Raw genomic sequence first — 288,358 nt, forward strand, 5'->3', positions numbered from 1 at the left:
ACATGGTGGCCCTAAACAAACAGCTCAGAGAAATTGAAAAACATGTGGCTGAGGCTTGAAACAGAGAATTAGACAGACCAGTACATGATATACAACCTGGGGATTATGTATATTTTAAGTCTTTTGCAGAAAAGACCCTAGAACCACAGTGGGAAGGACCATTCCAGGTGCTCCTGACCACCTTTACTGCAATCAAGATCAAAGAACAAACTGCCTGGATTCATCATACCCAAGTGAAGAAGGCTCCTGAAGGATTCTGGAAAGTCATGCCGAGTGACAATGAACTGAAATTAAAACTTACTTGGGAAAGTAAATAGAGTGTAAGTAAAATGTTAGCATAGCTTAACACCTTTTAAAATAAATAATCAAATAAGCATAAGTTGGAAAATTGAAATTTTTGTGATTATTGTTATAGCTATAGCTACTGAAGGAAATGCAACATTGCATGCATATAAAGTGACTAGTGTACATAAATGTCAAGGGAAAGCTTATGAGTTTCACTCTCGTAGGTCCCTGAGTCAGATGTTAAGAATTACAAATGCAACTGTTTGGGAAGGAAAGAACATTTAGAAATGTGAATATGCATTCGTTCAAGATGGTTTCCATGGGGCTCACCAAGAACCCATAGAATTTACCCGAATTAGCCCTGAATGCTCTGACATGCTGTTGGGGTTTTAGTTTAGTCCTAGTTTTTTTCCTGTTAAAGGAATTTTTTCCCATATGCATGTTGCTAGGGGACAAATGGCTGTACTTAAGAAAGACAAAAGAGCTGCCCACTGGAGGTGGGGTGGGGCTGGCTACTCTTTTGTTTCACCTGGGTGTGGGGTCAGTTCCTTCTCGGCGTTTGGAGAGAGAAGCTGCAGAGAAAGGAGCTGCTGGTTCTTTTTTTCGGCTACTTTTCTTTCTGCTGGAAACAGCACCGGGATACCAAGGCCGCCCTCCCTGCCCCGCTGGAGGCCAGGCTGTGGCTGCCCTGCCCCGCTGCTGCTTCGAGCTTTCACTGTGTTGTAGCCATGCTCGCACTGCCTGCCTGGACCTCTGGGGGGGTTCTCCGTTTGGATACATCTTGTCTGTCCTCCAGGATTTGTGCGTGTCCCTGCCGCTCCAGCCTGCCGTTCCAGCCTGCTGTTCCCGAAGGTCCAGCCGGACACCGGGGCCAGCTGTCCGGGGTTTGTGAAGCCTTTATTCCATCCTTCCCCGGGATCCCAGGGCACCAGTGCCGCGTGCTCCCCAAACTCGCTCCGGAGCACCCCCTGCAGCCGCGGGGAAACCATCGCACCTGCCCTGCTCACCGGGAGCCGCCAGCGCCCCTGCTGGCTGCGAGCAGAACTGCACCCAAGGGGAAAGGGCCTGACAGCCGAGAAGGCTGGGACTGGGTTTGTGATTGTTTGCTGTTACTGCCATAGTTATTGTTGTTTGTTTAACTGGTTATATATATATAATAGTAAAGAACTGTTATTCCTATTTCCCACATCTTTGCCTAAAAGCCCTTGATTTCAAAATCATAATAACTCGGAGGGAAAGGGGTTACATCTGCCATTCCAAGGCAGGCTTCTGCCTTCCTTAGCAGACACCTGTCTTTCAAACCAAGACACATGCTTAGCCAACTGTCCAGAGTTTAAGCTTAAAATAGAGAGATGTGCAGTCAAAGATTTTAAATTTGATTATAACATAACCCAAATTTGTACTGCTTCTCAAAAGACTGAAGATAAAACAACTACACCAGCACCACCAACATTAAGAGAAACCACAACTACTTCAGTTCAAACTGTTTTAGGACCCATAGTTCCCATAATTACCAAGATTGGGCCTTATGCTGTTAAAAAGACAGGGATTCAAAAGTTGTTAGTTAATCCAGAATGGTCGTTGGAGAGAGTAGAGGTAGCAATGCAAGTAAATGCCTCTGCCATTCGACCAGAGTGTACCCCATTTCTTAAAACCTCTTTTACAGATCGGACCACCTGGCTGCAAAAATATATGCCCCACATGTATAAAAGAAAGAGAGATCTTACCAGATTACTAGAGACAGGACTGGGAGTTTTAAACACAATAGATTCAAAAATATTAATGAACAAATTGACAAAAATTGAGAGCAATATAGTTAAATTACAACAACCTTTGCAATCCTCCTTATTAGCACTAGGCACTAGCCAATGGAAATTGTCCAAAATATTGCCAGAGTGGGAAGACATAGAAGAGCATGATCATGAATTAATTATTAACACCCTAGGCACAGCTAGTGAAAACATTTCCTTAGCCCTTAGATGTACACAGGCACAGTTGCAGATGCAATCAGTGACTGCTTCAGTCATTTGAGAAGGAGGAGAAGGCACATTCTCTGCCAAAATTTGTAAAATTGTTTGAGATAACGCCTCAGATTTAGAGAAAGAACTGCAATCCTAGTAAGTTTTAGTTAATTTTACCTATAACCCTGTGACAAGCATAGTAACAGCTTTTGTTTTAACTATACACAATGTATCAGTAAGCTTGATACATCCAATTGTTGCTTTAGGATTAAATCATGAGAGGACCATATTATATCCTTCTGAACACAAGATGTAGGCACAAAAAGTTAAAAGAAAGTGGAAAACTATTAACTTAGAATCCTGCTCTATAAAAGAAGAATTAGGGTTTATATGTGAAAGAAGTGTAAATGATGACAAAGATATTTGTTTAGATACAGCGCATAGCATTTGTCACTTTGAAATGCATTCCATTAACCAAACAACCCTACTTGTATATACAGGACAAGGTTGTGTCTGCCTTAGAACACCATGTCCTACTACAATGGTAGATGAAATCACTGTGAATGAAACTCAATTTAACCTGTGCATTTGTAATTTTATCAAAATTGAAAGATGTGACTTTTCCTATCAAGCACCTATTATATTGCACCAACAGATAAAAGCAAATTTGATTACTGTGCAAGAAATATTGCCTGTGCCTATAGGAATGAACTTAACCTTAGTCACACAATTACTGAAACACAATGAATTAAAGGAAATTCTTAAAAAAGTTAAAAATGCAAGAAAGAAAACTCTAATTACAATACACCATGACACAGAGACCATACAGAGAGTATTTAAAAGGTTAGAAAAAGACTCATCTCATCATTGGTGGGATGTGCTTTTTAGATGGTCACTAACAGCCACTGGTTTACTTAATGCCCTGGTTCACCCAAGTAGTGTTTTACTTATTTTAGTTAGTATAAGTTTGATTTTGTCTATTGTAATATTTGTTTAGAACTAGAGAATGCTACAACAAATAGCAACCTTGACTTCAGCATCAAAGGCATACAGTACAGTTTTAAAAGACACCTACCATACAACTTAGATGAAGAAGAATCTATATATTAGTAAAAGAATTTACTAATCCTAAAGAAGTGGGGAAATGAGTCAAAGTTTTAAAAGGTTAAAATTTTAGCTAAGAGTTAGAAGAAATTTGTATTGATTAAGATACAAAGTAGAAAAACAAAAGATAAGTTAATGATTATTAGATGCCTAAGCTAGAGCTAAGTGATGTATTATTTGCCATTATATTTTTGTTTTAAGTTTTGTTTATAGAAAGAAACAGAATAAATGAACTGTCATCAAAACAAATTGAAACTAATAGAACCAAGAACAGCACCTGGGTTTCGTAATAATTAATCAAAAGTAAGAGATCTTGGGCTGCGCCAAGAAGTCATGAAGGCCTGCCAACAGTAAGAAAGTAAAAAGGTCACTGTGAGGAAGATATTCCTGACTTCATCTTTCAGGACCACTGACCCAATTCGAGACCACCGACCCAATTCAAGAGAGAAACTGCGCATGCGTGAAAGACTAATGATCTCATTTTAATACAAAGCGGAGGATGGGAGGTGCTGAGGTCATACATATGTAGAAGATGTAAAACTTTGAGTAATAAATAGAGAACGAAGAACCTTGTACTTTGCTGGCATGTCTTTGGGAGGCTAATCCCATGCCGCCTGCCGGTGCCTGAATAAACATACCACTTTCTAACTTTAATTAGTTAGAGGGTCTTTTGTCCATGGATATCGAGATTTAACAAATCATTACTTGGACAGTCCTACCCCAGGGTTTCAAGAATAGCCCAACAATATTTGGAAACCAGCTAGCAAAGGAATTGGAGGATTGGAGGAGACAAGAGTCAGGAGGGGTTATTCTTCAATATGTTGATGACATCTTGACTGCAGCTAAAACGCGAGATGACTGTATCAAACTCACTGTAAGCTTGTTAAACTTTTTGGGACGGAGTGGATACAGAGTTTTGTAGGTACAAAAATGCTGTTAGTGAGGATCTTCTTGTTATTTTTCTAAGTCCGTGAGAGACTTTTCTCTCTCACAGAAGAGGTAGCAGGGAATGTAAACAACCAAGCCACCTGCAACCTTGGAAAGTCTTGTTTATGGTATAGTAGAAAATATTTTGATAATGGATGTTTTAGGATTTTGGCCAATCACCCCCAAGGGGTGGCTGGTCCTTTGTCCAATTAGACTATGAAGAAAAAAGTCTATAAAAGAGTTTGTAAAATAATTAAATAAATCAATCTTGCTGCACAATTCCTGCCTGCTGGATCTTCTCCTCCTCCTCCTCCCTATGGCTGCGGGACATGGTGATATACCGTAGGAACGAAGCCGGCGGTAATAGAGTTTCTAAAGACAAGGCACAGATTGCCAAGGAATCAGTAGTTTACTTGGGACTTGAGATCTTTTGTGGACACTGACAACTCAGCAAGGAACAGAAAGAAGCCATCTGCCAACTTCCAGAGCTGCACACCATGAGAGAGGTGCAAGCCTTCCTGGGAATGGTAGGTTGGTGTCATTTGTGGATAGCAAATTATGGATTGTTGGTGAAACCCCTGTATCGAGCATTAAAAGCAGCCAAAAAGGGAATCATTACATGGACTGAGAACACAAGAGCTGCATTTAAACAGCTGAAACATTCCCTAATGTCAGCTCCAGCATTAGGCTTACCAGACTTAACAAAACCTTTTGAACTTTTTACACGAGAGACTGAATGTGGCACTGGGCGTATTAGCACAGCGCCTCGAAAGCCAATGCAGGGCTGTGGCCTACTTTTCCAAACAGCTAGACAATGTTAGCCAAGGGTGGCCTGGGTGCTTGAAGGCCGTGGCGGCTACGGTCATCTTGATACAAGAGGCCTGGAAACTCACCCTTAGACAACACATTGTAGTGTATGTGCCATATGCAGTAGCAGCAGTACTGGAACAGAAAGGCGGACATTGGCTGTCCGGCAACCAAATGCTTAGATATTAGTCACTGCTGTTGGAACAGGATGATGTTACCCTGAAAACAACTTCTGTTGTTAACCCTGCCATGTTTCTGTCCTCTGCCTTAATTGACGATGTGCCCGAGCATGACTGTTTGCAGACAGTCGAGGAGGTCTATTCCACCAGACCAGACCTGAAGGACGTACCCCTGGAAAATCCAGATTGGGAGCTGTTTACAGATGGGAGCAGCTTCATGAGAAATGTTAAATGAATGACAGGTTATGCAGTAACAACCCAGGACAAGGTGATTGAGGCGGAGGCCCTGCCAGCAGATGTGTCATCGCAGAAAGCTGAACTGATTGCGCTGACAAGGGCCCTGGACCTGACGAAGGAAAGAAGGTAAATATATGGACTGACTCTAAATATGCATTTAGTGTTGTCCATGCCCACGGAGCCATCTGGAAGGAGAGAGGACTGTTGAACACTCAAGGTAACCAGGTCAAACACGCTGAACAAATCCTTGCCCTCTTAGTATCAGAAAACCCACAGAAGTAGCCATCATGCATTGTAGGGGTCACCAGAAAGGGAATACCACTCCAGAATTGGGAAATCGCTTTGCTGATGAAACAGCAAAAGGAGTTGCAGAAAAAGGTATTCTTGCAGTAATTCCACAAAAAGATTTTTCAGGGCTCACCCCAAAATATGATCAGGCAGATCACAAGTTAATTAAGTTTCTTAAGGCTAAGATCACAGAAAATGGATGGGCTGTTACACCAGTGAAACAGGTTGTAGTCCCACCTCTGATCCTTTGAGAGCTAGATCAAAGAGAACATGAAAGCACATATTTTGGGGTTGAAAACCTTCTGAAACATCTAAAAAAGGTACTAATAGGAAAGGGAATGGCAGATATTGTGCAATCAGTAGGGAGCAAGTGCGAAATCTGCTGCAAAAACAATCCTGATACGAGAAAAAGAATTGTGTTAGGAGTAACAGAGACAGGGGATCTTCCTGAAGATTACTGGCAAATAGACTTTACTGAGTTACCACGCAAAGAAGGATACAGGTACATACTGGTATTGGTTGACACCTTCAGTGGATGGCCTGAAGCTTACCCCTGTCGCACTAACACAGCCAAGGAGGTGGTGAAAGTTTTGCTTAATCATATAATACAAAGATTTGGAGTTCCTCTGGGTATGTCCTCAGACAGGGGACCACATTTTGTTGCAACAGTGATTCAAGAAGTTAGCTGGATTTTGGGAATTGCTTGGGATCTGCATACACCTTACAGACCCCAAGCAAGTGGTAAAGTTGAACGCATGAATGGAACCCTTAAAAAACAAATTAGCAAAATTTGTCAAGAGACATCCATGACACAAGTTCAGGCCTTGCCTATAGCTTTACTGAGGATCCGCATACAACCGAGGCGGAGAGATAACATCAGTCCCTATGAAATACTGTATGGCAGGCCATATCAAATTCCACATGTTCTGGGTGAAATTCATATCAGGGGAAAACTTGATTTGCATAAATATCTAATGGCTTTAGGTTCTACTTTGCAGAAGCTCCAGAATTACATCGTGTTATCCAGACCCATATGTCGGGGTCTCCTCCCCCTGCCATGTAGCCCTGGGAGAGGGGCCCTGAGGGGACAGAGACGGGGTTTCTCGAGCCCCTGGTCAGCCTCGTTCCCGATTGGTTGTTCTGTGTTTCACTGCGCAGGCAAGGACCCTGGGGTCCCGGGATTGTAAGAGTTCCTCGGCAGAGCTCCGGCCATGCAGCTGGAGAAATAAACATCTCTGAAACATCTACCAAGAATCTGTCCATATATATTTCTTTTCCATGGCCTCCTGGTTTGATATATGCGTGTTACAGTAATCAGCACTGTAACACCCATAGGACTGGACACACCTGCCCATCCATTCCAGCCTGGAGACTGGGTCTATGTTAAGTGGTGGGACAGTGATCCTCTACACGCCAAGTGGAGAGGACCATTCCAGATTTTGCTGACCACCCTCACCGCAATCAAAGTCGCTGGCAAAGGACCCTGGATTCACTACTCCAGAGTTAAGAAGGCTTCTGCTCCTGAAACAACTGAGAAAACAGAGACTGATACAAACAAAGATGATGTAGTTTAAATGATTTTTTCCTGTGCTTATTATCTACACAGTTGGTAACCCTGACTCGGGTTTGGAACCAAAATTTGCATATGATTCTAGTCCAAAGTGTATCCAAAGACATTCATTTGGATACAGAGCTAACAATTGACATGTAAACCAAAGTGGAGAAGTCAGCAAATTTGTTTACAATTTGAGAACTAACTCAGATCTTACATTAGAAAACATTCAAAGATAACACACTGAACTCTGATTATATCTTCCACACCCTGATTTCATGGTTACCAAACTAGCCCTGGATTAAAGAATTGTTTATAGTAGTTGTAATTATAATTCTTGTATATATACTATTGTTAGATGTATACTGCTGTTAGGCACATATTATTAGTAGATATTTAGAATATTTAGAATAGAGTCTCGACAAGGTAGAGGCCTTGTCAAGCCTTTAAAGGGGGGGAATGATGCCTTAGGTTTTAACTTTTATATTTTTCAAATCCTGTACTGCCAAGTGTGTAACTCTGAAGTTTCTTGTAGCCTGTTAACTACTGTTCTCTCATGCTAGTTAGACATAACAAGCCTCTCCAAGCTTGCTCTCCAAGGACACCCAGATTGTCCTAGGCCCAAAATGTGTAAACTAACCTATTAAGAAGGGGGGTAAACTTGGGGAAATTACATCATTAACTGAAGTTTTAATTGGAGAATTAACCCTGATATGCAAATGAACCAAACCTATAAAAGTGTGAAGAACTTGTGACTCAGGGTCCATCTTGGGTATAGCCTTTTAACTTCCCAGGGTGTACCTTGAAGGCCCTTCAAATAAATACCTACCTTTATTCCCTTATTCTTGTCATCTCTGTTTTTAGGTGGCCATCTCAGGCATCAAGCCCAGCACAAAGATGGTGTGCAAGCATGAAAACAGGGGAAGAGAAATCTTATGGCTTCATTCAATGTCAATGCTGACTTATATGGATGTTTGGCTATTGCATGAAATGTGGGACTATTGCAGGAAATGATCAGGTCTTTCTCTTTTTTCAGTCAGCCAAATTCCACCTAAATCTTAAGGCAATGGAGAATCAGATCAGACAGGATGCCAATGCCCACTGACCAGTTGATCAGGGACTCCACCAAATCCTCTCCAGAGTTGGGGTGGTAAGTGAATCCAAGGTGCAACACTTCAGATATATTTGAGCAAGGGTGAAAGGGGGCTGAATTCTTGGACTGGTGAGTATCATATTTCATTTCTTCTGCAGAGGGAAAAAAAAATTCAAAAGCTATAGTTTTATAGGCTTCAGTCCTCACATAAGCCACATGACAACACTCAACAGTGGGCCTTAATCTATCAGTGGGATCAGAGTGGTGTAACAATTGGAGGTCTGGACTTAAGGGTAAAGGAAATGGGTAACTTAAATATTATTAAGTATGGGATTGAGCCAATCTACAATTCCTCCCTGTAGCCCTATCAGTTGTATTTTGAAAAATTGGAATAAGCTTGGGGAGATCCAATGACTAAAGATAAAATTATGAGATACTGTAATCAGTGGTGGCCACCTTATAAATTGGAGGATGGGGAAAATGTGTTGATGCAGTTTAATATTATCTTACAGTTGGTGTTGTTTTGTCACTGACCTGGTAAATGGGATGAGGGTTTTTATGTTGATGCTTTTATGAAATTGTAGAGATTCAAATAGTCAGAAAAAGTACAATTTGGGAGGAGATATGTTAATGCTATGTATCAAGGAGAAGGAGAAAAGGGATTGTATGTTGCAGGGGGGATAGGGAAGAAGAGGATGTGCAATTTTTGGTACCGACAGCTCCTCTGAATGGCCCCTAGAGTGTGCCACCTCCTTACTACGGGAACAAAAGAGGGCAGAAAGGGGAAGTGAGGATTTTAGCCCTATAACTGGTATATAAAGAGGGGACAGTGTCCAATTATACAGGCCCCTTAAGGCAGGCTGTAGGAATAGAAAGGCAACCTATGTACATGTTCATTTTACTACTTAGGATTTATTGAATTGGAAAGGATCCTGAAGGAATGTATCAGCTTTTGGAAACTGTTGTGCTGACTCATAACCCTAACTGGGGGGATATGCAGGTGTCCTGGTTTCAGCTGGGATGGAGTTAATTTCTTCTCAGTAGCTGTTACAGTGTTGTGTTTTGGATTCAGAATGAGAATGGTGTTGATAACACACCAATGTTTTAGTTTTATGCTAAGTTGTGTTTATTCTAGGTCAAGGACTTTTTTCTTGTCTCAGGCTTTGCCAGTGAGGAGGTTTGCAAAAGAATAATGCTAGGTGGTAAATCCACAAAGCCAGCACACCCTCAATATGCCAGGTACCCGCTTTTATACACTAGAAACAGTGAAAGATTAACATTTTCCCTATACCCACAATCTAAAGCTATAGCCATTGGCTTTGTCTCCATTTAAAGATACAGTACCAAAGTATTTTACTGCCTATGCTCTATGGGGAAGGGGCTTATGTGAGCAAGGGGCTTCTACAGCCAATGGACAGGTATTTTACTATGTCAATGATTAAAGGTTATCACAAAGTCCAAGTAAAATTCTTCTTAGGCTTTATTAGCAGCTTGTTACTGTGTTATCTCCTTGTTTGGTTGGATTTATGGTGTCATCCTATTCTTGCTTTTTGGGTTGTAGCTCCTGGTTTCTACTAACTAGCTACAGAGATAAAGTATATTATGTATATAACACTGTTAGAAAACATGACATGAACAGGGAAAAATTCCTCATGGACAAAAGATTAAAAAGTGATACGCTGGTACAAAAATCTGCTACACATACATTAATATGAAAAGCAGAATTGTAGTAAATTTCTACCTCTTATGTTGCATTAAAAGAGTTGTGGTCAGGCTCCCCTTCAGTTTGCTGACATTATTTCTAGCACTGTGTTCCTTCTAGGATGACACTGAATAGAAGTGGATTAGAAATAAGAAGTAGTAATTACTTATTAAAGTCCTCTTTGCCCTTTCCTCACAGGTAAACACATTTAAGTTTGCTTGACATCAGATAACTCAAACCCACTGTACTGTAAATCACTCTACCTACAAAGAAAAGCTTAAAGTTACTAAAATTTTATTCTAAACAGAAATGTTTGAGATTATTATAGCAAGTGAAGGGGAAAGTCAAATTGTAAGTGCTTGGCAGTGATAATCTGTGACCAAGAAATGATCTGCCATGGAGGGCAAGAAGGCCCTACTGCAGAAGGGGTTGAACTGTCTGGAAGCGGGAATGCCAGAGACAGAAGGACTCCCTGTAAGGGAGTGAAGTTTCCCCTGGTGATGAGATAAACAGCCACAGCATTGTCTTGTAGCCATCCTGGAATGCAAGTGCTCAGGGGCCACCTTTGGGCAGCAGAGCTGGGCAGAGGGGTGGTTCCAAGGCAGGGCTGAGACACCTCATACAACCGCTCATGGGATTGGTGCTGGTGCAGGGTATATAAGGAATCAGCTTGTAATGCATCCCACACAAAAGATATTAAGAAATGGGGTTATATTTCTTTATAAATGTTATATTTAATGTTCTATCTGAAAGTGCTCCATACTCAACTTCTGTGAAGATTTTCCTTCTGATATGACCTAAAAAATTATATTTTTTGAAGTACAAATGGTCCTAGACTGGAAACCCTTTATCCTTTAATATTCCTAACTGGTACTTTAAGATGATATTATTACAACTAACTGTTGCTTCCTTAGGATGTTACCTTCATTCAACAAGAAACAAGTTACTGGGTTATAAACACATGTATCACTGTGGCCAAATTGGTATCTGGAAGGATTAGGCAAATTCTCAAGCTGGTTGGGCCAACCTAGTTTATTTGGAATCTTACCACATCTTTGGTCTAGCCACTGCCTTATTTTACAATTTGAGAGTGAATACATTTAATGATAAGTCTTTAATAATATTCATAAATCTTGGGCTGCCCAGTCCTCTGAGTTGGAGGACCACAACTGCAGGAACAGTGACTTTCCATTTGTGCACACTGAAAATGTAAGGTACCAGCTGTATCAGTTGAATGTTCATAAGTCCATGGGGCCAGATAGGATTCATCCTAGAGTACTGAAAGAGCTAGTGGATGTTACAGCAGGACCCCTCTTGATCAGCAGGACCCTGACCAAAGGTCTTTGGAGTCTGGGGAGGTCCCTGCTGACTAGAAGCTAGCCAGCATTATTCCAGTTTACAAAAAGGGCTTGAGGGAAGACTCAGGAAACTACAGACCTGTTAGGCTAACCCCAGTACCTGGAAAAATTATGGAGATCATCATACTGGGTGCTATTGAAAGACATGTAAAAGACAATGCAGTCATCAGGCACGGTCAACATGGGTTCACAAAAGGAAAGTTCTGTCTATCTAATCTGATATCCTTCTACAATAAGGTCACCTGCCTAGTAGAATGAAGGGAAGGTGGTAGATGTAGTTTTTTGGATTATTGGAAGGATTTGGATACTGACCCTCACAGCATCTTTATGGACAAGTTGTCCAACTGTGGTATGAGTAGGTACACACAGCACTGAGTGAAGAACTGGCTGAAGGGCAGGGCTCAAATGGCTGTAGTGAATGGGGCTACATATGGCTGGTGACTGGTCACCAGCAGCATTCCTCAAAGCTCAGTTCTAAGCCCAGTTCTGTTCAATATATTTATCAATTATCTGGATGCAGGAGATGAATGCACCATTAGCAAGTGTGCTGGTGACTCTTGCCAGAGACCAGAGGCCTTGTAGAGGGATCTAGATAGACTGGAGCATTGGGCAATCATCAGTGGCATGAAATTTAATAAGAACAAATGTCGGGTTCTGCACCTGGGACAGAGAAACACCAGGCACAAGTATAGACTGGAAGACTAATGGCTGGAGAGCAGCCCTGCAGAAAGGGATCTGGGGGTGCTGGTTGACAGCAGGCCCAATTGGAGTCAGCAGTGAGCCCTGGCAGCCAAGAGGGAAAACCATGTTCTGGGGTGCATTAAATGCATGTAGTGGTTTGGTCCAAAATACTCATTACTGTTTATCTTCTGTGAGATAAGAATTAGGAGAAATGCAAAGCAGGCACCAAACTTGAAAGAATATAAAGTTTATTAACAGACCTAAAAGAGGGAAAAAAAGAATTATACCATACCTTCAGAACTCTCCTCCTCCCCCCACCTTCCTCTCTTCTCCCACTGACAATGTAAAAAGACAACCCTTGAGATGTTCAGTCTGTTTACCACTTCCATAATAACCTTGTTCAGTCCATTTAGAAAGAGAAGTTTCTTCTTGCTCGTGCTATGAAAACAGTACCACAACGAGACAGCCGCCCACTTCCAAATATTGTTCAGTCCATTTAGGAAGAGGAGTCTCTCTGCCTGCGTGTGAGTCCCTTCCCCCGACTTGCAGCTTTTCCCGCAACTGCTTTTGAGGGTCCACTCTTGAAGTTTTTGGGGTACAATTTTAAGGTTGAGCTGTTCAGAAAAAAAAACAGAGGTCCTACTCCTTCCCTGGGAGCAAAGGGTCTTCCTCATCTTCATCGTTAGGACTATCTCTGGGAGCATCTCTAGGAACTGAGGTTTTCTCCTTTCCCATTTGGAGCAAAAGTCCTCATCTGGTCCATCTCTCCCTGTCCAAACTTCTCATGAAATTACAGCTGCGTCAGCATCTGCCTATCTCAGCACAGGTGCTTTTGCTTACGAGTTGAACACTCCACCCCCCATATCTTCATGAAATTACAACGGGATACTCTGATATATCATAGCTTCACAACAGAATTTCAGCTTTAAGCATCTCCTCTTTCTCTTCCCTCAGGTTTTCAGCTCTTCACAGCAATAAAAGGGTTAATCTCACCTCGGCCTTGCAGCTTTGCAGCTGGAATGTTGAATGTTGCTTATCGAAGTGGAGAGGGGGGGAGAGCCAAGCTGCTCCGGCTGCCCATGGCAAAGCAGTGGGGGGGTGTCCTGGGTTGCAGTGTATTCTATTACCATCCTCAGGAGCTGTTGAAATCAGGTGGGGCAGTGTTTCCTTGCCTCCTCCCCCCAGACTATCTTGCTGTTAATGGCCCATCATTGTCCTGCCGCATGACTCATAGATAACTCCCTCTGGACTATCTTCTGTTAATGAGCCTAATCAACACTTGGCCTCATGACTCATTACCCCATTGTGAGATGCTCCACCCAGAGGGAGGAACCAAGCATCCCATCGTGGATATAATCTGGGACTCTGACCACCAGAGACGTGCTTCCCACTGGATTTCCAGAGGACAGGAGCTACACAGCCACCATTAGACTTTCTGAGGAAGAGCAGACTCCTTTACTACAGGATCACTGCTTCAGAGGACTGCAGCCACCATTCTGCCAGACTGCTACCACCACCCTGCCTAACAGGGTGTCAGGTTGTACCTTGACTCTGTCAGTTTGAACCACTGTTTTCTTTTACTTTTTTTTTTTTTTTTTTTCCCCTTTTCTTTAATTTCCATTAAATTGTTATTCTGACTTGGTGCCTCCCACTGGTTTGTTTTCAAACTAGTACAGGGGGGTTCCACGGATGGAACAGGTCCATCGACTCCAGGATGGCCGTGGCCTAGCCTGGCCTGGCCCGAGCAGGGCCTGGCTGGGCCTGCTAGCCCCCGCACGGGGCCCGCAGCCACCTGTCCCAGCACCGGAAACGAGAGAGAGCTTGGCGGGGAGTTTGTCTATTCTTAAGTGTGGATCACAGAGGTGGTCACAATTTTAAGTGGCTTAAAGAATTGTCCATATTCAAACTGGCCAGCTGATAGGTTCTGTCAGGTCATGGGGGGAAGCTGTAAGCACCCCTTGGCAAGGACATCACTTCCGAGACTCAGCTTGCTAACCTATGACAATGCAGTATAACCAGCTGGTCAAAAGAGGTGATTATCACCTCTGTATTTAGCAGTGCTTTGGCCTCCCCTTGAGTACTGTGTGCAGTTCTGGGCTGTAAAATTTAAAAAGGATGTGAAGGTACTTGAATGCATCTAGAGGAGGGCAACAAAGCTGCTGAAAGGGCTGAAAGGAATGTCCTGTGAGGAGCTGCTGAGGGCTCTGGGTTTGTCTAGTTTGGAGAAAAGGAGGCTGAGGGGTGACCTCATGGCTCTCTGCAGCTTCCTGAGGAGGGGAAGCAGAGAGAGAGGTGCTGAGCTCTTCTGTCTGGTATCCAGTGACAGGATGTGGGGGAATGGTTCAAACTGCACCTGGTTCAGACTTGACATTAAAAAGCATTTCTTTGCCAAGAGGGTCGTCAAACACCAGAACAGGCTTCCCAGAATTGGTGGTCAATGCCTCATGTCTGTCAGTGTTTAAGAGGCATTTGGACAATGCCCTTATGAACATGCTTTAACTTTGTCAGTCCTGAAGTGATCAGGCAGTTGGACTAGATGACTGTTGTAGGTTCTTTCCAACTGAACTATTCTACTCTATAGCTAATAACTGAAGAATAGTAAACCTTGCTGGATGTCCAGCCAAATGGAAGCAAGTCTAAAGAAATCAAACCTCTCACCAGACAAAAGCTTTTTCTGTTACAGTTCTAAATCATGCACAGACTCCAACAGCCACTGTGGTGGGTTGGCCTTCACTGGCAGCCAGGTGCCCACCAAGCCACTCTCTCACTTCCCTTCCTCTGCTGGATGGGGAGAAAATAAGATGGTGAAACTTTTGAGTTGAGATAAAGGCAGTTTAATGAAGAAAAGCAAAGGCTGCATGCAGAAGTAAAGGAAACAAAAGGATTTATTCTCTACTTCCCATGAGCAGGTGATGTCCAGCCACTTCCTGGGAAGTAGGGTTTTAGTATGCATAGCAGTTCCTTCAGAAGACAAACACCTTAATAAAGAATGCCCCCCTCCCTTCCTTTTCACTTTTAATGCTGGCCATTACATCATCTGGTATGGAAGATCCCTTTGGTCACTTTGGGTCAGCTGGCCTGGCTCTGTCCCCTCCCAATCCCTTCCCCAGCCTGTCAGCCTTTGAGGGCAGGGCAGGGTTGGAGAGACAGCCTTGATGGTGTGCGAGCACTGCTTAGCGGTAGCCAAAACATCCCTGTGTTATGGATACCATTCTAGCTACAAATAGAAAGCACAGCACCATGAGGAAAGTTAACTCCATCCCAGCCAGATCCAATACAGCCTCTCAGAAAATAAGAACCTAAAGATGCCTTGCAGAGTCATGGCTTGCTCAAGTTTTCTTTTAAGAAAAAAAAGGGAGGAGAAGGTAAAAGACCAAGGAATTAATATATTTATTACCTGTATGAAATAAAGCCTTTAAAGGCTCATGCTTTACAAAACTTTCCCCTCTTCTACTTCCCTCCATTTTCCCATGGTCTAACATCTATTATTTAGATGACAAAAAGGCTTCCAAAGAAGATACAGTCAAATAAAAACCAAAAAAAACCCAAACCAACTCCTCTTCTAACTACTGATTTTACATTCTTTGCAAAAAAAAAAAAAAAAAAAAAAAAAAAATCAAGGAAAGGAAAGAACAAAACTCAAGCAAACCATTTCTGATACTCTATACACAGAGTAAAGTATAGATTATCCTTTGAAAGTGACTAAAGAGCTTCCACCAAAATGTTTTCATTTATACTTTGTTAGGCTTGTTTTTTTTTTTTTTTTTAATACAATCTAAAAGCAGAAAATAAAAAACTTCAAAATTAAGGCAAATGTAAGTATACATGTACATCATCTTTGGAACACAACTACTATTTGACTACACTGTGAAAAGGTTAGACTAGTAAACATGAAGAGCTAATGAATAAGGATGGCTGTGGGTTCAAAATTATTAGTAATGCTTAACTTGCCAAAAAATAGATTCCGTGTATGATACAATAATTCTTTTCTGCTAGTAAGTGATGTTAGAAACAGTTGGAGGGGTTCGGTTTGTTTTTTTAAATAACTACATAGCTTTTAATTCCATTGAGATATATACTTTTTCCTCACATGAATATTTAGGAAATAATCTTTAATTTCTCTACACTTTAGGTTCTTGGCATTACTGGAAGTGACTGCATCTAAACAGTGATTGTTTAAATGTATTCAACCACTTTAAGACAAGGCTGGTCATGTCCTATAGCTACCTTTTAAAAATCAGGTAAATAATCATCCTTGAAAAAAGTATAAGAATGCCCTGATTTGTTCTTTATTATCTGTTTCCTGACAGTCTTTTAACCCAGATCACCAGTTGAGAAGATAGAAGATTTTGCAGAATAAGAGTGATACATTAATATTTTAAATCAAGCCAAAAAAGTTCAAAAGTTTATTTCAATATTATCACCATAAGAAACAAACTCATAAATTCCTACCTGCTAAGACATCTCCTCTCGTTTTTCCGCTAATGCTTGAGAGAAAAAAGGCATACCACTTAACTTTAAATTTTAATTTTCAATAGTCTTTCAGGGAAAATTTTGCCTGAAATACAAGTTTGTGCATGTTATTTATTCAAACAATTCTTCAATTTTTCTAGATGCCTTGCATCTGCATCCTATAGAATTAATACAGTGGCTTTAGACTGAAAAAGGATTCAACTCTATAGTCATCAGAGACCTATCAGTCATCTTTGACATTTCTCTAAACCATGCTTTAGCTTTGGATGTGAAATGGTATCTTTTTCAACATATTCATTTCAGGCAGTGAATATCCAATCAAACTTGTTAGAACATCATCAGCAAAATCTACCTTGAGATAAACTGAACCACCAGAAATTTTTGTCTTTATACCCCTGAACCCATTGCTGCTTGTGAACTTTCTATTAAGAGTTAAAATAAAACATCTACATTTCAGAATTGGAAATTATCCTCCCATCTCATTAGCGCTATTAAGAACACAAGTGAGAAGCCTCATTTACAATATAAACTGGTTGGGGTCTGTATTTGTATCATAGAGGTGATTTTTACACTTTAATCATGTTAAAGCTTTGGAACTGACAACAGAAGGCTAGCCTGATCTATCAATGTTATCTAGAGACCCAGTCCAGGATTTGGCTGCAATAGCACCAAATTTTGGTGGTCATTGTTTCAAGAAAATCAGTGGTTAATAAGCTCTAGCTTCTTGATAGTTTTGGAAGCATCTATGCACACTTAAATTGTATAACTGCATTTAGAACCTATTTATCCCCTAAAGGGGGATGACCAAGGAACTCAACCTCCCTACAGAATTACACCAAAGAAAAATTACTGTAAGAAGAGTAAAAAACCAACATTTTTGTCTTCTGACATTATAACCCGCAGCTAAGAAAAAAATATCCTGCTTTTAAGTTTGCTCTAAAACTCTACCACTTGGAAAAAATGGTACAGTTACAGGAAATAACCCATTTGTTTACTCATCAACGGGTCTAATCTCTAGCATGTCACGCCATTTTCGATAAGTTTCTCATGTCGTCCATGCAGTCCTAAGACAGCCTGCCACCCGCTTGGCGCTGCTACCCTGTGCCAAGACCCCCGGGGACAGTAAGGCCAGCTATCATCCCACATCCCTGCGGACACCGACGAGCTGCAGTGGACAGCGATGGATGCTAAGACGAGATGGCCCGTCCCACCAGAGTCACATTAAGGACGACACATACCTCCCTACTCCTCAAACAGGCTGACCAGAGCCCAAGCCCCTTCCCCCACACCCTACCCTTAGCCGAGCCACACCATACACTTATCTGAGCCAGGAGCGGTGCCGAACGAGCGGGCGGGCAGAACCAGCAGGGCAGCCCACTTCCCATCACCTGAGTTGTAAGTGGGAAGGAAGACGAAAATACACCTGCTCTCTGTACACAACCCCCAAAAACGCCGCGCAACTCAACAGCCAATAGGAGGCGTGGCGCCACGCGCGGCTTTAAGCATCGCAAGAACACTGCCCCGCCTCCTCTAGTGCTAGGGAACAAGCACAAGACGGAGTTTTCGCAGGCGCCATTTTCTCAAAAAACCTCTGAGGTCGCTCTTCTTTACTGCCTTCCATTATCTCCACTGTTCTTGCCGCTCTTCTCGTGGCTCCTGTCAGGCAGGTAAAACAAACAAACAACCTAGGCACACTGCGGCAGTGCAGGGTGGATAGTACTCCTCGTGATACTCAGGCCTGTCTCGCCGTGGTCTACACGGAGGGCGGGGCGAACTAGAGGCCATCCCTGCCCTGATAGGCAGTTGCCTTACCCAACGGGGTTGCAGCGGGTCCCCCATGGGGGGAGGAGAGGAGGTGGTTGGGCCAGTCATCTGGCAGTGCTAGTGGATGTGTGTAGGTAGTAGGAGCTGCTTACCTTTCTCTCCCGTACGTGGTGGGTGCAGGTAAGCGCGGTTTGGAGGGGGTGTTGCTTGCATTGGGGGTGGGATAGGGGGGATGGGTTAAGCTGGGTTGAAGGAAATTAAGCTGTTGATCGCACCCTTCCCGACCCTGTTGTGTGACACAAAAACACGGGAGGCCTGTTGCCGCCGGGCTCCAGGATTTTCTTGGACTCTCGCAGGGAGAGCGCGGGACGGCGGAATTGGTTAGGTCTGGGGATTGCTGCGTGGAGAAGGAGGGGGCCGGGAGTGACTCCTCCTTAGCTAATGTAGAGTGGTTTTGCGCAACCTGCGGACCCAAGGGGTTCCATCTGCCCTAGGGGAAGGGCGAAAAGGATAATTTGTGTCTCTGCTGGCAGCCGTCGCGTTTCGGTGGCCTTAGTGCGAGCACGGCGGCCCAACTGGTGCCGCTCCCGGAGGAGCGATGTGGTGGAGGCAGGTCGGACTAGCGGGTGCGTGCTAAGGCCGGGGGGGCGGTCGCTACCGCTTTCTGGCGCCTACCTTGGGTAACTGTGGATGGGGTGAGTTTTTGGGAATTATGGTGGGCAGAGAGGAAGACGAGTGAGGGCACTCTCTGCTGCGGCCTATGCGGAAGCAGCCGTGCCAAAACGATTTGGGAGCGTTCTGTAGCAGAGCCTGCTTTTAGGGGCCATGCCGGAGTTCTCGTGGCAGGGCTGTTGCACTCTGTTGGCCCTGCTTGAGCTCGGGTGAGGGCCTCTTGTGAGTGCCTCCTTTGTGTCTCCCTGGTCAGAGTGGGGGAAACCTTGTGACCGCGTGGTGGTGGTTTGTCGGCTCACGGCTCCGCCTAGCAGTGTGTAGGCGCTATTACAGCGGCCGCCATTTCTGCTCGTCCCCGCCACCACGGAGGTGGGTCTCAGACTTTGGGGGTTATGTAACGGCGCCTTTCCCCCTCCTAGGGAGTGAGCTGGGATTTTGAGCGCTTGGCGGCTGGCTGGTTTTAGAAACTGTGTGAGGGGTAAAGGTGAACATCAGCCCGAGCAGACTGGCGCGTGGGCTGCGGGAGGGGAGAAGGGGAGGCGTCCAGGCGGGAAGGGCCCTTAGTCCCGGAGGGAGCGGGGTAGAGACACGCCGACATCTCCCAGCCCTCTACTCATGTCCGTGACTGCTTTATTCTTTAGATGTTTTTTAAAATGTTGTGTTAGTCAATTTAATCCTGCAAATTCGATTTGCACAAAAGAGCACAGTAACTAGTCGAGAGTATCTTGTCCTGAACAGTATATTGCACTTCCCTCTGCAGCTCTAGAATTTTTGGGAGGGTCATAAATTGAATAGGGTCTGGAAGGGTTAGCCATTTGAACCTGGTGAAATTTCTCTTCATCCCCCCATCCCTGCGTTCTAGCAGCGTCTGTTTTGAGACTTGGCTATTCTTTAGGCGGTGCTTTTTCTATTAGCTCAAATTAGGGGCCTGGAAATACTAGCATGTGCTGGGAAGGTGGTGTCTCAGCAGTGACTGTAAAAGAGTGCATGCCTACCGGCAGTGCTTGCTGTTAGCCTGCAAAAAAAGGGTAACTTACAAATTAACGGATGATTAAAAGGATGCTCTAAAAAGTTAAACATACCTCACTTTTTCTTCGTGGATATGTGTATCAACTGTTTGTTCAGGCTATGAAAGTTGAGCAATAAAATCCAAAGGAGGGAAAATAGCGTTCTTTGTTTGGCTGTTATCTGTACAAATTAATTTTGTAATAAGGTGCAAAATTTTTCTGCCTGGACTTTAATTTGTTTTACAAGTATTCTCACGTGGACTCGGCAAAAATAGATCTTGTAAGAGGTACCTGTTTCACAAGATCAAAAAAGTTTGTCTGTTTTTGAGATTCCTCATACATGTATGCAGAGGTTATACATTACAGTGTGCTATTTTTAACAAATTTTTTCAAGTGTGGCTTGTGTGTAATGTTTTGTTCATCTGTTATATTGAATGGAAGGCATGCTAGTAAGTTGATAGAAAACTTATTCTAATTACCAACATTAATTTTATAACTTTTTGTCTAAATTGTTTAGTCTAAATTTAGAACTAAACAATTAGCAGATTGAAACATAGCATCTCCTAAAAAGGAAATTCAAGATATGTTCTACAACATCCTAAAAGAAGGAACCAGATAATTATTCACTTTAAATATCTGAAAATCATTTTCAATAAATGTGATTGCTTAAAACTAGCAAATGCTTGAAAATGAGCAAGGTTGGAATAATTCAGAGTGTAATTGTGTATCTGTAAGCTTTTGTACTTGATTATTATTTCTTCTCTTGATGATGTGTTTGGCCTTGTTTTTTCATTTATAAAGAAAAGCTTTGCAGCAAAATCTCAGGTCAAAGCCCCGTTTTCAGTTGTAGCAAGAATTAGACCTGTAAGTGAACAGAGTCTGATCTATGCTGTTTTCATAGGTTTCTGAAGCAGTAGGGTTTTGATATCCTGCCCAGAACACTTGAGTTTTGCTCTGCAAGTATATATCAAACTGGTAAGTTCTAAAAGCAGGCATTTCTTCTTGCTTTTCCCATTAGTATGATGTACAATTAGCCTTTTTCCCCCACAAAATAATGTATTAGCTCTTTTTTATTCTGCAACAGGTTTTACCTTCACTCCTAAGAATAAAAGGTAATGGAGACTGAACAACAGGAGGAGACCTTTACCAACACAGAGACAAATGGTAAATTTTTTAAAGGGCTATTTTATTTTTGGGGAAAGGAAACTTTTTGATTCTTGGTGTTTCTAACTATTTTGGAATGCTTTAACTGTATCAAATGCTTCATTTAATCTTTTAATTTTTAAATGTCCCATGTGGTTTTATGTGATTTTTGTATCATGAATATTTAAGTTTTCTTTGGGAGTATTTTAGTCATGGTATAAGTAGCTAAAAGTTATAAGTAAAGATTTGAAATTATTTGATAGCTAAATACTCAGTACTTGTATGAACAATGTGATCACGCAAAGATACTGTTAGGCATATCTATTACTGTATTTTATTTATTGCAGTTGTTTGTTTGAAGGAATGTATATATATGTGAAATATTTCTAAATATTAGCTAAATGAAAAACCTTTTGGACATAATTAGTGAAGAAGAGTTAGAGCATTAGTATTGATCCAGGCCAGTTTTTTAAAGTGATTTGAAATACTGCTTTCCTACTGTTTCACCAGTATTTCAGTATTGGACAAACTACTTTTAGTCTTTTGTGCTTTAAGGTTTTCCCAGTTGTAAAAGAAATACTAAGTAGATGATGCAGCACTGTTGTAAACAGTGCTATTTTTTCACTAAGTTTGCAAAATTCTCATTTCAACTGTAGTTTATAAATTTGAATGAGTCTTCACTTATTAATTGATATGTAGACTGATGAAGTAAAAACCTGTTTCTGTGATATAGATGCTCAGGGTAGATGTCAGAAGTTAGCATTGGGCTAATGGGAGGGAATGCTTCACTAGGAATACAGTGCATAACTTGATATACAGTTTTATCGTGACTTAGAAAGTTAAATATATATTTGTGTTTTCCCCCCTATGGACCTGTCTACAGGCAAACGTCCTGCAGAAGATATGGAAGAAGAACAGGCCTTCAAAAGGTCTCGGAATACGGATGAGATGGTTGAATTGCGCATCTTGCTTCAAAGCAAAGTATGCTTTTTTAGTATTGCTATGTTCCTGGTTATACCATTGCTTAAGACAGTGGTGACAGTGTACGTTGTGGTGTATGTTTAGAAAAAACTTGTGCTTTATTTAAAATTTATTAGGAATATTTGTAAGTGTGCATGAATGATAGTGAAGTATATTGCAATCTTCAATAATTTTTTTCAAGGATGAGTCTAATGATCTATGGGACTTCTTTGATTTTAAAAAAACGTGCTCATTGAAAAAATAAAGACAGAAATTATAAGCCACTTCTCATGTTTGAATAGACCATAATTGTTTCCAGGGTAATGACTGTGTATTCATCTTTAGAAAGCAAGCAGTTTAGAGAATGATCAGCTTATGATTGTAAATTAAATATGAGACGCAAGATGAGGACTTCCTCAAGATTTTAGTAATTTCTCCAGATTTAGTAAATCTATATGTATCAACAGTAGGAAATAAGGGAGTAATGTTTCGTGGATTGCAATTGCTTCATTGGCTAGTATAAATTGTCGCAGTAAAACTGCTATTTATGAATCTCCTTTAGTATTTCCAGTTGTTGCAGATGTTTGTGCTGTCTGAAGTAACTCAGTCTTGTGTTGGGGTAGGGGAATGTTACCTTAACTCTACATGGCATTTCTAATGAATAGTCAAGTTATGTGGAGTGCTGCAAAATATTTGTGGTGCTGTTAGCATCATGTATGAACTGCATAGTAAAAGCAATAATTTTGCATGTAGTTCTTGAAATAGCCTGGTAAAAAATTAGTTTTACAATTTCCCCTCTTGAATATCTTGAGTTTATTCCTGTTGATTTTAGCAACTGGAGATTAGTAATTGTTTATATTGGTTTTGCATTCTTCAGACTGTACCTACCTGAGTGGTCAGTTGAGTTACATAGGCTTCAGTCAAAAGTAGCATTTGCTCAAATATTTGGAGTGGGAAAGTGAAATTTGCAAACATTAAAAAAGTGATCAAATAAACTAGCAAAGTTGTTGACCTACATACCATGCATGGAATCCCATAAGTTATTTTTTCAGTCATATTCTAGCTATGAGATGTTTGGGGCCCTGAGCAACCTGATCTAGCGAGTGACATCCCTGCCCATGGTGGGGGGGTTGGAACTAGATCATCTTTAAGGTCCCTTCCAACCCAAACCATTCTATGTTAAACATGACAGATCCCAGGATAGACCTCTGTGGTACCCTACTTCTTACCAGCCTCTAGGTGCAATAAGATCCATTAACTATTACCAGTCATCCAACCACTTTTTTATTCATCTGCTTGTCCACATATGATTCTATGAGAATACAGGCGGAATTGCCTAGAAACTTAAATTTGGAATTGAAAAAAATATTGCTGAGTATTTTTATCTCTGCATTGACCTTTTTTTGACCTTTTTTTCCCCCATGTTAAAACCACATCAGTTTGTTTTGATTTAATTTGAACCTTTCAAAAGGAAACAAGCCTCACCCCACCCTTAAATGCATCCCACAAGGTAATGCAGAAACAGATACATTGTTAGTCTTCGGTTCAAAAAAATACTCTGTGCTGTATTAGCCTAATGTAACTTCTGAAAACTATTTTCCAGAATGCTGGAGCAGTGATTGGAAAAGGTGGCAAAAATATTAAGGCACTTCGTACAGATGTGAGTATACATGAATTTGAATTAATTTAACACCAATTCTTCCAGAGCACTGCATTGAAAACTTGATTGCATACATTTCTAGAAATTGAGAAATTCAAACCTAGACAACAATAATCCAATAAGCCACTTATAATGATTGTTGGAGAAGATAACTTTGGTTTTTCAATTTGTGTTTTAATTGAAGCCCAGCTCAAGTTATGTGGGAGGAGAGGTTTATATTAAACCTCTTTGCTTTCAAACAGGGTTCCTCTAAATTGCACACTTAAAATGAGTTTACATCTATAATTAGAAATGTTGGCAAAACTTAAAACCTGTAACTATACCATTTCCTATATGTGTGAATCCATTATAGTGCTATTGAAAACTATCACTGGTGGCTGGCTTAACCCAGCGATAAAAGGATTCTTGAACTTCCTTTCATAAAAACCCCAAAACATAATGGTCCATCTGTTTTTATTTTAACAGCGTGGACATAAAGCACAAAAACATTGAAGTTAAGGTTGCATGATTTAGATACAGGTATAGAACAGTAAAGAAACATTTTATTTTAGTTGGAAGCATTTTTAAGTGGTCATTACTTATTTACCTATTCATATTTTATGTGGGTTGACTCTTGTGATTAGACACACATTCAGTGTAAATGTTATGTATTTATAAAACTTGGCAATGCTTCTTAAATTCCATTTGTTTACACTCCTGTACTTAGCATCAGCTACAATTTTGGCAATTTTTTTCAGGCAAGACTGTGTTCAACACAATATTTGCTAATATATCATTGCAAAATCAGTTCCATCTAAGTTCACAAACTATAGCAACTAGAATTGAGGATTAAACTGAAATGGTCAGGAATCATGCAAACAAACTTTGGCAGCTAGTGGTTTTGTTTGTTTTAAGTAAATAAACACATCACCTTACTCCAGATAATTTAACTGGTCTGGAATACTAACTTTCCCAACTTGCCCAAGGTTTCAGTAATATGAATCTCAACAATTTTTGTGTCTACATTCATGAGCCAGCCTGCTACTGAAACATCATTGTTAAAAGTAAAATGAAGTTTAGTCAGATAACATAACTTGTGAAGATCCATACTGTTAAGCCACAGTTGATGTAGCAATTCATTATTGTGTTAGTCTTCAAAACAACTTAAACTTGCTTCATTAACTGAGAGTAATAAGTATAGTTTGTATTAAATTAAAATTTATTGCTTTTCCCCCTTTTCCCTCTCCTTGTTTTTTGGCCATATATCTCCGTTACCCATGTACTGGATCGACTTGCCCCTGCGTTGCCCACCATGACGTTGGCCCATCCGCCCCTGAACGCCCATGTGAAAACCCTGGTTGGCTATGCCCAAAAATGTGCTTGTTGCCAAACGGGTACCATACTTGACAACTTCTGATTGAATGCCCATGCCCAATGCCAACATCCACGAACGCCAATGACCAATGCAGTACAATGCCAGTGTTTCAGTCCCAGACAGCAGTGGCCCCGAGCGGTATGTCCCAACAGTTTATGCCTCACTGCCTGATTAGAAAGAGAGAAATGTCTTTTATTACCTGCCTTTGATATAAATAGTATCCCCTTATAGACCGTGTATTGTTTTTTTTTAAAGTTTTCTGTCTTATTTTCCCCATTAAGTCTTTTTGTCACTGAACTTTTACGTGAGTTGGCCACGCAAACAATCCACTAATTTTATTTCATTGGAAAGAGCACAGCTTCAAGTGTTGTATATTTACTGTATTATAAATCAAATTGATTCAGGAGTCTCTTGCTCTGGTCTTTGTGGCCCACCTTTCTCCCCCCAGCATTGTCCATTCATAATTATTTCTGCTGAAATACTAACTCTAGTTCACTTCTCATTTGTGTTACGTCTTTGTTTGTTTGTGGGGTTGTGTTTTTGATTTGTTTTGGGGTTTTTCCCCTTGTATTTATATTCCATTTCTTGCAGAGCCCATTAGCAATCTAATTTCTATCTGGTGTCTCAAGCTTACTCCAGATATAATGTTGACTACTTACATATCCCCACCTTTTCTACAAAAAGGTGTGCTAGTTTTACCAATGTAATGGTAAGGGTATACTAAATTAGTGGTGGTGGGGAAAGTGAATATTCACTCATACTTTAAGTTTTGGATCAATTTCTTGCCTGGTTAATCTGTCTGAGCCCTTCCAAAAGCTCTTGTGAGTTCTCTTGCTCTCTCTGCAAGACCTACCTAGCCTTAAATTCTTGTATTCATCATGCATATATATTGGATATAAACAAAGATGCATGTGTTGTAAATCCAGTGAACAAGTTTACTTTAAATGGGGAATATTAATTGTAAGGTCTTCTGTGTAGTCAATCTTGTTAGAATTTTGTGTATGATTATGAATACTAAACTTATTTCTGCTACTTTCTACCTTCTCTGTTTTCTGACACTATGGCCTCTAACAGTATCTTGAGTATAAGTGCAGATACAGAGACAATTGGAGAAATCTTGAAGAAGATTATCCCTACTTTGGAAGAGGTATGTCTCTTAGGTTTGTTTCTTTTTCAGAGATAAAAATTTAGATTTTAAAACAAGATAATTCTAGATGATTGCATCCTATTTTTAATATATTAAATTAGAAAGTTAAACCCAGCCTTTTTTTGAAAGAAGACCTATAGCTCTCAATGTATGTGTTGGCATTTTTTTTTATAGGGGACAGAGAAAATTTCTTCTTAAAAAATTAATATTTGGAACAGCTTCCTCCCCTTCAAACCACCTGTTTTCTTACTAGTTCCCAATTTGAAGTAGCTCTATTATAATTTCCATTCTGCCTTTGCTTTGTAATCAAGTGTGTTGCACTGTTGGATATATTAAAATTCTATATAACAGCAATAATAATAAAAGAAATAAAGAAAGCTAATTTGACATCACCTTGTGTTGAGGCAAATTACTTTAAAATATGTGATTTTTTTTTTTTTTTTTTTTTGGGGGGGGTAGCAAATACCATATTACAGTTCAGCAGTAAATTAAGTCATGCCATGCTGTTTGGAGAAAAATCTTAACAAAGAAAATCAAAATTAGTATTTGGATTTTTCAATTATTTTTTTCCCCCTGACTAATATTTTATTCTTGTATGCATCTTACAGTACCAGCACTACAAAGGTAGCGACTTTGACTGTGAATTAAGACTTCTAATTCACCAAAGTCTAGCAGGAGGAATTATTGGTGTCAAGGGTGCTAAAATCAAAGAACTCAGAGAGGTACTGTTTCCTATTCTTTTCAGATTCTGCTTTTATTCTATAAACAAATTAGGTATTTGTGTTCATAAGCAGTGAGTATAAGCTTCATCTGTGATCTATGATTAAGAACATATTTCATACATGAAGTAGCTGTTGGTGATAGAGCCCAGAACTACTTATAAAGCTTTTAAGTGTATTAGCAGTAATCTTTATAAATAAAGGATACTTTTTAAAATTAAAATGCCGTTCATCACGCCTTCTGGAATGAACTGCTGAATAGGCTATATCGGTGGTGTTGAACATGGAAAACTATTTAGTGTGGATGCATCTCCATAAACTCTTTAATGATAATTTAATAGATGTTTGAATATTGTTATAAAAAAGTATGGTGGGGTTTTCTTAGGGTTTTGTTTGTTTAGTTTTTGCTTTTTTTAAGTTTCACTACCTTGAAGACTACAGTTTCTTTTGTGAAGGAATGAGGTTTTGTTTTAAAAAGCTAGTGGTCTCTATCAATCTAGAGTGTTCTTTTCTGTCCTTTCCTCACATTGTGTCAAAGGCAATTCCAGGTCAGTTTAGGCATAAGCTACTATTTGTGTGGAATGAGGGGAAGGCAAGATGAATAGACATAATCCTAGCAGCATTGCTTTCTTGCATCCAAAGCATGTTTTTATGACATGAAGGCTTATATAACCTGTAAGCTCATAATGAATATGTGGTCCTTTTGCTTGTATTTGATTAAATAACCGTGTAGATGAGCCATAATTGAAAGATTTCAAAAATCTAAATTTTTCACTAGCATTTCATACAAAGTGATGCCACTGCAGGTCTTAAAAATATAATATTTTAAGATTAAATTTGTTGTAAAAACTCAGAAGCCAAGCATTCACTTAAAGTGACTAGAAGTTTAATGATTTGGTTTGATCGTTTCTTTTAAAATGTTTTAGTGTGTGTCTTACCCATTTTGTTTTCAGTAAGTTTATAAAATTGTTTAAAATACTTCTATTTGAAGATTTTGGAGGTTGCTTTTCTTCTATTCAACAGAACACTCAAACCACCATTAAGCTCTTTCAAGAATGTTGTCCTCATTCCACTGATAGAGTGGTGCTTATTGGTGGAAAACCTGATAGAGTTGTGGAATGTATCAAGATTATCTTGGATCTTATCTCTGAGGTAATGTCTCTTAAAGTTATTCTTTCACTGGTATTCGTGAAAGTCAGGAGGATTTGGCTGAAAAATTATATCTTTCCATTTCTATTTTTAATTCAGCGCCTCTTCTCCAGTAACAAAATAAGTGTTGGACTGTTAGCACCTTTTGAAAGTATTCCTACTTGCTAGAATTGGAGTGTACCTTATTGGAGAGAGAAGACATTTTTGGTACCAAGGGACTTAGTCATGCTTTACATATCAGTAAAATAAGAAAATTTAAATTGGGGAGCAAGTGAGACAAATGTATGTGCCACCCATCAATAACAGCAATTTCTCTATCATAGTTAAGCTGTCAGGAAGCATATCACTACCCCTGCCTTGCTTATGAGTATTGTGAAATAAAGAACATATTCAGCATGTATAAATTCATATTTATATATTTAATATATTAATTTAATGAAATATAGTTGTATCAGTGCTAACTGGTGGGAGGGGTGGTGGTTTTGTTTTTGTGTGTGTCTTAGTCTCCAATTAAAGGACGGGCCCAGCCTTATGATCCCAATTTCTATGATGAAACATATGACTATGGTGGCTTCACAATGATGTTTGATGATAGAAGGGGACGTCCAGTAGGCTTTCCCATGCGTGGAAGAGGAGGCTTTGATCGAATGCCTCCTGGTCGTGGCGGACGACCTATGCCTCCATCAAGAAGAGATTATGATGATATGAGCCCTCGCAGAGGACCTCCACCACCGCCACCAGGCCGTGGTGGCAGAGGTGGCAGCAGAGCTCGTAATCTTCCTCTTCCTCCTCCACCACCTCCTCGTGGCGGGTAAGCTGTTGCATAAATGCATTGTACAAGTTGAGTAACATTTACTGAATTGTGCTCATGTTTCCAGGACTTGTTTCACACTCAATGTTGGTAGTGATTATGCAGGATTGAGTGTGTATTGCACCAGAAAATTTTGAAAAGTATTTGAATTTAATTATTTCTGCAGTATTATCAGGACTAGTAGTTCTGTAACTTTGTCATTCAGAACTAGGCTAAAGCATTTAGAAATTCATAATTGTATGCAAATCGTTAAAACTTGAATTAGAATATATAAACTAGTTCATAACATGAGTCATGTGCTGCTGCTTTTTCTCATTTTAGAGATCTTATGTCTTATGACCGAAGAGGTAGACCTGGAGACCGTTATGATGGAATGGTAGGAGTTAAAATTTGTTTTGTTTAGTAAATACAGTTAGCACTTTGAGGAAACTTCTTGAATACATACATTTAAGCGTGGAACACGCGTGCTTCTGATAAACTTTGATATCTCCAAAATGTTTTGGCCATACAAATGGTCTCCCCAAGAATACAACTGTTTGAGTTGTAAAGAGTATTTGGGATGTGATCTGCTGTGTGGTTTTGGTTTGTGGGATCTTTTTTTTTTGTTTGGTTGGTTGTTTTTCCCTGCCTACCATCAACAATGGAATAGAAAGTTGGTAGAGCACAGTCCCTGCAGGTTTTATTACACAGACCATCTTGTAGACTCTCTTTTTAATCAGGATGACAAATAGAATTTGGGAGGCTTTTCAGATTAAGAAAGCATGTCAGAACAATGTTTTCCAACAGATGTTAACAAAATTTAAGAGAACATGGATAATATCTCTAAAGGGCTCTAGTTGGTCTGGCAGATAATTGCTTTTTTAATTCAGTTCTTTATGCCGATTTGTCTGAAAAAAAATCTACTATAATTTCAAATGTTTTGGAGCCAGGACCACTGTTAAGATGAACTTTAAATGAAATTAGATACATTTCAACCATGTTGGGAGGTGGGGAGAATTAAAAAATGCGTAAAGATATTCTTCCATGTTGTACTCTGAAATATGACTTCATGGTAGTTGTTTATTGTATCCTTTATTGTATCCTCTTTCCTGGGAAGAGAAATCCTAGGTATCTGGGAGGTAAACCTCTGGTTAACAATCTCTTCTTTTTTTTTTTTTTTTTTTTTTTTTTTTTTTTCCCCCCCCTCCTCTGGCTCTGTTTGGCACATTCTTTAAGGTGACAGGTTAGATGAGATTATTTTATTTTAAATGAATGGAAGAGAAAGTAGAGGAGCTATGAAATGGGCTACCTAAATGAGATTTACACATTGGTGCCTCCTGGGAGGAAGAGGCAATTACTTCCAGTAACACATACTGGAAGTACATATTGAAAGAATGTCAAAATTGAGGCACCAGAAGCCTAGCAGAAATATCGAAACTAAAGACTTGCATTTAAAATTATTAAAACCACAGACCACTCCCACCCGCCCAAAAAAGAAGTAAACAAACCCACAATAAAAAAACCCCACAACATAAAAAACAGCAAGTTGTCTATGCTACTCAGAATCTTAAGAAACTAGGAGTCATGAACTAGACCTCTAAGATCACTTATTTGTATTTTCATGTTTTCAAAGCTCAGGTTTTGTGTTTTCTTATTTGCAGCTGGTAAAACCAATGTCAGGGCATATAAACAGAGCAATCTGCCCTTCCTTGGGTATGTGGTTGAGCACAGTCTTCAGCTTGGGCAATAGTGTGTTCTAGTTCTGTTCCATTCCATTTAGAATAGAAAAATCTATTTGAACTCTAGTCTGACTTTGATCAGGTTGACCTTGGCTTTCTTGACATGAGTTTCTACAAATAAATAGGAGTCATCTCTGCTCATTTTCCATGTTCTGAAAAGCAATTCTATTTCCTCTTCACAGTGGAGCTGCTCATGGCTTTGGCTGCTTTATGCATGAGTTTCATAGCCTACAATGAGGTCTGCTTTCTGACACAGATTGTATTTAATTTCTAGTTTTGGCTAGCCATAATCCCAGTATCCTTAATTGTATAAGCACATGAGAAGTCTTTCCATGGATTGTGAGGCTAAAGCTCAGTGTCATGCCAGAAATATAAGGTCTTGAGCTGCTATGCATTTCACATAGAAACCATTCTGTAACAAAATATTTAGAGTAAACCAACATCATTGTGGTTTGTGAAGTAATGCATGGGAAAGGCAACTTTCAGAGAGCAGGACTGCCATTTTACATAAATACATTAAAAGGCAAGAATAGTCTCTTCAGACCAACATCTTGGAGATGTTGAATCTACAGAAATCCTCATTTTCTGCCAGATCTTTTCTCTAAAAGTGGGAAAGTTCAGACTTGTAAGATGGTGAATCAAGACTGGATGGTGAAACTTGAATTTTCTGAGATGTAACAAGACTGATAGTCTTGTAAATTTGAAGATGGGAGGAAAAAATAATTGTGTGTATATATATAATTTATTCTGAAGCATTTTACTAAAAAACATACATGCATTGTTTCTCTTATTTACAGTGGTATATATTTTAGGCTATAAGTACTCCAAATCAAATGCCTATGGACCATGACAGCTATTTTGATAGCCAAGAAAACACAAATGAATTTCCACTATTACTTTTTAAACACCCCCATCCCCATGGGTGCTTTAGATATACAAATGCACAAAAACATACCAGGGAAAAAATAAGGTGGAGAAGTACATATAAAGCTATTTAATCACCCTCTTCCCCCCCCTTTTTTTTTTTTTTTTTTGCTATAATGGTCGATTCCTAATGCTATCAAATATTTTTAAATTGAAGTTAATCAAGAGCTAAATCAGTGTCTGTTGTAGTGTATGTTCAAACATCTCATCTGGTTTTCCCCATTCAAATGATTCCTACTGCTAAATCATTATATATATGTGTATATATATATACATGTGTCTGTATTAGCACTTCAATAGAGGTACATACTCTAAAAAAAATATTAAACATACTTCATGTTTAAAGAGGTTTGATATTAAGGAGCATGTTAAAAAAAAGTGAAGAAAAAGATGTTTGACACATCTACATAAATACTAAAATTAACAAAATTTCAAATTTTGCTCTTCTGGGCCAAGGAATTTGCCATCAGTTAGTATTACATGTGTATTTTTCAATTGCATGCAAAAGGCAATAAATTCTTATTCATACTAATCACTTTGTCTTATCCAGTCAATGTTGTATTTGGTTTTCATTTCATTTGCATTGGTTGCTAGTAGTAACTAGCACAAATTAATTTGTAGAGAAGAAAATTGTATGCACCTAGTATTTTAGGAACCGTTTTTAAAGGAGCACTTATATTTTCATAGAATCACAGAATATCCTGAGTTGGAAGGGACTCACAACGATCATCAAGTCCAACTCCTGGCTCTGCACAGGACACCCCAACAATCCCACCCTGTGCCTGAGAGCATTGTCCAAACGCTCCTTGAGCTCTGGCAGCCTTGGGGCCGTGACCAGTGCCCTGGCTTCTAGTGCCCAACCACCCTCTGGGTGAAGAACTTTTCCTGGTATCCTCCCCTGACACAGCTTTGTGCTGTTTTCTCCGGTCCTGTCACTGGTCACCAGAGAAGAGATCAGTGCTGCCCCTCCACTTCCCCTTTTGAGGAAGATGTGGACTGCAATGAGGTATCACCTCAGTCTTCCCTTCTCCCATGACCTCAGCTGCTCCCCCTATGGCTTCCCCTCAAGGCCCTTCACCATCTTCATCGTCTGCCTTTGGACGCTCTCTAATAGCTTAATATCTTTCTTCTAGTCTGGCACCCAAAACTGCACACAGGACTTGAGATGAAGCCACCCCAGTGCAGAGCAGAGCGGGACAATCACCTCCCTTGACCTGGTGATGCTGGGCCTGATGCCCCCCAGGATATGGTTGGCCCTCCTGGCTGCCAGGGCACTGCTGCTTCATGTTAAACTTGCCATCAAGCAGGACCTCCAGGTCCCTTTATGTGGTACTGCTTTCCAGCATCTCTTTCCCCAGTCTGTACATCCAGGGTTGTCCCATCCCAGGTGCAGAATCCAGCACTTTCCCTTGTGGGGTTGTTGATGGCCTCTGATTTGTCGAGGTCTTTCTGCAGGGCCTCCCTGCTTTTAGAGTCAATAGATCCTCCCACTTTAGTGTTGTTGGCAAAGTTACTTAGTATACCTTCGAATCTTGTGTCCAAGTCATTTACGAAGATGTTGAAGGAGCACGGGGCCTAAAATGGAGCCCTGTGGACCCCTACTAGTGACAAGTCACCGGTCTGATGTCACCCCATTCACTATAACCCTTTGTGCCTGACCCGTGAGCCAGTTGCTCACCCATTGCATGGCATGGTTATTCAGACGTGTGCTGGACATTTTGTCCAGAAGGATCCTGGGAGAGACAGTATTGAAAGCTTTACTGAAATCCAAAATGATCACATCAACTGGCTTCCCTTGATCAAGTAGGTGGGTTACCTTGTCATAAAAAGAAATCAAGTTTGTCACGCAGGTCCTTCACCTCATGAAGCTGTACTGGCTGTAACCAATGACTGCAATGCAGTCATTATCTATCAGGTGTTTTTCAATAACTCCCAGAATGATCTCCATAACTTTACCAGGCACTGAATTGAGACTGACAGGCCTGTAGTTTCCATGGTCATCCTTCTTGCCCTTCTTGAAAATTGGGACAACCTTTTCCGGCTTCCAGTTAGCTGGGACCTCCAGATTCCCAAGATCGTTCACAAATCATTGAGGGAAGTCTCACAATGACATTAGCCGGCTCTTTGGGTACTCTTGGATGAATCCCATCAGCCACCGTAGATTTATAGGGATCTACCTGGAGCAGCAGATCCTGCTCAACTTCAGGGTCAACTGGGAGTTGATCATTCTTGCAGTCATGGTCCTCCAGCTCAGGGCATTGGGACCTCCTTGGTCTGTCTTCTGAGTTGAAGACAGAGGCAAAGACTGCATTAAAAATGTTTGCCTTGTCTCTGTTTGTGAGGTAACCATCCTTATCCTGTAACAGGCCAATGTTATTTATGGTCTCCTTTTTGCTATTGATATATTTTTAAAAGCTTTATTGTCCCCCACAGTTCTGGCAGCTTCAATTTCAGTTGAGCTTTGGCTGCCCAAATTTTTTCCCTACAGGGGCAAGCAGCATCTCTGTATTCTTCCCATGTCACATGACCTTGCTTCCACTGGGCATACACCTTCCTCTTTTGCCTTAGCTCCAGAAAATTATCCCTGCTCAGCCAAGCTGGCCTTCTGCCTCACCTGCTTGACTTCTGACATTTGGGAATTGCCTGTGCCCTTAGGAAGTGGTACTTAAAAAGTGGCCAGCACTAATGGACCCCAACACTTTCCAAAGCGTTTTACCAGGGGACCTTACTTGTTCACTGAGAAGCTTGAAGTCTGCTGTCCTCATGTCCAGGGTCGAAGTTTTGCTGGCACTTTTTTTCTTTTCACCAGAGATTTTAAATTTGATTGCTTCATGGTCACTGTGGCCAAGATGGCCACCAATTATCACTTCACTCTTGAGCTCCTCTCTGTTAATGAGCAACAAATCAAGGAAGGCACCTTTCCTAGTTGGTTCCCCTAGTACCTGTACCATGATGTCATCCAGGTGTTTTAGGAATCTTCTGGCCCTGGTTGTACCAGCTGTGTGGTGTTCCAGTTAACATCCAGCAAGATGAAGTCCCCCAAAAGGCCAAGGGCAGTTGATTTGGAGGTGTCCCTTAGTTCCTTAAAGAATAATTAATCAGTGGTGTTGTCCTTTTTTTAGTGTGCCATTCATGTCATGTTGTGTTTTAACTCAGTAAAGGCCTTTGCCTTAATAGTAATTTGAAGTGGATACTACAAATCGTATTTTTATAATTTTGTTGATTTTTTTCCCCAACATTTGTTATAGAAGACTGAAGGAAAGAGATGCTATATATCACACTTTTAAAAAGTAATTTGATTTCCAATATAATTAGGCAGTAGTAGATTATTAGTTTAGCTGTTGGCTATGTGAGGTATATGGAAAATAATTAACAAAATATGAGAAGCTATGTCCTTCCTGCTTGACCCATTGGTGACATAGATATATCAATGACAGTTACTTGTTTTATTAAATGCCTTTCCTGTTATGTTTTTATGCATGAGAGAAGTAGAAGGTTTTGGTATCTGAGAGTAACATCTTTTACTATATAGTACAGTTCTAGTACTTAGAGGTAAAAAAAACAAGCAACCAACTGTTCAAGCTTTGCTCTGCCCTTAACTGTCTGACATCCTTTGTGTAAGAGGAAAATCTGTTTACACCACAGAAACAAGGAAAAAAGGAAGTGTGACCAGTAACAGTTCCCTAGCAATAAAAGGGAGTAAATCTTGTAACTGGTCTATGTTATTTACTTTTGAGCCTTTATAGTAGTTTAAGTAGTGCAGAAAAATGTTTCTCTATATTGCTGTGTGTGTGTTTGCCAAGTTACCTATAAACCTCCATAACACGGACTTCATTTGGATTCATTTCCTCTTTTCCTTCTATTACATTGTCCCTGGAAGATGATGCAGTGTCATGTAGATGCCTGTGATGACATGCAGCCACCAGAGTTGGTGAGTGTGCTCATGCTTTTATTTGACTACCTTAATAGTTTATTTTTGAGGAAAATAATTTGAATTGATAACTGGAATTTTTTGAGATTGAATGTGGTTAGCAGCAGCTTGCACCTTTGAAAAATCCCTAAAGCTGCCATTGTAACTCAGGTTATTAGCAGTTTATGTCCTGAACAGTGAATCCTATACAGGTAGTTAATGTTCCACAATGGAAGCATGCAGCAGCACAACCAAGAGAAGCTTTTCTGTTGTATTGTCTCTTTTGTACCCTATTTTACTGTTTCTTCTAAGTTGTAACTTTCACTGTAACTCTTGCTTTGTCAGCACCCTGTAGGTGCATCTATTTAGGAATATGTTCTATTTTAACTTCATCATGTTGTGCTTTCCCCTGTTTCAAATGAGGAATGCTAAAAGTAATTCTTTACTTATAGTTCTGGATAAACTTGTGCATTACCTATCCATATATTTGAAAGTATTCCATTTGATTTGCGTTTATCAAACTTCTTACTCTTAGAGGGTTTAGGGAGGAAAGTTCAAAGGGCATCAGCAAGTGTTTATGCTGTGTAGAAGATGGCAAAGTGCCACCAAATATTAAATGTTAGTTCCTAGTTTACATAAACATTGCAGTTAGAATTACTCATCTGCTGTCAAATTAATTTGCTGTCTTGTAGTCTGGGGAGGAGAAGTAGCAGAAAGGATCAAGAAAATGATTGTTTATTACAAGTTAGCCTGAGAAATAGATTCCCTGTGCAAAATATCAGCAGAAATAGGTAGAAGAGTATGTGTGGAATATGCAGCTCTGATCAGTCTCTGAATTAAGTTCTAAGCAGTGTCCTTCATTGTTTTGTATTTTGCACTCCACTACAAGCTCTTTTTATATTGTATTATGGTCTGTATTGCTAAGCAATGTGATTGCACAACACAGGTTGCTTAGAAACAGATGAACAACTTTTTCTGAATAGCTTCCATTTTGATGTGGCTCTGAAAACCTGACAGGTGTTTGGTTTTTGATTTGGAAAAAGTTATTGCATTACAACTTCTGCAAACAAGTAGTTCACACAGATTCCTGTATTTCAGTGTTATCAGTTGAATTCTAGAGAAGTGTGCACATCTATTTCTGCTTCTACAGGAAGATTAAAATGAGTGTGTGTGCATATAAAAGGCATTAGGTCAAATTAAGCACTTGATATCAAGTACCAGTCCTAAAAATAAAAGCAGTCAGGAGTGCTGCATTACAGTGATTTGGATTTGTTATATGACAGTTTTAGCAGAACAGTAGTAATTAGTGTCGCAATTGTCCCTTCTAAGATGCAAAGGATTGTAGCATAGTCTGAATGGAGAGACAAGTTATAAAGTTATTAGAGTTGAATTGGTTTTTCCTCAAGATGGAGTAGGAGGGTTGACAGTTACCAGGTAAATGTCTTGTCCCAAACTGAAACTTTAATTTCTCCTGAGCTGTATAGGTAGTAGTAATAAGGCTGAACTCTTATCTTTGGATTTGAATGCTAGTTTAGTTCAAAGGTCAGGAGTAGATCAGCATCAAGAGCTGTTTACCAACTGAATTGATAAGGTTGCTTGGTAAATTGGTATGGCCAGATCTTAATGACATTCTTAGAGATTTTAACAGAGCTAGCTAAAAGAGTCTTGTGGAATATTCCCCCTGACCCCTTGTTCCTGGTCTGCCCTCTTCCCCACTTTGTCTTTAATGACACTTAGATTAAGGTTGTGGGTTAGGATTTTTGCATAAAATAGGCTCAAAGTTAACAGTATGATGCTTGAGATGAAAACATGTTAATGAATCACAGCTGGTTTTACTATTTAAGGTTTTTCTCTCTCTTTTTCTTATAGTTTGAGGGTGGCTCTGGATATGGTAAGTTTTTATAGAGAACTTTGACATGCACTTCATTTAGTCAGTAAGAGGCTTGATGCATATGTTTAAATCAGACTATTCTTACACAGGGGGCCGTGGTTCATATGGAGATCTTGGTGGACCCATCATCACAACACAAGTAACGATTCCCAAAGATGTAAGTGAAACTGACTTGCTTTCCAATTGTGTTTGAATAAATAAATAAAAAGTCACAGCCTTTTCTTAGGCTATGTAAGTAAATCAGAAGTATTTGGGGTGCTTGTCAAGTACTTTTAATATAAAGCAAGTGTTTCTAAATCATCAAAAGTTTATTCTTAAGGATGTTTGTTTTGTCTTGACTTTAGAGATTGCATTGAACTATCTTTTAATTGTTAATATTCAGTAATAGAGATGGTCTACATAATTTCTTTTTACAAACACTTGGTTCTTCCAACTTTATCCCACCTGTGTTTATATAATATACATTACAGTGACTGCTTTGAGGCTGTAAAAGAGTAAGCTTCCATTGTAACTCTTAAAACTAAATGGATGGAAGCTACTTGAACAGTACTGTGCAGAGAAAGTTATATCAAGAAATGAATGCTTTATTTTCTCCCCTAGTTGGCAGGTTCTATTATTGGAAAGGGAGGCCAGAGAATCAAACAAATACGTCATGAGTCTGGAGCTTCAATCAAAATCGATGAACCACTAGAAGGCTCAGAAGATCGAATAATAACTATTACAGGAACACAGGACCAGATACAAAATGCTCAGTATTTACTGCAGAACAGGCAAGTTGAAGCTTAATGCTGTCCTTACTGTCATTTTTAAACTGACTTTCCTACTACTACATTCTAAAGCTTGTCTCTGTAATATAGTTTTTAGAAGACAGGATTTAAGTAACTATTGAACCTAACTTCTCTAGTGATAGGTCTGCCTTGATTCTTTTTTCTCTGTTCTAATGAAAATGAAAATTCCTTCAAAACTAATCTTGATGGAAGACACCTTAGCCAAGCAGTCCTCTCATTTCTCTGGTGAAAATTGCTGCAAAAAAATTACTTGTAATTAATTATATAGAACCTGTAGAAAATATAGAAGATTTCAGTGGACGTTGGTCTAGTTCTGTGTGGAAGACTAGTGATTTTGTTGTTTTTAGATAACCGACAACAAATCACAGTCTGCCATATGGCACAGGCCATGCCTCTACAGGACAAGTTGAAATCAATTGGTGCTGTTATGCAGCATTTCACACCTTGCTGGCATTACTTTCTCTTCTTCTGAATATTAACAGTTTTGGACGTAGTTTACTTAGTTTTGCTTTAATAACATGTTGGCTATCATAGCATTTTTTAATGTTTACTTGAATGTTTGGCTTTAGATTACTAATATTTAAATGTGCTTTAAATAATTATATGCCTATAATTATTAGTCATTAACCTTTTAAAATTATTTACTTTAAATAGTATTGGGGATTTGTAGTTTAATCTTTAAGAATGCCATTGTAAATATTGATGCAAGATGTATGGTCAATCATTCTAATACATGCTTTTTTCTTTTTCTTTTATAGTGTGAAGCAGTATGCAGATGTTGAAGGATTCTAATGCAAGATTATTTTTTCTTTTTTATAGTGTGAAGCAGTATTCTGGAAAGTTTTTCTAAGACTAGTGAAGAACTGAAGGAGTCCTGCACCTTTTTTTTTTTTTTTTTTTTAAATATCTGCTTCTGTTTAAATAGCCAACATTCCTCTGCTTCATAGGTGTTCTGCATTTGAGGTGTAGTGGAATCTGCTTTTCGCCAGATGTAATGTTTTAGTTCATTACAAATATTTGGGGTAGGAAAAGGTTGCACAAGACTAACACTGAAATTTTGAAACAGCAGCAAAGAGTGGATTTTATTTTTGTTCAGTGGTGGTAAATTGTAATGGTTTTTTTTTCCCCTGTAACTATTGTGAACACCCTGCTTTATGTACACTGTAATTTTTTTAATTTTTTTTTTTTTTTAAGGGGGGGAAAGGACTGGTTGTTCACATGTCTCTGGCATCCTTTGAGGGCAGTGTGCAGAATGTAATGTTCTTTTTTAAGATGTATTTTACAATTTTTAAATAAATTTAGTAAACCTATTATTGGTGGACATTTTTTTTATATATGTAAGGTAATACCTAAAATGGATACACCCTTTTTCCCCCCCCACAAGAAAATGCGTAAATGAAAGTTGCTGTTAAGCTTGCTCTTCTGCTTCTTTGATATAGATGGAGTTACATGTTTTTGGCAAATTAAAGAAACAGTGTGAAAACTGGCTTGGCTTTGCTATTTGGGGAAAAAAAAGTAAAAAAATATTAATGCAAACGTTGTGTAAAATTTGACCTTTTTTTCATGTTTTTGGCCCTCTGCAGTATATATATATATAGGTGACAAAAATATTTTAAAACTGTGGTGCCACTGAGTTGTGGATTAAATACACCTGGTTCTACACAGCTTGCTTAATGCAGATATCATTAAAAATAGCAGTTGGTGAAATGAATGAATTGTACTTTTCAGAGCTCTCATTTTTGTCAGAAACTTTTATGAATTGACAAATTGGCAATATCTAAGATGATTTTCATTGTATACAGACTAAATTTCTTTGGTTTCCCTGTTTCTTGAATCCCATAGGAAGTATTTGTGAGAAATTAAAAAATAATAAAGTACCTCCTGGATATTTCATGTAATACCTTGGCATTTGTATTTATAGTTTACAAGTTTTATTTTCGCTTCCTAAATAAAAGCAAAAAAAAAGAAATTCAAAAGAGCTTTGTAGATCTCAATGTGATTGATCCAGATTAAGTGGATTATTTCACTTTGCGGGGCTTGTGTCTTGAACATTTTATTTTTCTCATATTTTTGAACCATATGGGGTAATTCCTGTCATAATAAGGAGCTACACTTACAATGTAATAGGAGAGGGCAAGGAGCTAAGAGATGACCTACTTAGCAGAGCTATAATCAATCCCTAGAAAACACCCAAAACCTGCTTTTGACTAGGGTAAAGGAGTATGCCATTTTTCCCAGTAAATAAACATACATGTAGAATTGGCATTTCCTTGGGAATGGCTGAACATAAATTAAACGGAGAAATCAGCAACCTAGAAAAAAGGGTCAAACAAAAACGCAAATTAAGAAAAAACATGGGTGCAGGATTTTTTTTCTATGCACTTCTACACTGTGTATATGGTTTGTGTTTTTAAAATATTTTAGCAGGGGAAAAGCTGCACAAGTCAATATACTGGAGAATGTGTTTTGTTTTTTCTTTTTAATGATCTGCGTCTTTTAAGAAGCTAACCTATTCTTACAAACCAGTCAAGCTTTAGTAGGGTTTTCTTTAAGGTTTCCTTAAAACCGAGCAATTATGATTTGAGATGAGCCTAAGCGATTCCTACTGTAAAAGGAACTGTGGGTTTGGGGTTTGTCCTATGCCTCTGTCCCCACCCCTCTTTTTACCTACTGATTTAGGGCCAAAAAGCTGCTTGTTTCTTGAGGAGGACTGCTAGGGTTTTCTGCTAGGAAAGAGATGTAGGGGAATACTGATAGCACGATAGTCCTTACACTTGTACTTCAAAAATAGTTTAGTAATATTGATAGGAGAAACTGAAACATTCTTTATGGAGGTCTTTTTTAAAGGCTGACTGCTGGATTTGAAATGTAGCCCTTAAGGCATGGGTTCTATAGCAGCATTCATTGTTAAGTGCATGTTTCTGTACATTATGTCTGAAATTAACTTAAAATATCTATGTGCGGATAATCACGATATGAAAAGCCAGTGTCCATAAAAGAGACAGAGGAGTTCAGCAACTTTATTCGAATAGAGGGAGTCCACTGGGGCACACGCCTGCGGGGTTATCTTTCTCAAGGGTTCAGAGGGCGCAGCCTCCTTTTATCCTAAACTCCCGGCCGCATGTTGCCCTCTTCCTTTCCCCATTGGCTGAGGTACTAGGAAGGTACAGCCTTCCCGAACTGCCTGCCACATATTCCCCCTTGAACCTGTCATTTTCCCCCAAAGTTCAGAAACTCAGGCTTATGCCGACCCATTTGTCTATTTCAGGAGTGAAACTGTCTGAGTTCTGTAACAAATATGCCACTTGAAGTTGGTAGAGACATTAAGACCCGTTTCAAAGACGTTAACGCCCATACCCTCACCTATCGAATTGTTTGTAAAGACATTAGCACACATCTTTCCTATCAATCCCTCCTCTTCTTATTTCCCAATTTGTCTTTATACACTTTAGTTATCATTAACAACTTTTTTTTAACTGCCTGGCATGATATAAAAATTAACATTTAAAACACCCCCTCCCAACTTTGCCACATCTGGTCCCTGCACCAGGTGTGGCAAATAAATACAGAGAAACAACTTAGTATAAAGTAGACAATGACAGTTCATATTAGCCCACTAATCACTATAGGTCCTTCTAGATGATCCATGGCTACTGATAGCTGAGGTCTCCCATCCTTGTCCTCCTGCTAAGAAGTCCAAATCTCTCGGGTTTGAGAGACCTTGACTCGAGTATGATGGGTCCACCTGTGTTCAGCTGTCCTGACTGCTGTTCCTGCTGTCCTGGTTGGATGTTATGAACAGCAAAGTCCAAAGGCAGTGTCTGTGCTAACTGGGCTTCCTGTCAAAGAGCTTTCACGAGACAGTATTCTGGCCACATACTGGTTTAAACATACCTCTTCACCTCCCTGCCACATTGAAAATTAACGGGGTAAGAATCCCAAACATTAATGCAAAGGGGAATGATTTAGTATCTCCTCAGGTTTGGCTCTTATTCTTGCCAAAGCTAATAGCTAAAGCCGTACCCATGGCATCTTAGTTTCTGTCACCAGCTTCAAAATGAAAGGAATGAGAGATTTGTCTTTACAAACAAGCTGTGAGTCTGCTGACAGGTAAAAGCTAGATACTGAGAGGTCAAAGAAACAATGGGAAGAATTCCACTGATTGATGAAAGGAGTGGGAGTGATTTGTCTTTACAAACAAACTGTGGGTTTGCTGATAGGTAAAGATAGATACTGAGAGACGAAAGAAACAATGGCAAGAACCATAAATTCCATAGGAAAAGAAAAAGGAGGGGGGTATACATTAGAAGGGGGTCTGTATTAAGAGATTCGGGAAGTCTGTACCTCTCAAGTACCTCAGCCAATGGGGAAAGAGAGAGGGAAATGCGGCCGGGAAATTAGGATAAAAAGGAGGCTGCATCCTCTAACAATTTGAGAGACCCCAGGGGAATGCCCCATGGCCTCTCCCTTTATTCGAATAAAGTAACAGGACTCCTCTGGCTCCTTTTCGGACACAAACCTCTGGTGTTTGTGGATTAATTTTCCTGACAAAAAGGTGTATCTTTATTTCTCCATTCATCCTTTCTACTTGACCTGAATTCTCAGAGTGCTGGGGGTATGGAGGTCCCACTGAATTCTCAAAGCAATCATAATCCTTTGAAGGATCCCCCTGTAAAATTAGTTTCCTCATTCGAGTCCACTGCCTCCACAATCCCATATTCAGAATTATTTGTTCCAAAAATACTTTAATAACTGATCCAATAGTTACTGAAGTGACCAGAAACGCCTCTGGCCACCCTGCCAGCTGGCATATCACAGGATATTTAAGCCCTCTCACCCAGGGCATCTCAGCAAAATACACCCGACATCCTTGGAAAGGACGTATAGCCCAAGGTCACCTTCCTGCCTTGCAATCTCCTTTGTAGTCTGGCTATTAGCTTTAGCAAGGCACCCCTCAATAGCTTGTTTTGCTAAAAAAACAAAAAGACCCAAGGCAGTACATCTTGAGGAAGGTCTCTGCCAGTCCTCGAGAGCCCCAATGACTCCCCCCATGGAGTTGTTATAATATTTACAGGGTCAAAGCTCCTGGCATCCACTGTAAACTGTCGTTTGTAAATCAATTTTCTCCTCTTTCTTCTGCCCCACGACGTTTAATTATCTCCAACTCCTCTGGTGGAAAAGACAGCACCACCACCACTTCCTCCCCTCACCCCTGGCAACGGCTGAGCTACAGGGAATAAAGGGAGGATCCCAGAGACCTCCGGCAAAAGCGCTGCTTTCTGAATATCTCCATTGGCCAGTCAATTACCTATTGTCTCTTCTGAGTACCCTGCCTGATGTCCCCTAACATGTTTTATTTCTACTTCTTTTGGTAAAATCACCACCTCCAACAGGCGAGTAATTGAGTTCTCATGAGCTAACGTTTTTCCCCTGCAGGTTAATAAACCTCTTTCCTCCCAGTTTTCCAAACACGTGTACCACCCCACATGCATACTTTGAATGTGTAAATATATCCACCACGTTTACTTGATACAATTTGCAGCCTTTTATTAAGGTGTCATACATGAAATCCCTATTTGTGCTTGCTCTTTGCATATTAAGTGCTTTAATTAATTAATTTCGAGTTAAATATTTTTAAATTGAATCTTAAAATTAACCCATCAGCCCAGGTACAAAAATCAAGTTCCATTATCAGTGTTTTCAATTGTTCAAAGTGGTTTATTAAGAAAGTTGCACCCTTCCCAGTTAAAAATTCCCCAGTTAAAAATCCCCAACTTAATGCTCCCTTTTCAAACTTCAAACCACCTGTACACCATAAGAGTTACCTTTCCTGTGTTTACTGTATACTTTTACAAGTGTTTTAAGATGTGTTGGATGTATTTTAATACCTTTTTAGGTGTTTTCACTTACATTCTGGTTCCAAGGCCAAAAACCCCAGTTCTAACAGCCAGCAGCTATTTTTAGCCACAGAGCCATTACTCTGCAGGCAAGCTCCATGGCAACCTGAATACCTGAATTTTAATGAAGGCATTTCAGCTCCCTTATCTCAACTAATACCACCCCTCTGACAACGATGAGCCATTGGTGGACAGAGATGATCTATCAAAGGGAAAGCACCAATCACTTTAAACCGAAGGGGTGGGCTGTGGGCGGACTGGGGGGGGGGGCGGAGCAAAGACACTATAAAAACAATGAGGCAGAGAGGCGGGGCCTCTTCCTCTCTCTCTCTCTGCAGGCTAGCTGTGGTAGACATCGGTGCTGGGCATTCAAAGCCTCACTCCTTTTAAGGGGCCTTTAGTAATTTTTTTAAAGTCAGCCCAGCACTGCAAGTTCTTTTTCTCTACCTGAGGTCTAGTGCTGTCTCAGCCAAAAGATCGCGAATCCCTGCGCTCCTGGGGCATACCATCTACTGAGCCATAGGATCCCAAATTTTTATATTTTTCTAATTTCTGTAATTTTTCAATTTTTCTGTTTTCAATAAATTAATTTTTTGTTAAGAGTTGTCTCATTTCTCACAAAGGCATACAATTCTGTGGTCTGTGCTGACCATGGGCATGGTAACTTCTCCTCTTCTTGCAATTCCCTTCCTTTTACTATAGCATATCCTTTAAATTGTTTTCCTCCTATTACTCTTGAAGATCCATCAATGTGATAAATGAGTGAATGAAAAATGTTGTCTTTCGCATATAGGATGTTAACGTTTATAAGTGATAAAGTACTATGTATGTTATGAATTGTTATAAACATATATTATAGTATTGGCTTCTCGCAAAGTATAAAGATAGATATTATATAATGTTAGAAATACTTTTTGCTGTGTGGATGTAGTTTTCTCTCTTTTTAGCAAAAATGTTAGCAAGTGTGAGCAAGTAAGATAACCTCCAAGCGAACAGAGGATGAGGCCCAAGGAGCTGCTAACCAACACTTTGTCCAGAGAACAAAAGGGCCCAAAGGCTACTCCGCCCGGAGAACAGGCGGCCAGGAGGGTCCGAGAGCCCTTATCACCGCTCTGCCCGGGGGGCAAAGAGGCCCAAAGCTGCAATCAGCCCTGACTGTCTGGAGAATTAAGAGATCCACCCTACCATCGACTCTTACCTAGCGGGCCCAACCCCAAGAATCAAAAGAAATAAAACCGCAAGGCAGAAGACTACGCATGCTCTAAAAAGGCGGAACCAAGGAGTGGCCATGCAGAACAGCTCCGGGAAAAGTTTTAATATTAATAGAAAACAGACAGTAAAAATGGTATAAAAAGGACTCACCTCGAGCATCAGGTGTGCTCTTGGCACAGCGCCAAGGCACCCAGCCATTATCCCTTTGCTTTATTTTATGTGTCTCTTATTGTCTTTATATTAAACCCTTTAAATTCTAACAGGAGAGTGAACCTCGTTTTTCACAATTGGGGACTCGTCCCGGATCTACACCTCACCTCTGAAAAGCGTGGGAGGATTCAAGAAGCAAAGGGTAAGGCGCCTCCCGCCCAAGTTGGCAGGATCCTTGCTTAGCATCCTCTGGCGCGGTTTGGTGGCAGCAGTGCAACACCCGGAGGACAAGAAAGACACAAAAATAAAGCAAATAAAAGAGAGCGCTCTCGACAAAAATCCCACAGACACTGGAAAAGAAACAGGACTGGTAAGTATTGACCAAAGAAAAAGGGGTGGTTACGGGAGATGAGTGTGTGTGAATGAGATGCGGACTGGTTGCCCCCAGATCTGCGAAGCGAGTGTGGCAGTCTCTGAGTGCTGCGGTTCCGTCTTGTTCGCGAGAACAGCGGCCAGCGAGGAGACGAAGCGAGAGATAAGAGGAGTGAAAGAATCTCCTGGGGTGACTGGGACGGGGTCCCAGGGAAGGGGTTGCAAAGTGGGAGCTACCCCCCCCCATATGCTGGGTTGAGGAAAAGTCCAAGAGCACCCAGGGTCTAAAAGTACCCCAAGAGGAGTTGGGGTTGGATGCTAGCAGTGCTGGGTTGAGGGAAATCCAAGAACACCCAGAATCCTAAGGATTATATCATACCCATGGGTGGATACTAACAAGTGATTTGAAAGAGGTACCTTATTATTCTGTTGTGAGTAGGAATGAGTGAGTGAACAAATATTAAAAAAGAGTGAATGTGTGAATGAAAAACTGTGTAATTAGAAGTTAACTTTGTTTTTGGGGAAGGTGGGCTATAATAAAATTTTTTTGTTTTTTGTACTGTGAAAGGGTGGGTAGTATTTTACAGCAGTGAAGATTGGTGTTTTAAAGGAATGAATTAGTATTTCAAAGGGGGGGGATAAATTGGTATTTTGAGTAAGTTGGAATAGAGAACTCCTGGAAAAATGGGACAACAACCTAGTAAATTAAGTTCAAATTATAAAAGGGTGCCAGAGGATATACCCCAAGACAGTCCCCTTGGGGTCAAACTCGCAAACTGGGAAACTGATCCTTCTACAAAAGGAAAAGATAAAGTAAAAATGATTCAATTCTGCATGAAAGAGTGGGTAAAAAAGGAAAACAGATCTGATCATGTGTACTGGCCAAAATATGGGTCTGATGAGGCATGGATTTGCCAGGCTCTAAATGTATTTGTAAATTCAAAAGAGCCATCTCACCCTGAGGAGAGAGAATATGCTTCTTGCTGGACAGGAATTACAAAACCTCTGGGAACCAAAGTCTTTAAAATATCAGAAACCCCAGAGGAGAAACAAACAGAAGAGAAAAAAGGCTGGGACCCTTTAGAAGTATTGCCTCCGCCGCCAGTACCAGAAGCTGCCCCCCCCCCCCCCCCCCCCCCGGATCCGGGGTTTCCTCCGCCAGCCCCCCCTCCGCCCGCACCGGGGGCCTTTCCCCCGGCAGCCCTCCCGCCCCAATGGAGCTGGGGGGGAGCCCTGCCCCCGCCCATGCCGGGGATCCCACCCTTCCCATATATCTCGGCAATCCCAGCAGCCTCAATTGAATCAAGGGAAACGTCACACGTCCCGGCTTCAGCCCCCACCTCTCCTGCCTTGAGAAACCCGGCTTTAGTGCCGGTCCCCGCCTCCTGTGCTCCGGAATATTTGGCTTCAGTGCCAGACCCCACCCCCACCCTCTGCACCTCAGAATATTCGGCTTCAGCGCCGGACTCTGAATCTGCCCCTCCTCCCCAGGGGAGTTCGGTGCTTTCTTCCCAAATAAACCCTCTTCTTAACGAAGGAGCACCATACCAGAATACAAGAGGTGCCATTAAGGCTCAGAGGCAGCCCAACAATCCCTCCATTGCTAAACAAACAGAGGGAAGCCGAGAGATTCATTTATTTCCATTAAGAGAAGTACCTATGGGAGGAGGGGGAACCGGCTTTGTGAATGCTCCTCTAACCTCTACAGAGGTTAGGAATTTCAAAAAAGAAATTAAAGGATTATTAGAAGACCCCATAGGTACAGCTGAACAGTTGGACCAGTTCCTAGGTCCCAACATTTTCACTTGGGAAGAAATGCAATCAATAATGAAAATAATATTCTCCCAAGAAGAAAGAGAAATGATTAGAATTGCTGGAATAAAAATTTGGGAAAGAGAAAACCAACAAGGTCCACCTGGGGATCAGAAAATGCCCATTACACCTCCTAACTGGAACCAAAATTATGAAGCTGGGAAGGGACATATGAATGATTATCGTAATTTGATAATCAAGGGAATAAAAGAGGGGGCACCCCGAGGACAAAATGTCAGAAAGGCCTTTGAGGGGCAGCAAGGGAAGGAAGAAACCCCGACTGAGTGGCTGGAGAGGCTCCGAAAGAATATGAAACAATACTCTGGGATAGACCCAGAGTCCCTAGCAGGGCAAGCCTTGCTAAGAGTTAACTTTGTCACACATGCCTGGCCAGATATTAGGAAAAAATTGGAAAAAATAGAAATCTAGTACGAGAAACCATTACAAGAACTAGTAAGGGAAGCTCAAAAGATATATGTCCAGAGGGCTGAAGAAAAAGCCAAAGTGGAAGCAAAGATGATAGCCACTATGCGAGAGAGTACCTTCCAAAAAAATCTAAATCAAAAGCCCTCAGGTAATACTCCTAAACGTTCAAGATTCAGAAATGGTGCTGTCTTGGGGTGACCTTATGATGTGTATCCCATATCGCTGCCTATGCCCAGAAATTAATTTCTGTGTCTTTCTATGCCTCTAAACTGAGCCTGAGAGGGGGAAGGAAAAAACTGAGCAAAACTTTTTCAAAGCAGTTTGCAGCTTGTTCAAGGTCACACAGAGATAGCAGGTTTTTTCCCCCCCCCAGCTGCGGCAGGGGAGGGAGGAAGCACCCGGCTTGCTGCTTTCGAGTCAGCTTTTGGCCAGTTGTTTCAGTTTCTTGTTCTCCAGAGAGAGACTGAGAGTTGGACTTTGCTTTTCCTTCCCTGGAATTCCGGATTTTCTCCCTTTTCTACTGGACTGCTTTCAACCTCAGAGCACATCGGGAGGACTTTCCATCGGGCACAGAGGGCCTGGCCCTGGCCCAAGCCCCAGCTCCGAGGAGACCAAAGGGAGGACTCTAACGCTTTCCCAGGTTTTTCCTCCACAGCGAAACATTCTATTATTTAGCCTTATTTTCCTTTTCTTGTGTGTTTGGTAAATAAATAGTTTTATCTCCTTCACTTTCCTTCGAGGAAAATTTATTTTTTCCCGAACCTGGGGGGGAAGGGGTGGTTGTGCCTTCTCTCAGAGGATATATTTCTAAATTTGGCCAAACCGGAACAGGTGGAAAGGAGAAAAATAAAACCTCAGCTGTTGGGGAAGATGAAACAGGAAAGCCTTATAAATATGATTGCCTGACAAAAGATTTTGGGAATATGAAAACTACAGGCGACATCGAAATGAAAGCCACTTTTGAAATACCAAATCTTAGTTACTGAACAACTGGAAAACAATGGTATGGCCAACTGAAGGTAATCCCCTCTTGATTGAACAATACCCTCTGCTTGCAAGCGGTCCAAGGGTCAGAGCAGACCCTACTAGCTCAGCAGAAGGGGTCCAAAGAGTAGTTTTTAGAAGTTAAGATGTAACACTCTATGGTAATATAAGAACTCTTATAGGCTGTATGTAAATGCTATAGGATTTGTATCTTGTATTAGATTAGTTAGTGACAATTAGAATATTCAGTACAGAAGATGATTTATTGTATTGTAACCAGGACTTCAGTATTTCCACTCTTACACACTCTCACTCTCTCTCTTATTCCTACACACTCTTACTCTTACTCTCTCTCTCTTACTCTCTCTTACACACTAATACTACTTCTTCTTCACTCTCATTCCTCTCGCTCTCTCTCTCTCTTTACTTACCCGCTTACTCTCTTGCTCTCCTGGGCCTGCTCAGAGCTGAGTCCGGCAGCTCTAAGCAGTGCCCCTATACCCACGCCCTTTGCAATAAACCGCATGTTCCAAGATCTGCCTATAGAGATCTCTCATCACCGTCCCCGTCGCTGTCCGAACCCCCAAAGCTCCTACAGTCTGACGCCCAACGTGGTTGCCGAACCCACACCCAGAACCTACACTCAGCACAGTCAAGTTTCCAAGAACAACCCAGGGATGCCTGTTTCTATTGCAAGGAAGAAGGGCATTATGAAAGAGAATGCCCCCACCTGAGGAGGGATCTGAAAATAATTCAAGAGACACACACAGAAGAAAAATAGGGAAGTCATGGGCTCTATTTTTGGGGGATAAATACCATCTGGAGCCTTTGATAACTTTAAAAGTAGGCCCCCAAGAGGAAGTATTAGAATTTATAGTTGACACTGGGGCAGAAAGGACTTTTGTGATGAATATTCCAAAAGGGTGTGATGTAAGTAATGATATGGTAAAAGTAACGGGAGCAAAGGGGGAAGGATTTAAGGTCCCTGTCATTAAAGATGTGGTTATTGAAGGGGAAACAAAAATAGGGATAGGGGATATTTTGTTAGTTCCTGGGGCTGGCAGCAATTTATTGGGAAGGGATTTACAAATCCAACTGGGGATTGGAGTCATACCAGAAGAAGGGAAAATGATGGCCAAAGTGTTAAAACTTAGCCAAGAAGATGAGGGAAAAATTAACAGAGAGGTTTGGGCTGGGGAAGGGAATAGGGGTGGACTAGATATTGACCCCATAAGGGTCACAATTGAAAAAGAAGAATGTCCCATTCGTGTACGTCAGTACCCTATATCTTTAGAAGGGAGAAAAGGCTTAAAACCAGTAATAGAAGAATTAATAAAGGATGGGACACTGGAACCTTGTAAATCCCCTCATAATACCCCTATTCTCCCAGTAAAGAAATCTGATGAAAATTATAGATTAGTGCAAGATTTAAGAGAAGTAAACAAAAGAACACGGGCCTGCTACCCTATGGTTCCTAATCCTTACACTCTTTTAAGCAAAATTCCACCTCAACATCAGTGGTTTAGTGTGGTGGATCTTAAAGATGCCTTTTGGGCCTGCCCACTGGCAGAGGAAAGCCGAAATATTTTTGCCTTTGAATGGGAAGATCCAAACACGGAAAAAGAACCAATTAAGGTGGACTAAACTGCCACAGGGGTATTGTGAGGCCCCAAATTTATTTGGGCAAGCCTTGGGAGAAATATTACAAACCTTCCCCACTCCCCCAGGAATACAAATTATCCAATATGTAGATGATCTTCTAATATCAGGAGAAGATGAAATTAAAGTTAGAGAAGCTACTATAAAGCTTCTAAATTTTCTTGGGGAAAAGGGACTAAGGGCATCAAAAAGGAAATTACAGTTTATGGAATCAGAAGTAAAATATCTCGGCCACCTGATAAGCAAAGGTAGCCAAAAACTAAGCCCTGAAAGAATTACAGGGATTTTATCCCTCCCTCCTCCCTCTTCAAAAAAGGAGGTTAGGAGACTGCTGGGGCTACTGGGATATTGCAGACTATGGATTGAAGGATATACACAAGCAGTAAAATTTTTATATGAAAAATTAACAGGAGGAGACAATATACAATGGACCAAAGATGATGATAATAAATTAGAAAAACTGAAGTTGAAACTAGCCTCGGTCCCAGCCCTAAGCTTACCCTCACTAGAAAAACCCTTTCATTTATATGTGAATGCAGAAAATGGAGTAGCTCATGGTGTATTAGTCCAGGAATGGGGAGGGGTGAGAAGACCAATAGCTTATTTATCTAAATTATTGGACCCAGTAAGCCGTGGCTGGCCAGTATGCATTCAAGCCATAGCAGCTACTGCTATTTTGGTGGAGGAGAGCCGTAAGCTCACCTTTGGAAGTAAACTGATTGTATACACACCCCATGCGGTCCGAAATGTGCTAAATCAAAAAGCTGAAAAATGGTTAACAGACTCCAGGATATTAAAATATGAAGCAATTCTGATTGACAGTAATGATCTAACTGTAGAAACGAGCAAAAGCCTCAATCCGGCCCAATTCCTGTATGGAGAACCAAAAGATGACCTGGCACATGATTGCTTGGAAATTATTCAATACCAAACAAAAGTTCGGGAAGATCTAGAAGAACAAGCCCTCTTAGAAGGGGAAAGAATATATGTGGATGGTTCATCCAGATGCTTGCAAGGAAAAAGAATGTCAGGATATGCCTTAGTCGATGGGATAAATATGCAGACCATCGAAAAAGGAAAGCTACCTTCAAATTGGTCGGCACAATCTTGTGAATTATACGCTCTAAAGAGAGCACTGGAGCATTTAGCACACAAAAAGGGGACCATCTATACTGATTCAAAGTATGCCTTTGGGGTAATACATACCTTTGGAAAGATCTGGGAAGAAAGGGGTTTACTGAATTCAAAGGGGAAGGAACTGATACATGAAGGCCTGATTTCAGAAGTGTTGGAGGCATTAAAATTGCCTGAAGAAATAGCTGTAGTGCATATCAAAGGACACCAAAAAGGGATGACCCCAGAAATAAGAGGGAATAATCCAGCAGACCAAGAAGCCAAAGATGCAGCAGAAAATGGGACTGAAAGAATTATGTTAATCCTGACCCCAGAAAGGGGAGAATTGGAAATCCCCAAATTTAGTAAAGAAGAAAAGGAATTATCTAAGATAGGGGGAGAACAAGATCAATCTGGAAAATGGAAACTCCCTGATGGGAGACAGTTACTTAATAAGCCACTCACTAAGAGAATATTAGAAGATATGCATCAAAAAACTCATTGGGGTACTCAAGCTTTGTGTGATCGTTTTCTGAGAAATTATGGGTGTATTGGAATCTTTGGGGTAGCAAAACAAATAACTGGGAACTGTATAACTTGCCAAAGAGTGAATAGGAAAATAATGAGAAAAACAACATTAGGAGGCCGTGAGTTAGCTCTGCGACCATTCCAAAGTATCCAAGTAGATTTCACTGAACTTCCTCAAGTACAAAGATGGAAGTTCCTATTAGTAATAGTAGACCATCTAACTCATTGGGTAGAAGCAGTTCCTGCCACTAGAGCTACAGCTAACGTAGTATGCAAAACCCTTCTGGAACAAATTATTCCCAGATATGGAATGGTTAATAAAATAGACTCAGATAGAGGAACACATTTTTCATCCAAAGTCTTACAACAAATAACTCAAGCCTTGGGAATAAAATGGGAATTACATACCCCCTGGCACCCACAAAGTTCAGGCCGAGTAGAAAGAATGAACCAGACTTTGAAAAAACTTTAACAAAATTAATGATTGAAACTCAAATGTCATGGGTAAAATGCTTACCTTTGGCTCTGTTGAGAGTCCGAACACAGCCCAGGTCAGATCTGGGAGTATCTCCTTATGAGATGATGTTCGGATTACCCTTCCTTACCACTCAACATGAAACAGCCACTTATGAAGTAGGAGAAGTAAGTGTCAAAAAATATGTCACCACAATTGCCAGAACACTTGAAAATTTGCGGCTGAAAGGAATGATCCCTCAAACCACAACTTTGGAGTTCAAGATTCATAATATCCATCCAGGGGAATGGGTACTAGTAAAAACATGTAAAGAACAATCTTTGACTCCACAATGGGAGGGTCCTTTTCAGGTACTGCTGACGACTGAGGCCGCAATCCGGACCAAGGAACGAGGGTGGATCCATGCCAGCAGAATCAAAGGACCTGTAAAAGAACCTGAAGAGTGGACTGTAATATCCAAACCAGGTGATACCAAATTGATTCTTAAGCAGAGGCCAGGTGGCAATGAACTAGAAGAATCTAAATAATCCAAGGGATATGCAAAGAATCACACCTAACTGAGAAGTAAAAGCCAAATTTATATCAGTGGCCCCTGGACAAATTCTGGGACATCTTGGAGAAGAATATTCTCACTTCAAACAGGAAGGATTGGGACTGTATCAAACAGGGAACTCTCATGTTCTGATTCTAGCCTGTGATTTGTATTAAGAAGGGGGAGAATCACAACTTCCATCAATGCCACATCATATACCCTGTTTGAATCATTCTGATACGGGGCATGCCAGCCAGGTCAAATATAAGTAATTAATCTGGAGGGAAATTGGCATTTCACACCATCGACACCCTAGTTGTAAAGGGTGTCAAGCGCAAAATCGACCCCCCTATCCAGACGAAATCATAAGCAACAAAAGCAATAACTTTGCTCTGCAGATGGGAATTACCAGTGCCTGTTGAATGGGAAATACCTAAGATAAGATAAGATACTACAGTTAAAAAAGGTGCCAAAAGAAATTTGCCTAAAAGCTACAAAGGAAGTGACAAGGAAATAGAGGGCAAGACCGGGTTGGCCACTGTACTCGCCACCAAGAAGATCCAATACACCTGCTATGGGTTGCAACCTCATAGGCAAGGGAGGTGGGAGTATAAGCCATGCCGGACCTCTGTTATTCCTCCTTTTGTCACTTATCCTGGTCCCTTTCGGGACACCGGCAAGACCATGTTACAAATGCTATCGAAAGCTCTACATGGAAAGACACCGGGGCTTCTTTCTTATTACTCATACCCATATCAACAGTCACTGTTATGACTCGTCCAAATTATGATAATGAAATTGGACTCTTTCAGTGTAATGACACAAGGAAAAATCCTTATTTTGGAATCCCAGAAATATCCAAATTTTGGGAGAATATAAATCAACAAGAAGGTGATTATTGGAAAGCACCAGATGGCTTATTTTGGATATGTGGGAAAAGGGCATACCCAAGACTCCCTTCACATTGGAAAGGGAGTTGTACACTAGGAATCATTCAACCAGGGTTTTTCCTTTTACCAGAACCAGAGGGAGATCAATTAGGAATACCTGTCTATGAAGACTTCAAAAGAAAGAAAAGAGATTTAATTGGAGGATTCCAAAAATGGAAAGATGAGGAATGGCCCCCTGAACGAATATTAGAAACATATGGGCCAGCTACCTGGGCACAAGATGGAAGTTGGGGATATCGAACCCCAATTTACATGCTGAATCGTATCATCAGACTCCAAGCTCTTGTAGAAATCATAACCAATGAAACAGCTGGGGCTATGGAATTAATAGTCAGCCAGCAACGCCAAACCAGAGCTGCAATATATCAAAATAGGCTGGCTTTAGACTATTTACTGGCTGAAGAAGGGGGTGTGTGCAGGAAGTTCAATACATCGGATTGTTGTTTAAAAATTGATGACAATGGGGATGCCGTTCTAGATATCGCCAACAATATCAGAAAAATAGCCCATGTACCGGTCCAAAAATGGGAATCAATGATGACTGCTAACTGGTGGGATGGCGTATTGGGGAAAGAATGGTGGAAGAAGCTAGGTTTCTTCCTCTTATGTGCTACAGCTGGTCTAATATTTCTCCCTTGCTTGATCTCCTGCTTTATTCGGCTAATCACCAGCGTAGTTCAAGGCATGCAAGTTGTGGCAATGCCGACTGACCCAAAGTTGGCTATGTCTGGAACAGCACAAAAAATTATGGTATTAAAAAAACAAAGTGATATAAAAGACCCTCTCGAAGAAGCCAAATTGATCTGTGAAAAGAACGAACGGACATTAGAAGCCAAGAAAAAAGAATTATTGCTCAAGCCAAATTATTTATAAAATAGAAAAAGGGGGGATTGTTATAAACATATATTATAGTATTGGCTTCTCGCAAAGTATAAAGATAGATATTATATAATGTTAGAAATACTTTTTTGCTGTGTGGATGTAGTTTTCTCTCTTTTTAGCAAAAATGTTAGCAAGTGTGAGCAAGTAAGATAACCTCCAAGCGAGCAGAGGATGAGGCCCGAGGAGCTGCTAACCAACACTTTGTCCAGAGAACAAAAGGGCCCAAAGGCTACTCCACCTGGAGAACGGGCAGCCAGGAGAGTCCGAGAGCCGTTATCACCGCTCTGCCCGGGGGGCAAAGAGGCCCAAAGCTGCAATCAGCCCTGACTGTCTGGAGAATTAAGAGATCCACCCTACCATCGACTCTTACCTAGCGGGCCCAACCCCAAGAATCAAAAGAAATAAAACCACAAGGCAGAAGACTACGCATGCTCTAAAAAGGTGGAACCAAGGAGTGGCCATGCAGAACAGCTCCGGGAAAAGTTTTAATATTAATAGAAAACAGACAGTAAAAATGGTATAAAAAGGACTCACCTCGAGCATCAGGCGTGTTCTTGGCAGAGCGCCAAGGCATCCGGCCATTATCCCTTTGCTTTATTTTATGTGTCTCTTATTGTCTTTATATTAAACCCTTTAAATTCTAACAGGAGAGTGAACCTCGTTTTTCACATGAATGTATTGTGATGTTGGCTTTTTGTATGTTATATAATTGTTATGAATGTATCGTGATGTTGGCTTTTTGCATGTTACTTAATGTTAGAAAAACTTTACCTAGATGATATAGAATGTCTATTGTTTATGTAGTCAATTTAGAAAAGATAGGCAGAGAAAGTCTTCACATTCCTGGAGTATCTTATCAGAGAAGAAGAAAAACCAGAAACCAGAGAGAGAAAAATTTATGGAGGGAGCAGAGATGGAATGGAGCCAAGAAGGAAGATAAGGCTGATGGGATGATACACAGAAACTCCAAAGAATTTATGAATCATGCATGATTGTGATGAATATGCAATAAGAGGTGTACTTTTAAAGACGATCTTTTGGATGTAGAGGGGTGCCTTTGGATCTCTGCCAAAGCACCTGGCCGTAATACCATTTTTGCTATCGTCTCCTAATTGTCCCTTTTATTAAACTTCTTTTAAAATTTATAAAGAGTGAACCTCGTTTTTCACAATTGGTGGCTCATATGAGGAAAAAGACCTCACCTCTGAGATCCCCCCGGGAACCCAGAGCGGGGGGGGCGCCCCCGCCTGCTTTTGGCGGCCTTGCTTTGTGTTTCCCAGCGTGGGTCAGGGGGATTTGCAGGTCAAATACCCAGAAGACAAGAGAGGAGACAATAAAGCAAAAAGAAAGGAAAGAAAAGGCTCCCTAAGATACCGCGGTAGTAAAGCACGTAAAAATCTTGTGCACGAAGACTCAGACAAAGGTGAGTATTTTTTTCTTTCCTCTTTTTCTTGCGGGGGGGGGGGGGGGGGGGGGGGGGGGAGAGGGGATACGGGGGATGAAAGTCTGTGTGAGACACGGGCTGGTTACCCCCAGACCTGCAAAGCGAGTGAGGAGCTTCTGAGGCTGCAGTTCTGCTCTCCCGCGAGGGAAGCAGTCAGTAAAGAGGCAAAGCTAAAGATAAAAGGAGTGAAAGAACCCCTGGTTTAACTGGGCCTGGGTTTCAGGGGAGGGATTGGATCCCTTGAAGAAAGGGGGCCAAGAGTTTCCTAGTACAAACCACGAAGAAACGAGACAAAAAGTAAGAAAGCCCCTAAAAATTTGCCAGGTTGAGGATTGAATCCAAGAAATTTAGGTTTTGAGACTGCCGGATTGAGGATTTGTTCTGGTTTGGCCAAATTTAGAAATATATCCTCTGAGGGAAGGCACAACCACCCCTCCCCCACCAGGTTTGGGAAAAAATAAATTTTCCTCGAAAGAAAGTGAAGGAGATAAAACTATTTATTTAACAAACACACGGGAAAAGGAAAATAATGCTAAACAATAAAATCTCTCGCTGTGGAGAAAAAACCTGGGAAAGCGTTAGAGTCCTCCGTTTGGTCTCCTCAGAGCTGGGGCTTGGCCCAGGGCCAGGCCCTCTGCGCTCGGTGGAAAGTCCTCCTGATGTGTTCTATTATGGAAGCAGTCCAGCAGAAAAGGGAGAAAATCCGAAATTCCAAGGAAGGAAAAAAAATTCAACTCTCAGTCTCTCTCCAGAGAAAAAGAAGCTGAACCACTGGCCAAAAGCTGACTGGAAAGCAGCCAGCCGGGTGCCTCCTCCCTCCCCTGCCGCAGCTGGAAAAAAACCGCTATCTCTGTGTGACCTTGAACAAGCTGCAAACTGCTTTGAAAAAGTTTTGCTCAGTTTTTTCCTTCCCCCTCTCAGGCTCAGTTTAGAGGCATAGAAAGGCACAAAGTTAATTTCTGGGCATAGGCAGCGACATGGGATACACGTCATAAAGTCACCCTAAGACAGGATTAAAAATCCAAGAAATCCGGGCTTAATTCTGCTAAATTGAGGATTACTCCAAGAGATTTAGGTTTTAAGACTGCTGAATTGAGGATTGAATCCAAGAGATTCGGGCTTACTTCTGCCAAATTGAGGATTACTCCAAGAAATTTGGGGTTTGAGACTGTCGAATTAAGTGTTGGACCCAAGAAATTTAGGCTTAATTCTGCTAAATTGAGGATTAATCCAAGAAACCTGGAACATTGGCCCCATGGGTGAATATTAGCCAACAATTTCAAATTCAAAGGTACCTTAATCTTGTGTGGTTGTGACTGATAGTGCTTGAGAAAGAGATATTGGAACAATAAAAAGGAGTGAGAATGAATGAAAATGTATTTGATAGAAATGTTAAACTGAAATATAACTTTATTTTCTGGAGGGAGGCATACTGTATTAAGAGGAGGGAATTTTTGTATTCTAGGAGAAGAAAGGGGAAAGAGGGGGTGGGGTCTGAATTGTTGCTTTTTAATTAAAAAAAAAAAAAAAAAAAAAAAAAGGAAACAAAGGCCTGCAAAGGGTAGATAAGATTCTAAGAAAATGGAACATAAAACCAGTAAGCAAGAATCAGGAAATAAAAAAAGGAATGGAGGCATGCCAGCAGAGATACCCCAGGAAAGCCCTCTGGGAGTTATGTTAGCTAACTGGAATACTAACCCAAGTACAAGAAGAAAGAGCAAAGTCAAAATGATACAGTTTTGTATGTTTGATTGGGCCGAGAAGGAAATAAGATCTGACCATGTTTTCTGGCCCAGGTATGGCTCTTTTGAAGTTTGGATCTGTCAGGCTTTACAAATATTTGTAAATTCAAAAGAACCCTTTAACACAGAAGAAAGCAAGTATGCTTCATGCTGGGTGGGAAACATAGAGCCTAAGGGGATAAGAATTTTTAAGTTATCAGAGACCCAAGAAAAGGAGAAAAGGGAAAACAAGAAAGAGAAGGGCTGGGACCCCCTGGAAGCATTGCCCCCTTCATTCCCGCTTGCCCCACCCCAAGCCCAGGCTCCTGTTGTGCCACTCGCAGCTGCACCGCCGGTCTTGGGGCCCGATGTCCCACCCGTCCTGGCTCTTATGGCTCCACCCGTGGCGCCACCACTTGTCCCAGCGGCGGCGGCTCCGCCGGTAGCCCCGGTGTTCCCGCCGCCCCCTTCAGCCCCTCCGGGTCCTGTGGGAGCCCAGCCCACTGCTTTTGGAGTCTCTCCCGCCCCTACCCCGGCTCCAGCCCCGATTCCGATGTCCATGGCCGTTCCATCAGCCCCTGCCCCCGCTGCGTTGTCTGCCACAGCTCCGCCGGTAGCCCCGGCATTCCCGCCTCCCCCTCCAGCTCCCGCGGGTCCAGTGGTAGCCCAGCCCGCCGCTTTCGGTGTCCCGCCCGTCCCTAGCCTGGGTATCTGTTCTGCGGCAGCCCAGCCCGCCGCTTTTGGGCCCCCCGCCCCTGCCTCTGCCCCGGTCCCGGTGACAGCCCCAGTTCCGGCCCCGGCCCCGGTTCCGATGTCTGCGGCCATTCCACCAGCCCCTGCCCCGCTGCGTCCTCTGCCACTGCTCCATTGAACCCGGCTTTGGCCCCGTGGGCCACGCTGGGTCCACCGGCAGCACAGAGTCCTGCCGCCATGACTGCTGTGGACTGTGTGCAGAGAGTCCACGCTAAACTCTGGTATCCGCCGGAAGAATTTGTCCCCTTGGTGGTTCCGGTGGCAGTCCCCGCCTATGCCCTCCCCACTCCTGGAGGAATCAGCTTCAGAGAGGACTCCCACCTCCTACCCCCACTCCCTCGCCTGCACTGTTCCCCTGGCAACGACCGCTTCTGCTGTTCCTCTTAAAGAGGAAGCAAAATACCAAAGTATGGGGAGCTCAGTTACAGAACAGCCCTCTCCCGACACCCCCCAAGACAGGAAAGAAGTATCATAAGAGAAAAAGGACACAAGAATTGGGATGGGGAGGTCCGTTTTCCTTTAAGGGAAGTTCCAATGGGAGCTGGGGGAACAGGATTTGTAAACGTCCCCCTCACTTCTTCAGAGGTTAGAAATTTTAAAAAGGAGATCAAAGGATTATTAGACGATCCTATGGGTACAGCTGAACAATTAGATCAATTTTTAGGCCCAAACATTTTCACTTGGGAAGAGATGCAAGCAATAATGAAAATATTATTTTCTCAAGAGGAACGAGAAATGATTAGAGTTGCGGGTATGAGAATTTGGGAAAGAGAAAACCAGCAAGGACTACCAGGAGACCAGAAGATGCCATTGACACCTCCTGCTTGGAATCACGATGAAGGAGCTGGGTGAAGGAATATGAATGATTACCGTAATTTAATAATCAAAGGAATAAAAGAGGCAGCACCTTGAGGGCAGAATTTAAAAAGGGCTTTTGAAGGGCAACAGGGAAAGGAAGAGTCTCCAACTGAATGGTTAGAGAGACTTAGGAGAAATATGAAACAATTTTCTGGGATAGATCCCGAGACAGTAGCTGGACAGGCTTTACTAAGAGTCAATTTTGGCACTCTGAAGAAGGGGCAGTCAATAACTAACTCATGTAAGCACAAGTTAACTATTGGGAGACAGCAAATGTTAGTTCAGACAGAAGATGTTAATTACAAAGCCTGAGAAGCCGAATTCACCCTAATCTTGTCAAGATAGAGGGGACAAGGATCATCTCAGAGACTGCTGAATCATTCCTCAAAGGACTGCGCATGCCCAGGGAGAAAGGTGAAAAGTTCACTGAGAGGATGACTACTGGTCTTCATCAGAAAAGACCCCCGAGGAAGAGGAGAGGTCTTCCTCAGCGCGACCACCAGGACACACAACGCATGCATGACCCATATGCTAATGACTTCCGAGAAATAATTTGTATAACCATGCCTGTCCCAAGGAATGTGATGAATATTCATAATTTAACCCTTAATACTGTGTTGTAGAGAGTACCAGGTGTGTGTGCTTGGAGGAGCGATCCCCACACACCTGGCGCGCCGAATAAAGCAAATACCCACTTCTCTGACTCTGTCTCTGAAGTGTCTCCTGGCCCGGTTGTGGCATGATTCATCTGGCACCCCGAGATGGGACCCTCTCTGCCCGGCTGCCGGATCCAGGGGTAAGCAGACCTCCCAGTCGCGACCCTGAATTTTCAGGGGGAGCTCAGCTGTCCTTTGGCTCACGGCGGGGGCAGACAAGGACCATCTGCACCAAATTAAGGTATTTGCTATTCCTTTTAAACACAAAATACCTGCAGGTCCAGGGTTCGAGTCCCTGAGGGTGGGTTGAAAGTCCCGAGGAAGACTGGGTCTCCCAAAGTTAGTCCTGGGCAAGAGGAAAAGTACTTTTAAGGGGTTGGACCCCGACTTTTAAAGGGGTTGGACCCCCCGGGGTTGGACCCCACTGTGAAAGGTACCTTTAAGGGGTTGGACCCCGCTGTCATGCGCTATTGTACTGCTATTTTTGTTTTGCCTGTTGCTATTCTGCTGCTGTGTGAGTGAGAGTGGATGAGACGTGCTGTCAAAGTACGAAGCGAGTGAGGGGCTCTATCTGCGGTTCCGTACCCCGGCGACGGGCTCGGCCAGAGAAAAGCGAAGCGTGTGGCAAAGAGTGAATGAGGATAAATCATATAAACCGTTGGTTTGGAATTCAACCTTACTGTCTGAAGTGGGGTGGATTTTAGAGGAGAAAAAAATTTTAGCTATTGAATTGAAAACATCCAGACCCCCAACACCTTTCTAATGTAGCTCCATCTGATTTCCCTTTTGAAATCCCGTGTTTAGTGTATGAAAACAGTTGTGAAGCTTGTATTTGCGTACATGTATTAGAAAGTGGTATTGTACTTCTACTAGATGGAGTGGGTGGTGTCCAAGCTGCCAGAAGAGAGAGCTTGGTATCAGACTAGAAAGAGCAATGAAAGTGCAGATAATGTTAGAGTAAGGGGAGAGTGGCAGAGAATAGTGAGAAATTTAAGAAGAACTGGTTAGAAAAGTACAGCAAGTGTATGTAAGAAGAGATGAGGAAAAGGCGAAAGCAATGGCAAAGGTGATGGCAGAAGTTGTAAGAATTGTGGACATTGTGATTAATAGGTTCGGGTGTTTAGTTCCCTTTTCTGCTTGGTGTTTTGTGCGGAGGTGTAAGGCTCCTGTTATGTGGTGCTTGTGCAGAGCTGAAAGGCTCCTGTTTGGAGGGGACCCGTGCCCCTGTGCCTTTTGTGTTTTGTTGTGAAAAGCCAAAATTGGCAGGTTTCAGTTCTGAGGCGAGCTCCTATCTTGTGGGGAGCCTCGCCACCAGTCTGTGGATTATTGTGGAGAACTAGAATTGGCAGATTCTAATCCTGCAGCCTTGTGGGGATGGTGTTGTCCCTGTGCAGGCCCAGGTATTTGTCATGCAGCCTCATCTGCGGGGGCTGTAGAGAAACCTATGGGGAAAGTGTTTTTCTGTCCTTCCTTGGTTAATTTGTTAGTCACCTCTCTACTCCTGGGGTGGACTTAGTAAAAAAACAAAAAAACAAACAAAAAAAAAAAAAACCAAAAAAACCCCAAAAAAACAAACAAAAAAAAACCCCCTAAGTTTGAAAGAGAATTCATTTCATTTTTAATCCCACCAAAATAAAGCCACAGTTTGTAGTTTGTGTCAAGATTAAATGACAAGAGTGCTATAATCTGTCTCCTAGAAAATAGAGCATAGCCCTAATGTAAAGATATGTTTGCATGAGAACATTTTGTATGAAAATGTTTTGTGTGTTAGTTTTGTATCATAAAAACTAATCATAATGTATAGAATTATACAGCAAAGTAAGAATATTATTATAACAAAAACTGTATAAAGAAGCTACAACCAAAGAAGCCTCCTAAAGATACCTGACTAGGACTTTAAAAGTGTAAGTTAAACCACTAAGATTAGATAAAGGAAAGAGAAATACCCATAGATAGTAAAATAACAAATTAAGTGATCCCATTAGTAGGAGATGTTGAAATTCCAGAGAGATCAAAACGGCCTCCCCCAGTGATTATTGAACTATTGGAAGGGGCACAACCAGTGTCAATTAAACAATATACACTAAGGCATGAAACATGAGTAAGAATAGAACCAATAATTACTAAATTTATTAATCAGAGGTTGTTGAGAGAGTGTAGATCTTCCTGCAATACCCCAATTCTACCAGTACAAAAGCCAAATGGAAGTTATTGATTAGTTCAGGACCTGAGGACACTTTACTCACAAAATTACAAAGTGACTGAATGTGATTTTCAGTTTTAGATTTAAAAGATGCTCTCTTTTGTCTGCCATTAGCTGAAAGCAGTCAGAAAATTTTTGCCTTTGAATGGGAAAACCCCAGAACAGGGAGAAAAAGCCAACTTACATAGACTGTATTGCCACAAGGATTCAAGACCCATGATATTTGGAAATCAATTAGCCAAGGAACTGGAAGCCTGGACACCGCCACTTGGAGAAGGTACATTTCTGCAGTACGCCGATGATCTGCTGATAACAACAAGGACCCGTGAAGACTGCAAGAACTGGACTGTAAGTCTTTTAAATTTTCTGGGACTAAGTAGATATAGAGTCTCCCCTGAAAAGGCTCAGCTAGTCCTCCAGAAAGTTACATATCTAAGGTATGAACTGGCAAGAGGGGAGAGAGCCTTGGGAGACAACAGGAAAGAGGCAATTTGTCAAATGCCCAGGCCAACCACAACCAAAGAACTGAAAACCTTTCTGGGAATGACAGGATGGTGTAGATTATGGATCTACAACTATGGACTCATTGTGAAACCTTTATACCAACTCCTAAAAGAGACTGGGGGAACTCACCTATGCTGGACACCAGAGACTAATAATGCATTTATAACTCTGAAACGTGAGTTGATGCGAGCTCCAGCATTGGGCATACCGGATGTCACTAAACCTTTTCTGTTGTTCTCACATGAGAGACAAGGACTGGCGCTGGGACTTTTGGCACAGAAGCTGGGACCGTACAAAAGGCCAGTGGCTTATTTCTCCAAGCAACTGGACACGGTTAGCCAAGGATGGCCCACCTGCCTGTGTGCAGTGGCAGCTGTGATCCTGAATATAGAAGAAGCTCGCAAGTTCACACTGGGCCAGCAGATGACTGTTTTTGTCTCTCACACAGTGTCAGCAGTGCTCACACAGAAAGGAAATCACTGGTTAACCCCATCTCGCTTTCTCAAACACCAGGCTGTCCTAGCAGAATCAGAGGATGTGAGTATCCAAGTAACTAACATTTTAAACCCAGCAGCTTACCTCCAGGGCAAGGCCGCTGAGGAGCCTGTACAGCATGACTGCATTGAAACCATGGAGGCAGTTTTTACTCCAATCGCCCGGACCTAAATGACTCTCCACTAGAAAATGTAGAAAACTGGTTCACCGATGGGAGCAGTTATATCAAGGATGGTAAGCGGCTCGCTGGGTATGCAGTTACAACCACAGATGCTGTCATTGAGGCAAAACCGTTACCCATGGGGACATCAGCTCAAAAGGCTGAAATAATAGCCCTAACTCGAGCCTTGGCGTTGGCCGAAGGAAAACCTATCAACATTTGGACTGATTCAAGGTATGCTTTTGGGGTGGTACACACTCACGGGGCTATCTGGAAAGAAAGAGGTTTATTAACCGCACAGAAGAAAGAAATCAAGCATGCTACTGAAATCATGCAGTTACTGGAAGCAATGGTAAAACCTTCACAAGTGGCTATAATACATTGTAAAGGACACTCCCAGGGCAACACTATCCCTGAACTGGGAAATGCTATGGCAGACAAAACAGCAAAGGCAGTGGCTGGCGGGGATCAAATTCAAGCCCTTGCTCTAATCCCTTCTAACATCCTTATGGGTGAAAAACCCCCACCATACGACACTGATGATTTAAATTGGATACAAGAAGGGAAGGGACAAATAGGATCTGATGGGTGGGCTAAAATAAAAGATCTCATTGTAATACCCAGAAAACTGCTAAAATTATTCATCCAAAGCGAACATTGCATCAAATCACCTTAGATGACACTTCTTGGGAGTTTAAAGAGGTATGAGACAAACTTACATCATGGTTACCCAACTTATCCTGGCTTAAACAATTGTTTGTAATAGCTATTTGTGTTATCGCATTCTTACTTACTGTTTGTATTAGTAGTTACTGTTGTATGATATTATGTACTTGGAATCGCGATGCTTATGCTCAATGACACAAGCATAAACTTAGAAATAAAATAGAGAAGGGTTCTTAATTAAAGACATGCAAGATTTGTAAAGAATTACAAATAACCAAAGAAAAGGGGGGATTGAAGAAGGGGCAGTCAATAACTAACTCATGTAAGCACAAGTTAACTATTGGGAGACAGCAAATGTTAGTTCAGACAGAAGATGTTAATTACAAAGCCTGAGAAGCCGAATTCATCCTAATCTTGTCAAGACAGAGGGGACAAGGATCATCTCAGAGACTGCTGAATCATTCCTCAAAGGACTGCGCATGCCCAGGGAGAAAGGTGAAAAGTTCACTGAGAGGATGACTACTGGTCTTCATCAGAAAAGACCCCCGAGGAAGAGGAGAGGTCTTCCTCAGCGCGACCACCAGGACGCACAGCGCATGCATGACCCATATGCTAATGACTTCCAAGAAATAATTTGTATAACCACACCTGTCCCAAGGAATGTGATGAATATTCATAATTTAACCCTTAATACTGTGTTGTAGAGAGCACCAGGTGTGTGTGTTTGGAGGAGCAATCCCCACACACCTGGCGCGCCGAATAAAGCAAATACCCACTTCTCTGACTCTGTCTCTGAAGTGTCTCCTGGCCCGGTTGCGGCGTGATTCAACTCATGCTTGGCCAGATATTAGGAAGAAACTAGAAAAATTGGAAGACTGGCACGAAAGATCATTAAATGATTTATTAAAAGAGGCTCAAAAAGTTTATATCAGGAGAGATGAAGAAAAAGCCAAAGTAGAAGCAAAAATTATGGTAGCCACTATGAGAGAAAGTAACTTTCAAAGGAATCTGAACTCCACAAGGGGAAGGTCCTTTTCAGGTGCTACTGATGACTGAGGCAGTGATCCAGACCAAGGAGCGAGGGTGGATCCACGCCAGCAGAATCAAAGGACCCGTGGAAGAACCTAAGGAGTGAACTATAACATCTAAGCCTGATGATACCAAGTTAACTCTTAAGTGGGAACTGGGTGGTAATGCACTGGGAAGACCCAAATGATCCAAGAGATACACCAAGAATCACACCTGATTGGGAAATAAAGCCAAGTTTATATCAGTGGTTTCAAGTGTTGCCTGGACAAGTCCTGAGACACCTCCAATACCTCCCCTGGGGAGGAATACTTCCACTCCAAACAGGAGGATCAGGACTATTTCGGTCTGAGAGTTCTCATATTCTGGCCTTAACCTGTGACTTATTTAAAAAGGAGGAAGAATTGTCACTTCCAACAGTGCCATACCATATACCCTGTCTGATTCATCCCAATACTGGATATGCTAGCTGGGTTAAATGTAAATGTCTAGACTATAAAAAATATTGTAGTTCACTAAAATGACACTCATTGCATGAAGTGTCAAACGCCAAATCTATTCCCCATCCAGGTAGAGCAAAGAACAGCTGAAATAGTAACCTTGCTTTGTGGATGGGAATTACTAGTGCCTGGTGAATGGGCGATACCTGAGGAACTGTGGAAAGTTACAATTAAGAAGTGCCAAAAGCAATTTGCCTGGAATTTAGCGAAAAGGAAGTGACAAGGAAATAGAGGGCAAGACCGAATTGACCACTGTACCTGCCACCAAGAAGATCATATACCCCTGCTGTGGGTAGCAACCCCATAGGCATGGGAGGGGGAGGTATAAGCCATATTGGACCTCTGTTATTTCTTTATCTGTCACTCCTTTTTTGTCTCTTCTCTCTGGGGATACTGACAAAGCCATGCCATAAGTGTTACCGAAAGCTGTATATGGAAAAACACCGAGGTTCCTTTTTCATTGCACATACCCATGTCAACAGTCACTGTTATAACCCATCCATATTAGGAAACTGTATACAAAATGGGAAAAAGTACTGGATTGTAGAAAACTTAGGAACAAGTGGTAGCAGGTTGGGAAGTAAATGTCCAAAAGGGGAAAGATGGATTTGTTTCACATATATTGTTGGGAGTAAAGTCTCAGGCTTAGTAAAAAAACAACTGGTAAACAAAAAGGCAAAGCTAGCACAGCAATCTAACTCTATATCAACCCCAATTCAAGACATGTATGTGAAACTCAAACAACAATTAGAAAATGAAAAGGATATCTCAAAATTTGGAAAAAAAACCCTGTTTGTGGAATTAGGGAAAAGGATAGGTAAAGAGCTTAATGTAACCAACTGTTGGGTCTGTGGAGGGCCTCTGATGACAGAGGAATGGCCATGGAAAGGCAGTAGCTTAAGCCCAATAGAACTCCTTAAGTGGAATCAGACAAGGATAAGGGGAGAAAACAGACCAGAAGGGTGGGTACTAAGTTCAACAGTGATAGGAGAGGAGTGTCTCTGGCGTACTGGGAACAATTTCCTTAACGAAGTAGGAAATACTCCCCATAAGAGATATAAGGTCAGTAATGGAACTTTTACATGGTGGGTCCCTGAGAAACCAGCTCTGTATTGGACAGAGAAAAACAAAGGAAGAGAATTATAAGTACAGTAAAAAGGTCAAACTCTTTCAATGCAATGATACAAACAAAAATCCTTATTTTGGGATCCCAGACATTTCAGAATTTTGAGAAAATATAAATCAACAAAAATTTGATTACTGGAAGGCACCAGATGGCCTATTTTGGATATGTGGAAAAAGGGCATATGCAAAGCTCCCCTCTCGGTGGAAAGGGAGTTGTACCCTGGGAATCATACACCCAGGATTCTTTCTTTTACCAGAGTCAGATGGAGATCAACTAGGAATACCAATGTATAAGGATCTAAAAAGAAATAAAAGAGAATTGATTGGAGGATCTCAAAAATTGAGAGACAAGGAATGGCCCACTGAGTGCATAATTGAAACATATGGGCCAGCCACCTGGGCACAAGACGGGAGTTGGGGATATGGAACCCCAATTTACATGCTGAATCGGATTATAAGACTCCAAGCAGTTGTAGAAATAATAATGAACCAAACTGGTCAGGCATTGGAATTACTAGCTAGCCAACAGAGCCAAACACAAGCTGCAGTGTATCAGAATAGGCTGGCTTTAGACTATCTATTGGCTGAAGAAGGAGGTGTTTGTGGAAAATTTAATACATCAGACTGTTGTTTGAAGATAGATGACCATGGGGATGCCATCCTAGATATAGCCAAAAATATCAGAAAAATAGCCCATGTACCAGTCCAAAAGTGGGAATCCGCACTAAAACTTAGCGGGTGGGATAATGTATTGGGAATAGAATGGTGGAAGAAGCTAGGTTTCTTCCTTTTATGTGCCGCAGCAGGCTTGATGTTTCTCCCTTGCTTGGTCCCCTGTTTTATTCGATTAATATCTACCATGGTCCAAGGCATGCAAATAGTACCAATGCCTGTGGAACCAAAATTGGCTACATCTGGAACGGCACAAAAGATCATGGTGTTGAAGAAGCAAAATGATATCAAAGACCCCTTTGAAGAAGCAAGATTGATTTGTGAAAAAAATGAGCAAATAATAAAGGCTAGAAAACAAGGGATACTGCTCAAGCCAAATGATCTATAAAAAAAGGAAAAGGGAGGTATCGTTATGAATGTATTATGATGTTGGCTTTTCGTATGTTATATAATTGTTATGAATGTATCGTGATGTTGGCTTTTTGCATGTTACATAATGTTAGGAAAACTTTACCTAGATGATATAGAATGTCTATTGTTTATGTAGTCAATTTAGAAAAGATAGGCAGAGAAAGTGTTCACATTCCTGGAGTATCTTATCAGAGAAGAAGAAAAACCAGAGACAGAAAAATTTATGGAGGAAGCAGAGATGGAATGGAGCCAAGGAGGAAGATAAGGCTGATGGGATGTGTAAGAGACGGTCCGAAAATCCCTCATCTGCCTCACGATCATCGCCGAAGACAGAGACTGAACACAGCAGTCCTGGCCTGGCTGAGGTGGGATTGTCTGCCGAGTGTTGCCTACGGGTGTGCCCACTGGGAACTGGTACGCATTCCTGAGGAAAATTAGTGCAGGTCACAATGGACTGCGCCGTTCTTGCTGCCCAGGCGGGAAGGACTGCGCTGAAGCGGAAAGGAATGACCTGTCCTGTACACCTCTCCGGTACACCTGTCTTGTACGTCTGTCCTGTACCTGCTTCCCAAAGCAACGGACCCCATAACAACGGCTGTAGATTTCCCAACCTCTTGGCCAGTTGCCCCTCGCTTCTGAAAAGGACTATAAAGGGACCTTCTAAAATAACCGAGTCGGAGATCTCCCCACGGAAAGAAGACGAATCTATTGGCGGAAGACCACGAGGACTTCGTCTCATCCGTTGGTAGCTATTGCCCCTCTTTTCCCCCCTCTCTCTCTCTCTCTTACTCTCTTCTATCGCATTACTGTGTTGTGGGCACTTAATAAAGGTGCACTGCTTTGATTAAAACTGAAATCTCTTGTGTCCTTTTACACTCTGAGATCGATAAACGAACCATCACGACCCCCGCTTGCATTAGCGGATCGTGACAGGATGATACATAGAAACTCCAAAGAATTTATGAATCATGCATGATTGTGATGAATATGCAATAAGAGGTGTACTTTTAAAGACGATCTCTTGGATGTAGAGGTGTGCCTTTGGATCTCTGCCAAAGCACCCGGCTGTAATACACTTTTTGCTATTGTCTCCTAATTGTCCCTTTTATTAAACTTCTTTTAAAATTTACAAAGAGTGAACCTCGTTTTTCACATGTAGAAATAGTGTTATGGTAAAATATAGTTAAGTCGAAACGAGATTAAGGTATATTGTAACTTTGAAATTGTTGTAATATGTTAAGAAATGTATTAATAAACACATGGTAATAAACATCTTTTGAGTTGAGAAACTACAGAACCAGAAACCAAGACATCTTGGAGAAACAAAGAAGATAAACCGCATGCATCCCAGGAAGACTGTCATCTCATCAAACACCTCCCAAGGAAACTGTCAGCTACAAATTAGGCTGGAGACTGGGGAGGCACCTAAGAGAGGGTGCCTGTCTTCAATTCTGAAGCTATCCAGAGGACCGAGGCGGCCAGAGGACCGAGGCGGACGGAGAGAGGGGCAAGTTGAGTGAAGTGTAAATTACTTTCTGGGCTTAATGAATATGTAACAGTTTAAGAGAGTACTTAAGTCCACAGTAAAATGAATGGAGGGTGCCTCTGGCAATATTGCCAAGCACGCCAGCACTGTGATATGCCTTTCTTCTACTAATAAATGTTTAATAATATATTGCAAAAAAAATTTAGCTCTTCAATCCATTTTTTTCAATCAGTAAACACCCTTCCCCCATTTGGCCGAGGGGTATCCTGTAAATCTTCCCTAGCCCAGGTTCCTTTGTCACAGCCCTGTTTAACATCCACATGATATGCGGAAAAGACTCCACTACTGTAATAAGTAGTAAAGTAGGTATGTTTATTCCAGCGCTGGGACGCACGGGGGATAATGCCTCCAAAGTCGCGCATACCAACAGCTGCATTCAGCTTGGTATATATCGGGTTACAAGTTCCATATTCATTAAGTTTCCTAATATGCCTATACATATTCATTACCTAGCCCCGCCTAGCCTCCCCTCATACTATAATGAGCCCAAAAGTCATTTACATCTGCATTACACTTGCGCAGTGTCATCTGGTGGTCGTGGGCAGGGGTCTCTGGGATGAAGTAAGAGTCCTCCTCAGATGAAGTAAAGAGTCTTCCTCATTCTGAACTTTTCACCTTGCTTCCCTGTGCATGCTCTTTATGTTCCTGGCCCAAGTCCAAACTTCAAGGCTGGTTTAAGTTAGTTTTAGGTTTGAAAACAGGATCTTTGGTCAAGATTCCTTCCCTTTATCAATAGTCTTCTATCTTCTCATCCTGCTTTGGTAGGCACAATAAGTGTTGAGCAAGCTGCATGCATTGTTTTTAACAAACAGCTTCTTAGCAAATCATTTAACCTCTGCTTCCCCCTCCTCCCCCTGATTTACACAGACAATTCCAATTCCTTTTCTGAGTCTGGCTAAAGTTTTGCCGTCTTTCTCATGTCCATACCACAACATTGGGGCTGTGTTTAAAAAGTCTCATAATAAAAAGTCCCTCAATCGAGGTCCTGCAATATGATAAGTCTGATCAATAGTTAACTCATGTAAGCACAGTTAACTATTGGGAGACAGCAAATGTTGATCACAAGACCTAAGAAGCAGGATTCACCTTAATCTTGTCAAGATAAGAGGAACAAGAATTTACTTGAGACCAACACAGAAACCGCTGAATCATTCTACAAAGGACTGCGCATGCTCCAGAAAGAAAGGTGAGAAGTGCATTGTGATGAAGACTACCGATCTTCATCAGAAAGACCCCCGAGGAAGAAGAGGAGCCTTCCACAGTGAGACCACCAGGACACACCACGCATGTGTGACACATATGCTAATGGTATTAATGACTTCTGAGAACTAATTTGTATAACCACTCCTATCCCAAGGAATGTGATGACTATTCATGAATTTTACCCATAATATTGTGTTGTAGGAAGTGCCGGTGTGTGTGTGTGTGTTTGGAGGAGTGATCCCCCATGCACCCAGCACTGAATAAAGCAAATACCCACTTCTTGGACTCTGTCTCTGAAGTGTCTCTTGGCCCAATTAAGGGCGATTCAAATACTCTATTAATCCTAAAAATTGTCACAGTGTGATAGATACATATTAAAATATTGGCTTTCTACAAATGTTAAAATAGATGCTATATGTATAATGCTAAAGTAGCTTTGTTATAAAGATGTAGTTTTGTAACAATAACTAATGCCTTTATTTCTGTCATTAACTAAACTTAGACATAATAGTAAAATAGCTAATATAGTTATGCTTGTGGTAATTGAACTGTCTGCTTGGTTGGATAACATCCAATGAACGTATGAGGGAGACCCCTGCTACTGATATGCCAACTATCGGCAACTACCATCTGCAGAAGCCCACTCTGGGGATGTTAATAAAAACTGAATAGAACCACAGCCAAGAAATGTGCATGCTCTAAAAAGGCAGATCCAAGGAGGAGCCATGCTGAACAGTTCCTGGAACATGTAAACTAGTTTTGGGGAAAGTTTGAATATCCATAATTGCTTATGAATATGCATTAGGCTGATGCAATAGGAAAGGTATGTAAAGAGTGTCTCCACAATAGCTGATGTGCTCTTGGCTGAGTACCAAAGAACCCAGCACTGTGATTTTTGCTTTATTGTCTTTGTTCCTTATTGTCCTTTATTAAAATCCTAACAGGAGAATGAACCTCATTTTTCACAACAGCTTCCCTTCAGTCCTGGGCAATGGCACTGCCAAGATCCCTTGGACCCCCTCTGGGCCAACACACCCCAAGCCTTCAATCAAAATATGCCCCAAACATTCAACCTTTCTGTCTATCACCTGTGCCCTTCCTTCAGACACTCCAAGCCCTCCTCCAGCCAGAAAATTAAGCACTTTCACAGTGGCTTCCCCTACCACCTCCTCCCATTCTTCTGACAGGAGCAAGGCCTTCACATACTGCAATAACTTAATTCCTAGGGATGGAGTAAATTCATTTAATATCTTGCCCAAATAAGACCAGTGCTTCTATCCCTGTGGAAGGACCATACATGTCTTTACTATTTTCCCTTCTCCCTCTTGTTCCCACTCAAAAGCAAAATACTGTTTACTATGCTCTGTAAGTGGGCATCCCCAGAAAGCATCGTTTAAATCAAGTACTGAATAGTAGCAGTGTGAGGAGAGAACCCAGCTCAAGATGGTACAAGGATCTGCGACTGTGGAGTGCCCAAGCTCAACAGTCCCACCCACTATTCTCAGGTCCTGCACCATAACTGGCAGGATAGGAGTGTTATAGGGAGACATACACAGTTCCAAAAGACCTGCCTTTAACAGAGACCCAGCATCAGGCTGCAACCCCTTCCTTCCCTCCCTTGAAAGAGGGTATTGCTTTTTAGACACCAGTTGTCCAAGTCACCTCAGAGTAATGTCGAGAGGCTCCATATCCAGTTTTCCACATTCCCCTGGGACAACCCATGAGGGGTTTTGCAGCTGTGAGCTGGCAGAAGGGGGTTTACCCCTCGTGTGCCAACACAAAGAAGCCTGGAGGTCAATGCTGAAACCCCTCTGGAAGGCGGCACTCAGTGCACAACACACAATGAAAAGGGGTAGAGCTCCTCACCCAAAAGGGGCTGTATCTTCCTGTTGCTTTTAAGCAGGCACGCAGGCGAAGGCAAAGAAGAAAGAGAGGGGATTCTCCGTATGTGTTCCCCGCAGGTTTATTCTGGTGAAAAGGCAGGGATGAAGAGGGCAATTGGTAGGACGGTCCGGGGATTTTATACTGGGTACAGAATAGGCGGGGAGAGGGATCTCAGCCAATGGGATAGGGGCAAGTAGGCGGGGTTGACAGCAAGGGAACCAATGGGAACAATGCATAGGCGGGACTTAGGGAAGGATCCAATGGGGTGTCGAGGAACAAAGAACTTTCTAGAACTGCTACATATTAAAGAAGGGAAATGAATATACATAACTTCATACATAAAACAGGGAGGGGAAAACATTAACCATTTGGGAGAAAACATGCAAAAGGCAGAACAAAGGAATCATGGATTCTCACTATGACTGTAAAGTTACATGCTAAACTTGGGTTGCTGACCACCACAACTGGTTGTCTGAGTTCTCCTCAGGAGACAGAGTGGCTGGAGCCACTTGCACTACTACATCCCCACACTTCTGGGTTTACTTTAGTATAAGCTTTATCAGATAATTTACACAGTGTCATAACAGCGCTAGCCTCCCCATCACTCCTCACAACACTAACCCACATTCCCAACTCAGTAATCAAATCCCCTTCTAGCAAACCACAATCACAACTAGGAGCATAGTCATGCATTTCAAACCCATCTTCCACATTCACTAATAGTGTTTGAATAAAATGCACCTGCTCATCTTTCCCACTTATCAAAAGAATATTTGGACCATTGTTCCCCCTTTGGCATAAAATTCAAATTAGACAGAGAGGCTCCTGTGTCTACTAAAAAATACACTTCTCGGTCCAGACCCACTCTGCATGCTATCAAGGGCTCCAGTGTAGTGAGCCCCGCTTTTACAAAGGGCACATTGATTCCTTCCCAATCACTGTCCTCGTGGCTGCCCCCTTCCCTTTGGTCCTGGGGCTCCCTGCACTTTTTTTCCCATTGGGGGTGGTAAAAACTGCCATTATTCTTGCCTTTACCTTTACCTTTTCCTCATCCCTTCTTGCTGTGAAAAACGAGGTTCACTCTTTGTAAATTTTAAAAGAAGTTTAATAAAAGGGACAATTAGGAGACGATAGCAAAAAGGGTATTACAGCCAGGTGCTTTGGCAGAGATCCAAAGGCACACCTCTACATCCAAGAGATCGTCTTTAAAAGTACACCTCTTATTGCATATTCATCACAATCATGCATGATTCATAAATTCTTTGGAGTTTCTATGTATCATCCTATCAGCCTTATCTTCCTCCTTGGCTCCATTCCATCTCTGCTCCCTCCATTAATTTTTCTCTCTCTGGTTTCTGGTTTTCTTCTTCTCTGATAAGATACTCCAGCAATGTGAAGACTTTCTCTGCCTATCTTTTCTAAATTGACTACATAAACAATAGACATTCTATATCATGTATTACATTGCAGAACCTAGGTAAAGTGTTGGGGTGGCTCAGCCTGCTCTCGGGCTGAAACCATCAAATGTCAGTCACCAGAAGAGATCACTGAGATCTAGGTTACCTCCCCCTGGGTGGCTCCCAATCCTAAATTACCTCCCTCTGTTCCAGAAAGTTCTCCCTTTTGTAGTTATTAATTGGTTCCCTCTTATGACTCCTGCCTCCCTGTTTTCCCCATTTGTTCTGAAAAATTGTATCCTCCCCTCTGCTTGTACCCCATTGGTTGTTTTCCCTTTCCCTGCCTTGCTGCACCCCCCCCATAAAGGGGCGAGCTCGCTTCTTCTCGAGGCTTTTTTCTGGTTCCTGGACCCTCCTGCAAATAAACCTGTTGGAACCCATACCAGAAGCCCCTCCCGCCTTCTTTGCCTCTGGGCTAACGCGAGCCTAATCCATCGGCTGCCCGACGTGCTTCCTCTGAGGAGGAGCCAGCGCACGCACCCATCTCACGCTGATTCCACTGAGCCGTCCAGCGAGGACGTTGTGGAGGCTAAAGCTGCGTCCCCTCTACCCGAGGGCACGCCAAGGCTTGTGGTTACAAGCCCCCGGTTGCGTTAGGTTGGCGCCCCGAACAGGGACTCACACACGTGCGTTCCTGCATCGTCCTCGCTGCCAGGGGGCTGCGAGTGTCAGCGATTCGGAGCTGCCGACGCCTCTTGCGGCAGCGCGCTCTGTTTTAAAAGCCGTGCTCCGAGAGGTTGCCAACTCCTGCCAGGAGAGCAGCCTGTCCCGGAGGACCCCACCATGCCTTTTTGTTTCCAGGACCGGATGCTTGTGTCTTCTTCTCGTGTGTGTAAGTATTCTTGTGATTCCCGGCCCCTGGGAAATTATTTTTAATTTCTCCTTTTTGCCGGTGGTGGGTGAAGTTGAGGCTGAGGTTTAAGATGGGAGCTAAGCTTTCCCAGCCTCAGCGGGAGGTTTATCTCCAAGTTGGGGAGTCCCTGAAGAATTGTGGGTTAAAGTTATCAAAGGGGTTTTTGAAAAGGTTTGTTAAGTGGCTCTTCTTTTATTTTCCCCAGATGTCCCCTGATAATTTGAAGTCGGCCACGTTTTGGCAATTTGTGGGGGACAAAATATTGGAATTAAACCAAAGGGGAGATTCCTCCGGAGAGAGGTTTCTCTACATGGTCTGGGCTTTGAGAGATATACACAAAGCTAATTGGAAAATAAAAGAAAAGCCCCGAGTTCTCCCCAGTTCTTCCCAAGTCCCTCCTTCCCCCCCTTGTGTTCCTCATCCCACTTACCCCGTCGCTGAGAAGACCGGGAGGTGTAAACTGCCCAGAGGCACAGGGCTGCCACCGTCTCCCTGACTCTCCTCGATCCTCTCAGCTGCCCCGCCGAAGTAGCCCTGGCCAGGCTGTTTCGGCTTCTACCCAAACCCTCTCTCCTATGCCGTCTTCCCCAGTTGTTCGCCCAAAAAGCGGTTCCCAGTTTTATTGCCCTGAAAATGATGGCAAAGGCTTTTCTTCATCCACCGTTTTGTCCCCTTTCCCTGCTGTTCCTGCACTCCCCCAAAATGGAGGAGACCGCATGGCACAGCTCGCCTTTTTTCCTTCTTCTTCCCAAAATCCTCTTGCCCCTCCTCTTCCTCGCCCTGTCCTGGCCCCGCCCCCTCCTAACGTGACGTCTGTGAGCTCCTCCTTCGCGTCAGGTCCCGCCTCCTGCGTCGGGAGTCCCCGCCCTTCCCATGGCCACTCCTCTTTGTCCTCAGCCCCCGCCTACCGGGAGGAGCCTTCTGGTTCCCACGCCTCATCTTCCGGTTCCCACGCTGTGGAAACCGGAACCGACGCCATCTTGAACCCGGAACCGGGAGCCTCCTCCGGTCCCTTCGCCGCTCCGGTTACTTATAACCGAGCTGGCGGCAACCCCACCTGGAAACCCTTTGACCCTGCTGGGCTCAAAGAACTTTGTAAAGCCCAGAAGGAGTTTGGGAGGGAGAGTCCATATTTCCGGAATCTCCTGAGGGCCACCCTCACTAATACAGTGTTGGTCCCAGCAGACCTCCAAAGCATTTTTTCCTGCTTGCTTTCTCCAGCCGAATTCGAGTTGTGGGATGACGGGTGGAGAAAGCAACTAAGAGAGGTCCTCCCAATCCTGTTGCAAGACCCTAATAATGCAGGGGTTTCCATGGACCACCTTACCGGTGAGGGGTTGCTTGCCAAGCCACAAGACCAGGCCCGAAACACCCCAGAGCCGGTCTTAAATGCTGTTAAACATGTGGCGGAGCAAGCATTTTTAATGATGCTCCCTAAATCGGCGCCTCTACTAAATTTTACTGAAATTCGGTGTCGCGGGTTCGGTTTGTAACCGGGCGGAAACACCAATTTAGTGTAGTGGTTTGGTCCAAAATACTCATTACTGTTTATCTGCTGTGAGATAAGAATTAGGAGAAATGCAAAACAGGCACCAAACTTGAAAGAATATAAAGAAGTTTATTAACAGACCTAAAAGAAGGAAAAAAAATTATACCACCTTCAGAACTCTCCTCCTTCCCCCACCTTCCTCCCTTCTCCCACTGACAATGTGAAAAGACAACCCTTAAGATGTTCAGTCTGTTTACCACTTCCATAATAACCTTGTTCAGTCCATTTAGAAAGAGAAGTCTCTTCTTGCTCATGCTATGAAAACATTATCACAACGAGACAGCCACCCACTTCCAAATATTGTTCAGTCCATTTAGGAAGAGGAGTCTCTCTGCCTGCGTGTGAGTCCTTTCCCCCGACTTGCAGCTTTTCCCGCAACTGCTTTCGAGGGTCCACTCTTGAAGTTTTTTGGGGTACAATTTTAAGGTTGAGCCGTTCAGAAACAAAAACAGAGGCCCTTCTCCTTCCCTGGGAGCAAAGGGTCTTCATCATCTTCATCTTTAGGACTATCTCTGGGAGCATCTCTAGGGACTGAGGTTTTCTCCTTTCCCATCTGGAGCAAAAGTCCTCATCTGGTTCATCTCTCCCTGTCCAAACTTCTCATGAAATTACAGCTGCGTCAGCATCTGCCTATCTCAGCGCAGGTGCTTTTGCTTACGAGTTGAACACTCCACCCCCCATATCTTCATGAAATTACAACAGGATACTCTGATATATCATAGCTTCACAACAGAATTTCAGCTTTAAGCATCTCCTCTCTCTCTTCCCTCAGGTTTTCAGCTCTTCACAGCAATAAAAGGGTTAATCTCACCTCGGCCTTGCAGCTTTGCAGCTGGAATGTTGAATTTTTCTTATCGCAGTGGAGAGGGGGGAGAGCCGAGCCGCTCCGGCTGCCCACGGCAAGGCAGTGGGGGGGGTTCCATGGCTGGAACAGGTCCATGGCTCCAGGATGGCCGTGGCCCGGCCCAGCCTGGCCCAAGCAGGGCCTGGCCGTGGCCCGGCCCGGCCTGGCCCAAGCAGGGCCTGGCCGGGCCCGCTGGCCCCCACACGGGGCCTGCAGCCACCTGTCCCAGCACCGGAAACGAGAGAGAGCTTGGAGGGGGAGTTTGCCTATTCTTAAGTGTGGATCACAGAGGTGATCACAACTTTAAGTGGCTTAGAGAATTGTCCATATCCAAACTGGCCAGCTGATAGGTTCTATCAGTTCCCAGAGGAAACTGTAAGTACCCCTTAGCAAGGACGTCCCTTCCGGGACTATGCTTGCTAACCTATGACACTCGGCAACTCCCAAATGAACCATTTATTGACTTTATTGACAAATTAAAATTAGTGGTGGAGAAGCAAGTGGAAGATACAAGAATTAGAGAAAGCATAATCACTCAAATAGCAAAAGCTAATGCAAATGAACCTTGTAAGAGAGTGATTATGACCCTTCCACTTGATCCTCCACCAACGTTAAAGCAGATGATTCGACACTGCACAACCTTAGTTCCAATTGGCCAACCAAATTTAAAAACGAGGGGGAATGTGGTGGGAGCTGTGGGTGCCGCTGAGGCAACGGCACCTCAGGACAAGAGGATGACAAACAGAACCTGGACCTGTCACAGATGTGGCAAGCCAGGACATGTGGCCCGGAACTGCAGAGCTCCAGCCCCAATTAATCAAAGTTCCCGAGCTGTTTCCCCAGGGCAAGTACCATCGCCCACTCCCATGGAGGTACAGCTGGGAAACTGAGGACCAGCACGGATCTGCGGCCCCGCGTGATGACATAAATAAAGAAGCCGCAACCAGAAAGACTGTGACTACCACTACTGCAACCACGATGGACTCTATCACACCTCAACGGGTCCTCGTGAGCTGCAAAGGACTGAAAGACTGCTGCTTGTTTGTTATAGGAGACACCACGCGTACACCACCAGAGATCTCAATAACACCAGAGATTGTCCGAGTAGGATCACAAGGACTCTTTACAATTAACATCCAATGTATTCATCCACCTTTCTTTCTTGCAGCTGGCCAGGTTCTCGCCCAGGCCATCCTCATGCCCAGAAGTTCACCAGAGAACTACAACCCATCTGTCTTCTGGGCTGAGGTGGTAAGGGAGGACAAGCCGATGCTAAGCTGCAAAATTTCATGCCAGGGCTCGGACATCAGCCGAGCAGGGATGATGGACACGGGGGCAGATGTGACAGTCATTGCCTCCAACAACTGGCCGTCCCATTGGGGGTTGCAGCCGGCAGAAGGTATTGTTACAGGTGTGGGAGGATCTGTGGCCGCCCAGAGAAGCAGGACGCATGTCCAGATTGAGGGTCCAGAGGGGCGGATTGCAACAGTCCGTCCATTTGTTATTGACTCTGGATTTACATTGTGGGGCAGGGATCTCATGTCCCAGTGGGGAGCCCGGGTTGAGATCCCATCTCAACCCCGGGATTTTTAGTAGGGCCACTGCGGAGCGCCCCACCCAGAAATTGAATTGGCTCACCAATAAAAGGGTCTGGGTAGATCAGTGGCCTTTAAAAACACACCAATTGAGAGCGCTCACTGCACTCGTGGAGGAGCAGCTGGGGAAGGGGAACATTGAGCCTTCCAACAGCGCTTGGAACTCCCCGGTCTTTGTGATCCAGAAGCTGGGGACAGACAAGTGGAGACTCCTTAATGACCTGTGGAAAATTAACGAGGTCATTGAGGACATGGGATCCCTGCAGCCCGGAATGCCATCACCCTTAATGCTCCCTAGGAAGTGGAAGCTAGCAGTCATAGACATCAAGGACTGCTTCTTCCATATCCCCCTGCATCTGGACAATGCACCCCGGTTTGCCTTCTCGGTGCCTTCCCTCAACCGAGAGGCTCCCATGCAGCGCCACCACTGGCGAATTCTGCCGCAAGGCGTGAAAAACTCGCCCACCATCTGCCAGTGGTATGTCGCTCGCATTCTGTCCCCTGTCCGGAAAAAGGCAGCTAGAGCTGTGATCCTACACTACATGGACGATGTTTTGGTGTGTGCGCCCACGCAGCAGTACCTGGACTGGACTCTGGGGGAGGTAATCAGGGCTTTAGAGGCTGATGGATTCGAAATCCATCCCGAAAAAGTCCAGAAGACCTCACCTTTTAAATATCTAGGACTCAAAATTGAGGAGCAGACAGTGGTGCCCAAACCGTTAAAGATCAATGATAACCCCAAGACTCTGCAGGAACTCCATCAACTCTGCGGGTCCATCAACTGGGTGAGGCAGCTCCTGGGACTGACGACTGAGGACCTTGCCCCTCTGTTCAACCTGCTTCGTGGGAACGAGGATCTCAAATCCCCGAGGCAGTTGACAGAAGAGGCAAGAAACTCCCTCATCAAAGTCCAGGAGGCGCTGTCATCTCACCAAGCCCATCGTTATGCCCCAGGTCTGCCCTTTCAGTTCATAGTGTTGGGGAAAATGCCATACCTCCATGGGCTGGTTTTCCAATGGGACAAGGTGCAGAGGGATCCCCTTCTGATTATTGAGTGGGTTTTCTTCTCGCACCAGCTGTCCAAAAGTATTACCACGCCACAGGAGCTCATGGCTCAGTTGGTGATAAAGGCTAGGTCTCGCCTCCGTACCCTTGCGGGGTGTGATTTCACATGTATTTACTTGCCACTAACAACCAATGCACTGGACCATCTCCTTCAAAACAACAATCATCTCCAATTTGCCTTTGATAGTTATTCGGGACAAATATCAGCTCACAACCCGAAACACAAATTGTTCAATTTGGCCTTTAAATTAATTCCAAAAGAAATTCAGAGTCGTGAACCCCTCAATGCCCTGACGATCTTTATGGATGGTTCTGGGGCATCTCACAAGTCTGTCATCTCTTGGAGGAATCCTCGCACTCAGAAGTGGGAGTCTGATGTGCAGGTGGTCGAAGGATCACCGCAGGTTGCAGAGCTTGCCGCAGTGGTCAGAGCATTTGAGCGGTTCAACGAACCATTTAATTCGGTAACAGATTCTGCATATGTAGCAGGAGTGGTGTCCAGAGCAGAAAGAGCATCACTCAGAGAGGTGGCAAATCCAAAAATCTATAACTTGCTTTCGAAGCTAATCCAAATTGTCTCCCACCGAAAGCAAGCCTTTTACGTAATGCATGTGAGGTCACACACTGACCTGCCAGGATTTATTGCCGAAGGGAACAGGAGAGCAGATGCCCTAGCTATGCCCATGAAGTTAGCGAATCTGCCTAACAGATTCCAGCAAGCCCAGCTGAGCCATGCAATGTTCCATCAAAATGCTCCAGCCCTCATCCGGATGTTCCACCTCACCAAAGACCAGGCAAAGACGATCGTGGCGACATGCCCTAGCTGCCAGAAATACCAGTTACCATCATTAGGCCAAGGGGTTAATCCTCGAGGCCTTGGCAGTTGTGAGGTATGGCAGATGGATGTTACCCATTTCCCCCAATTCGGTGGCCACAAATATGTACATGTATCAGTAGACACCTTTTCTGGTGCGACCTTCGCCTCAGCCCATCGTGGGGAAAGGGCAAAAGATGTCACCAACCACCTGGTTCAAGCCTTTGCTCTGCTGGGGACACCGAAAAAAATAAAAACAGACGATGGCCCAGCATATACATCTGCAGAATTTAAAAGATTCTTTGATGAATGGGGTGTGGAACATGTCACCGGCATCCCCCATTCTCCTACAGGCCAGTCAATCGTTGAGCGCAAACACCAAACATTAAAAAGACTGCTTGAACAGCAGAAAGGAGGCAATGAGACTAATGCCCCCGTTTTAAGACTCACCAAAGCGCTCTTCACTTTAAATTTTTTAAACGGCTCCCATGAAGAACAGAACCCCCCTATTTTAAGGCACTTTACAAATTCAACCAAGGCTAAGCTAACTGAAAGACCCGATGTCTTGGTAGAAGACCCAGACACGCTGCAAATACGTGGCCCATACCCCTTAATCACATGGGGAAGGGGGTATGGATGCGTATCAACCCCAGAAGGACCTAAATGGATCCCTGGAAAGTGGATCAAACCCTTTTTAACAAAGACATCAAAACCAAAGCAGCCTGAAAACGCAGTAGCAACTGCCTGGAAAAGGAGGAGAAACAAGACCTCCTGAATAAACAAGAAATTCTCCTCCCAGGCTGCAAAGACAAACATTCCCTTTCCCACCTTCTCTATTGTGTTTCCCTCCCCTAAGTGGCCCTTTATTTTGAAAGAGGGGGAGTCCAAGGGAGCCATTGTTATTTAAGTTAATTGTATTTGTATTAATTTTATTTATGTTACACTGTCCCTAAAGTTATCTCCCATGACTGCGTGATGACATCCTACATGCTGCTGTCCCACCTGCTGCTGCAGCTCCTCCTGTACACCGGGAGCTCCAGTGGCCAGATTCCTTCCATTATCAAGGACATTCTATGGGGTTTCTTTATGGAGTTGTTAATTTTATTAGCCCTTCCCATTTTTAAGTGTTTGGTTTTGAAACCCCTTAAGCCTTTCCCCTCATTTCAATGAAATAAAGAAGGGGGAGATGGTGGGGTGGCTCAGCCTGCTCTCAGGCTGAAACCATCAAATGTCAGTCAAACCAGGGCCATCCACTGGGTGGATTTCCCCACCCAGGACAGTGGAGAGGAAGGCGGACCAGAAGAGATCTAGGTTACCTCCCCCTGGGTGGCTCCCAATCCTAAATTACCTCCCCCTGTTCCAGAAAGTTCTCCCTTTTTTAGTTATTAATTGGTTCCCTGTTATGACTCCTGCCTCCCTGTTTTCCCCATTTGTTCTGAAAAATTGTATCCTCCCCTCTGCTTGTATCCCATTGGTTGTTTTCTCTTTCCCTGCCTTGCTGCACCCCCCCATAAAGGGGTGAGCCCGCTTCTTCTCGGCGCTTTTTTCTGGTTCCTGGACCCTCCTGCAAATAAACCTGTTGGAACCCATACCAGAAGCCCCTCCCGCCTTCTTTGCTTTCCGGGCTAACGCGGATCTAATCCATTGGCCGCCCGACGTGCTTCCTCTGAGGAGGAGCCAGCGCACGCATCCATCTCATGCCTATTCCACTGAGCCATCCAGCGAGGACGTTGTGGAGGCTAACGCTGCGTCCCCTCTGCCCGAGGGCACGCCGAGGCTTGTGATTACAAGCCCCGGGTTGTGTTAGAGACTATACAAGATAGAGTTTTGTTAGTCTCTAAAAGGGGGGAAATGATGCCATGAAGATTTTTGCCTTTTCTTTTATACCCCTGTTATACCTTTTTACAACTTCTGTATTCCTAGTGCTTTTTGCCTACATTCTTGGACTTTTTTGTCAAGCTAAGAGACTAAACATTTTAGAAGCTTCGTAGCTAGGGATCAGTGTGCCCCAGACCCCAAGGTCCTCTCCAGAACACATTCTGTAAACCAAGATAGAACCATCCAGGGGAAGGTTCCTTGGGGATGGGGGGCTCACTTGAGCCTCTCATTGAGGAATCTTTGATAGATATGCTAATTAGTAAGACCTATAATGTTATACCCGATGTTGGGGAGGACATACTCGGCGGGGTGCATCTCGATGCATATGACCTGGACGTGTGCACCTAAGGATCCTTAAAATAAATACCAAGGTAAAATCCCTTTTCCCCTTCTAACCGTGTATGACTCTTGATTTTAACACCAGGAAAAGGGATCACAAGAAGAAGCTAGCAAACACCAAGGTGATACACAAGACCCACTGCATGCGATCCAAGCTGACATGCTAACTGGGAGCGGGGCTTTTGGAGCGACAGTGATGCAGCTGACTGCCCACAATCATTCATCAGTTGTCACAGACTCTTGCCCAGAAAGCCTTGTTGTCAGTACCTGAAAAGAAGAAGTCTCCTCCATATGCAGCAGTCCGACAGAGGCTGTCGGAGCCATATGGTCAGTTCATTGACCATCTGTCAGCAGCCTTGAAGGACGCAACTGAGCTCTCTGAAGAGCTCCAAGAGCAAATGTTCCAGACTCTTGCCTTTGAAAATGCTAATAGGCAAACTAAGACAATTCTTGCCACACTGCCCCAGGGAGCAGAAGTGCTCACGCGTGCTAGCCATGCGGAGCAGTCATCTCAATCAGCTTCTTTTATCACAACGCTGCAGAATGTCCTGCAAAAACAGGGACAAGTCATCGCCGCAGCACTGACCGGAGGGGAGCAAAGAAAAAAGGGGGCGAAGGCCGCTGGCCCACCTCCTGGTCCCCAGACGGGCAGAGTAGCCTGTTTCTAATGTGGTGAACAGGGGCACCTGAGGCGCACTTGCCGGAAAATGGTGTGGTGCCACAACTGCAATTCTGGCACCCATGCCACCATAGCATGCCGCCGTGTGGGAAATGGCCAGCGTAGTGTGGTGGGGCCACGCGCCAGGACACAAGTGAGCACCCCAAAGAGCCACGAGTCGAGTGCAACCCCGGTGGTTTCCTTCACCAGAACCAGCCAGCCACCCAAGAGAGCCTCGGAGTGGGCGTGGCAACCTCAATAGAAGTCATGCTGACGAACCACCAGGTCACCCTGATCTCGACCATAACCAAGGGCCCCCTGTCATCAGACAGCCCTCATCTGGGAGGCCTACTCGTGGGGCAGTCATCAACCAGCCGGCAGGGAGCAGTGGTGCTCCCTGGAGTCATCGACGCCAGCTACACTGGCGAAATTAAGATCATGGCCAACGCGCTGCAACCACCTGTGACTATCCCGCAGGGCAGTTGCATTGCCCAAATCGTCCCCATTCCCCTAATGACCAACGGGGCAAACAGCAACAGCAGTGTCTACTGAGACCACGCTTTTGGGTCATCTGGGTTCGACGTGTTTTGGACATTGAACCTGGCCCAGAGACCTCAGCGGCAAGTGATCCTGCAAAAGGGGGCAGGAGCCATCGAAATACAGCCCCTTTTCGACACAGGGGCCGACGTTACCATAATGAACCAGGCGGTATGGCCACCTGGTTGGGGACTGGAAAAACCAGCAGCCACGCTGGTAGGGGTGGGGGGAACAGAAATCCCCCAAGTAAGTGCAACCCCAATTACCCTAGAGTTTGAGGACAATCAAACCATTGTGTGTCACCCCTATGTTATGAAGCTGCCTCAGACCCTGCAAGGCCTGATCGGACGTGACATCCTCGCGCAGCTAGGCCTTGTGCTCACCACAGACCAGCATTTATGCTGACGGCCACTGCCAATCAGCCACCCATGCGGGCTCTCACCTGGTTAACAGATGACTCTGTCTGGGTCGAGCAGTGGCCAGTAACAGACGAAAGGCTGAAGATAGTAGAACAACTTGTTGCAGAACAGCTAGCGGCAGGACACATCAAGCCGTCGGTTAGCCCATGGAACACCCCCATCTTTGTGATCCCAAAGAAGTCAGGAAAATGGCGCCTCCTTCATGACCTTTGACAAGTGAATGCGCGCATGCAAACTATGGGGGCGCTGCAACCTGGGCTACCGGCTTCTACAATGATCCCAACAGGATGGCAAATCACTGTAATTGACTTAAAAGACTGCTTTTTCACAATCCCACTGCATCCAAAGGACACAGAATGTTTTGCCTTTACAGTGACCACAAAGAATCGCAGTGAGCCTACTAAGCGCTATGAGTGGATTGTCCTGCCCCAGGGGATGAAAAATTCCCCCACGCTGTGTCAGCTATATGTTGACTGGGCACTACGTCCGATTCAACGACGCTATGCAGAAGCACTCATCTACCATTACATGGATGACATCCTGATAGCTACTGCTAAAGAGTTACCAGATAAAGAGATACAATAGGTCAGAGAGCAACTGCATGAGACTGGATTAGAGATCGCCCCCAAAAAGATCCAGTGGACTGCACCATGGAAGTACCTGGGCTGGCTCATATCAGAATTGCAAATTAGGCCCTAAAAGATTGAGCTAAACACAGAAATCTCCACGCTCCATGATGCGCAACGGCTGCTAAGAGATCTGCAAAGGGTCCGCGGAGTCGTGGGAATCATGAACGCTGACCTTGCCCCCTTCCTGCCATGGCTGCATGGGACTGTCTTGGGGTGACCTTATGATGTGTATCCCATATCGCTGCCTATGCCCAGAAATTAATTTTTGTGCCTTTCTATGCCTCTAAACTGAGCCTGACAGGGGGAAGGAAAAAAAACTGAGCAAAACTTTCTCAAAGTTTATTTTTTTTTCAAACCTGCTGGGGGAGGGGTGGTTGTGCCTTCTCTCAGAGGATATATTTCTAAATTTGGCCAAACCGGAACAGGGAAGAACGCTGCCGAACCTCGAGAATGCTCCCCGGACCAAGCAGCAGCTCTCGCCAAGGTCACAGATAAGCTGCGGTACGCATGGGTGTCGCGCAGAGAAGGAGTCCCACTCGCCATCCTCATCACCCTGATTGGCGCAGCAGGTTCACATGCCATCATCCACCAGTGGCAAAAGAAAAAGGCGGAGGACATCTGGATCCTCGAATGGATCTTCCCGCCGACTCAGCCATGCTTCAGACTGCAGTCCAGGGTAGAGATGGTGGCGCTTTTAATTCGAAAGAGTTGCGACCGAGTGGTGGAGTTGGACGGCAGGGAGGCAGAGGACATCAGTACACTGGTCCAGACAGGGGACTTGGAGTGGATGCTACGCCATGCTGAGGCACTGCCAGAAGCTCTGCTTGGATTCACCGGCGTGGTCCATAACAAGCACCCACAGGGAAGGCTGGCGCAGTTGCTGGGGCGCTATGAGTGGCTGGACCGCCCGCTGAATGTAGAACAGCCGGTACTAGGGCGCACAGTGTTCACGGATGCGGGAAGGAAGACCAAGTGGGCCGCCTGTGATTGGAAAGAGAACGACCACTGGAAGACTCATGTCATAGCGGGAGAACCGGCCGACAGCTTGCAAACACTCGACCTGCGTGCCGTGATATGGGCCTTACAACAGTGGTCGAAGGAACCAGTGAATGTAGTCAGCGATTCCCTATATGTCGTTGGAGTAGCCCAACGGATCCATGATGCAGAAATCTGGCGTACTAACAACGAACATTTGGGCAGACTGCTTATCACACTGTGGCATACCCGGCAACAACGGACACACCCCTACTGTATCTTCCCATTCGGATCCACCAGTGGAACATCAGGCTGGGAGAGGGCAATGCCCGTGTAGACGAGGCGGTGACCTGTGCCCCATAGTGCATCTCCCACCTGCGAGCATTTTTGAGCAAGCCAGATGTAGCCATGATTTGTTCCACCAAAACGCAAAATCCCTGCAGAGACAGTTTAGGATCCCGCTGATAGAAGCGAAAGGCATAGTGCGGGCTTGTTCCCGCTGTAGCCATCGTGGCCCTGGGTTGGGTGTGGGAGTTAACCCCAAGGGTTTGAAAGCCCTCGAACTCTGGCAAATGGACGTCACTCAAGTCCCTGAGTTCGGCCAACAGCGCTATGTCCATGTAACAATTGACACTTTTTCACACTTCCTGTGGGCTACTGCTCAGACAGGACAGAAGGCATTGCATGTGGAGCTGCATCTGCAACCCGAAAAGATCAAAACAGACAATGGGCCAGCATGCACCAGCGGTCGCCTAGCCAGATTTATGCAGCAGTGGGGGGTAGAACATATCACGGGGATCCCACACTCGCCCACTGGTCAGGCAGTGGTAGAGAGATCCCATCGTACACTAGAAGAATATCTGGGCCGACAGAAAGGGGAAGAGATGGAACCAAGTAAAAGGCTAAGCAAAATGCTGTTTACATTGAACTTCCTCTCTCTGGCTGGGGATAGGGAGGAGCCTCCAGTGGCAATCCATCATCAGACGGTTTGTAGGGGAATCGAGCAGGGCCTTCCAGGAATAAGTGTTTTGTACCGTAACCCTCGAATGGGGTTGTGGGAAGGTCCCAGCCCAGTGCTATTTAATGGCCAAGGATATATGTGTTTCCTCCCCAGAGGGACCACTGTGGGTGCCCAGAAAGTGGTGCCATTCTACGCATGCAGGACCCCGAAGCGAGAAGGCACAGTCAGCATCGGCTCCTGAGGAAAGTAACGCCACTACTACAACAGCTGGAACTCTGGGACCCCTGTCCCGAGAAGCCTTGGGAGAGGCTGCAGATGTGGCTGAGTGAGGGGGCTGAGAACTTGCCAGGTCCACCACTCTCTGTAGTGGGGGAAATAGCGAGACCCTGGGGCGAATGTAGTGGCTGCCCTGCGTGGTTGCTTTTGACTTGCGGTGGTTGTTGGCGGACCCTCTGGACACACAAGCTAACGTTAGAAAGCGGGTGGTATACGTGCCCGCCTTGTGCAGACTGTGATCGAAGGCGGAACCAAGAAGGGGAGTTGTGTAAATTCTTGGGTATAGCACCAGACACAGAGGTAGAGTGGGGAATTGTTTTTGACTGTCTTGACACAAGGGTATTGGCGGACATCTTCGATCGGCTGTCCGCCCATTTAGACCAAGTGAAGGCAGTACGGAGTGTGGCAGTGTTAGGGTGGGAGTGTAGCACACAGGTTCGTGTCCCGCGGCAGCATGTGGTGGCCCCCAAGCGCTGGGAAGCGACAAAGCAGTGCTGGGCCCACAAACTTTCAGAGAGGTTTGCTTCTTGTAAGCATCCTAACCTGGTCCCACGCAATGTTGACAGCAATCCAAAAGAGACAAAATATGTGGGTCACCCTAGCTAATTTAACAGGGCAAGACTCTATGTGTGTCTTGGGGTGACCTTATGATGTGTATCCCATATCGCTGCCCTATGCCCAGAAATTAATTTTTTGTGCCTTTCTATGCCTCTAAACTGAGCCTGGGAGGGGGAAGGAAAAACTGAGCAAAACTTCTTCAAAGCAGTTTGCAGCTTGTTCAAGGTCACACAGAGATAGCAAATTTTTTTTCCCTGCTGCGGCAGGGGAGGGAGGAAGCACCTGGCTTGCTGCTCCCAGGACAGTTTTTGGCCAGTTGTTCAGTTTCTTTTTCTCCGGAGAGAGACTGAGTTGAATTTTTCCTTTCCCTGGAATTTCGGATTTTCTCCCTTTTCCACTGGACTGCTTCCATATCAGAACACATCGGGAGAACTTTCCACCGAGCACACAGGGCCTGGCCCTGGCCCAAGCCCCAGCTCCAAGGAGACCAAAGGGAGGACTCTAACACTTTCCCAGGTTTTTTCTCCACAGGGAGAGATTTTATTATTTAGCATTATTTTCCTTTCCCTGTGTGTTTGTTAAATAAATAGTTTTTATCTCTTTCACTTTCCTTTGAGGAAAATTTATTTTCCCCGAACCTGGTGGGGGAGGGGTGGTGACCTGCCTTCTCTCAGAGGATATATTTCTAAATTTGGCCAAACTGGCACAATGTGTCTGAGCCTGTCCACGCCAGGGGACCCATTTCGCACCTGCTTAATTGGGGTCCCATATTTTAACCCGCAAGACTTCCGAGGGATGCTAGACAATAGCTCCCTGATAGGGAACACCACAGGCAATGGCAATTGTTCAGGGCTGATCGGACTCAAGGCTGTGCAGCAGCATGCCTGCTGGCAAGCTGCATTCTTGAAAAGCATCAATGTCACCATGGGGACACCAGAAGAGTTAGATCTACTGGGTTCCACAAACCAAACTGGGGATGGTTACATGACATTCGAGCCTCCCACTACCAGTCAATTAAATGTTAATAGGCACCTTTGGGCCACTGTTGACCCTCTTGCAGACTGGTTTCTGAGAAACTACGAGTCCGAAGCAATTTACCACCGAATCAACCTCACGGGTCAAGCCCCGAAACGCCTCCCTAGTGGTACGTTCTTAATATGTGGGGACTGCGCATGGAATGGGGTTCCTGCCAGCCCACATCGGGGACGGTGCTACTTAAGGCAACTCACCCTGTTCCACCCAAACCTGCATCAACTCTTAAATATCACCCACCGCACTGAAACCAGGGTGCGGCGTTCAGTCCGTGAGCTCAAATGTGAAAAGACTGAAGAGCCCGTCTTTTGGAGTCATAGTACAATTTGGCTAGCATTTATGTTTTTACCTGGTACTTCAGCAGCTAGAGTGCACGCAAGATTACACAAACTTGCTTGCTGGGCGAGGGATGAACTAAACATAACTTCGCAGATGCTTGACGAGCTAAGCGCAGATGTTACTAGTGTTAGACATGCAGTATTACAAAATAGGGCAGCCATTGATTTTCTACTATTAGCCCACGGCCACGGCTGTGAAGATTTCCAAGGTATGTGCTGTATGAATCTTTCTGACCACTCTGTCTCAATTCACAAGCACCTCTCTGACCTCCAGAGGGGCCTACACATCCTTCAGGAGACAGATGACCCTATTGGAGATTGGCTTAAGGGTCTGGGTATCACCGGATGGCTGCGTCCCTTGGTAGTAGAAGGCTGCCGATTGCTATTTGTAGTTATATTAGGCTTAATAGTATTTGGGTGCATTTTTTCTTGCATTAAAGAGGGGCTGCGAAGGATCATCGACCCAGCCTGTGTTGCCCAAAAGGAAAATGGGGGATGTGTAGAGGGATTCCTTGTGGAACAAGGGCATATGATACCCCTGGAAAAATTGGACAACCCAGGCTTGCTGAGGAAAAACCCCTGAACTGGCCCCTGGCTGCAAGCAAGCCTGGAAAGCACCTGGCTGCAGGCAGCCCTGAAAGTCCTTGGCAAAGTTATACACTGGTCAGCTCCCCCGCGGATTAGAGGCCGTCTAGAGGGACTGGGCGTGAATCTTTGCAAAAGTAGATATAAGCTTGTATAGTTAAACAATAAACCGGAGAACAATGCTCAAATCGTATCAGTGTATGTGTCGTTACTCTGGCTAGCTCTCCAGCACTCGCACCCCCCCCAAAAAGAAACAACTTATTTTTGTGTTGCCAATCCAAATCTACTTGTGACACCTTGATTTTGGCAGCCCAATCCACCTGTTTGTTGTTGGGATGCTCCTCATTAGCCTGACTCTTAGGCACATGAGCATCCGCATAACGGACTTTCACTGTCAGCTTCTCTACCCAGGCAGCGATTTCTTGCCATTCTTCAGCATCCCAGATTGGTTTTCCTCTGCACTGGCAATTGGCCTTTTTCCACCTTTCCAGCCACCCCCACAGAGCATTTGCTACCATTCATGAGTCAGTGTAGAGGTAGAGTGTTGGCCACTTAAGCCATCTGGATGGCTTTCAACTCTGCAATTTGACAATTTGACTGGATTCACTTTGTCCTTCAGTAGCTTCTGCGACTCGCCATATAGGTCTCCATACGGCTGCTTTCCATTTCCTACTGGTCCCTACTGTCAGGAAAATTAATCCACCAACACCAGAGGTTTATGTCCAAAGAGGAGACAGAGGAGTCCTGTTACTTTATTCGAATAAAGGGAGAGGCCGTGGGGCATTCCCCTGGGATCTCTCAAATTTTTGGAGGGCGCAGCCTCCTTTTTACTTTAATTTCCCGGCCGCATTTCCCTCTCTCTTTCCCCATTGGCTGAGGTACTTGAGAGGTACAGACTTCCCGTAATGCCTAATACCTAAAGTTCTCTTCTAATGTATAACCCCCCCTTTATTTTTAGTTCTTATTGAATTTTATGGTTTTCCCACTGTTTCTTTCATCTCTCAATATCCAATATCATTTATCAGCAGACCTACAGTTTGTTTGTAGAGACAAATCTCTTTCCATTGATCAGTGTAACCCTTCTCATTGTTTCTTTTATCTCTCATTGCTAATTTCATCAACCAGCAGGCCCAGAGCTTGTTTGTAAAGACAAGTCCCTCATTCCTTTCAATCCCTCCTCTTTTATTTTCTCAATAATTGTCTTTACAAACTTTAGTTATCATTGACTTAATTTTCTGTTCCTGGGTCTTTTTTGGTTTTGCAGTTATTTGCAGTGACATCATCTTCTGTCCTTTTGTAGCCATCTCTGGATCTGTAGGCATGGCTATTACCTGCATCCCTTTGATCACATGTTGAATAAGTTGCACTAAGCAAGGAATCATGCATAGTAAAAAGATTAAAGTTGCTACAGCACATAAGAGGAAAAAAAGCATTTGTTTAACCCATAGTCCACCAGGTAACCACGAAAGCATGTCCCATTCCCATCCTTTCCATGTTTGTACCAGTTCGAGCTAATTTTCTTATTCCCTCTGTTATTTGCTTCACCACTTTTCCATTGTCATCTATTTGCAAACAGCAATTTGAGTCATTTAATTTGCCACACACTCCCCCTTCTTCTGCTAATAGATAATCTAATACCATCTGATGTTGAAATATTGCATTTCTCATCTGAGTAGATTGGTCAGCAAGAAGGTCAAGAGCTGTAGCTTTCTGGTTAACTATTATTTCAAAGACAGCTTGTAACCTAATTATCCAATTTAAATTATAAATGGGTTCTCTGGCACCCGATATGAATTCATTAGGATTCCAAGTGGCTGGTCCATAGTGTTGTGTGATTTGCTCAGGTGGCCATTCATCTTTTCTCCACTTTTGGGTGCTCCCTCCCACCAGGGATGCATCAATTGATCGCTTTTCTCTGATTAGATCATCATATACCTTGATTCTTAACTGATTTCCCTGAACTTGTGGTAACAGAAAGAACAACAGTCTAATATACCTCATATAACATATCCCCAACCAGTTTGGGGGTAACCTGCGATAAGCATATCTGCCACAAATCCAATAATGCCCTTTTAAAGCCCAGGTCCCGTTGGCAAAGGGGCCTTCCCAATTTTCATCATCAATTGGTGGGTCAAAATATAGCTTGCTTCCTGAGCCTAATGGTCACCCAACAATAGTTTCCCCACCATAGGGATCACAGTATTTGCATTTCCAAGCTCCCACATGAGGTTTCCACCTGCAGTTACATCCCAGATCTGTTTTGTTAGATCTGGACCAGAACTTATTAAAAAGGGTTCGAGTTCCATTCCGGTGTTGCCACTTCCACTGATAGTCATGGACAACATGTGTGCTACTTGTGGAATTATCTCGGGGGCAGCTTAAAAATAAGTGGTCAAAAAATCCGCCCTTCCCCACTGCTTTACAGCCTTCAAAATCCTTTTGGTAATTATGGAAGGAACACCTTACCCAGCTACCATTAGTGAGCTTAACATGTGTTCGATTCCATCTGCCTCGATATCTGGAACAATCGTAAGGAGAGTAGTCAGGGGTCTAACAGTCTAAACCCAAAGATAAAGTCCAGTCACAAATGCTTTTTCCCACGTATACACCCCTGTTCTATTTAGAAAATAAATGGCTCTTTCAGAGGAATGAAGCAGCCATGGATTTCCTTCTTTATCCCAAAATCCCATTCCATTATGGACCTCACTCAGGGTGCTGACCCACTGCCTCTGCGTCCTTTTTGGAGCAGTTCCCACTTTGCCCGGTCAGCTCTGGAAGCAGCAGGCTGCGGGGACCAGCCTCCGGAATCCGGGAGACCAGAGGTCTGGCTCGTGGGTCCTTCCACAGGACCGCGGCAATAGAGGCAGGTGGTGGAAGAAGGAGGCAGGCTCAATTGTGGATGAAATCCGGAAGGTTTATTGTGTCTCCGAACAGGGGACCTCGTTCCCCGGGGGTGTCCAGCAATGAGCAACCCTGAACGCGCCTGCCAGGGGTTTTATGGGGGGGTGGCGACAGGGGAGGGATGACAACAGCATCGAATCAGGGAAGGAGAAGGACGGGTCTGCGGGATGAGGGACACACAAGGGAACCTATCTTGGGAAAGGAAGGGAGGGATCCTCCCCCCAAGACCAATCACTTGACGCCCCTGCCAGAACTTTCTAGAAGCTTGGGAGGGGTGCCGGAGAGATTGGCAGGGGTCTGGGAGGAGACAAATAGAGAAAGCAGGGTTATGAACACAAAACCAGGAGGGTATAAACTGGGATGGTACAGTAACACGAAACCCAAAGGGGAGACCCGGACTGAACCAAACAAGACACACTCCCACATCTCCCCGTTTTGTTTTTTTAAGATGGTTTAACGTTCGGCTGGGGGCAATATTCAGAGTCCGGATAAAAGACCTCGAACTCTTGCAACTCAGGAGCCGTAGGTTCGAGCTCCGGTTCTTGCAGGGTCTCTGCATCCCGGAGTACCTCGGCTCGGTCAATATCCGTAGGGGAGGGGGAGCTTGTAATCAACTTTACTAACATTCTCTTGAGGAGTCCAAACAAAATTAGGGCAACCAACAAAACAAAAAGAAAAATCAGTCCAGATCGGAAAATAGATCCTGCCCATCCGGATAGTCCCCATTTGCTGAAGATGTCACCGAGCCAGTCACCAGTTTCTTTCCGAATTTGCATCACCATGGCCTGCATCTTGTCTGTGGATGTTCTCCACCCTTGATGTAAACATATGTGGTCTTGGCCCATGGTTTGCGCCAGGACTGACCACACGTTTGCTGCCGGTTGGGGAACTATCCACGGCGACGCAGGCCATGGGAGCAGCCGCAGGATGACAACAAGCTGCAGGCTTCTGGCGACGGCTCGGATGGACGGTGCAGGATCCATTTCTGTAGTCTTTAAACTAGAAAGAAACTCAAAAGGAAGAATATCAAAATTGGGAAGAATACCTGGGGGCGAACTTAGGGTCCAAAGGGGCATAGGGTTAACCCACCCCGGTTTTAGGGGGTGCTTGACTCCTTCCTCTGGTGGGCTGGGAAATACACGGTTTCACCCATTTTGATGGGATCCACCTGGGGCCCTCAGGGGTGGATATGCATGCATATCCCTTCCCCCATGTAACTAGTTCATGAGGGCCCTGTATTTCCCGAGTCTCCGGGTCTTTAACCAACACCAGAGGCCTTTCTTTCATTTGCAGCTGCTGAGACCGCCCGAAGTGCCGCACGATCGGTGGATTCAGGTTCTCAAAGGCACAGTTGAGGAAGTTTAGTGTGAACAGTGCCCTTGAGAGCCTGACAGCTGGGGATTCTAATTTCTTTGAGGACCTTTGCCTTTGTAGCATCCTCTTGATATTTTGGTGAGCCCTCTCGACTATCGCTTGACCTGTCGGGGAATAGGGGATGCCTGTCTTGTGCTCTATTCCCCATTGCTGTAGGAAGCTCCTGAACTCCTTGGAGGTGTAGGCTGGGCCGTTATCAGTTTTAATAACTTTGGGGATGCCCAGGGTAGCAAGTGCCTGCACTAGCCCTTTCCCCTGTGTGGGCAGAGGCAAAGACGGCTCCAGAGAAGGTATCTACTGACACATGTACATACTTCATTCTGCCAAAAGAAGCGACATGTGTCACGTCTATCTGCCACACCTCACAACTATTAAGGCCACGGGGGTTTGCGCCGGTGCCAATGGCGGGAAGAGCTAATTGGTGACATCCAGGACACGCTGCCACAATCGCTCTGGCCTGGTCGTGCTTCAAATTGAACTGCCGAACCAGGGCAGGCGCATTCTGATGGAACAACTGATGGCTGATTTTGGCCTGCTCAAATACATTTGGAATCGGGGCCATCACGGCTGGCGCAGCGAAGGCATCTGCGTCCTGTTGCCTTCCGCGATGAACCCGGGCAGGTCCATGTGTGACCTGACGTGCATCACGTAAAATGGTTGCTCTCGGTGGGAGACTAGGCTAACCAATTTTGAGAGCAATTCATACAAGGCTGTGTTGGAGACCTCTCGCAATATGGCATGTTCAGCTCTGGAGACTACCCCTGCTACATATGCAGAGTCAGTTATCAAATTAAAGGGTTTGGGGAATCTTTCAAAAGCCCTGACGACTGCGTCTAACTCAGCAACTTGAGGTGATCCTTCCACCTCCTTAATATCAGCCTCCCACCGCTGAGTTTGGGGGTCTTTCCAAGTCATGACTGACTTGTAGGACGCCCCAGACGCGTCAGTGAAAACGGTCAAGGCCTTTAAAGGTTCCTTGCTCCGAACACTCTTTGTATTTAATTCAAATTGGATTTCCGAATTAAAAATTTTGTGGGATGGCCTGTGTAAGGAAATTTGGCCTGTGTAGCCCTCCAGAGCGAACTGCAAAGCTTCACAATCATGAAGCAGGCTCTCCAACATTGCCTTGGTAATTTGGCCTGTTTGTGTCCTGATTGGTACGTGAATGCAGTCGAAGTCACATCCTGATAACTCCCTGCTCCGGACTCTAGCCTTCCAGATCAGTTCAGCCATCAGCTCTTGTGGCCGTGTCATTCTTTTGGACCTATGATGACTGAGAAAGACCCACTCTATTATCAAGAAGGGGTCCCTCTGGTCCTGGTCTTCCTTACTCTTCCTCTTGTCCTCCCATTGGAAGACAACCCCATGCAGGTGTGGCAGATTACCCAGGATGATGAACTTAAATGGCAAGTCAGGTCTATACCTGCTTGCTTGCCTAGTGGACATCAGGTGTTGCACCCTCTCCAGGGCTGTCCGCGCCTCTGGGGTAAGTGTCCGGGGAGAACTAAGCTCCTCTCCCCCTTTTAGTAAATCAAAAAGGGGGGCTAGGTCTTCATTGGATAGACCCAGCCACAGCCTTACCCAATTTAGTGACCCACACAGTTTGTGGACATCTGCCAAAGTCTTGATATTTGTTTGAATAGCCAATTTTTGCGGCACAATGGTCCGCTTTGTAATTTCCAGGCCCAGGTATTTCCCAGGTGGCATCCTTTGAATTTTTTCTTCTTGGAGCGCGAACCCTGCAGCAACCAATGCACTGATTGTCAGGTCAAGCACATTCGCAAGCATGTCATTGTCGGGGGCACACACGAGGACATCATCCATGTAGTGGAATATGATGGCCTCTTTTGCGGCTGCGCGAACTGGGGCAAGCAAGGAAGAGACATACCATTGGCAGATGGTCGGGCTGTTCTTCATGCCCTGCGGCAGCACTTTCCAATGGTATCTCTTCCTCGGGGCTTCTCGGTTGATAACCGGAACTGAGAAGGCAAAACGTGGGGCATTGTCAGGGTGCAGAGGAATTTGGAAAAAACAATCTTTAATATCGATTACTGCCAGGTTCCAATTTTGGGGAAGCATCGTTGGGGATGGCATTCCCGGTTGGAGAGAGCCCCTGTCCTCTATCACATCATTAATTTGGCGAAGGTCCTGGAGGAGCCGCCATTTGTCTTTGTTAGGTTTTTTGATGACAAAGACCGGGGAGTTCCAGGGGCTGTTGGTCTCCACGATATTCCCCTTCTTAAGCTGCTCTTCCACGAGCTTCTCGAGCGCCTCTAATTTCTCATTATAGAGCGGCCACTGCTCTACCCACACCAGCCGGTCCGTTTTCCAATTCAGTTTTTGGGTAGGGCGCTCTTCAGTGGCCACCACGCAAAAATTTATTGGGGGGTCAGGTATGTCAATTGTGACTCCCCATTGTTGCATGAGGTCTCTCCCCAAGAGGGGTTCCTTGTAATCCAATACGAACGGACGTATGTTCGCCAATTGTCCCCTCGGCCCCTTAATTTGCACGACGCTTTTGGACTGTTTCGCTAATTGGATGCCCCCAACACCCTGCACGTGTCCGGTCACGTTTTGCAATTCCCAATGTGCCGGCCATTCCCGTGTGGGAATGATCGTCACATCTGCCCCTGTGTCCAGAAGCCCCTTGAGATGTAGGACTTCTTCCCCTCTGTTGATCTTACAGTCTACCCGCGGTTTCCCTGTTCCTATTACATGTGTGGCACACACCGTCGGGTGTGGCCCTTCTGCAGGGATAGCCTGGGCGACCATCTGCCCTCTGGGCACGAACAGAGGTGGACGGACACAGCGCAGCCAGAGAACGGGTCCTTCGGGACTGGATGTCATGAGTCCCAGAGCGACTTCGATCTCTGGTGGTGTGCATTTAACATCTCCAACAATGACATACCTGCTAGGGCTTGGGTCCCACATCCCCAGCTCACCACTGACACTTACTGGTGCGGCGTGCCACTCGTTGGTTTTCAGGAAGAGCAGTGTCGACAGCTGCAACCTGAAAGAACCATCAGCAGGAGAAGTGAAGTCAGGCTGAAAAGTCACATCTGGTAATTTTGCATAGTCTTTTTTGGCCCCTTTCTGTTCCCCCTCCCCCTCGCGGCCCAACCTTTTTATATCGTCACGCGGGTCGGGCGCACGCTCCCCACTCAGTTTTTTTGTAACTGGCTCCCTAATCCCCCAGACCCTTGCTCCTGTTTAAATTGATGAAATTGCCGCTTGAGCGGGCAGTCTTTGGTCCAGTGCCCGGGTTGGTCACAAAGGAAGCAGGGGTTTCGGGTCTGCTGTTGGGCCCGCTTCTGGCTGTTCCTCGATGGAGGTTGTCCGCTGCTTCGGCCCGTGGTCCTCTTCTGGTCCACAGCAGGATGGTGTGTTGCTGTTCCCACCGAGACCGCTCCTCGGGACCATTGCTTGTCCGAGCTGGCAGGTTGCAGGTGCGGTGCTTTCGCAGCACAGACTTCTAACATGGCTTGGATTGTCGGCGGGGGGTCCAGTGGGAGGCTCAGGATAGCTGTCTTGCATTAGGAATTAGCATTTGCCATTGCCATCTCTGTTATGACCTCCTCTCTGGCCGCCGGCTGCCTGACCTGCAACTCTACTGCTCGGGTTAGTCTCTCTACAAACCGGAGGAACGACTCCGAGGGCTGCTGTCGGACCCGTGAGTAACTTTCCATGGGCGCGTCCGGTCTCAGGCCAAGGAATGCCTTACCGGCCAGTTCCTTGACCTGCTGCAGCACCTCTAGGGGCAGACTCTGGGCCTGCTTCGGCACCAATGCCCATTCCCCCTCGCCGCTTAAATGGTCCATAGTTAATGCCTGGTTGTCAGCATCAACAGCCGTATCAGAGCTCTGCAGAAGCGCAGGAAGGAGTCGGCGGAGCTCCTTTTCCCATGCCGCCCTCCAGAGCAGAAACTCTGCCGAGGAAAGCAAGCACGAGAAAAGCTGACGCAGGTCAAAAGGCGTCATTACTGCTCCGGAGAGATTTGCCTTTAAAAGGCCACGGAAATATTCGCTTTCTCTCCTGAACTCTTTCTGTGCCTTGCAGAGTTCTTTGATCGTTTGGTGGGAGAGGGGTTCCCAGTTGGTGTGGGTCATTCCGCCTCTCCTGGACCTTTGATAAAAAACCGGAGCGGCCGAAGGAATGGAGTCCAGTTCCGGGTTCCGGTCCTCAGGCCCCTCCCCTTCCGGCCACTCACCGTGGGAACCGGAAGGCCAAGCATGGGAACCGGAAGCAGGAAGCGGGTGGCAACCAGACACGGACCTACAACAACTTCTAGGGGAGGAGCACGGGGGCGTGCACTGATGACAGGTGGGAGGGGCAACAGGGGTGGACCCAGCTTGGGTGTGGGAGGAGTTAGGGTACTGGGAGGGGTCATGACGAAAGGGGTTGGGACTTGGCAGAAAGGGGTTTTGGGATGAAGAAACGGGGGGAGGGCAAGAGGGGGTTTCTGCCAGGTGGCACCCGCCATCTTGTCCTCATCGGGCAGGGAATCCATTTTCTAAGTTCTCAATATAACTAAAGCGAACACGGGGTCTAGCAACTGGGGAAGTCAGGGAACGGGATAAGCCCCGGGCAGTCTGGCCAGGACTGTCTGGGCGGGGGGGGCCGAGAATCCCGAGGGGAGCCAGGGAGTCGGTGGCAACCCTGCGCAGCATCGCGGTTTGCTTCCTTCAGGACGCCTGGTTTAGGGGACACGGGTTTAGGAGAAGGCTTAGGGGTAATTGGGGAACCGGGGGCAGGCTGTCCTTCCCTCTCCCTTTTTTGATTTAAAGCAGACCGAATGTGTAGGTATAATAAAGAAAATCTACCTAGATCTTTTTCTTTTGTCAATTCAGACTGAGCTATTTTTGCTCCCACGGCGTTCCAAAAGGGATGGCTTAAAACCGAACTGTGGGAGCACTGAGGGAAGTGCTGGAACAGCCACCGCACAAACCGTTTTAAACACCCTTTAGAAAAACGTTTCCCCCCCCCTCCCAGGAGTCCCGCAACTTGGAAAAATACCCCCTTTTGTGCTGTGGACAATTTTGCGCCCATAATCCACAGCACAACGTCTGGAGCTTTAAAAACAAACCAACCCTCGGACACCGTTTCCCCAAAACAAACCGGAGGCAAGCAACACACTCGCCCCGGGGCTGCGCAGCGTACTCTGGGCTCTTACGAGCTGCGGACCGTGCGAAGCCATCTACCACGCGCTGCGCGCGGGCGGGCTGGCTTGTGTGGCTCCGCCCGCACGCGGGAACTGCCTCGAAAGGCTTTACGGTAAGTTCCCCCCCTGGGGAAATACTTACCTGCTGGTGTCCAGGCGAGCCCCAGGCGTCCCGATTTCCACCGAGGACAACTCTGCTGGCGCTGGCAGAGCTACCATCCTCCTCCCCAGGAGCGCAGCTCACTAAAACGGAGCCTGCTACAACTGGGGTAGCTTGACGTCCCAAGGACGCACTTGGAAGTCCAATCAGTCCCTTCCGTGGGGTCCGGTGGAAGCGGGGGCCCCACATTGGGCGCCAAGCTGCCTCTGCGTCCTTTTTGGAGCAGTTCCCACTTTGCCCGGTCAGCTCTGGACGCAGCAGGCTGCGGGGACCAGCCTCCGGCATCCGGGAGACCAGAGGTCTGGCTCGTGGGTCCTTCCACAGGACCGCGGCAATAGAGGCAGGTGGTGGAAGAAGGAGGCAGGCTCAATTGTGGATGAAATCCGGAAGGTTTATTGTGTCTCCGAACAGGGGACCTCGCCCCCCGGGGGTGTCCAGCAATGAGCAACCCTGAACGCGCCTGCCAGGGGTTTTATGGGGGGGTGGCGACAGGGGAGGGATGACAACGGCATCGAATCAGGGAAGGAGAAGGACGGGTCTGCGGGATGAGGGACACACAAGGGAACCTATCTTGGGAAAGGAAGGGAGGGATCCTCCCCCCAAGACCAATCACTTGACGCCCCTGCCAGAACTTTCTAGAAGCTTGGGAGGGGTGCCGGAGAGATTGGCAGGGGTCTGGGAGGAGACAAATAGAGAAAGCAGGGTTATGAACACAAAACCAGGAGGGTATAAACTGGGATGGTACAGTAACACGAAACCCAAAGGGGAGACCCGGACTGAACCAAACAAGACACACTCCCACAACCCACCATTTAGGTTCAACCAGGCTGGCCAGCCACGGGCAGTTTTCAGATCCTCCTGATCCTTCACAGACCCAACAATTGCTAAGGTTAAAGGTTTTTGCTACTTCTTCTCCTGATAAGACTGATCAATAGTTAACTCATGTAAGCACAGTTAACTATTGGGAGACAGCAAATGTTGATCACAAGACCTAAGAAGCAGGATTCACCTTAATCTTGTCAAGATAAGAGGAACAAGAATTTACTTGAGACCAACACAGAAACTGCTGAATCATTCTACAAAGGACTGCGCATGCTCCAGAAAGAAAGGTGAGAAGTGCATTGTGATGAAGACTACCGATCTTCATCAGAAAGACCCCCGAGGAAGAAGAGGAGCCTTCCACAGTGAGACCACCAGGACACACCACGCATGTGTGACACATATGCTAATGGTATTAATGACTTCTGAGAACTAATTTGTATAACCACTCCTATCCCAAGGAATGTGATGACTATTTGTAGGAACCCAGAGTGCCGAGAATATTTCTCTGCCTGTTTTTAAGGGTTCTTACCCCCCTGAACAACACTGTTTTAGCCTCCAACCTTGGAAAAAATTACCAATGATCAGACAAGAACTAGAAAATACAGTGGTGTGAATTAGGTGATAGACTACTATGTAAGATTGTCACAGGGTGAAAAATTTAGAGGTTTTGGGCTTCTCTTTGTAGTAAATAGATAAGAGTAAAATATTACAGCTGGTGGGGGATCCGAGGCTCTGACCCAGGAAGAGGTGACTGATCTGCAGAGATGGTCCCAAAAGGAATCGCCTTCCCGAGGCCCGGTGTCTTCCCTCAGCTGCTGGCAAGAGGGCCCTTGCAGAGGCTGTCAGCTCTTTAGTGATTATCAGCTCGTGATTTCAGCTCAGCTCTGCAGGGCAGCCTCCAGGCCAAGCCAGACCAGAGAGAGAGACGAGAAGGCTCGTGTGGCTGGTTCCACACGGAAGGTAGCTTTATTGTGGATCCCCTCCAGCGAAGGGGTGAGCCAGGGATGAGAACCCTCTCTCTGAGCCACAGGGGCCCATAGGGCTTGCTTTTATAGGGATACAGGGGATCAGTAAAGGACCAATGGATTACAGAGGATCTGGGATGGGTAAAGGCCAATGGGTTACGAAGAAATCTGCATAGTGTCTCCTAAAGGATTGTGGGTCTGTCTTTTCTCGCCGTGACCAAAGAAGTGTTTGCCTTTCCAGGGAGTCCTGCTGGGCGATTGCAAAGTCTCTTATCTCAGCAGAGATCCTTCCAGGGCAAGGGCTGGGCATACCCCACAACTCCCCCTTCTGTATTTATTAAAAAGGCATTCCCAGCAGCCTTTCTGCAGCAACATAAGAGGCAAGAGAACATAAGTAACACAGTAATAATTACAATGAATACCCACAAAGCTCCCTTAATCAAAGATGCAATCCATCCCATTATTCCCCATCGTCCAAAAAGGTCATTATCTACTTTTAGGTCATCAAGGCAGTGGTGAGGACAGCATCAACGTAGATACATTTCATCTTTGGACAGGGATGGGGCTTCTGAGAGGGAATATAAGCAAGATCTGTTAGCTTCGTGGTGAGAGGGGAAGTTTTGGGGTTTAGGGAGGTTTGACAAGGGTTGAGGGAAGGGGATATTTTGGGGGTAACAAGGGGTGATAACATATAAACTAAGGATCAGTTTTTTCAGGCTGTGTCTGGCCTACGGCTTGACTTTTTGCCATAGCTTCTTGTTCAGCTTTCTGTTTCGTCTGCTGTCGTGTGGTGGGACGATCTTTTTCCTGGTTGGTGGGCATTCGGCGATGTTTTCGTCTCCATGCAGAGCTGGTCTGGTTTTGGGGAGGTCCTGTATTTGTCTCAGGAGAGTTCTTGGTGTTTGTGGTAGCAGTGTTTGTAGGGCCTAAGTATGGTTTTATACTTTTTCCTGGGAACCACTTCGGGCCAGATGGTAGCTGGACACAGGCGTAGCCTCTCCCCCAGGTAATCAATTGGACAGCTTGAACATTCTGACGAGGGCAAGAATGTTTTGGTGAAAAGATGCATGTGACAACTTCGCCTGGGCAAAGATGTCAGGGACGTTTGCAGTCTCTGCTGGCATGGCCAGTGCATCTGCTCTCCTGTTCCCTTCGGCAATGGGACCAGGGAGGTCAGTGTGTGACCTCACATGCATAATGTAGTAAGGCTGTTTTCTGTGCGAGATTAAATGAATTAATGTAGAAACCAATTGGTATAATTTTTTGTTGGAGACCTCCTTTAGAAAAGCATGTTCAGCCCTCATAGCTATGCCAGCGACATAAGCCGAATCTGTGACCAGATTAAAAGGTTCATCTTTAAACTTCTCAAAGGCTCTGACAACAGCTGCTAACTCAGCAATCTGTGGACATCCCTCTACTATTTGGATATCAGATTCCCATTTTTGGGTATTGGGTTGCCTCCATGTCATGACAGACCAATGGGACGAGCCAGACCAATCGGTAAAGATGGTCAGAGCTTTGAGAGGTTTTCTACTTTGGATTAATTTTGGAATCAATTTAAAAGCTGCATCACGGTAGAAAAATCTATGTTTTGGCATGTGAATGGAAATTTGGCCTGTGTAGCTATTTAGGGCGAACTGGAGGCTCTCATTGGTCTGGAGCAACTGCTTCAGATCTTCAGTGGTCAATGGCAAGTATATGCATGTGAACTCACACCCTGCAAGAGAGCGGAGACGAGTTCTGGCCTTTTCTATTAAATGTGCCATTACCTCTTGGAAGGTGGTTAATGTCTTTGCAGGTTGATGGCTTGTGAAGACCCATTCAAGTATCAGCAAAGAGTCTGAGTTTAGGGTCCCATTGGAAGATCAGTCCGTGGAAACGGGGAGCTTTACCCAAAACTGCAAACTGGAGAGGCAGGCTGGGTTCGACGCGATGGGCTTGGCGTGAAGACAGGGCTTCTTGGACTTTGGTGATGGTATCTCGGGCTTCAGGCGTGAGGACGCATGGAGAGTCCAAGTCTCCGCTGCCGCGGAGGAGGTTGAAGAGGGGAGTGAGGTCTTCTGTTATGACTCCCAGTAGGGGGTGTATCCAATTTATGGATCCGCACAGGCTGTGTAAGTCCCTTAGGGTTTTGGAGTCCTCTTTGATGGCGAATTGCTGGGGTACGATGGTTCTCTCATGGATCTGGAGGCCGAGGTAAGTCCATGGGCTGGAGTGCTGCACTTTGTCCTCATGAATCTTGAACCCTGCTTCTTCTATGGCTTCAATTGTCTTTTTAAGAGTTCTGTCCAAATAAGTTTTTTCTGATGCACAGATTAGTATGTCATCCATATAGTGTTAAATGATTGCTTCTGGGAATAGGCTCCTGATGGGGGACAGAATGTGGGCGACATACCACTGGCAGATGGTCGGGCTGTTCTTTATGCTTTGTGGGAGGATGAGCCAATGGTATCTTCTGAGCGGGGCTTGTTCGTTAAGAGAGGGGATAGAGAAGGCGAACTGTGGTGCGTCCTGGGGATGGAGCGGGATGTTAAAGAAACAGTCTTTAATGTCTATGATGGCAAGCAGCCAGTCTCGGGGCAGCATCGATGGTGATGGCAGGCCGGGTTGGAGGGGGCCCATGTCTTCAATGACCTCATTGATCTTTCGTAGGTCCTGGAGTAGTCTCCATTTGTCCTTGCCGGGCTTTTTCAGTACAAAGACAGGGGAATTCCAAGGGCTTGTGGTTTCGGTGAAATGACCTTTGGCGAGTTGCTCTTCCACCAGGGCTTCCAGTGCGCTGAGTTTTTCTTTTTCAAGGGGCCACTGCCTTGTCCATTTTGGGTTGTCAGTCTTCCAGGTGAGCGGGGGAGTAGATGGCAACGTGCGTTTCTCAGTGGCCCCAGTCAGAAATCCTGGCTGGGAATGGTAAGAGTGGCACCCCACTGGGATAGAAGGTCTCTGCCCCATAGGGTGATGGGGGCTCTTACCAAGAATGGTCGGGTGGTCGCTATCTTGCCCTCAGGTCCTTCGATGACAACATTTTGTTTGCTTCTCATGGATACTGCAACTCCACCAATCCCGGAGATCATACCTGCCACTGGCTCCAGTTCCCAATTCCCTGGCCACTCGGAGCGGGCGATGATGGTCACGTCTGCTCCGGTGTCCAGCATCCCTGGACGGTAAATCCTCTCTCCTTTACAGAACAAGCTGCACTCGATGGTCGGTTTGTTTGAGCCTACAATCTCTATCCACATTGCTGTAGGATTGAGAGGAAGCTGTTCTGGGTGGTTCTGTGGAAGTAAAAAAGCTTGTGCAATCGGTGTTCCCTGTGGGAGAAAGAAAGGTGTGTCCGTGCAGCAAAGCTGGACAAGAATCTCTTGTCCAGGGTGCACTGTTTGTATCTCAGGTAATACAAAGAGTTGTTCTGGACCATGGATGGTATCGCTTAGGATAAGAATGTCCCATGGGCCGTTCTGCAGTCCATACTTTCCTGTGGGGATACAATAAAAACGCTTGTCAACAAAGTTAAATGGCAGTGATGTTACCAGTTGGCGTCTGGTTCCGATCGGTAGCGCTCCGTGTGTTGGATCCTTCTCATGTGTTCTGGGATCGCCTGGGATGATGGTGCCGGGTGAGGTCCAGTTGTCTGCTTTCAGTGATCCGATGTGGAGTTCACAGCTGGGTGGTGGGGTAGTATGGCCTTTGATTTGTTGTCTGGGCACGGGGCCCTGACACCGCGCTCCAGTAGAAGTTTTTTGGACGCTGCTGGTGCTGTTGCTGTCTCTGGTGCCTTTGGTAGGCAGCACGATGGTCCTGGGTGGGTGACTTTTGTGGGCAGTCCTTTATAAAGTGTCCGCCACAATAGAAACAGCGGGCATTCTCCTTAGAGACTGCTGCAGCAAATGCACCGGAAACTCCCTCTGTGATGCCCTTTACAACTGCTTGGGTTATTGCGTTTTCTGTGGATGTGTGTCTAGTACAGGTCTCTATCATTTGTTCTATTGTGGGTTCTGTGTCCATGGGTAGGGCCCTCAAGATATTCTTACATTGTTCGTTAGCATTTACCATGGCAAGTTTGCCTAAAAGTTCCTTTCGTCCATCTGGACTTTCTATCTGTTTCTCTAAGCTAGCTTTTAAACGATCAACAAACTGAATGAAGCTTTCATTTGCTGACTGTTTGATGTTAGAGAAATATTGTGTAGGAACAGAATCATCAGGAGTAAGGAGCAGCGATGTCTTAGCTGCAATAGCTATGTCTTGTAATGCTACTTCAGGTAAGGTTGTAGCTTGATCTAGGGGTTTTTGGAGGTCACCTTCTCCAGCCAGTTGTTCTATTGTCCAATCTGTCTGATTTGCATCTTTAGCATAAGTGTCAGACAGTGTTTTTAAATGTCTCTTCCAATGCCTTTCCCATAACATATATTCGGCAGGGGAAAGGATGCAATTTATATTTTTAATATCATGTGGTACTAATGTATAGGCAGAGAAAGTGGCTTCCAATAAGTTTCTAAAGAAATGTGACCCTCTCCCATGTTCTTTTGCTGCCTTGCAAAGCTCTTTGACTTCTTTGTATGGGATAGGTTCCCATGTTTTTGTAGTTGGACCACCCCTCCTCCCTTTCCCTATAACGACTGGAAAGGCTGAGATTTTCTGGGCTAACTCCCAATCTCCCTCCCGGTTTGCTTCCCTGCGTGTCTGTGCCCATCGGTCCTCAGATTCAGAGTCAGAGTTGCTGCTACTGTCATCTGAACAGGAGGGATAAGCTGTGGCAGGGCGGGGCTGGGCTACAGGGGGCGTAGCGCGGCATTTTTGAAATGCCGACTTTGCTTTACCCAGGGCAGGGATAGCGGGGGGTTGGGGGTGGTTTGAGCGGTGGGAAGGGGGTCTGTTGTGGCAGCATGGGGGTGGAGAGGTTGTACAGCAGCAGGTCATTTGGGGGGAGGTCGGGTTGCAGGTAGTGCCGGTTTCACAATTTCCTGTGGAGTCGGGATGGGCTGTAAGGGGGGGGGGGGGGGGGGGGGGGGCAGTAGGCTTTAGGGCAGGAGCGGAGGAGATGGGGATTGCGCAAGAACCCGTGGTAGGGGGAGGGGGGGGTGCCGGGAGAGGGGGAACATCAGCAGGGATTGCGCAAGATGCAGCTGGGTGGGGAGAGAGCGGGTGTGCCGGCGCCTGCCAGGGTGTCAGGGCCATTTGCGGTGGGGGAAGGGGGAGGGAGATTCCATTCTATGGGTGATAGCCTGAGGCGGTGCTGCAGATAGCTGCGTTCCGCCAGCGGCAAGAGGGGCGGACGCTGGTGGGGGGCGTGACGCTTGTTCCGTGCCCCACAGTGCATGCGCGGGGCTCTGCAGGACTGGTCCCGTGTTGTACCGTGCTTGCTCCGTGGGTGCAGGGGGGGGCGGCGGTGGTGGTGCGGATTGCTGGGACGGGGCCGCTGCGCTGGGGTGGGGGGGGGGGGGGCAGGGCCGCGTGTAGCAGGGATGCAGCAGGAGGCTGGGACGCGGTGGGGTGGGATGTGGTGGGGTGGGGAGGGTTGGAGGCACCACGGGCTGGTGCAAGAGGGGGAAGGGTGGTGTCATGCGCGAAGGGTTGCGAAATACCAGGGGCACAGGGAGATGGGGCTGGGGGGGGCTCAGAGGCATCCATCCCGGGGAGGGGGGATGGGTCTGGGATGGGTGCCGCGTGCACTGCCTGGGGGGTGGCAGTGGAACCGAGGGGGCGAGCGGGGAGGGTTGGGTTTGGGAGAACTGCCGGGAATAGGGGATCGGGGTAGGGAAGTGGGGGGGCCGGCGCCCCTGCCAGGCCAGGGCCGGGGCGGCAGGTGGGGTCCACGCTCTGGCTGGCCATTGCCGGATGCGGAGAGGGGGGGGTGGGTGGGGGGAAGGGCAGAGAAGGGGTTTGGCTGAGGGGGGGTTTTCGCACGACACATTTTAACCAATAAATGAAGTAAAGGAATGAATTTGGAAACAGAGAGGTTTACTGAGGCTTGAGAGGAATACAGTTTGTTCCCCACTCTGTCCCAGAACGAATCAGAAAGAACAGAATCTCTGGCAGCATCAGGGAAAATTAGAGATATCCAATTGCTGAGAGATTTAAGATTTTTCTAAGAAAGAATACTTTTAGAGAATTTAAAGTCAGATTTTAAGAGAAGGGTTAGAAGAAAGGGGTATAGGTCTCTCTCAGATTGGGAAAGGCTGGGTTTAGCTTGCCTATTTCCCATCTTAGTTCCTCCCTCAGCAGAAAAAAAGAGAAAAAACCCCAAAATTGCTTAAAGTTGTGTGCAAGAAAGAGGAGAGCCCCAAATTTAAACTTACAAATCCCGTTTTCTGGTGGGGCTGGCTCCTGGAAAGGTCTGCTGGGGGGATGGTCTGGCAGTTCGATCCTCAGGGACTTCAGTCCTAGGTGGGAGGCGAGGGTCTCGAACTGTCCCCGTCCAAAAGGCCTGCTAAAATGTAGGTCTATCTTCAGAGGGTCAGCACACGAACGGCTGGTTCTGTCTTGGCGATTAAGACGCAGCTCAGGCCAGGTCCGGGGGCCGGGGTCAAAGGCTGTTCGGGCGCCAGTTATTACAGCTGGTGGAGGGTCCGAGACTCTGACCCAGGAAGAGGTGACCGGTCCGCGGAGATGGTCCCGAAAGGAATCGCCTTCCCGCGGCCCGGTGTCTTCCCTCAGCTGCTGGCAGGAGGGCCCTTGCAGAGGCTGTCAGCTCTTTAGTGATTATCAGCTCGTGATTCCAGCTCAGCTCTGCAGGGCAGCCTCCAGGCCAAGCCAGACCAGAGAGAGAGATGAGAAGGCTCGTGTGGCTGGTTCCGCACAGAGGTAGCTTTATTGTGGGTCCCCTCCAGCGAAGGGGAGAGCCAGGGACGAGAATTCTCTCTGAGCCACAGGGGCCAGAGGACTTGCTTTTATAGGGATACAGGGGATCAGTAAAGGACCAATAGATTACAGCGGATCTGGGGTGGTTACAGGCCAATGGGTTACGAAGGATCTGCATAGTGTCTCCCAAAGGATTGCGGGTCTTTCTTTCCTCGCCATGACCAAAGTGGTTGCCTTTCCAGGGAGTCCTGCTGGGCGATTGTGAAATCTCTTAGCAGAGATCCCTCCAGGACAGGGGCTGGGCATACCCCACAGTGCCCCTCTTCACCACATCGGAAACAGGTTACTTTTCCTGTCTGGGGACCAGGAGGTAGGCCAGCAGCCTTCACCCCCTTTTTCCTTTGCGCCCCTCCGGTCAGTGCTGCGGCGATGACATCCCTGTTTCTGCAGCACATTCTGCAGTGTTGCAGTAAAAGCAGCTGTTTGAGATGACTGTTCTGCACGGGTAGCACGCACGAGCATCTCATCTACACCTGCTCCTTGGGGCAGCACGGCAAGAATTTTCTTAGTTTGCCTATTAGCATTTTCAAAGGCAAGTGTTCGGAACATTTGCTCTTGGAGCTCTTCAGAGAGCTCAGTTGCATCCTTTAAGGCTGCTGACAAACGGTCGATGAGCTGACCATATGGCTCTGACAGCCCCTGTTGGACTGCTGCATACAGGGGAGACTTCTTCTTTTTAGGTACTGACAACAAGGCTTTGTGGGCAAGAGTCTGTGACAACTGATGAATGACTACGGGCATGGTCAGCTGTGTTACTGTCACTCTGTAAGCTCCGCTCCCAGTTAGCATGTCAGCTTGGAGTGCATACAGTGGGTCTTGTGTGTCACCTTGATGTTTGCTAGCTTCTTCTTGTGCTAGCTGCTTCCATGTTCTCTCCCAGAGCAGGAACTGTGAAGGGGTTAATAACAACCGTGCGATGCTGATGCAATCATTAGGACACAGGACATCTGCTGTAAAGATAAACTGCAGAATGCTTCGTGTAGCTTCAGACCGCAAGCCATGCGTGGTGACTGTTTGCTTGGCTTGCTGCAAGATCTTCGAGTCATGGGGTTCCCACTTTGCAGTGTCCCCTTGTATCTGTACAGGGCGAGCGAGGGCATCCACTGCTTGCCAGTCACCCTCAATGATTGCATCACGGATAACTCCATTCCATCTCCTTCACAATGGGTCAGTCCTCTCCGTCGGGGCTGATGGAAACGACGGCTGCACCTCCCCTCGCGGGAAGGGAGGGGCTGTAGTCACTGTGCTTGATTCTCCCGACGGGAACGCAGGAGCTTTGAGTGCTAACTTGACCGGAGGGGCCACGGGACGCCACGTTGCTGATGGCGTAACATCACAAGCTTTGGACTCTAGCGTGTCTTGCCATGTAGATAAGTCAGCAAGCTTTTTGATTACTTCTTGCATCATTTCTTGGTGCTTCTCCCCCTCTTGGGGCTGACCCCCGGCAGCCCTGACTGGCTCTGGCTCTGCAGGCGACGAAACCGCAGAAGCTGCTTTGCTGCCGGATGTTGCTCCGCTGTTCAGCAGAGGGGGGTTGTGCTCTGCTGCTTTCGGCTGGTCTTTAGGACCGCACGTTTGCTCTGCCGCTTTCGGCCGGGCACCAGGACTGCCTGTGTCTCCTTGGCCTGCCTGTGCCCCGCTCCCTGAGTCGGGCGGCTCTGCTTCCGCGTTTGCAGCCATTCCTCTCTCAGCCGTCGGAAGGATAACTTCCTTCCCTGCCGAGTCCAGCAACTCCCGCAGTGAGCGGACGGGTGCTGCTGTGCCTTTAACCGGTTTTCTCGCGGCCAGCCCGAAGAACCGTGCAACCCTGGAGTCCGCCCTGGTCTCTGGCCACCACTCCATAAGACCCCCGTCTGTTCCTTTCCTGGAGCCACCACACCTGGAGCTGCCACTCTCTAAAGCCTCTATGGCAGCTGCAGCCACTGTCCTCTCTGTGTTCATCTCTGCGAGAGTGCTAGTTACTGCCCTCCAGGTTAAGCCGAGAGCTTTAGCTTCTTTAGCTTCCTTTCCTCCCTCAATCGTGGACAGCCACAGTTCGTTTCCAACTTCCCCCCACGCTTCAGTTGAGAACAAACGCGAACTGTATTCCACACACCCATGTTCCTGGGCCCACGTAATGAGGGCATTCAGATCTCGATCTTTCACAATCTCACCTCTCTTAGAGAGGAGGCTAGCTAGGAGTCGAGTCCCTGCCCCGTAGTCCATAGCTTTTGTGCTGCAGGCATCCACTCGGCTGCGCGAAGATACAGTCTCCGGCCTCTCGGCTTTGAGGTTTAGCCCCCGGCTTTACTCGGCTTTGGGGCCACCCGCTCTGGTTCCCCTGGCTCCGCCGCACCGATACGATGAAATTCGGAGTCTTACCACATTGAAGCGAACCTGCCTGAAGCAAAACTCACTCGGGTCCCTGCCGTTCGGGCACCACGTGTAGCGGGGGGGGTCCCAAGAGCAGGAGAATCCAGCCAGAGTCACGATACAAACACCGATACGATTTGAGCATCGTGCTCCCCTTTTATTGTTTGGTCACCCCAAGTTATACTTTTTTCCAAAGTTCACGCCCCTTTCCCATGAGAAAGCCTCTAAGCAGCGGGGGAGCTGACCAGTGTATACCTTTTCCCAAGGCTGTTCAAGGCTGCCAGCTAGCAGGTGCCTTGCAAGCCTGTTTTCAGCCTGAGGCCCCGTCAGGGGTACTTCTGCAAGAGCCCTGGGATGCCCAAGCTCTCCTGGGGTATCCTATATTCCACAAGGAATCCCTCTACACTCCTCTATCTGAGTCTATTGCTTCCACAATCCCATATCTTGGAATTATTTGTTCCAAAAATACTTTCATAACTGATCCTGTAGTTGCTGAAATGGCTGGAAATGCTTTTGGCCAATTCGTTAGCTGACATACTATTACCAGAAGATATTTAAACCTTGCCACTTGGGGCATTTCAGTAAAATCCACCTGGCATCTCTGGAAGGGACATACAGCCCAAGGCCTCCCTCCCCTGGCAATTTTCTTTATAACCCTGTTATTGGTTTTAGCACAAATCAAACAACCCTCAATAGCTCTCTTTGCCAGAGTAAAAAGACCCACAGCAGCATACATTTTGAGGAGGGCTTCTGCCAGTCTTTGGGAGCCCCAATGACTCCCTTCATGAAGTTGTTTTAATAACTGTAAGGCCAGAGCTTTTGGTATCCACTGTTTACCATCCCTTGTAAACCAATTATCCCCGCTTTCCTCTGCCCCACTCTTTTTAATTATCTCAAGTTCCTCTGGTGGAAAAGACAGTTTCTCTGGCAGCGGTGAAGTTACTGGAGCAAGGGGAGGATCTTAGAGATTTCTGGCAACAGTGCAGCTCTCCAAGCCTCCTCACCAGCCAGTCAGTTACCTATTGCCTCCTCTGAGCACCCTGCCTGGTGTCCCCTGACTGTATAATTTGCACCCTTTTTGGTAAATTCACCACCTCCAATAGGCAAGAGATTAAGTTCTCATGAGCTAACATTTTTCCCCTGCAGGTTAATAAACCTCACCCCATATGCATATTTAGAATCAGTAAAAACATTCACCATCTTATCCCGGTATAATTCACAGGCTCTCACAAGCGCATACAGCTCTGCTGTCTCAGCTGACCATGTGGGTGGTAACCTCCCCCCATCCTTTACTTCCTTTCCATTAACGATATCGTATCCTGTAAATCGTTTCCCTTCTACCACCCTTGAACACCTATTGCGGGGCTGGGGCAGCGTGATAAACCTGTTAGGAGCCAGACCAGAACAGCCTCTCTCTTCCTTTGTCTCCGAGCTAACGTGAGCCAATACCATCGACTCCTGCCGTGTTCCCTCTGCAAAGAAGCCAGCTAGCTAGCTCAGCCAGCAGCTCTTTTCCTGATGCCGAAGTCGCTTCTGCGACGCACAGAAGAACACAGCTGGACTCTCTCTGACCTGGGGCACGCCAGGGCTCATGCCTCGAGCACAAGAACTGCGATAGGTTGGCTCACGCGAGTGGATTCCTGCGACATCGTGGCTGTTGGTGGATGTCAAGAAGAAGCGACTTTGGACCTGCCGACTCCTCTCGGTGCAGTCCACTCTGTTTTAGGAGTGGTGCCCTGAGAGAAGGCTGCTAACTCCCACTGATTCTGCACTGAACTGACTTTGGAGAGCAGCCGTGCCTCGGAGAACCCCACCTGTGCCTTTTAATTTGGGACCGGATGCCTTTTAACTAATTTCTGAAATTTGTGTGAGTATCCCCTGTCCCTGATATTTTGTTTCTTTTTTCATTTTGCGGGCGGTGGGTGGAAGATGTGCTGAGAGAGACATGAGATCAAAACTCTCTCAGCCCCAAAGAGAGGTTTTTCTCCAAGTTGCGAAATTCCTTGCAGTTAATGGTTTGAAATTTTCAAAGGGTCTCTTAAAACAGTTTGTTCACTGGCTTTTCTTTTACCTTCCTCAAGTGTCTCCAGCAAATTTAAAATCTCCTGCCTTCTGGCAGGCTGTGAGGGATAAGATTACTGATTTAAAGCGAAAAGGGGACTCCTTTGGAGAAAAATTCTTTCCTCTAGTTCTAGTCCTTCGGGACTTGCATAAAATGGATCAGAAAGAAAAAGAAAAGCACAAATCCCCTCGCAGTCCTTCCCATATCCCTCCTTCCTCCCCTCCTGCTCCTCATCCCACTTCCCCTTCATTGGAAGAACCGAATGGGGTGATATGCCAAGAGGCACAGAGTTGCTACCTTCTCTCTGACCCCTCTCGGTCTTTTCAGCCACCCTGTTGGGATAGCCCTGGCCAAGCTGCCTCGACCTCTTCCCAAACCCCATATCCCTCACCCTCTTCTCCAGTTGTAAGCCCAGAAAACTGTTCTGTTTGCCATTGTCCCCTCCCCACTCCACGTGTCTGAACAATGGGGCTGACCACATGGCACAGTCCACCCCTCCCCCCTCTTCTTCTTCCCACAGTCCCTTTCGCCCTCCTGCCCCCAACCCTTTCCTATCCCCGCCCCCAGTTGTGACATCATCGGGTTCCTCCCACACGTTGGGTACCGCCCCCTGCGTCAGGAATCCCTGCCCATCCTGTGACCACGCCTCCTGGTCCTCCAACCCCGCCCCCTTTGGAGGACCTTCTGGTTCCCACGCCCCCCTCTTCCGGTTCCCACGGGGTAGAAACCGGAACCGATGCCATCTTTAAATCGGGTCCGGGAGTCCCCTCTGCCCCCTCCTACCCGTTTGCTGCTCCTGTAACATATGATTGAACTGGCAATAATCCCACATGGAAACCTTTTGATTCTGCAGGGCTGAAAGAGCTTTGCAAAGCCCAGAAAGAATTTGGGAGGTGTCATACATGAAATCCCTATTTGTGCTTGGTCTTTGCATATTAAGTGCTTTAATTAATTAATTTCGAGTTAAATATTTTTAAATTGAATTTTAAAATTAACCCATCAGCCCAGGTACAAAAATCAAGTTCCATTATCAGTGTTTTCAATTGTTCAAAGTATTTTATTAAGAAAGTTGCACCCTTCCCAGTTAAAAATTCCCCACTTAAAAATCCCAACTTATGCTCCCCTTTCAAACTTCAAACCACCTGTACACCATAAGAGTTATCTTTCCTGTGTTTACTGTATACTTTTACAAGTGTTTTAAGATGTGTTGGATGTATTTTAATACTTTTTTAAGGTGTTTTTACTTGCACTTTGGTTCCAAGGCCAAAACCCCAGTTCTAACAGCCAGCAGCTATTTTTAGTCCCATAGCCATTACCCTGTAGGCAAGCTCCATGGCAACCTGAATTTTAATGAAGGCATTTTAGCACCCTTATCTCAACTAATACCACCTCTCTGACAACGATGAGCCATTAGTGGACGGAGATGATCTATCAAAGGGAAAGCACCAATCACTTTAAACCGAAGGGGCGGGCTGTGGGCGGGCTGTGGGCGGACTGGGGCGGAGCAAAGTCACTATAAAACAATGAGACAGAGAAGCGCTCTCTCTCTCTCTCTGCAGGCTAGCTGTGGTGGACGTCGGTGCTGGGCATTAAAAGCCTTACTCCTTTTAAGGAGCCTTTAGTAATTTTTTACTTTTGGACCAGCCAAAAGCCAGCCCAGCACTGCAAGTTCTTTTTCTCTACCTGAGGTCTAGTGCTGTCTCAGCCAGAAGATCTCAGATCCCTGCGCTCCTGGGGCATACCATCTATCAAGCCATAGGATCCCAAAGTTTTATATTTTTCTAATTTCTGTAATTTTTCAATTTTTCTGTTTTCAATAAATTAATTTTTTATTTAAGTGTTGTCTCATTTCTCACAGGAGGGAGAGTCAGTATTTTATGAACCTTCTTAAGATAACTCTCACCAGTACAGTGATTGTGCCACGACCTCAAAAGCATTTTCTCCTGCTTGCTTTCCCCAACCGAGTTTCAAATGTGGGAAGAAGGTTGGAGAAAGCAACTGGGAGAGGTCCTCCCGATTTTACTGCAGGATCCAAACAATGCAGGGGTTTCTATGGATCACCTTACCGGTGAGGGGTTATTAGCCAAGCCACAGAACCAGGCTCAAAATACACCAGAGCCGGTCCTGAATGCTGTAAAGCAGGCAGCTCAGCAAGCGTTCTTAATGATGCTCCCTAAATTAGCACCTCAATTGAATTATACAGAGATTCGGCAATTACAAAATGAGCCATTTTTTGATTTTGTGGATAAACTGAGGCTCATAGTGGAAAGATAAGTGGAAGATCCGAAAACAAGAGAGCATATTATAACGCAAATTGCAAAAACTAATGCAAATGATGCTTGTAAAATAGTGATTTTGGGTCTTCCATTTGAACCTCCACCAACCTTAAGTCAAATGATTTGTGCTTGCACAACATTGGTGCCAATTCATCAGCCAAATTCAAAAACGGGGAAAAAATTAATAGAAACTGCAGCTGCTGCTGATGCTATAGCATCCCAGGACAATAAAAATGCTAATTGGGTCTCTCACAGGTTTGGCAAACCAGGGCACTTGGCCCGAAACTGCAGAGCTCCGGCTCCAATTAATCAGGGTTCCCGAGCTGTCTCCCCAGGGCAAATGTCATCACCTGCTGCCATTGGGATGCAGCCAAAAAACTGACCGGACTGCGTGGAGTGGCAGGGCCATGTGGGGGAATGAATCGAGAAACTGCCACCAGGAAAATGGTCACCACGACCACTGCAACTCAAATGAACTCAGTAACACCCCAGAGAATCGTCGTGAGTTGCGAGAATCTGAAAGACTGTATATGGTTTGTGTTAAAAAATGTTGTACATTCACCAGCTGACATTTGTGTTACACCAGAAATTGTTCAAGTGGGTCCACAAGGGTTCTTTACTGTCAATATTCAGTGTGTTAATCCTCCCTATTTTGATGCTAACCAAGTTGTAGCCCAAGCTATTCTCATGCACAGTAGTCTGCCACAGGACTACAACCCCTCTGCCTTCTGGGCTGAGGTAGTTGGGAACGACAAACCCATGCTTAATTGCAAACTGTCTTGCCAAGGCTCGGACATCAGCCTGGCAGGAATGATGGACACGGGAGCAGACGTGACAGTCATTTCTTCCCACAATTGGCTGTCACACTGGGAGCTGCAGCTGGCAGAAGGTATCGTGACGGGTGTGGGGGGATCAATATCTGCTCAGAGAAGCAAGGCAGTTGTCCAAATCGAGGGTCCAGAGGGACAGATAGCATCAGTCTGTCCTTTTGTAACTGACTCTGGATTTACATTGTGGGGCAGGGATATCATGTCCCAGTGGGGGGCTCGAGTCGAAATTGCATCTCAACCCCAAAAGTTTCAATAAAGGCCACTGCGGAGCACCCCTTCCAGAAATTAAATTGGATCTCTGACAAACGTATCTGGATGGGTCAGTGGCCTTTGAAAAATGACAAATTAAAGGTGCTCACCGCACTCGTAGAGGAGCAATTGAAAAGAGGAAATATCAAACCATGTAACAGCCCTTGGAATTCCCCAGTATTTGTAATCAAAACCCGGGGAAAGACAAGTGGCGCCTCCTACACGACTTGCGGAAAATAAATGCAGTCATTGAGGACATGGGACCCCTGCAGCCTGGAATGCCTTCACCCTCCATGATCCCCAGGCAGTGGAAGGTAGAAGTCATTGATATTAAAGACTGTTTCTTCCAGATCCCTCTACACCCAGACGATGCGCCCCAGTTTGCCTTCTCGGTACCTTCCATCAACCGAAAGGCTGCCATGCAGCGCTACCAGTGGCGAGTTCTGCCGCAAGGCATGAAAAACTCACCCACCATCTGCCAGTGGTATGTAGCTGGCATTCTGTCCCCCATCCAAAAGTTAGCAGCAAAAGCAATAGTGCTCCACTATATGGACGATGTTTTGGTGTGTGCTCCTAACCAATCCTATTTAGACTAGACATTGGAGAAGGTAATCGAGGCCTTAGAGGCAAATGGATTTGAGATCCAGGCTGAAAAGGTCCAGAAAACCTCTCCATTTAAATACCTTGGACTAAAAATTGATGAACAGACTGTGGTTCCCCAACAAGTCAAAATTAATGATAACCCTAAGACCTTGCAGGAACTCCATCAGCTCTGCGGGTCCATAAATTGGGTGAGGCCTCTCCTAAAGCTGACGACAGAAGATCTCACTCCTCTGTTCAACCTCCTGCGAGGGAAAGATGACCTCACATCACCTAGGCATCTAACAGAGGAGGCGAGACAGTCCATCTGTAAGGTACAGGAAGCGCTGTCGTCCCGGCAGGCACACCGCTGTGTCCCAGGTCTGCCTTTTCAATTTATTGTATTAGGCGAAATGCCATACCTTCACAGGCTGATATTTCAATGGGATGAGGTGCAGAGTGATCCCCTGTTAATCATCAAGTGGGTTTTCCTCTCGCACCAGCCATCCAAAAGTATCACGCCACAGGAGCTCATGGCTCAGCTGATGATGAAGGCTAGATCCCCGCCTCCGCACCCTGGCAGGGCATGACTTTACATGCATCTACTTACCATTGGCAACCGATTCACTTGATAACCTCCTTCCAAACAATGAGCACCTCCAATACGCCCTATACAGCCACCCAGGCCAAATTTCTATACACCATCCAAAACACAGACTGTTTACTTCAGTCTTCAAACTGATTCCAAAAGAAATTCAAAGCGGAAAACCATTAAATGCCTTGACTATCTTTTCAGATGGCTCCGGACGTTCCCAAAAGTCTGTCATCACTTGGAGGGATTCTCGCACTCAGAAGCGGGAGTCTGATGTGCAGGTAGTTAAAGAATCCCCACAAGTGGCAGAACTTGCAGCCATGGTCAGAGCATTTGAGTGGTTCAGCGAACCATTTAATTTGATAACTGATCTGGCCTATGTAGCAGGTGTAGTTTCCAGGGCAGAGAGAGCCTTACTAAAGGAGGTTGCAAACCCAAAAATTCATAATTTGCTTTCGAAATTGATTCAACTGATCTCCCACCGAAAGCAACCATTCTATGTCATGCATGTGAGATCACACACTGACCTGCCAGGATTTATTGCCGAAGGGAACAGGAGAGCAGATGTCCTAGCTATGCCCATCGAGTTAGCAAATCTGCCTAACAGATTCCAGCAAACCCAGCTGAGCCATGCAGTGTTCCATCAAAATGCTCCAGCTCTCATTCGAATGTTCCACCTCACTAGAGACCAGGCAAAAGCCATTGTGGCGACATGCCCCAACTGCCAAAAACATCAGCTTCCATCATTAGGTCAAGGGGTTAACCCCCGAGGCCTAGGCAGTTCTGAGGTATGGCAAACAGATGTCACCCACTTCCCCCAATTTGGCCGCCAGAAATATATTCATGTTTCTGTGGATACCTTTTCTGGTGCAACCTTTGCCTCAGCTCACCGTGGGGAGAGGGCCAAAGATGTCATCAACCACCTAGTACAGGCCTTCGCTGTGTTGGGGACATCAAATAAAATAAAAACTGACAATAGCCCAGCATACACCTCTGCAGAGTTAAAAACATTCATGAGTGAGTGGGGTGTGGATCACATCACTGGCATCCCTCACTCACCCACAGGCCAAGCCATCGTAGAAAGAAAGCATCAAACACTAAAAAGACTGCTAGAACAACAAAAAGGCGGCAATGAGATCGCTGCCCCCATCATAAGACTGTCCAAAGCGTTGTTCACTTTGAACTTTTTAAACTGTTCCTATGAGGAACCTGATCCTCCCATCCTGAGACACTTCACAAACTCTGCCAAACATAAACTGACTGAGAGACCTGAGGTCTTAATAAAAGACCCTGATACTTTACAAATACGTGGCCCGTACCCCCTAGTCACCCGGGGTAGAGGCTACGGGTGTGTTCCCACCCCAGAGGGTCCAAGATGGATCCCTGGGAAGTGGATCAAACCCTTTTTGAGACCACCTGCGGATGCCAAGCAAAGGAAAGAAGCTGCCACAGCCTGGAAAAGAAGAAAAACCAAGCCACCTGGAAAAAAGACTCCTCCTCCAGGCCTGAAAAACAAACCTTCCACCTCCCAGTCCCCTTAAAATGTGTCTCCCTTCCCAAAATGACCCCTCAGTTTTGTTTTGAAAGAGGGGGAGTCCAAGGGAGCCATTGTTATTTAAGTTAATTGTATTTGTATTAATTTTGTGTTACACTGTTCCTGAAGTTACCACCCGTGACTGCGTGATGACATCCTACCTGCTGCTGTCCCATCTGCTGCTGCAGCTCCTCCTGTGCACCGGGAGCTCCAGCAGCTGGATTCCTTCCATTATCAAGGACATTGTATGGGGTTTCATTATGGAGTTGTTAATTTTATTAGCCCTTCCCATTTTTAAGTGTTTGGTTTTGAAATCCCTTAAGCCTTCCCCCTCATTTCAAGGTAATAAAGAAGGGGGAGATGTTGCGGTGACCCAGCCCACTGCGGGGCTGGGGCAGCGTGATGCCAATCAATCCCAGCCCATCCCCTGGATCGAGTTTCCTGAAGAGGCAGACTCAGAGGGTGGGTCAATGGGCGGCTCAGAAGCCTAAACTGCACCCCCCCTGGGCGGTGCCCGCGTACAAGCTGCCTCCCCCGGTTTGGGAAAATTCTCGGTTACTCAGTTGTTCACTGGTTCTCTGTTATAACTCCCGCCTCTCAGTTTCCTCCAGTGGTTCTTGTTAAATTGTATCCTCCGCCTGGCTTGTAACTCATTGGTTGTTTTCCCCTTTCACCACGGTTTTCAAATTGCCTATAAAACTGAGGACAAGCCTCAGGGAAGGATCCCATCGCATTCCATCCCTTCCAAGCTTGTTCGGGTTGCGAAACTTCTAACAATAAATCTGTTAGGAGCCAGACCAGAACAGCCTCTCTCTTCCTTTGTCTCCGAGCTAACGTGAGCCAATACCATCGGCTCCTGCCATGTTCCCTCTGCAAAGAAGCCATCTAGCTAGCTCAGCCAGCAGCTCTTTTCCTGATGCCGAAGTCGCTTCTGCGACGCACAGAAGAACGCAGCTGGACTCTCTCTGGCCTGGGACACGCCAGGGCTCATGCACAAGAACTGCGTTAAAGACCCATCAATAAACACATTTTCTCCCTCAGGCCAGGGAGTGTCTCGCAAATCTTCCCTAGCCCGGGTCTGGAGATCTACCACTTGAATGCAGTCATGGGTTTCTTTCCGCCCCTCCCTCTTTAGGGCTATTCAGACAGGAGGCTGGGTTAAACCCTTCTCCACTTTTCAATTCTACGTTCTCCTGTTCCATTAAACAAGATTCATACTGTAATAACCGAGCGCTGGTCATCCACTTAGAGGCTTTCTCAGTTAACAAAGCTTTAACCTGATGTGAAACTTTAACAATCAGATACATCCCCCCTTGTCAGTTTTCAGGCCTCTGTTACCATCAGAGCTGTGGCTGCACAATTCTGCAGACAATGGGGCCAGCCTCTGGACACTGGGTCTAACAACTTAGAAAAACAAGCAACAGGCCGCCATGTTCCCCCATGCTCTTGCACCAAAATTCCTTTAGCATGGCCCGGTTTAACATCCACATATAGCTCAAATTCCTTTTCTGCATCTGGAAGAGCTAAGACTGGGGCATTAACCAATTTGTCTTTTAATTTCCTACAGCTTTGCTCTCCTGGTGTCCATACCACGACATTAGGACTGTCCTGGGTTAAAAAGTCATATAAAGGCCTGTCCAAAACAGAAAAATCCTCAATCCATGCTCTGCAGTACCCCACCAACCCTGAAAAACTGTTGTAGCTCCTTTTTTTAGGCTCTATATCTAATTTTCCGTATTTCCCTGGGGCTGCCCACACTTCCGGGTTTATTTCAGCATAGGCCTTCTCAGACATTTTACACAAAGTTACCACAGTGTTAGCCATTGTATCATTTTTACAATACTAATTTGCGTTCCCACTTTAGCCATCAAATCCTTTCCCAGTAAATTACAATCACAATTAGGGACAAACAGGAATTCATGCATTTCAAACCTATTCCCCACATCTGATAACAGCGGTTGAATAAAATGCACTCATCCTTTCCACTGACCCCTTGAATAATCAAAGATCTTTTTGACAATTTCCCCCCTTAGGGATAAAATTTAAATTGGATCGAGAGGCCCCTGTATCTACCAGGAAACACACCTCCTCTTGATCCAGACCCATCTTAAAAGTTAGCAAGGTATCTTGGTTTGAAAAGACAGGTTGTTGGGGTTTCAGTTTAGTCTTAGTTTTTTTCTGTTAAAGGAATTTTCTCCCATATGCATGTTGCTAGGGGACAAATAGCTGTACTTAAGAAAGACAAAAAGGGGGGTGGGGCGGGCCTGGCTACTCCTTTGTCTACACCTGGGTGTGGGGTTCAGTTCGCTCTGAGCGTCCGGAGAGAGAAGCTGCAGAGGAAGGAGCTGCTGTTTCTTTCTTTTCGGCCGTTCTTTCTTCCTGCTGGAAACAACGCCGGGACCCCAAAAGCCGTTTTCCCTGCCCTGCTGGAGACCGGGCTGTGGCTGCCCTGCCCTGCTGCTGCTTCGAGCTTTCGCTACGCTGTAGCCCTGCTTGCCCTGCCTGCCTGGGCCTCCGTGGGGTTCTCCCATCTGGATACATCTCGCCTGCCACCCGGGATTTGCGTTCGTCCCTGCCGCTCCAGCCTGCCGTTCCAGCCTGCCGCTCCAGCCTGCTGTTCCTGAGAGTCCGGGATCGGCTGCCCAGGGGTTTGTGAAGCCTTTGTTCCATCCCTTCCCGGGATCCCAGGGCACTGGTGCCGCGTGTTTCCCGAGCTCGCTCCGGAGCGCCCCCTGCAGCCGCGGGGGAACCATCGCACCTGCCCTGCTCACCGGGAGCCGCCAGCGACCCTGCCGGCTGCGAGCGGAACTGCACCCGAGGGGAAAGGGCCTGACAGCCGAGAAGGCTGTCACTGGGTTTGTGTTTGCTGTTACTGCCAGAGTTGTTGTTGTTTTGTTTGACTTTATATACATATATATATATATATATAGTAAAGAACTGTTATTCCTATTTCCCACATCTTTGCCTAAAGGCCCTTGATTTCAAAATATAATAACTTGGAGGGAAAAGGGGTTATATCTGCCACTTCAAGGGAGGCTTCTGCCTTCCTTAGCAGACACCTGTCTTTCAAAACCGAGACACAGGTGCCTGCTAAGGAAGGCAGGAGCCTGCCTTGGAATGGCAGATGCAACCAGTATCACAACAAGACAGCTGCCCACTTCCAAATATTGTTCAGTCCATTTAGGAAGAGGAGTCTCTCTGCCTGCATGTGAGTCCCTTCCCCCGACTTGCAGCTTTTCCCACAACTGCTTTCGAGGGTCCACTCTTGAAGTTTTTGGGGTACAATTTTAAGGTTGAGCCGTTCAGAAACAAAAACAGAGGCCCTTCTCCTTCCCTGGGAGCAAAGGGTCTTCGTCATCTTCATCATTAGGACTATCTCTGGGAGCATCTCTAGGAACTGAGGTTTTCTCCTTTCCCATTTGGAGCAAAAGTCCTCATCAGGTTCATCTCTAGGGACTGAGGTTTTCTCCTTTCCCGTTTGGAGCAAAAGTCCTCATCTGGTCCATCTCTCCCTGTTCAAACTTCTCATGAAATTACAGCTGCGTCAGCATCTGCCTATCTCAGCACAGGTGCTTTTGCTTACGAGCTGAACACTCCACCCCCCATATCTTCATGGAATTACAACGGGATACTCTGATATATCATAGCTTCACAACAGAATTTCAGCTTTAAGCATCTCCTCTCTCTCTTCCCTCAGGTTTTCAGCTCTTCACAGCAATAAAAGGGTTAATCTCACCTCGGCCTTGCAGCTTTGCAGCTGGAATGTTGAATTTTTCTCATCGCAGTGGAGAGGGGGGATAGCCGAGCCGCTCCGGCTGCCCATGGCAAGGCAGTGGGGGGGTTCCACGGATGGAACACGTCCATCGACTCCAGGATGGCCGTGGCCCGGCCCAGCCTGGCCGAAGCAGGGCCTGGCCGGGCCCGCTGGCCCCCTCACGGGGCCCACAGCCACCTGTCCCAGCACCTGAAACAAGAGAGAACTTGGGGGGGGGTTTGCCTATTCTTAAGTGTGGATCACAGAGGTGGTCACAACTTTAAGTGGCTTAAAGAATTGTCCATATTCAAACTGGCCAGCTGATAGGTTCTATCAGGTCCCAGAGGAAACTGTAAGCACCCCTTAGCAAGGACATCCCTTCCGGGACTATGCTTGCTAACCTATGACATCACCACAACATAAAGTGGTTCTTGTGGTACTAGGGACTTGTCTTACTGAAAACTCTCTGTCCCTTGTAATATATGTTCACCGGCCACCACAACTCCTCTTTTCTGTATCAAACAAAAAGGCTTCCCCCAGGGATCCCAAAACCCAACGTCCCAAACAACCAAACATACACAAAACAACAAGAATGATCAGAAGTACCCACAATCCAATATCCCAATAAGTCCTAAAATCTTTCAGAGGATTTTCTCTCTGGATGCTGGAATGGATGCTCTCATGGGCGGAGGTGAGGTTGAAGCAGCACAGTTCTCTTTGGGCTGCGGCACAGTCCAAGCATTCACTGCTGGTGGTACCAGGAGCATCCAGAGGACAGCAGGGTGATAGGCGTTGGGTGCTGGGCATCCTGGAGGTGAATGTGGGCACAGGCTCTGGCATTTGCTTCTGTTGGGGTTTCAAACAAAGTTAAAATTTTGCAGTTTCAAATGGGGGGGGGGGGGGGCTTTCCCTTACTGCCTCTTTTACTTAAAGATCTGGGGAAAGGGGAATGGTATATCGGTAACAGGGGTATGGGAACCCGTGGCTAGGGAATGGATAACAAGTAGTAAATAAAGAGTGCAAGTTAACAGAAAACATCTCAATAGGAGCATTGGAGAGTGTGGTTGTGGGAAAGGCAAGGCAGAGGGGTGGTAGTAGGGAATATTAACTGTTGGGAAAGCAACAGAAGGGGTAAGATCTGGGGAGATACCAAGGGTGTCTTGACTTATCCATTCAAAGTCTTGTTGGTCGCAGTTCTGGTTACAGGACGGTGTGTCTGTTTCTATGATGGACATCGGTGCTGTTTTGCATCGTCTCCGTTTCCAAGCAGCGGTTTTCTGGTCTTTTGACTGCACCCTGTTCATCTTGATTGGAGTTGTGTCCACAGAAATGGTGTTTGCTGGACTGGTGCAGGGCTTGTTTTTCTCTGGCAGTTTCCAGGTATTATCTGTGGTCTTTGGCTTCTTCACTCCAGTCTTTTGATTTTTACACTCAGCATCAAAATGTGAGAAGTCACTGTTCTGTTTCTTTGGCTGCTGTTCTACATGCTCTTGCTGCATCTGCCAGCTGGTCAGGTGTGCTGCTTCTTCTATGATGTTCTCACTGCTCTTTGGGAACAGTCTGAGTCCTACAGCCTGGCTCCTGCTACCTCCCCTCTTGTTCTGCTTCTCATGCAGCACAGAGGTGGAATTTGCCGGCAGGGCTGGGGCTGAGGTGAAAGACACCATACAGGCGGGGTTCTTGTAGCTGGGGGAGCAGAGCGGCAGCAGCGGCGACTTGGTAGCCTTAGGGCATTCACAGAGCAGCAGCGGGGGGAGAAGGGCGTGGCTTCGCAGTGCCGCGGCAGTGAACGAATGGCTGGGGCGAGCTGGGGCAGAGCGTTCTCACAGGAGCTGCCTCCATCTCACTGCCACAGCGGGGGGAGCTAAGTCTTTGTTATAAACATATATTGTAATATTGGCTTCTTGCAAGTATTAAGGTAGATATTATATAATGTTAGAAATGCTTTTGCTGTGTGGATGTAGTTTTCTTTCTTTTTAGCAAGAATATTAGCAAGTGTGAGCAAGTAAGATAACCTCCAAGCGAACAGAGGATGAGGCCCGAGAAGCTGCTAATCAACACTTTGTCCAGAGAAAAAAAAGGCCCAAAGGCTACTTTGCCCGGAGAACGGGGGGGGGGGGGGGGGGGCCAGGAGGGCCCAGAGCCGTTATCACCGCTCTGCCCAGGGAGCCAAAGCAGCCCAAAGCTGCAATCAGCCCTGACTGTCTGGAGAATTGAGAGATCCACCCTACTATCAACTCTCACCTAGCAAGCCCAACCCCAAGAATCAAGAGAAATAAAACCGCAAGGCAGAAGAATACGCATGCTCTGAAAAGGCGGAACCAAGGAGTGGCCATGTAGAACAGCTCCGGGAAAAGTTTGAATATGCATAAAGAACAGACAGTAAAAATGGTATAAAAAGGACTCACCTCGAGCATCAGGTGTGCTCTTGGCAGAGCGCCAAAGCACCCGGCCATTACCTCTTTGCTTTATTTTATGTGTCTCTTTTTGTCTTTATATTAAACCCTTTAAATTCTAACAGGAGAGTGAACCTCGTTTTTCACAATTGGGGGCCTCGCCCGGGATCTACACCTCGCCTCTGAAAAGCGTGAGAGGATTCAAAAGCAAGGGTAAGGCGCCCCCCACCCACTTTGGGGCAGGGTCCCTGCTTAGCATCCTCTGGCGTGGATCAGTGGCAGCAGGGGGACACCCGGAGGACAAGAAAGACACAAAAATAAAGCAAATGAAAGAGAGCACTCTCAAAAACCCCACGGATACTGGAAAAGAAACAGGACTGGTAAGTATTGTCCAAACAAAAAGGGGGTGGTTACGGGAGATGAGTGTGTGTGAATGAGATGCGGACTGGTTACCCCCAGATCTGCGAAGCGAGTGTGGCAGTCTCTGAGTGCTGCGGTTCCGTTTTGTTGGCGAGAACAGCGGCCAGCAAGGAGACGAAGCGAGAGATAAAAAGAGTGAAAGAATCTCCCGGGGTGACTGGGATGGGGTCCCAGGGAAGGGGTTACAAAGTGGGAGCTACCCCCCCCATATGCTGGGTTGAGGAAAACTCCAAGAGCACCCAGGGTCTAAAGGTACCCCAAGAGAATTTGGGATTGGATGCTAGCAGTGCTGGGTTGAGGGAAATCCAAGAACACCCAGGATCCTAAGGATTATACAATACCCATGGGTGGATACTAACAAGTGACTTGAAAAAGGTACCTTATTATTCTGTTGTGAGAAAGAATGAATGAACAAATATTAAAAAAAAAAAGAAAAAGATGAGTGAATGTGTGAATGAAAACCATGGTTACATGGTAACTGTATTATTTTAAAATTTGTGTGTGATCAAGAGTATGGCTGGCTTCCACAATGGTATTTTTGGGAGCCAGATCTGCCTTTTCAGGTTGGTCCTCTTTAGTAGGACTCCTTCTCAACGAAGGAGAGGTGGTCGCAGTGCCACCCCTTCCAGAACGCAATGTCTGGCTTACGCTAGCTGAAGCTTTAAATGAGTCTAGGCTGTGCCTGTCCATGACCTCCCCTGGTGACCCTTTCCAAACCTGTTTGGTGTTGGGGAAGATGAAACAGGAAAACCTTGTAAATATGATTGCCTGACAAAAGATTTTGGGAATATGAAAACTGATGAAACAGGAAAACCTTGTAAATATGATTGCCTGACAAAAGATTTTGGGAATATGAAAACTACAGGCAACATCGAAATGAAAGCCACTTTTGAAATACCAGGTCTTAGTTACTGAACAACTAGAAAACAATGGTATGGCCACTGAAGATAATCCCCTCTTGATGGAACAATACCCTCTGCTTGCAAGCGGTCCAAGGGTCAGAGCAGACCCTACTAGCTCAGCAGAAGGGGTCCAAAGAGTAGTTTTTAGAAGTTAAGATGTAACACTCTATGGTAATATAAGAACTCTTATAGGCTGTATGTAAATGCTATAGGATTTGTATCTTGTATTAGATTGGTTAGTGACAATTAGAATATTCAGTACAGAAGATGATTTATTGTATTGTAACCAGGACTTCAGACATTCTCACTTCCATACTCTATTCCTTACTCCTGCTCTCACTTCCACTCTTGCTCCTACACTCTCTCTCTCTCTCTCTCACCTGCTTACTCTCTTGGGCCTGCTCAGAGCTGAGTCAGGCAGCTCTGAGCAGTGCCCCTATACCCACGCCTTTACAATAAACCGACTGTGTCCCAAGACCTGCCTATAGAGATCTCTCCGTCTCCGTCCCGACCGAACCCGCACGTAACCTACAGTTTGGTAGCTATGCCCTTAGTGAAAAGTGAATGGGATGTTATATTCAATTTAACAGTTCGAAGAGAGTGTACTGCTATGGGTCGAATTGAGCCAACCTGGTGGTGCCAGGAAAGTTGGCGTGAAAAGGCTGGTGAATCAGCCAGATGGTATTTTTCCAGCGACAAGGGTTTAGGAGTCAATAAGGTTCTTAACTTTCCCCCTCTTTCTATGCAACCTCAAGAGTTGGATATTTTTGGGTCCACGCAGTCTTTTGCATGTTTTTATCTAAATTATACTAACAGTCCCAACAGAAAATTTGGCCTAGATGTTTCAGGAACAGGAATTTACGCCAATGTCTCTGCCTGGTGTAACCATATGTCTTGGTTTGAAAGACAGGTATCTGCCAAGGAAGGCAGGAGCCTCCCTTGAAATGAAAAATGCAACCTCCTTCCCTCCAAATTATTATAATTTTGAAATTAAGGGGCTTTCAGGAAAAGAGATGAGGAATAGGAATAACAGTTCTTATATATATATATATATATATATAAGGATAAACAGGCAAACAAACAACACTATGGCAGTAACAGCAAACAGAACCACAAACCCAGTGCCAGCCTTCTCGGCTGTCAGGCCCTTTCCCCTTTGGTGCAGTTACGGTCGCAGCCAGCAGGGGCGCTGGCAGCTCCCGGTGAGCAGGGCAGGTGCGATGGTTCCCCCGCGGCTGCTCTGGAGCAAGCTTGGGGAGCACACGGTAATGGCGGCTTGGGATCCCGGGAAGGGATGGAACAAAGGCTTCACAAACCCCCTGGGCAGCCGATCCCAGTGTCTGGCCAGACCCTCGGGAACAGCAGGCTGGAACAGCAGGGATGAGCACAAATCCCGGGTGGCAGACAAGATGTATCAAACTCCAGAGTTGCAGCAGGAACCCCGGGAAGTCTCGGCAGGCAGGGCATGCAGAGCTACAGATTAATGAAGGCTTGAAGCAACAGCGGAGGCAGAGCGGCTGCAGCCTGGCTCCCAGCAGGGCAGGGAAAGGTGGGCTTGGGAATCCCGGGGTTTTCTCCCTGAGGCACCTGAGCAGATGGTGAAAAGGTCCCTCTTTTAGTAAGGTGGGGTGTTAGGGTCCCGGTGCAACAGCCGCTCCAGCAGGCAGGCTCCATTCACTGTAGAAAGAAGGCAGTCAAAAGCAGAAGCCCGCAGCAGACGAAATCCTTCCACAACATGGCAGCCTCTTTCCCCGTCCGAAAGCCGAGAACAACAGCCCACAAGCCCAGGTGAAAGAGGGTAGCCCGTTGGACCCCTCCCTCTGTGGTCAGGTCTTATGTTTCTCCTAAGGACCCAGCAATTTGTCACCCCGGCAACATATATGGGAAAAATTCCTCAAGAGAAAAAAGAAAACATAAGGGAACTCCCAAAAAAACCCCAACATTATCCATCCTGAATTTTTCCCATACTAGCATGTTACATGAAACTTAAACCTTTTAACCATATACACACATGCATCACCCAAATTATATACATATATACATGCTGATACTGATACAAGTACAGAGCCATGGGTAGTTCACCCTAAAACAAGGTCCCCTTGAGGTATGCATCGGGTGTCTCCATCCTTTTGCATCATCCACCAGGTGCAACCTGGTCCCTGAGCAAAGACAACCCCATGGAGGGGTTTGTCTTTGCTTGAGGCAGAATTAACCAAAACAGTTGTTCCAAGCATACCTCTCATGTGTACCACTGGAACCTTATCCCCGTCTGTTGTTTGTAGGGGTTCGGATTGGGCAGGGCCAGCTTGGCTGGTGGAGCCTCGAGTGTTAACTATCCAGGTGCTTTTACCATTGTGAGCACATAGCGCTTACCTTGGCGGGTTTGAGGCAGTGTGATGTAATCAATCTGCCAGTCCTCTCCATACTTGTATTTGGACCATCGCCCACCATACCACAGGGGCTTCACCCACTTGGCCTGCTTGATCGCAGCGCATGTCTCACAATCATGGATCACCTGGGAGATACTGTCCATGGTTAGATCCATCCCTCGGTCTCATGCCCACTTATAGGTGGCATCTCTGCCCTGATGCCCTGAGGCATCATCGGCCCATCAAGCTAGGAACAACTCTCCTTTATGTTGCCAATCCAAGTCTACCTGTGACACCTCTATTTTCGCAGCCTGATCTACCTGTTTGTTGTTACGATGTTGTTCCGGTTTGGCCAAATTTAGAAATATATCCTCTGAGAGAAGGCACAGCCACCCCTCCCCCACCAGGTTCGGGAAAAAATAAATTTTTCTCGAAGGAAAGTGAAGGAGATAAAACTATTTATTTACCAAACACACGGGAAAAGGAAAATAATGCTAAATAATAAAATCTCTCGCTGTGGAGACAAAACCTGGGAAAAAGTGTTAGAGTCCTCCCTTTGGTCTCCTCGGAGCTGGGGCTTGGGCCAGGGCCAGGCCCTCTGTGCTCGGTGGAAAGTCCTCCTGATGTGCTCTGAGGTTGAAAGCAGTCCAGTAGAAAAGGGAGAAAATCCAAAATTCCAGGGAAGGAAAAGCAAAGTTCAACTCTCAGTCTCTCTCCGGAGAAAAGGAAACTGAAAAAACTGGCCAAAAGCTGACTGGAAAGCAGCAAACTGGGTGCCTCCTCGCTCCCCTGCGGCAGCTGGGAAAAACTGCTATCTCTGTGTGACCTTGAACAAGCTGCAAACTGCTTTGAAAAAGTTTTGCTCAGTTTTTTCCTTCCCCCTCTCAGGCTCAGTTTAGAGGCATAGAAAGGCACAAAGCTAATTTCTGGGCATAGAGCAGCGACATGGGATACACATCATAAAGTCACCCCAGGACAGATGTTCTTCATTAGCCCGACTCCTGGGGACATGAGCATCTACATGACGGACTTTCACAGGTAGCTTCTCTACCCGAGTGGCAATGGCTTTCCACTCAGCAGCAGCCCTGATTGGTTTTCCTCTACGCTGCCAGTTGGCCTTCTTCCACCTTTCCAGACAACCCCACAGAGCATTGGCTACCATCCATGAATCAGTGTAGAGGAAGAGCTTTGGCCACTTCTCTCTTTCAGCTATGTCCATAGCTAATTGGATAGCTTTGAGTTCAGCAAGTTGGCTTGATCCACCTTCTCCTTTGGTAGCTTGTGCAACTTGTCATGTGGGACTCCATACAGCGGCTTTCCATTTCCGGCTAGTGCCTACAATTCGGCAGGAACCATCATTGAAGAGGGCGTATCGTCTTTCACTCTCCGATAGCTCGTTATATGGTGGAGCTTCTTCGGCACGTGTCACCTCCTCCTCTTCTTCTTCAGAAGATAACCCAAAAGTCTCACCTTCCAGCCAATTCTTAATTATTTCCAAGATCCCAGGGCGACTTAGGTTTCCAATTCGGGCACACTGCGTGATGAGGGCGATCCATTTGCTCCAAGTAGCATCGGTGGCGTGATGCGTGGAAGGAACCTTTCCCTTGAACATCCACTGCAGCACCGGTAGTCGGGATGCCAGGAGGAGTTGTGCCTCTGTGCCGATTACTTCTGAGGCAGCTTGGATTCCTTCATAAGCTGCCAAGATTTCTTTCTCTGTGGGAGTGTAGTTGGCTTCAGACCCTCTGTAGCTTCGGCTCCAGAATCCCAGTGGTCAGCCTCGAGTCTCACCAGACACCTTCTGCCAAAGGCTCCAGGACAGACCATTGTTCCCGGCTGCAGAGTAGAGCATGTTCTTCACCTCTGGTCCTGTCCTGACTGTGCCCAGGGCTACGGCGTGAGCGATTTCCTGCTTGATCTGGGCGAAGGCTTGTTGCTGTTCAGAGCCCCAGTGGAAATCGTTCTTCTTGCAGATAACTAGGTAGAGAGGGCTCACGATCTGGCTATACTCGGGAATGTGCATTCTCCAGAAACCTATGGCACCTAGGAAAGCTTGTGTTTCCTTCTTGCTGGTCGGTGGAGACATCACTGTGATCTTATTGATGACCTCAGTGGGAATCTGATGCCGTCCATCTTGCCACTTTACTCCCAGGAACTGGATCTCCTGGGCAGGTCCCTTGACTTTGCTCTTCTTGATGGCAAAACCAGCTTGCAGGAGAATTTGAATTATTCTCTCTCCTTTCTCAAACACTTCTGTTGCGGTGTTCCCCCCCACACAATCATGTCATCAATGTACTGCAGATGTTCTGGAGCCTCACCCTTTTCTAGTGCAGTCTGAATCAGCCCATGACAGATGGTGGGACTGTGCTTCCACCCCTGGGGCAGTCGGTTCCAGGTGTACTGCACGCCCCTCCAGGTGAAGGCAAACTGAGGCCTGCACTCTGCTGCCAGAGGAATGGAGAAAAATGCATTGGCAATGTCAGTAGTGGCATACCACTTCGCTGCTTTGGACTCCAGCTCGTACTGGAGCGCCAACATGTCCGGCACAGCGGCGCTCAGCGGTGAAGTTACTTCATTCAAGCCACAGTAGTCCATAGTCAATCTCCATTCCCCGTCAGACTTGTGCACAGGCCAGATGGGGCTGTTGAAGGGTGAGTTGGCGTTGCTGACCACCCCTTGGCTCTCCAGCTCACGGATCATCTTGTGGATGGGAATCACAGCATCTCGATTTGTCCAATACTGCCGGCGGTGCACTGTCGAGGTGGCAATTGGCACTTGTTGCTCTTCCACTTTCAGGAGCCCGACTGCAGAAGGATTCTCTGATAGTCCAGGCAGAGTGCTCAATTGCCTAATGCCCTCTGCCTCCACAGCAGAGATGTTGGGGTTCCTCCCCCCTGCCATGGAGTCCTGAGAGAGGGGACCCCGGGGTAGGGGCATGATCTACGGGGTCTCCCTGCTCCCTGGTCACATGTGTCCTAATCCTGTTCCCCATTGGTTGTTTTGTGTTCCCCTGCCCGGGAAAGATCCGGGTGGTCCCGTGATTGCTGAGTTCTTCGGGAGTCCCCCGGCCATGCAGCTGGAGAATTGTAGTGGTTTGGTGTAAAATATTCATTACTGTTTATCTTCTGTGAGATAAGAATTAGGAGAAATGCAAAGCAGGCACCAAACTTGAAAGAATATAAAGAAGTTTATTAACAGACCTAAAAGAGGGGAAAAAAAAAAATTATACCACCTTCATAACTCTCCTCCTCCCCCCACCTTCCTCCCTTCTCCCACTGACAATGTAAAAAGACAACCCTTAAGATGTTCAGTCTGTTTACCACTTCCATAATAACCTTGTTCAGTCCACTTAGAAAGAGAAGTCTCTTCTTGCTCATGCTATGAACACATTATCACAACGAGACAGCCGCCCACTTCCAAATATTGTTCAGTCCATTTAGGAAGAGGAGTCTCTCTGCCTGCATGTGAGTCCCTTCCCCCGACTTGCAGCTTTTCCCGCAACTGCTTTCGAGGGTCCACTCTTGAAGTTTTTGGGGTACAATTTTAAGGTTGAGCCGTTCAGAAACAAAAACAGAGGCCCTTCTCCTTCCCTGGGAGCAAAGGGTCTTCATCATCTTCATCATTAGGACTATCTCTGGGAGCATCTCTAGGAACTGAGGTTTTCTCCTTTCCCGTTTGGAGCAAAAGTCCTCATCAGGTCCATCTCTCCCTGTCCAAACTTCTCATGAAATTACAGCTGCGTCAGCATCTGCCTATCTCAGCACAGGTGCTTTTGCTCACGAGTTGAACGCTCCACCCCCCATATCTTCATGAAATTACAACAGGATACTCTGATATATCATAGCTTCACAACAGAATTTCAGCTTTAAGCATCTCCTCTCTCTCTTCCCTCAGGTTTTCAGCTCTTCACAGCAATAAAAGGGTTAATCTCACCTCGGCCTTGCAGCTTTGCAGCTGGAATGTTGAATTTTTCTTATCGCAGTGGAGAGGGGGAAGAGCCGAGCCGCTCCGGCTGCCCACGGCAAGGCCGTGGGGGGGGTTCCACAGCTGGAACAGGTCCATCGACTCCAGGATGGCCGTGGCCCAGCCCGGCCTGGCCCAAGCAGGGCCTGGCCGGGCCCGCTGGCCCCCACACGGGGCCCGCAGCCACCTGTCCCAGCGCTGGAAACGAGAGAGAGCTTGGAGGGGGAGTTTGCCTATTCTTAAATGTGGATCACAGAGGCGGTCACAACTTTAAGTGGCTTAAAGAATTGTCCATATTCAAACTGGCCAGCTGATAGGTTCTATCAGGTCCCAGAGGAAGGTGTAAGCACCCCTTAGCAAGGACATCCCTTCCGGGACTATGCTTGCTAACCTATGACAAGAATAAAGATCTCTGAAACATCTATCAAGAATCGGTCCCTATTTCTTTCCATGGGCCTCGCTGTCTATACATGTTGCAGAAATCCCCGCTGCAACACAGCAGCTATTCCAAACGCCCATCTGAGTCATTTTGGGTCTTTGTAATAGCTGCTCCGGAGGAAGTCTATGCCCAGAATACGTGGGGCCTCTGGGCCGGTCACAATCGGATGCTTTTGCCACTCATTTCCAGTCAGGCTCACCTCAGCTTCCAAAAGGGTCAACTGCTGTGATCCCCCAGTCACCCCAGCGATAGAAACAGGTTCTGCCCCCACATGTCCTGATGGCATTAAAGTACACTGTGCACCAGTATCAACCAATGCATCATATTTTTGTGGCTCTGATGCGCCAGGCCATCGAATCCACACCATCCAGAAAACCCGGTTCTCCCGTGGGTCTTCCTGGCTAGAGACAGGGCCCCTCTAGCCCTGGTTATCATTCCTTCCCTGGGTGTACATGCTGGAGGTCCCTTCAAGGGGATCCGACATATCATCCTCCCTTCTGTAATACCTGGCAGCTCGATCATGGGAGGCTGAGGCTACTTTCACCTTAGCAGAACCCCTCGGTTAGTGTCTTTCCCTTTGAGTTCACGCACCCGTGCTGCCAGGACAGAAGTGGGTTTCTCATCCCACCTTCTCATGTCTTCCCCATGCTCGCACAGGAAAAACCACAGCTCAGCTTGTGGGGTGTACCCTCTCTCTCTAGCCGGGGGACGATGGGCTCTGACTTGGGGGCCTGTGACTTGCACTGGTGAAACACTGATCTTCCTCATCTCCTCCCTCATCCCCCTAATCTCTTCTTTAAATTCCTCTTTGAGGTCCTTAACCACGGCAGAGACATGAGCTTTCAACGGGCCCTTGATCATACTCTCATATTTTCTGAGCTTGTTGGCAACGGAACCCACTGTTTCTCGGTTGTCCTGGGCATTAATTGTTGCAATGAAGGTGGTGTATTGCTGTGGCCCTAGCTTTGCCAGGTTCCACAACATCTGCCCTGTGCACTTGACCTTGTCGGGGTCATTATCATGCTGTCCATCCCTCCCAAAAAGTGCCTCTAATACCACCACTTCTCTTAGCTGCTGGATCCCTTCAAGTGTCTTCCATTGCATTCTATGATGGTACTCCTGCATTCTCTCTTTGTGAACAAACCTCTCTCTCACACTCATTAAAAGCCACTCCCAGAGAGAAAGGGGCCATGGCTCCCTCACAAATATCTGATCCACACCTGGGTCCTGGGTCAACGATCCCAGATACCTTGCCTCGCCACTATCCAGTTGCACGCCTGTACCCATACAGTCCCAAACCCAAAGTAACCAGGTTGTATAAGCCTCACGCCCCCACCATACAATGTCTTTTCGCATATTATGGAGACTGTCGTATGACAGGGACTCAGTGATGATTTCAGGTTCTGACTCCCCTGCTGGTTGCAAGGGCCCTGGTTCCCCATCATTAACTGGTCGTACTGATTTGGTCTTATACTTCCTCCTCTGCACAGGGGCGACTGCTGCTGGCTGTGGTTGTCCTTGTGGTTCAGCTGGAGCCTGGACGGTTGTAACAACCGTGGGTTCCGCTGCTGCACCATCAGACTCTCCTGCTTCGGGGCAGGGAGAAGGTTTCTCACTAGCTGGGGAGGTGTATTCCCGCAGCACCTGGCAAATCTTGAGCACCTCCTCCACCAGTGCCCCCACTAAATCTGGGTGGTTCATTTCTGAGGTGGGCTGTTGGACAGTATCATGCTGTGGAGCAGGGTCAGGCTGTGGGGCAGGATCTCTAGTCTCTGGGGCCGGTGTCTGGGTAGTTATCCAAGTCAATCTCAACTTATCTCTGAGTGCTAAATAGAGTAGGCCTATCAGCACCCCTTGGTTAGTATCCAGAGGAAATCTAAACCCTTCGAAAGTTGGTGGGATGGGTCCAAAGAACTGGTTGAGGGATTGGGAGAAAACTTCTCCTAGTGTCATTTCCTCACAGAAGGTACCATTTTTAACATAACCCCAAAAACATGCACTTAGTGTGTGATAGCTGTTTATCCATGTGCCCGCATTCCGGAGGAAGTTAAAAGCCCATGAATTCCTCACCTTCTCGACCCATAGCACAAACTGGATAACAGCAATGGTAGTCATAGTCAGAGGACCCATGTTTAGGTAAGGAGCTGCAAATTGGAAGAATATAGCCACGACCACGTGCCACCTGAACCAGGGTAAACTAAACCACATAGTGCTGCCTAACAAGGTTCCTATATCCAGCACACAAAATTAAGTTACCCAGGAACTGTTATTCCTTTTTCACCCCTTTCTCTTAATGCCCTCAGGTCCCACATTAGGCACCAAGATCTGTCTTGGTTTGAAAGACAGGTGTCTGCTAAGGAAGGCAGGAGTCTCCCTTGAAATGGAAGAAAAAAAAATGCAACCCCCTTCCCTCCAAGTTATTATAATTTTGAAATTAAGGGGCTTTCAGGAAAAGATATGAGGAACAGGAATAACAGTTCTTTACTATTATATATCTATATGTGTATAATAAGGCAAACAAACAACAATAACTATGGCAGTAACAACAAACAGAACCACAAACCCAGTGCCAGCCTTCTCGGCTGTCAGGCCCTTTCCCCTTTGGTGCAGTTACGGTCGCAGCCAGCAGGGGCGCTGGCAGCTCCCGGTGAGCAGGGCAGGTGCGATGGTTCCCCCGCGGCTGCTCTGGAACAAGCTTGGGGAGCACACGGTAATGGCGGCTTGGGATCCCGGGAAGGGGTGGAACAAAGGCTTCACAAACCCCCTGGGCAGCCGATCCCAGTGTCTGGCCAGACCCTCGGGAACAGCAGGCTGGAACAGCAGGGATGAGCACAAATCCCGGGTGGCAGACGAGATGTATCAAACTCCGGAGCTGCAGCGGGAACCCCCAGAGGTCTCGGCAGGCAGGACGTGCAGGGCTACAAAGTAGCGAAGTTTCGAAGCAACGGCGGGGGCAGGGCAGCCACAGCCCAGCTCCCAGTGGGGCAGGGAAAGGCAGGCTTGGGAATCCCGGGGTTTCTCCGGTAGAAGGAAGGCAGCCGAAAAAGTAGAAATCTCCAGTGCTGACGAATTCCTTCCAGCCTCTCTCTCCATCCAAACGCCAGGAACTAACAGCCCACAAGCCCAGGTGAAAGAGAGTAGCCTGATGTGTGGGATATGCCCAGCCCCTGCCCTGGAGAGAGGCCTGCTGATAAGGAGGTTGCATAACCTCCCAGCAAAATCGCCCTGGAAAAGGCAGCACCTTTTCAGTTACGGCGAGAGAGGACACAGAACCATGATCCTCTGGGAGACCCTATGTAGAGCCTTTGTAACCCATTGGCTTTTACCCTCTCACACCCACCTCCATATCCCCATAAAAGAAGCCCGGCTAGCTCAGTAGAGAGAGTGAGCCTGTCACTGGTCCCCTTTCGCGGGTGCATTACAATAAAGCCACCTATGCGGGAATGCCACACGGGCCTCTCATCTCTCTTTCCTGGTCTGGCCTGGACATTGCCTCGCAGAGCAGGAGCTGAAATCACTAGCTGAAAATCACTAAAAGAGCTGTTATCTTGCTCTCTGCAAAGGCACTCCAGTGGCTGAGGGAAAGCTTCACAGGCCCCGGGAAGACGGTTCCTCGTGGGACCATCTCTCCGAACCGGTTACAGCTTCCTGGGTCTGAGCTACAGACCCCACACCAGCTGCCACACAGATGGACCCCTCTGCTGTGGACAGGTCTTTTGTTTTTCTTAAGCACCCAGTAATTTGTCCCCCTGGCAACATGTATGGGGAAAATTCTTTAAGAGAAAAAGAAAACAGGAGAACTCCTAAAACCCCAACAAGAGTCCACCATAGTTTCTATCATCTCATACTGGTCAGGTTCTTCCAGTCAGTATGTGATTATCTTCTTTTTCCTCATATTCAATAGTGGGAATATTTCATAGCTGCTAGCTTCTGCTAAAGACACAAATTCTCTCAAAAACAGAGAATCATGGAATAGCTAAGATTGGAAAGGCCTTTGGTGATCATCTGATCCAACTCCCCTGCTCAGAGCCACCTAGAGACAGTTGTCCAAGGCCATGTCCAGATAGGTTTTAAATCTCTCCAAGGATGGAGGCTCCACAACCTCTCTGGGCAACCTGTTCCAGTCTTCAAACACCTTCACAGTCAAGAAGAGTTTGCTTATGTTCAGAGGGAGCCTCTTGTGTTTCCATTTGTGTCTGTTGCCTCTTGTCCTCTCACTGGGCATCACTGAAAAGAGCCTGTCTCCCTCTCCTCAGGTATTTGTAGATATTGATGAGATCCCCCTGAGCCTTCTTATTTCCAGACTAAACAGTCCCAGCTCTCTCAGCCTCTCCTTGTATCAAAGATGCTTCAGTCCCTGAATCATCTTTGTGGCCCCTTTCTGGACTCTTTCCATCATATTCATGTCTCTCTTGTACTGGGGAGCCCAGAACTGGACACAGGACTCCAGATGTGGACTCACCAGTGCTGAGTAGAGGGGAAGGACCACATTCCTCAACCTGCTGGCAACATTCTTCCTTATGGAACCCAGAATGCTGTTGGCATTCTTTAGCACAAGAAAGTTCAGCTTGGTATCCACCAACACCAAAATATGGTCTCACCACTTCTATTAAGTTGGTATTTTCACAGACGGTGAATATAATTGAAAAGTACTCTTCTAGCTCAACTTCTGGGAGGAGCGGGGGAGAGGCAGGGGGTTTGCTTTCCAAAAGGTTTGTCATAGCACCATGTGTTCATGTGTGGAAATACACGTTCAAGACCTGGCACACTGGCAGTCTGGTTTTTCAAGAATTACTGCAAACTTTCATGATGATAAAATGCAAACATTGAAAAGGAAGACTGTCTTAACCCCATTCTTGAAAATATAATGCTTGAAATTCAAACCAGGTTAGTTCTTATTTGTGAAGAAGAAATAATGAATAATGAATTGTAAATGAGTTGTTCATCATTATTTATTGCTATTCATTAATAAGTTTTTCTTTACAGGGAATGACTGCATAAAAAAGCAGCAGAAGACAGACTTGCTAGTACAGGCTCAGGAAAGTTCTTCCTAGCTAGACAAAGGCAAGCTCCAAGCACAAGGAGATCTTACCCTGGTGTGCTAGTTTGAAAGCAAACCAGTGGGAAGAATTAACTCCACACAAATATCTTGCAAGAGATTCCAAGTCAGAACTACAATTTAATAGGAAAATTACAATAAAGGCAATAGTATAGAAACACTGGCTTAAACTGACAAAGTCAGAATACGACCTGACACTCTGTTGGTCAGGGTGGTGGTAGCAGTCTGATTAAATGGTGGTTGCAGGCCCATTGGAGTGATGGATGTAGTCTTGTCAAAGCGGTGATCCTGTAGAAAGGTCTGGTCCTTCTCTGGAGGTCCAGTGGTGGTTATTGAGAGCTCCTGTCCTCTGGGAATCCAGTGGTGGTATCGTGGTGTCCCAAGCCCCAGATTATATAAGGGTAGAAATGTTCGGTACCTCCCTCAGGGCAGGGCATTTCACATTAGGATGATGTAATTCTATGAGTCATTCTGGGGAGTCCTTTGTTGCTGCCTGCTCCAAGGTCGCCCTTCCCCCTCCCCGAGACTGGTCAAACGGCCATGTGCTCTGAATCTCCTTTGTTCTAAAGCGTGGGCAAAACCGAAAGTAACTCAGACTCTGGAGCAGTGTCTGATTGGCCAGTTACCCCAGGTCCGCCCCTAGCTCTCCCCTTCCCCCTCTCGTGAATAAAAGAGAGAGCTCAGAGTGGGCCCGCCCTCTTTGGCTCAGCTCCCTTCTGCGAACAACTCCTGTGTATCTCTGTCTCTGAAAGCATCTGATTGCAGGACTAAGGCATAAGCCAAGGGCTATATTTCTACCTCTTTGCTTCTACTAGTGGTATTAGCTTTGCAGCTACCATTTGCCACCTTTTAGAGCTACTGAAATGCTAGATCGCCTGTGCAACCTCTCTAGGCTGCTTGAGGCTTTCTAAGGCATTGAACTACGAGCCTAGCCGGTAAAAGCTGTGAGTATTTCCACAGTCCTTGATGGCCCATTAGCAGAGATGGCTCCCTCAGGGTGGCTGCTGCTTCCCCAGAAGGAGTGATCACAGCTGAGTCATGGCAAAGATTAAGAAATGCTGCTCCACCCATTTTAACAGCTCATGTAGATGTTAGTAGAATACATACTTTTGGTTACACCTTACATTGTAACCCAAGACACCTGGTTATGTCCAGTCAGCAATAGCAAGGTAAAGAAGCCTTGCCTACAGAAAGAAAATTGCCCTGTGATCCAGGCCACTGTGGATGCTAAAAGGCAGGAGCAGAGGAATTTTCTAGCTGCTGAAGCATTTTGTGAAGTTTTTCTTTCTCATGCTTTAGCTGAGAAAAAGTGAAAGACGGTTTTGTAAACTAACTCTATATCTTGCACCTGGGTTTGTTTCCCAATCTTGTGTTTCTACTCTGGGAAAAAATATTTTGAATAGGTGTTAGAGAACCTCAGCCAATCCCTCTAGGGGGTGGCTGGTCAAGCAACCAATCATATCATGCTCTCTCACGTACAAAGATATATAACCTAGCATGTAAATAATAAAATAATTCCTTTTCTCCTTGGATTTGGATTGTGTCATTTCTCGCCGGTTCCTGGTAAAACAGCGACATCTGGTGACCCGTGATGTGTACTACAACTGCAACTGAACTTAAAGAGATAAACTGAGCTTTGCAGCGCTTCGAAGGTACGCAAAAACCCTCCCTTCCCCCCCGCCCCGGGGTACGGGGACAGAACTTTAAAATTGAAATGAGGACGCATAAAGATTTAATGGACAGGACGGTCCTTGCTGCCTGGAAAGCTGTTTTAGATGCACATAATGCTGAAATTTCGGATCAGAATATATGCAAGGTCTTGAGCTGGGCAGCAGAGCATGGTTTCTCGGCAGGACCTGATGTCATGTTTAGCTTGGAAACTTGGAGACAGTTGGGGGATAAATTACTTCATGAATTCACATACGGAGCTATTGAGGTGTCTGAACTGGTTCGTGCTTGGCGCTTCTTATTTGATGCCTTGAAAGGTTTTTATGCGAAATACGGCGGAAAGGAACAGCCCATGTTGGAGAACTCTGACGGGGAAACGGTTTCTGAAGGGTTAGACACTCAGAGCAGAGTGGGTACTGAGTCCACGGTCCCATCCCTGGAGCCATCGCCAGCCCCATCGCCGGGGCGGTCGCCCGCGCCATCCCCGGTGCCACAGCCGGAACCTGCGGTGGCTTCCGCAGCTCCGGTAGCAGAGAAACCGGATAACAGAGCGGAGGAAAGCGTGGAGACGGCACAGGGGTAGTACCTTTCACCCCGGAACTATGTTCCGCCTAAATATCCATCCCCGCGTGACTTTGTGAAGCCGAAATACCCCTCGCCTGCAGAACAGCTAGCAGAATTAACTGAGAAATGCAAAAAAATGGAGCATCCCCCACTTTTTGCCCCAGGAGTTGCTCCTCCCTCTTCCGCACCGCAGACAATCGCACAGCCACCTATTTCAGCTGCTATAGAAAGATCTGTAATACCTACAGCTCCACCGTTGCCACAGCCAGGCACGGCGGCTGAGATTCCGCCACAGGCGGCGGCGGGAGGCGCGCCGGCGACCGCCACGCATTCGGCTCCGGCACTGCCCTTTCTACCCCCGCTGCCAGCCCAGGCAGCGCCGCCCGGCATGCCCGCAACGTCTCTGCCACAGCCACTTTTAAGAACCACGACAGCAGCGTGGCCGCCCAGCACTGGCGCTTATGTGATATAGTCCATAAGTGCGCCCCCAAGCGCCTGGATATTCTGCGCATGCGCCTGGGATGTCCTATCACTGCGCAGGCATTAGCGGCGCCTGGCGTTTCTGCGCAGGCGCCGTTACCCGGGCAACCCCTTGCGCAGGCGCAGACGGGGCAGCTGCCGATGGCTGAACTTACCGCGGCTATAGAAAACATGTCGCAACAGCTGGCAGCGCTGCCGGCTATGTTACGGGAGGCAGTTGCTGCCTGGCCTGCGCCAGGACGACCCGATCTGGCTACACAAACCAGCGCGGTGGCCGCGGCTCCGGCAGAGAAAACGGAGGCGGCGAACACGGAAGTGCCGAACCCGGAAGTGGCAAACGCGGAAGCCGCGGTGGCTCCAGCAGCGGCTCCGGCGGCGGCAGTGCCCCAACAGACACCGGTACCGCTACAAACATGTGCCGGTTTGGCCAAAGGCAGGCTACAACCAGCCCTCCCCCACCACGTTCGGGAAAAAATAAATTTTCCTCGAAGGAAAGTGAAAGAGATAAAAACTATTTATTTAACAAACACGCGGGGAAAGGATAATAATGCTAAATAATAAAATCTCTCGCTGTGGAGAAAAAACCTGGGAAAGTGTTAGAGTCCTCCCTTTCCTCCTCGGAGCTGGGGCTTGGCCCAGGGCCAGGCCCTCTGTGCTCAGTGGAAAGTCCTCCCGATGTGTTCTGATATTGAAGCAGTCCAGCAGAAAAGGGAGAAAATCCGAAATTCCAGGGTGTTACAGCGGGGATTCTGTAACACAATGTATCAAACCAGGAGGCCCGTAGAAAGAAGTATATAAGGACAGATTCTTGGTAGATGTTTCAGAGATATTTATTTCTCCAGCCGCATGGCCGGGCTCTGCCGAGGAACTCTCCCAGTCCCGGGACCGAGGGTCCTTGCCTGCGCAGGGAAACACAAAACAACCAATGGGGAACGAGGCTGACCAGGGGCTAGGAAACCCCGTGCCTCCCCTCAGGGCCCCTCTCCCAGGGCTACATGGCGGGGAGAGGGACCCCGACATTTCACCTGTTTATTTTTAAGAAAAAGAGATTTAAAACTTAACATTGAAAACAACTGGATAAATGTAGGTACAAAAATGCTGCTAGAGAAGATTTTCTTGTTATTTTCTAAGTCCGTGAGAGATTTTTCTCTCTCACAGAAGAGGTAGCAGGGAATGTAAACAACCAAGCCACCTGCAACCTTGAAAAGTCTTGTTTATGGTATAGTAGAAAATATTTTGACAATGGATGTTTTAGGATTTTGGCCAATCACCCCCAAGGGGTGGCTGATCCTTTGTCCAATTAGACTATGAAGAAAAAAGTCTATAAAGAGTTTGTAAAATAATTAGATCAATCTTGCTGCACAATTCCTGCCTGTTGGATCTTCTCTCCTCCTCCTCCCTATGGCTGCGGGACACGGTGATATACCGTAGGAACCAGGCCTGCGGTAATATTTGGTGCTTCCCGACGTGATCTGCACTCTCTGACGTGTCCTGCACGCTGCGAGCCAAGCCGAATTTCTCTAGAGGTATGCTGTTCCCCTTCCCCCCCGGGACCGGGAGGTCCAACAGGACTGAGAAATGGCAGACAGCGGTTCACAAACCGACGCTGTGGTACTGGTCTGGAAAGGTGTGTTTAGCATATTGCACACCTCCATTCCTGAAAACTCAGTTAGGGAATTATTAGCCTGGGCTACCTTAAAAGGGATTTCCATGGACAGAGATACTGCCCTGGACTTTGCCTTATGGCAGGAACTCGGCTGTGCTGTCCGACACGAGTTCCCGACTGGGGACCCAGCAGCGTTAGAATTATACCGAACCTGGCATTCGTTATTTATTCTGCTGACAGACCTTGACTGTAGCAGCAGAGCTGGCTCGCCTATTTCGGTGATGAGTTACAGAGGAATGTCCGAGGGGGACCCCAGTGACTGGGCTTCTGGGGCAAATGATGGTGGATTCGGAAAAACCCCCCCGGCTCCACAGGCAGAGCCTGCGCCGGCTCACCCTGCACAATCGCAGGACTCCACAGCCCCCAGGAACCCCGCGCCGCCAGAGGTGGGGGGGTCAGGGCAACGAGAGGGCTCACAGCCTGCCTTGCCGTTCGGCTGGGCGGTGGCCACGGCTTATCCAGGGCCGCAAATCAGCGGCTTAGCCAACTGGACCCCCAGAGTGGCTCCTAGCCCAGTTGCGTATGCACCTGGATCTAACTTCTTAGCCATTGTAGCGCCGGGCATGCCTGCCCCTAGACTGCCTGGGTGTGGTCCGCTGCCCTCCTTGGCGCTGGACTGTTCAGCGCAGTCGCAGAACCAAGCCATCGACCTTTTAATGCAGCATCTGCCTTTTCTGACAGAGTTACCGAAGCTATCCCGAAGGATGGAGGACCTACTCAGCCTGCTAGAGCAGCGGATGCTCGAGGCACCCTGCCGTGCGGGGCGCGCTGAGCCCGCGCCGCCCGCACCGCCCGCGCCACCCGCGGGAGATGCGGCTCTGAGCCAGGAAACGGTGCGGCCAGCGGCGAAACCGGGAACAGCGCTGCCGCGGGAAAACCCGGAAGCAGCGGCGGCTGCGGAGACGCGGCCAGCGACGGTGGCGCTGGGCACGGCCAGGGAGCACGAAACAGCCGCGGGGACAGCGGCACCGAGCACGGCCAGGGAGCGAGAAACAGCAGCGGAAGCGGCGACCGCGCCGAACGCAGCCACTGTGCAAGAGACAAGCGCGGCGCCGAGCACGGCCGTAGCCCCAGAGACGGCGGCAGCAGTTCCAGTACCGGTTCGGTCGGGACTGGCCGAGACGGCCTCCCGTAAAGAAACTGCTGTCCAAACTGCAGCACAGTCAACTGCAGTCTGTGCTGTCTGTTCTGCCTCTAGCGAACTTAGCCAAAGTGCCCCTCTCCATCCATTTCTGTTCACTCCCAGCGGCTCTGAGTTGCCTTTTCCTGATGATTCATCGTCAGGCAGTGAGGCAGATGAGGTTCTGGCCCCAGGTCGTCAGGCGGCTGTAGCCACGCGGCGAAGAAAAAAGGCTGCGCCGGTCTCGCCCCTGGACCTTTCAGGACTGCACGGTAACAGTGCGTCCGACCCACTACAATCACTTCTTAGAGTCAGTTAAAAAGCGAGCATTGGAGGAGGGTGACTGGAGGTTATTAGAAACCCTTGGAATGCCAAATAGATCTGAGGATTCTGGGGGTAACCGGGGAGCTGTTACACTCCATCCTCAGGCTGTGCCAGAAGTTCAGGATGGTACTGGTTCCCCAAAAGAGATCCAAGCTTTCCCAGTGTATAAGGCTCTCCCAGATTCAGGGGAGCATGACAAGCATGAGGTAATTGCTTGGAAAGTTGCCCAGGACCTGCAATCCAAGGTGGCACAATATGGGCTAGGTTCTGCTGAGGTTATGCAGATAATAAGGGTGATAAATACAGATTTGCTTTCTCCATTTGATATCAGACAGGTCAAATTCTATTTCAACCTGTACAATTTACAGTTTTTGAGAAAACCTGGAGAAAGCTGGCCGGCAAGGCTGCATTAGGGAATATGCAGCTCCCTGCTGCCGATCCTAGACGGACAGCAGGAATGGATGCTTTGATGGGGACTGGTCCCTTCTCTGATCCCAGTCTACAGGGTACCTTGTCCTCTAGCATCCTGCAGCAAGCTCAACAGGTCGGCATGGCTGCCCTGTTGAAAACCATAGAGTTGTCTGCGCCCAGAAAGCGATATACTGAAATAGTTCAAGGGAAATCAGAGTCATTCCTCTCTTTTGTAGAGAAAGTCGCTGCTTCTCTCGAGAAGCAGGTTGAGGATGACGGGTTAAGACAGTTGTTGTTAAGGCAGTTAGTGAGAGAAAACGCAAATGAAGAGTGCAGAAAAATCATAGATGCCTTACCAGGGAATCCTGAGGTAACAGACACGGTCGAAGCCTGCGCTAAGGTGGGATCTGGGAACCAGAGAAGGTCTGCTTTGGCTGCATTCCTGCAGCCTGTTCACGCATCTTCTGGTCGTGAACCAAAGGAACCAAAACAGGTGAAGAAACGGAAGCGGCCTAAGCCGAGCCAAAAAGAAAACACACCGATCCCTCAGTGCAAGAGGTATGGCAGACAAGGGCATTGCTCGGACTACTGTAGATCCCAGACTCATGCCAATGGTCGGCCGTTGCCGGGAAACTTCCGCCGGGGTGCAAGGAGGGGGAATTGCTCTCCGATGCAGTCGCTCCCCCAGAGAGTGGCACAGGTACAGGCACAGGCCTACCCAGCCACCCTAGAGACAGCACCCAGGGATCAGACGGCACCCAGGGATCAGACGGTTTTGACGTCCACACCGCAGCCGCAGTCATCTTAGACTCTAGCGGTATTTATAAGGTTCCCTTGGATGCATATGGACCCTTAGCCCAGGGATCCAGTGCAATGCTGGTGGGAAAATCTGACGTTGCCCATCAAGGAATCTTAGTGCACTCAGGAGTTATTGATGCTGACTTTAAAGGTCAGATTTGCGCTATGGTCTCCACGCACAAACCCCCTGTAACTATTCCTGAAAAGACCTGCCTTGCTAAATTAGTGCCTTTTAAGTCTTGTGTCCCCAGGATAGAGCAACAAACTCACAAAGATAACGGCAGTGGATCTACGGGACTTCCACAGGCCTTCTGGACTGCAGACATCTCTGACCAAAGGCCACAGATGACATGTACCCTGATCCTGCCAAACGCCCGTCCGCCCCGGATTCAGCTTCGAGGTTTGATTGATACGGGTGCTGATGTAACTATCATCTCCTTCTCTGCGTGGCCTCCCTCATGGCCTTTAGCCCCGGTGGGATCGACCATCGCAGGAGTAGGAGGAACCACACAGAGCTATTTAAGTGAACGGCCTGTGGTGGTGAAGGACTCAGAGGGGCACACAGCTACAATTAGGCCTTATGTTGCTACCACTCAACCTTTGGGGACGGGATGTGTTGGCAGCTTGGGGCGTACGGATTGGGACAAATTTTTAGCAGGGGTCACTGTGCGTAAGGGCGCACAGGATCCTACACTGCCTTTTAGGTGGTTGATTAACACACCAATCCGAGTCAGACTCTGCTCAGTTAGTTGAATTAAGAGCTGTTACCATGGCTTTTCAGCAATTCTCACAGGAACCTTTGAATTTGGTTATTGACTCTGCTTATGTAGCAGATATCACCCAACGCTTAGATTGTTCACTTCTGAAGGAGGTGAACAATGCAGCTCTGTTTTCGCTGTTGCAAACCTTGTGGTCTGCAATTCAGGCTCGAGTGCATCTGTATTACATTCTGCACATTCGAAGCCACACCAATTTACCAAGGTTTCTAACAGAAGGCAATGCCAGGGCTGACATGCTGGCCAACCCTGCATGGGTAGGGCCTCAGCCTGACAAAATTGCACAAGCCAAGGCATCGCACGGTTTCTTCCATCAAAGTGCACATACCCTGCAGAAGCAGTTTCATTTAACGCCAACTGAGGCGCGCGACATTGTCAGCGCTTGTGCTGACTGTCACGGACTCGCTGCGCCTTTGCCAGCAGGAGTAAACCCCAGAGGGCTGAAAGCCTTGCAGATTTGGCAAATGGATGTAACTCACATCCCAGATATTGGTCAGCTGAAATATGTGCACGTGTCTATTGACACTTTCTCCTCGGCTATGTGGGCTACGGCTCACACTGGAGAGAAGGGCCGTGATGTCATTGCCCATTGGAAATTGGCTTTCTCAGTCCTGGGCGTGCCAGCTTCTGTGAAAACCGATAATGGTTCTGCCTACGCCTCGGAGAAGACACGGCAGTTTTTACACCTATGGGGTGTAGACCATACCTTTGGTATCCCACATTCTCCTACTGGCCAAGCCATTGTCGAACGCGCTCATGGTACCTTGAAGCGTGTTTTGGACAAAGAGAAAAGGGGAATGCATGGAGAAACCCCACAGAGCCGACTAGCAAAAGCTTTGTATACAATTAATCACCTTACAGTGCCACAAAATTCAAATAATCCTGTTATTCTGAATCATTTTCTCTCATTGCAGTCTGCAGGCAACACACAACTGCCCCGGGCAAAAGTCTGGGTACGAAATTTACTCACTAACCAATGGGAAGGCCCTCATGAGCTTATCGTTTGGGGTCGTGGGTATGCTTGCGTTTCCACAGATACTGGGGTACGGTGGCTGCCTTCAAAATGCATTCGCCCTGACCTACGGCACCAGAGGCAGAACAGGCAACCTCCAAATGATGGCCAGAGTGCCAACCATCCAAATGGCGACCAGAATGTAGATCATCAGCCTAATGACTCTTCTGAGGACGACCAGGATGTCAACCATCAGGCAGATGGTCCTTCTACAAGCAGACACTGGGATGGTCCTTCCACAAGCAGAGACTGAACTTTAAATTTCTTGTTATGGAGTCAGATAGTTAAAGCCTTAAGGACATATTTAGAATTAATAACTGATGTAAATTTCTATTTATGATTAATAGTAGAGTTGTTATCTTATAAAACAAAAAGGGGGAATTGTAGGTACAAAAATGCTGCTAGAGAAGATTTTCTTGTTATTTTCAAAGTCTGTGAGAGATTTTTCTCTCTCACAGAAGAGGTAGCAGGGAATGTAAACAACCAAGCCACCTGCAACCTTGAAAAGTCTTGTTTATGGTATAGTAGAAAATATTTTGACAATGGATGTTTTAGGATTTTGGCCAATCACCCCCAAGAGGTGGCTGGTCCTTTGTCCAATTAGACTATGAAAAAAAAAGTCTATAAAGAGTTTGTAAAATAATTAAATCAATCTTGCTGCACAATTCCTGCCTGTTGGATCTTCTCTCCTCCTCCTCCCTATGGCTGTGGGACACGGTGATATGCCGTAGGAACCAGGCCTGCGGTAATAGATAAACATAACAAGAACAGTTTTAAAACAATACAAGCCACTCTCCTGAGTCTTTAAATGTCCAAACAGATTCTCTGGAACATCTTAAGGCTGACAGAAGGGAGACAGGACTCTCTGAGCATGCTTTGTGGGGAAACTGAGGCAGGAGAGCGTTTAATTTCTTCCCTCCCCCTTTTCATCCCCCACTTGGCACTGGAAAGGGATTTTTGGGGAAACAATTGGCAAAGGTATGGTTTTGTGAGGGAAACCATGGATGAAAAAATGGATTGGGAATACACTGGGGGTAATAGGACATAGGGTAAAAGGGAAAGGTGGGATTAGGAAAGGGAGACTGTAGGGGGGCCTACAATGGAGATATTGTCTAACATGATTACAATTTTTAGCATATATACTGCCTTTTACAGGAACACCATCAGGCCCAGTGACCTGCGATGCTTGTAACCCTTTTCTACCTAGTACAATTTTGAATTCCACCACCTCTCCATCTCCCAAGCTTGGGATGCATTTTTCAGGGTTATTCTTTTTAATAGCAGTTCTATGCACGAATATGTCTTGCTGGTTGTCACATCTTGTTATAAAACCATAATTTTGTTTAACATTATACCACTTTACTATTCTTAAAACCTTTGCTACTATGATCTTTTCCTTTTTCCGAGTGGCTGCTGTTTTCTGTCTCGCTGCGTTCTTGCTTTCTCTTTCGCTAGCTCCCGTGTTGGAATTGCTGGAGCTGCTGGGGCTGCCGGTGCCGCTGGAGCTGCTCATGCCTGCGCGGTCTTCTAGGGGTCACGTTCGGGGCTGCGCGGGCCGGGCCGGGCCGCGCCGCTCAGTTCTCTGTGCGTTGTGTCCTCTGGTAGCAGCTTCGCTGCCGATGCCAGGCGCTGCACCCACGTCTCGGCCGGGCCCCCGAGCGATGACCCCCCCGCGCCCTGCTCCAGCACGCGTTTTGGCTGGGTGCGGCTCCGCTCCCCCGGCGCCAGCTGCCGCCCGTGCGCTGCCCCTCTCGGTCAGGCGTTCACGGGGCTCCCTCCACCACGCGCTGCGCGGGGCCAGGCAGGCACTGCCGGGTCACACCGCTCCCGCCGCGCCTCGCTCCACCGCCAACACTGCAGCTCGCGTGGCTCTGCCCGCGCGCGGGACCTGCCTCGCTGCTGCTCTCAGAGCGCGCGGTCCACGTGGCCTGGTTCGCACGGTCCCTGAGCCAGGCTTCCCTTCGCCAGGACACAGCTGACATTGCTCAACAGGCTCGGTAATTAAATAATATTCACAAAAATATTCTTCCATTGGCATATATTTTGACTCAAAAATTAATTGTGTCCAAACGGTGTTCCAAAAGTCTTTGGTAAGAATTAAATCCCAAGAAACATAGAAAAAGTTCTTAAACAACCATGAAAGGAAATGTTTCAGTTCCTTTTGAGCTTTAATTAAGCTAAAATTTACAAATCATTTTTCAAGAATCAAGTTTAAGATAAATGTCCATATGCGGCTCTGAGAGCCAAGAGTCTTCCCACGGTTCTTCCATAGTTTAGATATGGAATAGAAAAACAAAACCAAGAAGAGGAATCCACAGTTTCTAGGGTTTACTCACACAAATCAGTCGCTTAGGGATCGGGGATCATTCTGCTCGCAATTCTGCTCGCAATTCTGCTCGCAGCGGGGATTCTGTAACACAATGTATCAAACCAGGAGGCCCGTAGAAAGAAGTATATACAGACAGATTCTTGATAGATGTTTCAGAGATATTTATTTCTCCAGCCGCATGGCCGGGCTCTGCCGAGGAACTCTCCCAGTCCTGGGACCGAGGGTCCTTGCCCGCGCAGGGAAACACAAAACAACCAATGGGGACGAGGCTGACCAGGGGCTCAGGAAACCCCGTGCCTCCCCTCAGGGCCCCTCTCCCAGGGCTACATGGCAGGGGGAGGAGACCCTGACACCAGGGGAAAAAAAAGTTCAACTCTCAGTGTCTCTCCAGAGAAAAAGAAGCTGAAAAACTGGCCAAAAGCTGACTGGAAAGCATCAAGCCAGGTGCTTCCTCACTCCCCTTCCACAGCTGAAAAAAAGTATCTCTGTGTTACCTTGAACAAGCTGCAAACTGCCTTGAAGAAGTTTTGCTTAGGGTTTCCTCCCCCCTCTCAGGCTCAGTTTAAAGGCATAGAAAGGCACAAAATTAATTTCTGGGCATAGGGCAGCGATATGGGATACACATCATAAAGTCACCCCAAGACAAAACAAGAACATCTCAAGCTGCAGGGCCGCAGCTAGCCACACCATTATGGTTCACACAATCGTCGACATTCTCCGCTGCTACGCCTGTCACTGGAAGCAGGCAATCAGGAATGTAGCTGTCACAAAGCCGTCCTTGGACACTCTTGGACTGCAAGGTAACTGTCCGGCCGAGAAATCCGAAGCACTTTTGGGAGGTGGTTAAACTGCCTGTCCTGGAGGAAGGATACTGGGATCTAATAGAGAAAGTAGGCATGCCTGGGGAAAACGAGGTGGTAGAGCCGATACCTCAGGCGGAATCTGTGCAGGTTGCTGCAGCACCCCAGGAAGGTGCAACGGCAACACAAGATGATAATGCACCTTCAGAGGGAATTATTCAGGCATTTCCTCTACAGAAAGCTGTCCCCAACTCAGGCCAGCCTGACAAACATTATATCATTGCTTGGAAAGTAGTCCAGGACCTGCAAGCCAAAGTAGCACAATACGGTCTTGGGTCTCCTGAAGTCATGCAGGTTCTTAGAGTGCTGAATACTGAGCTCCTTTCTCCGTTTGACATTAAGCATTTAGCTCAGGTGTTATTTCAACCTGTGCAATATACAGTTTTTGAAAACCACTGGAGAAGGCTGGCTGACGAGGCTGCAGCTCAGAATATGATGTTGCCTCCAAATCATCCCAGATTGGGAGTTGGAGTGGATGCTCTTATGGGACGGTGCCTTTTCTAATCCTGATCTCCAAGCTAGATGGGATCCTCTGGTCCTTGAACAGGCTCAAAGTATTGACATGGGAGCTTTATTAAAAGGCATAGACATGGCTGCTCCTAAAACACGATATGTAAAAATTTCTCAGGGACAGAAAGAACATTTCTTATCTTTCGTGGAAAAGATTGCTGCAGCCCTTGAGAAGAAAGTCGAAGATGAGACCTTGAGGCAGATGCTGTGCAGGCAACTGGCCAGAGATAATGCCAATGATGAGTGCAGAAGGATTATTGATGCTTTGCCAGGGGAGCCCTCACTAACAGCCATGGTTGAAGCGTGCTCTAAGGTGGGATCTGGAGAGCATAAATCTGCTCTGGCTGCTGTTCTACGGCCTCTTCAATTAAATTCTGGTAGATGGAACAGGCAACTTAAGGTTGAGAGCAAACAGAACCAGATTAGCAAAAAGCAGAGAAATAAGGAGAACAGGGGAGCTGTTCAATGCAGGAGATGCAGTAGGCCAGGTCATTCTGCAGAATACTGTGAATCTATGTACCATGCCAACGGTCGACTTCTGACACGCTTGGGAAACTTGAACAGGAGCGCAAAGGGGATGTGCACTCAGACACAAATGTTTCCCCAGGGCGTGCCTCCGCCGACACAGGCCTACTCAACCAGCTTAGAGCCAGCACCCAGGGATCAGCCGGGGTGGATGTGCACACCTCAGCAACAGTAGTCTTAGAATCCTGTCGTGTTTATAAGGTTCCCTTGGATGCATTTGGACCCCTAGGTCAAGGTTTCAGCGCATTGCTTGTGGGCAGATCTAGTGTCACCCTTCAAGGGATCTTTGTACACCCAGGAGTTATTGATGCTGATTTTACAGGCCAGATTTGTGCTATGGTTTCCACACCCACCTCCCCGTTACTATTCCTGAAAAGATGCGTATTGTTCAACTTGTGCCTTTTAAGTCATGTGTCCCCAGAACAGAACAACGAAGTCGTGGAGATGGTGGTTTTAGATCTACGGGACTTCCGCAGATCTTCTTGACCACAAACATCTCCAGCCAAAAGCCACAGATGACGTGTACCCTAATCCTGCCAGATGCCCATCCGCCCCAGATTCAGCTCCGAGGTTTGATCGACACGGGCGCTGATGTGACAATCATGTCCTTCTCTGCGTGGCCTCCTGCGTGGCCTTTAGCTCCTGTGGGATCAGCTATCGCAGGGTTGGGAGGAACCACAAAGAGCTATTTAAGTGAACGACCTGTGGTGATAAAAAATGCAGAGGGACAAACAGCTACAGTTTGGCCCTATGTCACTGCAGCTCCGCTTAACCTCTGGGGGCGGGATGTGTTGGCAGCCTGGGAGGTACAGATTGGGACAAATTTTTGATGGGGGCCACTGTGCTGAAGAGCACAGAGTATATATGCTGCCTTTGCGGTGGCTAGTGAACGGACCCATCTGGATACCCCAGTGGCCCCTACCAGAAGAGAAATTGGTCTCCCTTCACCAGTTAGTTCGGGAACAATTGCAACAGGGACATCTTGAGCCTTCTACTAGTCCCTGGAACACTCCTGTTTTTGTAATTAAGAAAAAATCAGGGAAATGGAGATAGTGACAGGATCTCTGACAAATCAATGCAGTGATGGAAAGTATGGGGTCATTACATCCTGGTATGCCCTCACCCACCATGATCCCAGCAGGGTGGGAAACCCTGATCATTGATTTGAAGGATTGCTTTTTGACTATTCCTCTGCATCTGGATGACAACCCAAAATTTGCTTTTACTGTGCCTGCAGTTAACAATGCTGAACTTGTGCAGAGATATCAATGGAAGGTTCTACCTCAGGGCATGAAGAACAGCCCGACTATCTGCCAATGGTATGTTGCTCAGGCTTTGTCTGGAGTTTGTGAGCAGTTTCCTGAGGCATACTGCTACCATTACATGGATGATATACTGGTGGCAGCATCCACTCGGGACGAGCTGCTGAGGATACAGCCTCTGCTGCTCGATGCTCTGCATTCTTATGGATTGCAAGTGGCTCTGGAGAAAGTTCAACATCATCCTCCTTGGAAATATTTAGGAGTCACAATTCTGGATCAAACCATACAACACCAAGAGGTGCAATTCTCCGATTCTATTAAGACCTTGAATGATGCTCAGAAATTGCTGGGTGTCATCAATTGGTTACGTCCTTATTTAGGGCTAATCACAGCACAACTTTCCCCGCTCTTTAATATTTTAAAGGGGGACCCCGAGTTGAATTCACCTCGAAAATTGACTCCTGAAGGGCGACAAGCGCTGGAGGAGCTACAACAGACTCTTTCTGCTCGCCAGGTTTATTGAGTGGATCCCTCCATTGTTATCACTGTTTTCATTACTGTTCCAGTTGGGCCAAATTTAGAAATATATATCCTCTGAGAGAAGGCACAACCACCCCTCCCCCACCAGGTTCGGGAAAAAAAAAATTTTCCTCGAAGGAAAGTGAAGAAGATAAAACTATTTATTTAACAAACACATGGGAAAGGAAAATAAGGTTAAATGGTAAAATCTTTCGCTGTAGAGGAAAAACCTGGGAAAGTGTTAGAATCCTCCCTTTGGTCTCCTCGGAGCTGGGGCTTGGGCCAGGGCCAGGCCCTCTGTGCCCAGTGGAAAGTCCTCCCGATGTGCTCTGATGTTACAGCAATCAAGCAGTCCAGTAGAAAAGGGAGAAAATCTGAAATTCCAGAGAAGGAAAAGTTCAACTCTCAGCCTCTCTCCGGAGAACAAGAAACTGAAAAAACTGGCCAAAAGCTGACTGGAAAAGCCGCAAGCCAGGTGCTTCCTCGCTCCCCTGCCCCAGCTGGGAAAAAAAAACCTGCTATCTTTATGTGACCTTGAACAAGTTGCAAACTGCTTTGAGAAAGTTTTGCTCAGTTTTTTTCTTCCCCCTCTCAGGCTCAGTTCAGAGGCATAGAAAGGCCAATAATTAATTTCTGGGCATAGGCAGCGATATGGGATACACATCATAAGGTCACCCCAAGACAATTACCACTCCAGATCCTCATCCTACAGGTATCATTGGCCAATGGAATAAACAGTGACCCAACCCTTTACATATTCTGGAATGGGTCTTTTTGCCACATCAGCCAAAAAAGACAGCGCCCACATTGTCTGATAATCAAATGCCGCCAACGGTGTTTGCAATTAATGGCAGCGGATCCTGCAACAATTGGTCTTCCAGTACAGCAGGAACACTTTGAGTGGAGCCTTACTAACAGTGCTCCTTTGCAAAGTGCGCTGCGGAATTTTTCGGGACAGATTGCTTATCATCTGCCCAGCCACAAATTACTGCAATTGGCAAAATCAACAAGCTTCACCTTGCGGCCAAAAAATAGTTGGGTGCCAGTGCAAGGACCCACTGTCTTCACAGATGGGTCCGGAAAAACCGGGAAAGCTATTGTTACCTGGAAGGAGGAATCTGAGTAGCAGGTGCTGGAAGGCCACGAGTCAGGCTCAGCCCAACTGGTTGAACTGAGGGCTGTTGCCATGGCTTTTCAGCAGTTCTCTCAAATACCTGTGAATTTGGTCACTGATTCTGCTTACATAGCAGATATAACTCAACACTTAGATTGTTCACTTCTGAAGGAAGTCAATAATGTGGCTCTGTTTTCATTATTGAAAACTTTGTGGTGTGCAATTCAAGCTCGAGTTCACCCATATTACATTCTGCATATTTGGAGTCACACCAATTTACCAAGGTTTCATACCAGAAGGTAATGCCAGGGCTGATATGCTAGCTAACCCTGCGCGGGTAGTGCTTTAGCCTGGCAAAATTGCACAAGCCAAGGCATCGCACAGTTTTTTCCATCAAAGTGCACATACCTTGCAAAAGCAGTTCCATTTAACGCCAACTGAGGCTCGAGGCATTGTCAGCACTTGTGCTGACTGTCACGGGCTGGCTGCACCTCTGCCAGTGGGGGTAAACCCCAGAGGCCTAAAAGCCTTGCAGGTTTGGCAGACTGATGTAACACACATTTCTGAATTTGGCAGATTTAAGTATGTGCACGTGTCTATTGACACTTTCTCCTCAGCTATGTGGGCATCTGCTCATACTGGAGAGAATGGTCGTGATGTCATTGTCCATTGGGAATTGGGTTTATCGATTTTGGGTGTGCCTTCTTCTGTGAGGACCGATAATGGCCCTGCCTATGTCTCTCAGAAGACGCAGCAGTTTTTGCACTTATGGGGTGAGAACCATACTTTGGGTATTCCGCATTCTCCTACCAGCCAAGCCATTGTTGAATGCGTTCAAGGCACTTTGAAGAGTTTTTTAGAGAAACAAAAAGGGGGAATGCATGGAGAAACCCCACAGAGCCGATTAGAAAAAGCTTTTTATACAATTAATCATCTTACAGTGCCACCAAATTGAAATAATCCTGTTATTTTGAATCATTTTCTCTCATCACAGTCTTCAGGCGAGACGCACCTGCCTCAAGCGAAAGTCTGGGTATGGGACCTGCTCACTAACAAGTGGGAAGGCTCGTATCAGCTTATTGCTTGGGGTACGCTTGCGTTTCCACAGATACCTGGGTACGATGGCTACCTGAAAGATGCGTTCGCCCTGACCTGTGGCACCAGAAGCAGAACAGGCAACCTCCAAGGCAACCTCCAAATGATGACCAGAATGTAGATCATCAATCGAATGATCCTTCTGATGATGACCAGTGTCTTGGTTTGAAAGAGGTGTCTGCTAAGGAAGGCAGAAGCCTCCCTTGGAATGGCAGATGTTACCCCTTTCCCTCCGAGTTATTATAATTTTGAAATCAAGGGCTTTTAGGCAAAGATGTGGGAAAATAGGAATAACAGTTCTTTACTATTATATATATAACCAGTCAAACAAAACAACAATAACTATGGCAGTAACAGCAAACAATCACAAACCCAGTCCCAGCCTTCTCGGCTGTCAGGCCCTTTCCCCTTTGGTGCAGTTCTACTTGCAGCCGGCAGGGGCGCTGGCAGCTCCTGGTGAGCAGGGCAGGTGCGATGGTTTCCCCGCGGCTGCAGGGGGCGCTCCGGAGCGAGCTCAGGGAGCACGCGGCACCGGTGGCCTGGGATCCTGGGGAAGGATGGAACAAAGGCTTCACAAACCCCTGGGCAGCCGATCCCAGTGTCTGGCCGGACTCTCGGGAACAGCAGGCTGGAACGGCAGGCTGGAACGGCGGGCTGGAGCAGCAGGCTGGAGCGGCAGGGACGAGCACAGATCCCAGAGGAGACGTATCCAAACGGGGAACCCCCCGGAGGTCGGGCAGGCAGGGCAAGCACGACTACAGCATAGCGAAGGCTCGAAGCAGCAGCAGGGCAGGGCGGCCACAGCCCAGCCTCCAGCAGGGCAGGGAAAACAGCTTTGGGATCCCAGCGTTGTTTCCAGCAGAAAAGAAAAACGACCGAAGAAAAGAACCAGCAGCTCCTTTCTCTGCAGCTTCTCTCTCCGAATGCCGAGAGAGAACTGACCCCACACCCAGGTGAAACAAAGGAGTAGCCAGGCCCACCCCACCCCCAATGGGCATCTCTTTTTGTCTTTCTTAAGAACAGCCATTTGTCCCCTAGCAACATGCATATGGGAAAAAATTCCTTTAACAGGAAAAAAACTAGGACTAAACTAAAACCCCAACAACCAGGATGTCGACCATCAGTCGGACGGTCCTTCTACTAGCAGAGACTGGGACGGTCCTTCTAATAGTAAAGACTGAACTTTCTTTGTTATGGAGTCAGAATGTTAGAGCCCTTAAGGATATCTGTCTAGAGTCAGTAACTGATGTAAAGCTCTTAAGGGTATGTAGAATTCAGCTGATGTAGTGAGGGGGTATACTTCCAGCTTTTTACCGGCTAGCGCTAGTAGTTCAGTGCCTTAGAAAGCTTCAAGCAACCCAATGAGGTAGCACAAGCAATCTAGTATTTTAGTAGCTCAAAAATCGGTACCTGTATCAGCTGCAAAGCAACTACCTCTAGCAGAAGCAAAGAGGGAGAAATATAGCTCTGGACTCGCTCAATTTCCCACAGTTAGAAGCTTTCAAAGAAAGAGACGACAAGAGATGTTCGCAGAAAGGGTAGCAGAGCCAAAAGAGGGTGGGGCCTCCCTTGATCTTCTCTTTTATTCAGAGAAGGGGAAAGGGGAGGACTGGGGGCGGACCCAGGGTGACTGGCCAATCAGACACTGCTAAAGAGTTTGAGTTACATTTGGTTTTGCCCGCGCTTAGAACAAAGGGGTTCAGAGCACATGGCAGAGGCAAGTGTCTTTGGGAGGGGGAGGGGAAGCTCAGAACAGGCAGCAACAATGTAGAACTGTAATTGTTGATATAGAGTTGGGTTTGCTTGATGTATTTCCCTTGGCGCTACTGGAAAATCTCTCTGCCTGTTTTAAATTGGCATCTGATTTGAATTCTGTTTGGTAACTGGCGGCTACCAAATGGACCCCTTATGCTGTGTTTGTTCTCCTTGCTGCAAGGGATCCAGCAGAGGATTACAAATGTGACCTTTTTGGTCTTAAACAAAAAGGGGGAATTGTAGATGCTAAAAGGCAGGAGCAGAGGAATTTTCCAGCTGCTGAAGCATTTTGTGAAGTTTTTCTTTCTCATGCTTTAGCTGAGAAACAGTGAAAGACGGTTTTGTAAACTAACTCTATATCTTGCACCTGGGTTTGTTTTCCAGTCTTGTGTTTCTACTCTGGGAAAAAATATTTTGAATGGGTGTTAGAGAACCTCAGCCAGTTCCTCTAGGGGGTGGCTGGTCAAGCGACCATTCATACCATGCTCTCTCACATACAAAGATGTATAACCTAGCATGTAAATAATAAAATAATTCCTTTTCTCCTTGGATTTGGATTGTGTAGTTTCTTGACGGTTCTCGGCAAAACACCGTCAGGCCACTTCTGTTGCAGATGACATTTCTGGTAACTCAATCAGTGTCCTATCTTTTTGTCCCTTTGTGTTGGTTTTGCATGGCCTGGTTGTTGTTGGGGGGGGGGGGCAGGGGCACAGAGGTGGCTTCTGTGAGAAGCTACTAGAAGCTTCCACCATGTCTGGCAGAGCCAATCCCTGATGGCTCTGAAGATGGACATGCTGCTGGCCAAGTCTGGGCCAATTTGAGAGGTTGGTAATGCCTCTGTGATAACATATTTAAGAAGAAATCAAAACAAAGTGGGCACAGGTTTTTTTCTAGTCAGAGAAGAGGAGGAGGTGAGAACGTGAGGGAAACAACATGGAGACACCAAGGTCAGTGAAGAAGGAGGGGGAGAAGGTGCTCCAGGCACCAGAGCAGAGATTCCTCTGCAGGCCATGGTGATGACCATGGTGAAGCAGTCTGTCCTCCTGCAGACCATGGGGATCCACAGGGGATGCAGAGATCCATCCGCAGCCTGTGGGGGAGGAGCCCACTCAGGAGCAGGTGGATGCCCGGAGGAGGCTGTGATCCAGTGGGAGACCCGGTGGAGAGGGGCCCCTGCTTCCAGGCTGGAGCAGCCTGTCCTTGGAGGACTGCACCCTGTGGAAGTGACCCACACTGCAGCAGCTTTGGGACAACTGTTTGCCCGTGGGAGGAATTCACGTTGCAGCAGTTTTGGGAGCACTGCTGCTCCTGAGAGTGGACCCATGTTGTAGAGGTTCACGGAGAACTGTCTCCCATGGGAGGGACCCCACGGTCTCACGGGCAAGGACTTCTCTCCCTGAGCAGTGGAAGATGAACTGACCAAAAGCCCCCAGTCCCCTGTCCCCCTGCACTGTCGGTGGGAAGAAGGGAGGGGTTGGGGGAAGAAAAGGTGTTTTAAGGACTTTACTTCTCATTATCCTCCTCTGACTCTGTTAGCAATAAATTCACTTTGTACCTCTAAGCTGAGCCTGTTTTGCCCTTGGAGTGTTTTTTCCGGTCCTTATCTCAACTCATGAACCCTTCATTAATTTTTTTCTCTCGTCTGCCCAGCTGTGGCAGGGAAGGGTGGGTGAGAGTATTTCATGGGTGCCTGGCGTTTGGCCAGTGTCAAACCACAACACCCTTGTAACCAGTTTTTTCTCAGTTCAAAAAGGGATTTTATCATGGTTTCTGATTGTGCTAGAGTACTTTGTTCATGTTTTTTTTAGTATCTTTTATGTACTCTTTGCCTTTTTGATTGTGCAAATTTTTTAAAAAAAATCTGGGAAAATATATAATAACAGAGTCTTTAAAATTTCTACGAAGCCTTATCATATGAAAAGCCTGACAGGCTGTATATCATATTTGTCACAGTTAATATATTTGCATCTACATGTACCATTATCCTATGATATCATTGTGAAGTGTATTTGCAGCCAAAAAACTTAATATTGGTAATAAGAGTAGCCTAGCTTCATTCTTTGCTATCTCTTTTAGGATGTTGATGATTTAAAAAAAAAAAAAAAAAATAGAAAACAAACAACACCCCCCCCCCAACAAAACCCTAAAAGAAACAACAAAATCCTAACTCCAACCCCAACCCCCCAACAAAACCCTAAAAGAAACAACAAAATCCTAACTCCAACCCCAACCCCCTATCCATCTTCTCCTATGTACAAAGACTGCTCCTATTCTTGATGCTTGGCATTCAGGAGGGAAATGGAATTTTTGCAGGCTTTCTTTTATTCTTTCTTAAAAATTATTCCTATCTGCTTTTTTTTTATCAGCTGCTGTTATGTTTGCTGACTGGTGAGTGTTTTAAAATGGTTTGTTCCACTCATGTTGAAGTTTGTGTGTATGTGTATGCACATATAAATAAATAAATATAAAAGAAAGTGTTTTCCTGGGTTCTCTCCAAGAAAAAAAAATCCTATTCAGCTTTGCAAGACTGTATATGTAGGAGCAGAAAGGAGTTATTTTGAATCTATGCTTCACTGCTGTTCATAACAATTGTGAGGTAAGACCAAATAAATATTTTGTTCTCTGAGAACTTCCAAATTTGTAGAAATTCTGTATTCTCCTGAATTTGTGGTACATTTAAACCTCTAAAATTATGCTAAGACATTTAAGAAAATTCTCTAAATACATTCTGGTTTTATTTCCAGGAGGTCATTTATTCTATGTTGTAATGGTAACATATAGGATTTCGTTCTTTGTTCTTAAGCATTCACTCCTAATATTTGTTGCACCCATCAGTTACTGTATGTAGATGGTTCTCTTCAATGCAGGTGATGAGCATCAGGGAAGGAAGGAAGGAAGGAAGGAAGGAAGGAAGGAAGGAAGGAAGGAAGGAAGGAAGGAAGGAAGGAAGGAAGGAAGGAAGGAAGGGACTATTCCTGGTTCCAGCATTGATTCAGCTGATGGGATGTCCAAGGTCTTGGGGATGCTGCCTATGCTTTGTGGGGGTACCTTTTTATAGATAGGTTTTCCCCACCCTGGAGATAAGCTTCTCACTTTCTATGCAAATTAGTTATCATGCACAGTCCGTTCTTTCAGACCTTTCAGAAAATGTGTTGGAGGGCTTTGGAGGTCTTGGGTGGTATTTATTCCCCCCCCTATGTTCCATGCCCACTTCTCAGCCTTATTTCTGTGCTTGCGCTGCGCTGTGTTGTGCCTATCTCCAGGAACTAGAACAAGTACATTTGTCCAGGAAAAGTGCTGCCCTACCTCCGTATGGCCCCTTCTCCAGCCACATCCTGTTCTTTCTCACAGTGTGTTATTACCAACAATCCTTGGTTGGCTCCACAGTCATCCAGCGATTGGTGTTTGAGACATACACATTAGCCCCTTGTCTTCTGGGCTTCTACAATTGGGATGGCTATTAGCTACCGGTCTTAGAGCTCTCAACCGTGAAGTTATAGCATTGCAGAGCAAAGTAAGAGAGTTGGAAAAAGAAAGTCGGGACTTTACAGGATTCAAAGACAAGAAGTAATTACTGCTCAATCAGAGCGACACTATGAGCAGCAGTGCACTGCAGAACAGCTGGAAGCTTGTATTGCTAACAAATGAAGGCACAGAGATGGGAAAAGAAAGGTTTCAATTTCTCAAGTTCGTGTTCTCACTATGAAATCTTGATGGGATTGCAAGGAGTCAGATAGAAATATCTGGAGTAAGTCCCCGGACTCTGAGATTGAGTTCGAGCCAGATTTAGCAGATAGGGACATGGTAGAAGCATGACCCCTCATATAAGTGGAGGGGCAGAGGGATCTGCCAGACAAAGGGGTACAGATCACATGCACTTATAGTCCGAAAGAGTTAAGGGAATTTTTAGAGGTCTACCAGCAGAAGAGTGGGCAAGGCATACTGGCATGGATTTTGCGAGCTTTGGATAGTGGCACTGTGTCTTTCCACTTATTAATATGTGAAAAAGATCTATTAAGCCCTACATCCAGTCAGGACCAGATACAATGGGGATATGCTCAATTACAAAATATCAGGGGTCCTGATGGGCAGGATGCTGCTGGACCTACGCCATACAAAAGGTTGGATGCAGCAGTTTTAACAGCATATGCAGATGCTGCCGAATTAGTGCTGTTCTTTGGAAATTGGTGTACAATGGAAGGAGGTATTAGTTTCTTGTGGCAGATAGGGATGGATCATGTTCTTATTACAGGATCTAGTCTGGATGGGGTAGCAGTAATGAAAAGTATAAAAATGCAGCTTTTGAGAGGGACGCCCGTTTCAGAGAAACCCTTGATTCTAGCAGCAGTCATGAGTGATACTGGTAATATAGGTACCCTAGCAAATACCTTGAGGGAAATCTGGGCTCTAATTTTGGAACCAGCTGTGTGGGTGGTGAATGAAAATAAGTCAACAAAACCAAAGACTTACCTCACAGGTGACAAGTAAACAAATATGGAATGATCTTGTGCAAGCTGGTGTTCCATCATTAGAAATAAATGGGATCACAGCATCAGAAATATTTTGTCCTTGGCAAATTTAGAGCCTATGCAAAAAAATTCTTCCTCCTCCACCCCACCTGCCACCTCACATCGAGGCACTGCCTGGCAAATGCAAAACCACCAGAAATGGACTAGGAAGAAAGTTGTTTGGCAATGGACCAAGCAACAACGAGAAGCCTCCAATGCCTGCCAAAATGCTTTGATTGAACATGCTCAATTACACACTCGTAGGCAAGGATATTCTTTTGAATTAGAAGTAACAATTCTGGATGATATGGCCTTGTGGGGATTGCGGCAGATGACTGGGATGAAAAGTTGAAAAAAATCTGTAGTATTTTGGACCAAGGGAGTACAAGACTGCTATACATTATACCCTGATGGAAAAATGAATTTAAGCTGTAGTTTGGGCACTGCAAGAAAATGGAAGAATCACAGGCCAAAATAGCATGACTGTACACCACCAGTACAAAACACAGTGAGGACTGAAATTCTTTCAGATGGTGTCTCTCCCAAAATATTAGCCACAGGGAAAATGGAATTGTTTATACCAATGGATTCTGTGGTGGGACCACAACCTATTAATCTAGATGTGAACATTCATGTAATAACCCCTGACAATGCAGTGTGGTTCTGTACTCTGTCTTTTCCCTTTATTCTATATACTATGTCAATATCATATTGTTGAGTTATGGAAGAGACAATGAGCACAAGTTGTAACATAGGAGGTTCCATCTGAGAATCAGGAAACACTTTTTCACTGTGAGGGTGACTGAGCTCTGGAACAGGCTGCCCAGTGGAGTTGTGGAATCTCCCTCCTCGGAGATGTTCAAAAGCCTCCTGGACGTGATCCTGGGTAACCAGCTCTAGGAGGCACTGCTTGATCAGGGAGGTTGGACCAGGGGACCTTCAGATGCCCCTTCCAACCTCAGCCATTCCACAATTCTGTGAACAGACAGGGGCCCCAAGACAGAAATGCATGCACATGTAGACACTTGGCTTTTGAGAGAAGCTACAGTGTCCATAAGTAATCTGTAACAGTCCATACCCTTAATATATCCAAGACAGGTTAAAAAAAGGCTCTCATTTCTTTTAAAGACAGAGGGAGATAGACAAGTTAGAGGTACTGTCAAAGCTCACAGTTCTTCCAGCCTCATTGCATGTCAAATGAGCAATCATGCTGGTACTTTCTCTGTAGAATCACTATTAAAATATTACCTTTGTGTGCTAAGGCCAGACTGCTGAGCCCATCCCATGCTTAGTTTGCAACCCATTGTGCTTCTATTCAAAACCCAAATCTCATCCAGACCAAGTGTCATGTTTCTTTCACCAAGGTTGATAGGAAGTTAGCATTAAGAATCCAAATTGTAATATATGGAGATATCTGGGAAGTCAAATCCTCAATCTCTCCTAATACTAAGGAGTCTCTGTAAACTATGAAGAAAATACATAACTCAAAATTATAAGGACTATGAAATCTTAAAACTAAAACAACATAATCCAGGTTAGCACACACCCCCCACCAGTGAATATATGAATAATTTATACCTAAATAAGGTATATTTAACACAAAAAGGAAAACTTTAAAGAAAATTGAACAAAATTTGGTGTTAGGGCACACAGAAGCCCTTTGTAGTAGATTCCAGTAGTGGCTCTTGTTTTTTGTCTCCTACAGATGACTACAAAGTTCAATTCCACTTGGATATGATGTCTTACAGGGCAACATGGTGGTCACAATACAGCAAAATGTTACACTATGTAAGCAAAAATATAGCCCATTGCAGAGTTTTCATTAATATGCAGGGAGAGCACATAAAATCATGTGTTACTCAAAGACTATTTCATGGCTGCAAACTGCTAGTGAGCATTAATCTTTTTTTTTTGGTCACATTACCTTTGAATAATGGGAAAGCTTTGGTGTTTTATAGTTTTACTCCTTGTACTTAGACTTTTTAAAATGACAAGGTCACTAAAACTCATGCACACTGTAATAAAAATCATGCAGTAGTTAAGGTAAACCATCCAAGCAAGTTTTATTCATTAATATTCATAAATACACACAGCAGCTTCATTAGAGACTTTTTCATTTTTTCCTCTTCAGTTTGAATGTGGAGTATTAGGAGAGCTTTCTTGCACGTCAAGCTACAGGACACAGAGCTTTTTTTCTCTGCACTGCAACCTATATTTATCTGCTAAAAGTAAAAATTGGTTAAGTGGAAATGATTATCGTATATATCTTTTCTCTTTTCCTTTGAATGTACACAATGTAACAAGAGTGACAGACCTGAAATTACAATCACCAAAACAAACCCAAGATAGTTGTTGTCCACTTTCATTGGCAAATACAGCACAGAGGACATTGTCTGCAAAGTGGGATGCCATCAAAGAGGAGGCTCATTTCCTTTATTATTCTCTTTTAAATTTAGGTTTTCTAAAGCAACATCTAGAGGCATAATATCTACACAGCCCATAGCACCAAAATCAGCAATCTCTCCCCGTTCATCCTCATCTGAGGAGGAACTTTCTTCCTGCATCAAAGTGGACAATAGAAGCTCTTGAACAAACAAGCTGCGATCTGCCTGTTCGCTTTCTTTTGATTGACGCTCTGCTTCTGACATCTTAGGATCATTCAACCTGTAGAGAAACACAGAAAAATAAGACAGGCTTAGTAGTATCAGCAACAAAATGGGCTTTCACTAATTGCCTAAACAGTTGGACTGATGCATGTTGAATAACATCTGAAAGCCATTCCTTTGAGAAACAACCTAGGTACTGCTGCACTTTTTTTGACATGTACAAATCTGACAATATCTGGCACTCCTGATGTAAGAATACAAACATTTAACAAACTTGTTCCTAGATGCTTCCAAAAAATCCTTCATAGAAGTAGATTCTAAGGCTGAAGGAAAAAAAAAAATCTATTTCTGAAGTTTGTTTCCCCTCAGAGGGATTTTGTTTTAAGGGGCATTAAAATTCTCTAGTCATCTCTTAAGTGCTCATTTTGTCCCCAGGACAACTTCTAAATGCAAGCATGACACAAAATACATTACTACACACATAATGCCCAGAGATTCCCAAAGCACAGTACATCATTCCCTTCACTTATCAGTCCATGCACCATCACCTATTAGAAGCAAGAGAATTGCTTGTTTCAGTTTTATCCTAGCTCACAAGATCAGTGACTGACATTTGCAGATACTTTCCTTAAAGTTATGATTTTCAAAAAGCTTTGGATTGAGATATTATCACAAGTTTTGATAGAAATCAGCATGACAGCAATAACTTGTCCCAAGCCCAGTTTCTAGACACAGAAACTGTTTAAATGCTTTTGTTCTTTCTCAACGTGCAACTGAAAAACATCCTCCCCCTTGAATCCAGAAAATCAATATTCTAAACCTCCAAAAAGAGCTGGAATGAGTGGGCAACTCTTCTATAGTAGAATGGACTAGATGATCATTATAGGTCTCTTCCAACTGAACTATTCTGTTGTATAGAACTGTAGGATCTAACTATACTTTCTGAAACAGATATGCATGCTGGTTATTAATAGCACAATCCTTGTTTTTTTCATCCAAAATATTTTATATATAAACCTCTATTCAACCTTCAGCCTTCATTAAAGATTCATTTCCTATTACATAAAACTAACTTTAAAGTTCTCTCCCCTCACATTATCAGCATAAAAGTTTGAAACATATTGTAAAGGCTCTTATCAGAAGTAGTAGGGTAAACAAACACAGGTTAACAAGGCAATATCCCATATGTTTCTCTTCAAATTGAGAAACAACAAGTAATATTTATTCATTGCCTAGGAACAAACAGCAGGGTTGAAAAGATGATGTCACAAATGCAAACAAAAGCATAGTATCTCAACTACAAACTTCATTAGTGATCTGGCAGTAGTTTTACTGAACTCTATGTCCATAACAAGACCAAGGAAAACAGAAATGGAAGAAGAGTTAATACCATGAACCAAATTACCTCATAAGAAGAAACTGGGAATTCTGTATAGTCTGATGATTGTTTTCTGTGTTAGATGTATTGGTTGCTGCTATAGATTGTGTAAGAGTGGTGGGTATGCTGCTTGTGTTAGTGCGTCTAGTTGCATTGCGTGCAGTTTCCAGTTGTTGTCTTGCTGCCTGTGCATGCTGTCTTTCCAACTGCAGTTGCATCTGCAGCTGCTGTAACTGAGAAGCAGAAGGGCCAGAAGAATTGAGCTGCCCTGCAGAACGTCTCACGCCTGATAACTGAGATAAAAGCTCTGCCAGAAAAGAGAGAAGTTTCTACAGTGAAATCTGCTTAAATACATATCACACAACAGCATAATTATGTCCTGAATACCAGTATATCAATTCCTTTGCTTTCTAAAAGCTTTCATTGATGAAATTCATGAACAAATTGTATTGATTTGAAAAGCTTCATGAGCTATCCATTACAAGCACCCAGTGTCTCCAAACCCATGGGAAGATTATCTAAAGAACTATGTATAAAAAAAGAGTCAAAGCTTAAAGCTTTTTAAACTGATAAGAGTCAACCTATGGGGAATATCATATAAGCAATATCCTGTGCAAGAATTCTCTAAAATTTTATCTTCAAGTTAGTCAAAATAGTTATTAACCCCTTCAATTCTGACTTCAGTTGGTGGCTTTATGCACCTTCAATGCATATTCCAGAGGGAAGCTGTGCTGAAGAAAAGACAAATAACTATAGCATAATTTCAGACATTTTTAGAAAATATTTAATTCAGAAAGACTTTTTAAATGCTGTATTATATGAAAAATATTTGACCACAGGAGGGTTTTTTTTGTGCAACTTTTGACCTCTGCTGAAAAAAGAGAAATTCTAATGATAAAAAAGTTAAATCGAGCCTGGATTCCTTTCTTTCAAAGTTCAAGACTGTGACAAATTATGTCCATGCTAAGCATTTCCCAAAATAAACATTAATAATAAGTTATTGCCCAGCAATTTACTACATATTATATTCCACACAAAGTTGTGAGTACTACTTTGTTGTGTATGATACGAGGGCAGAAGTAGTAGATTACCTTTTTCCCTATCCATCCAATCCTCGTTAAAGCTGCAAGTCATTATTACAGGTCATGAAAATTTTCCTTCCATCTCACTTTCATTATATAATCCTTTGAAACTAGGCTTTTCTTAGGGAAATAAAGCACAATGCAGTAGTTCTTTGCATCTGGAACACTTGGAATGCCAACAGTAAATGCTCAAGTCACTTTTAATCAGCACAGCTAACCATATTACTATCAGCTACCAATAATATTTTATTTCACTAATTACTGATAACCACCACAAGGAGAAAAATAAATAAATAATGTGTACATGTCTGTTACAAGCACAAGTTCTAACTTCTGGTAGTATGTACTAATTATTACCCCAATACAAAGGAAGACTTATAACACTGCCAGGTAAGACATATTTTTCCTTGCTGTTTGTAAGATCACTTTGAGTACAGCTTAACAGAACCCTAGTAGCAGATGTGAATTTGTGAATTTGAGACACAGGCTTGGCATGACACAGACACCCAGCCAGGCTGCACTACATTCTCTGAATGGAAAAACATTGACCAAAAAAAAAAAAAAAAAAAGAAAAAAAAGGAAAAAAGACAAGACTCAAAGGAGTACCATTTTATTACACATGCTCCTAAATGGGAAGGTCTTGTGAGGCTGAAATAAACCAAGGCAGCCACTTCATGTTTAACTCAGCTAAACTAATACCCATTGCATTGGTAAGAGGAAGTGTTGCACTCCAAGACTCCAGGACACACAAACATCCTCCCTTCTTGCACCAACTCTAGTGCTTTAAAGACCCACAACCTAACTTAAGTCATTAAGATGACAGAAAACTTTTCATCCTCTTTTGCTGGGATATTTTTAGTAGCAGGAATACAGCCTGCAGGTCTCAGGAAGTGATTTTTTTCCCTCTATTTGGCACTGGGGCAAAGCCACATCCAGAGTTCTGTGTTCAGTTTTAGCCTCCCCAGGACAAGAAACACATGGACATAACAGAGCAAATCCAGTGGAGGTCCACCCAGATGATCAGAAGGCTGGAACATATTACAGGAGGAAAGAGTGGGAGAACTGCTTTTGTTCAGACTGGAAAAGAATACTTTGTAAGATATCTTACTGCTGTCTGAATCTACTCAATTGGAAGATACAGAGAGAACTAAGATAGACACTTATAATTTTTCACTATATGAGTGTAAGATTGATATCTCTAAGATTTTACATTAGACTATCAAGTCCAACCCCCCTGTCATGGGCAGGGACATCTTTCACTAGATCAGGTTGTTCAAAGCCCCATCCAACCTGACCTTGAACACTTCCAATGATGGGGCATCCACAACTTCCCTAGGCAACCTGTCCCAGTTACGATGAGTTACCCACATCGTAAAAAAAAGTCTTCATTATGTCCAATCTAAACCTATCCTCCTTCAGTTCAAAACTGCTGCCCTTTGTCCTGTCACTACAGGCCCTCATAAAAAAACCCCAACTCTGTCTTTCTTATAAGCCCCCTTTATATCTTGAAAGGTTGCAATAAGGTCTCCCTGGAGCTTTCTCTTCTCCAGGATAAACAACCCAAACTCTCTCAGCCTTTCTTCATAGGAGAGGTATTCCAGCCCTCTGATCATTTTTGTGACCCTCATCTGGACCCACTTTAACAGGTCCATGAAGTCCATGTCTTTTTTGTACTGCTGTCCCCAGAGCTGGACGCACACTGGATGCAGGACCTCGCACTTGGCCTTGTTGAACTTCATGAGGTTCCCATGGCCCCACTACTCAAGCCTCTCAAGGCCACTCTGGATGGCATGCCTTCCCTCTAGGGAATCAACTGCACCACTCAGCTTGGTGTCATCTGCAAACTTGCTGAGGATGTACTCAATCCCTCTGCATCATTGATAAAGATATTAAATAGTACTAGTCCCAATACGGACCCTTGAGGAACACCACTTGTGACTGATTTCCACTTGGACATTGAGCCATTGACTGAAATTCTTTGGATGCAGCCATCCAGCCAGTCCCTTATCTAACAGTCCACCTGTCAAACCCATCTCTCTCCAATTTATGGCAAGAATGTTGTGAGGGACAGCATCAAAGGCCTTACAAAAGTCCAGATAGATGACATCCGTAGCTCTTCCCCTGTTCACTAATGCAGTCCCTCCATGAGAGAAGGCCAGTAGATTAGTTAGGCATGATTTGCCCTTGCCTAGGGCATGTTGTCTGTGTCTAATCCCTGCCTTCCATATGCCTTGACATAGCTTCCAGTAGGATCTGTTCCATGACCTTACCAGGCACAGAGATGAGGATGAATGGTCAGGAGTTCCCAGGATTCTCTTTTTTTAAAAAAAATTAATTGGTTGCATATATTAACATGTGTTATAAGATTTTTCCTAAGGAAGCATTACACAATACATGGATACTGTAAAAAGATCTGATTAGTTAAAAGCAACAAGCATTAACAGAGATACAAAACTCAACCTAGTCAGACTGAGTGCTGAGCTTGCAATGAACTATGGGTAATCAGCCTTTCCAGTTGCAGCCTTCACAGTGGAAAACACGAGACAGTTAAAAATGTATGTAAATTGTTACACAGATTACCTGTAAACAGTTTCTCTCCATTGGACACCTGGAATTAAATTCAGTTCCAAACATATATGAGAGTTTCCATTCTAAACTAAGAGAAAGGTCTGTTACCATGAAGTGTGATGTGGATGATGTGGGGACATGAGCTCTGAAGTGTGGGACTCAGATGCTTATGAGAGATGGGTAGATTTTAGCAGCTGGAGATGGAAATTTTTTTTAAATTTCATTTTAAACACAGAAGAGGGACTGTGTGTTTGAAGGCCTAAGTGTGATATTCATTTGTGAAGGACTGTGCTCAACCCCTCCCTTTCCCCTCAGCAGCTGCAACTCTCCACAGAAGCCTTCATTCAGTCATTCTTGTCTAGTTTAATGGGTTTGAGGAATTCATCGTAAAGCTCCACTTCTGTTTCCTGTTTAAGTGCATTTCATGCAATCACCTGGAAAGTTTGTTCCACATTAACGGCCTCCTTGGCACTGATTTCAAAGTAAGGGATGTTGTTTTTACTGTAACACCAGGCTTGCACCTGTTTTGTGGTGACTTGTCTGTTTTCTAGGTCAATCTTGTTTCCCAGCACAAAAAAAGGAATCCTCAGGATCTCTTGGACTGGCCTGAATGAGGAATTCATCCCTTGGGCTGTCTAGGGTTTTAAATGTGTTGGGGGCCATGACATCAAACACCAGGATGCAGCAGTCTGCTCCCTTGTAGAAGGCAACTCCCAGAGACTGAAATTGTTCCTGGAGTGCTATATCCTATATCTGCATTGTCACGAGCCTGTCATCCACCATGACCTCTTTTGTCAGGAAGCCTGCACCTATTGTAACTTTGTACTGGTTACTGAATTGCTTGTTCACATACTGGTTCATGTGTGATGTCTTTCTCACCCCAGAGTCTCCAATGATGATGACTTTAAGTAACACTTTCTTCCTAGAAGTCATCTTTTACACTGGTGCATGTGCTGTGGCACCTGGCCTGAGACTTGCTGCCCTTTTACTCTTCTAAAAAATGGGTGTGATGTCTCCCTTTTTCCAATCACTGGGGACTTCACCTGACTGCCATGACTTTTTAAATATCATGGAGAGTGGCTTGGCAACTACATCAGCCAATTTGCTCAGGACTCTAGGATGCATCTCATCAGGTCCCATACACTTATGTACGTTCAGGTTCCTCAGGTGGTCATGAACCTGATCTTTACTTACAGTGAGAGGGACTTTGCTCCCCTAGTCCCCATCCTGCTGTCCATCCACTCAAAAATTCAAAAATACATGCATACATGTCATATGAGGAGAGGCTAAGAGACCTAGGACTCTTCAGCCTGGAAAAGAAAAGGCTCAAGGGGGAGGAATCTTAACAGTGTATATAAATACTCGATGGGAGGAAATGAAGAAAAGGAAGCCAGACACTGTATTGCCCACTGACAGAACAAGATGCAATGGGCAGAAATTAAAAAAAAAAGAAATACATCTGAACACAAGAAAGCACTTTTTACTGTGAGGGTGACCAAACTATAAAAGGCTGTCCAGAGAGGTTGTGGAGTCCATTGGTAAGAATATTCAAAACCTGACTGGACATGGTCCTGAGCAACCTGCTCTAGGTGGCCTTGCTTGGGGGCAGGGGGGAGGAAAGTTGGATGGGGTTGTAGTAGGTGATCTTAAAAGGTCCTTTCAAATGTCAACCATTCTTTGATACCACCTGTGAACAGGTCAGTCATGGGAATGAGCCTGGAAGTCTCTAAAAGCACAAGCTAAAGGGGCAGTGTTTTTAATTTCAGAAGTTCCAGGTTCAGTCCCTGGAGACAATCCAATTAAGGATACTTTTCATCAGTAAATACCCATCAATTACGACATTGGGAAGCATTTAAAAAAAACCCCAAACCAACAGAAAAACAAGACAACCATTATCATCCTGGACTTTGTTTCAAAGTCTATTTAAGGACTCTGATCTAAAATCAGTGGTTACAGCTCTTACCAGCTATAGGATCCATGGTTTCTCTATTGCTTGGAGAATATGAACTCTGAGAAGATGAAAGCCCACCGCTGGAACTGCTAGTAAAGTGCATGTTTGATCTACGTGCACGGGGGCCTCCCAAACCTCGGCCTGGGTGAAACATTCTACGTACATGCCGAACACCACTAGATTCATCATAACCAAGCAGTTAAGAAAAGTCTATTGCTATCAATTATTAAACAGCAAGAACATTTACTAGATTGAATAATTGAGCAACACATTCCGCATTCATAAAACAATGATTCAACTTTATAAGCACAATGTAATCATAGCTATGGTGCCAGTCAGATCTATAGATGTGAACTCAAGGCACCCAAGGCTCCTTGCACCAAATTCATCTTTCCCAGGCTTTTTATCATGTTTAAGAAATGTCAGGATGGATTTTCTGCCTTATGGATCAAAGTTTCTACTGGTAATGCTACAACTGATGATGCATATTCAGCAGAACACATTACTCAAAAGACATAAGGATTTTAACATCAAAATTGGGAAAGAAGGGTATTTAAATACTGAAAATAATCTACAAAATTTTATTGCTATTCTTACCACACAAATGTGTTCTCCCAAGACAGTCTAGGTAAAGTTTCCTTTTACCTTAAGAAGCACTAGTGCAATTAACTACTAAGCTAGGAAATAATGTACTTATACATATCATATTTTTCCAATTTCTAAACTAGTAGCTTTAGCTCACCTTATCTCCAATTTTCTTATTTTCAAAAATAGTATGTTTATCACTTGTATAAAATCTATTATCTGGAGCAGACTGGTGCCCAATGTCTTATCCCACAACACATAAATATGGTGTAGAATTCATTTCCTCATGATATTACTGAATTGAAAAATTTAAGACTGAAAAATTAAGACTTCTTTTGGCAAGTAAGAATGTCCAGTTTCTATAATAAATACTTCCAGGAATAATTGACTCTTTTAAATCTATTATACTATAGAGCATAAAAACATTTCACTTGCAGGATTTAGGATGGGGGGAAAATCTCCTTGGGACAAAATATAGTTGTCTAGCACAGATTGGTTTGTTCCTCCTTTGAATCTGTTGATACTGAATACTGGTAGTGACAGAACATTGTCACTAATATTTTACTGATTGACTACTGCTCTCAGGTAGTTTGGGAAGCTTTCCATAGCTATATCTGACAGAAAAATGCCCCGATTCTGGGCTTTTTTAAAAGTAAACTTGGAAAATAAGATAACTGGAACATCCTTAATATAAATCCTTTGAAAAAGTCCAGCCTTGGTCTCATTTACAAAAGTATCATAGTAGCTTGCTCACTGTACCTTTCAAAGTGTTTTCAAGAAAAACAACATTATTTACTAGTCAAGAGTATATTGATGTCTCACCCAACTATGCTGGGGTTAAAAAAGCATTTGGAAATCTTAACTCATTGCAAACATATACTGAAAACAACCAAGCTAGAACCATTTACAAGGTCAGGACTAAAGTCATGTTTTAAACGGTAAAACAGTTGAAAATTGTTTAAGAAAGAAACTGGAATTTAAAGAGCTGTTCAGAGTCTCTAGGGATAAGGATGGTATCTTGCAGTGTTTGCACAGGATTCTTCACAAGAAATATGTGCAGCCATTTAAAACAGCTTTAAACACCCTTCTAACTGCTACACAGAAGACTATATCCTTTCCTAAACTGATAGCAACTGGGCAGGAGGAAATCTCTTCCCCATTTCTTCCTTTTAGTCTTAGCTGTCAGAAGATGTGAAATAGCACCCAACATGGAACAATTAGTCCAGAAACTCTATAAATTTTTGTGATTAGCAACACTGGTTGCTAAAATAATGTTGTACAGAGACTTACATATACATTTCCTATAATTATTTATATAGACTCCTCCCATCAGTTTTGTGATGACTGACATTGTGGCCTTACTCAGTAACTGAAAAGATTATTCTGATTTTTCTAGCTCTTATGTAGCTAGTAATAAACATACATTTTCCAATTAAAAGTTATCTGACATCATCGATGTGGGAGGGGAAGTAAAAGCTCCAGAAGCATGAATTCTAATCCAACACCTCATCCACTTCAATAGGAAGTCAATTTCACTGTGTAATTGGGCTGACAATTTAAATGCTAAAAAATTTAAATACAGACAACAACCAAAGAGAAACCATTTCCTCTAATGTTGCTAGCAGTAGATATAACGAACTTGAGTTGTTAGGCCTTAATTTTATTTAAGAAGCCCTGAACAAAAAAGGGCACTATCAAATTATACTAGGAGTGCATTTTTTTAAATGAGATACAGAAAGATCACTTAATGAGCTTTTTATGATGGCCTGTACTTCCATGAAGTAAGAGTATCTTCTGAAATTATGTTGTATTTGTACAGCAAGAAACAAGCCACATTACTATTCTTAAGACCAAGTAACAGAAAGAAAATTGTACTTAAAAGTGCAAAGAAACTGACAGTTTGAGCTCTTCAGTCATTGAGAGTAGTTATAGCACTACAATTTGCAGTTAACAAAGATAGCCCTAATCCCTAGGAAGTCTCCTGATAGGTCTTCTAGTTATATATTTAAAAAAGTCAATAAATAACAGGCCGAAACTACCCTATTGAAATACAGTTAATAAAACAAATCAAATATTTAAGATCCCTCGATTTCAAAGTCCAAAGCATTTTCTGACACATATGCTTTTGGTGAAATCTGCTTTCATCTTGGAATTATCTATAAAACACTATTGCATCTGGATTGCTGCTTTCCCAGACACAAAATGGCATCAGAACTAATGGCCAAGAAGGGTAAAAATTGCAGAAAGAAGCAACTGGGTGTCAGAAAGATCTTTAAAAGCTTTCGCTATCAAGAATAAAACAAAAACACACACCCACATTATCAAGCAACACCTAAAGCCTATTCACAGTCTGATGGATATAAATATATATATATATATATAATTCAGACATATAGTTCCCCTATAACTAAATGTGAATTCTAAAAAATAAGCTAAACCGATGTAGCCACTTGACTACAGAAGTCAGAACAACTAGTTACAGCTATCATAAGGAACAGTCTATCCCTTTTCCCTCAACTTAATAAAGGATATTAAATCTCTAGGAGCTCTGTGTTCCAGTGTAAGATGAGCTGCAAAGTCATCTGTGACATGATTAGGATCCCCTCCAGGTAATGCTGCACATATTGGACAGATCTGAAACAACAAAGTGAGAAAAAAAAACCAAACACAACCAACTTTACACAAATCACAAAACACAATTCAGAATTGATCACTTGACATGGATTCTTATACTTTAAATATCACATTCTAATCCTACACCTAAACAGACATAATTTAAAACAGTAAATGTGTTCAAACACAGCTGTTAATTGAAGCATCTTTTTAAGTCTCACTTTTCCTTGTAATTATGCTTTTAATAATACCATGGAAAGCAAAAAGTAAAATTTTTAAATCCTATCTGCAATGTTTCAGCTTTCAAAATTGTCTTTATATGTCAATTGCAGCAGACAGTAAGTCTAATTACACAGGATTACTGCTTGAATGTACCTATATATGACATTATCAAGTTCATTTACTGCTCTTTGAATCCCCAAGTGACTTCTCATTCATCTCACCAGTGAAGTGTAGGAAGGAGACTGAAACCAGATGTGAATATTCAATAAAGTATCACAACTGAGACCACCCACTGCAGTAACACAAGTAGAAATTTGGCAAACTCCTTATTCCTACCAAGTACTTTGGGAGATAGCATTATGGTTTTGTTTTTCTCTTAAGTGTAAACCTACATTTAAAAAAAGTCTTGGGACACTTACTGTCATAGCAACCTTCATTTATTATTTTGGTTTTTCCCCCAATGACTGCAACCATCTGAGAGAAGCGTGCCTTAAAAGTCCTTTGCAACAGTTTTGCAGGCCAGCCTCAAAGCTTGACAGATCACATGTTAATAAGCCAGAAGGGAGAAACTTGGACACAGTATATGCTAGGTCTTAACTATTCTTCCAAGGATATCCACCTGGACTTTGCAACCGATAAGACTGTAAATTAGGGGGAAGACCCCGACTGGGAGGGGTGAGGGAATCAATAGAACCATACAAACCTATGAAGAGAAATGCAGGGGGAAGGGAGAGCCAGGAGGAACAAAGGGGAGGGTAGACAGAAATGTGTATAAAGTGGACTGGTCACATGTAAAACAGAGGTGGTCAGTATGTTTGTCTGACTGAGCCTGATCACCACAGTCTGCCCTGTCTTCCTATATCTTCTTATTAAATTTTAACAATCTCTGCATAATCTCACTGTCTATCCCATGTGTATGTATGCTGCAAGGACTAAGTGCCAGCTACTGGTGAGATCTGTGTATGTATGAACAAAACTTGGTGCCAGATACTTGAGTCAGACTAGGGCTGTAGGTGTCCCTGTGGCTTGTGGTGTCAGCTACTGGAACAAGTATCAGTAGTTGGAGGGGCCATAGCTCTCTAGACCTAGGGTGGGTACTACAAACTTTGTGCCTGGAGTGCCCGCTACTGGGGGGGCTGTCATAAGTGTATTTGGTGCCAGCTACTCCAGTCAGACCAGGGGTGCCTGTGGGGTTGGCTACTGGACTGAGTGGGGTCTTAAGATCAGCTACCAGAGTGAGTCATGGTCTCTGCCTCCAGCCACTGGGGCAGGAACAGTATGTGTCTCAAAACACAGCTGACAGGGGGGAAATCAGCATGAGTGAGGGGTCCAGCACTGGTAGCTGAAGCAGGACAACCAGTCACAGCCCATGTGGTGCCTGGTGCCAGCTGCTGGGGAAAAGGGAGTGGTTGTCTGCATCTTCCCCAAACCTGGTGTGTGTGTGTATTGGCTAGCTAACTTCAATCTGGACCTAGCAAATGAGTAGAGAAGAGCCTCAAGTCTAGGCAGTAGTATGAAGCAGGCAAGAGTCTGCTAGTATGCCCAGGGGGACTTGCGAATGTGGAGTGCTTGTGAGATGAGTGCGTGAGTGTTTGCTAGTGAGCATCAAGCTGTACTAGCTGGAAAATAAGAGACCTGTGAAACAGGTAAGAGTGCCTGGGATCCAGGCAGGGGTACTGGCCAAAGAGGGCCATGCCAGTACTCACGGGATCACAGTGAACACGTGTGTGCTTGTGAATCTAGAGAGTATCGTGTACTTTCACTAGCAGCAACCTTTTATCTCTACCAGGTGAAGAGGAAGGAGAGAACTTGGCTGACTATACTTGTTTTATGCAAGTCCTACGTGTAGGTGCTGTTGAAGGCAGCACTGTGTCTGTGGTCATCTGTGTGATGGGCCATGTGTCAGTGTCCTCCGTGTGTGTACAGGTCTCCAAAATATGTGCTTGGCTTCAGTAGTGGTTGAACCTGCAAACGGGAAAGTGGCAGCTGCATCCCTCAGCCTGGACACGGGCCCTAGGTCCCCAGGCTGGGCTTCAGCAGTTAAGCAGAAGGGAGTCCTGAGCTGGATAAGGCAGGCATGCTCTAAACATCCCTTAAAATTAACAAATCACCATATTACTTGGAATGAAATCCAGGATATTATTAAAAAGCCTTAAGCTAGTTAGGCTCCAAATGTTGCTGCCTGTTCTGAGCTTCCCCTCCCCCTCCCAAAGACACTTGCCTCTGCCATGTGCTTGGAGCTCCTTTGTTCTAAGCGCAGGCAAAACCAAATGTAACTCAGACTCTTTAGCAGTGTCTGATTGGCCGGTCACCCCGGGTCCGCCCCCAGTCCTCCCCTTTCCCCTTCTCCGAATAAAAGAGACGATCGAGGGAGGGCCCGCCCTGAGGGCCCGCCCTCTCTTGGCTCTGCTACCTTCTTGTGAACATCTCTTGTTGTCTGTTTGTTTTGAAAGCTTCTAACTGCAGGAAATTGAGCGAGCAGGGAGCTATATTTCTCCCTCTTTGCTTCTGCTGACGGTATTTGCTTTGCAGCTGATACAGGTACCGATTTTAGAGCTACTAAAGTGATAGATTGCCTGTGCTACCTCTCTAGGCTGCTCGAGACTTTCTAAGGCATTAAACCACTAGCCTAGCCAGTAAAAAGCTAAAAAGATACCTTCCACATCCAAACATCACAGTTGACAGTTTCTGGATCTGTTCCCTAATTACCATCACCTCCCCATGTATACAAGTATACTGGTTTTGGCTGGGATAGAGTTAAATTTCTTCATAGTAGCCCATACAGTGCTATGCTTTGGTTTTGTGACCAAAGGAGTGTTGATAACACACTGATGTTTTAGCTATTGCTGAACAGTTATCAAACATCATCAAGTCCTTTTCTGTCTCTCACACTGCCCCAACAGCAGGTAGACTGGGGATGTACAAGTAGTTGGGAGGGGACACAGCTGAGACAGCTGATCCCAACTTACCAAAGGGATATTCCATATCATATGCCATCATGCTCAGCAATAAAAAACACAGGGAAGAAAGGAGAATGGTTCAGAGTTACAGTGTTTGTCTTCCCAAGAAATCATTACATGTGATGGAGCCCTGCTTTCTTGGAGATAGCTAAACATCTGCCTGCCAATGGGAAGGAATTAATTAATTCCTTATTTTGCTTTGCTTACATAGGCAGATTTTGCTTTCCCTATTATCTCAACCCACAGGTTTTTGCACTTTTACCCTTCTTATTCTCTCCCCCCCTCCATCCCATCCCATCCCATCCCATCCCATCCCATCCCATCCCATCCCCCTAGGTGCAGGGGAGAAGTGAGCAAGCAGCTATGTGTGCCAGTTGCCAGCTGGGATTAAACCATGACCAGTATTTTTGGCATGCAAACTAGGACTCAAAGGGTTTGAGATAATGACACATTTGACCAGAGCATATTAGAGGGAACATATAATTATTATAGCTGTTTAACCACTGCTGACCATAATATTAACTTATCTGTTCTCAATATTAGTTTATCTGATCTGTGCCATGCTCCCTTTTTTGCTCTACACATTAAAGACTTTTTGGCTTGAGAAGACAACAGGAGCTGTCCCCATGGCCAACAGAGCCAGTTCCAATCAGCTCCAAGACAGACTTGCCCCTGGCTAAAGATGAGCCAATCAGTGATGGTGGTAGCATTTCTGTAATAATATATTTAAGAAAGTAAAAAAGCTGCACAGCAGCAGCTGTGAGGAGTGAGGAAATATGAGAAAAATAACCCTGCAGGCACCAAGGTCAGTGGAGAAGGAGGGGGAAGAGGTGCTATAGGCAGTAGAGCAAAGATTCCCCTGCAGCCCGTGAAGAAGACCATGGTGACACAGGTTGTCCCCTTGCAGCCCTTGAAGGACCCCACATCAGATCAGGTGGATGTGCTCTGAAGAAAGCTGCAGCCAATGTCGAGGAGCTGAGTAATGCCCCTCCTTATTCTGACCAATGATCATTTTGCCATATTTTCTACCCATCCTGTTGCTCGGGAGGGAGGTGAGAGAGAGCAGATCAATGAGTACCTGACAGCCAGCCAAGGTTGACCCACCCCATCCCGGTCCTTTAACTTCAGTCTAGTTGCTGCCTTACTAAATACAAAATGAATCCGCTAAGTGTGACTGAGTAGCAAAAAAGTGATGTCTTCATTCTAAAACTTGATTCAAAGATGATATCTGATTGCATTTCTTACCATTTTCAGAGCTGTAATCCTAAAAAAAAACCCTGTTTTTGAAACCTAATATCAACAGTAACAATCATCATAATTCCAGCCACATCCATCTGAACTTGTCCCACATTTCTGACCATTCTCCTTAATCACTTGATGGAGAAATAATAATTACTGCAGTTTTAAATCTAAAAATGAAAAACTATACACCAATAATTCATATGTTTTTAGGAAAGACCAATACACTTTTGAGTCTCAGAACAGGTTGACCAGTTGTGAGAGACTTGTACCGGTTTGGCCAAATTTAGAAATATATCCTCTGAGAGAAGGCAGGTCACCACCCCTCCCCCACCAGGTTCGGGGAAAATAAATTTTCCTCAAAGGAAAGTGAAAGAGAAAACTATTTATTTAACAAACACACGGGAAAAGGAAAATAATGTTAAATAATAAAATCTCTCACTGTGGAGACAAAACCTGGGAAAGTGTTAGAGTCCTCCCTTTGGTCTCCTCGGAGCTGGGGCTTGGCCCAGGGCCAGGCCCTCTGTGCTCGGTGGAAAGTCCTCCCAATGTGTTCCGATATGGAAGCAGTCCAGCAGAAAAGGGAGAAAATCCGAAATTCCAGGGAAGGAAAAAAAAAGTCAACTCTCAGTCTCTCTCTGGAGAAAAAGAAGCTGAACAACTGGCCAAAAAACTGACTTGGGGAGCAGCAAGCCGGGTGCTTCCTCCTTCCCCTGCCGCAGCTGGGAGAAAAAATGTTGCTATCTCTGTGTGACCTTGAACAAGCTGCAAACTGCTTTGAAAAAGTTTTGCTCAGTTTTTCCTTCCCCCTCTCAGGCTCAGTTTAGAGGCATAAAAAGGCACAAAGTTAATTTCTGGGCATCAGGCAGCGATATGGGATACACATCATAAAGTCACCCCAAGACAGAGACTGGAGGACATTGCTGGCTCAAAACATTTTGGGTGCGTCTGTGAGGGGAAGGAGCAGGTCAGGCCTTGCCTTTGGTGTGGTGAGGCAATGCACTGCCCCATACACCCCAACCTCCCCTGGGCCTGTATCCCAGCCCCACAGTGGCTGCAAATCACTGGCACACTGGAGGCAATGCTCCACACCCCATCCCTGGAGCCTCAATCTAGCCCCAGAGTGGCCAGGTGACCAGAAGTCCCACCTGAGGGAAGGGCCCAGGAAAGCCAAAGGGTACTTAAACCGAAGCATGAGGCAAGCACACGTCTTGACCCTACCTCGTCTTGGAATTTCTATCAGCTGAACACTACTGGAACCAGGAGTGGCAGCTATGTGTGTTCTTTTCTATATTTCTTCTCTCTTTCTCTTTCTTCTTCTAATTCCCTCTTCTTGGAGTTTTGACTAACTTAAAATCAGATGGGCTTGGAGTTTACTAAGTTGAATGGGCTGAAGTTGATGCTTTGTGAAGTGCTTTATGTTGATTGAATGTTGCTCTAAACTTTTGCCAAAGTTCTCTGATTTTCTGAAGTTGCCAGTAAAGTTTTTTTTGTTGTTTTGACCTCTCGAGAATATCTTGTTGGTATTTCTCCCATACGTCTAACTCAGAGTACATGAAAAACCGTAAGCCCGTTTAAGAGGTTCGTCAAGAGAGTTTTTGGGGGTCTTACACCAGTTTTAATTCTTCTACTACTCCTTGATATAAGGCCCTTAGCAGAGAGATTCTCCTTCTCCCACATAAGTTCTCAAAAAAATTTTCTTCAAGCATGCACATTTTTATAGGGATCTACAACAAAAATAACTAGACAACAGCTCCCTGAATGTCCTTCTGTAATCATACATTCCTCAGGCATAAACAGTGTTCACACACAAATATGAATATATTCCCTACTGCTGGAAAGAGACTCAAACTTCTTGGTCAAGAATTTAACTTAGGATTGATAAGACACAAAACTGTTGAATTAGTGAAGTGGGTGTTAGAAAAAAATACAAAACATACACCTGCACCATAAAGGGAAATCTAAAAACAGGGCTATGGACTTTTCTAAAAAGAAAATTGTCTGAACACAAAGCAGTGCAAGCATGTAGTTTCTCAACACTGTAATGAGGGTTGAGAACAAACTATTTCTAATAGTATAAAAATCCAAGTTACTTATTATTTTATTGTTTCCATAGCAAAGAAGTGACCTCGTATTTCAGAAAAATTTCAGACTTTCTGGCGCAAGCAACGGTAACATCTAGATGTAAAGACTTGAGGAGAAAGCTTACTGAAAAAAACAGAAGCAGAACAGAAGTTGTAGTAGGCTATTATATGGTGTGTAATTGCTCTGCACCAATGGCCAGTTGAAATCAGAAAAATCAAGTGGAAGGGTTGAGGGAAAAAGCAAGGGCCACTTTATAAAAAAAACCCCAATATATTGAAAATCAATATATCAATATTTTAAAAAGTTTTTATTTTTACAAAGGTTTAACCTTTTCTGTAACACCAGGATTTAGTGGCCTGCACACCAAGGATCTAGGGACTTGGCTGCATAACTTAGACTGATGAGAGAGCGCTGTGAGAAATTCTATAGAGAGGTAAAGGTAATGATGTAGGCACTGTTAATAGCTCAAGGAGTCAAAAGGGAAAACACCAGCATAGTGTGTATGTATGTATGGTACATACCTTCCTAGTCAGCATTTAAATTAACACATACGTCAAGAGAAAAACCACCTCATTTTCTGGAAATTTTCATATACTTTAATTGTCATTTAAAAACAATGCTGAAGCGGCTTACCACCTCTGTTGATGTTTCTGCGTGTTCAGAAGCAACATGTTCTTGAAGAGATGTTTCTGTATAACCCATCCTTCCACAATAAGGACAAGTAAAGGACTGTGGCTGCTCTACAGAGAAAGCTTCTCCACCATAATACAAATCTGGAAAAAGATGATATTTTAGGAAGGGTTATGTTCAAGCAGGATAGCTCATTACTTTATTTATAAAACTTCTTCATATATACACTTATGTGTGTGTAATCATTGTCAATTTCATTAATTATTAATCAAAATAAGCATTTTCCTTTTGCACAAAGTGTATATGACTACTATAAAGCTGTTCAATGACTCAACTGTCGGGGTCCCTCCCCCTGCCATGTAGCCCTGGGAGAGGGGCCCTGAGGGGAGGCACGGGGTTTCCTAGCCCCTGGTCAGCCTCGTCCCCATTGGTTGGTTTGTGTTCCCTGCGCGGGCAAGGACCCTCGGTCCCGTGACTGTAAGAGTTCCTCGGCAGAGCCCGGCCATGCGGCTGGAGAAATAAACATCTCTGAAACATCTATCAAGAATCTGTCTGTATATATTTCTTTCTACGGCCTCCTGGTTTGATACATCGTGTTACAGTATCCCCGCTGTAACAAATGGTGGTGAACTGCGAGCAGAACAATCCCCGATCCCTAAGCGACTGATTTGTGTGAGTAAACCCTAGAAACTGTGGATTCCTCTTCTTGTTTTTGTTTTGCTATTCCATATCTAAACTAGTGAGGAACCGTGGGAAGACTCTTGGCTTTCAGAGCCACATATGGACATTTATCTTAAACTTGAAAAGATTCTCGAAAAACGATTTGTAAATTTTAGCTTAATTCAAGCTCAAAAAGAACTGAAACACTTCCTGGCATGGTTGTTTAAGAACTTTTTCTATGTTTCTTGGGATTTAATTCTTACCAAAGACTTTTGGAAGACCGTTTGGACACAATTAATTTTTGAGTCAAAATACATGCCAATGGAAGAATATTTTCATGAATATTATTTAATTTCTGAGGCTGTTGAGCAATGTCAGCTGTGTCCTGGCGAAGGGAAGCCTGGCTCAGGCACCGTGTGACCGCGGCCACGTGGACCGAGCCCTCTGCTAGCAGCAGCGAGGCAGTTCCCGCGTGCGGGCGGAGCCACGTGAGCTGCAGTGTCGGCGGTGGAGTGAGGCGCGGCGGGAGTGGCGTGACCCGGCGGTGCCTGCCCGGCCCCGTGCAGCGTGTGGTGGAGCGAGCCCCGTGAACGCCCAACCGAGAGGGGTGGCACGTGGGTGGCGGCTGGTGGCTGGTGGCGGTGGAGCAGAGCCGCGCCCAGCCAAAACGCGTGCTGGAGCAGGGCGCGGGGGGGTCATCACTCGGGGGCCCGGCCGAGACGTGGGTGCAGCGCCTGGCATCGGCAGCGAAGCTGCTACCAGAGGAGGCGACGCACGGAGAACTGAGCGGCACGGCCCAGTCCGGCCCGCGCAGCCCCGAATGCAACCCCGGGAAGAGCGCGCAGGCACGAGCAGCTCCGGCGGCACCGGCAGCCCCAGCAGCTCCAGCAATTCCAACACGGGAGCGAGCGAAAGAGAAAGCAAGAATGCAGCGAGACAGAAAACAGTAGCCACTCGGAAAAAGGAAAAGATCATAGTAGCAAAGGTTTTAAGAATAGTAAAGTGGTATAATGTTAAACAAAATTATGGTTTTATAACAAGGTGTGACAACCAGCAAGACATATTCGTGCATAGAACTGCTATTAAAAAGAATAACCCTGAAAAATGCATCCCAAGCTTGGGAGATGGAGAGGTGGTAGAATTCAAAATTGTACTAGGTAGAAAAGGGTTACAAGCATCGCAGGTCACTGGGCCTGATGGTGTTCCTGTAAAAGGCAGTATATATGCTAAAAATTGTAATCATGTTAGACAATATCTCCATTGTAGGCCCCCCTACAGTCTCCCTTTCCTAATCCCACCTTTCCCTTTTACCCTATGTCCTATTACCCCCAGTGTATTCCCAATCCATTTTTTCATCCATGGTTTCCCTCACAAAACCATACCTTTGCCAATTGTTTCCCCAAAAATCCCTTTCCAGTGCCAAGTGGGGGATGAAAAGGGGGAGGGAAGAAATTAAACGCTCTCCTGCCTCAGTTTCCCCACAAAGCATGCTCAGAGAGTCCTGTCTCCCTTCTGTCAGCCTTAAGATGTTCCAGAGAATCTGTTTGGACATTTAAAGACTCAGGAGGGTGGCTTGTATTGTTTTAAAACTGTTCTTGTTATGTTTATCCAGTTGTTTTCAATGTTAAGTTTTAAATCTCTTTTTGTTAAAAATAAATGGGTGAAATGTTGGGGTCCCTCCCCCCGCTATGTAGCCCTGGGAGAGGGGCCCTGAGGGGAGGCACAGGGTTTCCTAGCCCCTGGTCAGCCTCGTCCCCATTGGTTGGTTTGTGTTCCCCTGCGCGGGCAAGGACCCTCAGGTCCCGTGACTAGAGAGTTCCTCGGCAGAGCCCCGGCCATGTGGCTGGAGAAATAAACATCTCTGAAACATCTACCAAGAATCTGTCCATATATATTTCTCTTCCATGGGACTCCTTGTTTGGTGCGTGTTGCAGTATCCCCGCTGCAACACTCAACTTCCAAAAGAATAAACAGACTACATGATTTTTATACTAGCAAACAACATTGCTCTTCCTGAATGTTAGAAAACTAAGTCTGATGGTGCTGGTGAACCATCACTTTTCTCCCCATCCTTGTTTTTACCATAGGTGAGCTTGTATTACAGGTAAAATCACTGTAGATGCACTGTGCTCTCACAGCAAATCTGTGTTAAATACTGTAATTTAAAATGATTCGGTGACACCAGCACTTCATATGTTGATATTGGTGCCATAGCTGAACCAGTGTTTAACAATATGGGGAGCTAATCTCTGGCTAAATGAATCAACTTCTAATAGTAAAGCCTCAAGCTAAAATGTAGTCAATCTATCCAGACCTCAAACTTGGCATTTTAAAGCTTAACTTCATGTAAGCAGCTCACATTTTTGCAAAAGGTAGCTGGAGGGTTTTGATCTTGTACCCTTATAAGCAGCTAAGATGAACTTACATCATGGGAACTTAAACAGAAGTAACATAAGTTCTTAATATGATTTTCCTGGGAAATTGTATTACCTTATTTGCCTAGTTAACTCCTTGAAAATGGCAGGAACAGTGAGAAAACCATATGCTTCCACATAATACAAATCATAAAGCATCCTCAGCTTAGTATGTAGAGTCTGGGGCTCGCTGCCAGCAGTTCTTTTTCAGAAACACCATGAAACATAGATTTAGAAGAAACATAAAGATTTTAGGTATAGGCTAGCTGTGTTGAAATTAGTTAGAATAGGAAGGAATTTGGGCCCAGGTAGAGTTAATTAAAATAGTTAAGAGAGCTGGACCTGAAATGGGTTTTAAGATGTTAGTAACTGATTACCAAATAACTGATGATCTGTCATTTGCATGTTTGCTTAGCTGTGCTTAGAACGAGGAGTAGAAACATTGATAAGTTGGTGTAGAGAGCAAGGACAATCACCAATTTCCTCCTTTTGTGGGAACCCGTCCAAAAGTCACGCAAGAAGAAACTTAGAGGTCACTAAAGTAATTAGGATTGTTAAAGTTCAGAAAGGCAAAAAGGTCAAAATGAGGAAGATGAGTTACTTCATCTTTTTTAGGACCACTGACCCAATTCAAGACCACCAACTCAATTCAGAACACACACTACGCATGCTTAATGACATTTAAGCTCATTTCCATACGAAGCGGAGAATGGGAGGTGTTAACGTTATGAATATACATTTGTATTTTGGATATTCATAATGTTTGGAAATAAAAAGCTTTGTGTTTGCTTGTATTGGGGCCCTGTGTCTTAGGGAGCTATCCCATGCAGTGCCTGGCACCAAATAAAACATACACTTTCTAACTCTAAACCGTTAGAGAGTTTTTGTCCGTCTCAGTTGGATATCGATATTAGATCGATATTCATATTTTGGTAAATCATTTTGGCGACTCTGGTGGGACCCTGCTCTATCTGGCCGAGGGGCCAGGGGTCCGGGGACCCCCCTCGGGTGCCTCCCCTGCATTTTTGGGGAGAGGGGGCTCCTTGGTCCTCTGACACCCTGGGGAGAGACCAGGACCTGCCGGAACCACGGACAAAGAGGTATGTTTTAAAATTAAAGGGGTACCTTAAAGAAGGCAGCTTGTAAGACACAGCGGGACACCCTGTGCGAAGTGGAAGCCTGGGAGAGTTTGGTTGTAAGTGTCCGCGGAAAGTATAGTAATTTTTCAACAGAGCGGGTAACGGCTCCAAAGGTTCATCTCCCCTGCCTCTGTTTCCCAGGGAGGGGGACGAGGTACAGGGGTGCTGCCTTGGTCTCTCATGGAGGAGAGCCAGGCGCGCAGAGTGGGTGGCTGTGCAGCGCGTGTGGCTGCAGAGTTCCAGCGGCTGCAAGAACTCTGGCTTGGTTCGTTCCCATAGAGGGGAGCGAGGACCGTGCGGTTGCACACCGGAGGAGTATGGGCGGTAGTGGCGGAAGTGCTGTCAGCTCCGGTCCGGTCGGTGGCTTAAAAGCAGCATTGGCTTGTAGTTTGGGATACGAGTGGTGAGCAGAGAGAGAGACTAACTTTATTTTGAGTGCTGTACGCATGCGTTAGGGATGCGCCGGAGGTCTACAGGGGCCTCTTTGGGTCAAAGAGTACAAACCCCCTGGGCTGCGCAAGCGCTGTATGGGTATGGTGGCTGGGTTATGCCAAAAGGGTTTGTTGGAACTGTGAATTAGCAGTGTGTTGCGTGTGTGTGTGTTTAGTTTGTAAGAGTTTGTATTGTATGCGTTTTGATTTGTGTGTATTTAGAGCGGATTAGCCACATATTTGTATGAAAAAGTTATAAAAGTTTGTGTTTAGTGGAGTTGGTGGAAGGATTTTTGTGCTTGAGAGAGCGGAGAGATTTTTTTGTGTCTAGAGAGTGGGTTGCAAGAAAATAATTAAGTAGTGTGCGTGAGCTTCAAGTTGTGTGAATGGTGGTGGTGAAATTTGGTTAAGGTATTAGTGAAAAAAAGTGGTAATTGTGTGTTTAAAAGTTGTTAAATTTGTGTTTAAAGGAGCGAGTGGAGCTAGTTTGAAACTATGTCCAGTGTCACTTTGGCGACTGGTGGAGGGATTTGAGTTTGTAGCTTTGGATTTTTGTTTTGTAAGTTTTTGGTATATTTTGAAAAGTTTGATTGTAAGTGAGTTTAAATTTGGTAGTTTGGTGCGGGGTAACATCCAGACGAAGGGCTAATAATTTTAACCTTAGCGGCGAGGCAGAGCGACATAGCGTGTAGCGGGGATTCAAGACTAAACCCCCCCCCGCTTGCTCAGCCGCGCAAGTGAAGTGGCAGGGGCTAAATCCCCCCCGCTCGGCAGAGTGAGTGAGGAGGCAGCACAAGCTGTAACTCGCTAGCTTGCCAGATTTTAGTGGAGCCTTGCAAAACCCCAGCAGAATATTTGCTCGGGGTTGCGAAAGGGTTGCGGTGGGTTTTATAAGTTTAAAATTGTTGGTACAAGTGCTTTGAGTAAATTGTTTTAAGCATTTGAATGTGTGGTGTGAGTTTTATGTGCTGTGTGAATTTTTTTTAGATTTGAATAAAAAGAAGGGGGTTTTTTTTTGAGTGGTGGAGTGTGTGAGTGTGTTGTGAATTTTATTAACAAGCTTTTTTTGTGAACTTTAAAAATGGGGACAAACAAAAGCAAAGAGGTTCCTAAGAGTAGCCCCCTGGGATGTGTTTTGACACACTGGAAAAAGATGGTGAATCGTAGTCGTGCAGAGACCAAGAGAGAGCTTATTAAGTTATGCACCCAATGGTGGCTGCTTTATAAACTGGAAGGGGGTATGAAGTGGCCACCTTTTGGTACATTGGATTATGAAACATTACTGCAATTAATGCTTTTTCTTAGACATGAGCAAAAATGGCCAGAGATTGTTTATGCTGAATTATTTTTCACTCTTCGAAATCAACCTGAGTGACAAAAAGAGTGTGGGTCAGACCATCCTCTGATCCCTTAGTATTGGCTTTTGAAAAGGATAACAAAGTTAATAATGAAAAACCTAAGCGATGTTGCAGTGCATGTTCAATAAACCAGAGATGTACCCATCCTGACAAGGTATATCAGGTAGAAGCCCAAGAACAAGAGCTGGCAGATCTACTTAAGTCACCTCCTAAAAAGGGAGATGGGGGAGGGGTAGCAAATGATACAGAATCAGTTACCATCATCCCCAGCCTCGAACCCCACTTCACTTTCTATTTCATCTCCCTCTGGGAAATCTATAACAACTAACCTGTACCCACCTTTACCAAGCAGTGACAGCGAAGAGGATGAACCACCCTCCCCACAGGGTCCTATAACATTAAGGACCTGGGGGTGAACTAAAAGAAATATACAAGCACCTTTAAGGGAAGCAGTAAATCATGAAGGGATTCCTATATTAGTTAAAATCCCCTTTTCTATTATAGATATAGAAGCCTGGGAAAAAGTGGCCAGAAATTACTGGAGTGACCCAATAGGGGTTGCTAAGAAATTTAAATTTATGGTAAAGCAACACAATCCTGATTGGGATGATATACAGTTACTGCTTGATGCTCTAACTGAATCAGGAAAGCAATTAAAGACAGCTGTGAATATGGCCGAGGATGATTGCAGGATAACACAGGAGGATGTTAAAAAGGTACTTCCTCTTCAGGATCCAGAGTGGGACCCTAATGAGCCAGATGAAATGGCACAGTTAAAAGGGTACTGGGGATTCATAATAAAAGGGCTGGAAAGGGCAATCTCTAAAGCCATAAACTGGTCAGCCCTGTATGCTATTAAGCAGGGTCCCTCTCAAACACCTTCTGAATTTCTAGACAACTTGCGAGATGAGATGCATTGCCATACCACCTTGGATCCTGGATAGGAAGAAGGAGTGCAGCAATTGATAAATTTATTTTTAGGACAATCCACAGGAGACATCCGGCAGAAGCTTCAGAAGATGCAAGGTCCAACAATCCGGAATCTAGAGACTTTGCTTAATGTGACATAGAGAGTTTATAGCAATCGGGAAGAGGGATATAAACAGGGAATGCAAAAATTAATAAGGGTGGTAAAAGAAGAAGAAGAAAAAGGAAGACGTGGGCAAGGTCCACCAAGACAAGGACCACCCCGACTGGGAAGGGACCAGTATACCTTATGCAAAACCTGGGCATTGGAAAAACCAGTGCCCAGAAAAGAAAAAGGGTGATGAAAAAAGGAAATATGACCAGAGAGGTGTGGGGGTGGTTACTCATGTAAAAGAAGACTGAGGAGGAGTGGAGGGCCCTACCCTAGGGGACCCTCTGGTTATAGTTAAACTAGGGAACGAAAAAGTGGAATTTTTAGTAGATACAGGAGCAACACATTCAGTGTTGAATAAAGCTTTGATACCTATATCAAGTGATTATGTTGTAGTGACAGGGGCAACTGGCCAATCTGAAAAGGCATACTTTTGTAAACCACTGAGATATAAATTGGGAAAACAGTGGGAAATTCATCAATTTTTATATATGCCTAACGGTCCATCTGCACTTTTGGGCAGAGATCTGCTAGAGCAGCTGGAGGCAAAAAAAGTAATATTTAAAAATGCGGAAATCAGTTTGGAAGTAAAAGACCAACAATATATAAAGTTGCTGAGCCTAATGCTAATAACCAAGGAAACTGAAATAGCAAATGAAAAATAAATTATTAAGAAGATAATGAATTAAGTATTCCCTGCAGTATGGGCCTCTGATACCCCAAATCAAGCTTAAAGAAAGGAAACGGCCCATAAGGGCCAAGCAATATCCCTTGAAAAGGGAAGACAGAGAAGGGATCAGGCCAATTATTGAGAACTTCTTGCAAATTGGATTGTTAAGGGAGTGTCAATCTGATTTTAATACTCCTATTTTACCCATGAAGAAACCTGATGGGTCATACAGGTTAGTACAAGATTTGAGGGCAGTCAATAAAGTGACTGAGGGTTTATACCCAGTGGTTGCTAACCTTACACCTTGTTAACTCGTTTAACACCTGAACTAACCTGGTTTACCATTTTAGATCTGAAAGATGCTTTCTTTTGCTTCCCTCTCCATGAAGCCAGCCAGAAAATTTTTGCATTTGAGTGGGAGAATCCCAAGAGTGGATGCAAAACTCAACTCACATGGTGTGTATTACCCCAAGGGTACAAGAACTCTCCTACTATGTTTGGAGAACAGCTTGCAAAGGATCTAGAATCCTGGGAACCCCCACCGGGAGAAGGACAGCTGCTTCAGTATGTGGACAACCTTTTGATAGCCACCCAGACCCAAGAGGCATGTATGAACTGGACGGTAAGCCTCTTAAACTTTTTAGGCTTGCAAGGGTATCGGGTGTCCCAAAAGAAGTCCCAGATGGTAAAGCAAACAGTTATTTACCTGAGCTATGAAATAAGTGCTGGACAAAGAACCTTGGGATGAGAGCACAAAGAAGCAATATGCCAGACCCCAAAACCCCAGACAGCAAAAGAGCTGAGAACTTTATTAGGTATGACAGGGTGGTGCAGACTGTGGATTAATGATTATGGGTTGCTTACTAAACCTTTATATGCATTGATTACGGAAGGAAACAAGAACCTGCAGTGGACAAAGGAAGCAACACAGGCTTTCGACCAACTGAAGAAGGCCCTCATGTCAGCTCCAGCCCTGAGACTTCCAGACGTGAGTAAACCATTCTTTTTGTTTTCTCACGAAAAGCAAGGGATTGCCTTGGGAATACTGGCACAAGACTTGGGCCCATATCGGCGGGCAGTAGCCTACCTTTCCAAACAGCTGGATGCAGCAGCCAAGGGATGGCCAGGGTGCCTCAAAGCCGTTGCAGCAGTGGCAATAAACATCCAAGAGGCACGCAAATTCACCCTGGGCCAGAAAATGACTGTGCTAGTATCTCATACAGTATCTGCAGTCCTGGAGGTGAAAGGGGGCCATTGGCTCTCCCCTCAGAGATTCCTGAAGTACTAGGCCATACTGGTAGAACAAGATGATGTTGAAATTGTGGTGACTAACATTGTGAACCCAGCTTCATTCCTCAGTGAGAATTTGGGAGAACCGGTGATCCACGACTGCCTGGAGACCATCGAGGCCACTTACTCCAGTCGCCCAGATCTGAAGGACACTCCTCTCAAGGGCGCTGAGACCTGGTTCACTGATGGAAGCAGTTATGTTATCAGTGGAAAAAGACATGCTGGGTATGCCATTACCACCAGCCGAGAGGTAATAGAGTCTGGACCATTGCCAATGAACACCTCTGCACAAAAGGCTGAAATAATTGCTCTAACCCGAGCCTTAGAATTGGCAAAAAGAAAGAAGATTAATATTTATACTGATTCAAGGTATGCGTTTGGGGTGGTCCATGCACATGGAGCCATTTGGAAGGAGAGAGGACTGTTAAACTCACAAGGGAAGAGTATCAAGCATGCACCAGAAATACTGAAGTTATTGGACGCGGTTCAGTTACCTGAGAAGGTAGCTATCATGCACATTAAAGCACACCAAAAAGTGAGTTCTGAATTGGAAGAGGGAAATATGCTGGTGGACAGAGAGGCAAAAGACACAGCCAAAGGTGAAGTACCCAATGAAAAGGTAGAGGCAACATTAATACCAGATGGAAAGATTTGCCTTGAAGGTAGGCCAGAATACAACAGGAAAGATAAGAAACTTATAGAAAAGGAAAATGCAAGTTATAATCAGGAGGGATGGGCTGTAACTAAGGATAACAAGCTTATAGTACCTTCTTATTTGTTGTGGTCACTGGTGCAGAAAGAACATGAGAAAACACATTTGGGAATGGATGCTTTGTCCAATTATTTGAAAGATAGGATTATGGCTAGGAGATTGCAAGGTGCAGTGATACAAGTAACTCACCAGTGTGGTCTTTGCCTCCGAACTAATCCTAAGAATATTCCAAAACCTAAAGTTGGACAAATTGGGAAAGGCTGCGGACCTGGGCAACAGTGGCAAATTGATTTTACAGAATTACCCAGAAAAGGGGGGTATCGACACCTATTGGTATTAACAGATACCTTTTCAGGATGGCCAGAGGCCTTTCCCACTAGAACAGCTAAAGCACAAGAAGTGACCAAAGCATTGTTACAAGAACTAATACCCTGCTTTGGAGTTCCAGCCACTATGTCTTCAGATAGAGGACCACATTTTATTTCAAAAATTGTGCAACAAATCAGTCACCACCTGGGAATAGATTGGGAGTTACATACCCCATATAACCCTCGGTCTAGTGGCCAGGTAGAAAAGATGAACCATTTGATTAAGCAACAGATAAGATTGGGACAAGAAGCAAATTTGCCTTGGCCCCAGGCTCTCCCATTGGCATTAGTGTGGATTCGAACAAAACCCAGAACAAAGGAAAAGTTAAGTCCATTTGAAATTTTATATGGGAGGCCATATGCGGTTCAGGAGGGAACTTCACCCATTCAGGTGGGAGAAGAAACGCAAGTCTGTGGGAAGGAAGGGATGTTTGAAGATGTAAATATGCATTTGTGCAGGATGGGTTTCATGAAGCTTACCATCCGCCCATGAAGCTTATCCGATTTGGCCCTGAATGCTGTGACAAATGCTTAAGCAATTAAGTTTAGACTTAAAATAGAGGGGTGTGCAACAAAAGCATATGATGAACAAATTGACCGCAGTAAGGAGTGACTTAATTAAATTGCAGCAACTGTTGCAATCCTCCTTGCTCGCCCTGGGTGATAACCATTGGAAACTGTCCAAAATATTACCAGATTAAGAAGATACAGAAGAACAAGACCATGAATTGAACTGTATTATACCCCTCTGAACATAGAATGTGGGCACGAGAAATTAAAAGCTAGTGGCAAACCATTAACCTAGAGCCCTGTTCTATGAGGGAACAGTTAGAGTACATATATGAAAAGATTTTAGGTAAAGACATTTGTTTGCACACAGACCAAAGCATTTGCCACCTTGAGGTGCATTCAATTAACCAAACAACGCAGCTAGTGTATACCGGAAAAGGTTGCGTCTGCCTCAGGATGGCATGTCCCACCATAACGATTGACAATTTAATCATAAATGATAATCCAACTTAATTTGTGTATTTGGAATTTTACGAAAATTGAAGGATCACATCAGTATATAAAGGCAAGCATTATTACTATCCAAGAAGTCTTGCCTGTCCCTATAGGAATGAATCTGACATTTGTCTCATCATTGGTGGGATGTGCTTTTCAGATGGTCACCGACAGCAACTGGTATACTCAGTGTCTTGATTCATCCTATTATTGTATTGCTCATTTTAGTAAGTGCAAGTTGGATTTTATCTGTGGTGACGCTTGTTTGGTATTGGAAGATGCTGTGGAGAATAGAAGCCTTGACATCACTATCCAAAGCATATGGTTTAGTCTTGAATGAGAAAAAGGCTGACCACGCAGCTTGGATAAATGAAGAGGAATCTTTATACTGAGTTGTCATAGGTTAGCAAGCATAGTCCCGGAATAGTCTCGGGCCAGGCCGAGCCGGGCCACAGCCATCCTGGAGCCATGGGCCTGTTCCATCTGTGGAACCCCCCCCCACTGCTTTGCCATGGGCAGCCGGAGCAGCTTGGGTCTCCCCCCTCTCCACTTCGATAAGCAACATTCAACATTCCAGCTGCAAAGCTGCAAGGCCGAGGTGAGATTAACCCTTTTATTGCTGTGAAGAGCTGAAAACCTGAGGGAAGAGAAAGAGGGGATGCTTAAAGCTGAAATTCTGTTGTGAAGCTATGATATATCAGAGTATCCCGTTGTAATTTCATGAAGATATGGGGGGTGGAGTGTTCAACTCATAAGCAAAAGCACCTGCGCTGAGATAGGCAGATGCTGACGCAGCTGTAATTTCATGAGAAGTTTGGACAGGGAGAGATGGACCAGATGAGGACTTTTGCTCCAAATGGGAAAGGAGAAACCTCAGTTCCTAGAGATGCTCCCAGAGATAGTCCTAAAGAGGAAGATGAGGAAGACCCTTTGCTCCCAGGGAAGGAGAAGGGCCTCTGTTTTTGTTTCTGAATGGCTCAACCTTAAAATTGTACCCCAAAAACTTCAAGAGTGGACCCTCGAAAGCAGTTGCGGGAAAAGCTGCAAGTCGGGGGAAGGGACTCACATGCAGGCAGAGAGACTCCTCTTCCTAAATGGACTGAACGATATTTGGAAGTGGGCGGCTGTCTCGTTGTGATAATGCGTTCATAGCACGAGCAAGAAGAGACTTCTCTTTCTAAATGGACTGAACAAGGTTATTATGGAAGTGGTAAACAGACTGAACATCTCAAGGGTTGTCTTTTTACATTGTCAGTGGGAGAAGGGAGGAAGGTGGGGGGAGGAGGAGAGTTCTAAAGGTATGGTATAATTTTTTTTTTTCCCCTCTTTTAGGTCGGTTAATAAACTTCTTTATATTCTTTCAAGTTTGGTGCCTGCTTTGCATTTCTCCTTATCTCACAGAAGATAAACAGTAATGAGTATTCTGGGCCAAACCACTACATGAGTAAAAAGAATTTAATCACTGTTAAAAGAGAAGTGGGGAATGAAACATAGATTTAGAAGAAACATAAAGATTTTAGGTATAGGCTAGCTGTGTTGAAATTAGTTAGAATAGGAAGGAATTTGGGCCCAGCTAGAGTTAATTAAAATAGTTAAGAGAGCTGGACCTGAAATGGGTTTTAAGATGTTAGTAACTGATTACCAAATAACTGATGATCTGTCATTTGCATGTTTGCTTAGCTGTGCTTAGAACGAGGAGTAGAAACATTGATAAGTTGGTGTAGAGAGCAAGGACAATCACCAATTTCCTCCCTTTGTGGGAACTCGTCCAAAAGTCACGCAAGAAGAAACTTAGAGGTCACTAAAGTAATTAGGATTGTTAAAGTTCAGAAAGGCAAAAAGGTCAAAATGAGGAAGATGAGTTACTTCATCTTTTTTAGGACCACTGACCCAATTCAAGACCACCGACTCAATTCAGGACACACTACGCATGCTTAATGACATTTAAGCTCATTTCCATACGAAGCGGAGAATGGGAGGTGTTAACGTTATGAATATGCATTTGTATTTTGGATATTCATAATATTTGGAAATAAAAAGTGTCGTGTTTGCTTGTATCAGGGCCCTGTGTCTTAGGGAGCTATCCCACGCAGTGCCTGGCGCCAAATAAAACATACACTTTCTAACTCTAAACTGTTAGAGAGTTTTTGTCCGTTTCAGTTGGATATCGATATTAGATCGATATTCATATTTTGGTAAATCAACCAAAACTGGGAAATCTGCTCTGAACTTCTTTGCTGTTCTGTCAAAAAGTATAATTTCTATAGAGAGTACTAGATATGTACATCCCTGTTCTTTAATAGACCTATTGCAATGCTTTCTGTCCTTTGCCAGGACAGCATACCAATGTTTGTGCCCATTCAGCATTTTAAAGTTTATGTCTGTAGTGGGTTGACCCTGGCTGGGTGTCAGGTGCCCACTAAGTTGCTCTATCACTCCCTTTCCGTTTGGGACAGGGGAGAGAGTAAGATGGAGAACAGGCAGCAGGGTGAGATAAAGCAGTTTTATTACAGTAAAAGAAAAAGAATAAGCAGAGATTTGCACATGCAAAAGCTAAAGGGGGAAAAAAAAAGGTCAATCTCTACTTCCCATTAGCAGCGATGTTCAGGCACTTCCCGGGAAGCAGGGCTTCAGCACGTGTAACGGTTGCTCCAGAAAGCAAACATTGGAAGCTCAGGAATGCCCCCCACCCCCTTCCTCCTCTCTCTCTCAGCTTATATATCTGAGCTGACGTCATATGGTATGGAATATCCCTTTGGTTGATTTGGGTCAGCTGGCCTGGTTGTGTCCCCTCCCAGGATCTTGCCCACTCCCATGCCCTTTGATGGGGGGAAGGAGTGTCAGAGGGGCAGCGCTGCTCAGCAGTAGCCAAAACACTGCTCTGTTATCAGCACCCTTCCAGCTACTAATGCAAAGCACAGCACTGGGAGGGCTGCAAGCTTTACCTCAGTCAGACCCAATACAATGTGTAACAAGCATCTTTTCCCAGAATCACTCTAGGAACTGAAAAACAATGCAACTGTCACCGTTCAGAATTTCACCTTCCTCACTCAGAAATAGTAGACTGTGCATTGACTTACAGAAGAAGTGAGACAACTAGGCTCATAAACACAAACACAGGTGAAGCTGAAAGTCACTAGTGCTTCTTATTAATTTCCAGCAGTCTCACATGAGTCCCTATACTGGTCCAAGTCTCTCAAAATTCAAGGCCATGACTAAAGCTCCTCCAGTAACCTCTCATTAGTATATATTTCACAGCATTTCAAGGCTGCTAAGCACCAAAATAATTGATCAGGTGTGGCAGGTTGACCTTGGCTGGCCACCAAGTGCCCACCAGGTTCTCTCACTCTCCCCTTCCTCAACAGGACATGGAGAGGAAATAAGATGGAAAAGCTCATGGGCCAAGATAAAGACATGGAGATTGCTTACCAGTTATTGTCAGGGGCAAAACAGACTCTTACATGGGGAAAATTAATTTATTGCAAATAAAAATAGTGTAAGATAGTAAAGAACAAAGACAAAACTAAAAACACATTCCCCCTCCACCCTTCCCAGGCTCAATTTCACTCATGATTCTTGTACCTCCTTCCCCCGCAAGAAGTGCAGGCAGATGGGGAATAAGGGGTCGCAGTCAGTTCAAAACACTTCATCTCTGACACTAATTCTTCCTCACACTCTTCCCCTGCTCCAGAGTGGGGGGGTCCCTCACACAGGATTCAGTCCTTCACAAAACTGCTCCAACATGGGTCCTTTTCCACAGGGTACAGTCCTTCAGGAACAGACAGCTCTCGCATGGGTCACCCATTGGCCACAGATTCTGCCAGAAAAACCTGCTCCCACATAGGCTATTTCTCCACAGGCTGCAGTTCCTGCCAGGAGCCTGTTCCGGTGCCTGGCCCTCCACAGGCTGCAGGGCTGCTCTGATGTGGTCCACCACAGGCTGCAGGGGAACATCTGCTCCAGAGCCTGGAGTAACTCATCCCCCTGCTTCTTCACTGACCTTGGTGTCTGCAAGGTTGTTCCTCTCGCATTTTTCTCACTCTTCCCTCACAGCTGCCGCACAGTGCTTTTTACCCTTTCTTAAATATTTTACCACAGAGGCACCACCAGCACTGCTGATTGGCTCGACTTTGGCCAGTGGCAGGTCTGTCTTGGAGCCAGCTGTAATTGGCTCTGTCTGACATGGGAGCAGCTTCTGGTGCCTTGTCACAGAAGCCACCTCCGCAGCCCCCCTGCCCATCCCCTGAAGATCCTGGCAAGTATTCTTACAGACTTATACAATTGCACACTAATTTCGCTAGATGTCCAAGCTATCCCTGACATCAATTTACTTGGTTCATTGCCCCATCACAACCCAGAACTCGAACAAGGTTTCAAGCACAGATTACCACAGAATCACAGAATGGTTTGGGTTGGAAGGGACCTTAAAGATCATCTAGTTCCAACCCCCCTGCCATGAACAGGGATGTCAGTCACTCGATCAGATTACTCAGGGCCCCATCCAACCTGGCCTTGAACACTTCCAGGTATGGGGCATCCACAGCCTCTCTGGGCAACCTGTTCCAGTGCCTCACCACCCTCTGAGTAAAGAATTTCTTCCTAACATCTAATCTAAACCTGCCCTCTGTCAGTTTAAAACTGTTCCCCCTTGTCCTATTGATGCCATGAAGATTTTTGCCTCTTCTTTTATACCCCTGTTATACCTTTTTACAGCTTCTGTATTCCTAGTGTTTTTTCTCTACATTCTTGGACTTGTTTGTTAAGCTAAGAGACTAAACATTTTAGAAGCTTCGTAGCTAGGGATCAGTGTGCCCCAGACCCCAAGGTCCTCTGCATAACACATTCTGTAAACCAAGATAGAACCATCCAGGGGAAGGTTCCTTGGGGAGGGGGGGGCTCACTTGAACCTCTCATTGGGGAATCTTTGATAGATATGCTAATTAGTAAAGCCTATAATGTTATACCCAATGTTGGGGGGGAGACACACGACACACACGAGAGGAGAGACACAGGGAAAGACTCGGTGGGGTACATCTTGATGCATATGACCTGGACGTGTACACCTAAGGATCCTTAAGAATAAATACCAAGGTAAAATCCCTTTTCCCCTTCTAACCGTGTATGCCTCTTGATTTTAAGACCAGGAAAAGGCATCACTATCACTATCTACCCATGTAAAAACTTGCTCTCTCTTTTTTAGAAGCCCCCTTCAAGTACTGGAAGGCCTCAATGAGGTCTCCCCTGAGCCTTCTCTTCTCCATACTGAACAATCCCAGCACTCTCAGCCTATCTTCATAGGAGAGGTACTTCAGCCTTCGGATCATCTTCGTGGCCTCCTCTGGACCCGCTCTAACAGGTCCACATCTTTCTTGTGCTGAGGACCTCAGACCTGGACACAGTACTCCAGGTAGGGTCTCATGAAGGCAGAGTATAGGGGGTGAATCCCCTCCCTCGACCTGCTGGCCACACCTCTCTTGATGCAGCCCAGGATGTCGTTGGCCTTCTGGGCTGTGAGTGCACACTGTTGGCTCATGTCCAGGTCTCCCTGGATGGCATCCCATCCTTCTTTTGTGTCAACTGCAGCACTCAGCTTCCTGTAATCTGCAAACTTGCTGAGAGTGCGCTCGATCTCACTGTCTGTGTCATTGATGAAGATATTGAAGAGCCCCGGTCCAAAGACAGAGCTGAGGGGCACCACTTGTCACCAGCCTCCACCTGGACATAGAGCCATTGACCACAACTCTCTGGCTGCATCCATCCAGCCAATTCCTTATCCACCAAGTAGTTCACCCTTCAAATTCCTGTCTCTACAATTGGGAGATAAGGATGCCGTGTAGGACTGTGTCAAAGGTCTTACAGAATTCTAGGTAGATGACATTGCTTGGTCTTCCCTTGTCAACCATTGCAGTCACTCCATCATAGAAGGTCACCAGATTGGTCAGGTACGATTTGCCCTTAGTGAAGCCATGCTGGCTGTCTTGGATGCCCTCCTTGCCTTGCATGTGCCTTAACATTGCTTCCATGAGGATCTGCTCCATGATCTTCCCAGGCACACCCAGAGGTGAGGCTCGCAGGTCTGCAGTTCCCCAGATCTTCCTTTCTCCCCTCTTTAAAAATGGGAGCGATGGTTCCCTTTTTCCAGTCACTGGGGACTTTGCCTGACTGCCACGACTTTTCAAAAATGATGGAGAGTGGCTTGGCAAGAACATCAGCCAGGTCCCTCATGACCCTGCGATGCATCTCATCAGGCCCCATAAACTTGTGGCTATTCAGGTTCATCAAGTGGTCTCAAACCTGCTCTTTGCTTACAGTGGGAGGGCCTTTGCTACTCCAACCCCCACTTAGAGGTTCAGGGACTTGAGATACAGGAGAAACCTGGCTGCCAGTGAAGACTGAGGTGAAGAACTATCATTTGCAACCAGTTCTCCCTTCTCATTTATTGGGGGTGGAGGGGTGGTGTGTACACTCTCCTTGGCCTTTGTTTTCTGACCTATGTACTTTTAGAACCCCTTCTTGTTATTCTTCACCTCCCTTGCTAAGTTCCATTCCATTTTTGCCTTAGCTTTCCTGACCCCATTCCTACTCATCCAAACCCTGTCTCTTTCCTCTACCCAGGTCACCTGTCCTTGCTCCCACTGGCTGTGCATTTCCTTCTAACTCCTCAGTTTGAGGAACAGATCCTTGCCCAGCCATGCCAGTTTCCAGCCTGCCTTGCTCAATTTCCTAAAGACTGGGATAGGGAGTTCTTGCACTCTTAAGTAAAGTAGCCTTAAAGAGTTGCGAGTTCTGGTCAGCCCCTCTGTCCTTAAGGACAGTTACCCAGGGTACCTCATTCACCAACTCCTTAAACAACTGGAAGCTCTCTCTTGTAAAGTTCAGGGCCTTGACTTTGGTCCTTGCCAGGCTCATGCTCTTTGAGATCACAAACTCAACCAGGGCGTGGTCGCTACGGCCCAGGCTGCCTCCAGTCTTAACCTCTTTAATGGGCTCATCTGCAGTGGTGAGCATCAGGTCCAGTAATGCCTCACCTCTGGTTGGTTTGTCTAATACCTGGACCAGGAAGTTGTCCGCTACACACTCCAGGAGTCTCCTGGATTGCTTACAGACAGCTGTATTGCTTTCCCAGTCTGAGTGGTTGAAATCTGAAATCCCCTATCAGGATGACAGCTTGCGAGCGCGATGCTTCTTGTAGCTGAAATAAGAAGGCCTTGTCGACAGGATCCCCCTGATCAGTTGGCATCTAATAGACCCCCAGCACCAGGTGTCCTTTGTTGGCCTGGTCCTTGATTTTTACCCACAGACTCTCAACCTTTTTATGCCCATCTTTGGCTTACCAACAGGACTACAGTAGGTATCTCCTTCCCACATTGATTCTAGTTTAAAAATTCTCTTGATTAGTGCCAGCAGCTTAAGCTCACAGACCCATTTGTCCCATCCAGGACAGGTGGATCCCATCGGGCCCCAGCATACATTGTCTTCAATGGTTTAAAACCCCAAAGTTTTGGTACAGGCACCAGTCCTGGAGCCAGGTATTGATATCCTGGGCTTGCCTGCTCTTCCAAAGTCTCTTTCCATTACTGGAAGGATTGAGGAAAACACTACCTGTGCTCCTGAACTGTCCTGGGTTGCAGTGTATTCTATTACCATCCTCATGAGCTGTTGAAATCAGGTGGGGCAGTGTTTCCTTGCCTCCTCCTCCCAGACTATCTTTCTGTTAATGGCCCATCATTGTCCTGCCACATGACTCAGAGATAACTCCCTCCGGACTATCTTCTGTTAATGAGCCTAATCAACACTTTGCCTCATGACTCATTACCCCATTGTGAGATGCTCCACCCAGAGGGAGGAACCAAGCATCCCATTGTGGATATAATCTGAGATGCTGAACACCAGAGACAACCCTTCCACTGGATTTCCAGAGGGCAGGAGCTACACAGCCACCATTGGACCTGAGGAAGAGCAGACCCTTTTTCTACAGGATCACCACTTCAGAGGACTGCAGCCACCATTCTACCAGACTGCTACCACCACCCTAACAGGATGTCAGGTTGTATCTTGACTCTGTCAATTTGAACCAGTGTTTTCTTTTAGTTTGTCCTTTTCTTTAATTTCCCCATTAAATTGTTATTCTGACTTGATGCCTCCCACTGGTTTGTTTTCAAACTAGTACATGAACTTTTTAGCATTCTTCCCTGGGCTCTAAAGTCTCTTTTGATTTACCTTACTTTTTTTTTTTTGTGACATTGTTTGTACATTGTTGAAAGAGCAGGAATGGATAGTAGTCTGAAGGTTGAATTACTCTTCAATCTTGTGGCAACATCCCTAATTCAGGTCTCAGGGAGGCAGCAAGCTTCCCTGGAAAGAGCGTCTGGTCTGCGAACAAGTGCTTCCGCTCCACACAGGAGGGAATCACTGACCATAATTTGATGTTGTTTCTTCTTGGCGCTGGTCTTAATACAGGTTTTGTTGCGAGGGCTTGGTCTCTCTGACCTTGACAAAACTGCTTGCACAGGTTCCTCCTCTTTCTCATTATGAGCTTCATTTACCATACCCATGGCTTTGTACCTGTTCTATACCGGTATGTGAGAGAGTAACTTAGAGTGTAAGGAGGTTACTTTCTCTTACTGCTCTGTGCTGTAACTTTCTTCTACCTTTCCTTATCCCTTGTGATACTGCCTTCCTTCTGGCACAAAGCAGATCCTGGACCTGCCTCCATAGTGGCCATGTTGAGTTGGCTTCTATACATCCTAGTTGGCAGAGTACAGCTCCATTGATGAATCTCCCTCAGACTCTTGAATACTCAGTCTGCTGCTCAACTCCTCCTGAAGCTCAGCCACGAAGCAGAGCAGTTCATCAATCTGGTCACAGCTCCTACAGTCTTGCTTGCAATCACTTTCCATCTCTAGGAATATCCCTTCAGACATCCCACAGCCAGAAACCTGCATGGCTGCATCCTTGAATAGGAGCTCTGTCTGTATGTCTCCATTGGTTTTCCCAGATGCTAGAAGATCAGGAGAAGCAGAGGACACTGCTTTTTGCCAGGTGACCACCATGCTGCTGCTGCTGTGTGCCTGCCTACTAGGAATATATATGCTCATTCGTTGCAGTCAGCTGGACTGATTATTTTTGCCTGCTTAAATCTCTTGTGCTGCCTGGTGCAGGCTCTGCCTCTTGCTGTCTCTTTCAGTGGGTCTGTGTGGAAACCGACAAGCTGCTCTGAAAGTTTCACAGAGCTTGACTTGGATGTAATCACTTTGTACCCTTGAGAATTCAGTTTGTATCTGTGAGAATTATAGCATCAACAGAAGCGAGAAACCATAAACAACAGATATAGAAAGCACAGCTGGTCTAGGGAGGCTGATATTTGCTTTAGATTGTTTTAGATGGGTGTTAGTTGCAAGTAACTAGTAGTTTTGTAGGGTGTTAACGTAGAAGCCAATGGGGACACAGCACGAGTACCAAGAAACTGCATAAAAGAGGCTTTGTAGAACTAAAGATGCTTTTTGCCTTCTGAACGGAGTTGGTGTGTGTGATCTGTGAGTGTTGCGTCTGTCTCAACTGTGACATCTGGTGACTATGACGTGATACGCCAACTCTACGGCTGTATCACGCAGCCAAGCCACAGTCTAGTGGCCGGAGACGGACACCTCAGCAGATGAAAACGGCGGTAAAGCTGTGATAAGCCCGGGCTGCTACTACTTATTCAACCTGTTTGAAAGGTGAGCTGCTGAGAGGATAAAAATGGGATCCCAAGTATCTAAGGAAGAGAGATCTATTGTAAATATTTAGACATCATTGCTAGCTAAACGGGGTATTAAATGTGACAGGCACCTGTTGAAGGCTCTGCTCCTATGGTGCAAGAGATAAAGTATAGAAGCTACCTCTGCAAATGCATTTAGTGTGAATGAGACTGCCAAAAATTTGATGATTACTTGGAGGGTGGTTCTGGAAACCTTGAAAGCTGTAAAAAAAAAGTGGGACTCGCAACGGCAGAACTCTGCAGATGCGGAGGGTCTGAGCAGGGTGAAAGAGCAGAAAGGAGGGGCAAATGGCTCCACGGCAACAGACACAGCTGAAACCGGCAGTGAACTGTGCAGCGGGGTGCCAGCCGAAGTGAGTCGTGAGTCCTGTGCAGGCTGCCTTTCCGGCTTTGCTCCCACAGATCCACTTTGTCCACCGTTGTCTGCAGATGAGTGGAGCGATGGCGCGGTCCCTCGGCTGCTGCCTGCTGCACTACTGCGACCGAAACGGCCCAGGGAGCCTCCCCCACAGCAGCTGCTCTGCAGGATGCCTCTCCCGCCACAGCTTCATTGGCGGCAGCTCCTACACAAGAGGCTTTTCCGCTGCCAGCTCCCTCCTCGGTTCAGGAACATTTTTAGCTTTTGTTAAAAGTAACTTTTATTTTCAGTAAGCTGTTGTTGGGGTGGCTCAGCCTGCTCTCGGGCTGAAACCATCAAATGTCAGTCACCAGAAGAGATCACTGCGGTCTAGGTTACCTCCCCCTGGGTGGCTCCCAATCCTAAATTACCTCCCCCTGTTCCAGAAAGTTCTCCCTTTTGTAGTTATTAATTGGTTCCCTCTTATGACTCCTGCCTCCCTGTTTTCCCCATTTGTTCTGAAAAATTGTATCCTCCCCTCTGCTTGTACCCCATTGGTTGTTTTCCCTTTCCCTGCCTTACTCCACCCCCCCCATAAAGGGGGCTAGCCCGCGTCTCCTCGGCGCTTTTTGCTGGTCCCTGGTCCCTCCTGCAAATAAACCTGTTGGAACTCACACCAGAAGCCCCTCCCACCTTCTTTGCCTCCGGGCTAACTCGAGCCTGATCATCGGCTGCCCGACGTGCTTCCTCTGAGGAGGAGCCAGCGCACGCACCAATCTCACGCTGATTCCACTGAGCCGTCCAGCGAGGACGCTGTGGAGGCTAACGCTGCGTCCCCTCTGCCCGAGGGCACGCCGGGGCTTGTGCTGACAAGCCCCCGCTTGCGTTAGGTTGGCGCACCGAACAGGGACGACACACACGTGCGTTCCTGCATCGTCCTCGCTGCCAGGAGGCTGTGAGTGTCAGCGATTCGGAGCTGCCGACGCCTCTCGCGGCAGCGCGCTCTGTTTTAAAAGCCGCGCTCCGAGAGGAGGCTGCCAACTCCTGCCAGGAGAGCAGCCTGTACCGGAGAACCCCACCGTGCCTTTTTGTTTCCAGGACTGGAAGCCTGTGTCTTCTTGTGAGTATTCTTGTGATTCCCAGCCCCTGGAAAATTATTTTTAATTTCTCCTTTTTGCCGGTGGTGGGTGAAGTAGAGGCTGAGGTTTAAGATGGGAGCTAAGCTTTCTCAGCCTCAGTGGGAGGTCTATGTCCAAGTTGGGGAATCCCTGAAGAATTGTGGATTAAAGTTATCAAAGGGGTTTTTGAAAAGGTTTGTTAAGTGGCTCTTCTTTTATTTTCCCCAGATGTCCCCTGCTAATTTGAAGTCAGCCACGTTTTGGCAATTTGTGGGGGACAAAATATTAGAATTAAACCAAAGGGGAGATTCCTCCGGAGAGAGGTTTCTCTACATGGTCTGGGCTTTGAGAGATATACACAAAGCTAATCGGAAAATAAAAGCCTCGAATTCTCCCCAGTTCTTCCCAAGTCCCTCCTTCCCCCCCTTGTGTTCCTCATCCCACTACCCCGTCGCTGAAAAGACCGGGAGTTGTAAAATGCCCAGAGGCACAGGGCTGCCACCGTCTCCCTGACTCCTCGATCCTCTCAGCCGCCCTGCCAAAGTAGCTCTGGCCAGGCTGTTTCGGCTTCTACCCAAACCCTCTCTCCTATGCCCTCTTCCCCGGTTGTTCTCCCAAAAAGCGGTTCCCAGTTTTATTGCCCTGAAAATGACGGTGAAGGCTTTTCTTCGTCCACTGTTTTGTCCCCTTTCCCTGCTGTTCCTGCACTCCCCCAAAATGGAGGAGACCGCATGGCACAGCTCGCCTTTTTTCCTTCTTCTTCCCAAAATCCTCTTGCCCCTCCTCCTCCTCGCCCTGTCCTGGCCCCGCCCCCTCCTAACGTGACGTCTGTGAGCTCCTCCTTCGCGCCGGGTCCCGCCCCCTGCGTCGGGAGTCCCCGCCCTTCCTGTGGCCACTCCTCTTTGTCCTCAGCCCCCGCCTACCGGGAGGAGCCTTCTGGTTCCCACGCCTCGTCTTGCGGTTCCCACGCTGTGGAAACCGGAACCGACGCCATCTTGAACCCAGAACCGGGAGCCTCCTCCGGTCCCTTCGCCGCTCCGGTTACTTATAACCGAGCTGGCGGCAACCCCACCTGGAAACCCTTTGACCCTGCTGGGCTCAAAGAACTTTGTAAAGCCCAGAAGGAGTTTGGGAGGGAGAGTCCATATTTCTGGAATCTCCTGCGGGCCACCCTCACTAATACAATGTTGGTCCCAGCAGACCTCCAAAGCATTTTTTCCTGCTTGCTTTCTCCAGCTGAATTCGAGTTGTGGGATGATGGGTGGAGAAAGCAACTAAGAGAGGTCCTCCCAATCCTGTTGCAAGACCCTAATAACGCAGGGGTTTCCATGGACCACCTTACCAGTGAGGGGTTGCTTGCCAAGCCACAAGACCAGGCCCGAAACACCCCAGAGCCGGTCTTAAGTGCTGTTAAATGTTGGGGAAGATGAAACAGGAAAGCCTTATAAATATGATTGCCTGACAAAAGATTTTGGGAATATGAAAACTACAGGCGACATTGAAATGAAAGCCACCTTTGAAATACCAAGTCTTAGTTACTGAACAACTGGAAAACAATGGTATGGCCGACTGAAGGTAATCCCCTCTTGACTGAACAATACCCTCTGCTTGCAGGCAGGTCCAAGGGTCAGAGCAGACCCTACTAGCTCAGCAGAAGGGGTCCAAAGAGTAGTTTTTAGAAGTTAAGATGTAACACTCTATGGTAATATAAGAACTCTTATAGGCTGTATGTAAATGCTATAGGATTTGTATCTTGTATTAGATTGGTTAGTGACAATTAGAATATTCAGTACAGAAGATGATTTATTGTATTGTAACCAGGACTTCACCTTTCCATTCTATTCTCATTACTTCTTCTTCACTCTCATTCCTCTCGCTCTCTCTCTCTCTTACCCGCTTACTCTCTTGCTCTCTTGGGCCTGCTCAGAGCTGCCAGCTGCAGCTCTGAGCAGTGCCCCTATACCCACGCCCTTTGCAATAAACCGCATGTCCCAAGATCTGCCTATAGAGATCTCTCGTCACCGTCCGTCCGTCTACGCCCGGTCCAGACCGAACCCCCCAAGATACCTACAGTTAAACATGCGGCGGAGCAAGCATTTTTAATGATGCCCCCTAAATCGGCGCCTCTACTAAATTTTACCGAAATTCGGCAACTCCCAAATGAACCATTTATTGACTTTATTGACAAATTAGTGGTGGAGAAGCAAGTGGAAGATATAAGAATTAGAGAAAGCATAATCACTCAAATAGCTAAAGCTAATGCAAATGAACCTTGTAAGAGAGTGATTATGACCCTTCCACTTGATCCTCCACCAATGTTAAAGCAGATGATTTGACACTGCACAACCTTAGTTCCAATTGGCCAACCAAATTTAAAAACGAGGGGGAATGTGGTGGGAGCTGTGGGTGCCGCTGAGGCAACGGCACCTCAGGACAAGAGGATGACAAACAGAACCTGGACTTGTCACAGATGTGGCAAGCCAGGACATGTGGCCCGGAACTGCAGAGCTCCAGCCCCAATTAATCAAAGTTCCCGAGCTGTTTCCCCAGGGCAAGTACCATCGCCCACTCCCATGGAGGTACAGCCGGGAAACTGAGGACCCAGCGCGGATCTGCGACCCCGCATGATGACATAAATAAAGAAGCCGCAACCAGAAAAACTGTGACTGCAGCCACTGCAACCACGATGGACTCCATCACACCTCAACGGGTCCTCGTGAGCTGCAAAGGACTGAAAGACTGCTGCTTGTTTATAATAGGAGACACCACGCGTACACCACCAGAGATCTCAATAACACCAGAGATTGTCCAAGTAGGATCACAAGGACCCTTTACAATTAACATCCAATGTATTCATCCACCTTTCTTTCTTGCAGCTGGCCAGGTTCTCGCCCAGGCCATCCTCATGCCCAGAAGTTCACCAGAAAACTACAACCCATCTGTCTTCTGGGCTGAGGTGGTAGGGGAGGACAAGCCGATGCTAAGGTGCAAGATTTCATGCCAGGGCTTGGACATCAGCCGAGCAGGGATGATGGACACGGGGGCAGACGTGACGGTCATCGCCTCCAACAACTGGCCGTCACATTGGGGCTTGCAGCCGGCAGAAGGTATTGTTACAGGTGTGGGAGGATCTGTGGCTGCCCAGAGAAGCAGGACGCATGTCCAGATTGAGGGTCCAGAGGGGCGGATTGCAACAGTCCGTCCATTTGTTATTGACTCTGGATTTACATTGTGGGGCAGGGATCTCATGTCCCAGTGGGGAGCCCGGGTTGAGATCCCATCTCAACCCCGGGATTTTTAGTAGGGCCACTGCGGAGCGCCCCACCCAGAAATTGAATTGGCTCACCAATAAAAGGGTCTGGGTAGATCAGTGGCCTTTAAAAACACACCAATTGAGAGTGCTCACTGCACTCGTGGAGGAGCAGCTGGGGAAGGGGAACATTGAGCCTTCCAACAGCGCTTGGAACTCCCCGGTCTTTGTGATCCGGAAGCCGGGGACAGACAAATGGAGACTCCTTCACGACCTGCGGAAAATTAATGAGGTCATTGAGGACATGGGACCCCTGCAGCCTGGAATGCCATCACCCTCTATGCTCCCTAGGCAGTGGAAGCTAGCAGTCATAGACATCAAGGACTGCTTCTTCCATATCCCCCTGCATCCGGACGATGCACCCCGGTTTGCCTTCTCGGTGCCTTCCCTCAACCGAGAGGCTCCCATGCAGCGCTACCACTGGCGAGTTCTGCCGCAAGGCATGAAAAACTCGCCCACCATCTGCCAGTGTTATGTCCCTCACATTCTGTCCCCTGTCCGGAAAAAGGCAGCTAGAGCTGTGATCCTACACTACATGGACGATGTTTTGGTGTGTGCGCCCACACAGCAGTACCTGGACTGGACTCTGGGGGAGGTAATCAGGGCTTTAGAGGCTGATGGATTCGAAATCCATCCCGAAAAGGTCCAGAAGACCTCACCTTTTAAATATCTAGGACTCAAAATTGAGGAGCAGACAGTGGTGCCCCAACCATTAAAGATCAATGATAACCCCAGGACTCTGCAGGAACTCCACCAACTCTGCGGGTCCATCAACTGGGTGAGGCAGCTCCTGGGACTGACGACTGAGGACCTTGCCCCTCTGTTCAACCTGCTTTGTGGGAACGAGGATCTCAAATCCCCGAGGCAGTTGACAGAAGAGGCAAGAAACTCCCTCATCAAAGTCCAGGAGGCGCTGTCATCTCACCAAGCCCATCGTTATGCCCCAGGTCTGCCCTTTCAATTTATAGTGTTGGGGAAAATGCCATACCTCCATGGGCTGGTTTTCCAGTGGGACAAGGTGCAGAGGGATCCCCTTCTGATTATTGAGTGGGTTTTCCTCTTGCACCAGCTGTCCAAAAGTATTACCACGCCACAGGAGCTCATGGCTCAGTTGGTGATAAAGGCTAGGTCTCGCCTCCGTACCCTTGCGGGGTGTGATTTCACATGTGTTTGCCTGCCACTAACAACCAATGCACTGGACCATCTCCTTCAAAACAACAATCATCTCCAGTTTGCCTTTGATAGTTATTCGGGACAAATATCGGCTCACAACCCGAAACACAAATTGTTCAATTTGGCCTTTAAACTAATTCCAAAAGAAATTCAGAGTCGTGAACCCCTCAATGCCCTGACAATCTTTACGGATGGTTCTGGGGCATCTCACAAGTCTGTCATCGTTTGGAGGAATCCTCGCACTCAGAAGTGGGAGTCTGATGTGCAGGTGGTCGAAGGATCACCGCAGGTTGCAGAGCTTGCCACAGTGGTCAGAGCATTTGAGCGGTTCAACGAACTTTTTAATTTGGTAACAGATTCTGCATATGTAGCAGGAGTGGTGTCCAGAGCAGAAAGAGCATCACTCAGAGAGGTGGCAAATCCAAAAATCTATAAATTGCTTTCGAAGCTAATCCAAATTGTCTCCCACCGAAAGCAACCCTTTTACGTAATGCATGTGAGGTCGCACACTAACCTGCCAGGATTTATTGCCGAAGGGAACAGGAGAGCAGATGTCCTAGCTATGCCCATCGAGCTAGTGAATCTGCCTAACAGATTCCAGCAAACCCAGCTGAGCCATGCAATGTTCCATCAAAATGCTCCAGCTCTCATCCGAATGTTCCACCTCACTAGAGACCAGGCGAAAGCCATTGTGGTGACATGCCCCAACTGCCAAAAACATCAGCTTCCATCACTAGGTCAGGGGGTTAACCCCCGAGGCCTAGGCAGTTGTGAGGTATGGCAAACAGATGTCACCCACTTCCCCCAATTTGGCTGCCAGAAATATATTCACGTTTCTGTGGATACTTTTTCTGGTGCAACCTTTGCCTCAGCTCACCGTGGGGAGAGGGCCAAAGATGTCATCAACCACCTGGTACAGGCCTTTGCTGTGTTGGGGACACCAAATAAATTAAAAACTGACAATGGCCCTGCGTACACCTCTGCAGAGTTGAACAGATTCATGAGTGAGTGGGGTGTGGATCACATCACTGGCATCCCTCACTCGCCCACAGGCCAAGCCATCGTGGAGAGGAAACATCAGACACTAAAAAGACTGCTTGAACAACAAAAGGGTGGCAATGAGATCGCTGCCCCCACCATAAGACTGTCCAAAGCATTGTTCACATTGAACTTTTTAAACTGTTCCTATGAGGAACCTGATCCTCCCATCCTGAGACACTTCACAAACTCTGCTAAACATAAACTGACTGAGAGACCTGAGGTCCTAATAAAGGATCCTGACACTTTACAGATACATGGCCCGTACCCATACCTAGTCACCCAGGGTAGAGGCTACGGGTGTGTTTCAACCCCAGAAGGACCTAAATGGATCCCTGGAAAGTGGATCAAACCTTTCTTAACAAAGACATCAAAACCAAAGCAGCCTGAAAACGCAGTAGCAACTGCCTGGAAAAGGAGGAGAAACAAGACCTCCTGAATAAACAAGAAATTCTCCTCCCAGGCTGCAAAGACAAACATTCCCTTTCCCACCTTCTCTATTGTGTTTCCCTCCCCTAAGTGGCCCTTTGTTTTGGAAGAGGGGGAGTCCAAGGGAGCCATTGTTATTTAAGTTAATTGTATTTGTATTAATTTTATTTATGTTATACTGTTCCTAAAGTTCTCTCCCATAACTGCATGATGACATCCTACATGCTGCCGTCCCACCTGCTGCTGCAGCTCCTCCTGTACAATGGGAGCTCCAGTAGCCGGATTCCTTCAATTATCAAGAACATTGTATGGGGTTTCTTTATGGAGTTGTTAATTTTATTAGCCGTTCCCATTTTTAAGTGTTTGGTTTTGAAATCCCTTAAGCCTTTCCCCTCATTTCAATGTAATAAAGAAGGGGGAGATGTTGGGGTGGCTCAGCCTGCTCTCGGGCTGAAACCATCAAATGTCAGTCACCAGAAGAGATCACTGCGGTCTAGGTTACCTCCCCCTGGGTGGCTCCCAATCCTAAATTACCTCCCCCTGTTCCAGAAAGTTCTCCCTTTTGTAGTTATTAATTGGTTCCCTCTTATGACTCCTGCCTCCCTGTTTTCCCCATTTGTTCTGAAAAATTGTATCCTCCCCTCTGCTTGTACCCCATTGGTTGTTTTCTCTTTCCCTGCCTTACTCCACCCCCCCCATAAAGGGGGCTAGCCCGCGTCTCCTCGGCGCTTTTTGCTGGTCCCTGGTCCCTCCTGCAAATAAACCTGTTGGAACTCACACCAGAAGCCCCTCCCACCTTCTTTGCCTCCGGGCTAACTCGAGCCTGATCATCGGCTGCCCGACGTGCTTCCTCTGAGGAGGAGCCAGCGCACGCACCCATCTCACGCTGATTCCACTGAGCCGTCCAGCGAGGACGCTGTGGAGGCTAACGCTGCGTCCCCTCTGCCCGAGGGCACGCCGGGGCTTGTGCTGACAAGCCCCCGGTTGCGTTAAGCTGTAAATTCTGACAGGATTGTTTATTGGAGAGTTTCAAGGCTAAGTGGTGTGGATGTACTGTCTACACTGATGCCTTAGGTTTTAACTTTTATATTTTTCAAATCCTGCACTGCTTAGTGTGTAACTCTGAAGTTTCTTGTAGCCTGTTAATTTCTGCTCTCTCGTGCTAGGTAGACATAACAAAGCCTCTCCAGGCCTGCTCTCCAAGGACACTCAGACTGTCCTAGGCCCAAAATGTGTAAACCAAAAGCCTCTGAAAGGGGGGCAAGCTGAGGGGAATTACATAATTAAACTGAAGCTTTAATTGGAGAATTAACCCTGATATGCAAATGAACCAAACCTATAAAAGTGTGAAGAACTCTTGACCTGTCGCCCATCTTGGGGTCCATCTTGGCAATAGCCTCTGGCTCGCCAGGGGGTACCTTTGAAGGCTGTGGGAGACAGAGGAGTAGAAACTCCTGCAATTAAAGGAGGCTTTGATTTACAACCCTGGAAGAGACTAGGTCTGGCTTAATTGACAGAGATTTGTGGACTTTAAGCAAAAGGATTACAAACTTGTGTTCCTATCATTATAAGTAAAATTGTACACTGGGTGTTTTGGTGAAGGGTTTTAAAATATAATAGTGTGGTTTTATATAGTTTAAGTTAAGAATGTAGATGGTATAAGAGAGACATCTGTGTGTACGTGACATGAGAAGTTATTGGTCAAGACATAGCTGCATTGCAGTGAGAAGTGCCACAGGTGATAGGTCATAAATCTAAAACAAAGTGTCGTTTTAAGTATCTATTGGATTAGAAAGTTATAAATTACGATGTAACCCTAAATCTTGTGACTAGTCGCCATTACTCGGAGGTGTTGTAAAATCTCACGCCTCGACTGATGCGTTTGTTATTTTAAACAATAAATTCGTGTAATTGCATAGTCCCATCCCTTAAAGTTATTTTCCTCCGACACGTGAAGCGCGGAAAACGGACAGAAGGCCTTTCAAATAAACACCTACATTTATTCCTTTACTCCTGTCTAGTCTCTGTTTTTAGGTGGCCCCTTAAGGCATCAACACTGCCTTGTATAATTCACCAGAAGTTGATTGTGTCCTGACATCAGGTGAAATTGTCCAAATAATGGAACAGAAAAATGTGTCTATGAAAGATGTGACTGAAGTAGCTGTACATAGTTTGTTTGATGACCTAAAGAAAAGAGATGTAGTAAGGCATGATGGGAGGAGATCTGATGGTTACCTGGAGCACATTTTTAAACATGCTGCAAAGGAGCTTTTTGGCATGGATGCCAAGGAGATAACCTACAAAGCATTAAAGAACAAGGACTTTGAAGAAGTTACCCTTGAAAAGGATGGGGAGACAGTGCTGCATTTTGCAGCAGCTTATGGCTTTAGAAATATCCAAAACATGGTCCTGAAGTTGAAAAAAGGAAAGTTTTTATACCATTTTGTAGAAGTCCTTGCCTGCCCAGGAGGGTGCCTAAATGGAAAGGGCCAGGCACAGACTGAGGATGGCAAACCAGACAGAGCCCTGCTTGCCCAGATGGAAGAGGTGTACACTGTGATTCCCCTCAGGCTGCCAGAAACCAACCTGCACATACAGAAGATGTACCAGGACTGGCTGGAGGGCGTGGACTCCAAGAAGGTCCAAGACACTTTGCACACGACGTACAGTGCAGTAAATCAAAGCACGAACAGTTTGGATATCAAATGGTAACAACTCAAGGTGCAGAGCTGTGCTGAGGTCACAGGGCAGCACTGGAACCCTCTATGCAACCGCAGCCGCTGGGCACCAGCGAGGGTGTGGGTGAGTCTCTGCCCAGCTCGGGATTGTTCTTGGGAAGAACCATTGCTTTGCAAAACCAGAGAAGTCTCCAAAAGCCCTGGTTCCTGCCGCTGTCATTTAACTTTTACTGTTTGTCATTTCCTGCGTACAATGGATTTCTTCATTCAAAAACCTGATCTTGCAAGGTACATAAGCCCTTTCTGCCAGGGACAGGGAGTCTAATTCCTGATGAAGTTACTCTCTAAAGTGAAAGGTTCACTGCATGAAATGGGCTCCTTCAAGAGGGTGAGATGATTTTACTCCTAGGTCTGCAATCCCTGTCATCACAGGAAAAGAGTCAACAGGAATTTCAGTATTGATGCAGTTGGTGTGAAGCAACTTGGGATTTACTTGTCTTGTTAAGGAAAAGGCCCTTTAAAAGGACAAGTGAGTATATGGAGAGATGTAATGAATTTCTATAAGCCTTGTATCCATAATTCAGCAAAAAATAGTTCCAAACTAGCCACCATTTCTTACTGATGTAATGTCACAGAATGCTTCATAGAAACTGAACCTGGGAAGCTAATGCTAAATGGTTCATTTAAAATAGTTCCAAATAGTTTGGTTGGTACAAAAAGAGAACTTTCTTTCCTTGTAAGTTTTCTGCCAAGCTTGCAGCCAGGAGGAGTGGTGCTGCTTGCTTTGGCTTCTCTCTGAGAGTGAAACATGCCCAGATTGTTCTTTCATTTGTCTCCACGTTGAAAGACTTCTGCAAAAAATAACTTCCTGAGGTGCCTCTGAGAAAAAATACTGAACAATGCTTGTGAACTCATCAGAGTTACGATACGTCAGCATCATGAATTTTGATGCACTTATTTTTATAAATATGCTATAGAGGTTCATTTAACAGACATTGTGAAGTGGTACTGCCATGCAGCTTGTCTGCAACTTCCTCAGTTGTCAGAGAGTTATTCAAGAATGTGATGGACAAAAGAAATTAGACTCCTGCCAGACTTCTTCAAATTTTCCTGGTAGCATCAGATCTGTTCATGATTAATGGCTGTTTGAAGCTAGCAAAGTTCTAGCATTCCTTATGCAGCCTGAAAGTGTGGATGGGCTTTTTTAACCACTTCATGCAGTTTGAATGAATCTTCTTGCAAATTTCTTTAATATTACAACTGCTTGTGTGAGTAAGAAATCCTGCAAAATTGTGCTTATACCAAAAAGGTCCTGACTGTGAATGGATGTTTCCAATAATGTTTCTTGCTACCATGAGCTATTCTCACAGCTGAATTATGTCAAATCACAACGTATTTGCCACACCATTATGATCTCTATAGTAAATCCATGTTACTGTTATTCCATTTACAAATCAGTTGTCTGCTTGCTTATTGTTTTTTAGCTGATATGTGACAAAATTTTTGGTAGCTTTCTTGCACTGATGAAGTCAAGATGAGTTACATTCTGCTGTATTTGACACCTTTAAAGGAACACTCTCCACTCTGACTTTAGTTTTGTTAAATTTAAGTGCTGCTAATATTAAGTTTTGCTAAGTGGAAATTTGTACAGTGTAAGTGATGCTAAGGCTAAGTTCTACTAAGTTTACCTGTTGTTAAATTTAAGTCATGTCAAGTTTAAGTTCTGTTAATTTGATATTCTGTTACATTTAAGGTTCTGTTAGTTTAAAGTGTTGTTAAGTTTAAGCAAAGTCAAGTCTAAGTATGTTCAGTTTAAGTTTTGTTATTTTAAAAGTCTTGTAAGTTTGAGTTATATTAAAGTTAATTTCTGTTCAGTTTCAGTGATGTTAACTAAGTTCTGTTCAGTTTACTTTCTGTTACTTTTGAGTAACATTTATTTTAAGTGAAGTTAAGTTTAGCTTCTGCTGAAATATGCTCATTTAAATTGAATGATAGTTCTTTTGCTACAGAGATAAGAATGAACAGATTGAAACAATTATGATAAAGGATTGGTGACTTTATGAATATAAGATAATAAGTTGTAAAAATATGTGAGGATTCAGCTTGTTAAATCCTTAAATTAATTGCAAATTCTATGGGTATGAATGTTCTGCATTGCTTAATTAAGATGATTATTCATGACAATCTTTGCTGTTTTATCTTTCATAAGTTGCAGAGAAGGATGAGTAACAATTGCAAGTTATGGATATTATTGATTTTAAGCTGTTCAGTGCTTTGCCTTATTATCTTATATGCATAGATGTGTAGAGAAGTATACTCTCGATTTCTTAGAATAAGTTACTGTAGATGTCTTATGCTCTTAATATAATAGCGTGAATTCACTGACTTTTCATAAAGGGCATTATCCAGAAGATATAATTTGATGTTACACATGTGCGTTTCTTTAGTAGTTTGCAGTTGGTTTATGGTACCATTGACTACTTAGCTAAGGATAAATGACAAAATCGACTGTTTTACAAACTTTCACATACTGTTGTATAGCTATCTGTAAGATATGTATCTTTTTAAGAAACTTTCCCAGCTGCCATTACTACAGGTCTGTTTATAGGATATGTTAGGGAAACCCTTCCAGTTAAGGCCTTGGCTCTGGCCAAGCCCTGGCTCTACCTGGTCTGGAGGCATACCTACAGACCCAGGTGTTTCTGCACTAAAAACGTAATTGAGTCACTTTGACTTGCTGATTTGGGCTTCTAAAAGCTGGACTCCTGTGGGAAACAGAGGAGTAGAAACTTCCACAGGCATTAATGAGTTTAATTTACAGCCTTAGAAAGAGCTTGGGTTGATGTAATGATAAAGGTATACAGACCTTAAGCAGAAGAATCATAAACCTGTGTTTCTATAGTTATAAGTAAAAATATGTATTGGGTGATATGGTGAAGGGCTTTTAAGTATAGTAATGTGATTTTATAGTTTAAGTTAAGAATTTAAATGTTATAATAGAAGTATATGTGTGTACATTAGTTAGCAAGTTATTGGTTGAGAAACAGACGCAATGCAGTAAAAAATACCAAAGGTGATAGGTTATAAAGTCAAAACAAAGCTTCGTGTTAATTGCTTATTGGACCAAAAAGTTATAAATTGCCATGTAACTTTGAAACTTGCGACTGTCTTCCATTATGGCGTCTTGTTACTAAATCTACAGCCTCTGAGACTGATGCCTTGTTTGATTTTTCAAGTAATAAATCATGATAGCCGTGATGGTCCCATCTCTTTGGATCAGGCTCTGAAAATTGGTGCCTCTGTGAGGAGAATTTATGGAAGAAAGGTCAGAAGCTGCCCCGGTTGACATAAGAAAAGTATTAATCGTACCCTGAAAGGAAGGGTGATCCAGGACCTAATTAAAGCTGAAAGGAAGCTTAAAAGATATCGCTGGTTTGACATCTCACTGAGGACTGGTAGAAGGATTCACCTTGCGAAGAGAGGCAGGTGAGGACCGAGGGAACGTGAGATGGGTCAAAATATCTCAAAAGAACAAAGAGATGTTTATACTAAGCTAAAGACTTTAATAAGGTTACATTCCAGGTCAGTTCCGAAGCAGGAACTAAAAGATTTATTACTTTGGGTGCTTAAAAACTTTTCAGAAGATGACTTGATAGCTCCTCTTCATAAATCGGTGTGGGACTCAGTTGGAATTCGGCTTTTTGACCTGGCTACTAAAAGAGATAAAATTGCAGCTTCTCTGCTCCCTACATGTCGAGTGCTAATAGAGATATTTAACAATCCTTCTACTGATGCCTCTATCTTTGGAATTTTAACTGCGCAACAGGCACAGTCATCTTTTACGCCACCTTTGGCTGCTTGTAATATTGCACCCGAGGCGGGGGGGAAGTCTGCCCACAAGCAGGAGGGGGGGAGACTCCGGAAATGACAGAAAAAAAAATGGATGCTGTGGAATTAAACCCTGAAAATCTTAATCCAAGGGCAGATATGCAAATTCAGGATAAATTTTCTACATCAGAAGGTGGATTTGATTTAGACCTTCAAGATATAAATTGGCTTTCTTCTGCCAAAATGCGGAATTCCTTTTCTTTTTACAAAGAAAGGAATCCTGGAAAGAAGCCCTCTCTGGCAGATTGGAATGCTATGCATCATAAAGTAATTAAGGAGGCTGATCTCACTTGTAAACCGCTTTTAGCAATGCCGGCGAGATATGGAAGAGCAGGAGCTAACCCCAGATGGGAGGCTATCTCACATGATGACATTAAGGACTTAAGGAAGGCTATAAAGGAGTGTGGTTTAGGTTCTCCCTATTTCAAACAGTTGTTAAAGGGGATTTTCGACCATTTGGACTTGACACCTTTTGACTATAAAAATATTTCTTCAATGATTCTGACCGATTCACAGTACATATTGTGGGACTTAAGATGGTGCAGACTCCTCGAAAAACTCATAGAGAGTTATGCAGGAGGTCCCAACGCAGGCCTTACGCTTGCACACCTGGCAGGGGACCCACCTCATAATAGGGCAGAAGATCAAGCAAACCTGGTGAGAGGGGTCCTTGGTGATATCAAAGATGCGGCCAGAAAGGCACTTTTGCAGGTTGAACCTGTGGGTAGTCCACAAGGTGCCTATACACAAATAAAGCAAGGTCCGACTGAGTCTTACTCTTCTTTTATAGATAGACTGACTCAGGCTTTAGAGCGCCAGTGTGACAATGATGTGGCATGCCCAATATTATTACAGAATCTTGTTTATATAAATGCCAATGAAGAATGTCAGCGAACTATTAGAGCCCTGGCAGGGTTACAGCCAAACCTTTCAGACATGATCGAAGCTTGCAGTAAAATTGGTACTGCACAGCATATAGCCACGGTTCAAACTGATACATTAGGAGAAAGGCTTGAAAGAGCTATTATCACTCAAGCTGAAGTGATGGACAAAAGACTTACAAAACCACTTAATGCTCTTACTGTAAGCAATTTCAGAGCAGCACCACAAGCTGATACAGATGACATGATCTCAGAAAGATTAATGAAGTGATTGAAGATATGGGACCTCTCCAGCCTGGACTTCCTTCTCTCTCTATGATCCCAAGAGACTGGCCTTTAGTTATCATTGATTTAAAAGACTGTTTTTTCAATATTCTACTCCACCCAGATGATGCCCCACATTTTGCATTCTCTGTCCCAAGTATTAATAGACAAGAACCACTGTTAAGGTATCATTGGGTTGTGCTTCCTCAGGGAATGAAAAATTCACCTACTATATGTCAATGGTTTTTGGCAAAAGCTTTATCTCCAGCTAGAGAAAAACATCCCCAAGCAAAGATTCTACACTACATGGATGATCTATTGATTTCAGCACCAACACAAAAGGAGATGGAGGAAGCTCGTGACAGTGTTGTTACAGAGATTAAAAATGCTGGCCTTAAGATTTCTACATCAAAAATACAGGAAACTCCACCGTGGAAATATTTGGGATGGAAAATGACAGAAGAAGCAATAATGCCACAGAAAATACAGCTTCGAATTAAAATTAATACCTTACAGGATTTGCAACAGCTTTTGGGAGAAATAAATTGGATCAGATCTACGTTAGGGATCACCAATGATGAACTTGCTCCAGCTTTTGACTTGCTAAGAGGAGACTGTGACATTACGTCTCCAAGGACTCTCACACCTGAGGCTCAAAAAGCTCTTGACAGAGTAGCAGAAGCATTTCAGAAAAGACAAGCACATCGTTGTATTGCTTCACAACCATTTTTTCTTGCAGTATTAGGAGAAAAAATGCAGTTGTATGGTCTTATATTTCAATGGGATGCCTCTGCCAAAGATTCTTTGCTAACAATAGAATGGGTCTTTTTGCCTTACAGGTCTCCAAAAACAATCTTCACGACAATGGAGATGTTAGCACAAATTATAATCAGAGGTAGAACAAGGCTGTTAGCTATGACAGGCAAAGATTTTGCAATAATTTATTTACCTTTGAAGAAGCAGTATTTTGACTGGGCATTACAAAAATCAGAAGATCCGCAAATTGCATTGTTGAATTATTCAGGTACCTGTTCTATTTATTTTCCTAGCCATATGTTATTACAGGCAAAGTTAAGCTTTAGAGAAAAACCTCTATTAAGTGAAGTGCCTTTAAATGCTGTGATGATATTTACTGATGGGTCAGGAAAAACACACAAGTCAGTAGTAGTATGGCAAGACCCAGAAACTAAAGCATGGAAATCAGATACCCAAACAATAGAAGGTTCAACACAAGTGGTTGAACTTGCAGCAGTAGTCAGAGCATTTCAGCTTTTTCGGGAACCTTTTAATTTGATTACAGACTCTGCTTATGTTGCTAATATAGTTAAAAGAATAGAAGGATCAGTTTTGAAAGATGTTAGTAATGATGCTCTGTGTCGTTATCTTACATGTCTTTATACAATTGTGCAAAGCAGAACTAATCAATATTTTGTCTCCCATATTAGAGCTCACTCATCGCTTCCAGGATTTCTGACAGAAGGCAACTCCAGAGCTGAGAAATTAACAGCAGCCATAGTAAACACCCCACCAAATATTTTTGAACAGGCGAAACTGAGTCACGCCTTTTTTCATCAGAATGCACAAGCACTTATGCGAATGTTTCATCTTTCTAGAGATCAGGCTAGAGCAATCATAAATACCTGCCCAGACTGTCAACTGGTGCAGCCCCCTGTTTCCACAGGAGCGGTTAACCCTTGAGGACTGCAGAGCTTGCAATTGTGGCAAGCAGATATCGCCAAATACCCATCTTTTGGAAAATATAAAAATATCCATCTGTCAGTAGATACATTTTCCAATGCAGTTTTTGCTTTGGTACACACAGGAGAAACAGCAAGTCATGCATGTCAGCATTTTTTGCAGGCTTTTGCTTCACTAGGGGTACCTCAAGAAATAAAACCAGAAAATAATCCTGCTTATACAGCTCAAAAAATAGCCACATTTTTAATTAATTGGGGTGTTCGTCACAATTTTGGTATTCCTTATTCTCCCACGAGTCAGGCAATTGTTGAAAGGACACATCATTCTTTAAAATGTATTTTAGATCAGCAAAAAGGAGATGTAGCACAGGCAACACCACAGATGCGATTGAGTAAAGCCTTGTATGTTTATAATTTTTTGAATAGTTCTTCTGCAGGGCCTGATTCTCCAATATTTAGGCATTTTTCTAACAGCACACATGCAAAATTAAAGGAAAGTCCTTTAGTTCTAATTAGAAATCCAGAAACAGGACAAATCGAAGGTCCATTTCCTCTAATAACCTGGGGAAAAGGATTTGCTTGTGTTTCTACAGGTACGGGACCCAGGTGGCTTCTTGCGAAGAACGTGAAGCCATACCACGTGCAGAAACACGTTGACAACCCCACAAGTAAAGAAGAAAGTACACAGACATGAACTACGCAGAGACTACAACTCATGCCTGAAATCTCTTGTTTTTATTGCTAAAACTGTGAACTTTGGGTTTTATGTCAATATAGAGTGTGAAAAATGAGAATATCGTAAAGTTCTTTTGGCAAATAATCCTCACCTTCCTATTTTAAAGAAGGCACAAAGTACCTTTGTGCCTCATCATTAGGTGATGTTCAAACAAGACTGAGAAAATATAAAAGAATATTCTTAGAAATTCGTTTGAAAATTAAAATTTAAGAAAAAAAGTCTTTTGCCAAAAGATAGCTTTACAGAAACATGGAGTTTAATCAGATGTTAAGTTTGTTTTTTGCTTTGTTTGTTTTGTTTGCTTTTAGTAGTGTAGCTTTGCCAGTTAATCAACCTAGAACCAATGTTTGGGTGACTTTAGCTAATGTTTCAGGTTTGGATACTCTGTGCTTGTCTACTACAACTCCAGAAAATCCATTTTCAACTTGCTTAGTCAGTATACCAGTAGAAAATTGGCCAATACCAAAAAGAGTTGATAAAGCTATACAAGGCACCTTCACTGGGTCAAAAGTATGGGAATACTATACTCCAGTAAATACATGCAGTTGGTGGACACCCTATCTTCCTAAAGCCTCTGTTGAACCTCAAGAATTAGAACTCCTTGGTTCTGTAAAATTCTGTGTCAAATTCAGTTTTACAGAGAACAGTCAGTGGTGAGAGATGTCTCTCCACATCACCCTGTGTATAAGAATCACACCTTTTGGTGTAATGATACTTCTGTAGTTCCATCTACATTTAGTTCTGTTCCGCTTCAATTACCAAGAGGAATGTTTTTTGTTTGTGGAGCCTGCTATCCCTTCAAACATCAAGGGTGGTCCGTGTACTTTAGGGAAGCTTACATTGTTAACTCCTAATATGAAGACAATTGCCAGCATGAGACACAGAGGAAAAAGATCTTTTACCCATCAATATGGACCAGAGTGTAAAGATGATTTCAATCCATGGGGTTTTGGAAAAAGGTTTACAGCATCTCTTCTTTTGCCGCCACTTGCTTCAGCAGTTGCATTAAAGCAGTTAGATCAGTTGGGATGTTGGCTGAGTAAACAATCTAATGCTACGTCCCTTGCGTTGAGTGGCTTCTTAGCAGATGTCAAAGGTGTGAGGCATGCAACTTTGCAAAATAGAGCAGCAATTGATTTTCTTTTGTTAGCCCGTGGACATGGATGTGAGGACTTTGAAGGGATGTGTTGTATGAATATGACCATTCAGAGTCTATTTATAAGAGCATACAACAACTTAAAGAGGGTGTATCAAAAATAAGAGTTGATGATGGAACTTGGCTGGGATGATTTGTTTAGTGGATGGGATTTAACACCATGGTTAAAGAAATGTCTTACAACAAATCTATACATTTTAGTAGTCATAATAATAATACTAATAATGGTGCCTTGTTTGTTCCAATGTGTACAATGAATGACTGATAAATCTATTAATGGAGTATTTTTAGTGCAGAGAGGGGGGGAGAGACCCCCTTTTGAGGTAAACTTGAGAACCTTGCCCGGGAAAGTTCTCCAGGTCCTCATTGTGAAATGGAGCTCGCCAGCTACTGCAGACTCTGGGTGATGGTACAGTATTTAGGCAATTGAAAGTGTATTGTTCTAAGTTACTATCCTTTTGCCATGTGCTGTAGATTATATGTATTATCCTGTTTGTTCTTGCTCAGTGTGACTTTACTGTCTCATTACATGTATTCGCTTGCTTTTATGTTGCCTTCACGTTTACAGTGAGAGACGCGCAGGTTATCACAAAACAAAAAGGGGGAATATGTCTCCCCAGGAGCATTTGGATAATGCAATATTTACGCTAAAAGTTTTTGCAGGCAGATCATCAATTTGATCCCCAGCAGAGCGATGCCAGTCTGAAGATTTGCATGTGTGAGACAAATTTCTAAAAAGGCTTTACGTAAGAATCCACAATTGGGTGTGTAATGACAAGGCCTAGCTGATTTACTAACCTACGAGAGAAGGTACACATGTGTTTTATTGCCAACAGGTCTAACGTGGTTACCTGCCTGACCTGACAAACATCAGTCGCCTTCAAGAAAATGAGGCCCAGCGAGAGGAAAAATGACCTATTCACCATCCAGCCCTCGTGGCTAAAGCAGGAGCAGAAGTAGGACTGCCAGGAACATGGCTAGGCCTGGGAGCTTACGGAGGCAGCCTGCCAACAGAAGCCTTGTGTCCTACTTCATCTACCATCACGTTACTGTTTTCCTGCTGACCTTCTTCAGCTATTCCCTGTTCCATTCTTCCAAAAAGACATTCAGTAATGTCAAAGTCAGCATTTCCAGCTAATGGACTCTCTCCTGTCTAAACAGCACAGCCCCTGAGCTCCAGCCATATGAGCTTTGGAACAGTAGCCATTTACTGCCAAGTCCAGAAGAAGAAGCAGCTCTCTCTCTGGGAACATTGGACACTATCTTTTATTTTCCTATGCTGCCAATCTCTTTGTCAGTGACATGATTGTTCTTGATGGGTTTTATTGATTGTGATCTGTATTCCATGTATCTTATCCTGTGACCTGCAGATAACCGGTAACAGTCTTAATAGGATAATGGCTTCACAGGTGCAAAGGTGATTCATTTTCTAATGCTATTCAAAATGTGTCACCTGAAAACCCCATATTTCAGAATGTCTCAGCATGATACAATTGGACAGTTTTAAATCATGACAATGTTATATATTGTCAAGCCCCTTCAGACAAATGTTCACACAAATTGCCTCGAGGAGTATTCTTCATTTGTGGAAATCACGCATGGCCTGCATTACCTTCACATGCTATTGGTGGTCCATGCACCATTGGCTGCCTTACTATGCTTGTGCCAAATTTAACTATGCCTTTAAATCAAACGCATACAACTCGTGACAAACAGTCCTTTCACTCCTTTGCAAGAGACTGCGATAGCACCTTAGATTTTTGGCAATTAGAAAAACGTGTTTTAGCTTCTCTTTAATCCCAGGAGTAGCTTCCTAAACAGACTAGTGCCACCTCGCTTGCTTTATCAGAATTGTTAAAATGGGATTTCTGGTCGAAAACAAAAAGGGGGAACTGTGGAAACCGACAAGCTGCTCTGAAAGTTTCACAGAGCTCGACTTGGACGCAATCACTTTGTACCCTTGAGAATTCGGTTTGTACCCATGAGAATTATAGCATCAACAGAAGCAAGAAACCATAGACAACAGATGTAGAAAGCACAGTTGGTCTAGGGAAGCTGATATTTGCTTTAGATTGTTTTAGATGGGTGTTAGTTGCAAGTAACCAGTAGTTTTGTAGGGTGTTAGCGTAGAAGCCAATGGGAATACAGCACAAGTGCCAAGAAACTGTATAAAAGAGGCTTTGTAGAATTAAAGATGCTTTTTGCCTTCTGAATGGAGTTGGTGTGTGTGTGATCCGTGAGTGTCGTGTCCATCTCAACTGCGACAGGTCTGGGGTCAGTTGCTTGGGGAACACTCCCTGTTCAAGACAAGCCTCTACTTGTCCACATGTATCTCTCGTGGAATTTAAAAAATTATATGAGTAACACACTCTAATCCAAAGGTGTATTTACTTAGAGACTTTCAAAGAAAAATATTGTGGTTTCCTAGATGTTTTCTAGATGCACAGAACATTCACAAGATGGTTGGAAGAACTTAAAAGTCAACATTGAATGTTAACTTATAGCTCCATAAGCAAGTATATATCAGCCCTCTTTTCCCTATGAATCATGTACACTTAATGTTTATGATGATGCTGTCATTTAACCCTATATGTAATATACAAGAATAACTGTCTTCAGGGAACAAATACATTTAAACCATATATCTCAAATAGTGACCAGAAAATTGAAATAATATATAGTGTTACACAAATATTTTAACCTTGTGAATAAGCAGAAAAGTAAAGTTTAAGAAGGAATATCTAGAAACTTCAATTATATGTTTTTCAAAACTAGATTTGTATATTTAAATTTGTCTTTTGTATTGGGTTGACCCTGAGTTGATGGACAGTCTTTAAGACCAATTACGCTTCTCACAATTTACATATTTAAACCACACAGAAAGGCGGGACTTCCCCTTTTGTCGGAGCTCGCCTGCTGGAAGGTGGGGGGGGGCTCCGAGCCTCCAGGCCCCGCCGGGCCGGGCCGGGGCCACTGCCCCTTTCCCCCTTTCCCCCTTTCCCAACGCTGCGGCACGGACCCTGGGTCGCTGGGGGGAACTGTCCCAGAGCCGCAGGCAGCTAAAACCAGCCATGGACTGCTCACAGCTAAACCCATCTAGCACGGCTTCTGGGGACAGGCGGGTCCCTCTCCTCTCCATGCGGAGCCGGCGGAGTCAACGGGAGCCGGCAGAGCCTCCTGTCTGCAGCCAGCACACTTCGTGCTGAACTGAAGAAGACACCACACAGCCAGCAGCACAGAGGGAGCGAGGCTTTGTCCACTGTAAAGCCTGAACAAGAACACTCTTCAACATGGCGGCTTCAGAGTCAGAGAGAAAGAGAAGTGAGTCACGTGAGACGGAGCTGAGCATGGCGACGGGAGAAAAGAGGGTGGTGCCGCGATTCTCGCGCGTAGCTTAAAAAAACCTTCTTGCATGCCGTGGTAAGAAACTGTAATACCACAAACTGTTTGTCTCTTTAATCCATTTGAAGAACATGGGGGGATGGAAAATCCTCGTGTGGCCTGTGAAGATTGTGAAGAGTGCCTATGCCAGGCTATATAAAAGTAGTAAGAGGCTGTTAGAGACTTGTGGCGAAGAAAAGCCTTTGTGTGCAGGCCAAAATAACTTATCCTTAAAAAGATTAATAACCCCATGTGATGGCCCACGTTTGGCAGTGTGAAGGAACTGTGAGATTTTTCATGGGAGAGATGTTCTACACACAGCAGATTGATTGTTTCCGGGCGGGTCTGCTGTTAGTAGCAGTTTGGGAACCACGTGCAACTGAAGGAAAACCCTTTTTTCCTTAAGCATAAGAGAGAGACTATTTCAAGAACTGGAACACTGACTAACATCCCATGTTCTGTCATCCTTGTGTGAGCTGGGTAAAAGGAGAGAAGTGCTGGAGGGGGGGGGGATTTGCTTTAATTTTGTTTTGTTATTTTCTCTTTACTTTTAATTCTATTAGTAATAAAGCTCTTTCATTGTACTGCAACTGTTTAAGGTTTGTGCCTGCTTTGCTTTTCTCCTAATTCTTATCTCACAGAAGGAAAATAAGTAAGTAATGAATATTTTGAACCAAAACCACTACATTTAATTGGTGTTTCTGCCTGGTTTCGAACTCAACCCGCTACATCTTTCCAAACTCTGGATTCTCAGAGCACAGATTTCAAAGTCATTACAAGGCAGGCTTAGGGCAAGCAGCTACTGGAGAATTAGACATGAACGAGATACTTCTCTGCTCAGAGAGATCTGAGAAAGAAGCTATATATTGGTATATTCAGCTGTTTTGAGCTTTAAATGCATATAGGAAATAGCATAATGTGTATATTCAATACTTTTTTTAAATCAAAAAGCTAAAAAAATTACTAAAAAATTTAAAACTTCAACAACAATGTCTACACTACAATCACAGAATTGTTAGGTTTGGAAGGGATCTCTGGAGGTCATCTAGTCCAAACCTGCCAAGTCAGGGTCACCTAGAGCAGGTTACACAGGAACACATTTGGGCGGGTTTTGAATGTCTCCAGAGAGGTAGACTCCATGCCCTCCTTGGGCAGCCTGTTCCAGTGCTCTGCCATTCTCAATGGAAAGACTTTCTTCCTCATGTGGAGGTGGAACTTCTTGTGTTTTAGTTTATGGCCATTGCTCTTTGTCCTGTCACTGGGCACCACTGATCAGTCTGGCACCATCCTCTTGGCACCTGCCTTTGAGGTATTTATATGCATTAATGAGATCCCCTCAGTTTTCTCCATACTAACCAGGTTCAGCTCCTGCAGTATCTCCTCATAAGAGAGATGCTCCAGATTCCTAATCATCTTTGTGGCCTCTGCTGAACCTTCTTCAGTAGCTCTTTGTCTTTTTTGTACTGAGAAGCCCAGAACTGGACACAGCACTCCAGATGTGGCCTCACTAGGGCTGAGTAGAGGAGCAGGATCACCTCCCTCGACCTGCTGGCCACACTCTTCCTAATGCACCCCAGAATCCCATTGGCCCTTCTGGCCCCAGGGCACACTGCTGGCTCATGGTTAACTTGGCATCCACCAAGATTCCCAGGTCCTTCTCTGCAGCGCTGCTCTTTAGTAGGTCAGCCCCCAACCTGTACTGGTACTTGGGGTTATTCCTCCCCAGGTACAGGACCCTACACTTGCCCTTGTTGAACCTCATTAGGTTTCTCTCCACCCAACTCTCCAGCCTATCAAGAATCAAGAATCACTACAAACAGTTTTTATTAAAACGTGAGCCTTGTAGGCTTAAAACAGGTATATGAAGAAATAAACATCCAATGTTTTAAATGCAAAGATTTGCTATGAAAGTATCTCCTGAATCACAACACTCGTGTTATAAATATGACGTGATAGAAATGACTCAGGGAAAAAACCCAGTAATTTAGAGGACTACTTCCTAGCCCTTGCCACTAGCCTTCCACATTCAGTACAGCCTACCATCCTTGACTGCATTAACATCCCCTGATGTAACTACAAAACAACATTTTCCCTAAACTCTCACTATTATTTCTCTTCTTCACCATGGTACTTTCTGGTACAACATATTGGGGAAAGGAGGGGTGGGTGCATGTAGTTTTGTTGCACCTTTCGAATTGAAAGTTAATTTAGGAGCAATTCGTTTTATCAGATATATATATTTAATAGTCTGATAATTTGCTGTGTGCCAAAACACTTAACCCAAAAGAATAAAACATATTTCATATGCTAGAACCAAAGACAGAACAAGCTTTGTATCAGGATACAGGAATTTGCTATGATTTTCAGCATGCTATTTGGAGGGACAAAAGTTCCCAAGTAGTGAAATAAAATACAAGTTTTTAGCTACTGCAAACAGCTTTAATATAAATTAAATTATTACTTACCAAAATCTACTCTTGTTAGTATGCACTGCATTGGATGGTCAGTTGTATGCCTCGTTGTTGTTGCACCACTCTCATAACAAGTTGCACACAAATCGTAATCGTAGCAAATTAAACACTTGTATCTGCGACCTCGAAAATTTCCTTTTAAACATGCATCACAGCTGACACCTGTGAACAAAGAAAATTGCTTGAAAACAACAATAATTTCACATTGGTTTAATGATACAGATTGTTGCTATAGCCCCCAACAATGAAAGGAATTTAACCAAGAAGCTTTTATGGAGCTGATGCACAATAACACAATTTTAAGCATATTTATATCTTTAAAAAGGCAGTAATCATCCAAAGTGAAAGTTAAAGTAAAATAAAAACCAGTCAAGCACTCAAAATGATAATTTGTTAGGATATAAATTCTTTTAAATCACTTTTTTCCACTGTTTGAAAGCTTGGTTCAAAACATTCTCAAGGTTAAATAGTATACTTTGTGAAAACAACAAAACAAAGTCCACAGCAGACCATCCCGCAAGTCACACAAAACCACACACCACCACCACCACCACATAATACCACCCCTCCCTGGCTTTTGTGTTTATTTTTATACTTTCTAATAATTAAATTATGAAGAATGCCACAACCATTTTTCACAATATAAACATATCCGAGAGCAAAAATTTAGGTCTTCTATTTTGAAGTACAGAATAACTTTGAATACATCTTAATTTTATGTTGTATCATCTCTTCAGCTTCTACCTTTCGAAAGTTCAAACTTTGTACTGTAAATCAATCAGTCACACTTCCTGGGTCAGGAAAAACTTAATTATCTTCTAAAGGTTTTTGCAATTTTGTCTGTGTCATTTCAGTTCTCTGCTGTTAATTTAGATAAGGGCAAAGGAAGCATCATCATCTTTTCATCTGTCAAGGCCCACAAAAACTTCCATCATTGCAGTAGTAAATTAAAGGCCTTCATGATAATAACTAGTGTGTACAACACATGCGATATTTTGATCGAAGTCCTCCTTTAGGATCAATTTAAACAAGCTTTTCATAGCTCAGTGCAAATGCAGAAAATGTTATAGAAACAATGTTCTTGGAAGAAAGCACCAACATTGACTCTAAGAGGACTAGTAGAGGAAGATCATCAAGATCTCAAAACTGCAAATATCCCAATGGTCATTTCCTAATTATAAACTCCATTATCAGATAAAAATCTAGTATTAACACAAGTCACCACTACTACTTGTGATGTCAGGTCCAGGGAGCAAAGTTAAATTACATAGAGACAATTCTCACAACATCTCTCCCAGCTAGTATTTCTTCATATCATTCTAAATTACCACATTTTCATTTTGATAACCTGACAGCAGGTGGCATAACACACTACTTTCATACCCTTTTATGTAACAGGAGAGAAAAGCATCAAGAAAAAAAAAGCCTCAGAAATTCAGCTGTGGTTTTTTAACCCATACACTGCATTAATTAAAATTTTAGGAGTTTGCCTCTCTACACCTTAAAAAATAAAAAAAAAAACCCACAAAAAAACCCCCAGAACACTGAAAGATAACAATGCCAAAATGAATTGAATGCATCCTAATCAATCTCAGGTTTTGAGGAAAAACACACACTCAGGAGGGGTCCAATTATAAGCAGGGAACAGAAAGGGCAAACGAATAAACAAGTTGTGAAAAGGATTCAAGCTTATTCATGAAGTTCTGATTTACATGATGCAACAATAACTTTTTAAAAGCTTTTAAAATTATTTCCTATTCAATGGAAAGTTTTCCTGTACCTTCTTCAGAATGGCCTCATGGAAATGATCACCAAAGAAAAATAATCTGGCTTATTTTTAAATAAAGTTTTTGATGCATTTTACCTTAGAAAATAGCAAGACTTTTTCAGTTTTTCTACTGTTAATTACCAATACACAAGTACACATGTGGACTGATAAACAGTTTTATCTAGTAGGTTTCCTCTATATGGTTTGCAGCTTGTCTAGAATCAGGGCTGAGATTTCCAGAGAGGCTGTCCAGACACCTGCCCCAGTCATGGAAAATTCTGAGTGGTATGATGTGTGGGAGGACATAGGCCAAACCCTGAAGGAATTCTCTGACGCGATAGCTTGGAACTTCCCCCCTGAACAAATTCAGAATCCAGCTGAGGTGGGGAAATATCTAAAAGAAAATTGCAATGACAACTCTAATGAGAAGAAAAAGCTCATTGCAATGTGCTGGGTCCTGGCTAATGCTTACTACACACTGCTAGATACTGTAAGGCAGCAGACACAGCCAGATGGGCAGGAGGATGAATCAGCAGACATCCCAGTCACTCAGGCTGCAGCTAAACCAGATGGGGAGCCTAAGCCAATAGCAATTGCCCCTGTCCAGAGAAGGAAACACAAAGCCAAATCCATTCGCCCAGTGAATGATGATGGGGAGCCAGGATCCTCACAGACAGCAGAGGAATCCAAACCAGAAATTATTACAGAGTCTCTGTCCATAGAGAGCCTTCATAGCCTAAGAAAAGATTAAACCAGACAGCCTGATGAATCTACATTAAGTTGGTTAGTCCAAATATGGGACGCCACAGGCGATAATACAATTTTGGATGGCACTGAAGTGAGGCATTTGGGATCTCTGTCACATGATGTGGGTATTGACCAAGGGATGACAAGGGGGCCCAAAGCTCTCAGTCTCTGAACATGTCTCTTAAGAAGTGTGAAGGAAAGATACCTGTGCCGAGATCTCCAGTTGCAGCAAACCTCATGGAAGACCATAGAACAAGGGATTCAATGCTTGAGAGAACTGGTGGTGATAGTTTTCTTAGATGACCAATTAGGAGTCCAGACATGGTAAAATGCACACCAGTGATGTGGCTAAAACTTGCACGACTCGGGCCACAAGAATATGCCTCTGCTTTAGCAATGATGAAGTGGAATGAGTGGGACAAGACAGTGAATACTATGGTGAGGAGGCTCTGGGCATATGCAGACACTGTGCAAGGCCCAACTCAAGCAAGAATCTCAGCTGAGGAAACAAGTCTGTCAGAGCACATACAAAAAATGGAAGACAGGATTGAGGAGACTCATCAGAAATTTAGGAAGGGGATTAAAGAGGACCTCCAAATCTTGTCAGTTCCAACCACAGGTCCTGTAACCAGAAGCAGATGTCCCCCAGCTAGAGAGGAAGGGTACACCTCATGAACTGACCTGTGATTCTTCCTGTGTGACCATTGGGAAAATATGAAAAGGTGGGATGGAAAACTGTTGGGGTTTTAGGAGTTCTCCTTTTGTTTTTCTTTTTCTCTTAAATAATTTTCCCCATAGGTGTTGCCAGGAGACAGTAAGGACTGGATACTTAAGAGAGACAAAAGACCTGGCCACAGAGGGAGGGGTCCAGCTGGCTACTCTCTTTTACCTGAGGTTTTCTCGTGTAGGGCAGAGATGCCTCGAGATTTGGACTGGGAAAAAGGGGTTGAGTGGAGCTCCTAGCTCTCTTGCTCTCAAGGTGTTTGGAGAGGGGAGAAGCTGCGGTCGCTGTGGGGAGAATTCATCACCACTGCAGGGTTCTGCCCTCTGCTGCCTTCCTTCTATGGTTGAGTGGAGCTCTGCTTACTCGAGCAGACGTTGCATTGGGACCCTATTTTGTTGCTGCCTGCTCTGAGCTTCCCCTCCCCCTCCCAAAGACACGTGCTCCTGCCCATGTGCTCCGAGCTCCTTTGTTCTAAGCGCGGGCAAAACCAAATGTAACTCAAACTCTTTAGCAGTGTCTGATTGGCCGCTCACCCCGGGTCCGACCCCAGTCCTCCCCTTTCCCCTTCTCCGAATAAAAGATGGTCGAGGGGAGGCTCCGCCCTCTCTCTCAGCTCAGCTATCTTCCTGTGAACATTTCTTGTCGTCTGTCTCATTTGAAAGCTTCTAACTGCAGGGAATTGAGCGAGCAGGGAGCTATATTTCTCCCTCTTTGCTTCTGCTGATGGTATTTGCTTTGCAGCTGATACAGGTACCGATTTTAGAGCTACTAAAGTGCTAGATCACCCTTGCTACCTCTCTAGGCTGCTCGAGGCTTTCTAAGGCATTGGAATACAAGCGCTAGCCGGTATAAAGCTGAAAAGATACCTTCCACATTTGGCGCCCAACGTGCTATCTCTGAACTCCAGTTCTGAGAGACTTTCGGGGTGTCCCGGCAGCTGCGTGTCTGCTGGAGTTAGCTCTGCACGTCCTGCTGTGACAGCTCTGTGTAGTGAGCTGTTACTTTTTGTGTAACATCGAGCCCAGAGCCTCAGCCTGTACCCTCCCCCACACCACGTGGTGAGGGAACGGCTGGAAAGCAGAAGACCCTTCTCGCATTTTTTTTCTCTGGACCTGCTTTCCTGTGATAAATCCAGAATTCTGGTGAGTATTTCCCTGCTGGTTTAGGGGCTCCTGTCTTAAGCTGGTGCCGGTGCAAACTTTCTCTTTTTTTCCCTCCTTTTTGGCGAGTAAGGGGTTGAGGTTTGTGGTGGTGCATTCAATAATGGGATCTGAAGTTTCTGCACACCATAGAGAAATATACCACCAAGTTCAAAGTTACCTTTCTTTAACTGGGCATAAATACCCTAAAAATCTAGTTCAATCTTTTGTACAATGGCTTTTTCAGTACTTTCCTAATCTGACCTCCGAAGACATAAGATCTGCTGAATTTTGGGATAAGGTGGGGAGAAAACTCTCCTCTCTTAGGCGTGCAGGAGATGAAACAGTTTCAAAATTCTTTCCTCTCCTGTTACTAAGTTAAACTTTGCCGGAGAAAAAAGTAGTACATGAAAAGCCTCTGCAAAAGCCCCCTGTTAATTCCCTTATACCCTCTTCCAACCCCTGTGTCCCAGACCCCTCTTCCCCTACGCTGGAAAACACAGCTAGAGCAGACTGCTTTTTAGCACAGGAGAGCTATCGTCCTCCTGGCTCACCCGTGTTTCCTCAGCACCCTGCCTTGGATGGGAATCCGGAGCCCGTCCCAGGACCTTCCCAACCCCTTTTCTCCACTCCCTTTTCCCCAGTTTCTAGCCCTCATGTTTCAAGCGCGCGTAAAAACCCCTTCTCCCCTGATCTCTTTGTTCCCAGGGACAGCCATTGCCATGTGCTCGCAGCCCGGGAAAAATCCCCTCCCCCCAACCCCTTTTCTCTGAGTTTGTTTGTCTCCAATAATGGCGGACGCAATGTTCCTTCATCCCCAAACTACACCTCCCACAATCCCTTTCTCCCCCACCCCACAAATCCCTTCTTGTCCCCATCCCCTCCCACTCCCGCGTCAGAACCTGACCCCACCCCCAACCCCGCCCCCACAGCGTCGTGTTTCACCCCTCCCTCTGTGCCCGCCCATGACTCAAGTACCGCCCCTGCCTCCCACAACCCCGCCCCCAACCCCTCCCCTCCTCCGGCCATTTCCCCGCCTCCACTCCCCGCCCCTGCTTCCCATTGTCCCGTCCCAGGTTCCCACAATCCTGTGACTACCTCTCTAAATCCGGGAACCCATGGCTACCAGGAAGTAACTCCAACTGCTTCTACTACACTCTCTTGTACTAGCAATGGAGCAAACCCTGACTGGAAACCCTTTCCTTATTCTAATATTAAGGATTTGTGCAAGGCAATTAAGGAGTTTGGAATGCAGAGTAATTATTTTAAGAGCCTTTTAAGTGCTACTTTTGCAACTCACTTACTTGTACCTCATGATTTACTTACATTGATGCAAACTCTTCTCACACCTGGTGATTTTATGATGTGGAAAAAGCAATGGAAAATAATTTTATCTGATTTATTGAAAATTCTGTGGCAAACTCCAGACAATTACCTGGACTTTGAGAATAATTATATCACATTAGACCTTTTATCTGGTGACAATAATATGGCAAATCCTCAAAAACAAGCGATGCTTATCCCTCGTCCAGTTCTTACTGAAATCACATGTGCTGCTGAAAAGGCCTTAACATTATTACCATCTCAAACTCCTAATTCTCATTATACCACCATCAAGCAATTGCCAAATGAAAATATTATTCACTTTTATAACCGTTTGTGTGAAGCTGTCTCTTCCCAGGTCCCTAATCCTGACCTCCAACAAGCGCTCCTACTCGAACTTCTCCAAGTTAATACGAATGATACTTGCAAACAAGTCATTCTCACTCTCCCGCTGTATCCTCCTCCTACTGTTGAATCCATCCTCGAAGTCTGTACGAAGAAGGTGCAGCTGAACACAGCTGCTCCCTGTTTGAAAAAAGTGGGGATGGTTGGGGAAGTTGTGGAGAATGCTACGGGTACAGGAGAAACTCAATCGCATAGTAACCTTATATGCTATCGTTGTCAGAAAAAGGGACATGTAGCTCGCAATTGTAGAACGATTATAACTGCTGATAAAACCTCTTCAAAGCCTGATTCCCCAGGTCAACAGCAGGGAAACTAGCGACTCAACGCATCCTAACAGCTCCGCGTTCAGACAAAAATAGAGCTGCAGACAAAGCAACTTGGACTTCTGGACTCAGGTTTAAGGTAACCTGTGATAAAGCACACCATTTCAACAACAACAAACAGACTGTAATACCCATCTCATTCCAGAATGTGGACCACATGCAAGACTTTACATACCTTTTTGTTATTGGGGACACTCGGGAAACACCTGCTGGGATAGAGGTTACACCCACACTCGTGAAAGTGGATCAGAATGGGTGTTCTAACCTAATGGTACAATGTATATATCCACCTTACTTTATGCCAAAGGGTCAAGTCATTGCACAGGCCGTTCCACTGCCCAAATACCTGCCCACAGATGGTCATATCCCAGCCATCTGTTGGACTGAGGTTTTGGGAAATGACAAACCTGTAATAGAATGTAAGCTCCATTACAAATCACATAAAATCAGTATAATGGGAATGATAAGACACAGGTGCTGATGTGTCTGACATTCCATTTGATAAGTGGCCTACACAATGGGAATTGCAATCTCAGGGCATCATACAAGGGATTGGAGGTACCCAAATTGCAAAGCAATCCAAAAACCCCATTCAAATTGAAGGTCCTGAAGGACAAATAGCGACACTTCGTCCATATGTCCTAGACACCAAATTCACCCTGTGGGGAAGGGATGCCATGTCTCAGTGGGGAACAAAAATTGATATCACCCCTAGACATCAAAATTTTCCCGTGCAGGCCACTGAAGCAGAATGCCATCCACATAAATTAACTTGGAAAACAGATGAACCAGTGTGGGTTAACCAGTGGTCGCTAAAAAAAAGAAAACTTAGAGGCACTCAAAACATTAGTAGCTGAACAATTGGCTAAAGGAAATATAGTTCCAACTAACAGCCCATGGAACACACCCGTGTTTGTAATACAAAAACCGGGAAAGAACAAATATAGGCTACTCCAAGATCTTAGGGAAATTAATAAGGTTATTGAAGACATGGGACCCCTTCAACCAGGTATGCCATCACCTTCAATGCTCCCACAACATTGGCATTTAGCTGTTCTTGACATTAAAGATTGCTTCTTTCATATTCCACTCCATCCTGCAGATGCCCCTCGATTTGCATTTTCTGTACCCTCTCTTAATCGTGAAACTCCCATGGAACGTTACCATTGGCTTGTGCTTCCCCAAGGTATGAAAAATTCGCCAACTCTCTGCCAAGAGTATATTGCTAAAATTCTATCTCCCATCCGTGCCAAAGCAGAGAAAGCCATCATCCTGCATTACATGGATGATGTGCTGGTGTGTGTTCCCAATAATCAGTATCTCGAGCAGACATTTAACATGATAATTGAGGCCCTAGAGGCCAAGGGCTTTGAATTACAACCAGAAAAAATGCAGAGAACAAGCCCTTGGAAATACCTCGGACTCAAAATCACAGAAACCTCTATCACCCCAACACCCGTCACCATTAATAATAACCCAAAAACACTAGAGGAAGTGCAACAGATCTGTGGGACACTGAAGTATTTAAGGTCCTGGTTAGGACTCACCACAGAGGATGTAGCTCCTATTGCAAACCTGGTAAAAGGGGAAGGCAGTCCAGCATCCTCTAGATCCCTGACAGAACAGGCAAGGCAGTCTCTCAAAAAGGTGCAAGAGCTCATTTCCACCAGACAAGCACACAGGTATCAGCCCTCCCTACCCTTTAAGCTTGTCATTCTAGGGAAGGTACCACGCTTTCACAGCCTCATATTTCAGTGGGACAAAGAGCAGAAGGAACCCCTCATCATAATTGAATGGGTACTCCTTCCACTCCAACCTCCTAAAACCATCACACAGCCACAAGAACTAATGGCAAAAATTATCATGAAGGGTAGAGCAAGGCTCCGCACCCTGGCAGGATGTGACTTTGCATCCATCTACTTACCTGTAATAACTGACGCATTAGATCACCTACTCCAAAAAAATATAAATTTACAATTTGCATTGGATAGTTACTCAGGCCAAATCTCAAATCATTACCCAAAACATGACATGTTTAATCTGCCATTCTCTTTCATCCCTCGAGAGATGCAATGTAGAAAACCCCTCGATGCAATTATTGTTTTTACTGATGCTTCAGGAAAGAGTAAAAAGTCCGTGGTCACATGGAAAAATCCAAAGACGCAAAAGTGGGAATCTGACGTCGAGGTAATCCAGGGATCACCACAAGTAGCTGAACTAGCAGCTGTCGTTAGAGCATTTGAGAGGTTCAAAGAACCCTTTAATTTGGTCACAGACTCAGCATATGTAGCTGGAGTAACTGTTAGAGCTGAGCATGCTCTTCTAAAAGAAATCTCAAAAAAATTTATGATTTGCTCTCAAAATTAATTTATCTGGTTTCCCACAGAGAGCATCCCTATTTTGTCATGCATGTGAGGTCACATACAAACCTGCCAGGATTTATTGCGGAAGGTAATCGTAGAGCTGATGCTCTGGCTATGCCAGCAGACATAGTTCTATCAGCCGACTTACCAAAGCTCCCCCAAGTTTTTGAACAAGCAAAATTGAGCCATGCCATGGACCATCAAAATATTCCTGCTCTTATCCGCATGTTCCATCTGTCGCGGATGCAGGCAAAACAATAGTGGCAACATGTCCCAACTGCCAGAAGCTACAGCTTCCATCACTGGGCATGGGGGTCAATCCCAGAGGCATCAATAGCGGTGAAGTGTGGCAGATGGACGTCACACATTTCCCTGAATTTGGGAGATTAAAATACGTTCATGTTTCTATTGATACCTTCTCTGGTGCTATGTATGCCTCTGCACATGCTGGTGAAAAAGCTAAGGATGTTGAAAAACATCTTGTCCAAGCTTTTGCTGTGCTTGGTATACCTGAGGAGATAAAAACTGATAATGGACCTGCCTACACCTCTCAGGAGTTTAAAAACTTTCGTCAGCAATGGGGATTTCGACATGTTACAGGTATTCCTCACTCCCCAACTGGACAAGGCATTGTTGAACGTGCCCATCAAACCCTCAAGCGAATGCTGCTACAACAATCAGGGACCACCAAACTCAACTCACCTGTCCTCAGACTCAGCAAAGCACTGTTTACCATAAACTTCCTTAATGGCACCTTTGAGGATCCAAACCCTCCCATCTATTGTCATTTCCAGAACACCGGGAGACAGAAACTGAAGGAAAATCCAGAAGTCCTGATCCGGGACCCAGAGACTCAAAAAATCCAAGGACCGTACAAACTTGTAACTTGGGGACGTGGGTATGCCAGTGTATCTACCCCTCAAGGACTAAGGTGGATCCCAGGGAAGTGGGTAAAACCTTATGTCACTTCCTCAAAAGTTAAGGAGGTTAAAACTGCCTCCTGGAAGAGACAGTGTAAAAAGAATCCTGATTTTGCACCTTCATGTAAACCCCCTACTGCAGATTTTGATGTTAATCCCTTAAGTTAAGTTGCACTGTTTTGCACTCAGGTTTTGCACTGTATTTTGTAAATCTTCGTCCTGATACTCCATACCATAGATGTCCTGACTAAACCCCTGAGTTTTGACTGGGGAACTAGTTTAAAGGCATCCTAGGTACTGTCGAGTTGTAGGGATGATAGATTCCAATTATATTTTGCACTGTTGTTTTGTTACTGTTCTATGCACTTTTAAGTTACTAAGAGTTACAACCCAGCTTTAAAGAAAAAAAAATAGGGAATTGTTGCTGCCTGCTCTGAGTTTCCCCTCCCCCTCCCAAAGACACATGCTCCTGCCCATGTGCTCCGAGCTCCTTTGTTCTAAGCGCGGGCAAAGCCAAATGTAACTCAGACTCTTTAGCAGTGTCTGATTGGCCGGTCACCCTGGGTCCGCCCCCAGTCCTCCCCTTTCCCCTTCTCCGAATAAAAGATGGTCGAGGGGAGGCTCCGCCCTCTCTCTCAGCTCAGCTATCTTCCTGTGAACATCTCTTGTCGTCTGTCTCATTTGAAAGCTTCTAACTGCAGGAAATTGAGTGAGCAGGGAGCTATATTTCTCCCTCTTTGCTTCTGCTGATGGTATTTGCTTTGCAGCTGATACAGGTACCGATTTTAGAGCTACTAAAGTGCTAGATCGCCCTTGCTACCTCTCTAGGCTGCTCGAGGCTTTCTAAGGCATTGGAATACAAGCGCTAGCCGGTATAAAGCTGAAAAGATACCTTCCACACTATTTAACACCCTACCTCACTAAAAGAGGGACTTCTTCACCATCTGCTCGGGTGCCTCAGGGGAAAACCCCGGGACCCTGAGCCCGCCTTTTCCTGCCCTGCTGGGAGCCGGGCCGTGGCTGCCCTCCCCTGCCATTCCTTTGCCACTGCTCCGAGTCTTCGCTGCACTGTAGCTTCGCACGCCCTGCCTGCCGAGATATTCCAGGGTTCCTGCTGCAGCTCAGGAGTTTTGATACATCTTGTCTACCACCTGGGATTTTGTGCTCATTCCTGCCGTTCCAGTTTGCTGCTCCTGAGGGTCCTGCTGGGGCACCGGGATCGGCTGCCCCTGGGGGTTTGTGAAGCCTTTCTTCCATCCCTTACCAGCTCGGCCAAGCCACTATTACTGCGTGCTCCCCGAGCTTGCGCCAGAGCGCCCCCTGCAGCCGCGGGGGAATCATCGCACCTGCCCTGCTCACCAGGAGCCGCCAGCGCCCCTGCCGGCTCTGACCGTAACTGCACCAAAAGGGGAAAGTGCCTGACAGCCAAGAAGGTTGTCACTAGGTTACTGGTTCTGTTTGTTGCTGCTGCCATAGTTATTGTTGTTTGTTTGCCTTGTTTTATATATATATAAGTAAAGAACTGTTATTCCTATTCCTCATATCTTTACCTGAAAGCCCCTTAATTTCAAAATTATAATAATTTGGAGGGAAGGGGGTTGGATTTTCCATTTCAAGGGAGGCTCCTGCCTTCCTTGGCAGACACCTGTCTTTCAAACCAAGACAAAAACCCACTTCTGCCCTGGCAGCATGGGTGTGTGAACTGAAGGAGGACAATACTAAGAGAGGGAGTTCCACCAGACGGAAAGTAGCTCCAGTTTCCCATAGCCGAGCTGCCAGGCAAAACGGAAGGGAGGATGACATGTCCAATCCCCTTGAAGAAACCTCTAGAATGTATGCCCAGGGAGGGAATGATAACCAGGGCTAGAGGAGCCCTGCCTCTAGCCAGGTAGAAGCACAGGAGAATCGTGTCTTTTGGACTGTGTGGATCCGATGGCCTGGCACATCAGAACCACAAAAATACAAGGTCTTGGACGACACTGGTGTGCAGTGCACGTTAATCCCATCGGGACATGCAGGGACAGAACCTGTTTCTATTGCTGGGGTGACAGGGGGACCGCAGCACAGAATCACACAGAATCACACAGAATGAACTAGGTTGGAAAAGACCTTTAAGATCATCTAGTACAACCTATGGCCTAACACCTCCTCGTCAACTAAACCATGGCACTGAGTGCCATGTCCAGTCTTTTTTTAAACACGTCCAGGGACTGTGGGTCCACCACCTCCCTGGGCAGACGATTCTGGTACACAATCACTCTTTCAGTGAAGAATTTTTTTCTAACGTCTAACCTAAACTTCCCATGGCTCAGCTTAAGACTGTGTCCTCTCGTTCTGTCAGTTGTTGCCTGGGAGAAGAGACGGACCTCCACCTGACTACGACCACCTTTCATGTAGTTGTAGAGAGTGATATGGTCACCTCTGAGTCCCCTTTTTTCCAGGCTAAACAACCCCAGCTCCCTCAGCCGTTCTTCATAGGGCTTGTGTTCCAAGTCCTTCACCAGCCTTGTTGCCCTCCTCTGGACACGTTCAAGCATCTCAACATCCTTCCTAAATTGAGGAGCCCAGAACTGGACACAGTACTCAAGGCCTCACCACTGCCGAGCACAGGGGAAGAATGATTTCCCTGGTCCTGCTGGCCACACTATTCCTGATACAGGCCAGGATGCCATTGGCCTTCTTGGCCACCTGGGCACACTGCTGGCTCATGTTCAGTCAGCTGTCGACCAGTACCCCCAGGTCCCTTTCTACCTGGGCACTGTCCAGCCACACTGTCCCCAGCCTATAGCGCTGCAGGGGGTTGTTGTGGCCAAAGTGCATGACTCAGCACTTGGACTTGTTAAACTTCATCTTATTGGACTCGGCCCATCTATCCAGACTGTCCAGGTCCCTTTGCAGAGTCCTCCTACCCTCCAACAGATCGACACATGTTCCCAGCTTGGTGTCACCTGCAAATTTACTGATGGTAGACTCAGTCCCCTCATCCAGCTCATCAGTGAAGATATTAAACAGGACTGGCCCCAGCACTGATCCCTGGGGGACCCCACTAGTGACTGGCCACCAACTGGATGCAGCACCGTTCATCACCACTCTCTGGGCCTGGCCACCCAGCCAGTTCTTAACCCAGCAGAGTGCTCCTGTCCAAGCTGTGGGCTGCCAGCTTTTCCAGGAGTGTGCTGTGGGAGACAAAGGCTTTGCTGAAGTCCAGATAGACAACATCCACAGCCTTTCCTGCATCCACCAGTCAGGTAACCTGGTCATAAAAGGAGATGAGGTTGGTCAAGCACAACCTACCCCTCCTAAACCCATGCTGGCTGGGTCTGATACTGTGCCATCCTGTAGGTGCCGTGTGATGGCACTCGATGATCTGTTCCATAACCTTGCCAGGTACCGAGGTCAGGCTGACTGGTCTGTAGTTTCCCAGATCCTCCTTCCAGCCCTTCTTGTGGGTGGGCATCACATTGGCCAGCTTCCAGTCATCTGGGACCTCCCCAGTGAGCCAGGACTGATGGTAAATGATGGAGAGTGGCTTCGTAAGCTCATCTGCCAGCTCCCTCATCACCCTAGGATGGATCCCATCTGGTCCCATAGATTTATGAGCATCTAAGTGGCTCAGCAGGTCTCTGACTGCTTCCTCCTGGATAACCAGGGAGCTATTCTGCTTCCTGACACCATCTACAAGCCCGGGAGGACAGTTGTCCTAAGGACAACCAGTCTTTCTGTTGAAAACTGAGGCAAAGAAGGTGCTAAGTACCTCTGCCTTTTCCTCATCTTTAGTTACTAAATTCCCTCCTGCATCTAATAGAGAATGGAGGTTGTCCTTGCCCTTCCTTCTGCCATTAATGTATTTATAAAAATATTTTTTATTGTCCTTCACAGAAGTTGCCAGATTGAGTTCTAACTGGGCTTCTGCCTCTCTAATTTTGTTTCTACATGCCCTAGGCAACCCCCTTAAACATTTCCTGAGATACCTGACCCTCCTTCCAAAGGTGATACACCCTCTTTTCTTTCCTTAGTTCCTTCAAAAGCTCCTTGCCCATCCAGGCCAGTCATTTTCCTCGTCAACTCATCTTTTGGCACATAGGGACAGTCTGTTCCTGTGCCTTAAAGATTTCTGTTTTGAAGCATGCCCATCCTTCCTGGACTCCTTTGTTCTTAAGGGCTGCTTCCCAAGGAACTGTCTGAATAAGTCTCTTGAATAGGCCAAAGTCTGCCCTCCAGAAGTCCAGTGTGGAAGTTTTATTGATGCCCCTGCTTGTTTCACCAAATATTGAAAACTCTATAATTTCATGATCGCTGTGTCCCAGACGGCCTCCAACCACCACATCTCCCACCAGCCCATCTCTGTTTGCAAACAGCAGGTCTAGTGTAGTCCCTCCCCTGGTAGGCTCACTCACCAGCTGTGACAGGAAGTTGTCCTCCACAAACTCTAAGAACCTCCTAGACTGCCTCTTCTCTGCTGTGTTAAGTTCCCAGCAGATGTCTGGCAGCTTAAAGTCACCTACAAGAACAAGGGCTGGTGATCTTGAAACATCCTCCAGCTGCTTGTAGAATAAGTTATCCACCTCTTCTTCCTGGTTGGGTGGTCTATAACAGACTCCCACCAGGATGTCAGCCTTGTTGGCCTTCCCCCTGATTCTTACCCATAGGCACTCGACTTTATCACCATTAGTCTCAATTTTCATGGTGTCAAGAGCCTCCCTAATATAAAGAGCCACCTCTTCTCCCTCTCCTGTCTCTTCTGAAGAGCTTGTAGCCATCCATTGCAGCACTCCAGTTATGCAAGTCATCCCACCACGTTTCCGTGATGGCAACTACATCATAGCTTTCCTGCTGTACCATGGCTTCCAGCTCCTCTTGTTTGTTACCCATGCTGCGTGCATTAGTGTACATGCACTTCAGCTGGGCTGCTGATTTTACCCCTGACTCTGGCTTACCCCCCTTGGGCTTGTTTCTGGAGGCCCCAGCTGCATCCCCTTCCCTCTTCAAACCTAGTTTAAAGCCCTCTCAATGAGTTCTGCCAATTCATGGGCTAAAATCCTTTTGCCCTTAACAGATAGATGGACCCCATCTGGCTCCAGCAGGCCAGGTGCCATGAAAGTTGCCCCCTGATCAAAGAACCAAAAATTCTGCCGATGACACCAGCTTTTAAGCCACTTGTTGATAATGTGGGTTCTTCTGTTCCTTTCATCATTTGTCCCTGCCACTGAAGGGACTGAGCAGAACACCACCTGTGCTTCTGCCCCATCAACCACTTGACCCAGAGCCCTGAAGTCCCTTTTAATTGCCCTGGTGCTCTTCTTTTCAATCTCATCACTGCCAGCCTGGAGTATCAGCAGTGGGTAATAATCAGAGGGCTGAATCTGCCCAGGGAGTCTCCTGGTGATATCCTATACCCAGGCCCCAGGCAGGTAGCAGACCTCCCTGTGGGATGGGTCTGGGTGACACACAGGGCCCTCTATTCCCCTCAGAAGGGAGTCACCTACTACGACTACCCTTCTTTTCTTTTTAATGCTACAGGTAGTGATCCGTCTGACAGATGAAGTGTAATTGGGAGGCTCTCCAGACAGATTATTTTCTTCGATGTCACCTGGCTGACCCCCTGGATCCAGGGCCTCATACCTATTCTGAAGTGGCACCTGGGTAGGTGATGGGGGTCGTGAGGAATTTTTATTACCTCCCTGAGGAGGGACCCATTTCCATTCCCCTTCATCAACTAGGTCTCCTCCTTCTTCCTGATGGTAGGAGGCATGGGAGTCCTCTGACTCCTCGTGGGCTTCTCTCAGGGATGGAAGGGTGAAACTCCACCAGTCTATTTTCCTTTTACTTTCCCTAATACTCCTTAGTCTTTCTACTTCCTCCTTAAGCTCAGCCACCAGACAGAGGAGATCATTCACCTGTTTGCACCGCAGGCAGGCATCTTTTGCACCATCCCCTGGTACTACTGACAGGCTCAAACACTCCATACAGGAAGGGGTCTGGACAGATGCATCCTTCTTGGAGGGTTCTGTTTGGCTTTGTACACTTTTACTAGCTATAGCTTTTGATCATTTAGAGACCATTGCTGAAAAGAAAAAAACAAACACAAAAAACCCCCCCAAAACACCCAACCAAAAATCTAGCAAAATAAAACGCCACTATAGCAGGAGAATGCCTGCAACCCTGCTTGCTTGCCCTGCCTTCCCGAACTGCTGCACAAACTGCTGTGCCATGCCCTCAGAGATGTGCCACGGCCCTGTTTGCCCCCTCCGGGTCAGCACGCTCTGGGTCACCACACTCCCTAGAGCCTTCTTTTAATCGCACCTCCTATGGCCGGAGGAAGCCCTGCCATGCACCTGAATAGCTAGCAAGAACCTGATGGAAGGTGAGGTGAGCCGGACAGGAAAAGAGTGGAAGAAACATCCTATTGTGACTGGTCCAGAGGCCCCATGTATTCTGAGCATAGATTTCTTCTGGAGTGGGTATTTCAAAGACCCAAAGGGACTCAGGTGGGCTTTTGGAATAGCTGCTGTGGAGAGGGAGGGCATTAGGCAATTGAACACCCTGCCTGGACTGTCAGAAAATCCTTCTGCAGTAGGACTCCTGAAGGTGGAGGAACGAGTACCAATTGCCACCTCGACAGTGCATCGCCAGCAGTATCGGACAAATTGAGATGCCATGATTCCCATCCACAAGATGATTTGTGAGCTGGAGAGCCAAGGGGTGGTCAGCAAGACCTACTCACCCTTCAACAGCCCCATCTGGCCTGTGCGCAAATCTGAAGGAGAATGGAGATTGACTGTGGATTATCGTGACTTGAATGAGGTGACCCATCGCTGAGTGCTGCTGTGCCGGACATGTTGGAGCTCCAGTATGAGCTGGAGTCCAAGGCAGCTAAGTAGTATGCCACTACTGACATTACAAATACATTTTTCTCTATTCCTCTAGCAGCAGAGTGCAGGCCCCAGTTTGCCTTCACCTGGAGGGGCGTGCAGTACACCTGGAACCGACTGCCCCAGGGGTGGAAGCACAGTCCCACAATTGCCATGGACTGATCCAGACTGCACTGGAAAAGGGTGAGGCTCCAGAACACCTGCAGTACATCGATGACATCATTGTGTGGGGGAACACAGAAATGGAATTACTTGAGAAAGGAGAGAAAATCATCCAGATTCTTCTGGAAACTGTCTTTGCCATCAAGAAGAGCAAAGTCAAGGGACCTGCCTAAAAAAGATCCAGTTCCTAGGAGTGAAGTGGCAAGATGGATGCTGTCAGATACCCACCAAGGTCATCAATAAGATCACAGCAATGTCTCCACCAACCAGCGAGAAAGAAACACAAGCTTTCCTAGGCACCATAGGTTTTTGGAGAATGCACATTCCTGAGTACAGCCAGATTGTGAGCCCTCTCTACCTGGTTACTTGCAAGAAGAACGATTTCCACTGGGACCCTGAACAGCAGCAAGCCTTTGCCCAGATCAAACAGGAAATTGCTCATGCGGTAGCCCTTGGCCCAGTCAGGATGGGACCAGAGGTGAAGAATGTGTTTTACTCTACATCTAGGAACAATGGTCTGTCCTGGAGCTGTTGAAAAACACACCAGTTTAAAAATTTTTTATGTATAACTTTAGCCAGGTTTGTTCACCTTTGCCCCAGGGGAAGGGAACTGAAGCTTCTTTCCAGGGCATTGTTTTTCTAGGTGAGGCCTGATGGGCTTAGCATTTCAACAGACTGGGAGTAGCCCCAAAGAGATAAGGCCATAGACATAACATCAACTGAACATCAGCAGCCAACTACAAACATCTACCCCAGACTCTGCCTCTGGCAGAATTGGAGACATCTCCTCTGGAAAAGACTGATAGGAAAATCAAGGAATGAAGATCTTATTAACATCAGAAGTGAAGAAATCCGGATCCAATAGGAGACCAAATACTAAGAATTACACAACTTGAGACCAATGAACACTGTGCCAATTAGTTTCTATGAGTTTTGACTGTATAAAACGTGAAAAATCTAGTAAAGGTCATGTGTCATGGAATGATTCTCTCTGCACACCCGGGCTATGTGTGGATGAGATTATTTCTGTGGTACGTCCTGGCCAGATAATAAAGTAATGCCTTGACTCTCAAACATTAAAGATGTTGTTGGAGGGTTTTTGTTTTCCCGCAGTTTCGGTGACAGAGCCTTTGGCAGAAGGTGCCTGGTGAGACTCAAGGTCGACCACTCGGATTCTGGAGCTGGTTACAGATGGTCAGAAGCCAACTACACTCCAACAGAGAAGGAAATCTTGGCAGCCTATGAAGGAGTCCAAGCCACCTCAGAGGTAATCAGCACTGAAGCACAACTCCTCCTGGCACCCCGACTACCGGTGCTGGGTGGATGTTCAAAGCAAAGGTTCCCTCTACCCACCACGCCACCGATGCCACATGGAGCAAATGGATTGCCCTCATCACACAGCATGTATGCCCATATTGGAAACTCAAATCACCCTGAGATTTTGAAAATAATTACAAATTGGCCTGAAGGTGAAAACTTTGGTCTTACTGACAAAGAGGAGCAGGAACAAGTGACATGTGCTGAGGAAGCTCCACTGTAAACCAACTGCCAGCAGAAGAAACACGCTATGCTCATTTCACTGACAGTTCCTGTCACATAATAGGGATGAACTGAAAGTGGAAAGCAGCCATATGGAGCCCCACACAACAGGTCACAGAAGCTACTGAAGAAGGTGGATCGAGCCAGCTTGCTGAACTCAAAGCCATCCAATTGGACGTGGACATTGCCGAAAGAGAGAAGTGGCCAAAGCTCTACCTTTACAACAATTTGTAGACGGTAGCCAATGCTCTGTGGGTATGGTTAGAAAAGTGGGAAAAAGCTAATTGGCAGCGCAGAGGAAGACCAATCTGGGCTACTGAAGAATGGCAAGACATTGCCACTCGGGAAGAGAAGCTACCTGTGAAAGTCCGCCATGTAGATGCCCATGCCCCCAAGAGTCAGGCTAATGAGGAGCACCGAAACAACGAACAGGTAGATCAGGCTGCAAAAATAGAGGTGTCACAGATAGACTTGGATTGGCAACATAAAGGAGAGCTGTTCCTAGCTCGATGGGCCCATGATGCCTAAGGCCATCAGGGCAGAGATGCCACCTATAAGTGGGCACGAGACCGAGGGGAGGATTTAACCATGGACCATATCTCCCAGGTTATCCATAACTGTGAAATGTGCCCTGGGATCAAGCAGGCCAAGCGGGAGAAACCCCTGTGGTATGGGGCGGGATGATCCAAATATAAGTATGGGGAGGCCTGGCAGGTTGACTACATCACTACCTCAAACCCGCCAAGGCAAGTCTGATGTACTCACAGTGGTAGAAGCCACCATGGGATGGTTGGAGACCTACCCTGTGCCTCATGCTACTGCCCACAACACCATTCTGGGCCTCAAAAAGCAAGGCCTTTGGAGGCATGGTACCCCTGAGAGAACTGGGTCCGACAATGGGACTCATTTCAAAAACAGCCTTATAAACACCTGGGCTAGAGAACATGGCATTGAATGGGTGTACCACATCCCTTACCATGCACCAGCTGCTGGGAAAGTTGAGCGGTGCAACGGACTGCTAAAAACCACCTTGAAGGCACTGGGTGGGAGGACTTTCAAAAATTGGGAGCAAAGGCCACCTGGTTAGTTAACACCAGAGGTTCCACCAACTGATCTGGCCCTACCTAATCTAAACCCCTGCATACAACAGATGGAGAAAAGGTTCTGGTGGTGCATTGGAAAGGTATGCTAGGAAAAATGTTGGTGTGACCCAGCCCACTGCCGGGCTGGGGCTGCGTAATGCCAATCAATCCCAGCCCCTCCCCTGGATCGAGTTCCCTGAAGAGACAGACTCAGAGGGTGGGTCGAGGGGTGGCTCAGAAGCCTAAGCCACACCCCCTGGGCGGTGCCCAGGTACAAGCCACCTCCCCCGGTTCGGGAAAATTCTCGGTTACTCGGTTGTTCATTGGTTCTCTGTTATAACTCCTGCCTCTCGGTTTCCCCCAGTGGCTCTTGTTACATTGTATCCTCCCCCTGGCTTGTAACTCATTGGTTGTTTTCCCCTTTCACCGCGGTTTTCAAATTCCCTATAAAACTGAGGACAAGCCTCAGTATTTGATCCCATCGATCCCATCATTCCCATCAGATCGGATTCCAGCCTTTCGAGCTTGTTCAGGTTGCAAAACTTCTAACAATAAAACCTGTTAGAAGCCAGACCTGAACAGCCTCTCTCTTCCTTTGTCTCTGAGCTAACGTGAGCTGATCCCATTGGCTCCTGCTGTGTTCTCTCTGCCGAGAAGCCAGCTAGCCAGCCCAGCAAGCAGCTCTTTTCCTGATGCCGAAGTCGCTTCAGCAACGCATGGAAGTAACGCAGCCTGGACTCCCTCTGACCTGGGGCATGCCAGAGCTCGTGCCTCGAGCACCAAACACTGCGTTAGGTTGGCACCCAATGTGGGGCTCATGCGAACGTATCCCTGCGATGTCGTCGCTGTCGGTGGACAGTGAGAAGAAGCGACTTTGGACTTGCCGACGCCTCTCAGAGCAGTCCGCTCTGTTTTAGGAGTGGTGCCCTGAGAGAAGGCTGCTAACTCCCACTGATTCTGCACTGAACTGACCTTGGAGAGCAGCCGTGCCTCGGAGAACCCCACCTGTGCTTTTTACTTTGTGACTGGACGAGTTTGTGCTGATTTCTGAAACTTGTGTGAGTATCCCCGGTCCCTTATACTTTGTTTCTTTTTTCATTTTGCGGGTGGCGGGTGGAAGAAATGCTGCGAGAGAGATGGGATCAAAACTCTCTCAGCCCCAAAGAGAGGTTTTTCTCCAAGTTGCGAAATCGCTTCAAGTTAGTGGTTTTAAATTTTCAAAGGGTCTGTTAAAGCAGTTTGTTCGCTGGCTTTTCTTTTACCTTCCTCAAGTATCTCCCACAAATTTAAAATCTCCTGCCTTCTGGCAGGCTGTGAGGGATAAGATTACTGATTTAAATCAAAAAGGGGACTCCTCTGGAGAAAAATTCTTTCCTCTAGTTCTAGTCCTTCGGGACTTGCATAAAATGGATCAGAAAGAAAAAGAAAAGCACAAATCCCCTCGCAGTCCTTCCCATATCCCTCCTTCCTCCCCTCCTGCTCCTCATCCCACTTCCCTTTCATTGGAAAAACCAAATGGGGTGATATGCCAAGAGGCATGGAGTTGCTACCTTCTCTCTGACCCCTCTCAGTCTTTTCAGCCACCCTGTTGAGTTAGCCCTGGCCAGGCTACCTCGACCTCTTCCCAAACCCCGTATCCCTCGCCCTGTTCCCCAGTTGTAAGCTAAGAAAACTGTTCTAAATGCTGTTTGCCATTGTTCCCCCCCCACTCCACATGTATGAACAATGGCGCTGACCGCATAGCACATTCCACCCTCCCCCCTCTTCTTCCCACAATCCCTTTCGCCCTCCTACCCCCAACCCTTTCCTATCCCCGCCCCCAGACGTGATGTCATTGGGTTCCTCCCACGCGTCGGGTACTGCCCCCTGTGTCAGGAATCCCCGCCCATCCTGGGACCACGCCTCCTGGTCCTCCAACCCCGCCCCCTGTGGAGGACTTCCTGGTTCCAACGCCCCCTTTCCGGTTCCCACGGGGTAGAAACTGGAATCGACGCCATCTTGAAATCGGGTCAGGGAGTCCCCTCAGCCCCTTCCTATCCCTTTGCTGCTCCTGTAACATACGATCGACCTGGCAATAATCCCACATGGAAACCCTTTGATTCTGCAGGGCTGAAAGAGCTTTGCAAAGCCCAGAAAGAGTTTGGGAGGGAGAGTCAGTATTTTAAGAACCTTCTTAAGATCACTCTCTCCAGTACAGTTCGTGTGCCACATGACCTCAAAAGCATTTTCTCCTGCTTGCTTTCCCCATCCAAGTTTCAAATGTGGGAAGAAGGTTGGAGAAAGCAACTGGGAGAGGTCCTCCAGATTTTACTGCAGGATCCAAACAACGCCGGGGTTTCTATGGATCACCTCACCGGGGAGGGGTTATTAGCCAAGCCCCAGAACCAGGCTCAAAATACACCAGAGCCGGTCCTGAATGCTGTAAAGCAAGCAGCACAGCATGTGTTTTTGATGATGCCCCCTAAATTAGCACCTCAATTGAATTACACTGATATTCAGCAACTACAAAATGAGCCATTTATTGATTTTGTAGATAAACTGAGGCTCGTAGTGGAAAGACAAGTGGAAGATCTGAAAACAGGAGAGCATATTATAACGCAAATTGCAAAAACTAATGCAAATGATGCTTGTAAAATAGTGATTTTGGGTCTTCCATTCGAACCTCCACCGACCTTAAGTCAAATGATTCGTGCTTGCACAACATTGGTGCCAATTAACCAGCCATATTTAAAAACGGGGGAAAACTTACTAGGAACGGCAGCTGCTGCAGATGCAACAGCATCTCAGGACAAAAAAAAAATGCTAATTGGGTCTGTCACAGGTGTGGCAAACCAGGGCACTTGGCCCGAAACTGCAGGGCTCCAGCTCCAATTAATCAGGGGTCCCAAGCTGTCTCCCCAGGGCAAATGTCATCGCCTGCCGCCAATGGGATGAAGCCAAAAAACTGACAGGACCGTGTGGAGTGGCAGGGCCACACGGGGGAACAAATCATGAAACTGCCACCAGGAAAATGGTCACCACGACCACTGCAACTCAAATGGACTCGGTAACACCCCAGAGAATCGTCGTGAGTTGCGAGAATCTGAGAGACTGTATATTGTTTGTGTTAAAAGATGTTGTACATTCACCAGCTGACATTTGTGTTAACCAGAAATTGTTCAAGTGGGGTCACAAGAGTTTTTTACTGTCAATATCCAGTGTGTTAACCCTCCCTATTTTCTTGCTGCTAACCAGGTTGTGGCCCAAGCTATTCTCATGCCCAGTAGTCCACCACAGGACTACAACCCCTCTGTCTTCTGGGCTGAGGTAGTTGGGAACGACAAACCCATGCTTAATTGCAAACTGTCTTGCCAAGGCTCAGACGTCAGCCTGGCAGGAATGATGGACACGGGAGCAGATGTGACAGTCATTTCTTCCCACAATTGGCCGTCACACTGGGAGCTGCAGCCAGCAGAAGGTATCGTGACAGGTGTGGGGAGATCTATATCTGCCCAGAGAAGCAGGGCAGTTGTCCAAATCGAGGGTCCAGAGGGACAGATAGCATCAGTCCGTCCTTTTGTAATTGACTCTGGATTTACATTGTGGGGCAGAGATCTCATGTCCCAGTGGGGGCCTCAAGTCGAAATTCCATCTCAACCCCAAAAGTTTCAATAAAGGCCACTGCGGAGCGCCCCTTCCAGAAATTAAATTGGATCTCTGATGAGCACATCTGGATTGATCAGTGGCCTTTGAAAAATGACAAATTAAAGGCGCTCACCACACTCATGGAGGAGCAATTGAGAAAAGGAAATATTGAACCCTCTAATAGCACTTGGAATTCCCCGGTATTGGTAATCAAAAAGCCGGGGAAAGAAAAGTGGCGTCTCCTACACGACTTGCGGAAAATAAATGCAATCATAGAGGACATGGGACCCCTGCAGTCCGGAATGCCTTCACCCTCCATGATCCCTAGGCAGTGGAAGGTAGCAGTCATTGATATTAAAGACTATTTCTTCCAGATCCCTCTGCACCCAGACGATGCACCTCGGTTTGCCTTCTCGGTACCTTCCATCAACCGAAAGGCTCCCATGCAGGGCTACCAGTGGCGAGTTCTGCCGCAAGGCATGAAAAACTCACCCACCATCTGCCAGTGGTATGTAGCTCGCATTCTGTCCCCCATCAGAAAGTTAGCAGCAAAGGCAATAGTGCTCCACTATATCGACGATGTTTTCGTGTGTGCTCCTAACCAATCCTATTTAGACTGGACATTGGGGAAGGTAATCGAGGCCTTAGAGGCAAATGGATTTGAGATCCAGGCTGAAAAGGTCCAGAAAACCTCTCCATTTAAATACCTTGGACTGAAAATCCATGAACAGACTGTGGTTCCCCAACAAGTCAAAATTAATGATAACCCTAAGACCTTGCAGGAATTCCACCAGCTCTGTGGGTCCATAAATTGGGTGACGCCACTCCTAGGGCTGACGACAGAAGATCTCGCTCCTGTGTTCAACCTCCTGCAAGGGAAAGATGACCTCACATCACCTAGGCATCTAACAGAGGAGGCGAGACAGTCCATCTGTAAGGTACAGGAAGCGCTGTTGTCCCGGCAGGCACACCGCTGTGTCCCAGGTCTGCCTTTTCTATTTATTGTATTAGGCGAAATGCCATACCTTCACAGGCTGATATTTCAATGGGATGAGGTGCAGAGTGATCCCCTGTTAATCATCAAGTGGGTTTTCCTCTCGCACCAGCCATCCAAAAGTATCACAACGCCACAGGAGCTCATGGCTCAGTTGGTGATGAAAGCTAGATCCCGCCTCCGCACCCTTGCAGGGTCTGACTTTACACGCATCTACCTACCATTGGCAACCGATTCACTTGACAACCTCCTTCAAAACAATGAGCACCTCCAATACGCCCTAGACAGCTACACAGGCCAAATTTCTATACACCATCCAAAACACAGACTGTTTACTTTGGTCTTCAAACTGATTCCAAAAGAAATTCAAAGCCGAAAACCATTAAATGCCTTGACTATCTTTTCAGATGGCTCCGGAAGCTCCCGCAAGTCTGTCATCACTTGGAGGGATTCTCGCACTCAAAAGTGGGAGTCTGATGTGCAGGTAGATGAAGGATCCCCACAAGTGGCAGAACTTGCAGCCGTGGTCAGAGCATTTGAGCGGTTCAGTGAACCATTCAATTTGATAACTGATTCAGCCTATGTAGCAGGTGTAGTTTCCAGGGCAGAGAGAGCCTTACTAAAGGAGGTTGCAAACCCAAAAATTCATAACTTGCTTTTGAAACTGATTCAACTGATCTCCCACCGAAAGCAACCATTCTATGTCATGCATGTGAGATCACACACTGACCTGCCAGGATTTATTGCCAAAGGGAACAGGAGAGCAGATGTCCTAGCTATGCCCATCGAGTTAGCGAATCTGCCTAACAGATTCCAGCAAGCTCAGTTGAGCCATGCAATGTTCCATCAGAATGCTCCAGCTCTCATTCGAATGTTCCACCTCACTAGAGACCAGGCAAAAGCCATTGTGGCGACATGCCCCAACTGCCAAAAACATCAGCTTCCATCATTAGGTCAAGGGGTTAACCCCCGAGGCCTAGGCAGTTCTGAGGTATGGCAAACAGATGTCACCCACTTCCCCCAATTTGGCTGCCAGAAATATATTCATGTTTCTGTGGATACCTTTTCTGGTGCAACCTTTGCCTCAGCTCACCGTGGGGAGAGAGCCAAAGATGTCATCAACCACCTAGTACAGGCCTTCGCTGTGTTGGGGACACCAAATAAATTAAAAACTGACAATGGCCCAGCAGAGTTAAGTAGATTCATGAGTGAGTGGGGTGTGGATCACATCACTGGCATCCCTCACTCGCCCACAGGCCAAGCCATCATAGAAAGAAAGCATCAAACACTAAAAAGACTGCTAGAACAACAAAAAGGTGGCAATGACATCGCTGCCCCCATCATAAGACTGTCCAAAGCATTGTTCACTTTGAACTTTTTAAACTGTTCCTATGAGGAACCTGATCCTCCCATCCTGAGACACTTCACAAACTCTGCCAAACATAAACTGACTGAGAGACCTGAGGTCCTAATAAAAGACCCTGATACTTTACAAATACGTGACTCGTACCCCCTAGTCACCTGGGGTAGAGGCTACGGGTGTGTTTCCACCCCAGAGGGTCCAAGATGGATCCCTGGGAAGTGGATCAAACCCTTTTTGAGACCACCTGCAGATGCCAAGCAAAGGAAAGAAGCTGCCACAGCCTGGAAAAGAAGAAAAACCAAGCCACCTGGAAAAAAGACTCTTCCTCCAGGCCTGAAAAACAAACCCTCCATCTCCCAGTCTCCTTAAAATGTGTCTCCCTTCCCAAAATGACCCCTCAGTTTTGTTTTGAAAGAGGGGGAGTCCAAGGGAGCCATTGTTATTTAAGTTAATTGTATTTGTATTAATTTTATTTGTGTTACACTGTTCCTAAAGTTACCTCCCTTGACTGGATGATGACATCCTACATGCTGCTGTTCCACCTGCTGCTGCAGCTCCTCCTCTGCACTGGGAGCTCCAGCAGTTGGATTCCTTCCATTATCAAGGACACTGCTTGGGTTTTGTTTAGTGTTGTTAATTTTATTAGCCCTTCCCATTGTTAAGTGTTTGGTTTTGAAATCCCTTAAGCCTTCCCCCTCATTTCAGCGTAATAAAGAAGGGGGAGATGTTGCTGTGACCTAGCCCACTGCAGGGTTGGGGCTGCGTAATGCCAATCAATCCCAGCCCCTCCCCTGGATCAAGTTCCCTGAAGAGGCAGACTCAGAGGGTGGGTCGAGGGGTGGCTCAGAAGCCTAAGCCACACCCCCTGGGCGGTGCCCGGGTACAAGCCGCCTCCCCCGGTTCGGGAAAATTCTCGGTTACTCGGTTGTTCATTGGTTCTCTGTTATAACTCCTGCCTCTCGGTTTTCCCCAGTGGTTCTTGTTACATTGTATCCTCCCCCTGGCTTGTAACTCATTGGTTGTTTTCCCCTTTCACCGCGGTTTTCAAATTCCCTATAAAACTGAGGACAAGCCTCAGTATTTGATCCCATCGATCCCATCATTCCCATCAGATCGGATTCCAGCCTTTCGAGCTTGTTCAGGTTGCAAAACTTCTAACAATAAAACCTGTTAGAAGCCAAACCCGAACAGCCTCTCTCTTCCTTTGTCTCCGAGCTAACGTGAGCTGATCCCATCGGCTCCTGCTGTGTTCTCTCTGCCAAGAAGCCAGCTAGCCAGCCCAGCAAGCAGCTCTTTTCCTGATGCCGAAGTCGCTTCAGCGATGCGTGGAAGTAACGCAGCCTGGGCTCATGCCTTGAGCACCAAACACTGCGTTAGAAAAACTGGATTAATTCTGCCTTGAGCAAAGACAAACCCATCTGTGGGGTTGTCTTTTCTTAGAGACCAGGTTGCACCTGGTGGGTGATACAGAAAGATGGAGAGACACGATATATACCTCAAGGGAACCTTGTTTTAGGGTGAACTGCCTGTCACACTGTGCCCCTATCTAGATCTAGATGCATATATGTATATAATTAGAGTAATGCATGTATGTATATAGTTTAAAAGTTTAAGTTTGATGTAACGTTGGTATGGGAAAAAGTTTGAGGTAGATAATGTTGGAGGTTAAGATTTTTTTCTTTTTTTTTCTTTCTCTCAGGGGATTTTCTCCCATCTGTTGCCTAAGAGATGATAACAGCGGTACTTAAGAGAGACAATATATGTAGCCAAGGAGGAGAGAGCGGGATGCACCTGGCTGCACTAATAGCTGAGGGGGGTTTCTCTTGGGAAGGGCAGAGATACCACGAGATTTTGGCTGGGGGGTGAGGGGCTGGACTTGGCTACTCTCTCTCAATCTTGGATCAGAGGGAGAGACAGCAAGTTTGCGGTTGCTGTGAGAAGAATTCGCTGCCACCATGGAGTTCCGTCTTTTACTGCTTCTACCGTGAGTGAGGCTTTCCTCGTAAGAGTGGCCATTGAACTAGGACCTTATTGAACACCCAATGTCACTAGAAAAGGACCCTCACCATGTACTTGGGTGTCCCAGGGGAAAACCTGGGACCCTGAGACCCTCCCCCCTTCGAGGGAGCCTCTCCCAGCTGCTTGAGGGAGCCCAGCTGCCGCAGCCCAGCCCCATTGTCTTCTGCTGCTGCTTCGGGTTTTTCGCTACACTTTAACCTGATACTCCATGTCTGCCCGAACCCCTGCAGCTCCTGCTATGGCTGTGGAATTTCTACTACATTTTGTTTGCCACCCCGGGGTCTGCCCACCTCTGCCATTCCAGCCACTGCTCCAGAGTTCCTGCTACAGTCCATTTCGCCATCCAAAGGGGCACGGGATCGGATGACCCTGTGGGTTTGTAATGAAAGTCCTTTTTCTATCTCTTCTGCCAGCTTTCCCGCCATTATCCACATGCAGAGAGGCGGCTGAGATCGTGCTACAGAGTCCGCTGCAGCCGCGGGGGAATCATCACACCTGCCCTGTGTGGCCAGGAGCCAAAAGCGCCCCTGCTGGCTGTGACCATAACTACACGGGAAGGGAAATTGCTTGACAGCCGAGAGAAGGCTGTTGTTGGGTTTCTGTTTTCGTTTGTTGTTCCTGCTGTTGTTGTTGCTTGTTTGCCAAGTGATATATATATATGTATTCTGAAAAAGAACTGGTATTCCTTTTCCCATATCTTTGCCTGAAAGCCCCATAATTTCAAAGTTATAATAATTTGGAGGGAAGGGGGTCACATTTTCCATTCCAGGGGAGGTTCCCGGCTTCCTTGGCAGACACCTCTCCTTCAAACCAGGATGAAGGTAAAGCATAACAAGAAGGGGTTCTAAAAGTACATAGGTCAGAAAACAAAGGCCAAGGAGAGTGTACACACCACCCCTCCACCCCCAATAAATGAGAAGGGAGAACTGGTTGCAAATGATAGTTCTTCACCTCAGTCTTCACTGGCAGCCAGGTTTCTCCTGTGTCTCAAGTCCCTGAACCTCTAAGTGGGGGTTGGAGTAGCAAAGGCCCTCCCACTGTAAGCAAAGAGCAGGTTTGAGACCACTTGATGAACCTGAATAGCCACAAGTTTATGGGGCCTGATGAGATGCATCGCAGGGTCATGAGGGACCTGGCTGATGTTCTTGCCAAGCCACTCTCCATCATTTTTGAAAAGTCGTGGCAGTCAGGCAAAGTCCCCAGTGACTGGAAAAAGGGAACCATCGCTCCCATTTTTAAAGAGGGGAGAAAGGAAGATCTGGGGAACTGCAGACCTGCGAGCCTCACCTCTGGGTGTGCCTGGGAAGATCATGGAGCAGATCCTCATGGAAGCAATGTTAAGGCACATGCAAGGCAAGGAGGGCATCCAAGACAGCCAGCATGGCTTCACTAAGGGCAAATCGTACCTGACCAATCTGGTGACCTTCTATGATGGAGTGACTGCAATGGTTGACAAGGGAAGACCAAGCAATGTCATCTACCTAGAATTCTGTAAGACCTTTGACACAGTCCTACACGGCATCCTTATCTCCCAATTGTAGAGACAGGAATTTGAAGGGTGAACTACTTGGTGGATAAGGAATTGGCTGGATGGATGCAGCCAGAGAGTTGTGGTCAATGGCTCTATGTCCAGGTGGAGGCTGGTGACAAGTGGTGCCCCTCAGCTCTGTCTTTGGACCGGGGCTCTTCAATATCTTCATCAATGACACAGACAGTGAGATCGAGCACACCCTCAGCAAGTTTGCAGATTACAGGAAGCTGAGTGCTGCAGTTGACACAAAAGAAGGATGGGATGCCATCCAGGGAGACCTGGACATGAGCCAACAGTGTGCACTCACAGCCCAGAAGGCCAACGACATCCTGGGCTGCATCAAGAGAGATGTGGCCAGCAGGTCGAGGGAGGGGATTCACCCCCTATACTCTGCCTTCATGAGACCCCACCTGGAGTACTGTGTTGTAGTGGTTTGGTCCAAGATACTCATTACTGTTTATCTTCTGTGAGATAAGAATTAGGAGAAATGCAAAGCAGGCACCAAACTTGAAAGAATATAAAGAAGTTTATTAACAGACCGAAAAGAAGAAAAAAAATTATACCACACCTTCAGAACTCTTCTCCTACCCCCACCTTCCTCCCTTCTCCCACTGACAATGTAAAAAGACAACCCTTAAGATGTTCAGTCTGTTTACCACTTCCATAATAACCTTGTTCAGTCCATTTAGAAAGAGAAGTCTCTTCTTGCTCGTGCTATGAAAACATTATCACAACGAGACACCTGCCCACTTCCAAATAACTCTGTTCAGTCCATTTAGGAAGAGGTCTCTCTGCTTGCATGTGAGTCCCATCCCCCAACTTGCAGCTTTTCCCACAACTGCTTTCGAGGGTCCACTCTTGAAGGTTTTTGGGGTATAATTTTAAGGTTGAGCCATTCAGAAACAAAAGTCCTCTTCATCCATCTCTGGGAACATTTCATCTCTAAGAACAGAGGCCCTTCTCCTTCCCTGGGAGCAAAGGGTCTTCCTCATCTTCATCTTTAGGACTATCTCTGGGAGCATCTCTACGAACTGAGGTTTTCTCCTTTCCCGTTTGGAGCAAAAGTCCTCGTCTGGTCCATCTCTCCCGGTTCAAACTTCTCATGAAATTACAGCTGTGTCAGAATCTGCCTATCTCAGCGCAGGTGCTTTTCCTTACAAGTTGAACACTCCACCCCTCATATCTTCATGAAATTACAACGGGATACTCTGATATATCATAGCTTCACAACAGAATTTCAGCTTTAAGCATCTCGTCTTTCTCTTCCCTCAGGTTTTCAGCTCTTCACAGCACTAAAAGGGTTAATCTCACCTCGGCCTTGCAGCTGGAATGTGGCTTATCGCAGTGGAGAGGGGGGAGAGCCAAGCCACTCTGGCTGCCCACAGCAAGGCGGGGGGGGTTCCACAGGTGGAACAGGACCCATCGACTCCAGGATGGCTGTGGCCTGGCCCGGCCTGGCCCGAGCGGAGACTGAGCAGGGCCCACTTGCCCCTGCACGGGGCCCGCAGCCACCTGTCCCAGCAGCGGAAACGAGAGAGAGAATTGTGGGGGGAGTTTGTCTATTCTTAAGTGTGGATCACAGAGGTGGTCACAATTTTAAGTGGCTTAAAGAATTGTCCATATTCAAACTGGCCAGCTGAGAGGTTCTATCAAGTCCCAGAGGAAGCTGTAAGCACCCCTTAGCAAGGACATCCTTTCCGGGACTATGCTTGCTAACCTATGACGTGTCCAAGTCTGAGGTCCTCAGCACAAGAAAGATGTGGACCTGTGTCATGGGTTAGCAAGCACATTCCCAGAAGTGCTGTTCTTGCAAAGGGTTGCTTACAGCTTTCTCTGTGACCTGACAGAACCTATCAGCTGGCCAGTTTGAATATGGACAATTCTTTAAGCCACTTAAAGTTGTGACCACCTCTGTGATCCACACTTAAGAATAGACAAACTCCCCCCCAAGCTCTCTCTTGTTTCCGGTGCTGGGACAGGTGGCTGCGGGCCCCGTGGGGGGGCCAGCAGGCCTGGCCCAGGCCCTGCTCGGGCCAGGCCGGGCCGGGCCACGGCCATCCTGGAGCCTATGGGCCCTGTTCCACCCACGGAACCCCCCCACAGCCTGGCTATGTGCAGACGGGCGGCTCCCCCTCTCCAGTCTGGCCAAGATTCAGCTAAGGCTGCACTGCTGTCCTGCAGAGGTCATGTGACCAACAGCGATAAGCAACATTCCAGCTGCAAGGCCTAGGTGAGATTAACCCTTTTTAGTGCTGTGAAGAGCTGAAAACCTGAGGGAAGAGAAAGAGGAGATGCTTAAAGCTGAAAGTCTGTTGTAAAGCTATGATATATCAGAGTACCCATTGTAATTTCATGAAGGCATGGGGGGTGGAGCGTTCAACTTGTACTCATGAGCAAAAGCACCTGTGCTGAGATAGGCAGATGCTGACGCAGCTGTAATTTCATGAGAAGTTTGGACAGAGAGAGATGGACCAGATGAGGACTTTTGCTCCAAACGGGAAAGGAGAAAACCTCAGTTCCTAGAGATGCTCCCAGAGATAGTCCTAAAGATGAAGATGAGGAAGACCCTTTGCTCCCAGGGAAGGAGAAGGGCCTCTGTTCTTAGAGATGAAATGCTCCCAGAGATGGGTGAAGAGAACTTTTATTTCTGAACGGCTAAACCTTAAATTTATACCCCAGTAATTTCAAGAGTGGACCCTCGAAAGCAGTTGTGGGAGAAGCTGCAAGTCGGGGGGAAGGGACTCGAATGCGAGCACAGAACCAACCTGGGAGGCTGTCTCATTGTGATAATGTTTTCATAGCATGGACAAGAAAGACTTCTCTTTCTAAATGGACTGAACAAGGTTATTATGGAAGTGAGAAAAAGACTGAACATCTCAAGGGTTGTCTTTTTACATTGTCAGTGGGAGAAGGGAGGAAGGTGGGGGGAGGAGAAGAGTTCGGAAGGTGTGGTATGATTTTTTTTTTCTTCTTTTAGGTCTGTTAATAAACTTCTTTATATTCCTTCAAGTTTGGGGCTTGCTTTGCATTTCTCCTAATTCTTATCTCACAGAAGATAAACAGTAATGAGTATTTTAGACCAAACCACTACACTAAATTGGTGTTTCTGTCCGGTTACAAACCAAACCCGCTACAACCTATTAGAGCGGGTCCAGAGGAGGCCACGAAGATGATCTGAAGGCTGGAGCACCTCTCCTATGAAGACAGGCTGAGAGTGCTGGGATTGTTCAGTATGGAGAAGAGAAGGCTCAGGGGAGACCTCATTGAGGCCTTCCAGTACTTGAAGGGGGCTTCTAAAAAAAGAGAGAGCAAGTTTTTACATGGGTAGATAGTGATAGGACAAGGGGGAACAGTTTTAAACTGACAGAGGGCAGGTTTAGATTAGATGTTAGGAAGAAATTCTTTACTCAGAGGGTGGTGAGGCACTGGAACAGGTTGCCCAGAGAGGCTGTGGATGCCCCATACCTGGAAGTGTTCAAGGCCAGGTTGGATGGGGCCCTGAGTAATCTGATCGAGTGACTGACATCCCTGTTCATGGCAGGGGGGTTGGAACTAGATGATCTTTAAGGTCCCTTCCAACCCAAACCATTCTGTGATTCTGTGGTAATCTGTGCTTGAAACCTTGTTCGAGTTCTGGGTTGTGATGGGGCAATGAACCAAGTAAATTGATGTCAGGGATAGCTTGGACATCTAGCGAAATTAGTGTGCAATTGTATAAGTCTGTAAGAATACTTGCCAGGATCTTCAGGGGATGGGCAGGGGGGCTGCGGAGGTGGCTTCTGTGACAAGGCACCAGAAGCTGCTCCCATGTCAGACAGAGCCAATTACAGCTGGCTCCAAGACAGACCTGCCACTGGCCAAAGTCGAGCCAATCAGCAGTGCTGGTGGTGCCTCTGTGGTAAAATATTTAAGAAAGGGTAAAAAGCACTGTGCGGCAGCTGTGAGGGAAGAGTGAGAAAAATGCGAGAGGAACAACCTTGCAGACACCAAGGTCAGTGAAGAAGCAGGGGGATGAGTTACTCCAGGCTCTGGAGCAGATGTTCCCCTGCAGCCTGTGGTGGACCACATCAGAGCAGCCCTGCAGCCTGTGGAGGGCCAGGCACCGGAACAGGCTCCTGGCAGGAACTGCAGCCTGTGGAGAAATAGCCTATGTGGGAGCAGGTTTTTCTGGCAGAATCTGTGGCCAATGGGTGACCCATGCGAGAGCTGTCTGTTCCTGAAGGACTGTACCCTGTGGAAAAGGACCCATGTTGGAGCAGTTTTGTGAAGGACTGAATCCTGTGTGAGGGACCCCTCCACTCTGGAGCAGGGGAAGAGTGTGAGGAAGAATTAGTGTCAGAGATGAAGTGTTTTGAACTGACTGCGACCCCTTATTCCCCATCTGCCTGCACTTCTTGCGGGGGAAGGAGGTACAAGAATCATGAGTGAAATTGAGCCTGGGAAGGGTGGAGGGGGAATGTGTTTTTAGTTTTGTCTTTGTTCTTTACTATCTTACACTATTTTTATTTGCAATAAATTAATTTTCCCCATGTAAGAGTCTGTTTTGCCCCTGACAATAACTGGTAAGCAATCTCCATGTCTTTATCTTGGCCCATGAGCTTTTCCATCTTATTTCCTCTCCATGTCCTGTTGAGGAAGGGGAGAGTGAGAGAACCTGGTGGGCACTTGGTGGCCAGCCAAGGTCAACCTGCCACACCTGATCAATTATTTTGGTGCTTAGCAGCCTTGAAATGCTGTGAAATATATACTAATGAGAGGTTACTGGAGGAGCTTTAGTCATGGCCTTGAATTTTGAGAGACTTGGACCAGTATAGGGACTCATGTGAGACTGCTGGAAATTAATAAGAAGCACTAGTGACTTTCAGCTTCACCTGTGTTTGTGTTTATGAGCCTAGTTGTCTCACTTCTTCTGTAAGTCAATGCACAGTCTACTATTTCTGAGTGAGGAAGGTGAAATTCTGAACGGTGACAGTTGCATTGTTTTTCAGTTCCTAGAGTGATTCTGGGAAAAGATGCTTGTTACACATTGTATTGGGTCTGACTGAGGTAAAGCTTGCAGCCCTCCCAGTGCTGTGCTTTGCATTAGTAGCTGGAAGGGTGCTGATAACAGAGCAGTGTTTTGGCTACTGCTGAGCAGCGCTGCCCCTCTGACACTCCTTCCCCCCATCAAAGGGCATGGGAGTGGGCAAGATCCTGGGAGGGGAAATGATGCCTAGGTTTTAACTTTTATATTTTCCTGATTCTGTACTGCTTAGAGTGTAACTCTCAGGTTTCTTGTAGCTTGCTTATTTCTGCTCACTTGTGCTAGGTAGACATAACAAAGCCTCTCTGGGCCTGCTCTCCAAGGTCACCCAGACCGTCCTAGGCCCAAAAAGTATAATCCAAAGAGCTTCTAAGGGGGGCAAGTGGAGGGGAAATTACATCATTGAATTGAAGCTTTAATTGGAGAATTAACCCTGATATGCAAATGAACCAAACCTATAAATGTGTGAAGAACTTGTGTCCTGTCGTCCATCTTGGGGTCCATTTTGGCAATAGCCTGTGGCTCTCAGGGTGTACCTTTGAAGGCCTTTCAAATAAATACCTATTTTATTCTTTTACTCCTGTCCAGTCTCTGTGTCTAGGAGGACTCTTAAAGCATCAGTTCTATGGCACCCCAGATGAGACAACGAGGCTTCTGAAAATCCTCTGGGACTCAGAAAGATCCATCTCAGCTCCCCCCCTCTGCCGGCACCTCAGGGGGACAGTTGCGGTAGTCCAGGAGGCAGAGGAGCTCCAAGAGCCCAGAAAACTCTCCAGATCCAGCACAGAGGCAGGTGAGTAACTGAATAAAGGTGGTATTCTGTTAACACCTGAATTAGGTGTTAAGAGATCTCTTGTAGTTAGTTTGGGGACCAAGGGGGTTTCCTTTGGTGTTTCCCCTTTCTGTTAGCTTGGTAGCTCGTGAGAGCTTATCAGGGAACGTTCTATTCAGGGATTTAATTTTCCCTCTGTTAGTTTGTTCCTGCCTTGTGAAAAGGATAGGAGAATTGTAGCCGACACCCTTTGGCACACAGCCAAGTAGCGAAGAGGCCTAGAGCTTGGATTGTACTTCCAGCCACAGTTTGTATCCCCGGGGTTGTGGGCTCCAATCCTATCTTCTTTAGTTTTCTCTCTTTGCTTTATAGAGTGTTTTTAGATCTTGTTGCTTTATTTTCGTGAATTTTCTGTTTATAAGCATAAAACTATGGGTGGTAATATTTCTTGTATGGGGACTGAAGTACCACCGAACACCCCTTTAAAATTTGCATTAGATAACTGGGCAAAGTTATTGGCAAAGATAAAATCCTTACAAAAGCAGAATTAATTAGGCTTTCTACATTGATTTGGCCAGCTTACAGGTTGAATAACAGGCAGAAATGGCCGCAATACGTCACTTTGGATGAAGAATTGAGTTTAATATCGTATCATCAAAGAGACCACTATTTCTTAGAACTAGAGTATGTGAAGCTTTTCTTGGCTGCTTCTAAGTTAAAAATACCTAAGAAAGAGCATATACTATTTTTAAGGAGAAAAGAGAAAAAGGTTAAGAAGTCTACCTGAAAAAGGGGGAAGATATGGAAATGGATTTAATTGCTCCCGCCTTGAGATCAGGCCCCCTTCCCCCTCCTCCCCCTCCTCCTCCTCCTACTCAGTCAACACGGGTCCGGGGGGCGGGGAGGGGAGGACAGGCAGCTGTAGATGGATTCTGGCCGGTGAGGAAAGAGAAGGGGGGGACGGACTGGCCGCCCCACCTCCTGCGGACTTGGGAGACTTGGGAGACTTCCCAGCTACGGCTCAGGCTCCGGCAGGGCCGCACCTGAAAAGGGAAGACGATCGGCTGTGGCAGCCTCGGAGGGCGTTTGCGTCTTCAGTGGCTTCTGCCCAGAAGCCGCCCGGGTCTCTCTCTCCCCCCTCCCCTCCGGTCCCTCCAGGGGGGAGGAGCTGAGGGGAGGGGACAGCCAACATGTGCAGCCTATGGCATCACCCTTAGAGGAGGAGCGGAGGGGGGGGGCAGGACTTTGCACCAGGGGGCAGGGAGGGAACCTCCCGTGGGGGGAGTGGTGTTCCTCCCTCTCCCAGGCGTTGTTGTTACCATGACAACACCGCTGGCTCAGGAGATGACGTCATCGAAGCGAGCAGGCCCAGGGATGCTGCCCAGTCCCTGCGACAGAGCAGGTCCCTCGCAGTGATACCGGGTACTAGAGTGGGCCGGGGCAGACCTGACACACAGTCAGACAGCTCCCACACAGACAGTTCCTCTGAAGAGGAAGATGAGATAGCTGCTTTAAGAAGGCAAAAGAGGGGAAAGACAGCAAGAAAAGCAATAAGGGAGCGAAGCCAAATTGTTACACGGACCAGAACAAAAAAGGAGCCAGTTTTACAAGCCCCTCTGAGGCAGGCTGCAGGTAATCAAGGACCAGTCTATATAAAGGTTCTGTACTCCCTCATAGAGTTAGAACAATGGAAGAGTACAGTGGGAAAATATAAATAAAATCCAGACAAAGTGGCTACTTTGATACAAAGAGCAATTCAAACACAGAACCCTGACTGGAGTGATTTGGTAGTTATGATAGACACACTGCTTGATCCCACTGAAAAGCAGATAGTGAACAAAGTTATTGTAGATTCTGTGGAATCAGGCATAGCTAATGGGACACTACAAGGTACGGTTGCAGATAATTTTCCAACAGATGATCCAAGGTGGGACCCAAATGTGCCAGCAGATATGCAAAGATTAAAACGGTATCAAGGTTTCATAGTATATGGATTAAAGCATGGTGTTCCTAAAGCTCTCAGGTGGGCAAAGCTTTATGAAGTGAAGCAAGGTCCTAATGAAACTCCTTCTGATTTTTTGAATAGGTTAAGAGAAGCTGCTATCAAATTCACAAACATAAATCCTGATACAACAGAAGGGGCCCTTCATCTGGCTTATTTATTTATGGGTCAGGCTTCAAATGATATAAGGAGAAAGTTGCAAAAGTTAGAAGGGGTTCAAGACATGAATAAAATGTTAGAAGTAGCCTGGAGAGCGTTTCGGGATAGAGACTCCAGAGACAAAGGTAAACCCTGTCCCAGGAGGAAGGATAGTCAGGAAAAGACATCTAAGAAAGCCTCTCCCCCTAGGGACAAAGACACATGTGCTTATTGCTAGAAGAAAGGGCATTGGAAAACTGACTGTCCGATGCTGAAGAAGACACCCCCAGTTCCACAGCTCCCATTGGAACAAAACTGAAACTCAGAATGATGGGGACCGAAGGCTTCTCCCCCAGCAGAGCCTTCGGTTATAGCTAAGCTGGGGAAAGATGATATAGAATTTGTGGTAGACACCGGCGTGGCATATTCTGTGTTAAATACTTTAGAAGGGAAACTGAGGCATGAAACTGTTCATGTGGTTGGGGCAACAGGGGTTACTGAAACACGGCCTTTCTTCCAGCCTTTGAAATTTAAACTGGGGAAGCATTGGGTAACTCATCAATTTCTTTATATGCCCAACTCTCCTAAACCATTGCTGGGAAGGGATTTGTTAGAGAAATTGGAAGCCGAAATTAAATTTAGAAGAGGGGAGGGCATTCGAGTTATCATTCCAGAAACTAAATTTGTTGAAGTTGCTGCACTTTTTATACAGGACAGATGTGGCAAAATCCCCATTGAAGTCGAAAATGCTGTCAATCCAATTGTGTGGGCCAGTGATGTTCCAGGAAGATCCAAACAGGCAGAACCAGTGAGCACTGCACTCAAACCAGGAGCTACACCGGTAAGGCAAAAACAATATCCTTTAAAATTAGAGAGTCGCAAAGGACTGGCACCTATAATTGAAAAATTCCTCCACCGTGGGTTATTAGTGCAATGTGAGTCCAGGTATAACACGCCAATCCTTTCAGTGAAGAAAGCTGATGGTAAAAGTTACCGGTTAGTCCAAGATTTGAGGGCAATTAACAAAATTACAGAGGGCATACATCCAGTGGTAGTAAACCCTTATACACTTTTGACCACACTGACAGATGAATTAGGGTGGTTTACTGTTGTGGACCTGAAGGATGCCTTTTTCTGCATTCTTGTGCATAAAAACAGCCAGGAGCTTTTTGCTTTCGAGTGGGAAAACCCTGAAACAGGAAGAAAAAGTCAGCTTACTTGGATAGTTTTACCCCAGGGTTTCAAGAATAGCCCAACAATATTTGGAAACCAGCTAGCAAAAGAATTAGAAGATTGGAGGAGACAAGAGCCAGGAGGGGTTATCCTTCAGTATGTTGATGACATCTTGATTGCAGCTAAAACCAGAGATGACTGCATCCAATTCCCTCTAAGCTTGTTAAACTTTTTGGGACAGAATGGGTACAGTTTCCAAAGACAAGGCGCAGATCACCAAGGAAGCAGTAGTTTATTTGGGACTTGAGATCTTCCGTGGACACCGACAGCTCAGCAAGGAACGGAAAAAAGCCATCTGCCAAATTCCAGAGCCCCACACCATGAGAGAAATGCAAGCCTTTCTGGGAATGGTAGGTTGGTGTCATTTATGGATAGCAAATTATGGGTTAGTGAAACCCTTATATGGAGCAATAAAAGCAGCTGAAAATGGCATTATAATTTGGACTGAAAGTACAAGGGCTGCATTTAAACAGCTGAAACACTCTCTAATGTCAGCTCCAGCACTGGGCTTACCAGACTTGACTAAGCCTTTTGAACTTTTTACACACGAGAGACTTAATGTGGCACTGGGCGTACTAGCACAGCGCCTCGGAAGCCAACAGAGGGCTGTGGCCTATTTTTCCAAACAGCTAGACAATGTTAGCCAAGGGTGGCCTGGGTGTTTGAAGGCCGTGGCGGCTACTGTCATCCTGATTCAAGAGGCCCGGAAACTCACCCTTGGAGAACACATTGTAGTGTATGTGCCACATGCAGTAGCAACAGTACTGGAACAGAAAGGAGGACATTGGCTGTCCGGCAATCGGATGCTTAGATATCAGTCACTGCTGTTAGAACAGGATGACGTTACCCTGAAAACAACTTCTGTTGTTAACCCTGCCATGTTTCTGTCCTCTACCTTAACTGATGATGTGCCTGAGCATGACTGTTTGCAGACAATTGAAGAGGTCTATTCCACCAGACCAGACCTGAAGGACGTACCCCTAGAAAATCCAGAGTGGGAGCTGTTTACAGATGGGAGCAGCTTCATGAGAAATGGTAAACAAATGATAGGTTATGCAGTAACAACCCAGGACAAGGTGATTGAGGCGGAGGCCCTGCCGGCAGATGCGTCATCGCAGAAAGCTGAACTGATTGCACTGACAAGGGCCCTAGACCTGAGCAAAGGAAAGAAGGTAAATATATGGACTGACTCTAAATATGCATTTCGTGTTGTCCACACCCATGGAGCCATCTGGAAGGAGAGAGAACTGTTGAACGCTCAAGGTAATCAAATCAAACACGTTGAACAAATCCTTGCCCTCTTGGAGCGCATCAGAAAAACCCACAGAAGTAGCCATCATGCATTGTAGGGGTCATCAGAAAGGGAAAACCACTCCAAAATTGGGAAATCGCTTTGCTGATGAAACAGCAAAAAGGGCTGCAGAAAAAGGTGTTCTTGCAGTGATTCCACAAAAAAAGATTGACTTGTCAGGTTTCACCCCAAAATATGATCAGGCAGACCACAAGTTAATCAAGTTTCTTAAGGCTGAGATCACAGAAAATGGATGGGCTGTTACACCTGCAAATCAGGTTGTAGTCCCGCCTCTAATCCTTCGAGAGCTAGCTCAAAGAGAACATGAAAGCACACATTTCGAGGTTGAAAATCTTCTGAAACATCTAAAGAAGGTAGTAATAGGAAAGGGAATGGCAGATACTCTACAATCAGTAGTGAGCAGGTGTGAAATCTGCTGCAAAAACAATCCTGATACGAGGAAAAGAGTAGTGTTAGGAGTAACAAAGGCAGGGGATCTTCGTGGAGATTACTGGCAAATAGACTTTGCTGAGTTACCACGCAAAGAAGGATACAGGTACATACTCATATTGGTTGACACTTTCAGTGGATGGCCTGAAGCTTACCCCTGTCGCACTAACACAGCCAAGGAGGTGGTGAAAGTTTTGCTTAATCATATAATACCAAGGTTTGGGGTTCCTTTGGGTATGTCCTCAGATAGGGGACCACATTTTGTTGCAAATGTGATTCAAGAAGTTAGCAGAATTTTGGGAATTGCTTGGGACCTGCACACAAGCGGTAAAGTGGAATGCATGAATGGGACCCTTAAGGCACAAATTAGCAAAATTTGTTAAGAGACATCCATGACGTGGGTTCAGGCCTTGCCTATAGCTTTGCTGAGGATCCCTATACAACCGAGGCAGAGGGATAACATCAGTCCCTATGAAATATTGCATGGCAGGCCATATCAAATTCCACATGTTCCAGGTGAAATTCACATGAGGGGAAAACTTGATTTACAGAAATATCTAATGGCTTTAGGTTCTACTTTGCAGAAGCTCCAGAATTACATCGTGTTATCCAGACCCATAGGGCTGGACACTCCTGCACATCCCTTCCAACCTGGAGACTGGGTCTATGTTAAGTGGTGGGACAGTGACCCTCTATAGGCCAAGTGGAGAGGACCATTCCAGATTTTGCTGACTACCCTCACCACAGTCAAAGTTGCTGACAAAGGACCCTGGATTCACTACTCCAGAGTTAAGAAGGCTTCTGCTCCTGAAACAGCTGAGAAAACAGAGACTGATACAAATGATGATGATGGAGTTTAAATGATTTTTTCCTGTGCTTATTATTTACACAGTTGGTAACCCTGACTCAGGTTTGGAACCAAATTTTGCATATGATTCTAGTCCAGAGTATATCCAAAGACATTCATTTGGATACAAAATTAATAATTGACATGTGAACTGAAGTGGAAAGATCAACAAAATTTGTTTACAATTTGAGAATCAACTTAGATCTTACATTGGACAACATTGAAAGCTGATTGTATCTTCCACACCCTGGTTTCATGGTTACCAAACTGACCCTAGATCACAGATTGTTTATAATGATTGTAATCATAATTCTTGTTTATAGATATATACTGCTGTTAGACACATATTATTAGTGGATATTAAAATATTTTAAATAGAGTCTCGACAAGGTAGAGGCCTTGTCAAGCCTCTAAACGGAAGAAATGATGCCTAGGTTTTAACTTTTATATTTTCCTGATTCTGTACTGCTTAGAGTGTAACTCTCAGGTTTCTTGTAGCTTGCTAATTTCTGCTCACTTGTGCTAGGTAGACATAACAAAGCCTCTCTGGGCCTGCTCTCCAAGGTCACCCAGACCGTCCTAGGCCCAAAAAGTATAATCCAAAGAGCTTCTAAGGGGGGCAAGTGGAGGGGAAATTACATCATTGAACTGAAGCTTTAATTGGAGAATTAACCCTGCTATGCAAATGAACCAAACCTATAAAGGTGTGAAGAACTCATGACCTGTCGTCCATCTTGGGGTCCATTTTGGCAATAGCCTGTGGCTCCCAGGGTGTACCTTTGAAGGCCTTTCAAATAGATACCTATTTTATTCTTTTACTCCTGTCTAGTCTCTGTGTCTAGGAGGCCTCTTAAGGCATCAACACAACCAGGCCAGCTGACCCAAATCAACCAAAGGGATATTCCATACCATACGACATTGTCCTGGGTTGCAGTGTATTCTATTACCATCCCCATCAGCTGTTGAAATCAGGTGGGGCAGTGTTTCCTTGCCTCCTCCCCCCAGACTATCTTGCTGTTAATGGCCCATCATTGTCCTGCCGCATGACTCAGAGATAACTCCCTCCGGACTATCTTCTGTTAATGAGCCTAATCAACACTTTGCCTCATGACTCCTTACCCCATTGTGAGATGCTCCACCCAGAGGGAGGAACCAAGCATCCCATTGTGGATATAATCTGAGGCTGAACACCAGAGACAGGGGCTTCCCACTGGATTTCCAGAGGACAGGAGCTACACAGCCACCATTGGACTTCCTGAGGAAGAGCAGACTGTTTTACTACAGGATCACTGCTTCAGAGGACTGCAGCCACCATTCTACCAGACTGCTACCACCACCCTGCCTAACAGGGTGTCAGGTTGTACCTTGACTCTGTCAGTTTGACAGTGTTTTCTTTTACCTTTTTTTTCCCCTTTTCTTTAATTTCCATTAAATTGTTATTCTGACTTGGTGCCTCCCACTGGTTTGTTTTCAAACTAGTACAGACATCAGCTCAGATATATAAGCTGAGAGAGAGAGGAGGAAGGGGGGGGCATTCATGAGCTTCCAATGTTTGCTTTCTGGAGCAACCGTTACACGTGCTGAAGCCCTGCTTCCTGGGAAGTGCCCGAACATCGCTGCTAATGGGAAGTAGAGATTGACCTTTTTTTTTCCCCCTTTAGCTTTTTCACATGCAAATCTCTGCTTATTCTTTTTCTTTTACTGTAATAAAACTGCTTTATCTCACCCTGCTGCCTGTTCTCCATCTTACTCTCTCCCCTGTCTCGAAGGGAAAGGGACTGATAGAGTGACTTAGTGGGCACCTGGCACCCAGCAAGGGTCAACTCACTACAGACATAAACTTTAAAATGCTGAATGAGCACAAACATCGGTATGCTGTCCTGGCAAAGGGCAGAAATCATTGCAATAGGTCTATTAAAGAATAGGGATGTACATATCTAGTACTCTCTATAGAAATTATACTTTTTGACAGAACAGCAAAGAAGTTCAGAGCAGATTTCCCAGTTTTGGTGTTTCTGAAAAAGAACTGCTGGCAGCGAGCCCCAGACTCTACATACTAAGCTGAGGATGCTTTATGATTTGTATTATGTGGAAGCATATGGTTTTCTCACTGTTCCTGCCATTTTCAAGGAGTTAACTAGGCAAATAAGGTAATATAATTTCCCAGGAAAATCATATTAAGAACTTATGTTACTTCTGTTTAAGTTCCCATGATGTAAGTTCATCTTAGCTGCTTATAAGGGTACAAGATCAAAACCCTCCAGCTACCTTTTGCAAAAATGTGAGCTGCTTACATGAAGTTAAGCTTTAAAATGCCAAGTTTGAGGTCTGGATAGATTGACTACATTTTAGCTTGAGGCTTTACTATTAGAAGTTGATTCATTTAGCCAGAGATTAGCTCCCCATATTGTTAAACACTGGTTCAGCTATGGCACCAATATCAACATATGAAGTGCTGGTGTCACCGAATCATTTTAAGTTACAGTATTTAACACAGATTTGCTGTGAGAGCACAGTGCATCTACAGTGATTTTACCTGTAATACAAGCTCACCTATGGTAAAAACAAGGATGGGGAGAAAAGTGATGGTTCACCAGCACCATCAGACTTAGTTTTCTAACATTCAGGAAGAGCAATGTTGTTTGCTAGTATAAAAGTTGTCGGGGTCTCCTCCCCCTGCCATGTAGCCCTGGGAGAGGGGCCCTGAGGGGAGGCACGGGGTTTCCCGAGCCCCTGGTCAGCCTCATTCCCAATTGGTTGGTTTGTGTTTCCCTGCGCGGGCAAGGACTCTCGGTCCAGACTGTGAGAGTTCCTCGGCAGAGCTCCGGCCATGCGGATGGAGAAATAAACATCTCTGAAACATCTAGCAAGAATCTGTCCACATATATATTTCTTTTCCACGGGACTCCTGGTTTGATATACGTGTGTTACAGTAATCCCCGCTGTAACAAAAAATCATGTAGTCTGTTTATTCATTTGGAAGTTGAGTCACAGCTTTAGAGTAGTCGTATACACTTTGTTGCAGAAGGAAAATGTTTATTTTGATCGACCCAAGCCTTTCTCTGATCTCTCCCTCTCCTTATCTCAACCCTCAAATCTTCAGTTGTCTTTATAATCCCAGAACCTGTATCAGACACCAGGGAGGACATTCCTCTCTACACTTGTCATAGGTTAGCAAGCATAGTCCTGGAAAGGATGTCCTTGCTAAGGGGTGCTTACAGTTTCCTCTGGGAACTGATAGAACCTATCAGCTGGCCAGTTTGAATATGGACAATTCTTTAAGCCACTTAAAGTTGTGACCACCTCTGTGATCCACATTTAAGAATAGGCAAACTCCCCCTCCAAGCTCTCTCTCGTTTCCAGTGCTGGGACAGGTGGCTGCAGGCCCTGTGTGGGGGCCAGCGGGCCCGGCCAGGCCCTGCTCAGGCCAGGCCGGGCCGGGCCACAGCCATCCTGGAGTCGATGGACCTGTTCCAGCCGTGGAACCCCCCCTGCCACTGCCTTGCCGTGGGCAGCCGGAGCGGCTTGGCTCTCCCCCCTCTCCACTGCGATAAGAAAAATTCAACATTCCAGCTGCAAAGCTGCAAGGCCGAGGTGAGATTAACCCTTTTTATTGCTGTGAAGAGCTGAAAACCTGAGGGAAGAGAAAGAGGAGATGCTTAAAGCTGAAATTCTGTTGTGAAGCTATGATATATCAGAGTATCCTGTTGTAATTTCATGAAGATATGGGGGGTGGATCGTTCAACTCGTAAGCAAAAGCACCTGCGCCGAGATAGGCAGATGCTGACGCAGCTGTAATTTCATGAGAAGTTTGGACAGGGAGAGATGGACCAGATGAGGACTTTTGCTCCAAACGGGAAAGGAGAAAACCTCAGTTCCTAGAGATGCTCCCAGAGATAGTCCTAACGATGAAGATGAGGAAGACCCTTTGCTCCCAGGGAAGGAGAAGGGCCTCTGTTTCTGTTTCTGAACGGCTCAACCTTAAAATTGTACCCCAAAAAACTTCAAGAGTGGACCCTCGAAAGCAGTTGCAGGAAAAGCTGCAAGTCGGGGGAAGGGACTCACATGCAGGCAGAGAGACTTCTCTTCCTAAATGGACTGAACAATATTTGGAAGCGGACAGCTGTTTCGTTGTGATAATGTTTTCATAGCATGAGCAAGAAGAGACTTCTCTTTCTAAATGGACTGAACAAGGTTATTATGGAAGTGGTAAACAGACTGAACATCTCAAGGGTTGTCAGTCAAATCAGCTGCAGTGTTGCAGTGGTTTGGTCCAAAATACTCATTACTGTTTATCTTCTGTGAGATAAGAATTAGGAGAAATGCAAAGCAGGCACCAAACTTGAAAGAATATAAAGAAGTTTATTAACAGACCGAAAAGAAGGGGAAAAAGAATTATACCACCTTCAGAACTCTCCTCCTCCCCCCACCTTCCTCTCTTCTCCCACTGACAATGTAAAAAGACAACCCTTGAGATGTTCAGTCTTTTTACCACTGCCATAATAACCTTGTTCAGTCCATTTAGAAAGAGAAGTCTCTTCTTGCTCATGCTATGAAAACATTATCACAACGAAACAGCTGTCCACTTCCAAATATTGTTCAGTCCATTTAGGAAGAGAAGTCTCTCTGCCTGCGTGTGAGTCCCTTCCCCCGACTTGCAGCTTTTCCCGCAACTGCTTTCGAGGGTCCACTCTTGAAGTTTTTTGGGGTACAATTTTAAGGTTGAGCCGTTCAGAAACAGAAACAGAGGCCCTTCTCCTTCCCTGGGAGCAAAGGGTCTTCCTCACCTTCATCGTTAGGACTATCTCTGGGAGCATCTCTAGGAACTGAGGTTTTCTCCTTTCCCGTTTGGAGCAAAAGTCCTCATCTGGTCCATCTCTCCCTGTCCAAACTTCTCATGAAATTACAGCTGCGTCAGCATCTGCCTATCTCAGCGCAGGTGCTTTTGCTTACGAGCTGAACGTTCCACCCCCCATATCTTCATGAAATTACAACAGGATACTCTGATATATCATAGCTTCACAACAGAATTTCAGCTTTAAGCATCTCCTCTTTCTCTTCCCTCAGGTTTTCAGCTCTTCACAGCAATAAAAAGGGTTAATCTCACCTCGGCCTTGCAGCTTTGCAGCTGGAATGTTGAATTTTTCTTATCGCAGTGGAGAGGGGGGAGAGCCAAGCCGCTCCGGCTGCCCACGGCAAGGCAGTGGCAGGGGGGGTTCCTACGGCTGGAACAGGTCCATCGACTCCAGGATGGCTGTGGCCCGGCCCGGCCTGGCCCGAGCAGGGCCTGGCCGGGCCCGCTGGCCCCCACACGGGGCCCGCAGCCACCTGTCCCAGCACCGGAAACGAGAGAGAGCTTGGAGGGGGAGTTTGCCTATTCTTAAATGTGGATCACAGAGGTGGTCACAACTTTAAGTGGCTTAAAGAATTGTCCATATTCAAACTGGCCAGCTGATAGGTTCTATCAGTTCCCAGAGGAAACTGTAAGCACCCCTTAGCAAGGACATCCTTTCCGGGACTATGCTTGCTAACCTATGACACTCCTCCTCCCCCTCCACAAATCACAGCTGCTTTATTTCCTGCTTCTGATGCCTTGATTGCTCCTGCTTCTTTCCCCCGCCACTGCCATAAACTGCAGGGCTGTACCCTATATCCCTGCAAGCAGTGCCTAATTCCACTGTTATGCAACCTGCAGCTCTACCAAATACTACCCAAGTGTTAACATTTTACAACCATTATCTCTGGTCCCCCAGAGACTTAGCTTGGGGAAGTAGCAAAGGTGTTTAGACTTGTTTCAAGTTTAAATGCATATATAGAGGCTCATATGCTTTATTCTCAGCTTTTGTGATCTACAAGTAAAAAGAACCTAGATGAAATCTAGGAAATCTAGTACAGTAAAAGTGTAAATGTTAAAAAATAGAGTGTGTCCATATTTGTATATGATAGAAGGAAAAAAAGGAAAAAGGTGGAAGAATGGAAGGTGAAAAGGAAGAAGGAACAGAAAGTGAATTTATTGGCAACAGTGTTGACAAAAAATTTTCAGGATAGAAGCAGAGGATTTGGAAGTAAAAGTATATGGGGAAGATTTGTAATAGCTGAGGACTCAACTGTGTGTCTCCTGGGAAGAGATCTGTTGCAGGCTTTGGATGTAGAAATAAGGTTGGCACCAGAAGGAATAGATTTAGATGTTATGAGAATTAATATGATAAAAGAAAAACTGAAAGAAGGTGTAACCAGAAATGCTTTTGGAATACCCTCAGAATTGAGAAAAGTCCCAAAGTTATTGTGGAGCCAGACAAGCACAGATATAGGACTATTGCAGTCAGCATAACCAGTGCAGATAAAAGCCAAGGGGGGTGTTCCACCTGCAGTAAAGCAGTATCCTATCCCCAGGAAAGCACGTCCAAGTATTCAAAACCTAATTGATGTGGTTTTAAGAAAGAGTATTCTAAGAGAATATGAATCCCCTTATAATACCCCATTATTACCAGTTACCACAACCAGAATCGATGAAGAGGGTAGTCCAGGATAGGGATTTATACAGGACCTAAGAAAAATTAATGAGCATGTGATAGTGTTACATCCAGGGGTACCAGATCCATCAACCATTTTCTTACAAATTCCACACTGGGAAAGGGTATTTGTGGTCATAGATTTAACTGCTGCATTTTTTAGTATTCCAATGGAAGAAGAAAGCCGGCTACTGGTTGCTTTCATTTTGGAAGGGAAACAGTTAACTTGGACAAGGTTGCCTCAAGGCTTTGGTGGAGCACCAACTATATTTTCACAAATATCGAAAACAGATTTGGAAGATGTACAACTACCCAGAGATTCAGTGTTAATACAGTATGTGGATGATTTATTGATAGTAATTCAAAAGATAAGTGTACAGTATTGTCAGACTGAAATATAGTTTATGACTTAAACATTTTCATGAAGGACTTTTAAAACTGTATTACAAAAGCTTCAGAGAAAACTACCACACCCTGAATGGGGCTCTGAGAGGCCCTGGACCCGCTCGAAGATGAAGATAAGATAAAGTAACAACTCAGGGCTAGGGACATTCACAAAGCACAAGCTTAACACCTCCAAGGTGGAGACAACAGCCCCAGGGCTATCAGCTGCCAGGCTCAAACAGTCCCTCCAACCAAAGGGTGGGGGGAGGAAAGGCTTTGGGTATCTTGGAAAAGCCTCTGGTCAGAGGGGCAGTGACTGCCCATCCTCCACTGTGCAGAGGAGCACAGCTGAGGGGGCCTTCACATGGGGAAAAAGCTTATCCACAGCAGAGGGGGTGACATGGCCCATCAAACGCCCCCCCCCAAATGGGTCCCCAGACCCTGCACCAGAGCACCAGAAATGATGCAACAGACCCTCAGTGTTGCAAGGGACAGTGTCAAGCTAGCCCCTGCAAGGGGAGGCACATGGGCGTTCCCACCTGCCCAAAGCATATATTAATCCACGGGATTCTGTACTCTTTGGCGTGTGGCGGCGTGGCCGTGGCCACAGCAGCGATGGGGCACCCTCACCACCAAGAAGACCAGATGGAGGGGAGCAACAAGACGTCGTTGAGACCCCTGGATGGGTGATATGCTTCCACCTAACCCCTGTCATTCTCTCCCTGTCCTCCCCACCCCCCCAGGCACATTTCTTTTTCTATTTCTTTCTTTCTTTTTCTTTCTCTTTGCCTCTTTTACTATTAAATAAAACATATCAAATTTTTGGCACCAACATCTAACCTCGTTTGGTTTTAATCTCGTTTTTGGGTATATTTTGAACCTTTAAAGTTTTTTCAGGTTTATACACGGAGACTTAGTTTTCTTTGCTCTTCTGGGTTTAAACTGGATCGTAACAAGTATATACCAGTTATGTAAAGAATTGTCTGAGAAAGGACACTGCATTCCTATCTAAATTACAGCTGTGCTAAACAGAAGTATTTGGGATTCATCCTAAGAGAAGGGCAGAGGTTAATAGATCCAGACAAAATTCAAGCAATCATAAATTTACCCCAGCCAGTGACAAAAAAGCAGGTAAGGATTTTATTTAGATCAAGTAGGATTCTGTAGACCATGGATTCTGGGGTGGGGAGAGTTAATGAAACCCTTAACTGAAGCCACAAAGTAGGAAGAATTGGAACCTTTGACATGGGGCCCAGAAAGAAAGCAAGCATTTGGAACTGTCCAGAAAGCTTTAATGACTTCACTGGCATTAGATTTGCAAGACTATATTAAGCCTTTTTATTTGCATAGACATGAGAGAAAGGGAGTAGCTAGTGGTGTAAATACACAGCAACTCGGACATCATCAGAGGACTATAGCGTATTATTCAGCTAAGTTAGATCCTGTTGTATCTGGTACTCCTCACTGTACTAGGGCTATAGTCACAGCAGCTGAGATGGTAGAAAAGAGCCATTCTTGGATTTTAGGACATCAGCTGTATGTACTCGTGCCACATGAGGTGGAAATATTGTTGAATTAATATGCAACTCAGGCCCTATCACCACAAAGAACTCACATGTATGAGCTTATTTTACTGATGGCAGACAATATAATTTTAAGGCACTGTAATCCCTTGAACCCTGCTACGCTCTTGCCATTGCCAGAAGATGGTACTCCAAACTAAGACTGTAGAAAAGTCATTATGATACCTAGCAAACCACGGGAGGATATAAAAGATGAACCTGTTAAACCTTGATTTAACCCTGTATGTGGATGGATCCTCTTATTACCAGGATGGAAAGCATGTGATGGAATACATAGTTGTGGATGATGAAGGTGTAAGAGAGTCCAAAGCCTTGCTAGCAGAAATAAGTGCACAAGGTGCAGAACTGATAGCCTTTATACAAGTACCGAAACAAGGTAAAAACAGGTGAGTGAATATTTATGCTGACTCACGATATGCTTTTGGAGTGTGTCATACCATAGGGATGCTACAGAAGGAGAATTTCTGACTACAGCAGGAAAAGAAGTGGCAAATGGAAAAGAGATAAGGAAACTGCTAGAGGCTTGTCTTGGGGTGATTTTATGACAATACTGTATTCCCCTATCATCTGCTTTATGCCCAGAAATGGGTCCCACAGCTTTCAGCTGGATCCGAGGAAAGGGGGCAGGGAAGCCAGGCAAATTCTTCAGCACAGTTTGTGTTCAAGGACTCACACACACTCCCCTGCGTTGCTCGGCTCTGCTTGCAGTGGGAAAGAGTTACAATTCCTGCTTCTAGCCAGCTTGTGAGCTGAGGCAAAAAGTTTTCCCAGGACTGCATACAGAAATCCTCCAGTAACTTCTGTAGCTTCTCCTCCTGGAAATGTTTGGCTTAGCTGTGATCTGAGAACCAGATCATCCGACCCCGTGGACCGGCAGGGAGGCTGCGGGGATGCTGCATCCTGGCCTGGGACCTCAGAAGGGGCCGAGCCAGCTACAGAGGGAACTCTAAATCCACCAGCTTTCTCAGCATTGAGGAGGTTTAATATCCTAACAGTTATCAATTTTTGTTCCCCGTGCCCTGCGGGCACTCTGCTTGTTAAATAAATAGGTTTTTTTCACTTTCCTCTGTCCTGGGTTGCAGTGTATTCTATTACCATCCTCATGAGCTGTTGAAATCAGGTGGGGCAGTGTTTCCTTGCCTCCTCCCCCCAGACTATCTTTCTGTTAATGGCCCATCATTGTCCTGCTGAATGACTCAGAGATAACTCCCTCCAGACTATCTTCTGTTAATGAGCCTAATCAACACCTGGCCTCATGACTCATGACCCCATTGTGAGATGCTCCACCCAGAGGGAGGAACCAAGCATCCCATTGTGGCTATAAGCTGAGATGCTGAACACCAGAGACAACCCTTCCACTGGATTTCCAGAGGACAGGAGCTACACAGCCACCACTGGACCTGAGGAAGAGCAGACCCTTTTTCTACAGGACCATCACTTCAGAGGACTGCAGCCACCATTCTACCAGACTGCTACCACCACCCTGCCTAACAGGGACTCAGGTTGTATCTTGACTCTGTCAGTCTGAACCAGTGTCTTCTTTTATTTTTTTCCTTTTCTTTAATTTCCCCATTAAATTGTTATTCTGACTTGATGCCTCCCACTGGTTTGTTTTCAAACTAGTACATAATTTGGCACCCAATGTGAGGCAGGCTCTGAGAAAAAGTCAGAATTACAATTTTGTATTAACAGAAACCTATTCACCATGGTGCTCAGCTTGTCTACATGGGTACTGTATCTTGCTCTCTATATTTTTCCTCACATGGGGAACTACCTGCCTGTTGTATTACTCCTGTTAAAACCAGGGAATGGTATGAGAATTGCTTTAATGGTTTATTATATCTATAGCATAATAACCTGCGAGGCGATGAATACCATTTGGAATATATACTCAATTTTGTTTGGCTGTCCTAGTCTGGGCTCCTATGTTTGGGATCTCCTCGACAATCGCACCCAGCCCCTGGTGGGAGGAGTAGAGAGTGGTTTCTTCCAGCCTTTCAGGCCAGGCACAGCAGTTTTTGAAAATATTGAATTCCCTCTGGATGTCAAAGACAGCATAAACTTGCTGCCAGTTCTGCTTTGTCTTCTCTGTACAGCCTGCACCGTGGACACCATGCTCAGAATCAGAGCTATGGCACAGCATCCTCAGGATGAGGGAGGGAAAAAGAGCAGAGCAACAAACACCATGTCTACACAGACTGTCACAGAGAAGAAAGAAACCAAATGCGAAACAACAGCGTCCATGTCTAGGCAGACTGACACAGCGGAGAAAGGAACCAAATGCAAAGCAACAGTGTCCATCTCTACGCAGACTGACACGAAGAAAGAACCCAGACGCACGACAACAGAGTCCATGTCTATGCAGACTGACACAGAGGAGAAAGAAACCAAAAGCACTGTCAGCGTCCCCATGCAAACTGTCACTGAACCAGGACAGCCTAAACCGATTGCAGTTGCCCGCATTCAGAAGAAGAAATCAAAAAGCAAATCAGTCCGCATAGTGACTGACGAGGATGCAGCAGGACCTTCGCACCCAGCAGAAGAGGCAGAGCCAGAGATCATCACTCGGTCACTATCCCTGGGTGAGCTGCGTGACCTGCGGAGGGAATTCACCCGCCAGACAAATGAGTCCATCCTGACCTGGCTGCTCCGCATTTGGGACGCTGCAGCCAATGACACCATTCTGGATGGAAGTGAGGCCAGGCAGCTGGGATCTCTGTCCCGGGATGTGGTCATTGACCAGGGGATTGGGAGAACCCAAGAAACTCTCAGCCTCTGGCGGCGACTGCTTACAAGTGTAAGGGACAGGTACCTTTGTAAAGAGGACCTCCAGGTGCACCAAGGAAAACGGAGCACAATGGAACGAGGTATCCGGTGCCTGAGGGAATTGGCTGTGCTGGAGATGGTTTTCTCAGAAGACGAGAGATTTACTAAGAGCCCAGATGGTGTCCAGTGCACGTCACAGATGTGGTTGAGGTTGGCACGCCTTGGACCAGAGATGTACTCCCGTGACCTGGCAACGCTGCAATGGAGGGAAGGTGAGGACAGGGTGGGCGTCTTGGTGAACAAACTGAGGATTTACAAGGACACCGTCACAGCCCCATTTCACACCCATGTCTCATCTGTGGAAACAAGGCTTGCTGAGCACGTCCGAAGCTTGATCGAAGAAGGCAATCAGAAACTGAAAAAGGAACTTAAGGAAGAGATTTACCAGATCTTGCCAGAACCAACAAGAGTCTCTGCCATTAGGAGCCAGCGTCCCCCAACCAGAGAGAGAGGATACACCCCACGAGGTAACCTCTGGTTTTTCCTTCAGGAACATGGAGAAGACATGAGTAAGTGGCATGGAAAACCCACCTCCTCCTTAGCAGCCAGGGTATGTGAGCTAAAAAGAGGGACAGCTACCACAAGAAGCGCATCTAGAGTCAACGCCGCTCCGGTCTCTCGCACACAGAACTCCAGATGGCATAGGAATGATAACATGACCAATCCTCTTGAAGGGACCTCAGGAACGTATTCACCGGAAGGGAGCAACATGCAACATGACCAGGAATAGAGGGGCCCTGCCTCTAGCCAGGTAGAGGAAAGGGACAATCGGGTCTTTTGGACTGTGTGGGTCCGATGGCCTGGCACATCTGACCCACAAAAATACATGGCTTTGGTTGACACCGGTGCTCAATGTACTCTGATGCCATCAAGGTATGTGGGAGCAGAACCCATTTCTATTTCTGGGGTGACAGGAGGATCCCAGCAGCTGACTGTACTGGAAGCTGAAGTGAGTTTAACTGGGAACGAGTGTCAGAAACACCCCATCGTGACTGGCCCAGAGGGCCCGTGCTTTCTTAGCATAGACTATCTCAGAAATGGATATTTCAAGGACCCAAAAGGACATCGTTGGGCTTTTGGGATAGCTACTGTGGAGACAGAAGATATCAGACAACTGAGTACATTGCCTGGCCTCTCAGATGACCCCTCTGCTGTGGGACTGCTAAGAGTTGAAGAACAACAGGTGCCAATCGCCACAGCAACAGTGCACCGCCGGCAATACCGCACTGACAGAGACTCTGTGGTTCCCATCCATGAGATGATTCGCAAACTGGAGAGCCAAGGGGTGGTCAGCAAGGCCCGTTCACCTTTCAACAGCCCTATATGGCCAGTGCGTAAGTCCAGTGGAGAATGGAGGCTGACGATGGACTACCGTGGCCTGAATGAGGTCACGCCACCATTGAGCGCCGCTGTGCCGGACATGTTGGAACTTCAGTACGAGCTGGAGTCCAAAGCAGCAAAGTGGTACTCCACCACTGACATTGCCAATGCCTTCTTCTCCATTCCTTTGGCAGCAGAATGCAGGCCCCAGTTTGCCTTCACTTGGAGGGGTGTGCAATACACCTGGAACCGACTGCCCCAGGGGTGGAAGCACAGTCCCACCATTTGCCATGGACTGATCCAGACTGCATTGGAAAAGGGTGAGGCTCCAGAACATCTGCAATACATCGATGACATCATTGTGCGGGGAAACACAGCAAAGGAAGTATTTGAGAAAGGAGAGAAAATCATCCAGATTCTCCTGGAAGCCAGCTTTGCCATCAAAAGGAGCAAAGTCAAGGGACCTGCCTGAGATATCCAGTTCCTGGGAGTAAAGTGGCAAGATGGACGATGTCAGATTCCCACCGAGGTCATCAATAAGATCACTGCGATGTCTCCACCCACCAGGAAGAAGGAAACACAAGCTTTCCTAGGCGCCATAGGTTTCTGGAGGATGCACATTCCCGAGTACAGCCAGATCGTGAGCCCTCTTTACCTGGTTACCTGCAAGAGGAACGATTTTCACTGGGGCTCTGAACAGCAGCAAGCCTTCGCCCAGATCAAGCAGGAAATTGTTCATGCCGTAGCCCTTGGCCCAGTCAGGACAGGACCCGAAGTGAAGAACGTGCTCTACTCTGCAGCCGGGAACAATGGTCTGTCCTGAAGCCTCTGGCAGAAGGTGCCTGGTGAGACTCGGGGTCGACCACTGGGATTCTGGAGCCGAAGCTACAGAGGGTCTGAAGCCAACTACACTCCCACAGAGAAGGAAATCTTGGCTGCCTATGAAGGAGTCCAAGCTGCCTCAGAGGTAATCGGCACTGAAGCACAGTTGCTTCTGGCACCCCGACTACCAGTGCTGGGTTGGATGTTCAAGGGAAAGGTTCCTTCCAGACATCACGCCACCAACACCACATGGAGCAAATGGATTGCTCTCATCACACAGCGTGCCCATATTGGAAACCTGAATCGCCCTGGGATTCTGGAAATTATAACGAACTGGCCTGAAGGTGAGACTCTTGGATTATCTTCTGAAGAAGAAGGAGAGCAAGTGACTCATGCTGAGGAAGCCCCACCATATAATGAGCTACCGGAGACTGAAAGATGTTATGCCCTCTTCACTGATGGTTCCTGCCGAATTGTAGGCGCTAACCGGAAGTGGAAAGCTGCAGTATGGAGCCCCACATGATGAGTTGCACAAGCTACCGAGGGACAAGGTGGATCGAGTCAGGTTGCAGAGCTTAAAGCCGTCCAGCTGGCTTTGGATTGTGTTGGGTTGACCCTGAGTTGATGGACAGTCTTTAAGACCAATTACGCTTCTCACAATTTACATATTTAAACCGCACAGAAAGGCGGGACTTCCCCTTTTTGGTCGGAGCTCGCCTGCTAGAAGGTGGGGGGGCTCCGAGCCTCACGGCCCCGCTGGGCCGGGCCGGGGCCACTGCCCCTTTCCCCCTTTCTCAGCACCACGGCACGGACCCTGGGTCGCTGGGGGGGACTGTCCCAGAGCCGCAGGCAGCTAAAACCAGCCATGGACTGCTCACAGCTAAACCCATCCAGCGCGACTTCTGGGGACAGGCGGGTCCCTCTCCTCTCCATGCGGAGCCGGCGGAGCCAGCGGGAGCCGGCAGAGCCTCCTGTCTGCAGCCAGCACACTTCGTGCTGAACTGAAGAGGACACCACGCAGCCAGCAGCACAGAGGGAGCGAGGCTTTCTCCACCGTAAAGCCTGAACAAGAACACCCTTCAACATGGCGGTTTCAGAGTCAGAGAGAAAGAGAAGTGAGTCACGTGGGACGGAGCTGGAAATGGCGACAGGAGAAAAGAGGGCGGTGCCGCGATTCTGGCGCGCAGCTTAAAAGAAACCTTCTTGCATGCCGTGGTAAGAAACTGTAATACCACAAACTGTTTGTCTCTTTAATCCATTTGAAGAACATGGGGGGATGGAGTATCCTCGTGTGCCTATGAAGTTTGTGAAGAGTGCCTATGCCAGGCTATATAGAAGTAGTGAGAGGCTGTTAGAGACTTGTGGCGAAGAAAAGCCTCTGTGTGCAGGCCAAAAGAACTTATCCTTAAAAAGATGAATAACCCCATGTGATGGCCCATGTTTTGTAGTATGAATGAACTGTGAAATTCTTCATGGGAAAGATGTTCTACACACAGCAGACTGTTTGTTTCCGGGCGGGTGTGCTGTTAGTAGCAGTTTGGGAACCACGTGCAACTGAAGGAAAACCTTTTCTTCCTTAAGCATAAGAGAAAAGATTTTTCAAGAACTGCAACACTGACTAACATCCCATGTTCTGTCATCCCTTGTGTGAGCTGGATAAAAGGAGAGAAGTGCTGGAAAGAGGGGGGGGGGGGGGGGGAATTTACTTTAATTTTGTTTTGTTGTTTTCTCTTTACTTTTAATTCTGTTAGTAATAAAGCTCTTTCATTGTACTGCAACTGTTTAAGGTTTGTGCCTGCTTTGCTTTTTCTCCTAATTCTTATCTCACAGAAGGAAAATAAGTAAATAATGGATATTTTGAATCAAAACCACTACATTTAATTGGTGTTTCTGCCCGGTTTCGAACTCAACCCGCTACATGGATATTGCTGAACGAGAGAAGTGGCCGAGGCTCTATCTCTACACCGACTCATGGATGGTAGCTAATGCTCTGTGGGGATGGCTGGCTCGCTGGAGAAAGGCCAACTGGCAGTGCAGAGGGAAACCCATCTGAGCCGCTGAGATTTGGCAGGACATCGCCACCCGAGTAGAGAGCCTGACTGTGAAGGTTCGACACGTGGATGCGCACATACCCAAGAGTCGGGCTAATGAAGAACATCGCAACAACGAGCAGGTGGACCGAGCTGCCAAGGTGAAAGTATCACAGGTGGATCTGGACTGGCAGCACAAGGGAGAATTATTCCTAGCTCATTGGGCCCATGATGCCTCTGGTCATCAGGGGAGAGATGCAACATACCGATGGGCCCGTGACCGAGGGGTGGAACTTACCATGGACAGCATCTCACAGGTCATCCACAGTTGTGAGACCTGTGCTGCAATCAAACAGGCCAAGCAGGTGAAGCCTCTGTGGTATGGTTGAGGATGGTCAAAGTACAGGTATGGTGAAGCCTGGCAAGTTGACTACATCACCCTTCCCCAAACCCGCCAAGGCAAGCGCTACGTGTTGACCATGGTTGAAGCAACCACTGGATGGCTGGAGACCTACCCTGTGCCTCATGCTACAGCCCGGAACACCATCCTGGGCCTGGAAAAGCAAGTCCTGTGGAGACATGGCACTCCTGACAGGATCGAGTCAGACAACGGGACTCATTTTAAGAACAGCCTCATCAACACCTGGGCCAGAGAACACGGTATCAAATGGATATATCATATTCCTTATCATGCACCAGCATCTGGAAAAGTTGAACGCTGCAATGGACTACTTAAAACCACCCTAAAGGCACTTGGTGGGGGCACCTCCAAAAATTGGGAAGTGAACTTAGCAAAGGCCACCTGGATGGTCAATACCCGAGGGTCCATCAATCAAGCTGGTCCTGCCGAGTCTGAATCCTTGCATACAGTGGATGGAGATAGAGTCCCTGTGGTACACCTGAGAGGTATTGTAGGAAAGACTGGATTAATCCCACCTCTGGCAAAGGCAAACCCATCCATGGGATTGTCTTTGCTCAAGGACCTGGTTGCACTTGGTGGGTAATGCAGAAAGATGGGGAAACCCGTTGTGTACCACAAGGAGACCTAATTTTAGGTGAGAACTGTGTGTAGAGTTTCATTGTATATATATGTATGTGTGTGTGGAGTTTAAGGAAGGTATTGATTTGGGATGATGTAGATGGTAATAGAATAAGGAGTGGATAATGTCCTGGGTTGCAGTGTATTCTATTACCATCCTCATGAGCTGTTGAAATCAGGTGGGGCAGTGTTTCCTTGCCTCCTCCCCCCAGACTATCTTTCTGTTAATGGCCCATCATTGTCCTGCCGAATGACTCAGAGATAACTCCCTCCGGACTATCTTCTGTTAATGAGCCTAATCAACACTTGGCCTCATGACTCATGACCCCATTGTGAGATGCTCCACCCAGAGGGAGGAACCAAGCATCCCATTGTGGCTATAAGCTGAGATGCTGAACACCAGAGACAACCCTTCCACTGGATTTCCAGAGGACAGGAGCTACACAGCCACCACTGGACCTGAGGAAGAGCAGACCCTTTTTCTACAGGACCATCACTTCAGAGGACTGCAGCCACCATTCTACCAGACTGCTACCACCACCCTGCCTAACAGGGACTCAGGTTGTATCTTGACTCTGTCAGTCTGAACCAGTGTTTTCTTTTATTTTTTCCTTTTCTTTGATTTCCCCATTAAATTGTTATTCTGACTTGGTGCCTCCCACTTGTTTGTTTTCAAACTAGTACATCCTCCAAGAAATTTCTTTTGTATCGGTGGGGGAGGGAGTGCCGTAACCTATCTTCTAGAGGAAACTGTAAAGAAATGGCTGAGTGAACAGGGACATGTATACATGCACAATCCAAGCTATATTAGTGAACTGTCCTTGACTAGGGAAAAAAGAGAGGAGCAATGCTGATGTGGCAAGCAATAGGATGTTGGGGAGGGGGATGCTGACCATAGAAAGAGAAAAACTTAGTTAGTCACGTGCATATTAATCTGTAACCAATCGATTGCTATTAAAGGCTGCGTGAACAGTAGCTGTAACCCAATAGTATGGAGCTTGCTTACGCATGCTTGAGGAATTAAGAGTATAACTATGGGTCTGACAATAGAATAAACAGAGTTCCATCATATCTCTATGAGAACCATGGTTCATCCCGGCAGATCTCTGGCTATTTCTGGCATCCAAACAGGGACAGTTCCTTCGAGGAAGATACGCTCGCTGATCACCAAAAGGAGGCTGACGACGACGAGCGACAGAGATACTGCGGGCGGAGAGTGTCGACCGTGAGTCAAAGGACGTCGGTCAGGCCGGTAAGAAGGGTCGCTACCTTCCCTCCGTGATACCCTGCTAGCATGGATTTAGAGTTTGCAGCAGGACAGAAATTACTCCTCAGTATCCTCGCTAAGCGAGGGGAGGAGGTCAAGGAAAAGGATCTAAATAAGCTCGTTTTATGGGCGCGGGAGCACGGACATTTGCGAGTCCCCCCCCTCCTCTTTGATGCAGCCGAGTGGAGGGAAGTAGGGGATCACCTCTGGGACTGTACTATCCAGGGAAAAGGGAAAGAAATTACAAACTTAGGGCCCACCTGGAGAACTGTTATAAATGCCTTGAAAAATATGCAAGCCGAGTCAAAAGTAGCTGCGGCTGCAGTGGAGGCAATTGCAACACCAGCTGGGGTTGTCGCTCCTGCCCGAACTATGCAGCGCGGGGGGCTGAGTGGACTGTTTAAAAGCCCGAGCGCGATAAAAGGGCAGAAAGCAGAGAAGCACTTTGAGACTGTCAGTGAGCTCCTGCGGGAGCAGGAGAAAGAGCTCTTGCAATCAGAGCCAAAAGAGGAAGTTACCACCACTGTGCCTCAGAGCAAACTGAAGGCAAACGCGGAAGTTACAGTCAACCAGTCAGTGGGCGGAGCAACGGGCAGTCCTTCTTGTCAGCAGCGTCTCTACCCTGCTTGCCTGCCCCCTCCACCTCCACTGCCAGCAGAGATCCATCCCAGACCACAGACTGTTTCTCAGCCGCAGCCTGTTTCTCAGCCACAGATTGTTTCCCTGCCGGAGCCACAGACTGCTTTTCGGCCGGAGCCACAGACTGTTCCTCTGCCAGATGATGACATACCAATTACAGAGGTGACAAATGAGCTACGTGCTCATCCCCCAGGATCTTGTGTGAACCCACAAGCATTGGAAAGATAGGCTCGTCAAGTAGAAGAGGCAATGAATCAAATGAAACAACATTTTGATTGTGCTCTGTCTTCTATGGAAGAAAAGCTCCATCAGAAGCACGAGCCACAACAGGGTCCCACTGAGTCCCGAAAGGGTGTGGCCCAGACGGCCCTGCAACTACAGGAATGGGCTCAAGTTGAGCCCTCTGCTCCACCTCCCGACTTTGATTACTCACCACCTCCACCCTATGCCACAGGCGCTCCCACTACTTCTCGATTGGGACAGAGGTGGTCTGGAATTATAAAGGATGCTATCCTGGAGGGAGACTGGGAAGCGGCAGGGCAAATTGCATGCCCCATTATATTCCAGAATGGTGAACAACGATATGAGCAGCATTGCTGGAAAATTTTACAACAAGCCAAGAAGTCTGTAACAGATCATGGAATAAAATCTGAGGCCGCCCGCATGGCCTTGGATTGGATTTTTACAGCAGATACCAACTCTCCTATAGACAGCACTAACCTGGCAAGGCTCCTGTTGACACCCTCCCAGTTCCTTCACTGGGAGCGAGAGTGGAAAAGACTAGCACAGATGGAGGCCAATTGTCCGAGACAGCAGAATGAACCTCTATACGGTATCAACCCAGACATGTTGAACGGGTCTGGAGTATATGGACATTTACAAGTGCAGCTTCAGTACCCGCTGCCCGTGCATCATCTGTCAGCGCAGCTTGCCCGCCGAGCCTTCAGCGCAGTACCTGATTCCCGGCCTCAACCCAGCTTTGCCACCATCCGACAAGGCCATTCCGAAGGATACTCGCATTTCATCGACAGGCTTTGGCAAGCTCTGGCCAGCCAATCAGACATGACAGAGGACGCAAAGCAGAGTATGTTTAACTTGTTGGCATTTGAAGGAGCCAATCCAAATACGAAACGTGTCCTCGCCACCCTTCCAAAGGGCGCGGAAGTGAGTGATATGCTCGAGCTAGCCAATCGAGCGGTACAACAGCAACAAGGACAAGTTATGGCCAGAATGGTAGCAGAGGCCGTAAAACCTGCTATGAAGCTCCTGGCCACTGCAGTTACAAAGATGGGAATTAAATCACAAGGAGAAGAGTCAGGAACTTGCTTTCGCTGTGGCCAAAAGGGACATTTTCGTCGCAATTGTAAGGTGGCTGTATGGTGTGACCAATGCCAAAAGGATACCCATTCTACAACCGTATGCAAGAGGTCAAAAAACGGGAAATCCAGTGTGAGGCCTTACCACGCTCCGACACAAGTAGTCGGCCAGGCATCAGCGTCCAAGACCTTCCCCCCCCCGCCACCAGGGGAAGCCTGGGAGTCGATTTGGCAGCAGCAGTGAATATCACCTTAAAGGACAGCACTGTCCACAAAATTCCCATGGGTGTTTTTGGCCCCGTGGTAGAAGTGGACAGTTCATTTGGAGCATTGCTATTAGGGAGATCATCGACAGGACTTGCTGGACTAATAGTCTTACCAGGGGTCATTGATGCTGATTACACTGGAGAAATTATGATTTGTGCTTATACATTGCTTCCCCCTCTTACCATTAAAGCGGGACAACAGATTGCTCAGCTCATGTTTATAGACAAGCCCGCAGGAGAAGAAATTCATACTCGTCCTTATCGCAAAGACCGTGGCTTTGGGTCCACCGGGGAAACAGTGGTCAGTCTTGTACAGCAAATGAAAGTTCGGCCCATGGTCACTATTACCATGTTAAATGACACCGAGGCACATCAAATTACTGCAATGATGGATACAGGACCTGATGTTACAATCATCAGCAGAGACAAGTGGCCTCGACGGTGGCCTCTGTGCCCTGCAATTGGTGCAGTACAAGGCGTAGGGGGAGGAACCACCCCCATGCGCAGTTTGCAAGCAATAAAGATGAAGTTGCCAGAAGGGCAAGAAATTACTCTTTGCCCATATGTCATGACCCTTCCAGGGGGCT

At 45.6% G+C, this 288,358-nt stretch overlaps 2 protein-coding genes, 2 long non-coding RNA genes and 1 pseudogene across 4 annotated transcripts; 2 read left to right on the forward strand and 3 right to left on the reverse strand.

The window, feature by feature from the left end:
• The first annotated feature begins 21,205 nt into the window (after nucleotides 1-21,205).
• LOC116437371 (heterogeneous nuclear ribonucleoprotein K-like) lies at nucleotides 21,206-39,186 on the forward strand. Its single transcript, XM_032095040.1, has 13 exons — nucleotides 21,206-21,262; nucleotides 22,116-22,214; nucleotides 23,797-23,853; nucleotides 25,302-25,345; nucleotides 26,282-26,354; nucleotides 26,963-27,076; nucleotides 28,097-28,225; nucleotides 28,726-29,033; nucleotides 29,355-29,409; nucleotides 37,455-37,476; nucleotides 37,551-37,633; nucleotides 38,077-38,246; nucleotides 39,023-39,186. The coding sequence occupies exons 1-13, from the start codon at nucleotides 21,206-21,208 to the stop codon at nucleotides 39,054-39,056; spliced, it is 1,245 nt and encodes a 414-aa protein (XP_031950931.1). The 3' UTR covers nucleotides 39,057-39,186.
• Nucleotides 39,187-69,828: 30,642 nt separating this feature from the next.
• Nucleotides 69,829-85,065, reverse strand: LOC116437469. Its single transcript, XR_004237316.1, has 3 exons — nucleotides 85,056-85,065; nucleotides 78,026-78,034; nucleotides 69,829-69,907 (listed from the first exon to the last, which is right to left on the reverse strand). It is a non-coding gene; the product is annotated as an uncharacterized LOC116437469 (long non-coding RNA).
• A 49,131-nt stretch (nucleotides 85,066-134,196) lies between these two features.
• LOC116437468 lies at nucleotides 134,197-151,310 on the forward strand. Its single transcript, XR_004237315.1, has 3 exons — nucleotides 134,197-134,309; nucleotides 134,763-134,768; nucleotides 151,301-151,310. It is a non-coding gene; the product is annotated as an uncharacterized LOC116437468 (long non-coding RNA).
• Nucleotides 151,311-164,028: 12,718 nt separating this feature from the next.
• On the reverse strand, nucleotides 164,029-241,510 carry LOC116437372 (E3 ubiquitin-protein ligase KCMF1-like). Its single transcript, XM_032095041.1, has 7 exons — nucleotides 241,219-241,510; nucleotides 227,108-227,275; nucleotides 181,675-181,814; nucleotides 174,455-174,556; nucleotides 171,350-171,524; nucleotides 165,764-166,043; nucleotides 164,029-164,416 (listed from the first exon to the last, which is right to left on the reverse strand). Exons 1-7 carry the CDS (start codon nucleotides 241,508-241,510, stop codon nucleotides 164,164-164,166), a joined length of 1,410 nt encoding a protein of 469 aa, XP_031950932.1. The 3' UTR covers nucleotides 164,029-164,163.
• On the reverse strand, nucleotides 169,603-170,333 carry LOC116437465 (annotated as a pseudogene).
• Nucleotides 241,511-288,358: the final 46,848 nt, after the last annotated feature.

The sequence above is a fragment of the Corvus moneduloides genome, chromosome W (genome assembly GCF_009650955.1).
Source record: "Corvus moneduloides isolate bCorMon1 chromosome W, bCorMon1.pri, whole genome shotgun sequence".
NCBI lineage: Eukaryota > Metazoa > Chordata > Aves > Passeriformes > Corvidae > Corvus > Corvus moneduloides.

Excerpts from the sequence above, each read along its gene's own strand:
- LOC116437372 (XM_032095041.1), bottom strand. The coding sequence starts at position 241,510 with ATGAAAATTGAGACTAATGGTGATAAAGTCGAGTGCCTATGGGTAAGA. Across the intron at positions 227,276-241,218 it reads CTTCCTGTCACAGCTGGTGA|GTGTCAGCTGTGATGCATGT; the intron begins GTGAGCCTACCA and ends CTTTGTTCACAG. Across the intron at positions 166,044-171,349 it reads AACCATGGATCCTATAGCTG|AGCTTTTATCTCAGTTATCA; the intron begins GTAAGAGCTGTA and ends CTTTTCTGGCAG.
- LOC116437371 (XM_032095040.1), top strand. The coding sequence starts at position 21,206 with ATGGAGACTGAACAACAGGAGGAGACCTTTACCAACACAGAGACAAAT. Across the intron at positions 21,263-22,115 it reads CAGAGACAAATGGTAAATTT|GGCAAACGTCCTGCAGAAGA; the intron begins TTTAAAGGGCTA and ends GACCTGTCTACA. Across the intron at positions 26,355-26,962 it reads TTATCCCTACTTTGGAAGAG|TACCAGCACTACAAAGGTAG; the intron begins GTATGTCTCTTA and ends TGCATCTTACAG.